The sequence below is a fragment of the Phyllobates terribilis genome, unplaced genomic scaffold (genome assembly GCF_046119375.1).
Source record: "Phyllobates terribilis strain yellow unplaced genomic scaffold, ASM4611937v1 Scaffold_1__5_contigs__length_1240528914, whole genome shotgun sequence".
NCBI classification, from domain to species: domain Eukaryota; kingdom Metazoa; phylum Chordata; class Amphibia; order Anura; family Dendrobatidae; genus Phyllobates; species Phyllobates terribilis.
This window is the reverse complement of record NW_027362761.1, coordinates 601,687,072-601,918,432: the sequence shown is the minus strand read 5'-3', so window position 1 is coordinate 601,918,432 and position 231,361 is coordinate 601,687,072. Positions and strand designations below refer to the sequence as shown.

The window sequence follows — 231,361 nt, the reverse complement described above, 5'->3', positions numbered from 1 at the left end:
TCCATTTTGGGCCATTTGTATCTAAAAAAAAAAAAACAGTTTGAGTGTGTCGCTCACTGTTCAGCCGCAAATCTATATATTTAAAAAAGTCTGGTTTACCCCAGTAAACAATAACTGTGGTTTTGCCATCCCACGGTAAAAAATCTCTATTATTCAGCTTTTGGTAGTTTTTTCCGCAAAGAAAAACAGTAGTGTCTCCTGACTGTTGTGACACAAAAATATATCTGTTGAAAATAGTCTTGTGTAGGCCCGACATCCCATTGTGGTTTCGCAGTTCCACTGGTCAAATCGCTGTACTATCCAGTTTTGGGCCTTTGGTATCTAAAAAAAAAGCAGTTTGAGTGTGTCGCTCACTGTTCAGCCGCAAATATCTCTATTTAAAAAAGTGTGGTATACCCCAGTAAACAATAACTGTGGTTTTCCTCTTCCATGGTTCTAATCTACTCTTTATTACCCTTTTTCCATTGATAGTGCAAGTGTAAGCTATTTTACTTCATTTACAATGGGCAAGGCGCGTGGCAAGGGACGTGGAAGTGGACGTTCTGGTGATGGTTCGTGCAGAGGACGGGGCCGTGGCCAAGGTGAAAATGTGCCACAACCAACAGCCACATCTTCTCGCTCCCACTTCTTGACCGAATTACTAGGGAAGCACAGAACAACACCAGTATTGAGAACTGATCAGTGTGAACAGGTTATTAATTGGATAGCAGATAATACTTCCAGTTACCTGGGCACCACCACCTCCGGTCTGTCTTCCACACGGTCAACTCTTAGTAGCCGTGAGTCTCGACCGCATACTCCTCCTCACCCTGATGCTCCTTCCTCCCACCATGCCGAGTGTCGTCAGACAGCAAGTGATCCCACACTAGGACACTCTGAAGAGCTGTTCACTGGTCCATTTCCATATTTGGGCCCCTCGCCTGATACGCTTGAAGTGGTGGAAGAGGAGATCCCATGTTGCGATGCCCAAATATTTGAACAGCCACGGCCACAGGAAGTCGACGTTGGCAATCTGTCACAAGAGGTGGACGATGACGAGACACATTTGCCAGGAAGTGAGGAGGAGGATCGTGGTGCGCAAGTGGAAGAGGAGGAGGTGGTGGATGATCTAGTAACTGACCCAACGTGGAAGGAGGACATGCAGAGTGAGGCCAGCAGCACACAGGGGGAGGGAGGCAGAGTACCCCAACAGGCAGGAAGAAGCAGTGTGGTGGCCGCAGACAGAAGGCAGGCAACCGTTCCCCGTAACACCAACACGAGGGACGTTGCCAGTACAAGCAGTAGGTCTTCTAGAGTCTGGAATTTTTTTAAAGACTCTGCTGATAACCCCAAAAAGACCATATGTTCCACCTGCCATGCCAACATCAGCAGGGGTGACAAAACTACCAGCCTGACCACCACCAGCATGATCAGGCACATGGCAGCAAAGCACTCGACTTTGTGGGGCGAAACCCAGGGTCCACGACCAGTGTCAGTGGGTGTCACCACTGCTTCTTCCACTGTTGTGCGTGCAATAGAACCCCCTGTTGTATGTGCAAGGCAATCCCCTGTCCATACTGCATGTAAAGATGCCCCCTCCTCTCAGCCTTCACTTGTTATGGCAGTTTCTCAAGAAACAGCATCAACGTCCACGTCCACGTCCCACCGCAAAGTTCAATTGTCCATATCCCAGACCTTTGAGTGAAAGCGGAAATTCGCAGCAAACGCCCACAGGCCACAGTCCTAAATTCGCACATTTCACGACTGCTTGCGTTGGAAATGCTGCCTTTTAGGCTGGTGGAGATGGAATCCTTCCGCAATCTTATGGCGGTGGCCGTCCCTCGGTACTCGGTCCCCAGCCGACACTATTTTGCCCGGTGTGCCATCCCCGCACTACACAAGCACGTGTCCCAAAGCAACTGCCGTGCCCTCAACAACGCCGTTACTGGGAGAGTCCACCTGACAACGGACACGTGGACAAGTGCTTGTGGCCAGGGACGGTACATCTCTCTGACGGCACACTGGGTAAACATAGTGGAAGCCGGGACCCAGTCGGACCTTGGGACGGAACACATCCTCCCCACACCGAGGATTGCGGGCCCTATGTCAGTCAGAGTTGCCCCCACAGTGTACAGCTCCTGCGCATCCTCCTCCTCCTCCTCCTCATGTTCAGCCTCCATCTCAGATATCACCACATCATTTACAAGCTGGAAGCATTGCAGTACTGCCTCCGCCAAGCGGCAACAGGCTGTGCTGAAACTCATAAGCTTAGGTGATAAACCTCACACTGCTTGTGAGTTGTGGACAGCTGTGAAAGAGCAGGCAGATCTGTGGCTGAGACCGCTGAACCTACATCCAGGCATGGTCATGTATGACAATGGCCGTAACCTAGTGGCGGCTCTGAGGCGACATCACACACGTACCATGCCTGGCTCATGTGCTTAACCTCGTGGTTCAGCGGTTTCTTAAATCGTACCCCGAGTTGCCAGATCTGCTCGTGAAAGTGCGCGCCTGTTAGCTCATTTTCGCAAGTCGGCTACAGCTTCCGCCACCCTTGCTGTGTTGCAGCAGCGTTTGCAGCTTCCGGCACACCGACTGGTGTGTGATGTCCCCACACGTTGGAACTCTACCCTCCACATGTTGCAAAGGATTTGTGAGCAGAAGAGAGCAGTTGTGGAGTACCAGCTGCAACAAGGCCGTCGATATTCAGGTCAGACTCCACACATAAGACCTCAGGAGTGGACCTGGATGTCTGACATATGTACCATCCTGACAAACTTTGAGGAGGCCACCAGACATAACCTCAAGAGAAATGTGCTGTCTTCCAGGAGCAAAAATTAAAGATGTGTCTGACAGGATATCAAGACTCTTCAGACCTACAGATCACTACCCATTCCTGCTAATACATGTGGGGACAAATGACACCGCAAGAAAGGACCTGGAAACCATCTGCAGTGACTTTGAAGACTTAGGCAAGAAAGTGAAAGAATTGGGAGCGCAGGTGGTCTTCTCATCCATCCTCCCAGTGGATGGCCATGGAACAATGAGGTGGAATAAGATTCTACAGGTGAACAACTGGCTACGTCGATGGTGCCGTCAACAAGGATTTGGATTTCTGGATCACGGAATGAATTACCTATACGATGGACTACTTGCTAGAGATGGGGTGCACCTTACGAAGACTGGAAAACATGTATTTGGAAGTCGCCTTGCTACACTCATCAGAAGAGCTTTAAACTAGAACAATGTGGGAAGGGAAGCAAAAGGCCAGAAAAAGCCATACAGCTGACAAATACTATTGAGATCTCTGCTACTGGAAGTGGAAAGGAAGACCAAAGACAAAACAATTTAAATAATAAAAATATGGGAGGAAGAGAAACCAATCACAAACTAAAATGTTTTTATACAAATGCACAAAGCATGGGCAACAAACAAGGAGAATTGGAACTACTAATGCAGGAAAAGGAATATGATGTCATTGGAATCACTGAAACTTGGTGGGACGATACACATGATTGGAATACAAGGCTAAAAGGATACAACTTATTTGCAAGAAACAGACTTGATAAACGAGGAGGAGGTGTTGCATTGTATGTTAGAAAAGCGTATATCTGCACAGAGATTGAAGCTTCAGAGACTGGGAGTTCTGTGGAAACTGTTTGGGTAAGAATACAAGGAGAGAACAACGGAAAGGACACCATTGTAGGCATTTACTACAGGCCACCTGGCCAAGCTGAAGATATGGATGAACTCTTTATGTATCAAATGACCAAGTTCTCCAAAAAATATGACGTAGTGGTCATGGGAGATTTCAACTATCCAGACATTTGTTGGGAATCTCTCTCAAGTAAAACTAACAGATCAAGCAAATTCTTATCCTCTCTTGCTGACAACTTTATCTTCCAAAAGGTAGGGGAGAAAACAAGGGGATTTGATACTTTGGATCTAATCCTTATAAACAGGGAGGAAATGGTTGAGGAGGTAAAGGTGGCTGGGACCCTAGGAGGCAGCGATCATGCTATTATAGAATTTTGGATAACTAGAGGAGGGGAAGACATGTGAAGACTCAAACTTCAAGGTTATATTTTAGAAAGGCAGATTTTAAGAGACTCAGAAAGAGAATAGGAGGGATCCAATGGCTGGATGTCCTTAAGGACAAAAATGTCCAGGAAGGATGGGAAATTTTTAAAAATGAGATTCTCAAAGCACAATCGTTAACAATCCCGAAAAGTAGGAAGAATGGGAAGCATTTAAGGAAACCAGGATGGATGAACACAGAACTTAAACACATGCTAAAAAGAAAGAAAGAAATGTTTATTAAATGGAAAGAGGGAGGCATATCTAAAGAAGATTATAATGCAGTCTGCAGATCCTGCAGGGCACGTATCAGGTTAGCTAAAGCTGACAATGAATTAAGGCTTGCAAGAGATGTCAAAAGCAATAAAAAAGGATTTTGGGGGTATGTCAAAAGTAAAAGAAAAGTCAAAGATGCTATAGGATTTTTACAGGATGAAAATGGAGAAATGGTAAGAGAGGATGTTGAGAAGGCCGAACTTTTTAATTCCTATTTTGCATCTGTTTTCTCTCAGAAAGAAAATGTAACATCAACTGATCTTCACTGTCCTTTTAAAGGAATAGAGGAATCCAAGTTATCTGTAAACAGAAAGATTGTGAGGGAATATTTAGCTAACATAAATGAGTTCAAGTCTCCAGGTCCAGATGAATTACACCCCAGAGTACTGAAGGAGATCGTAGAAGAAATTTTAGAACCACTCTCCATAATCTTTGAAAATTCTTGGAGAACAGGAGAAGTCCCAGAAGACTGGAGAAGAGCAAATGTTGTTCCTATCTTCAAAAAGGGGAAGAAGGTGGACCCAGGGAACTATAGGCCGGTGAGTCTGACTTCTATACCAGGAAAGATCTTTGAACAAATTATTAAACAACATATATGTAAGTACATGGATAAGAATGAAGTGATTAACCAGAGTCAGCATGGGTTTGTAACTAACAAGTCATGTCAGACTAACTTAATTTCCTTCTATGACAGAATCACTGACTGGGTGGATCAGGGAAATGCTGTACATATAGTATATCTTGACTTCAGCAAAGCATTTGACAAAGTATCTCACACCATCCTTATTGAAAAAATGACCAAGTATGCAATGGACCAGGCAACTGTTAGGTGGATTCATAACTGGCTTAGTGATCGGACTCAAAGGGTGGTTGTAAATGGCTTCACATCCAGCTGGATGAATGTCTCAAGTGGGGTACCACAGGGCTCCGTCCTGGGACCTGTATTGTTCAACATCTTTATCAATGATTTAGATGAAGGAATTGAGGGTAAACTGATTAAATTTGCTGATGACACAAAGCTAGGAGGGATAGCTAATACTAGAGAAGAGAGAGAGAGGATTCAAAAAGACCTAAATAAACTGGAGCAGTGGGCAGCAACCAACAGAATGGTTTTTAACAGGGAAAAATGCAAAGTACTACATCTGGGCAATAAAAATAAAAAAAGCATATACAGAATGGGAGGAATAGAGCTAAGCAACAGTACATGTGAAAAAGACTTAGGTATACTAATAGATCATAGACTGAACATGAGTCAACAGTGTGATGCAGCAGCAAAAAAGGCAAATACAATTCTGGGATGTATTAACAGAAGCATACAGTCTAGATCACGTGAAGTCATTATCGGTCTTTACTCCTCTTTGGTCAGACCTCATCTGGAATACTGTGTACAGTTTTGGGCACTACATTTTAAAAAAGACATAGACAAACTGGAGCAAGTTCAGAGAAGAGCGACCAGAATGGTGACTGGTCTGCAAACCATGTCCTATGAGGAACGGTTGCAGGATTTGGGAATGTTTAGCTTGCAAAAAAGAAGACTGAGAGGAGACTTAATAGCTGTCTACAAATATGTCAAGGGCTGTCACATTGTAGAAGGATCATCTTTATTCTCATTTGCACAAGGAAAGACTAGAAGCAATGGGATGAAACTAAATGGGAGGAGACACAGATTAGATATTAGAAAAAACTTTTTGACAGTTAGGGTGATTAATGAGTGGAACAGGCTGCCACGAGAGGTGGTGAGTTCCCCTTCAATGGACGTCTTCAAACAGAGGCTGGACAGACATCTGTCTGAGATGATCTAGTGAATCCTGCTTTGAGCAGGGGGTTGGACCAGATGACCCAGGAGGTCCCCTCCAACTCTACCATTCTATGATTCTATAAGATGGTGAGTGGCGATGACGCCATCATTAGTGTCAGCATCCCACTTGTCTGTCTTTTGCAACGCTCTCTGCAGAGAACTAAAGAGGAGGCATTGCAGCCAGAGTATGATGAGATGGATCAAGAAGCCGTAGCGGGCGATTACACACAGCCCAGCCTCATCTCATCCCAACGTGCATTGGGGGACAATGAGGGAGAGGAGGAGGAGGAGGAAGAACAGGAGCTGCTATCATGCGTTGTAGACGGTAGTACCTGTACAAGTGTCATACCGTCGGTTCAGCGTGGGTGGCCTGAGGACAGGGGGGAGGAGGAAGAGGAGGAGGAGGAGGAGAGCATGGTCAGTCATCATATTGGTGAGGACACGGAAATCTTGCCCGTTACCAGTCTGGCACGCATGGCTGACTTTATGTTACGCTGCCTTAACCGTGACCCTCGCGTTGTCAAAATGTTGGGTGACAGTCATTACTGGTTGTTGACACTTGTAGACCCCCGCTACAAGGAGAACTTTCACTCTCTTATTCCTGAGGTGGAGAGGTCTACAAAAATGGGGCAGTACCAGAAGGCCCTTGCTGCAGAACTCTTAAAAAAATTCCCATCTGAACACGCTAGCGGCAGAGGTCACAGTTCGTTGCCCAACCAAGGCGTACAGGCGAGAGAGATGCAACTCCAATCCAGCAGAGGCAGGGGAACACTGTCAACTGACAAGCTGACCCTTATCAAATGAACAAGGGCTGGATTGGGCCAGACTTCTCATCACCACCAAATGACAGCAGAGTAACATAAAGTCAAATCCACTGTGTTATTTCGGGAGGTGTATTCACATGCACCGCTTCACACCCACACATGGGTATACGCTTCCTCGTTTCAGCTGTTTTATCTTCTTCTCCTTATCCTCAGCCTCCACCACCACTATACCACCAGGGTTCCAGCATTGCAAGTTCCTCCGTCCTTATTTTTGGCAGCTTTTGCTTGCAAGGCATAAGCAAATACTATGGGACACCCACTCCCCAATAATGAGACTTATGTTTGGAATATGCTGTACTGCATGGCTCTTGTAAGGGGCATTGCAAGTTGCTCCGTCCTAATTTTTGGCAGCTTTTGCTTGCAAGGCATAAGCAAATACTATGGGAGACCCACTCCCCAATAATGGGACTTTTGTAATATGCTGTACTGCATGGCTCTTGTAAGGGGCATTGCAAGTTGCTCCGTCCTAATTTTTGGCAGCTTTTGCTTGCAAGGCATAAGCAAATACTATAGGACACCCACTCCCCAATAATGGGACTTATGTTTGTAATATGCTGCACTGCATGTGACGCGCCCCCTGGGCCGTGTGTACACGTGTGTGGGATACCCGGTGCCGGGTCTCTGGGGTCTGTAGTCTCCGTGGCGGTGACCCGGTCCCGTGGCTCAGGCTGGTCAAACCAGTGGCAGTCTTTCTTAGGTTTTGAGGTTAATTGTCCGACTGCGCCACCCGTGGATTGCGGTCAGGGAGTACCACCGCTGCGGCTGGTGTTGTGTGCGCAGCAGAGAATGGGATAACTCCCCACGGGAGGAGTATAGCCTCAGGGCAGTGAGTGTGGATGATGGGGGTGATGGTGCATGAGCGCAGCAGGAACGATTCAGAGTCTTTGCAGTGCAGTTCAGGGTCTTTACTGATGATTATAAGGTAGACCCTCCCGGGAGTACTGGCTAGCATAAGAGGCCTGGTCAGTCTGTGAGCAAGCAGGAGTTCCCCTGGCCAGGTGGAGTTGTAGACCTCCCCGTCTGTCTGCACTCTTCCTGGCTACCTTGCTGTAAGCTGGTAGAAGTAGCCCACGTCCCTGAGTGTACCGTGTAGTGCTCACCCGTATGGCTGGTGACTTGGGGCCTTCTTTTAGCCTCCGCTCCACGACGGCGGTGCTGGTCCCTTGCTTGTGACTGAGCCTCCGGGCTTCTATGGCCAGAGGACCTAAAATCCCCTGCCGGCTGGTTTCTGCTGCTGGATATATAAGTCCTCACAGCCTCGGACTCCTGTGTTCGGTTCCTATTGTCTTCTGCCAGGGCGAACTCTGCTCAGCTTCCAGCCCCTGGTCTTTAGCTCCTAGCGCCTACAGAGCTCCTTGCTGTTACTTTCCCTTGTTCTCACTCTGACTCTGACTGTTCTCTGACTCACTCAACCCCGCCCCAGATCCAGTTTATAAGGGCAGAATTCTCCCCTCCCAGGACTGGGGCAGGAGGATGTTGCATGTTTAAGGGATCCTGACCAGGAAACCTCCCACTTGCTCTCCGACGTAATATCTCTATTACTGTGGTGACCAGACCCCTGGGGTGCCACACATGGCTCTTGTAAGGGGCATTGCAGTTCCTCATAATTTTTTGAAAGCCTTCCATTCACTGCTTAGGCCAACAGTGCACAGGAGACCCAGTTGCTATAAATGGAAAAAAAGGTTTAGTTAACGCCCTCTGACCTCCATGTCATTTCCAAGGGGCATTGGAGTGCCTCGAAATTTTTGATAGGCATTGCACTCACTGTATGCCCTATAACTGTGTAGCCGAACCGCTCCTTTTGTTACAGAAACATATCCTACAAGACATATCTGGTTGACTGGCCTGATATTGATGTGAATGGTCCCTGTTCCTCCTGCTCTTTCTCCTTTGCCACTACCTCATCCATCATTTATCACCTGAAGCTTTGTTTTAAAGGGAGTCATAGAACTTGGATAGTAGCAGGAAAACATCCAGCAATCCTCGGAGGAGGTAGGATATGCGCCAAAACGCTGACCACCTCAGGCCTAGCCGCTACTACATACATGCACTTGCATTACAACAAAACAAAGCAGATGCTAACTTCTATCATCCTCATCATGCTCCTCACCTAGGCACTCTCAACTTCCCTGATGGAGAAGCCAGGGCCCACCGGAGGAGTCTGATAGTCCGGTGGGCTCGGCCAATGCTGCCCTAAAGCAGGCCAGGCTAAGAAAAGTGTGGGAAAGGTTACCGGGACAAATAGGGGTGGCTGGGGACCGAGTATGGACACCCGGCCACCCCCTGGAGGCTGGGGAGCAAGCGGGGACACCCGGCCACCAGGCGGCTGGGGACTGAGTATGGATACCAGGCCGCCGACACAGCCATGGCGTGGTGGCCAGATTCTGCCTCCACATGCCTAAAAGGCCCAATTTAAAGTGCAAGAAAGCAAGCAGTATGGTATTGCAGCCTGGGGGTGGGCGGGTGGCAGGCTGCATACTTGCGCTTGCATTGCAAGGAATGGGAGAGGTACAATTGAACACTGCCCTGGGACAAGGACTTGAATGGGGATAGTTGCAAGTCTGCAACGACAGGTGCAAGGTGGGAGGCATCTTCTCATGTACCATGAACAGGGGTTTGGCATGCACACACTACAGCGGAATAGGCTCTCCTTCCCACTAAATGCACTGGGGAGGGCACAGGTAATGTTTTGGTATACGCGCTTAATCTTATGTATAAGGCACACCAGGACAAATAGGGGCGGCTGGGGACTGAGTATGGATACCTCGCTGCCGAAGCAGCCATGAGGTAGTGGCCAGCTTCGGCCTCCTCCAAACTAAAAGGCCCCATTTCAAGTGCAAGCTAGCAGTATGGAATTGCAGTCTGGGGGTGGGTGGGAGGCAGGCTGCACACTTATACTTGCATTAAAAGAAAACATAGCAGATGCTAACTTCTGTCATCATCATCATGCTCCTCACTTTGGCACTCTCAACTCCACCGATGGAGAAGTCAGGGCCCACCTGAGGAGTCTGGTTCTCTAGTGGGCTCGTCCAATGCTGCCTAAAGCAGGCCGGGCTAAGAAAAGTGTGTGGGGGGATGTTCCAAGGAGAAATAGGGGCGGCTGGGGACCGTTTATGGACACCCGGCTGCCCCCAGGCGGCTGGGGACCGTGTGTGGACACCCGGCCGCGGGGCGGCTGGGGACCGAGTATGGACACCTGGCCGCCGGGTGGCTGGGGACTGAGTATGGATTCCAGGCCGCCAACACAGCCATGACGTGGTGGCCAGATTCCGCCTCCACATGCCTAAAAGGCCCAATTTCAAGTTCAAGTAAGCAAGCAGTATGGTATTGCAGCCTGGGGGTGGGTGGGTGGCAGGCTGCATATTTGCGCTTGTATTGCAAGGAATGGGGGAGGTACAATTGAACACTGCCCTGGGACTAGAACTTGCATGGGGATAGTTGCAAGTCTGCATCTTCTGATGCGGCAAGGATCACTTATGATGGGCACACTTTTAGGCAGTAACCTGGGAGTCAGAGATGCTTCCAGGGGTCTTCCCCATGCTGTCCCCATGTCTTTTCAGCACTGTATGCATGTGTCACACAGCACATGGCCAGATAAGGTTGTAAAATGTTAAAATGACATTTTCCGGTGAATGCATTTGTCATAGTTGAAAGCAATACAAAAGTGCAAAAACGCATAAAAAATGCTACTTGTGGGGGCGTGGCCAGCTATGGATCTGTGAGGACACACACACCAGAGCTCCTCCACATCAGTTGTGAAAAGATCTGATTAACCGGCTCTACAAGGCATGGGAAAAGCCAAAAAAGGCAGGAGTACTGTCTCTGCATCACCAACAGCCATTGTGCAGGGAAATATCCAAGCTTATCTCCTGCGCAGCAGCTTATCAGCACCTGTAATAGCTACCACAACAACAGAGACCTGGACACAGGAGGTAATATGCAATCAGTTCCTGCCTCCCCCTCCCAAATGCTTGCTTTGGAGACTCACTCCAGCCACAGTATGAACTCTGCTGAAGATCGTGGCTTCTGCAGGGTAATCACTACTGCAGTTACATCTCCTACAAGTACACATGTTATGTCCAAGATGGCGCTGGCCTCCTGTGTGGAGTCAGAGACAGACAGGCACAGAGGGGGCAGGGCACAGGAGGGAGTGAATGCAGACCAGCCCCTACACAGAGATACAGTGGAAAGTGAAAGTGGAGTCTGTGCATCTGAAACAGAACAGGATCTGGCAGCTCCTCATAGAAGATTAATTAACCCTATCCCTCCTGATAACATACCTCCACAGAGGGCCTTTTTGAGTCAACTATCCACACAGGGAAATACAGCTGGCTTAGAAAAAGCATTTAATCACAGCTCACTGTGTGCTCAGGATCATATATTAACCCCTTTGGAGCCTGCTCAGAATCTCATGGATCTCTCTTCAGAGCCTCTAACAGGGGTTCCACAACTTCTAAGAACACAAACCGAACAATCCATGGTTGATGCCACTAAATATCCTACTTCCATAGAACCCTCAATTGCACCACAACCAGCACCATCATGGGCCGCGAGCTCACGACCAGTGACTTTGGCTGACATTCAAACACTTTTGCAATCTTTCCCAACTAAAGAGGATATGACTTCATTTGCAAATACATTGTTGAGGAGTGCAAACAGGAATTTGCAAAACTGCAATCTGATGTGGTTACCCTGACAACGAGAGTGGACACCATAGAACAGAACATGACTATTACCTCTGCCACTATCACAGCGCTCCAGGATACAATACACGTCCAATCTGCCCATATCATCAACCTCCAATCTCACCTGGACGACTTGGAGAACCGCGGAAGACGAAACAATCTACGCATCAGGGGCTTGCCGGAATCGGTGGTTACTGCGGACTTACCCTCCAATCTTAATCACATATTCAATAAAATACTAGGGGCCCCTCCTTCCTCCGTGATAGCGCTAGACAGAGCTCACAGGGCATTACGCCCTATGGACTTAGACCCCAATAAACCAAGAGATGTCATCTGTCGAGTCCACTACTACAAAGCTAAGGAGGAGATCCTGCTCAAATCCAGGGACAGCTCTGCAACAATGTACAAAGGCAAGCAGTTGATGATCCTACCTGACTTGTCTAGGCGGACAGTATCAATGAGAGCAGCTTTGAAACCACTCACAGACGCACTCAGGGAACGGGATATCCCCTACCGTTGGAGTTTCCCGTTCTCCCTTCAAGTTAGACACAATGGATGCTCGGCGAGACTACTCACCCCGGGAGACCTGCAGAGTTTTTAAAACAACTCAATCTCCCACAAATATCGATCCCACAGTGGTTCCAGTTTTTCACACTGTCTTCGGCTTTAGAGGACGGCAGAACTCGCCGTGGGCGGGACAGAGAGGCTTCATCTTCTATTAATCTCCCCCAGAGAGTCACCAAGCGCTCCCAGCGACCGCCGCAGATGCCCAGAAAAGGACCCTGAACCTGGAGGCCCATGTTTAGTGGTGTACTTCATTTGAACTGCCTGTTAGTCTTAAGATAGCCTAACGTCTTCTCCTGAAAGGAGTCAGGAGGGAAAAACGGGTAGCTCCACTGGGGAGCACATACAAATATCTGATTAAATGTATAGGTCTTAATGCCTTAACTTTGCTAGCACCTATCAACAGAATATTCACCTAGATTTGTTGACCCCACTGTAACCTCGTGGGAGTTTAATGGTTTTGCCTTTCAGTAAGTTTCAGTAATGTTTTTCATAGTCGGTTGGTTAGTCTTTTTTCCTGCAACGCAATTCTCAAAAGGAGTGTTAGTGTTCACGATGCTTAGCTGTCACTTTCCCCCTGAAGGGACACCGGCAGGCGATCGGATACCCCCATACGCTTGGTTCTACTTAAAATGGTTACTTATACCCCGAACAGTAGTTCTTTACTTACTGTTTCTTTTGTTATGTTTGTTTCACCCTGTTGTCTTTTTCCCACAGTTGCTTCAAATGTCCATCGATGCTTGCAATCATTTCACTCTGAGGGGAGCGGACCGCCAAGAGATTCAACCCAATGGCGACACTTAAGTATGCCTCCTTCAATGTGAAGGGGTTTAACATCCCGGAAAAAAGGGCCCAAATTCTTAGACTACTTCACAAAAAAAAGGTACAGATTGCGTGCTTACAGGAAACACACTTTAAAGAACATCATACCCCTACCCCTAAAAACAAATATTATACCCACTGGCACCTGTGTAATAACACACAATCTAAGAGTAAGGGAGTTGCTATCCTCATTCACAAAAGCCTGACACACGAGTTTGTCGAATGCATTAAAGATCCAAATGCAAGGTATATGCTCCTAATTTAAAAAATTGAAGGCAGACTTTTCACAATCATCAATGCTTATACCCCTAACCAGGGTCAAACTCAGTTCATTCTCGACCTAATAGACAAAGCCATTCCCATTGTCCAGGGTACCGTCATTCTGTGTGGAGACCTCAATTTAACACTAGATCCTACATTAGATAATTCAACAGGAAAAGCATCTCTATCTTATTCAGCTATCAAAAAAGTAAAGAGGGCATTTCTCCAACTACAGCTCTGTGACGTTTGGCGCCTCACACACCCGACTGTCAAAGATTATACCTTTTATTCCTCCCCTCATGATTCTTACAGCAGAATTGACTTTATCCTGGTGCAACACCGAGCCCTATCTTGGCAGCCGGAGACGGAGATAGGGACTATGCTTTGGTCTGACCATGCTCCCATATTCTGTTCTCTCGTTATTCCCAATCTACCCAAGCTTTCAGGGTCGTGGAAATTAAACGAATCCTTGTTACTGGACCCGGTGTGCACCCAGGATGTAACCAACACAATATCAAACTTTGAGGAAGACCACAAATTTGACGTATCTCCCCCCACAATCAAATGGGAGGCACTGAACTGCGTTCTTAGGGGTCTATTTATTAAACATGGCTCCCGATTGAAGCGAGAGAAGGCACATAACCTCAATCTCGCTCTGCGTAAAGTAGAAACCCTTGAGGTAGCCCACAAACATGCCCTCTCCACAGCAACACTCCGAGACCTATTAGCAGCCAGACAGGAAGCCAAAAAACTATTAGACTTGGGATATAGACGCTATCTCCAGGTCTGTAGCAGTAAGTTCTATGAATATAGCAATAAATGTGGACGCATGCTAGCGAGAGCTCTAAAATCCCAACAAGCCCAAAATCACATCCCAAAAATAAAAGACAACTCGGGTCAAATGCTAAACAAAACGGAAGATATTACAACTGAATTCCATAAATATTATACTCAACTATACAATCTCGATGGTATACCAAACAACACATCCCCTGTTAATACTTCCTTGATTGGGACCGACACGCCTGAAACACAAGCACAGAACCCTTTAAAAATGTCTCCCGCCACATCTCTAGATGAACCCTTAACAGAGTCCGAATTGCAGTTAGCTACCCAGTCGTTAGCGAGTGGAAAAAGTCCAGGCCCAGATGGATATACAGTCAAATTCTATAAAACATTCCTTTCGCTCCTTTCACCTCTCCTGCTGGGAGGATTTAATCACGCATCCTGCACAAACCCCTTCCCTCCCCAAACTACAGAGGCACATATCACTGTTCTCCCAAAAAAGGGTGGGGACCCACACTTATGTTCTAGCTATAGACCAATCTCTCTGCTGAACGTGGATCTGAAGATCTACGCGAAAATATTGGCGAATAGGCTGCAACCTTTCTTAACCGCACACATACACTTGGATCAGGTGGGATTCCTCCCTGGGCGGGAAGCTCGGGACAACACTTTAAAGACAATTGACATTATTCATCATGCCCAATCAAGAGGTATCCCTCTATGATACTCTCTTTGGATGCTGAGAAAGCATTCGATAGAGTCTCCTGGCACGCCATATATTACTCTCTTAAAAAGCTTGGGGTAGGGGACCCTTTTATAGCCAAAATCATGGCCCTGTATCGCAATCCGTCAGCTAGGCTGAAGATAAATGGAACATTATCATCACCTTTCATAATAACCAATGGGACAAGACAGGGATGTCCTCTGTCCCCTCTGTTATACATCCTAGTGATGGAGCACCTGCTCTCATCAATCCGCGATAATCCCAATATTAGGGGGATTGGGGTGGGAGGCACCAAGTACAAGTGCTCTGCATTTGCTGATGATGTCCTGCTATATATCACTCAATCACATATATCCATCCCTGCTGTTATGGCTGAAATAGATCACTTTGGTACATGGTCAAATTTTAAAATCAATGCAGCGAAGTCTGAGGCCCTCGGTGTTTCCCTCCCCAAATCCATATAGGATTCCATCCAGTCCAACTTTCCCTTTGCCTGGCCCTCACAGGGTATCAAATACTTAGGAATTCGTATTCATAGAGACCTCTTCCGTCTATTTTATCTTAATTTTGGGCCCTTTATTGAACAACTCCATAGAGATCTTACTTCTTGGACGGTGAAGGATTTTTCCTGGTTCGGCAGAATAAATATACCAAAAATGAACGTCCTACCTAAACTCTTATACCTCTTCCAAACCATTCCCGTGGTAATTCCCTCAAATTTTTGGAAAAGACTGCGCAGTAGCTTTTGTAGATTTATCTGGGCAAGTGGGCGTCCACACATTCGGGGAGATGTTCTGATCAGACACAAACAAAAGGGGGGCCTTAGCCTTCCGGATTGTAGAAGGTATTACATGGCAGCAGTACACGCTAGAATCCTGGACTTCTTCCATCATTCGGAGGGGAAGTTATGGGTCAAAATAGCTCAATCCATTTGTCCTAAAGCTCTTACCACTCTCCCATGGTGCGCCCATTTAACTGTCCCCTCTCTTGGCCTTATGTCATATAGTACTTATGCCACTGCTCTGGCTTTGAGATCCCATAAAAAAAGCTTATCCTTAATCGACCCCCAGGGTCCCTTGCTCCCGATTTCAGATAATCCGGATTTCCCACCAGGACTATCTGCAAATAGATTTCTCGGTTCAAACAAATCCCATCCGATATTCTTTTCTCATGTCATCTCCAACACTTCGCTGCTCCCCCTCAATGACTTGTTACAGGGAAGAGACACTTCCCCGAAGGCTAATTTTGAATATAGCCAGTTACAACACTTCTATTCAACTGTGAAGAAGCGCACACATCTTCATAGAGATCTCACAAACTTTGAAAAATTGTGCCTATCATTGTCACCCCATACACACTCCATCTCCCTACTGTATAATCTCCTCATTGCCCAGGTAGCTGACAATAGGCCAGGATTCTGCGGTGCATGGGAAAGGGAACTGGGGAAGTCCTTCTCTGACTCACAATGGGATAAATGTTTCTTCCTAACACATAAAACCTCAATAGGTTCCAAAGCTCAGGAAACCTCCTTCAAAATTATCTCTAGATGGTACCGGGTACCAGCAGTCCTTCATAGATGGTACCCAGTGGTCTCAGACAGATGTTGGAGATGTGGGGAGGGGGAAGGGACAATGTCACACATATGGTGGGGGTGCCCTATAATAAATGCATTTTGGGCAAAGGTGGTTCCCATGATTGAGAAAATAACTGGTTTGACTATCCCTAATACGCCAGAAGCCCTCCTTTTATCAATGTTACCAATAAGTAAACGTAGTTATAAAAGGTCATCAATAGGCTACCTAATACAGGCGGCTAAGAATGTCATTCCACGACACTGGAAAAGCAGAGACCCACCCACTGTGGAGGAATGGTTTGCGGAGATCTCCCTCCTTAATAGGATGGAGCATCTGATTGCCATCTCACCGGCTGATGTTGATAGACACTGTGTGACTTGGAGGGATTGGATGGATTTCCAAAACTCTGACGCCTACCATCTAGCCCCCAACTAAAGTTATCCGGGATGTCGTCACAACAAAGATCATAATCACACTCTATTGATTGGTGGTCTGCCGTGGTCCGCTCCCTCTCTCTCTATCTTTCATATGGAAAAATACATGCTTGATCTGGATATTGATGGAAAACCCTCCCTGTACCCCCCCAATGTACTGTAGTTATGCATAGATTTATAGTTACATTACCCCTTTTACTATGTATATTGTATTTTCTTGTACTTTTTCAACACAAAAAATAAAAAAACTTGAATTTGAAAAAATGCTACTTGTGAACATAGCCGAATGTGTGGAGGAGTATTTTTGTTTTTGGTCATTTATTTTAACTTATACACAAGTCTTTACCCTGGAAAGGATGTTCCTTAACATATTTCACAGGAAAAAAGTTTCACTTTCGTTTTTGAACGTTTTATTGTGAGCCTGTAAAAGTGGCTTAATACCTCTGACCACGTTGTTGACAGCAGTGACCTGGGGGTCAGAAATGCTTCCTGGGGCGATCCCCATGCTGTCCCTATGTCATTTGAGCACTGTCACTATCGTTTTGGGCACTTGTTAGGCTTTTAAAAGACTGCCGGGGGTGCCACCGCAAAAATGCTCGAGTCTCCCATAGACTAACATTGGGCTCGTTGCTCGGGTCGAGCACCCGAGTATCACGGCGAGCTCGGCCCGAGCTTCGAGCACCCGAGCATTTTAGTGCTCGCTCAACAGTAATACCTGGAATTAACATGCGTGATTATATATAAAAGGCCCTCCAATACAATTCAAGATTGTCTTTTGTATTGGTAGTTTAATCGTGTGATTTCAATCAAGATAACGTCACATAATAAAGTCATCAATAGATAAACCCCAATATAAAACTACACAAATAAGAAAGTACAAAAATATATATATATTTTTTAAATAACTAATACTACCCGGATACCTGGGGTTAGAATTATAGAGAGTGTTGCATCGTCCTGAAGAATAGGTAAAAATGTTAAGATTATCTTTCTAATACTTTAGCACTTTCTTTACAATTCAGTCCACAATTTTATAGTATTAAAAAAGATAATCTTAACATTTTTTTACCTATTCTTCAGGATGATGCAACAGACTCTCTAAAATTCTAACCCCAGGTATCCGGGTAGCAGCCAAAAGAGCACAAACCTTGGGAAATACTTTATCCCCAAATGTATGTAATCCAATACAAAAACGCCACACCGGGCTTAATTGCCAGGGATTTTATAAGTGTGGACACAGTCGATGTAATTTATGCCAAAATGTAGAAATAACAAAAGACTTTCATAATTCAGACAAACCACAATCATATCAAACAATACATTAATTGTAACAGTGATCATGTGGTGTATGTTATTAAATGTAATTCATGTGACAAAATGTATGTGGGGTGCACCATACGAAGATTAAAAAAACGAATCTCTGAGCAGATCACAGATGTATATAATATGTCAGATACAGCCGCAACACATCCTATGCTTCCAGGCACTTCATACAATGCCACAACAAGAAGATTTCACTGCAGGTTTTCAGTATCGAAAAAATTATATCCAATCCCAGAGGAGGAGACATCAGAAAACGTCTCCAAAACCCAGAGGCATAATTGGATGATGAATCTGGATACATGTTATCCTACCGGCCTGAATATGCGACGTGAGCTTACGCTCCACTATTAACATCGCATCTTATATGCTCGCATGTATAATTATTTAAAATCTATATATTATTGTACTTACTTGTGTAGTTTTATATTGGGGTTTTTCTATTGATGACTTTATTATGTGACGTTATCTTGATTGTCTTTTGTATTGGTAGTGTAATCATGTGATGTCAATCTTGAATTGTATTGGTGGGTCTTTTATATATAATCATGCATGTTCACTCCATGTATAGCTTTGATCATGTTTTCAGGATTTAGTATTGCACAGGTGATGGGATTATTGCCTGTGCAGGTGATGTAAATATCACCTGTGCAATACTAAGGAAATCCTGAAAACATGGCCTGTTGGTGGGCCTTGAGGCCTGGAGTTGGGGAACACTGCCCTAATAGATAAGCTATTGGTCAGCGACCAAGTGTGAATAGGTTTGAACACACAACTGGCAGACTTTAAATGGAGTATAATATCTGTCACGTTCCCAAAAATGTCTGGATTATTACGGCAGTAATATCTGACCACCTGAGATGATGGACAAGTTTCTCTGCTTCAACAATACAGCAATGCTATTCAAATCAACCAAATCTGACTGTATGCTGCTAACAAGCAAATGGAGCAGTAAAAATGGTGTATTATATTGCTTTCACCAAAATTATCAGGATTAAGAGAAATAAGAATATTAGCCCTGATGTCTAGAACTATGGATATGAGTAACAGCAGCAGAAAGAACATGCAAAGGATCCTATTGTGTTGTATACGCGCTCCACAAACTCTGCCTGCCTAACTCCTGCTATCACCAGGATTAATATTCAGTAGCATTAGTCTTTAGAAGGACTGTTACTGTAGATTTGTAATGCTGTGGAATACCTCACTAAAACCACCGCCAATTCTCTCCCTCGCTCAGCAGCACCTCTCCCTACACTGTCTGATTCCGGAGTGACTGTGTCGAGCATGGCGGCGCCAGGTCTTATATAGACCCAATGACGCTATGCGGCCAGCCAATCACTGTAATGCCACAACCAACATGGCTGAGGCATTACCATGGCTGGCAGGCAATCTCTGCATGTTAACTGACTGTCTAAACAGCACCAAACATGCAGGGCTAGGACTCAGGCTCGAGCCCGAGCATTCAAAATATGCTCGCTGAGTACCAAGCATCTCGAGCACTGAGATGCTCGGGCTAGTACCGAATAATGGCGAGCATGCTCACTCATCACTAATTAACCTTACTTTCAGGTTTTGATTCTACAACATTTTCTATGAAATTCAGTGTTGGCAAAATTTTAGAAATTGTTCTTGTGTTCTGTGAGATATTAAATAAAATTTATCAAAAGGGGTGTACTCATTTATGCTGAGCAATGTTTATTAAAATTGATGAAACACAGAGAACATAATTACAGTTTCTTTCCTGTTTGACTACTCATGTTTTACAAGATATGATTTATGTATAAAAGATTTCCCACATTGTGAACATGAATACGGCTTCTCTCCTGTGTGACTTCTGTTGTGGCTCAAAAGACTTGATTTTTTTTTGTAAAGCATTTCTCAAAGTCAACATGAATACGGCTTCTCTCCTGTGTGAATTCTCTGATGTACAAGAAGTTTTGATTCATCTCTAAAGCTTTTTCCACATTGTAAACAAGAAAACGGTTTCTCCCCGGTGTGAATTCTTTGATGTCTAACAAGATCTGATTTACTTCTAGAACATTTCCCACATTCTGAACACGAATATGGCTTCTCTCCTGTGTGAATTCTTTGATGTTTAACAAGATCTGATTTACTTCTAGAACATTTCCCACATTCTGAACACGAATATGGCTTCTCTCCTGTGTGAATTTTATGATGTCTAATAAGGCTCCCTTTATCGATGAAGGACTTCCCACATTCTGAACATGAATATAACTTCTCTCTTGTGTGGATTTTCTGATGTGCAACAAGCTCTGATTTATTTGTAAAGCACCTTCCACATTGTAAACATGAAAAAGGCTTTTCTCCTGTGTGAATTCTTTGATGTTTAACAAGCACTGAATTATCTATAAAACATCTCCCACATTCTGAACATGAATACGGCTTCTCTCCTGTGTAATAAGATTCCCTTTATTTGCAAAGCATTTTACATATTCTGAACATGAATATGGCTTCTCTCTTGTGTGAGTTCTCTGATGTTTAATAAGATTCCCTTTGTCCGTAAAGCATTTCCTACATTCTGAACATGAATATGGCTTCTCTCTTGTGTGAGTTCTCTGATGTCTAATAAGACTCCCTTTATCTGTAAAGCATTTCCTACATTCTGAACATGAATACGGCTTCTCTCCTGTGTGGATTTTCTGATGTGTAACAAGATGTGATTTATTTGTAAAGCACCTTCCACATACTAAACATGAAAAAGGCTTTTCTCCTGTGTGAATTCTTTGATGTTTAACAAGCACTGAATTATCTATAAAACATTTCTCACATTCTGAACATGAATATGGCTTCTCTCCTGTGTGAATTCTCTGATGTATAATAAAACTCCCTTTATCTGTGAAGGACTTACCACATGCTGAACATGAATATGGCTTCTCTCCTGTGTGAATTTTCTGATGTTTAATAAGATTCCCTTTATGTGTGAAGCATTTCCCACATTCTGAACATGAATATGGCTTCTCTCCTGTGTGAATTCTCTGATGTGTAATAAGACTCCTTTTATCTGTAAAGAATTTCCCACATTCTGAACATGAATATGGCTTCTCTCCTGTGTGGATTTTCTGATGTCTAACAAGATGTGATTTATTTGTAAAGCACCTTCCACATTGTAAACATGAAAAAGGCTTTTCTCCTGTGTGAATTCTTTGATGTTTAACAAGCACTGAATTGTCTATAAAACATTTCCCACATTCTGAACATGAATACGGCTTCTCTCCTGTGTGAATTTTCTGATGTTTAATAAGATCCCCTTTATGTCTAAAGCATTTCCCACATTCTGAACATGAATATGGCTTCTCTCCTGTGTGAATTTTATGATGTCTAATAAGGCTCCCTTTATCGATGAAGGACTTACCACATTCTGAACATGAATATAACTTCTCTCCTGTGTGGATTCTCTGATGTTTAACAAGATGTGATTTATCTGGAAAGCACCTTCCACATTGTAAACATGAATACGGCTTTTCTCCTGTGTGAATTCTTTGATGTTTAACAAGCACTGAATTATCTATAAAACATCTCCCACATTCTGAACATGAATACGGCTTCTCTCCTGTGTGAATTCTCTGATGTGTAATAAGATTCCCTTTATCTGTAAAGCATTTTCCACATTCTGAACATGAATATGGCTTCTCTCCTGTGTGAATTCTCTGATGTTTTATAAGACTCCCTTTATCTGTGAAGGACTTCCCACATTCTGAACATGAATATGGCTTCTCACCTGTGTGAATTCTCTGATGTTTTATAAGACTCCCTTTATCTGTGAAGGCCTTCCCACATTCCGAACATGAAAATGTTTTTTCTCCTGTGTGAATTCTCTCATGTATAACAAATTTTGATTTACTTGTAAAGCATTTCCCACATTCTGAACAGCAGTATGGCTTTTCTCCTTTGTGTTTTCTTTGTGTCTGAGCTGAGCTTTTAGTAAGTTGCTTGTCCCACTGAAATCTTGAATCCACTTTGCCCCCTGGACTTTTGGTAATCATGTGAGATTGCTCAGGAGATGATTCCTCATGATTAGGAGGATTATAAGAAGGTGAAGTGCTGTGAAGTCCAGGAGGTGCAGGAAGGGTGATGAGGTTTTCTCCATTAGAGTGCTTCCTGATATCTTTTTTACAATTTAGTGATAAACCGTTATTCTCACAAGGATTTCCTATCAGGAGGAAAGATAAATTAGATGAGAGATTTTCTTCAACACAAAAGAGATTTCTAAATGTATTTTATGGATCTCACAATGAAGACCCTCGTCAGTGAAAGTACCGGTAATAAGGAGGACAACTACATGCTATAACATTAACACAATGACGGGTAAAGTGAAGGCGGCCCTACATCCAGGAGCAGTCGAGCTAAGGCCACCGTAATCATGTCCACAGCATAAATAAGAGCATAATAGGAAACCTTAGAAGACTGCAATAGTGCTGAAGGTACATTAATCCCTAAAGGACCAAGATACTTTGCTCGTTATGTGGGTTAATGACCCGGCCTCATTTTACAATTCTGACCAGCATCACTTTATGTGGTAATTCAACGTATCCCACTGATTCTGAGACTGTTTTTTTCGTGACAGATTGGACTTTATGTTAGTGGTAAATTTTGGTCGTTATTATTTGCCTTTAATTATGAAAATATAAAAAAAAAATTGGCAAAAATTTTTTGAGTATTTTGCAATTTTCAACCTGTGAATTTTTATGCCCTTAAACCAGAGAGTTATATCACACAAAATAGTTAATAAATAACATTTTCCACATGTCTACTTTACATCAGCATCATTGATGAAACTTGTTAGGAAGTTAGAAGGGTTAAAAGTTTATCAGCAATTTCTCATTTTTTCCAACAAAATTTACAAAACCATATTTTTTAGGGAAAACATCACATTTAAAGTGAATGAGGGTCCTGTGATAGAAAATACCCAAAAGTGACACCATTTTAAAAACTGCACCCGTCACAGTCCTCAAAACCACATTCAAGAAGTTTATTAACCCTTTAAGGGCTTCACAGGAATTAAAGCAATGTGGAAGGGAAAAGTTTTTCCACAATAATGTTATTTTAGCTCCAAATTTTTAATTTTCAGAAAGGTAGCAGGAGAAGATGGACCATAACATTTGTTGTACACTTTCTCCTGAGTATGTCAATGCCCCATATGTGGAGGAAAACTACAGTTTGGGTGCACAGCAGGACTCAGAAGGGAGGGAGCGCCATTTGAAGTTTGGAGTGCAAAAGTGGCTGATGTAGATAGCGGACGCCATATTACATTTGAAGAGTCCTTGATGTGCCTAAACAGAAAGAACCTCACACAACTGACCCCATTTTGGAAACTAGACCCCTCAAGGAATTTATCTAAAATGTATGGGGAGCATTTTGAAACCACAGGTGCTTCACGGAATTTTAAGAAATTGGACCGTGAAAGTTAAAAAAAAAAATAATTTTCCCCCAAAAAATGTTATTTTGGCCACAAATTAATAATTTTCACAAATAAATTATCTAGGGGTGTAGTCAGCGTTTTGACGCCATATGTGTTTCACAAAATGTTATACCATTGAACGAAGAAGACACAAAAAAATAGCTGGATAATTGGGGGTGATAGCTGGACAAGGCGGTTGGGTGGAGGGATGGCTTTTTGAGGATGGGCGTGATTGAGGCATTTTTGAAGGCAGCGGGGAAGGTACGAGAAGTTAGTGATAGGTTGAAGAGATGGGCTAGGGATGGGGTGAGTTTGGGGGTGAGGTTGGGGAGGAGGTGGGAAGGGATGGGGTTGAGTGCACATGTGGTGAGGTGTGATTTGGAGAGGAGACGAGTAAGGTCTCTTTCCGTGATATTGGGAAGGGAGGTTATAGAGGTAGGGAAATGGTGTGGAAAACAAAGGGATTGTGGTAGTTGGGCAGTAAAGACTTGCCGTGTTTGGTCAATCTTGTTTTTGAAGTGTGTGGCAAACTCCTCAGCAGAGAAGACGGAGGTCGGAGGGGGAAGTGGAGGGCAGAGGAGAGAGTTAAAAGTGTTGAATAACTGTTTGGGGTTGTAGGACAGGGAAAATATGAGGGTTGTGAAGTAGGCCTGTTTAGCAGAGGTGAGTGCTGATTTGAATGCGAGCGTTACTTGTTTGAATGCAGTGAAGTCATCTTGAGAATGTGTTTTCTTTCAACGCCGCTCTGCTACCCTGGATGCTTGATTGGAGCTGTTTAGTGAGGTTTTTATGCCAGGGTTGCCTATTGACTCGTCGCGCTCTGCCATGCATAAGAGGGGCGACCGAGTCAATAGCTGATGCGAGAGTGGCATTGTAGAAAGCAGTGGTGCTGTCTGTGTCATGGAGTGAGGATATGGATGTCAGTGGTAGAATAGAGTCAGAGAGTGTGTGAGTGTCTAGATCAGGGGTCCTCAAACTTTTTAAACAGGGGGCCAGTTCACGGTCCCTCAGACCAGGGCCGGCTCCAGATTTTTCTGGGCCCCGGGCGAAAGAGTCTCAGTGGGCCCCTTTAACATATACCACGATTCATGATGCAGAGATACAGCGGAGAAAAAAAAAAAAAAAAAAAAAAAATATATATATATATATATATATATATATATATAGTACAATGCAAAGATTTCACTTCTTACATTACATGAGTGATATCTATTGTAAATTCCACAATAGCTCAGAAACCGGTGAATCGCTCCACACAGAATACTGGCCCCCATATAAGGCTCCATACGGAATACTGGCCCCCATATAACGCTTCATACGGAATACTGGCCCCCATATAAGGCTCCATACGGAATACTGGCCCCCATATAAGGCTCCATACGGAATACTGGCCCCCATATAAGGCTCCATACGGAATACTGGCCCCCATATAAGGCTCCATACGGAATACTGGCCCCCATGTAAGGCTCCATACGGAATACTGGCCCCCATGTAAGGCTCCATACGGAATACTGGCCCCCATATAAGGCCCCATACGGAATACTGGCCCCCATATAAGGCCCCATACGGAATACTGGCCCCCATATAAGGCCCCATACGGAATACTGGCCTCCATATAAGGCTCCATACGGAATACTGGCCCCCATATAAGGCTCCATACGGAATACTGGCCCCCATATAAGGCTCCATACGGAATACTGGCCCCCATATAAGGCTCCATACGGAATACTGGCCCCCTTATAAAGCTCCATACAGGATACTGGCCCCCATATAACGCTCCATACAGGATACCGGTCCCCTTATAACGCTCCATACAGGATACCGGTCCCCTTATAACTCTCCATACAGGATACTGGCCCCCATATAATGCTGCATGCAGGCTGTTACCCCCCACATAATGCCCCATACAGGCTGTCCCCCCCTTATAATGCTCCATGCAGGCTGCCCCCCCCCCCACATAATGCCCCATACAGTCCCCCCCCCCTCTTAATGCTCCATGCAGGCTGTTACCCCCCACATAATGCCCCATACAGGCTGCCTCCCCTTATAATGCTCCATGCAGGCTGTTCCCCCCCCACATAATGCACTATGCAGACTGCCCCCCCTTTATAATGCCCCATGCAGGCTGTTCCCCACCTTATAATGCCCCATGCAGGATGTCACCCCCCCCCCCCTCTATATAATGCCCCATGCAGGATGCCCCCCCCTTATAATGCTCCATGCAGGCTGTTCCCCACCTTATAATGCTCCATGCAGGCTGTTACCCCCCAAATAATGCCCCATACAGGCTGCCCCCCCCTTATAATGCTCCATGCAGGCTGTTACCCCCCACATAATGCACTATGCCGGCTGCCCCCCCCTTTATAATGCCCCATGCAGGCTGTTCCCCACCTTATAATGCCCCATGCAGGATGTCACCCCCCCCTCTATATAATGCCCCATGCAGGATGTCCCCCCCCCTCTTTATAATGCCCCATGCAGGATGCCCCCCCCCCCTCTTTATACTGCCCCATGCCTCAATACATAAAAAAAAAAAAATCAAATACTCACCTCCCTTCTCCTCACATGGGCTACCTGCTGCCCGCGTCCGAACGCCAGAGTTGTCGGTGTCTTCCCGCTCAGCGCTCCCTGTGACGGCTCAGGGGAGGGCACGGTGAAAAGACGTCACCGTGCCCTCTGACCTGAGACGTCACAGGGAGCGCAGAGCAGGAAGACAGCGGATCTGCGGAGGCACGGGGAGAGGTAAGTATCCAGCTGCCGGGGCCCTGAGCAAGCGGGGGAGAAGGGCGGGCGCTGACACCGCTCTCCTCCGCCCATAGCCCAGCGCGGTGCGCGACCGCCAGTGGGCCCCTCTGCCTGCTCAGGGCCCCGGCATTTGCCCGGGTGCTGACGCCGGCCCTGCCTCAGACCATTGGAGGGCCGGAATATAGTTTTTTAAAAAGACTATGAACAAATTACTATGCACACTGCACATATCTTATTTTGTAGTAAAAAAAAAACAATACAGGAACAAATACAATATTTAGAATGAAGAACAAGTAAAGTTAAATCAACCGGTATTTCAATAGGTAGGTAAATGTCCTCAATAGGCAGCATAGGTCCTCAACAGGCAGGTAAATATCCCCAATAGGCAGGTAAATGTCCCCAATAGGCAGGTAAATATCCCCAATAGGCAGCATAGGTCCCCAATAGGCAAGTAAATGTACCCAATAGGCAGCATAGGTCCCCAATAGGCAGGTAAATGTCCCCAATAGGCAGGTAAATGTCCCAAATAGGCAGCATAGGTCCTCAATAGGCAGGTAAATATCCCCAATAGGCAGGTAAATGTCCCCAATAGGCAGGTAAATATCCCCAATAGGCAGCATAGGTCCTCAATAGGCAGGTAAATGTACCCAATAGGCAGCATAGGTCCCCAATAGGCAGGTAAATGTCCCAAATAGGCAGGTAAATGTCCCAAATAGGCAGCATAGGTCCTCAATAGGCAGGTAAATATCCCCAATAGGCAGGTAAATGTCCCCAATAGGCAGGTAAATGTCCCCAATAGGCAGCATAGGTCCCCAATAGGCAGGTAAATATCCCCAATAGGCAGGTAAATGTCCCAAATAGGCAGCATAGGTCCTCAATAGGCAGGTAAATATCCCCAATAGGCAGGTAAATGTCCCCAATAGGCAGGTAAATATCCCCAATAGGCAGCATAGGTCCTCAATAGGCAGGTAAATGTACCCAATAGGCAGCATAGGTCCCCAATAGGCAGGTAAATGTCCCAAATAGGCAGGTAAATGTCCCAAATAGGCAGCATAGGTCCTCAATAGGCAGGTAAATATCCCCAATAGGCAGGTAAATGTCCCCAATAGGCAGGTAAATGTCCCCAATAGGCAGCATAGGTCCTCAATAGGCAGGTAAATATCCCCAATAGGCAAGTAAATGTCCCCAATAGGCAGGTAAATGTCCCAAATAGGCAGCATAGGTGATAGGAAAAATTAGTATACCATATCAATTAATCCCTTTTAATATATCCCTTTAACACTCCTATAAACCAATATAGTAAAATATGCTGCTGAAACAACTAAATTATAAGATTAATCAATAATCTCTAAGCAAAGATGTAAAGTTTACCCAAGCCACTGTGGAATTTGCAGGGGTTGCTTATCTTAGTCAAAATGCCCTTTTGAGGTCAGGTTGATCTAGGGAAAGCACATTGACCAACAAAACAGGTACATTGCATCAAGTAATTATATAAGTACATAGGTAAGCATTTTATGTAATCGCCTGATTAGTAATGATTGGATGCTAGTTGTTTATATTATAAGATGATTGGTTATGTTATAATCTTCCTATGTCCCACCTACTATGTACAACCCACAATTTATCCTATAAGAATTGTGCCCCAATACAATGGAGGCAGTTCTGTTCTAATATTGATCAGAGCTCTTGTGGCTACAATAAAACTTTCTTTAATCTACAGAGAAAGTGTGTGCACTCATCCTTTGGGAGACTGAGACGTAATTCCATAACATAGGTCCCCAATAGGCAGGTAAATATCCCCAATAGGCAGGTAAATGTCCCCAATAGGCAGCATAGGTCCTCAATAGGCAGGCTGTTTCCCCCTTATTATGCCCCATGCAGGATTTCCCTTTCTCCCACCATATAATGCCCCGTGCAAGATATCACTCCGCTGTCTTTATAATGCCCCATTCAGGATGTCACCCCCCCCCCCCATATAATGACACATGCAGGATATCACTCCCCTGTTTTTATAATGCCCCATTCAGGATGTCACCCCCCCATATAATGCCCCATTCAGGATGTCACCCCCCCATATAATGCCCCATTCAGGATGTCACCCCCCTCCATATAATGACACATGCAGGATATCACTCCCCTGCCTTTATAATGCCCCATGCAGCACGTCATCCCCCCATATAATGCCCCATGCAGCATGTCACCCCCCCATATAATGCCCCATTCAGGATGTCACCCCCCCCCATATAATGACTCATGCAGGATATCACTCCCCCAAATAATGCCCCATGCTGGATATCACCCCCCATATAATGCCCCATGCAGCATGTCACCCCCCCATATAATGCCCCATTCAGGATGTCACCCCCCATATAATGCCCCATGCTGGATGTCACCCCCCATATAATGCCCCATGCAGCATGTCACCCCCCCATATAATGCCCCATTCAGGATGTCACCCCCCCCATATAATGCCCCATTCAGGATGTCACCCCCCCTCCCCCATATAATGCCACATGCAGGATGTCACCCCTAATATTATGTCCCATTCAGGATGTCACCCCCCCCCCCATATAATGCCCCATTCAGGATGTCACCCCCCCCATATAATGCCCCATTCAGGATGTCACTCCCCCTCCCCCATATAATGCCATATGCAGGATGTCACCCCTAATATTATGTCCCATGCCTCCATACATAAAAAAAAAAAAATCCAATACTCACCTCCCTCCTTGCCTGCTGCCGCTGCTCAGGCCCGGACTCCAGTGTCTCCGGCGTTGTCCCTCTCTGCGCTCCCTGCGACGGCTCAGGGGAGGGCGCGGTGTAAAGACGTCACCGCACCCTCTGACCTGACACGTCACAGGGAGGGCAGACCAGGAAGACAGCGGATCTGCGAAGGCTCGGGGAGAGGTAAGTATCGGGCTGCCGGGGCTCTGAGAAAGCGGGGGGAAGGGCGGGCGCTGACACCACTCTCCTCTGCCCACAGCCCGGCGGGCCGGATAAAAGTCCTCCGCAGGCCACATGTGGCCCGCGGGCCGTAGTTTGAGGACCCCTGGTCTAGATGTACAAGGTTTCTGACGGGGTGTGCTAGTTGCTGGACATGGGTGACAGATGACCAGGACAGGGATGAGAAAGTGAGTAGATGGTGGTCAGATAGGGGAAGGGGGGAGGTTGTGAGGTTAGATAGGGAGCAGAGTCGGGTGAAGATGAGGTCTAGTGTGTGTCCGTCTGTGTGGGTGGCTGAGGAGGACCACTGAGTAAGTCCAAAGGATGAAGTAAGTGACAGGAATTTGGATGCTGTTGACTGGCAAGTGTCAGTGGGGATGTTGAAATCGCCCATGATGATTGTAGGAATGTCAGCAGAGAGAAAGTAAAGAAGACAGGTGGCGAATTGGTCAATAAAGGCAGTGACCAAGCCTAGCGGTTGGTATATGACAGCCACTTGGAGGTTGGAGGGAGAGTAGATGAGGACAGAGTGGACTTCAAAAGAAGGGAGAATAAGGGAGGGTAGAGGGGGAGTAGGGCCAAAGGTGCAGATGTTAGAAAGGAGAAGACCCACTCCTCCACCATGTCTGTCACCAGGGCGAGGAGTGCGGGTGAAGTGCAAGCTATCGTAACACAGCGCAGCAGGGGAGGCAGTGCGGAAAGTGTCAGGTAGAGGGGGAATAGGGCCAAAGGTGCAGTTGTTAGAAAGGAGAAGACCCACTCCTCCACCATGTCTGTCACCAGGGCGAGGAGTGTGGGTGAAGTGGAGGCCACCATAACACAGCGCAGCAGGGGAGGCAGTGTCGGAAGGTGTCAGGTAGAGGGGGAATAGGGCCAAAGGTGCAGTTGTTAGAAAGGAGAAGACCCACTCCTCCACCATGTCTGTAACCAGGGCGAGGAGTGTGGGTGAAGTGGAGGCCACCGTAACACAGTGCAGCAGGGGAGGCAGTGTCGGAAGGTGTCAGCCATGTCTCTGTGATGCCCAGGAAGGAGAGACTGCGAAAGGTAAAGAGGTCGTGGACAAAATGGAGTTTGTTGCAGACAGAGCGGGCATTCCAGGGTGCTCCAGAGAGAGGGAGCATGGGGGTGGGCATCATGGGCATGGGTTTTACGTAGGAGAGGTTGTGGTAGTTTGCAGTTGGTTTGAAGCGAAAGGTGGGGGAATTGGTGGAAGGTGCAAGCTGTGGGGGTCCAGGATTGGGAGATATGTCGCCAGCAGTGAGGAAAAGTAGAGAGAGGGAGAGCAGGTGGGAGAAGGAGAGTGTCCGGCTTGTGTTATGTTTTGGAAGGATAGACCTGAGGTTGAGGAACAGGTCTGTAGATGAGGTCAGGTGAGGAGGTAAGAGGGAAGGAGAGATGATGATTTGGTTAGAGGGTGCTGGGGTTTGGGGATAGCGAAGCACAGTGAGGATTAGTGGGGCAAAAACAGTAAGGGTGTATGTTAGCATAATGAATGTTAAGTGTGAATGAGAAAGAGAATCTAAGTACAATTAGTAAATAGTTATTCGTACATTCTGGTCACTTCTGGCTCATTTCTGGCATATTTCATTTTTAGACCCTTAAAAAGCGACCCTTTAGAAACCAGACCCGTCTGTGCCAGACTTGGCTCACTTGATTTATGGAGCTCTGAACAGCACATGGGGTGGGTAAGGTGTGCAGGAGCCGCAGGAAGACTGCTCACAAAAGCATGGGTGGAGTGGGGGAGGGGGGGAGTAATTAGGACACAGAGGCTAAATGTATTCAGGAAACAGACAGTCAGGGACCAGTGTGTATTGGGATCAAAGGATTGAGGTGATGAACGTGCAGATGGGATCAAACATACCAAGGACAGATAGAATGAAATTAGCAGGGATCAGTGGATACACAGCAGATATTGGATGCAGGGAACACACCGGGAGACAGATAGATACAGTTTGGAAAAGACGGTCAGATATGCAGCGTGGGGCAGCATATAGCGAGCGCTACTTGACTCTAGGAGAAAATTTTTTTTTAGAATAGTTTGCGGACTCCATATATGGAGCCCCTAAGTGCAGAAGAGCAGAATCCCCCCTCAAGTGATCCCGTCTTGGAAATTACACCTATCTGGGAATTTATCTACAGTTGTAGTGATGAATTTGACTACATCGATGTTTTTCAGAAACGAGCAGCAATGGATGTTGCAAAGTGAAAATGCAAATATTCCATATGCCTGTGAAGACCCGGGGTCTTCCATGACGAAATGCTACTCAGACAACACAGGGTGAGGGTAAAACACTGTGGCAATACTTTACTGACCCACAAAGAGGACAATAAACACACAGAACAGTCCCAGCAAATACCTAAGATGGTACAACATTACACAGTCTCACCCTTCCTTCTCCGCCCAAATGGGATAAAACAGCTGCGACTTTGGAAACTTCCATGGCCAACTACCTCAACCAGTGGCTTCCCGCTTCTGGCGGCTCCCCACAGAGAGAAGGTAGCGGTAAGCTTAGGAAGCTAGTAGTCCATCAAGGTACAAGGCCAGGTGACCCGAGGGTCCCACCCTGGCTTTTCCGAGAGTTTCCATGGGGCCAGATGACCGGTGGGTCCCACTCTGGCTTCTTTGAATGTCTCCATGGGTTCCAGGCGACCGGTGGGTCCCTCCTGGCAACTCCAAACAACATATCTATGGGGCCAAGTGACTTCATCGTCATAACCTGGTCTCCCCAAATGTATCCTTGTTCTCTGATGGTCAATAGAGCAGAGATTCGTATCTTTCCAGTCAGGGCTGATACCCGTATGCCGGAGTCATGTAGAATCCAAATTTGTGTGTCTTTGCATGGAATTGCCATGCTACCCATCTACTGTCCTGAAGGATGTCTCTCATTCTCCTTTCTGATTCTCTGCTTCAAGACTAACTACTACAGAAGCACATGTCCCTTAACAATAGCTACAGTTGTCTGTGCAATTACACATTCACAGGTAAGGTGTTAGGGAGGGCATTGTTTGAGCTAATCAATTTACATAGTTGGTCTTGTAAATAAACATCTAGTTGCCTTTTAGTGCAACATGTCTTTAGCATAGTAAACATCTTTGTTTCCAAACGAATAGAAGTTAATATTCAGGGTAATACAAATACTGGTCTGTTCTTATTGACCAGGCACATAAATACACAAACATTTACAAGTCAACACCAAGATAATAGTGTATTAATTTATTTATTTTACTCACTTATATAGTTCCATTAATTCCACAGCGCTTTACAGACATTATGGGCACTGTCCCCATTGGGGCTCGTAATCTAAATTCCCTATCAGGATGTCTTTGGAATGTGGGAGGAAACCGGAGAACCTGGAGGAAACCCAAGCAAACACGGGAAGAACATACAAACTATTTGCAGATGTTGTCCTTGGTGGGATTTGAACCCAGGGCCCCAGCGCTGCAAGGCTACAGTGCTAACCACTGAGCCACTGTGACTTAACAAATCTAATCGTCTGGCTAATTAAAATTTTAAGCTGTATCGTCACAGCGCCCATACGATGTAGTGCCCAGTACACTGTAGCGCCCGGTATATTGCAGTGCCTAGTACATTATGCTCAGCTTGTGCTTCTGGAGACACGCACCCTGTAAATTAAGTGGGCTCTCCTAGCTACAATAATGCCAAACATGTGGACGCTAAGGCGGCGTGCACACGATGCGTTTTTCATGCGTTTCCGCTGCGGAATTTCTGCAGCGGAAACGCATCAAAAACGCATGGTAATCCGCACCCCATGGTCCCCAATGGCATTCTGCAATGTCAATGCACATGCTGCGGATTTTTCCGCAGCGTTTCTGCAGCGCAAATAAATCCGCAGCATGTTCATTAATTTTGCGGAAGCGCCGCCATTGACTTACATTGAGACGCATAGAATCCGTGTCTGTACATTTGTACAAGCGGATAATATGCGTTTCAATGTGCGGATGGTACCCAGTTCTGGAGGAGAGAAGACTCTCATCCAGACCTGGGTACCATTGTACCTGTAAAAAAAAGAATAAAATAATAAATAAAGTTATATTCACCTGTCCGGCGGCCCCTGCAGCGCTTCTCCTTCCAGGAACTGAGATGACGTTGCGGTCATGTGACCGCAGGCTGTCTCGCGAGATGCCGGCAACCAGGAAGGAGCGCGACAGCACACGAGGCGGCATCGGGGGTGAGTATAGCTTTATTTTTTTATTTTTACGGTCACACTGTATAAATCCATGCTGTTTGCATTTATATAGTGTGACCTAGTTGTCAAGCACTTTCCAAGTGATGCTATCGCCTGGAAAGTGCTTGTCAGTCCGCATGCGGAAACACATGCGTTAACGCACGTGGGTACGCATGTGAATCCGAAAGTATTCTGCAGGAAAAACGCATGCACAATCTGCATGCAATTTTTCTGCCAGGGAGATGCAGAAATGCTGCAGAATTTTTCTGCTTCATTTCTGCATCGTGGGCACATAGCCTTACTTGTGGTTTAAGTGTACTGTGGGGCACAGGAGGAGAGGATATTTAGATGAGCAGATCTTGCTGGATTTCATTAGGTGGGAGCCACGTCACATAATGTGGACACCCTATGTTTTTGTTAATATGATGAACCAGAGTGGGGACTTGTTTTTCGTGGGTTGAGTAGAAGCTTTTATTGGTGGCATTCTGGGGAACAGAACATTTTAGATTACATTTATCCTGCGCTCTACGCTGAGCACTTACATCAGGGTTTCCATCTAAATCTACAAAATATGTGATTCAGATGACACCCCCAAGGGATCCATTCACTATAATGTGGCAGCAGAGTTACTCTGGACACCGTCAGGCCTCTGTTCAGCTGTGTCCTTCTTTTTAGAGATGCACAAAACTGTGCTAACGGCTCTTTTACGCACGCTGAAAAAGACGGAGAATGCCAAATCCAGGTCAGACGGGGTCCACAATGCCTCCATCTGCCTCATTACAGGGAATCTTCTGCAAAAGGTTCTGTCTGGATCACAAGCTCAGTCATTTATATGGCAGCACGGGACTTGTGTAAGAACAATATGGAAGTAATATTAGAAGTCATATAATTAGGAAAATTAAGAATTTGATTCCTAAATCATCAAAAACAGGTGTGGAGGCGGCCCCGTTAGTCATCGGTGCACAGCCGGACTCTACAGGAGCAGCCGCGCCATCACCGGACTCTTCTGCTGTGATGTGGACAACGGATAAAGCTTCACTGCACCGGAGACTTCATACAATATCACACACCGGTCATCATCATCACCACACACCGGTCATCATCATCATCACACGCCGGTCATTATACATACCTGTGGAAACATCTACTGGAATCTCCTCCTTCACGTCACTCACACACGGCTGATCCCCCCTCGTTATCGCTTCTTCTTCTGTCTCGTCCTTCACTTTATTCTTAGTCGGATCTTCCTCCTGATATATCAGATGTAACAATCAGCACAATACAAGAAACCACCAAAATATACGACATCTATGACCTCGATCAGAAATGTCCCCCATATACAGATCCGGTACAGGGCTCAGCACCGTCTACCTGATGACTCTCCGGGATGTTGTGATTCTCCTCTGGACAGTCCTGGGGATACAGAGGACGGAGACATCTCTCTGGTGGATTTCTCCTCCTGGATCCATCTGTGGAGACACAGAGACTGAATACTTGACCTGCCGTGTATCTGTCTATATATGAGACTCGTCTCTCAGAACCGGTAATTCTATGTTTATGTATCAGGGAATAAATTACATTGTTGTGGTCCTCACCCCCGGTACCAAGGACCCAGCACATTGTGGGCCTCAAGTATGAAGTGATAATCAGCGAGGCCAAAGCCTAATGCTCTCTGCTCTGGACTCGGAGGATGAGGACCCTGAGGAGAGGGACAGAGAAGACCCTCGTCAGTCAGATGAAGGAGCCGTACTAAGAAATACAACTTCTCCAAGTTTCATCTCCACCAGGGATGGAGCCACAGAGGAGCTGGAGAAAGCTCCACATTTCCATCCATTGGTTTCTTCTCTCCTAATTCACTGTATGGAGATTGGGGGAAGGACGGTGACCATTTACCAGTGATTGTATTTTGAGAGCCAAAAAAAAACACGAGTTAATGCGTTTTTATTCCTTTTTAAATAGACATAAATCTCCGCATCCACCTCGATATAAACACTAAAATAGGCAGCAAGTGATGAAAAGTTCTGCATTTGTCTCTGAAGGAGGAAAAAAGGGCACATGTACGGCTGACGGATGAAGTCACAGAACCCGGAAGGACGGTGTTGTGGGGAGCACCCGGTACACAGCGGTTAGCACCTATCAATGTGTAGAAAGGACAACTAGAGAGCAGGCACCGGGGTCATGGGCGCTTACTGATGCACACGGGGAGCCAAGGAGAGATTGTCTGGTCCGATGCCACAGAATCTTTTTAACCCAAAAAATATATTCAAAAAACAAACCCAGAAGTTTGGCATCGCTGTACCTGTGTTCTGACCTGGAAAATCGCCACAAGGTCGTTCTTACCGCCCAATAAATGCAGAGAAACAAAAAACAAAATATAAATGTGGAATTGCGTTTTGTTTTTTTTTTTTAACTGTCTCACCGCAGCTGGATTTTTTTTCCTGATTTCAGCACATTATATGGTAAAATGCACAATGTGTCCTGCAAAAAAAACACAAAACCTCAAACATCTGTGGATAGAAAATAAAAATGTTCTGGCTGATGGAAGGAGAGGAAAAAAAAATTGGAAATTTTCCCCAACAGGATGAGGTTGAAACATTGATATTGACTCCTAGGATTGCTGACTCCTGTAGGTGACGCTAGAGACCCCGTTCTCTGCATATCTTATTTCCCATGGGGCATTGCATGGCCTATAACTCTCTGTACTCAGAATCTCCGCTCTCCTCCAGGAGACACATTTCCCCCTATAGAGAGGAGCGCGCGGTGATCCGACCTTCTCCTCCAGTGCGGAAAGTTCTGTGCTTCTCCGCCGGCAGAGCGAGTGGTGAATAGACGTGGGGGCCGAGAACTGCTGGAGCCTCCATGTCCGGCTCTGGGGGGTGATCGGCTCCACCACGCTCCATCTTTATGTCAGGACTCGTGTTTCGGGGTCTGAGGGACGGTCCGGTGCCGATATTTATCCAGGACTTTGTGCTCAGTACGGAGAAAGTGATTTGTCACAAAGAAGAAGAATGAACGGAGACCAAGGAAGGTCACACAAGTGTCAGCCAAGAGGGAGGAGCCAGACGCCCGACCACGACTGATGACGACATTGAGCCGGCACCGATTCTGAGGGACGGACGAGTGACAGCGGATTAGGGGGAAAATCATCAGTAAATTAACCCCGACTCTGCTGAGTAACAAACCACGACAGACTCAGATACCGAAAGATCTCACAGGAGAGAATGGACAGAAGCGCTGGGACATCTGCAGACAAAATGTGACCGATGCTCTAAGGAAGGTGAAAGATTCTGAAAGAAGCCGCCGAGGACGAAGACTCAAGACTGATGAAGACGACAGAGGAGAAACCGCGACTCACAGATCAGAAGAGAAGAATCAGGGAATGAAAGCTGTGAGAAAATGTAGAGAAAACCAGAGCAAGTCTGGAGAAAAATCATCTATTATAGGACGAGGCCGAGAGACGTCATCACATCCCCCGGAGCCAACAAGAGTCTCCTCTCACCTGGTGATGTCAGAGGCCGGAGCTCCTCCATCATCACCTCCTGGTACCGATCCTGGTGTCCTTCTAGATACTCCCACTCCTCCATGGAGAGATAGACAGCGACGTCCTGACACCTTATAGGAACCTGACAACAACGACACCGCCATCACCCAGAATCCTCCAGTGCTGCCCTGTATAATGTCCCTGCAGTCACCTCTCCGGTCATCACCCAGAATCCTCCAGTGCTGTCCTGTATAATGTCCCAGCAGTCACCTCTCCGGTCATCACCCAGAATCCTCCAGTGCTGTCCTGTATAATGTCCCAGCAATCACCTCTCCGCTCATCACCTAGAATCCTCCAGTGCTGTCCTGTATAATGTCCCAGCAGTCACCTCTCCAGTCATCACCCAGAATCCTCCAGTGCTGTCCTGTATAATGTCCCAGCAGTCACCTCTCCGCTCATCACCCAGAATCCTCCAGTGCTGTCCTGTATAATGTCCCAGCAGTCACCTCTCCGCTCATCACCCAGAATCCTCCAGTGCCGTGCTGTATAATGTCCCAGCAGTCACCTCTCCGCTCATCACCCAGAATCCTCCAGTGCTGTCCTGTATAATGTCCCAGCAGACATCTCTCCAGTCATCACCCAGAATCCTCCAGTGCTGTCCTGCATAATGTCCCAGCAGTCACCTCTCCGCTCATCACCCAGAATCCTCCAGTGCTGTCCTGTACAATGTCCCAGCAGTCACCTCTCTGCTCATCACCCAGAATTCTCCAGTGCCATCCTGTATAATGTCCCAGCAGTCACCTCTCCACTCATCACCCAGAATCCTCCAGTGCTGTCCTGTATAATGTCCCAGCAGTCACCTCTCCACTCATCACCCAGAATCCTCCAGTGCTGTCCTGTATAATGTCCCAGCAGTCACCTCTCCGCTCATCACCCAGAATCCTCCAGTGCTGTCCTGTATAATGTCCCAGCAGTCACCTCTCTGCTCATCACCCAGAATCCTCCAGTGCTGTCCAGTATAATGTCCCAGCAGTCACCTCTCCGCTCATCACCCAGAATCCTCCAGTGCTGTCCTGTATAATGTCCCAACAGTCACCTCTCTGGTCATTACCCAGAATCGTCCAGTGCTGTCCTGTATAATGTCCCAGCAGTCACCTCTCTGGTCATCACCCAGAATCCTCCAGTGCCGTCCTGTATAATGTCCCAGCAGTCACCTCTCCGCTCATCACCCAGAATCCTCCAGTGCTGTCCTGTATAATGTCCCAGCAGTCACCTCTCCGGTCATCACCCAGAATCCTCCAGTGCCGTCCTGTATAATGTCCCAGCAGTCACCTCTAAGCTCATCACCCAGAATCCTCAAGTGCTGTCCTGTATAATGTCCCAGCAGTCACCTCTCCGGTCATCCCCCAGTGCTGTCCTGTATAATGTCCCAGCAGTCACCTCTCCGGTCATCACCCAAAATCCTCCAGTGCTGTCCTGTATAATGTCCCAGCAGTCACCTCTCCGGTCATCAACAAGAATCCTCCAGTGCTCTCCTATATAATGTCCCAGCAGTCACCTCTCCGATCATCACCCAGAATCCTCCAGTGCTGTCCTGTATAATGTCCCAGCAGTCACCTCTCCGGTCATCACCCAGAATCCTCCAGTGCTGTCCTGTATAATGTCCCAGCAGTCACCTCTCCGCTCATCACCCAGAATCCTCCAGTGCTGTCCTGTATAATGTCCCAGCAGTCACCTCTCTGCTCATCACCCAGAATCCTCCAGTGCTGTCCAGTATAATGTCCCAGCAGTCACCTCTCCGCTCATCACCCAGAATCCTCCAGTGCTGTTCTGTATAATGTCTCAACAGTCACCTCTCTGGTCATTACCCAGAATCCTCCAGTGCTGTCCTGTATAATGTCCCAGCAGTCACCTCTCTGGTCATCACCCAGAATCCTCCAGTGCCGTCCTGTATAATGTCCCAGCAGTCACCTCTCCGCTCATCACCCAGAATCCTCCAGTGCTGTCCTGTATAATGTCCCAGCAGTCACCTCTCCGGTCATCACCCAGAATCCTCCAGTGCCGTCCTGTATAATGTCCCAGCAGTCACCTCTAAGCTCATCACCCAGAATCCTCCAGTGCTGTCCTGTATAATGTCCCAGCAGTCACCTCTCCGGTCATCCCCCAGAATCCTCCAGTGCTGTCCTGTATAATGTCCCAGCAGTCACCTCTCCGGTCATCCCCCAGAATCCTCCAGTGCTGTCCTGTATAATGTCCCAGCAGTCACCTCTCCGGTCATCACCCAAAATCCTCCAGTGCTGTCCTGTATAATGTCCCAGCAGTCACCTCTCCGGTCATCACCAAGAATCCTCCAGTGCTCTCCTATATAATGTCCCAGCAGTCACCTCTCCGATCATCACCCAGAATCCTCCAGTGCTGTCCTGTATAATGTCCCAGCAGTCACCTCTCCGGTCATCACCCAGAATCCTCCAGTGCTGTCCTGTATAATGTCCCAGCAGTCACCTCTCCGGTCATCACCCAGAATCTTCCAGTGCTCTCCTATATAATGTCCCAGCAGTCACCTCTCCGATCATCACCCAGAATCCTCCAGTGCTGTGCTGTATAATGTCCCAGCAGTCACCTTTCCGGTCATCACCCAGAATCCTCCAGTGCTGTCCTGTATAATGTCCCAGCAGTCACCTCTCCGGTCATCACCCAGAATCCTCCAGTGCTGTCCTGTATAATGTCCCAGCAGTCACCTCACCGGTCATCACCCAGAATCCTCCAGTGCTCTCCTATATAATGTCCCAGCAGTCACTTCTCCGGTCATCACCCAGAATCCTCCAGTGCTGTCCTGTATAATGTCCCAGCAGTCACCTCTCCGGTCATCACCCAGAATCCTCCAGTGCTGTCCTGTATAATGTCCCAGCAGTCACCTCTCCGGTCATCACCCAGAATCCTCCAGTGCTCTCCTATATAATGTCCCAGCAGTCACCTCTCCGGTCATCACCCAGAATCCTCCAGTGCTGTCCTGTATAATGTCCCAGCAGTCACCTCTCCGGTCATCACCCAGAATCCTCCAGTGCTGTCCTGTATAATGTCCCAGCAGTCACCTCTCCGCTCATCACCCAGAATCCTCCAGTGCTGTCCTGTATAATGTCCCAGCAGTCACCTCTCCGGTCATCACCCAGAATCCTCCAGTGCTCTCCTATATAATGTCCCAGCAGTCACCTCTCCGGTCATCACCCAGAATCCTCCAGTGCTGTCCGGTATAATGTCCCAGCAGTCACCTCTCCGATCATCACCCAGAATCCTCCAGTGCTGTCCTGTATAATGTCCCAGCAGTCACCTCTCCGGTCATCACCCAGAATCCTCCAGTGCTCTCCTATATAATGTCCCAGCAGTCACCTCTCCGGTCATCACCCAGAATCCTCCAGTGCTGTCCTGTATAATGTCGCAGCAGTCACCTCTCCGGTGATCACCCAGAATCCACCAGTGCTGTCCTGTATAATGTCCCAGCAGTCACCTCTCCGCTCATCACCCAGAATCCTCCAGTGCTGTCCTGTATAATGTCCCAGCAGTCACCTCTCCACTCATCACCCAGAATCCTCCAGTGCTGTCCTGTATAATGTCCCAGAAGTCACCTCTCCGGTCATCACCCAGAATCCTCCTGTGCTGTCCTGTATAATGTCCCAGCAGTCACCTCTCCGCTCATCACCCAGAATCCTCCTGTGCTGTCCTGTATAATGTCCCAGAAGTCACCTCTCCGGTCATCACCCAGAATCCTCCTGTGCTGTACTGTATAATGTCCCAGCAGTCACCTCTCCGGTCATCACCCAGAATCCTCCAGTGCTGTCCTGTATAATGTCCCAGCAGTCACCTCTCCGCTCAGCAGGTCAATCATCTTGTTGCTGAGCTCTAGGATCTTCTTCCTCTTCCTCTCATGTATCGGGGAGTGCGGGGGAGGCTCTGTGATGGGGTCCGGGCTCCGCCCTCCTGACTCCTGGAGATGGATGATGGGAGTCACACCCTCCCCCGGTGTCTTCCTCACTATTGTGCAATCCTGTGTATGGAGAGAGACACTTAGGGAGAAGAATTCCTTCCCGACTCCAGATCTGACAATCAGTAGAAATCCCGGGATCAATAACCGTCTCCAGTAATCTGGGGCCATAACCTGGAATATTATTACACTCAGGACAGACATCCAGGCCCCTCTACAGCTCTTATAGGGAATCCCCATGACAACTCCTCCTGGCAGAGAGCTGCACCCAATCACTGCTCTTACAGTAAAGAATCCTTCTCTTCCTCTTCTGGATTTCCTCTTCCCGATGTCGGACTTGTTACATAACACAATAAAGCTGATAGAAATGTAGAGGAGTTACCTCTCCGCTCAGCAGGGAGATGATCTCCAGGGTGAAGTATAATAATCTTCTGGTGGTCTCGTCCTCGTCCATCCTCGGGGGGTCATTCAGGAGAAGGAGGGATCTCGTCCTGCCGGCATCTTTACAATAAAAGTAGAAGATGGAGATCACAGGGGACGATATAACGTGAGATACAGAAGCGCAGTCACTGAGCAGCGGGAGAAGCAGGTCCTCCGAGCCGTCACCACATGGATTATAGGAGGACTCCCAACACGTGTGATGTAGGAGAGGCCGCCATTCTGTGTAATATTCTATTTGTCCTTATTTGCATTAACTTCCCGGTATTGTCTCCCAGTTACAGAGGGAATGTTGCGCCTTCTGCCTTCTCCGGACTGTTAGCCTCGTCTGTGCCACTGATGTTGTTTTTAACCCCCTCTTTGCCGGGGACCATCTCCTTTTTCTGGGATCTCCCTGGAGGTTTTCACAATTCTGAGATACGACATTCCCTCTGTAACGTGGAGGCAATTCCCGGACCCTCCTCCGATTCTCCTATGGAAAGTTCCTGTATCCTTTTCTCTCTTCGGTCACACTAGTTTGGATGCCAGTACCTTTATTATACTTTATATCGTATGTCCTACTGTTGCTGTATATACTTGATCTGTCACTGGAGGATTTGGTTATGTATTCAATAACTAATTATTCTTTCAGAGCATTGACGCGACTATTTACCAGATTGGATGTACATTGGTCACCTATGCAATGGTGGACTCCTCTTTTTTTATGTATACCCCTTACCCTCCTTTTGTAGTTCTGATGAAGGTCTGACTCAAGACCGAAAACGTTTAACCCTATAGTGAATGCAAAGAAAAAGGAACTTTATTCTATATTGATTGCCAAGTTGTTTGTTCCAATTCTTAGGCTGTGTGCCCACGATGCGATTTTTAAGCGTTTCCGCAGCAGCAATTACGCCGTGGAAACACTTCAAAAACGCTTGGTAGACGGTCTGCCATGTTCCCCAATGATAATCCGCATGTGCTGTGGAGGTTTACGCTGCAGAATATCATTGCGGAAAAATCCGCAGCACTACCATTTATTTTGTGTAATCACTGTGTTTTCGCCGCCATTGACTTGCATTGAATCGCTTAATATAAGCATGACTACGTGTGGACATGTGGATATCATGAGGCTCAATGTGCGGATGATACCCGGGTTTGGAGAAGAGGAGACTCTCCTCCGGACCCGGGTACCATTGTACCTGTAAAAAAAAGAATAAAATAAAAAATATACATTATACTCACCTTCTGATGGCCCCCGGTCTCCTTAGTGATGCGTCCTGGCTCACGATGGTGTAAAAGGACCTTCCATGATGTCATTTAGTCATCTGACAGGTCACGCGACCGCTGACGTCGGAGGTCGCGTGACCTGTCACATGACTAAATGACGTCATGGAAGGTCCTTTTAGACCACTGTGAGCCGCCCAACACACGGGACGCACCGGAAAAGGAGACCGGGGGCCATCAGAAGGTGAGTATATGTTTATTTTTTACCATTATTTTTAACTATTACTTGGTCACACTATATATGCCGGTTGCCAGTAGCATGGATTTATATAGTGTGACCAAGTTGTCAAGCACTTTCCAAGTGATACTAAAATCGCTTGTCAACCTGCATGCAGAAATCGCAAGTGAAAAACACGGGACATACGCTTCTACCTGGCCGGAAAAACGCATGGAAAATACGCATGCGTTTTTTCTGCCAGGGAGAAGCGGAAAAAATATGCAGCATTTCTGCATCGTGGGCACATAGCCTTATAGAGCCCGATGTCACTCAGCCATTTATTGTAGAGTTTGACACGGCCGAAGTGGGGGCTGTATTGTCACAGGGCACAGATCCAAGTAAATGGCATCTGTGTGCAGCACAGTGGCTCAGTGGTTAGCACTGTATGGTGGCTCAGTGGTTAGCACTGTATGGTGGCTCAGTGGTTAGCACTGTATGGTGGCTCAGTGGTTAGCACTGCATGGTGGCTCAGTGGTTAGCTTATTACTTTTGCGCTGATCTGACGTTTTTATTGATTTTATTGTAATGTTGTGGAAACCAAAAAAACGTAATTCTGGCATTTTTATTATTTTTCCTGCTTCGCCGTTTACTGATCAAATTAATTATTTTTATATTTTGAAAGATCAGAAGATTCTGAACTCAGCGATGATAAATAGGTGTATATTTGATTTTTATTGTTTTATTTTGAATGGAGTGAAGAGCGGGTGATTGGAACTTTAATATTTTTTTAACATTCTTAAAAACATTTTTTTTTTTTACTTGCTTCAATAATCACCATAGACTTGTAGCTGTGATCATCTGATCGCCTGTGTTGCACAGGGCTTCAGTACTGCTAGGTGTAGCAGAATTGCTCACTTACTATGAGCGCCAACCACGGGCCGGCGATCATAGCATCCCCGCTATGACAACCGTAGGGGTTTCCTGCAACCCCCCTGCCGTCATGTGACGGGGTCGCCTGTGGGCGCAGCCAGTGACTCACTTTCGGGGCAGCGATGTTAAATGTCGCTGTCAGAGATTGAACATTTAACAACTGCGGGTGGATCGCGGCTGCTAGAGGCACATGTCAGCTGTACAGATCAGCTGTCATGGGCTCAAAAAGGTGCGGGCTCATCGCTGGAGCCTGCACTAGAAAAGGGCAGGTGACCTATGACGTACCTATAAGACAAAGGTCGCAAAGGGGTTAATATCGTTATGAAGGTGCCTGATCGCTGTACTAGAAGAGCGGCACCCAGGACAAAATGAACTTCATTCCTCCCAGAAGCCACCGGCTTTCAGTCACACACACGGGCCGGCGCAGCCACAGTCACCATTAGCAGCACTGTGAGCGACAGCTGTAACTGCGCCCAGACACTGAGTGACGGTCGCTCTGTACTGATGCACTGCTGAGCCGGCTGTCAGTCTCAGTCCCGGGCGCAGTTACAGACGCCGCTCAGTGCTGCGTACGGTGACTGTAGCTGCGTTGGCGCCTCCATGACTGAAAGCCGGCAGCTTCCGGGTGCCGCACACTCAGTACAGCGGCCGGGCACCTCCCTAATGTTATTAACCAGCAGATTAACCCCATATGTGCAGATTACTGGCGATATCCAACCAGACAGGTTCCCTGTAAGGAACAATACACAATAACCCTTTCCCCGTTCCTGTAGAATGTAAGCCCGCAGGGGCAGGGTCCTCTTCCCCCTGTACCCGTCTATAATTCTTAGTTCTTTACTGTAAGTGATATCTGTATTCTGTATGTAACCCCTTCTCGTGTACAGCGCCAAGGAATCAATGGCGCTATATAAATAATAATAAAAATAATAAATGTAAATCACTGCAAATCTGAGACCTCAGAGACGTGTAACATCTTATTCTGGTCGTGTCCAATAAGAAACTCCTTCTATTCCCCCCTAACATGTAGACTGTGAGCAGGGCCCTCCCTTATATTCTACCATACTGATACCGGGGGGGACATCACCGGAGTAACTGCCCAGTGTGGGACGTCGGATAAGGGGACAGAGGACCCCATCAGTCACCAGAACAGGAGTCCTGAGACCCCAACAAGCTCAGGAGGAACGACCCTTCATAGCCCTCATTACTGATCGGCCATTATGTCATGAAGGAATGAATCTTCCTAATATTTCTTCTGCTGTCGCCTTATGAGGCTTCACTGTCCTCCAAACACAATCGGAAATCTGCTGATTTATCCACAGAATGTAAAATCAAACGCTGCTGACAATCACTCTCCTGTGTGAGCGATGGGGGAGCGGAGCGGAGAAGACGAGACAGGGAGGGAGCGAGAACAGCAGCACAAGAGTCACATGTACAAGGCAAAAAAAGAGGAGAAAAGCCGAAAATGGGAGATTCATCATTACACGTCATCTACAGCGAACCTGGTGTAAGAGGCCGGAGCTCCTCCATCATCACCTCCTGGTACCGATCCTGGTGTCCTTCTAGATACTCCCACTCCTCCATGGAGAGATAGACAGCGACGTCCTGACACCTTATAGGAACCTGACAACAACGACACCGTCATCACCCAGAATCCTCCAGTGCTGTCCTGTATAATGTCCCAGCAGTCACCTCTCCACTCATCACCCAGAATCCTCCAGTGCTGTCCTGTATAATGTCCCAGCAGTCACCTCTCTGCTCATCACCCAGAATCCTCCAGTGCTGTCCTGCATAATGTCCCAGCAGTCACCTCTCGGGTCATCACCCAGAATCCTCCAGTGCTGTCCTGTATAATGTCCCAGCAGTCACCTCTCCGCTCATCACCCAGAATCCTCCAGTGCTGTTCTGTATAATGTCCCAGCAGTCACCTCTCCGGACATCACCCAGAATCCTCCAGTGCTGTCCTGTATAATGTCCCAGCAGTCACCACCCAGAATCCTCCAGTGCTGTCCTGTATAATGTCCCAGCAGTCACCTCTCCGCTCATCACCCAGAATCCTCCAGTGCCATCCTGTATAATGTCCCAGCAGTCACCTCTCCGCTCATCACCCAGAATCCTCCAGTGCCGTCCTGTATAATATCCCAGCAGTCATCTCTCCGGTCATCCCCCAGAATACTCCAGTGCTGTCCTGTATAATGTCCCAGCAGTCACCTCTCCGCTCATCACCCAGAATCCTCCAGTGCTGTCCTGTATAATGTCCCAGCAGTCACCTCTCCGCTCAGCAGCTCAATCATCTTGTTGCTGAGCTCTAGGATCTTCTTCCTCTTCCTCTCATGTATCGGGGGGTGCGGGGGAGGCTCTGTGATGGGGTCCGGGCTCCGCCCTCCTGACTCCTGGAGATGGATGATGGGAGTCACACCCTCCCCCGGTGTCTTCCTCACTATTGTGTAATCCTGTGTATGGAGAGAGACACTTAGGGAGAAGAATTCCTTCCCGACTCCAGATCTGACAATCAGTAGAAATCCCGGGATCAATAACCGTCTCCAGTAATCTGGGGCCATAACCGGGAATATTATTACACTCAGGACAGACATCCAGGCCCCTCTACAGCTCTTATAGGGAATCCCCATGACAACTCCTCCTGGCAGAGAGCTGCACACAATCACTGCTCTTACAGTAAAGAATCCTTCTCTTCCTCTTCTGGATTTCCTCTTCCTGATGTCGGACTTGTTACATAACACAATAAAGCTGATAGAAATGTAGAGGAGTTACCTCTCCGCTCAGCAGAGAGATGATCTCCAGGGTGAAGTGTAATAATCTTCTGGTGGTCTCGTCCTCGTCCATCCTCGGGGGGTCATTCAGGAGAAGGAGGGATGAACACTGGATCAGCTGGAGGGATCTCGTCCTGCCGGCGTCTTCATGATAAAGGAGAAGATGGAGATCACAGGGGACGATATAACGACAATCACTGAATTCTGCCCCAAATATCCGACATTTATCAGGAAAAATCTGGAGGTAAAGCCACAAACTCCACCGCGGCCTCCTCCAGCAGGGGACGGTCACCGTGGTAACTACACCGCCAGCGGAGGACGGTCACCATGGTAACTACAGCGCAAGTGGAGGACGGTCACCGTGGTAACTACAGTGCCAGCGGGGGACGGTTACCGTGGTAACTACACCTCCAGCGGAGGACTGTCACCGTGGTAACTACACCTACAGCGGGGGAAGGTTACCGTGGTAACTACAGTGCCAGCGGAGGATGGTCACCGTGGTAACTACACCTCCAAAGGGGGACGGTCACCGTGGTAACTACAGCTCCAACGGGGGACGGTCACCGTGGTAACTACAGCTCCAACGGGGGGCGGTCACCGTGGTAACTACACCTCCAGTGGGGGACGGTCACCGTGGTAACTCCACCTCCAGTGGGGGCGGTCACCGTGGTAACTCCACCTCCAGCGGGGGCGGTCACCGTGGTAACTTCACCTCAAGCGGGGGTGGTCACCGTGGTAACTCCCCCTCCAGCGGGGGACGGTCACCGTGGTAACTCCCCCTCCAGCGGAGGACGGTCACCGTGGTAACTCCCCCTCCAGCGGAGGACGGTCACCGTGGTAACTCCACCTCCAGCGGGGACGGTCACCGTGGTAACTCCACCTCCAGCGGAGGACAGTCACCGTGGTAACTCCACCTCCAGCGGGGGACGGTCACCATGGTAACTCCACCTCCAGAGGGGGACGGTCACCGTGGTAACTCCACCTCCAGAGGGGGACGGTCACCGTGGTAACTCCCCCTCCAGCGGAGGACGGTCACCGTGGTAACTCCACCTCCAGCGGGGACGGTCACCGTGGTAACTCCACCTCCAGCGGGGGACGGTCACCGTGGTAACTCCACCTCCAGCGGAGGACAGTCACCGTGGTAACTCCACCTCCAGCGGGGGACGGTCACCGTGGTAACTCCACCTCCAGCGGGGGCGGTCACCGTGGTAACTCCACCTCCAGTGGGGGCGGTCACCGTGGTAACTCCACCTCCAGCGGGGGTCGGTCACCGTGGTAACTTCACCTCCAGCGGGGGTCGGTCACCGTGGTAACTCCACCTCCAGCGGGGGACGGTCACCGTGGTAACTCCACCTCCAGCGGGGACGGTCACCGTGGTAACTCCACCTCCAGCGGGGACGGTCACCGTGGTAACTCCACCTCCAGCGGGGGACGGTCACCGTGGTAACTCCACCTCCAGTGGGGGCGGTCACCGTGGTAACTCCACCTCCAGCGGGGGCGGTCACCGTGGTAACTTCACCTCCAGCGGGGGTCGGTCACCGTGGTAACTCCACCTCCAGCGGGGGACGGTCACCGTGGTAACTCCACCTCCAGCGGGGGACGGTCACCGTGGTAACTCCACCTCCAGCGGGGGGCGGTCACCGTGGTAACTCCACCTCCAGCGGGGGCGGTGAGGTGAGGAGGAGCCGCTGCACATCCCCCATACAACACTGAGGAGCCGCAGTCACATGGAGCAGGAGCCTCCACAGGAACAGCTCTGATCTCACCCCACACTCTCCTCTCACAGATTCACCACAAACCCTCCCTGTAATCTCACCGGAATGGCGGGAAGCGGAAACCTGCTGCTGGCTGATACCAGAGAGCAAGAGCTGCGCACAACCAGGACGGAGCTGCTGCACTGAGAGCGGGAGGACCTGTGGTGACGTCACCGCCATGTGATCAGGGGGCGGGGCTCAGGAGAGAGGTGGTGGAGGACCTGTGGTGACGTCACCGCCGTGTGATCAGGGGGCGGGGCTCAGGAGAGCAGTGGTGAAGGACCTGTGGTGACGTTACCGCCATGTGATCAGGGGGCGGGGCTTCGGGTGGTGATTGGCTCCGCAGTGTTTCCTCACAGACTGTAATGATTCTATAGTTATTATAATGGTGAAGGAGCTGTGATGAGGCTGCGGTCATGTGACAGTGATGACGTCACCGCAGCTCCTCCCCCTCAGGGTCAATGCCTGAGATCTGCAGATGATCCCGGCGCAGTCGCTCCTCCGGCTCCTCCTCCCTCTGACGTCACATAGTGGCCGCTTTCTCCAGTGATGAGGATTTCTCTGCTCCCGGAGGTTCTGTAAGTCCAGTAGTCTCATCAGGTCCACATCTATAGTAAGTTCACCTGTTTCCCCAGTCAGGGCTCGCTCTCACTTCAATCTGATAAAACCCCAGACTGCGTCCGTACCCAGTAATCCTCGGATTCTCTGCTCAGCGGCGTTTTGTTTTCCAGCTCCGATCGGATCGCACGCACCCATATAATCTACAGGTGCGTGTGAAACATCGCACTGCACTCAGATACCACCCGAGTGCAGTGCGATTCCCGCCAATGCCAGCAGCAGAGGAGATGGAGACAGTGATTTCCCCGTCCCCTCCGCAGCCATGCGAGAGGATCAGAGCATGGAGCACTGACATTCGGCTCCCGCTCGCAGCAGAGCAGCAGCGAGTGTCATTAGCATATCGCATCGGGGGGTCTCGCATCGCATACCGTACGCTAGTGGGACCCCGGCCTAAGAGATACGTCTGTGTCTTGTATAGCAGAGCGGAGTTGTACAGATACCTGTCTTTACGTAGGCTCAGGTTCTCCCGGGTGCGACTCAGCCTCAGCATCCTCCCGCGCCATCTCCTCCTCTCCATGTTGTTGTGCAGAGTTCTCGGCGCCATCTTGTGATGAGGGTCTGGAGAATTTTTCATATTTTATTTATTATTTTTTTTATTAAAATGTTCTAATGCTGATAATTTAGTCGTCCGTTCAGATATTAAAATATTCACCCAATGACAAATGAAAGCAATTCTAAACCCATAACCCTTCTATGACCTGATCACTGTCTACATACTGAAAAACAATGAGTATACCGACATTATCACAACATAAGAGCCGAAGCCACAAATAGTAATGTGAAAGCTTCTTCCCCGGAATCCAATGTTGCTATATCCATAAAAAACCTTCATCCAATCTCATCTTCATTCCTGACCCCGATCATTTCTATAACCATAGATGTGTTAGTGCACAATGCGGTATCTGCGCTCCAGCGAGACCACCGTGTCTGTACTGTCTGCAAGAAGAAAGAAGAGAAAGGGAACATTTGTCCCCCAGCTCTACTGACGGACTCACATTATACTCTAGATTCAGGCCTTTAGGAGACAGACGATTTACAGTCAATATCCAGAAGGCTTCCCTCCTTAATAACCTTCTCTTAATACCGCCTCCTCTCCTAGGAGCACTCACTTGTTCTATCACCTGGGATTTTGTCTCAGACAACGATATCTACGGACTTTCTCAAAATATCCACAAGTGAATTCAGGAGACGTGACTGGGAAAAGAATCCAAAAGGTGAAACTCCTATGAACTTCATGCTGCAACTGTAATGGAATACTGTGGAGAAAAACGCCTATCGCGAGGACTGCGAGTCCATCTGCGCCCCACTCTGTTTTCAGAGGATGGGACTTTCTGCGATCAATTCGAGCAGATTAATAAGTGTTCCCTGGATTTAATCTTGTTGACTGCTGATAGACTGCAGGCGGCAGATACAGATTTAAAAGTGGAGATTGCGAAAAATGTAAAATAAATAATATATAAATTAGGTCAATAATTTTTCCTTCTAATTTATGATATACAGAGGAGAATTAGAATGTGTTGTGGGTGAATGATGATATTTGTTTTTTAGACTTTGGTGCATATAGTTAAATGGTACGATGATTATTATCTTACTTGTTTTAACTTCTGCTTTCTCACATCTCGCCTTCCCTTTAACACATTCTGTGCACTCTCTCCATATCCACCCCTCCCTTCTCCCCTCTCTCATGTATAACTCTGAGGCTCCACTGATATTTCTCACCCACTCCAAACCATCCACTACCTCCATACAGCACGCAAAACGTTCATACAGATCATTGCACCACCTGCTCTTTCTCATTTTTCTCCTCATAGTCGCTGACAACATCTCCCCCAACACTGGGCCTCCCTGCACTAGCATACACCACTCTCCTCCAGCTGCATATAGAAACCCTGCTAATCTTAGTAACATTCAGTGCATGCCCTCTCCTATTGCTTTCATTGTGCCCTCTGGAACGCACGGTCTGTGTGTAACAAACTAACTTACATTCACGATTTTTTCCTCTCTAATTCCCTTAACCTTCTGGCTATTACAAAAATCTGGATCCAGCATTCAGACACCACCGCAGCTGCTGCTCTCTCATTTGGTGGGCTGAAATTTTCACTTACGGCCAGACCTGAGAATAGACAGGGTGGAGGTGTTGGTTTGCTCCTTTCACCACAATGTGCTTTCCAGGTCATCCCCCCCAGTTCCCTCACTTATGTTTCCTTCCTTTGAAGTCCACACCATCAGACTCTTCAAACCCTTCTCACTGTGAGTGGCAGTTGTGTATCGCCCTCCAGGCTCCTCCCACCAGTTCCTGGATAACTTTGCCAACTGGCTTCTTCACTTTCTATCCTGTGACATCCCCACGCTCATCACAGGAGACTTTAACATCCCCATCGATGATCCCCTCTCCCAATCTGCCTCTCATCTACTTTCTCTAACCTCCTCATTCGGCCTCTCACAGGTTACTAATTCTCCTACACATGAAGACGGGAATACTCTGGACCTGGTTTTCTCCCGTCTCTGCTCGCTGCATGACTTTACTAACTCTCCTTTCCCGCTGTCGGACCACAACCTTCTTTCCTTCTCTGTCAAGAACTGTCTCCTCACCTGGGACACCCCCACTTACCACACTTCTAGGAATACACGTACCATTAATACCCAGCAGCTTATGGACAATCTCCACACATCTTCAGCCCCCATCTCCTCCCTCTTCTGTCCAAACTTGGCATTGTCACACTACAATAATACAGTGAAGAGCGCCCTAAATGAAGCAGCACCTTCTACACGCAGAAAGACCCAACGCAGACAACGGCAGCCCTGGCACGCAATGCAAACACGCTTTCTTCAGCGTTGCTCAAGGTGCGCTGAGCGTCAGTGGAGAAAATCTCTTTTAGCAGAGGACTTCATCCACTATAAATTCATGCTCAAAACCTATAACTCTGCCCTTCATCTGGCCAAACAATCCTACTTCACCCCTGTCGTCACTGCTTTCTGGTTCTTCTATCCTTTAGTACAGGGTTCCCCAACTCCAGTCCTCAAGGCCCACCAACAGGTCATGTTTTCAGGATTTCCTTAGTATTGCACAGGTGATGTAACTATTGCCTGTGCTGATGATGGAATTATCACCTGTGCAATACTAAGGAAATCCTGAAAACATGACCTGTTGGTGGGCCTTGAGGACTGGAGTTGGGGAACCCTGCTTTAGTATACAGGCCCGGAGAGAATAAGACACAAGACAGGTAGTATGCGTCAACAGACTCTAACTTTATTACAAAGCATAGGGTTTATATACACCCTGGAGGAAGAAACAGATTTACCATATATGGTCCGATCATACAATTTAGCTGTGCAAAAAAAGACTGGTTTCTGTTCTCGTGATGCCTATGCTTGTGTTGAAACATTTAATCAGACACATTCTGATGACTAGCAAGGACATGTTAGTTTCTATTGATACAAGGAAGGAACATTTAGTTGTTGTTTTTGACCTAAGGTAACCGTCAGACTTATATAGCATAGATGGGGTCTTTGAACTTGGGGGACCTCATCTTCTGCTATAACACCCCTCTCATCACTTCACTGTCCAACAATCCAAAATGACTTTTTGAAACCTTAAACTCCCTCCTGAAACCTAATGCACAGGCCCCCACCACCAACCTCAGCGGTGAGCATCTGGCCACTTATTTCCTAGAAAAAATCAACCACATCCATCAGGCCATTTTGGTCCAATCTCCTCAGTGCCTGGATCCCCTTCCCTGCCGCACTTCAAGCTCACTAGCCATCTTTGAGCCTGTTACAGAAGAAGAAGTTACCCAGCTCCTCACTTCTTCCCGACCTGCAACAGTGACCCCATTCCTTCACATCTGCAGTCTCTCTCCCCGGTGGTCACCACTCACCTGACTAAAATATTTAACCTCTCTCTTTCTTCAGGTATCTTTCCCTCCTCATTTAAACATGCCATCATAACCCCTTTACTTAAAAAGCCATCCCTGGACCAGAACTGCACTGCTAACTACAGACCTGTCTCTAACCTTCCTTACATCTCTAAACTCCTGGAACGCTTGGTCCACTCCCATCTAATCCGCTATCTCTCAGATAACTCTCTCCTCGACCCTCTACAATCTGGTTTCCGCTCCTTACACTCCACTGAAACTACCCTCACTAAAGTCTCTAATGATCTACTAACAGCTAAATCCAAAGGTCACTGCTCCCTGCTGATTCTCCTGGATCTCTCTGCCGCATTTGACACTGTGGATCACCAGCTCCTCCTCACTATGCTCCGCTCTATAGGCCTCCAGGAAACTGTTCTCTCCTGGTTCTCCTCCTACATCTCTGACCGCTCCTTCACTGTATCTTTTGCCGGCTCCTCTTCCTCTCCTCGTCCCCTTACTATCGGTGTCCCGCAGGGATCAGTCCTATGCCCCCTCCTCTTCTCTCTATACACTGCCCCTATTGGACTAACAATCAGCAGATTTGGGTTCCAGTATCATCTCTATGCTGACACCTCTTCACCTGACATCACCCCTACCCTAATACAAAATACTAAGAATTGTCTGTCCGCTGTCTCTAACATCATGTCCTCCCTCTATCTTAAACTGAATCTCTACAAAACTGAACTTCTTGTGTTTCTCCCCTCTACTAACCCAACTCTACCTGACATTGAAATTACCTTGGAGGGTTCAACCATAACTCCCAGTAGCACGTTCGCTGCCTTGGGGTCATATTCGACACTAACCTTTCCTTTACTCCCTATATCCGATCACTCACTCGCTCTTGTCACCTGCATCTTAAAAACATCTCCAGAATCCGACCTTTTCTCACCTTTGAAACTGCTAAAACTCTTACTGTCGCTCTTATTCACTCCCGTCTGGACTACCGCAACTCTCTTCTGATCGGTCTCCCTCTTACCAAACTTTCTCCTCTCCAATCTGTCCTGAATGCAGCAGCCAGGGTCGTATTTCTGTCCAGCCGCTTCACCGATGCCTCCATCTTGTGCCAGTCATTACACTGGTTGCCCATTCGCTACAGGGTCCAATATAAACTCATAGCTGTCACCCACAAAGCTCTCCACAGTTCGGCACCACCTTATATCTCTTCTCTCATCTCTGCCTATCGCCCTACACGTGCCCTCCGTTCTACAAATGACCTAAGACCAACATCCCTCATAATCTGAACCTCGCACCTCCGTCTCCAAGACTTCTCTCGTGCTGTGCCAGTTCTCTGGAATGCTCTACCCTAGAAGAACCGACTGATGCCTAGCCCCCATGTCTTCAAGCGCTCTTTAAAAACCCATCTCTTTAAACAAGCCGACCACCTCAACTACTCAGTAAACCAACTTTCCCCTTTTTCCTCCTTCTAAATATTATTCAGAATCTGCTCCCTACTCTTCATCTGTCTCCACACCCTCCATGCACACGATAACTGCACTCGATACTTGATTATTGCACTTATACATACGGGCTGATGACCGGATCATGCAGCTTTATGTAAAAATCCCTATTTATTATAATTGCCAGACCTGAAATAACAAGCACTTTTCACCTACTGTGTCCCCCCATTCCCTTGTAGATTGTAAGCGTGCGAGCGGAAGGACCCTCGCTCCTAATGTAACTGTTTACACTGTCTCACCTTGTATTGAAGTTATTGTCTGTACATGTCCCCGCTTAATTGTAAAGTGGTGCGGAATATGTTGGCGCTATATAAGTAAAACTTATTAGTATGTTTTTTTTGCATTTCCTACAGTGCTTGCCAAAAGTATTGGCACCCCTGCAATTCTGTCAGATAATACTCAGTTTCTTCCTGAAAATGATTGCAATCACAAATTCTTTGGTCTTATTCTCTTCATTTAATTTGTCTTCAATGAAAAAACACAAAAAGAATTGTCCTAAAGCCAAATTGGATATAATTCCACACCAAACCTAAAAAAGGGGGTGGACAAAAGTATTGGCACCCTTTTAAAAATCATGTGATGCTTCTCTAATTCGTATAATTAACAGCACCTGTAACTTACCTGTGGCATCTAACAGGTGTTGGCAATAACTAAATAACACTTGCAGCCAGTTAACATGGATTAAAGTTGACTCAACCTCTGTCCTGTGTCCTTGTGTGTACCACATTGAGCATGGAGAAAAGAAAGAAGACCAAAGAACTGTCTGAGGACTTGAGAAACCAAATTGTGAGGAAGCATGAGCAATCTCAAGGCTACAAGTCCATCTCCAAAGACCTGAATGTTCCTGTGTCTTCCGTGCGCAGTGTCATCAAGAAGTGTAAAGCCCATGGCACTGTGGCTAACCTCCCTAGATGTGGACGGAAAAGAAAAATTGACGAGAGATTTCAACGCAAGATTGTGCGGATGGTGGATAAAGAACCTCGACTAACATCCAAACAAGTTCAAGCTGCCCTGCAGTCCGAGGGTACAACAGTGTCAACCCGTACTATCCGTCGGTGTCTGAATGAAAAGGGACTGTATGGTAGGATACCCAGGAAGACCCCACTTCTTACACCGAGACATAAAAAAGCCAGGCTGGAGTTTTCCAAAACTTACCTGAGAAAGCCTAAAACGTTTTGGAAGAATGTTCTCTGGTCAGATGAGACAAAAGTAGAGCTTTTTGGGAAAAAGCATCAACATAGAGTGTACAGGAAAAAAAAAGAGGTATTCAAAGAAAAGAACACGGTCCCTACAGTCAAACATGGCGGAGGTTCCCTGATGTTTTGGGGTTGCTTTGCTGCCTCTGGCACTGAACTGCTTGACCGTGTGCATGACATTATGAAGTCTGAAGACTACTAACAAATTTTGCAGCATAATGTAGGGCCCAGTGTGAGAAAGCTGGGTCTCCCTCAGAGGTCATGGGTCTTCCAGCAGGACAATGACCTAAAACACACTTCCAAAGGCACTATAAAATGGTTTTAGAGAAAGCACTGGAGACTTCTAAGGTGGCCAGCAATGAGTCCAGACCTGAATCCCATAGAACACCTGTGGAGAGATCTCAAAATGGCAGATTGAAGAAGGCACCCTTCAAATATCAGGGACCTGGAGCAGTTTGCCAAAGAAGAATGGTCTACAATTCCAGCAGAGCATTGTAAGAAACTCATTGATGGTTACCGGAAGCGGTTGTTCGCAGTTATTTTGGCTAAAGGTTGTGCAACCAAGTATTAGGCTGAGGGTGCCAATACTTTTGTCCGGCCCTTTTTTGGAGTTTTGTGTGAAATGATCAATGATTTGATTTTTGCTTCATTCTCTTTTGTGTTTTTTCCTTGCAAGCAAATTAAATGAAGATAATAAGACCAAAGAATTTGTGATTGCAATCATTTTCAGGAAGAAACTGAGTACTTTTGGCCAGCACTGTATATACGCCTATATATATATTTGTGGCAATGTGTATTGGTGTAAAATAAAATATTTAATTTGATAGTTATTATACTTTGTTATGGACGTTTTTTCATCTTTGTGTATATACATTGCTCAAAAAAATAAAGGGAACACTGAAATACCCATCCTAGATCTGAATGAATGAAATATTTTCATTGAATACTTTGTTCTGTACAAAGTGGAAAAACACACTACAGGCTGATCCAACTTTGATGTAATGTCCTTAAAACAAGTCAAAATGAGGCTCAGTATTGTGTGTGGCCTCCACGTGCCTGTATGACCTCCCTACAACGCCTGGGCATGCTCCTGATGAGGCTGAGTATTGTGTGTGGCCTCCACGTGCCTGTATGACCTCCCTACAACGCCTGGGCATGCTCCTGATGAGGTTGCGGATGGTCTCCTGTGGGATCTCCTCCCAGACCTGGACTAAAGCATCCGCCAACTCCTGGACAGTCTGGGGTGCAACGTGACAACGGTGGATGGAGCGAGACAACTCGCAACAGCAACAGGTTTACACGGACTGTTTGGATCACCCGGCTGCGATCCGGAGGGCATTTTGCAAATAAAGACATTTAAAGTAGAACTTTATTTGGGTCACTGCCTCATTACCGCACAGTGTGAACACCGCCGCACTACACAGTATATAAAGTAATCAGATGATAGACTCACATACCCTAAGGGACTAAAGAAAAAACATATCACCCATCCTCAATTATACAAAAGAAACCTCATCTGGTGTTGCCACATCCGTAAATATTAAATCTATAAAAATATTGAACCCATACGGTAAAAGCTGTGAAGAAAAAATAAACAAATAAATTGGAAAAAAAACTGAAAGGCCACAATTGGCACACCTCTGTAAGAAGAAAGCTCTAAAAACTGATCCAAATGCTGAACGAGCATCAAAATGCACCAATAAATGCATTTATACACTGCTCAAAAAATAAAGGGAACACTTAAACAACAGAATATAACTCCAAGTAAATCAAACTTCTGTGAAATCAAACTGTCCACTTAGGAAGCAACACTGATTGACAATCAATTTCACATGCTGCTGTGCAAATGGAACAGACAATAGATGGAAATTATTGGCAATTATCAAGACGCCCTCAATAAAGGAGTGGTTCTGCAGGTGGGGACCACAGACCACATCTCAGTACCAATGCTTTCTGGCTGATGTTTTGGTCACTTTTGAATGTTGGTTGTGCTTTCACACTCGTGGTAGCATGAGATTTATTTTTTTGAGCAGTGTATATACCAGGGATTAGCTGCAGAGCATTGCAAGTAAGATGGAGATACAATGCAGATTTCAGAAGAGATAACAAGTAGCAGAGGAGTGAGATATTAATATCACGGGGGAGGAAATGTGTAAGAGGGTGACCAGGACGGTCATGCGCCTCTTCCCTCTTTCTGCACATATTGCTGTACCCTGTGTTTATATATGAGTATGTATGTGACCTAATGTCTGATGTGTTAGTTATAGGGTGAGTATATATAGGTAGAGTATTAGATTAGGTGCTGCATGTTAGCAGACATTTCAATTCATATATATTCAGCTCTGGCTCAGGATAGCACGCGTGCTGGGTCACGCGTGCAACAGATTAAGTGCAATAACTTAAAGTGCTTTTAATAAGCAGTTATACAATGGCAGTTGGACAGGGCAGGAGACAGGTAAGGTGCATAAGATATTCATACAAACATGCAGCTTCTTGGTCAGTTGTATTACATTATACATTGGTCAAACCATCCACTACCTCCATACAGCACTCAAAACATTCATACAAATCATTGCACCACCTGCTCTCTCTCTTTTTTCTCCTTCTCCTATTCACTGGCGACATCTCCCCCAACCCTGGGCCTCCCTGTGTGTAACAAACTAACTTACATTCACAATTTTTTCCTCTCTAATTCCCTTCACCTTCTGGCTATTACAAAAGTCTGGATCCAGCATTCAGACACCACAGCAGCTGCTGCTCTCTCATTTGGTGGGCTGAAATTTTCACATACGGCCAGACCTGAGAATAGACAAGGTGGAGATGTTGGTTTGCTCCTTTCACCACAATGTGCTTTCCAGGTCATACCCCAGTTCGCTCACTAACATTTTCTTCCTTTGAAGTCCACATCGTCAGACTCTTCAAACCCTTCTCCCTGTGAGTGGCGGTTGTGTATCGCCCTCCAGGCTCCTCCCACCAGTTCCTGGATCAATTTGCCACCTGGCTTCCTCACTTTCTATCCTGTGACATCCCCACCATCATCATGGGAGACTTTAACATCCCCATCAATGATCCCCTCTCCCAATCTGCCTCTCATAGGTTACTAACTCTCCTACACATGAAGACGGGAATACTCCGGACCTGGTTTTCTCCGGTCTGTGCTCGAGCATGACTTTACTAACTCCCCTCTCCTGCTCTCGGACCACAACCTTCTTTCCTTCTCTGTCAAGAACCGTCTACTCACCCGGGACACCCCCACTTACCACACTTATAGGAATACACGTACCATTAATACCCAGCAGCTTATGGACAATCTCCACACATCTTCAGCCCCCATCTCCTCCCTCTTCTGTCCAGACTTAGCATTGTCACACTACAATAATACACTGAAGAGCGCCCTAGATGAAGCAGCACCTTCTACACGCAGAAAGACCCGACACAGACAACGGCAGCCCTGGCACACGATGCAAACACGCTTTCTTCAGAATTGCTCTAGGTGCGCTGAGCGTCAGTGGAGAAAATCTCTTTTAGCAGAGAACTTCATCCATTATAAATTCATGTTCAAAAGCTATAACTCTGCCCTTCATCTGGCCAAACAATCCTACTTCACCCCCCTCATCACTTCACTGCCCAACAATCCAAAATGACTTTTTGAAACCTTAAACTCCCTCCTGAAACCTAATGCACAGGCCCCCACCAACAACCTCAGCCATGAGGATCTGGCCACATATTTCCTAGAAAAAATCAACCACGTCCATCAGGACATCTCAGCCCAATCTCCTCAGTGCCTGGATCCCCTTCCCTGCTGCACTTCAAGCTCACTAGCCATCTTTGAGCCTATCACAGAAGAAGTTACCCAGCTCCTCACTTCTTCTTGTCCTACAACCTGCAACAGTGACCCCATTCCTTCACATCTCCTGCAGTCCCTCTCACCGGTGGTCACCACTCACCTGACTAAAATATTTAACCTCTTTCTTTCTTCAGGTATCTTTCCCTCCTCATTTAAACATGCCATCATAACCCCTTTACTTAAAAATCCATCCCTGGACAAGAACTGCACTGCTAACTACAGACCTGTCTCTAATCTTCCCTTTATCTCTAAACTCCAGGAACGCTTGGTCCACTCCCGTCTCATCCACTATCTCTCAGATAACTCTCTCCTCGACCCTCTACAATCTGGTTTCCGCTCCTTACACTCCACTGAAACTGCCCCTACTAAAGTCTCTAATGATCTACTAACAGCTAAATCCAAAGGTCACTGCTCCCTGCTGATTCTCCTGGATCTCTCTGCAGCATTTGACACTGTGGATCACCAGCTCCTCCTTACTATGCTCCACTCTATAGGCCTCAAGGACACTGTTCTCTCCTGGTTCTCCTCCTACCTCTCTGACCGCTCCTTCACTGTATCTTTTGCCGGCTCCTCTTCCTCTCCTCGTCCCCTTGCTATCGGGGTCCCGCAGGGCTCAGTCCTAGGCCCCCTCCTCTTCTCTCTATACACTGCCCCTATTGGATAAACAATCAGCAGATTTGGGTTTCAGTATCATCTCTATGCTGAAGACACCCAATTATACACCTCTTCCCCTTACATCACCCCTACCCTAATACAAAACACCAAGGATTGTCTGTCTGCTGTCTCTAACATCACGTCCTCCCTCTATCTTAAACTGAATCTCTCTAAAACTGAACTTCTTGTGTTTCTCCCCTCTACTAACCCAACTCTGCCTGACATTGAAATTACCTTGGAGGGTTCAACCATAACTCCCAGCAGCACGGCCGCTGCCTTGGGGTCATATTCGACACTAACCTTTCCTTTACTCCCTATATCTGATCACTCACTCGCTCTTGTCACCTGCATCTTAAAAACATCTCCAGAATCCGACCTCTTCTCGCCTTTGAAACTGCTAAAACTCTTACTGTTTCTCTTATTCACTCTCGTCTGGACTACTGCAACTCTCTTCTGATCGGTCTCACTCTTACCAAACTTTCTCCTCTCCAATCCATCCTGAATGCGGCAGCCAGGGTCATATTTCTGTCCAGTCGCTTCACCGATGTTTCCATCATGTGCCAGTCATTACACTGGTTACCCATTCGCTACAGGGTCCAATATAAACTCATCGCTCTCACCCACAAAGCTCTCCACAGTTCTGTACCGCCTTATATCTCCTCTCTCATCTCTGCCTATCGTCCTACACGTGCCCTCCGTTCTACAAATGACCTAAGACTAACATCCCTCATAATCTGAACCTCGCACCTCCGTCTCCAAGACTTCACTCGTGCTGCGCCAGTTCTCTGGAATGCTCTACCCCAGACGATCCGACTGATGCCTAGCCCCCATGTCTTCAAGCGCGCTTTAAAAACCCATCTCTTTAAACAAGCCGACCACCTCAACTACTCAGTAAACCAACTTTCCCCTGTTCCCTCCTTCTAAATATTATTCAGAATCTGCTCCCTACTATTCATCTGTCTCCACACCCTCCATGCACAAGATAACTGCACTCGATACTTGATTATTGCACTTATACATACGGGCTGATGACCGGATCATACAGCTTTATATGAAAATCCCTATTTATTATAATTGCCCGACCTGAAATAACAAGCACTTTGCACCTATTGTGTCCCCCCATTCCCTTGTAGATTGTAAGCGTGCGAGCGGCCGGACCCTCGCTCCTAATGTAACTGTTTAAACTGTCTTACCTTGTATTGAATTTATTGTCTGTACATGTCCCCGCTTAATTGTAAAGTGCTGCGGAATATGTTGGCGCTATATAAATAAAACTTATTATTATTACTAGGAATTGGGTACAGTGTAGTGGTGAACGCAATAGTTTAGGATAGAAACAGTTAATGTGTTCAGCAATAGCTGCAGAGCAGGAGGAGCTGGGTAGTTACCAGGAGGTTTAGTGACTACAGCAGGGGAGTAAAGGGGAAGTCTGCCCAGCAACCGAAGGAGGATTGGTGATTGGCCCAGTCAAAAGGGGAGGAGATTAGGCCAGGGCGGAGCAACGGTTTTTCCTGTCAGTTAGTTCTGAGGGAGGGATGTGACAGAGCAGTAGCTGGAGGTCCAGGGGGCACAGAAACCCGGTCCGACCAGCTGCAGAGGAACGTTAGTCAGAAACTCTAAAACGACTTTCCCTTAATGTTCGGGGCCTACGGTCCACAGGAGTCAGCAGAGTAACTTGTCTGAAAATCTTCCCAGAAGGGGAAGTCGGACGGGGAATAGTACAGAGGAAATGGAACGGGACTCTAAAAACTGCGAGGGTCTCAGAGGCCAAAGAGGTCGACTATGGAAGGGACATCTCAGGAGAAACAGACGGTGAATATTAACATATGCTGTGCAATGAACTGTGAACCTGGAAAAGGATGCGCCCAATACTGCGTGTTCCCTCATGGTGAAGTTGGACTGTTAAGTAAAGTTCTTTTTTATAAAACGGAGTGGAAGTCCCCTATCGTGTGTGCGGCGGTTACTGAAGAGGAAAAACCGAAGACGGCAGAGATCTGCGACCAAAACGTGAGTGTTCTGCACCACACGCACAGCACAGGAGAATGGGGACATTTGTCTTTGTCAGGGAGCCAGGGTGTAGGAACTCAACAGTCCCTCGCCACTACTACCACCCTCACAAAAAATGCATAGGCCTGATGTAATCCCAAGGAATCAAGAAGGTGTAGCTAGGTGTAGCTACAGTCACCACTGGCAGCACTGTGAGCGACAGCTGTAACTGCGCCCCGACACTGAGTGACGGTCGCTCTGTACTGATGCACTGCTGAGCCGGCTGTCAGTCTCAGTCCCGGGCGCAGTTACAGACGCCGCTCAGTGCTGCGTACGGTGACAGTAGCTACGTTGGCGCCTGCATGACTGAAAGCCGGCGGCTTCCGGGTGCCGCACACTCAGTACAGCGGCCGGGCACCTCCCTAATGCTATTAACCAGCAGATTAACCCCATATGTGCATGTTACTGGTGATATCCAACCAGACAGGTTCCCTGTAAGGAACAATACACAATAAATGTAAATCACTACAAATCTGAGACCTCAGAGACGAGTAACATCTTATTCTGGTCGCGTCTGATACGAAACTCCTTCTATTCCCCCCTAACATGTAGACTGTGAGCAGGACCCTCCCTTATATTGTACCATACTGATACCGGGGGAGGGACGTCACCAGAGTAACCGCCCAGTGTGGGACGTCGGATCAGGGGACAAAGGACCCCATCAGTCACCAGAACAAGTCCTGAGACCCCAAAAAGCTCAGGAGGAACAACCCTTCATAACCCTCATTACTGATCGTCCATTATGTCAAGAAGCGATGAATCTTCCTAATATTTCTTCTGCTGTCGCCTTATGAGGCTTTATTGTCCTCCAAACACAATCGGAAATCTGCTGATTTATCCACAGAATCTAAAATCAAACGCTGCGGACAATCACTCTCCTGTGTGAACGATGGGGGCGGGGAGCGGAGAAGACGAGACAGGGAGGGAGCGAGAACAGCAGCACAAGAGTCACATGTACAAGGCAAAAAAAGAGGAGAAAAGCCGAAAATGGAAGATTCATCATTACACGTCATCTACAGCGAACCTGGTGTAAGAGGCCGGAGCTCCTCCATCATCACCTCCTGGTACCGATCCTGGTGTCCTTCTAGATACTCCCACTCCTCCATGGAGAGATAGACAGCGACGTCCTGACACCTGATAGGAACCTGACAACAACGACACCGTCATCACCCAGAATCCTCCAGTGCTGTCCTGTATAATGTCCCAGCAGTCACCTCTCCGCTCATCACCCAGAATCCTCCAGTGCTGTCCTGTATAATGTCCCAGCAATCACCTATCCGCTCATCACCCAGAATCCTCCAGTGCCATCCTGTATAATGTCCCAGCAGTCACCTCTGCGGTCATCACCCAGAATCCTCCAGTGCCGTCCTGTATAATGTCCCAGCAGTCACCTCTCCGCTCATCACCCAGAATCCTCCAGTGCTGTCCTGTATAATGTCCCAGCAGTCACCTCTCCGCTCATCACCCAGAATCCTCCAGTGCCATCCTGTATAATGTCCCAGCAGTCACCTCTGCGGTCATCACCCAGAATCCTCCAGTGCCGTCCTGTATAATGTCCCAGCAGTCACCTCTCCGCTCATCACCCAGAATCCTCCAGTGCTGTCCTGTATAATGTCCCAGCAGTCACCTCTCCGCTCATCACCCAGAATCCTCCAGTGCTGTCCTGTATAATGTCCCAGCAGTCACCTCTCCGGTCATCACCCAGAATCCTCCAGTGCTGTCCTGTATAATGTCCCAGCAGTCACCTCTCCGCTCATCACCCAGAATCCTCCAGTGCCGTCCTGTATAAGGTCCCTGCAGTCACCTCTCCGCTCATCACCCAGAATCCTGCAGTGCCGTCCTGTATAATGTCCCAGCAGTCACTTCTGCGGTCATCACCCAGAATCCTCCAGTGCCGTCCTGTATAATGTCCCAGCAGTCACCTCTCCGGTCATCACCCAGAATCCTCCAGTGCTGTCCTGTATAATGTCCCAGCAGTCACCTCTTCAGTCATCACCCAGAATCCTCCAGTGCTGTCCTGTATAATGTCCCAGCAGTCGCCTCTCCGGTCATCACCCAGAATCCTCCAGTGCTGTCCTGTATAATGTCCCAGCAGTCACCTCTCCGGTCATCATCCAGAATCCTCCAGTGCTGTCCTGTATAATGTCCCAGCAGTCACCTCTTCAGTCATCACCCAGAATCCTCCAGTGCTGTCCTGTATAATGTCCCAGCAGTCACCTCTCCAGTCATCACCCAGAATCCTCCAGTGCTTTCCTGTATAATGTCCCAGCAGTCACCTCTCCGGTCATCACCCAGAATCCTCCAGTGCTGTCCTGTATAATGTCCCAGCAGTCACCTCTCCGGTCATCACCCAGAATCCTCCAGTGCTGTACTGTATAATGTCCCAGCAGTCACCTCTCCGCTCATCACCCAGAATCCTCCAGTGCCGTCCTGTATAATGTCCCTGCAGTCACCTCTCCGCTCATCACCCAGAATCCTCCAGTGCCGTCCTGTATAATGTCCCTGCAGTCACCTCTCCGCTCATCACCCAGAATCCTCATGTGCCGTCCTGTATAATGTCCCAGCAGTCACTTCTGCGGTCATCACCCAGAATCCTCCAGTGCCGTCCTGTATAATGTCCCAGCAGTCACCTCTCCGGTCATCACCCAGAATCCTCCAGTGCTGTCCTGTATAATGTCCCAGCAGTCACCTCTTCAGTCATCACCCAGAATCCTCCAGTGCTGTCCTGTATAATGTCCCAGCAGTCACCTCTCCGCTCATCACCCAGAATCCTCCAGTGCTGTCCTGTATAATGTCCCAGCAGTCACCTCTCCGCTCATCACCCAGAATCCTCCAGTGCTGTCCTGTATATGTCCCAGCAGTCACCTCTCCGGTCATCACCCAGAATCCTCCAGTGCGGTCCTGTATAGTGTCCCAGCAGTCACCTCTCTGGTCATCACCCAGAATCCTCCAGTGCTGTCCTGTATGATGTCCCAGCAGTCACCTCTTCAGTCATCACCCAGAATCCTCCAGTGCTGTCCTGTATAATGTCCCAGCAGTCACCTCTCCGGTCATCACCCAGAATCCTCCAGTGCTGTCCTGTATAATGTCCCAGCAGTCGCCTCTCCGCTCATCACCCAGAATCCTCCAGCGCTGTCCTGTATAATATCCCAGCAGTCACCTCTCTGGTCATCACCCAGAATCCTCCAGCGCTGTCCTGTATAATGTCCCAGCAGTCACCTCTCCAGTCATCATCCAGAATCCTCCAGTGCTGTCCTGTATAATGTCCCAGCAGTCACCTCTCCGGTCATCACCCAGAATCCTCCAGTGCTGTCCTGTATAATGTCCCAGCAGTCACCTCTCCGGTCATCACCCAGAATCCTCCAGTGCTGTACTGTATAATGTCCCAGCAGTCACCTCTCCGCTCATCACCCAGAATCCTCCAGTGCTGTCCTGTATAATGTCCCAGCAGTCACCTCTCCCCTCATCACCCAGAATCCTCCAGTGCTGTCCTGTATAATGTCCCAGCAGTCACCTCTCCCCTCATCACCCAGAATCCTCCAGTGCTGTCCTGTATAATGTCCCAGCAGTCACCTCTCCAGTCATCACCCAGAATCCTCCAGTGCGGTCCTGTATAATGTCCCAGCAGTCACCTCTCCGGTCATCACCCAGAATCCTCCAGTGCTGTCCTGTATAATGTCCCAGCAGTCACCTCTCCGGTCATCACCCAGAATCCTCCAGTGCTGTCCTGTATAATGTCCCAGCAGTCACCTCTCCGCTCAGCAGCTCAATCCTCTTGTTGCTGAGCTCTAGGATCTTCTTCTTCATCTCATGTATCGGGGGGTGCGGGGGAGGCTCTGTGATGGGGCCCGGGCTCCGCCCTCCTGACTCCTGGAGATGGATGATGGGAGTCACACCCTCCCCCGGTGTCTTCCTCACTATTGTGTAATCCTGTGTATGGAGAGAGACACTTAGGGAGAAGAATTCCTTCCCTACTCCAGATCTGACAATCAGTAGAAATCCCGGGATCAATAACCGTCTCCAGTAATCTGGGGCCATAACCTGGAATATTATTACACTCAGGACAGACATCCAGGCCCCTCTACAGCTCTTATAGGGAATCCCCATGAAAACTCCTCCTGGCAGAGAGCTGCACACAATCACTGCTCTTACAGTAAAGAATCCTTCTCTTCCTCTTCTGGATTTCCTCTTCCCGATGTCGGACTTGTTACATAACACAATAAAGCTGATAGAAATGTAGAGGAGTTACCTCTCCGCTCAGCAGGGAGATGATCTCCAGGGTGAAGTGTAATAATCTTCTGGTGGTCTCGTCCTCGTCCATCCTCGGGGTCTTTCAGGAGAAGGAGGGATGAACACTGGATCAGCTGGAGGGATCTCGTCCTGCCGGCGTCTTCATGATAAAGGAGAAGATGGAGGTCACAGGGGACGATATAACGACAATCACTGAATTCTGCCCCAAATATCCGACATTTATCAGGAAGAATCTGGAGGAAAAGCCACAAACTCCACCGCGGCCTCCTCAGCCGATCTGACCGCTCATTATCAGCCTCGTAGGAGGTCGGTCACCGTGGTAACTACACCGCCAGCGGGGGACGGTCACCGTGGTAACTATACCGCCAGCGGAGGTCGGTCACCGTGGTAACTACACCGCCAGCGGAGGTCGGTCACCGTGGTAACTACACCGCCAGCGGGGGACGGTCACTGTGGTAACTACAGCGCCAGCAGGGGACGGTCACCGTGGTAACTACAGCGCCAGTGGGGGACGGTCATCGTGGTAACTACAGCGCCAGCGGGGGACGGTCACCGTGGTAACTACAGCGCCAGCGGGGGACGGTCACCGTGGTAACTACAGCGCCAGTGGGGGACGGTCACCGTGGTAACTACACTGCCGGGGGGGGGGGAGATGGTCACCGTGGTAACTACACCGCCAGCGGGGGATGGTCACAGTGGTAACTACATCTCTAGTGGAGGACGGTCACCGTGGTAACTACATCTCTAGTGGACGACGGTCACCGTGGTAACTACATCTCTAGTGGACGACGGTCACCGTGGTAACTACACTGCCGGGGGGAAGGAGGGGATGGTCACCGTGGTAACTACACCGCCAGTGGGGGATGGTCACCGTGGTAACTACACCGTCGGGGGGGGGGGGGGGGGGGGGGGTTGATCACCGTGGTAACTACACCGCCAGCGGGGGACGGTCACCGTGGTAACTACACCTCCAGCGGAGGACGGTCACCGTGGTAACTACACTGCCGGGGGAGGTGGTCACCGTGGTAACTACACCACTAGCGGAGGAAGGTCACCGTGGTAACTACACCGCCAGCGGGGGATGGTCACCGTGGTAACTACATCTCTAGTGGAGGACGGTCACCGTGGTAACTACATCTCTAGTGGAGGACGGTCACCGTGGTAACTACACTGTCCGGGGGGGGGGGGTGGTCACCGTGGTAACTACACCGCCAACGTGGGATGGTCACCGTGGTAACTACATCTCTAGTGGAGGACGGTCACCGTGGTAACTACACCGCCAACGTGGGATGGTCACCGTGGTAACTACAGCTCTAGTGGAGGATGGTCAACGTTGTAACTACACTGCCGGAGGGGAGGATGGTCACCGTGGTAACTACACCGCCAGCGGGGGATGGTCACCGTGGTAACTACATCTCTAGTGGAGGACGGTCACCGTGGTAACTACGTCTCTAGCGGAGGACGGTCACCGTGGTAACTACGTCTCTAGTGGAGGACGGTCACCGTGGTAACTACATCTCTAGTGGAGGACGGTCACCGTGGTAACTACATCTCTAGTGGAGGACGGTCACCGTGGTAACTACATCTCTAGCAGGGGACGGTCACCGTGGTAACTCCACCTCCAGGGGGGTCGGCCACCGTGGTAACTCCACCTCCAGCGGGGGTCGGCCACCGTGGTAACTACACTGCCGGGGGGAAGGAGGGGATGGTCACCGTGGTATCTACACCGCCAGTAGGGGACGGTCACCGTGGTAACTACACCGTCGGGGGGGGGGATGGTCACCGTGGTAACTACACCGCCAGCGGGGGACGGTCACCGTGGTAACTATACCGCCAGCGGAGGACGGTCACAGTAGTAACTACACCGCCAGCGGAGGACGGTCACCGTGGTAACTACACCACCAGCGGAGGACGGTCACCGTGGTAACTACACCACCAGCGGAGGACGGTCACCATGGTAACTACACCTCCAGCGGAGGACAGTCACCGTGGTAACTACACCTCCAGAGGAGGACGGTCACCGTGGTAACTACACTGCCGGGGGGGGATGGTCACCGTGGTAACTACACCACTAGCGGAGGAAGGTCACCGTGCTAACTACACCGCCAGCGGGGGATGGTCACAGTGGTAACTACATCTCTAGTGGAGGACGGTCACCGTGGTAACTTCATCTCTAGTGGAGGACGGTCACCGTGGTAACTATAGCTCTAGTGGAGGACGGTCACCGTGGTAACTACAGCTCTAGTGGAGGACGGTCACCGTGGTAAATACAGCTCTAGTGGAGGACGGTCACCCTGGTAACTACAGCTCTAGTGGAGGACGGTCACCATGGTAACTACACTGTCGGGGGGGTGGTCACCGTGGTAACTACACCTCCAGAGGAGGAAGGTCACCGTGGTAACTACACTGCGGGGGGGGGGGGGGGATGGTCACCGTGGTAACTACACCACTAGCGGAGGAAGGTCACCGTGCTAACTACACCGCCAGCGGGGGATGGTCACCGTGGTAACTACATCTCTAGTGGAGGACGGTCACCGTGGTAACTACAGCTCTAGTGGAGGACGGTCACCGTGGTAACTACAGCTCTAGTGGAGGACGGTCACCATGGTAACTACACTGTCGGGGGGGGTGGTCACCGTGGTAACTACACCGCCAGCGCGGGATGGTCACCGTGGTAACTCCACCTCCAGCGGAGGACGGTCACTGTGGTAACTCCACCTCCAGCGGGGGCGGTCACCGTGGTAACCCCACCTCCAGCGGGGGGCGGTCACCGTGGTAACCCCACCTCCAGCGGGGGGCGGTCACCGTGGTAACTCCACCTCCAGCGGGGGGCGGTCACCGTGGTAACTCCACCTCCAGCGGGGGGCGGTTACCGTGGTAACTCCACCTCCAGCGGGGGGCGGTCACCGTGGTAACTCCACCTCCAGCGGGGGACGGTCACCGTGGTAACTCCACCTCCAGCGGGGGGCGGTCACCGTGGTAACTCCACCTCCAGCGGGGGACGGTCACCGTGGTAACTCCACCTCCAGCGGGGGACGGTCACCGTGGTAACTCCACCTCCAGCGGGGGACGGTCACCGTGGTAACTCCACCTCCAGCGGGGGACGGTCACCGTGGTAACTCCACCTCCAGCGGGGGACGGTCACCGTGGTAACTCCACCTCCAGCGGGGGACGGTCACCGTGGTAACTCCACCTCCAGCGGGGGACGGTCACCGTGGTAACTCCACCTCCAGCGGGGGACGGTCACCGTGGTAACTCCACCGCCAGCGGGGGACGGTCACCGTGGTAACTCCACCGCCAGCGGGGGACGGTCACCGTGGTAACTCCACCGCCAGCGGGGGACGGTCACCGTGGTAACTCCACCGCCAGCGGGGGGACGGTCACCGTGGTAACTCCACCGCCAGCGGGGGACGGTCACCGTGGTAACTCCACCTCCAGCGGGAGACGGTCACCGTGGTAACTCCACCCCCAGCGGGGACGGTCACCGTGGTAACTCCACCTCCAGCAGGCGGCGGTCACCGTGGTAACTCCACCTCCAGCGGGGGCCGGTCACCGTGGTAACTCCACCTCCAGCGGGGGACGGTCACCGTGGTAACTCCACCTCCAGCGGGGGACGGTCACCGTGGTAACTCCACCTCCAGCGGGGGACGGTCACCGTGGTAACTCCACCTCCAGCGGGGGACGGTCACCGTGGTAACTCCACCTCCAGCGGGGGACGGTCACCGTGGTAACTCCACCTCCAGCGGGGGACGGTCACCGTGGTAACTCCACCTCCAGCGGGGGACGGTCACCGTGGTAACTCCACCTCCAGCGGGGGCGGTCACCGTGGTAACTCCACCTCCAGCGGGGGGCGGTCACCGTGGTAACTCCACCTCCAGCGGGGGGCGGTCACCGTGGTAACTCCACCTCCAGCGGGGGGCGGTCACCGTGGTAACTACACCTCCAGCGGGGGACGGTCACCGTGGTAACTACACCGCCAGCGGGGGACGGTCACCGTGGTAACTCCACCGCCAGCGGGGGACGGTCACCGTGGTAACTCCACCGCCAGCGGGGGACGGTCACCGTGGTAACTCCACCGCCAGCGGGGGGACGGTCACCGTGGTAACTCCACCGCCAGCGGGGGACGGTCACCGTGGTAACTCCACCTCCAGCGGGGGCGGTCACCGTGGTAACTCCACCTCCAGCGGAGGACGGTCACCGTGGTAACTCCACCTCCAGCGGGGGCGGTCACCGTGGTAACTCCACCTCCAGCGGGGGGACGGTCACCGTGGTAACTCCACCTCCAGCGGGGGGACGGTCACCGTGGTAACTCCACCTCCAGCGGGGGCGGTCACCGTGGTAACTCCACCTCCAGCGGAGGACGGTCACCGTGGTAACTCCACCTCCAGCGGGGGGACGGTCACCGTGGTAACTCCACCTCCAGCGGGGGGCGGTCACCGTGGTAACTCCACCTCCAGTGGGGGCGGTGAGGTGAGGAGGAGCCGCTGCACATCCCCCATACAACAGTGAGGAGCCGCAGTCACATGGAGCAGGAGCCTCCACAGGAACAGCTCTGATCTCACCCCACACTCTCCTCTCACAGATTCACCACAAACCCTCCCTGTAATCTCACCGGAATGGCGGGAAGCGGAAACCTGCTGCTGGCTGATACCAGAGAGCAAGAGCTGCGCACAGCCAGGACGGAGCTGCTGCACTGAGAGCGGGAGGAGCTGTGGTGACGTCACCGCCATGTGATCAGGGGGCGGGGCTCAGGATAGGGGCGGTGAAGGACCTGTTGTGACGTCACCGCCATGTGATCAGGGGGCGGGGCTTCGGGTGGTGATTGGCTCCGCAGTGTTTCCTCACAGACTGTAATGATTCTATAAAGTTATTATAATGGTGAAGGAGCTGTGATGAGGCTGCGGTCATGTGACAGTGATGACGTCACCCCAGCTCCTCCCCCTCAGGGGTCATTGCCCCGCCCAGATCTGCAGATGATCCCGGCGCAGTCGCTCCTCCGGCTCCTCCTCCCTCTGACGTCACATAGTGGCCGCTTTCTCCAGTGATGAGGATTTCTCTGCTCCCGGAGGTTTTGTAAGTCCAGTAGTCTCATCAGGTCCACATCTATAGTAAGTTCATCCAGGGTCGGACTGGGGTGCCTAGGGCCCACCAGGGGAACTGACTCTAGGGGCCCACACTACAGCCCACCATAAACGGTTTTATTACTTGTTATGCTCTTCATAATGCACTATAGTTACATGATTGGCCGCGCTGTGGAGCACCAAGCAGCAGCACTTTATTGGAACAGTCATTCCGTACTGCCAGAGTCCCTTTAATGGTAACTTGTCACCTTGAAATACGCTATTTATCGGCAGATATAGGGGTAATCTGCAGGTAAATAGGGTGTAAAGCCTGGTTAGACGGCTTATTGGAAAAGCGTTGGCTACACGGAGAAAATTACATTTTATTCTCCCTGTCGCCACTCGCTTCCGGTTATTGGGTCGGTGCAAGGAGGGAGACATTACAGTCACCGCGAACTACAAAGTGAGGGTGCTGCAATAACGTCCGGCATCTTGATTGTGACATCTTCCATGGAGCCCGACCTCAGGCTGAGCTTCAGTGAATGACTAACATGGCAGCCGTACCTGGCAACTAGTGCTGAGCGAGTGTGGTCGGATAAGGTGTGATCCCAGCATGCTCGGGTGTTGTCTGAGTATCTTGTAGTGCTCTGCTGATATGCTCGAGTCCCCGGGGTAGCATTTTTTCCGGCGGTAGACAGACGCAACACATGCAGGAATTGCCTGTTTGTTAGGTAATCCCTGCCTGTGTTGCTTCTGTCTACCGCCGCAAAACATGCTACCCCGGGGACTCGAGCATATTAGCAGAGCACTACAAGATACTCAGACAACACCCGAGCATGCTGGGGTCACACCTTATCCGACCACGCTCGCTCAGCACTAGTTGCCAGGTACGGCTGCCATGTTAGTCATTCACTGAAGCTCAGCCTGAGGTCGGGCTCCATAGAAGATGTCACAATCAAGATGCCGGACGTTATTGCAGCACGCTCACTTTGTAGTTCGCGGTGACTGTAATGTCTCTTATCCGACCACGCTCACTCAGCACTACTGGCAACCCATCAGCAACCTGCAACTGCGTCACAGGGAGCTGAAGGGAACAGGAGACTGCATGCACCGGCCATTGTGCTATCTAAATGCCGCTGTCAGTGATTGACAAGGGCACTTAAATACTCAAAACAGCAGCAATCAAGGCGAGCTCTGATCACTGCTGTTACAGGCAGACGCCGGCCATCTAACACAGCCGACATCTGCCCGGTATGGAGCAGGCTCAGCTCCTGAACCCGCTTCCATACAAGCACATCCCAAAGGTGACAGTTATGACAAGGTTAGCAAATTTCACTTGTTTGTTCCTAAATGTGGAAAGACAAATGGAATTCCCTAACACATGTGAAAGGTACCTAATAGATTTAGTAAAGGTGCCTCAAGCATATGAATGTTATTACACACCACAATGCACAGTTACATACACGCATCTTACAAAAATACATATTATTCCAGATACTCAGACGCGCACAAACACATCAGTACATGAATACATCATCTGAACCACCATCATTTGTAATGTCAGGTCAGCCCCATATATCTTTGTATCACATAAACCTACAACTCCCAGTATGTAATTAACAATAGAGATACTGGGAGTTGTTATCAGTCATCATCAGACTGCGGACCATACAGGAACCACAGTACTGATGAGACACAGGGAGGATCACAAATGAACATTTACATCCAGGTATCTTACCTGAGACGTCTTCTCTGATTAGAGTTGTTCTCTTTCTGTTCTTCCTCTTGTCCAGTCTCCATGATGACTTTTCTCATCCACAGCTCGTCTCTGCAGACTTCCAACTTCTCCGGTCTTCTGCAGCTCATTCCCACACGATGCCCTTAAAGATACAGTGTCATTATAATGCTCCTGAATAAAAATATCTACACTGAGCCCCTGAATAAACCTAACTCTCACAGTGCTCCCTGCACAAAACATGACATACACCCTACCCCTCTTATGGTACCTGCTCTCCACACTGTCCTCTCCTTACCATACTGGGCCCCCTCTTCACACTGTCCTCTCACACTGTGTCCCCCCTATACTGCCCAGTCTCTATACTGTGCCCCTTCATCACACTCCCCCCTCCTCAGCATACTGTTCCCTCCTTTGTGTGCCCTCACACTGTTCCCCCCCATACTGCCGCATCTCTATACCTTCCCCCTCACTACCTAGTCTCTGTGCTGTGTCACCTCACACTTTTCTCCCTCCATACTGTCTCCTCACACTATTCCCCCACTCTCCATACTGTTTCCTTATACATCCCCCTTCCTCATTCTGTTCCTGCACTTATTCCCACCCCTCCCCTAGTTCACCATACTGTTTCTTCACACATTTCCCCATTCTGTCTCCTAAAATTTCTCTCCCCAAATAGAATAAATCTTCGGAAGACCACACAGACATGCAGAAGCGAGCTTACACCTAATAAAACAAGCGCACACAGACACATACTAAGGGCTCTTTCACACGTCAGTACGTGCGGTGACAGTTTCCACATGTACCAGAGACACTGGTACATGTAGACCCATTCAAATGAATGTGCACACGTCAGTGTGTTTCCACTTTCCACAGACCATGTGGTGTCCGTGGTCTGTTTTTTACCTGCTGCACAGGCCGCAAAACGTCCCGCACACTGATGACGGTTAGTGCTCTTCCCAAGCACCGGGTGCTGAGCGCTGCCCTCATCATAGATCCCTGCCGGCGCTGCGATCAGCAGCAGCAGGGTCCATGATGAGAGTAGTACTGTAGTCTACTCCCGCCGTGTCCAACTGTAAAAATAGGAATAAAATAAAAAAATCCTTATACTCGCCTCTCCTAAGTGTCACCCGCTGTAATCCGTGCGAGCACTCACGCCGAGAATGACTCCTGCAGCGAGTGGACCCTGGAGCTGCGCTCAACAAGCGGTGGCCTGTCAATCACTAAGCGCAGCTCCGAGGCCCGCTCGCTGCAGAAGTCATTCTCCTCGGCGTGAGCGCTTGCACAGATTACAGCGGGTGACACTTAGGAGAGGTGAGTATAAGGATTTTTTTGTTTTATTCCTATTTTTACAGTTGGACACGGCGGGAGTAGACTACTACTCTCATCATTGACCCTGCTGCTGCTGATCGCAGCGCCGGCAGGGATCTATGATGAGGGCAGCCCTCAGCACCCGGCTCTTGGGAACAGCGCTAACTGTACACTGATTCACAAGCGCCGGTACGTGTCACATGGATGACACACAGGTGGACACATATCTCCAGTCCCGTAAATATCAGGACATGTGAAAGAGCCCTAATATACACACGCAGATACAGATACTCACAGAAATGGGGACATGTGCACACGCAGGCAAGCACACACAGAAATGCACACGCAATCATGCACAGACACACTCAGACAATCACACACAAAAATGCAGACACGCAGGGAAGTACGCACACACGTGTGAAGACACATATACACGTAGACATGCAGGCACTCAAATACATACACATGCAGGCATATACACACACACACACGCAGGCATATACACACACACACACACAGGTATATACACACACACATATGCAGGTATATATATATATACACACACAGGCATATGTATACACACACAGGCATATACACACACACACATACAGGCATATACACACACACACACACACAGGCATATATATATACACACACAGGCATATACACACACACACATAGGCATATATATATATATATATATACACACAGGCATATACACACACACACACACATATGCAGGCAGCATATACACACATAGGCATATATATACACACACACACACATACATACACACAAATTCATCAAACTCATACAAACACCCACAAATATTTCACTACCTGTACAGTACAGATGCGCTCCTAAGGTGGGAGACTGCAGTGCACGGCGCGATGTGACGTCACTTTCAGCAGATGTGCGACCCTGTCTGCTGAGTGTGACGCTGCAGTGCGGCTCCTGCTCTGCTCTTCGGCTCTCCTGCTCCCAGGCCCCTCCCGCTACTGTCCTGGGCATCGCGGCGGTGAGAGTGCGTGCGCGCGCCCTTAAAGGGCCCGCGACCACTTTTTTTTTTTTTTTTTAATTCTGCTCTGCCTTCTCTGCAGGGGGCCCGGGGCCCACCGGGAAATTTCCCGGCACCCCGCCAGGCCAGTCCGAGCCTGCCTTATGCTACCTGTAACGGGTATCCAATTGGCCTGTATAAACGATTGGCAGTGGCAGCTAGTAGTGGTTCCTTTTTTATTATCGTGGAGTTGGCAGTGACTGTAAGGGGTAAGGGTGTATCTAAAACATATATCCAAACATTGGAAATGGAGGTGTATATACCATACGCTCATTGTTAGTTGCCCAATAACCGGCCTAGCAGTGGAAGCAGCTGCAGCATCGTCCATCACTCGTCAGTCAACTGTGTAATTGTCCTGACGATTGGAGGCGACGGAGTTGCGTGCCCTGACAAACTGGTGACAGCAGTGTGATCTGGGTGATCTCTCAATTGGTGTCAGGGGTGGGACATTACAGAACATCAATGATCTGGTTTGAGCAATCATTCCTGTCACTAAAACTTGCACGGTCCTTGCGAGGATTCTGTGCAGAGTTTTGAGGATCAGACTCTATGTTTTATTTTTTACCTGGGACAATAGTGTACGTGTAGCAGTTGCACCCTTTCCTGTTTTTCTCGCCAATCTTCTATTTGGCAATCATGGCTACAGTTGAGGAGGTCTGGTACAGACAGCTGAATAAGGAGGCTCTTGCTGCCGTCTGTACAGTCAGACTGACTTCACTTCATGGATGCTATGTGGTTATTTGGGTATACTTCAGCATAGGACACATATCAGATTGTATTAGGAGTCATTGGTGAGCGGGGGCGTCATGTTACCTTCAAGCTAGGGTGCCAACCTACGCAGCAAGGCAGGGACACCTATTAGCGACTTAATAGGGCAAGTTAGGTTGCTATATCATTCGCTTGTCTCTTTTATCGACCGATATTATTGTTATCCCACGGCCTATAGAGACTATGTTTACTTCACCGAGGCTGAAACAAATTGATGCCAATTTCTATGCCTTGTTTCGAGCATTTAATGCCTGGTAAATGTGACTTTTTAATTATTTGTGATACTCTCACTCGCGATATACCTTTTAAGCATACTAAGGTTTATCTAACTATTTGGTTTTTCCTCTGACTTACCTTCATATTAGTAGAGCATTGTATTTTGTCTGGTGGGTGACGGACTTCCGGTCAACTGGTGTTTCTGGTGGAAATAAGTGGTCTACCAGGGCTAGCCGTCAGTGGGCAGGGGCGCCACATTACGTCAAAGCTAGGGTGCCAACCTCCGCAGCCAGGGAGGGACACTTTTCAAGGTATCACTAGGGTGAGATAGAGATTTATCATTCCATACCTATTTTTTGGGCAGCTTGTTTTATATTATCTAAAAGTGTTATTGCGCGTATTTGTCCCATATGGGGTGTTTTTTTTCTGGTCTTTGACTATTTTAATTATATGATCTAATAAAGGTTATATTTTGGCTGGTATTTTCCTTGATAAGCTGTTTGTTAACCTGTGGCCTTCCTGCAACTCAACACAGACGATTGTGAGGGACGACTGAAGCAGATTCAGCAACATCAAGAGCGAGAGGCTGAGAGAGCCGAGCAACAGGCCCAACTCGAACAAGAGCACCAGCTGGCGTTAGCCCAACTCCAGACGGAGCCATCCACCCCACTGAACAGCGAGTCCAGTAATGTCCACACCTTTAACCCCTTTACCCCTGAAGTTGGTTTGCACGTTAATGACCAGGCCAATTTTTACAGTTCTGACCACTGTTACTTTATGAGGTAATTACTCTGGAAAGCTTCAACGGATCCCCCTGATTCTGTGATTGTTTTTTTCGTGGCATATTGTACTTCATGATAGTGGCAAAATTTATTTGATATCACTTGCGTTCATTTCTGAAAAAAATCGGAAATTTGGCAAAAACTTTGAAAATTTCGCAATTTTCAAAGTTTGAATTTTCATGCCCTTAAATCAGAGAGAAATCTCACACAAAATAGTTAAATAACATTTCCCACATGTCTACTTTATATCGGCACAATTTTTTTTTGTTAGGAAGTTATAAGGGTTAAAAGTTACCCAGCGATTTCTCATTTTTCCAACAAAATTTACAAAACCATTTAGGGACCGCATCACATTTGAAGTTACTTTGAGGGGCCTCTATGACAGAAAATACCCCAAAGTGACGCCATTCTAAAACTGCACCCCTCAAGGTGCTCAAAACTACAATCAAGGAGTTTATTAACCCTTCAGGTGCTTCACAGGAATTTTTGGAATGTGAAAGAAAACAATGAACATTTAACTTTTTTTCACATAAATGTTACCTCAGACCCAATTTTTCTTATTTTCGCAAGGGTAACAGGAAAAAATGGACCCCAAAATGTATTGCGCAATTTCTCCTGAGCACGCCGATCCCCCATATATGTTGGAAAACCACTGTTTGAGCACATGGCAGGTTTCGGAAGGGAAGGAGCGTCATTTGACTTTTTTAATGTAAAATTTAATTAAATAATTAGCGGACGCCATGTCGCATTCGGAGAGCCCCTGATGTGCCTAAACAGTGGAAACCCCCCACAAGTGACACCATTTTAAAACTAGACCTCTCGAGGAACTTATCTAGATGTTTGCTGAGCACCTTGAACCCCCAGGTGCTTCACAGAAGTTTATAAAAAGGAGTCCTAGAAATAAAATTTTCACATTTTTCCCATAAAAATGTTTTTCAGCCCCCAATTTTGCATTTTCATAAGTGTAACAGGAGAAATTGCACCATTTGACTTTTTGAATGTAAAATTTGAATAATTAGCGGACGCCATGTTGCATTTGAAGAGCCCCTGATGTGCTTAAACTGTGGAAACCACCCACAACTGATGCCATTTTGGAAACTAGACCCCGCAAGGAACTTCTCTAGATGTGTGGTGGGCACCCTGAACCCCCAGGTGCTTCACAGAAGTTTATAAGGTAACATAGTTTGTAAAGCCTAATAAAGACTTGCGTCCATCAAATTCGACCTGTTAGTTCTGTAATTGCTAAAGTTGATCCAGAGGAGGGCAAAAACCCCAAATGATTTGGCCAATCTTCGCCTGAGGAAAAATTCCCTCCCGACTCTGAAACCAGCAGTCAGAATAAATCCCTGTATCAACCTACTATTTTATTTTATTTTTAAGTATACGCTGAAATCTGCCTGGTATCTAGAAATGCATCCAGTCCCCGCTTGAACTGGTGTAGTGAATCCGACATTACCGTCTCCTCACTCAGTGAATTCCATATTCTCACTGCTCTTATAGTAAAGAACCCCTTCCTATGCTGGTGCTGAAACCTTTTCTCTTCCAGTCTTAGTGAATGCCCTCTTGTTACCGTAATATCCCTCCTTTTGAACAAATCCCGGGCAAGATCTCTATACTGTCCCCTAACATATTTGTACACATTTATTATGTCCCCCCTCAACCTTCTCTTTTCCAGGCTGAATAGTCCTAGTTTTGCCAACCTCTCTGGGTATTGCAGTCCCTCCATTCCCTTTATTAAGGTAGAATAAACTTTTTCCACAAAAACTACTTTTTAGCCCCAATTTTTTTATTTTCATAAAAAAAAAATGGACCCCAATAACTGTTGAGCAATTTCTCCTGAGTACGCCAATACCACATATGTGGGAAAAATACACTGGGCGCACAGCAGGGTTCAGAAGGGAAAGAACACTGTGTGACTGTTTGAATGGAAAATTGGCTGGAATCCGGGAATCGCTCGTGCATGGCAGGCTATCCTCGGAAGGCTTTTTTGGCTGTATAACAGCCGCAAAACATATGGGGTGGAGACTCGAGCATGACACTCGAGCACCGGCAATACGCGGTGCATACCCGAGCACGCGATGCAAACTTAAGAAGCGAGCACTTGCGCTCAACACTAGTCGCTATATCGTCATTTATTTTTTTTCTTTACTTTTTAAAAAATCCCAACCCCAACACAACCCGAACCCTAGCATAACCCTAACCCTAGAGTTTATTTTTTACGCTGTTCCTCGTGCGGTATAAGTGATTAGACGACTTTATTTTTCGGGTCGGTGTGATTACAACGATACTGGATTCATTTCGGGTTTTTATGCTGCACATAACACATCTGCATCTCTGGCTGCTATGGGCATAAAAGGGGACAAACTTATGGTGTGGCACCCATGCTCCCCTGACCTCAACCCCATTGAGAACCTCTGGAGCATCATCAAAAGGAGTGTCTATGATGGCGGGAGGCAGTTCACATCTAAGCAACAGCTCTGGGAGGGTATTCTGTCCTCATGCAAAACAATTGAAGCAGAAACCATCCAAAACCTGACAAATTCAATGGACGAGAGAGTTCAGAAGCTCCTTTCAAACAAGCGGTCCTATGTGCAAATGTAACATCACCTAGAATAAAGTTTTGAGTTGAAAACGGTTTGATTTCAGTTTGTAAAAACCTGCTAATGCTTATAATTTCAAAAATTACCATTTTTTTGTTCTTTATTAAAATGAAAAGGTTGAAAACTCTGCTGTGCATAATAATTTGGAACATGCAGTTTGAGTTTTTTATTTTTTTACAAATATCCTGTTATCATAGGCAGTTTGTACAAAAACCTTTCAGTTGTACTCTAATAGTTATTTGACTGGAAAATTACAATGACTGCAATTCATATAGGTAATTTGGGAAAATCTGAGAAAATATTATTTGCATAATAATTTGGAACACAGTGTATATACATTATTCTCCCCCACTTCCCTGGGTGGGGGAGGGGACAGAAAAGGGTTGATTCAGGAGTACAGCAAGGTCGGTGGCCCCAGCATCTTCACCATCAGAAATAACCTGGGGATCAGGGATGACTAGGGTGCCCCTAGAGTTAAGACAGGGAAGGAGCCCCTGGCCCAGAGTAATCTGACAGCAGCACTAGACTAGTTGTCATTGTACGGTTACAATAGACCATTTGAGGTTAACCCATTGTGGATCATATGTAAATACTGTGATCAGGTAATATTGTAATAAGAAAGCTGCTCCTGACAAAACATAAACGGCAATTATGCTTCCACAAAATATATGTACAGTATAGAAATATTATCTGTGGAGCCACAGCCTCACTGCGCAGGCGCGGGACCAGCGGCCAGACATGTAGAAAAGCGCATGCGCCCCACAATATCAGAGCTTTCCGGGAGCAACATTCCAATACGTGGGCGGCGCCAGCAGTGACTGTATGCAGCGCCGCCCCTGATTGAATAGCAGGATCACACCCCTATGACTGAAAACGAGCAGGTAGGACAATGTATATATATTGTTATAAAATCATTATACTACCACCGATTTTAATGAAAAAAGCTTGTTAGTGTGATGCACATTGCATCACTAACAAAGCAATGGGGGCCGTGTAGAGCGCAGCCAGGACGTGACAGGTTCCCTTTACAGCCAGGGATGTCACATTCAAATACAGAGGCCAAAGGTCAAAGCTTGGACAAAGTCGCAGATGAACCTTGATATTTATTAAAAAATATGTCTACAAATGAGGAAATTTTTCTTTATCAAATAAAAAGACTAATTTAAAAATTATAGTGGAATATTATAATATGTTATGTAAAAGCAATAAAAAGCATATGGCCCAATAGCCTCATTTAAATATGTAATTTAATAGAGGATAAAAATCCTTGAATGAAATAGATAATGTATGATGCAAACAAAAGTGCCCCCAAACACAGTATGATACCCCCACACTCTCACAGTATGATGACCCTACTGTACCTCTCTCCCTCAATCCCCCCCAACAAAGAATGGTGACCCCATCACAGTATGATTCTCCAACTGTAATCCCCACACAGCCCTCGATACAGTATAATGGGCCCCACATAGCCCTCCATACAGTACTGTATACACGGCCCCGCAAGGTGCTCCGTACTGTATACACGGCCCCACAAGGTGCTCCGCGTACCGTATACACGGCCCCGCATGGTGTTCAGTACCGTATACACGGCCCCGCATGATGCTCCGTATCGTATACACGGCCCCGCATGGTGCTCCGTACCGTATACACGACCCCGCATGGGGCTCCGCGTACCGTATACACGGCCCCGCATGGTGCTCCGCGTACCGTATACACGGCCCCGCATGGTGCTCCGCGTACCGTATACACGGCCCCGCATGGTGCTCCGCGTACCGTATACACGGCCCCGCATGGTGCTCCGCGTACCGTATACACGGCCCCGCATGCTGCTCCGCGTACCGTATACACGGCCCCGCATGCTGCTCCGCGTACCGTATACACGGCCCCGCATGGTGCTCCGTACTGTATACACGACCCCGCATGGTGCTCTGCACAGTATACGCGGCTCCGCATGGTGCTCCGTACCGTATACACGACCCTGCATGGTGCTCCTCCCAGTATAATGGCCCCAGATTAAAAAAAAAAAAAAAAATCACCTCTGCCATTCCAACGCTGATCCCTACCTACCTGTGGGCCCACAGGCCATCTCCCTTTCACTAGCGCCTTGGCCACTCTCGTCTGTGCGCGCCCTCCCGTCAGTCCGCACGATCCGATGGGAGGGCGCGTGCAGAGGACAGTGGCCGCGGCAGTATTAAGATGATGGCTGACGCCCAGGCAGCCCAAAACCTCTGCTGGAGGACCGGCCCGGGGGGCATCTGCCCTTCTGCCACCTGGCCCAGCCCGTCCCTGTCTGCCCTTATCGGGGGATCTAAGGCTGCACGAAGAGCCTACAACAACCAGCAGAGGGCAGCAACACAGAGACATCGTCTGATCTTGACTATGAGACAGAAACACAAAGAGACAGCAGGAGAGACAGACGACGGAGGGGGGAGAGAGAGAGAGACAGACGACGGAGGGGGGAGAGAGAGAGAGACAGACGACGGAGGGGGGAGAGAGAGAGAGACAGACGACGGAGGGGGGAGAGAGAGAGAGACAGACGACGGAGGGGGGAGAGAGAGAGAGAGAGACGACGGAGGGGGGAGAGAGAGAGAGACACAGACGACGGAGGGGGGAGAGAGAGAGAGACAGACGACGGAGGGGGGAGAGAGAGAGAGACACAGACGACGGAGGGGGGAGAGAGAGAGAGACACAGATGACGGAGGGGGGAGAGAGAGAGAGACACAGACGACGGAGGGGGGAGAGAGAGAGAGAGAGAGAGACACAGACGACGGAGGGGGGAGAGAGAGAGAGAGACACAGACGACGGAGGGGGGAGAGAGAGAGAGAGACACAGACGACGGAGGGGGGAGAGAGAGAGAGACAGACGACGGAGGGGGGAGAGAGAGAGAGACAGACGACGGAGGGGGGAGAGAGACAGACGACGGAGGGGGGAGAGAGAGACAGACGACGGAGGGGGGAGAGAGAGAGACAGACGACGGAGGGGGGAGAGAGAGAGACAGACGACGGAGGGGGGAGAGAGAGAGAGACAGACGACGGAGAGGGGAGAGAGAGAGAGACAGACGACGGAGAGGGGAGAGAGAGACAGACGACGGAGAGGGGAGAGAGAGACAGACGACGGAGAGGGGAGAGAGAGACAGACGACGGAGAGGGGAGAGAGAGAGACAGACGACGGAGAGGGGAGAGAGACAGACGACGGAGAGGGGAGAGAGAGAGAGACAGACGACGGAGAGGGGAGAGAGAGACAGACGACGGAGGGGGGAGAGAGAGAGAGAGACAGACGACGGAGGGGGGAGAGAGAGAGAGACAGACGACGGAGGGGGGAGAGAGAGAGAGACAGACGACGGAGGGGGGAGAGAGAGACAGACGACGGAGGGGGGAGAGAGAGACAGACGACGGAGGGGGGAGAGAGAGAGAGACAGACGACGGAGGGGGGAGAGAGAGAGAGACAGACGACGGAGGGGGGAGAGAGAGAGAGACAGACGGAGGGGGGGAGAGAGAGAGACAGACGACGGAGGGGGGGAGAGAGAGAGACAGACGACGGAGGGGGGGAGAGAGAGAGACAGACGACGGAGGGGGGGGAGAGAGAGAGACAGACGACGGAGGGGGGGGAGAGAGAGAGACAGACGACGGAGGGGGGAGAGAGAGAGAGAGACAGACGACGGAGGGGGGAGAGAGAGAGAGAGACAGACGACAGAGGGGGGAGAGAGAGAGACAGACGACAGAGGGGGGAGAGAGAGACGACGTATGGGGGAGAGAGAGACGACGTATGGGGGAGAGAGAGACGACGTATGGGGGAGAGAGAGACGACGTAGGGGGGAGAGAGAGACGACGTAGGGGGGAGAGAGAGACGACGTAGGGGGGAGAGAGAGACGACGTAGGGGGGAGAGAGAGACGACGTAGGGGGGAGAGAGAGACGACGTAGGGGGGAGAGAGAGACGACGTAGGGGGGAGAGAGAGACGACGTAGGGGGGAGAGAGAGACGACGTAGGGGGGAGAGAGACGACGTAGGGGGGAGAGAGAGACGACGGAGGGGGAGAGAGAGGGAGAGACGACGTAGGGGGGAGAGAGACGACGTAGGGGGGAGAGAGAGAGAGACGACGGAGGGGGGGAGAGAGAGAGACGACGTAGGGGGAGAGAGAGACGACGGAGGGGGAGAGAGAGGGAGAGACGACGTAGGGGGGAGAGAGAGAGACGACGGAGGGGGGGGAGAGAGAGAGACGACGTAGGGGGGAGAGAGACGACGTAGGGGGGAGAGAGACGACGTAGGGGGGAGAGAGAGAGACGACGGAGGGGGGGAGAGAGACAACGGAGGGGTAGAGAGAGACGACGGAGGGGTAGAGAGAGACGACGGAGGGGGGGAGAGAGAGACGACGGAGGGGGAGAGAGAGACGACGGAGGGTGGAGAGAGAGAGAGACGACGGAGGGGGAGAGAGAGACGACGGAGGGGGAGAGAGAGAGAGACGACGTAGGGGGGAGAGAGAGAGAGAGACGACGGAGGAGTGGAGAGAGAGAGACGACGGAGGGGTGGAGAGAGAGAGACGACGGAGGGAGGGGGAGAAAGAACAGAGCATCACAACAACACAGGAAGAGGCTGCAGCACTGAGAGCGGAGGACCTGTGGTGACGTCACTGTCATGTGATCAGGGGGCGGAGCTCGGGAAAGGTAGAGACTAAATCCATGTGGGCTAAAGGACCTGACGTCATACCCATGTGACTTGATGATGTCACCAGAAGGGGCGGGGCCTCGCTCTCCATTGCTTTCTGCTGTTGAGGCTGTGGTGATTACACCGAGGAGCTGAGGTGATTTGGGGGCGCAGATAAGTGGATGTTCCTGTATGGGGGCTGCACAGGGAGCGGGGGGATTCTGTAGGTGCGAGACTGCGTGGGTGAGGAGGGGGTCCTGTTACTTGCGTGGAGTCTCCCCCGTGACCGTCCCCTGCTGGCGCTGTAGTTACCACGGTGACCGTCCCCCGCTGGAGGTGGAGTTACCACGGTGACCGTCCCCCGCTGGAGGTGGAGTTACCACGGTGACCGTCCCCCGCTGGCGCTGTAGTTACCACGGTGACCGTCCCCCGCTGGCGCTGTAGTTACCACGGTGACCATCCCCCGCTGGCGCTGTAGTTACCACGGTGACCGTCCCCCGCTGGCGCTGTAGTTACCACGGTGACCGTCCCCCGCTGGCGCTGTAGTTACCACGGTGACCGTCCCCCGCTGGCGCTGTAGTTACCACGGTGACCGTCCCCTGCTGGAGGTGTAGTTACCACGGTGACCGTCCTCCGCCGGCGGTGTAGTTACCACGCTGACTGTCCCCTGCTGGAGGTGTAGTTACCACGGTGACCGTCCTCCGCCGGCGGTGTAGTTACCACGCTGACTGTCCCCCGCTGGAGGTGTAGTTACCACTGTGACCGTCCCCCGCTGGCGCTGTAGTTACCACGGTGACCGTCCCCCGCTGGCGCTGTAGTTACCACGGTGACCGTCCCCCGCTGGCGCTGTAGTTACCATGGTGACCGTCCCCCGCTGGCGCTGTAGTTACCACGGTGACCGTCCCCTGCTGGCGCTGTAGTTACCACGGTGACCGTCCCCCGCTGGCGCTGTAGTTACCACGGTGACTGTCCTCCGCTGGAGGTGTAGTTACCACGGTGACTGTCCTCCGCTTGCGCTGTAGTTACCACGGTGACCATCCCCCGCTGGCGCTGTACTTACCACGGTGATTGTCCTCTGCTGGCTCTGTAGTTACCACAGTGACCATCCTCCTACGAGGCTGATAATGAGCGATCAGATCGGCGGAGGAGGCCTCGGTGGAGTTTGTGGCTTTTCCTCCAGTTTCTTCCTGATAAATGTCGGATATTTGGGGCAGAATTCAGTGATTGTCGTTATATTGTCCCCTGTGATCTCCATCTTCTCCTTTATCATGAAGACGCCGGCAGGACGAGATCCCTCCAGCTGATCCAGTATTCATCCCTCCTTCTCCTGAATGACCCCGATGATGGACGAGGACGAGACCACCAGAAGATTATTACACTTCACCCTGGAGATCATCTCCCTGCTGAGCGGAGAGGTAACTCCTCTACATTTCTATCAGCTTTATTGTGTTATGTAACAAGTCCGACATCGGGAAGAGGAAATCCAGAAGAGGAAGAGAAGGATTCTTTACTGTAAGAGCAGTGATTGTGTGCAGCTCTCTGCCAGGAGGAGTTGTCATGGGGATTCCCTATAAGAGCTGTAGAGGGGCCTGGATGTCTGTCCTGAGTGTAATAATATTCCAGGTTATGGCCCCAGATTACTGGAGACGGTTATTGATCCCGGGATTTCTACTGATTGTCAGATCTGGAGTCGGGAAGGAATTCTTCTCCCTAAGTGTCTCTCTCCATACACAGGATTACACAGTAGTGAGGAAGACACCGGGGGAGGGTGTGACTCCCATCATCCATCTCCAGGAGTCAGGAGGGCGGAGCCCGGGCCCCATCACAGAGCCTCCCCCGCACCCCCCGATACATGAGAGGAAGAAGAAGAAGATCCTAGAGCTCAGCAACAAGATGATTGAGCTGCTGAGCGGAGAGGTGACTGCTGGGACATTATACAGGACAGCACTGGAGGATTCTGGGTGATGAGCGGAGAGGTGACTGCTGGGACATAATACAGGACAGCACTGGAGGATTCTGGGTGATGAGCAGAGAGGTGACTGCTGGGACATTATACAGGACAGCACTGGAGGATTCTGGGTGATGACCGGAGAGGTGACTGCTGGGACATTATATAGGAGAGCACTGGAGGATTCTGGGTGATGACCGCAGAGGTGACTGCTGGGACATTATACAGGACAGCACTGGAGGATTCTGGGTGATGACCGGAGAGGTGACTGCTGGGACATTATACAGGACAGCACTGGAGGATTCTGGGTGATGACCGGAGAGGTGACTGCTGGGACATTATATAGGAGAGCACTGGAGGATTCTGGGTGATGACCGGAGAGGTGACTGCTGGGACATTATACATGACAGCACTGGAGGATTCTGGGTGATGACCGGAGAGGTGACTGCTGGGACATTATACAGGACAGCACTGGAGGATTCTGGGTGATGACCGGAGAGGTGACTGCTGGGACATTATACAGGACAGCACTGGAGGATTCTGGGTGATGACCGGAGAGCTGACACTGGGACATTATACAGGACAGCACTGGAGGATTCTGGGTGATGACTGGAGGTGACTGCTGGTACATTATGCAGGACAGCTCTGGAGGATTCTGGGTGATGACCGGAGAGGTGACTGCTGGGACATTATACAGGACAGCACTGGAGGATTCTGGGTGATGACGGTGTCGTTGTCAGGTTCCTATAAGGTGTCAGGACGTCGCTGTCTATCTCTCCATGGAGGAGTGGGAGTATCTAGAAGGACACCAGGATCGGTACCAGGAGGTGATGATGGAGGAACTCCGGCCTCTGACATTACCAGGTGAGAGGAGACTCTTGTTGGCTCCGGTGGATGTGATGACGTCTCTCGGTCTCGTCCTATAATAGATGATTTTTCTCCAGACTTGCTCTGGTTTTCTCTACATTTTCTCACAGCTTTCATTCCCTGATTATTCTCTTCTGATCTGTGAGTCGCGGTTTCTCCGCTGTCGTCTTCATCAGTCTTGAGTCTTCGTCCTCGGCGGCTTCTTTCAGAAACTTTCACCTTCCTTAGAGCATCGGTCACATTTTGTCTGCAGATGTCCCAACTTTTCTGTCCGTTCTCTCCTATGATTTCTTTCGGTACCGGAGTCTGATCGTTACTCAGCAGAGTCGGGGTTAATTTACTGATGATTTTCCATCTAATCTGCTGTCGCTTGTCCATACCTCTGAACTCTGTGTGGCATTGACCTGGTCTCTAATCTGAGATGCTGTTAACCTGTGATTTCTGAGGCTGGTGACTCGGATAAACTTATCCTCAGAAGCAGAGGTGACTCTTGGTCTTCCTTTCCTGGGGCGGTCCTCATGTGAGCCAGTTTCTTTGTAGCGCTTGATGATTTTTGCAACTGAACTTGGGGACACTTTCAAAGTTTGCCCAATTTTTCGCACTGACTGACCTTCATTTCTTAAAGTAATGATGGCCACTCGTTTTTCTTTACTCAGCTGCTTTTTTTCTTGCTATAATACAAATTCTAACAGTCTGTTCAGTAGGACTATCAGCTGTGTATCCACCAGACTTCTGCACAACACAACTGATGGTCCCAACCCCATTTATAAGGTGAGAAATCCCACTTATTAAACCTGACAGGGCACACCTGTGAAGTGAAAACCATTTCCGGTGACTACCTCTTGAAGCTCATCAAGAGAATGCCAAGAGTGCGCAAAGCAGTCATCAAAGCAAAAGGTGGCTACTGTGAAGAACCTACAATATAAGACATATTTTCAGTTGTTTCACACTTTTTTGTTAAGTATATAATTCCACATGTGTTAATTCATAGTTTTGATGCCTTCAGTGTGAATGTACAATTTTCATAGTCATGAAAATACAGAAAAATCTTTAAATGAGAAGGTGTGTCCAAATTTTTGGTCTCTACTGTATGTATGTGTATATATACACACACACACACACACACACACACACACACACACACACACACACACACACACACACACACACACACACACACAGAGTTAGGTCCATATGTATTTGGACAGAGACAACGTTTTTCTAATTTTGGTTCTAGACATTACCACAATGAATTTTCAGATGCAGTTGAAGTTCAGACTTTCAGCTTTCATTTGAGCGTATCCGCATTAAAATTGGATGAAGGGTTTAGGAGTTTCAGCTCCTTAACATGTGCCACCCTGTTTTTAAAGGGACAAAAAGTAATTGGACAGATGAAATAATTGTAAATAAAATGTTCATTTCTAGTAATTGGTTGAAAACCCTTTGTTGGCAATGACTGCCTGAAGTCTTGAACTCATGGACATCAGCAGATGCTGTGTTTCCTCCTTTTTGATGCTCTGCCAGGCCTTCACTGCGGTGGTTTTCAGTTGCTGTTTGTTTGTGAGCCTTTCTGTCTGAAGTTTAGTCTTTAACAAGTGAAATGCATGCTCAATTGGGTTGAGATCAGGTGACTGACTTGGCCATTCAAGAATATTCCACTTCTTTGCTTTAATAAACTCCTGGTTGCTTTGGCTTTATGTTTTGGGTCATTGTCCATCTGTAGTATGAAACGACAACCAATCAGTTTGGCTGCATTTGGCTGGATCTGAGCACACAGTATGGCTCTGAATACATCAGAATTCATTCGGCTGCTTCTGTCCTGTGTCACATCATCAATAAACACTAGTGACCCAGTGCCACTTGCAGCCATGCATGCCCAAGCCATCACACTGCCTCCGCCGTGTTTTACAGATGATGTGGTATGCTTTGGATCATGAGCTGTAGCACGCCTTCGCCATACTTTTCTCTTTCCATCATTCTGGTAGAGGTTGATCTTGGTTTCATCTGTCCAAAGAATGTTCTTCCAGAACTGTGCTGGCTTTTTTAGATGTTTTTTAGCAAAGTCCAGTCTAGCCTTTTTATTCTTGATGCTTATGAGTGGCTTGCACCGTGCAGTGAACCCTCTGTAGTTACTCTCATGCAGTCTTCTCTTTATGGTAGATTTGGATATTGATACGCCTACCTCCTGGAGAGTGTTGTTCACTTGGTTGGCTGTTGTGAAGGGGTTTCTCTTCACCATGCGATCATCCACCACTGTTGTCTTCCGTGGGCGCCCAGGTCTTTTTGCATTGATGAGTTCACCATTGCTTTCTTTCCCAGGATGTACCAAACTGTAGATTTTGTCACTCCTAATATTGTAGCAATTTCTCGTATGGGTTTTTTCTGTTTTTGCAGCTTAAGGAAGGCTTGTTTCACCTGCATGGAGAGCTCCTTTGACCGCATGTTTACTTCACAGCAAAACCTTCCAAATGCAAGCACCACACCTCAAATCAACTCCAGGCCTTTTATCTGCTTAATTGAGAATGACATAACGAAGGGATTGCCCACACCTGTCCATGAAATAGCCTTGGAGTCAATTGTCCAATTACTTTTGGTCCCTTTAAAGACAGGGTGGCACATGTTAAGGAGCTGAAACTCCTAAACCCTTCATCCAATTTTAATGTGGATCCCCTCAAATGAAAGCTGAAAGTCTGAACTTCAAATGCATCTGAATTTTTGTTTAAAATTCATTGTGGTAATGTCTAGAAACAAAATTAGAAAAATGTTGTCTCTGTCCAAATATATATGGACCTAACCGTATCTATCTATCTATCTATCTATCTATCTATCTATCTATCTATATATATATATATATACACACACACACACAAACATTTGTTCTAATTTTGGGAGACAAAGCAAAAATGATGGGGACTTCAATCTAAGATCCTGGTCTGGTGGTAATAATTGTAAGTCTCCCTTAAAGGAATGTTTGTTCAGAAGAATATGTATTATGGAGCTTTTCTGTGGAGTTTGACCAGACAATCTCTCCTTGGCTCCCCGTGTGCATCAGTAAGCGCCCATGACCCCGGTGCCTGCTCTCTAGTTGTCCTTTCTACACATTGATAGGCGCTAACCGCTGTGTACCGGGTGCTCCCCACAACACCGTCCTTCCGGGTTCTGTGACTTCGTACATTAGTCGTACATGTGCCCCTTTTTCCTCCTTTAGAGTCAAATGCAGAACTTGCTGCTTATTTTAGTGTTTATACCGAGGCGGATGTTGAGAGTTATCTCTATTTAAAGAAGAAGAAAAACACGGTAACCCGTCTTTTAATAGATCAGGTTCTCTCCTCTGAGTGATCCCAGAGGATCCTTCCAGGAGGGAGGCCGTGTCCTCACGGTGACATCATGAACTCTCAAAATACAATCACTGGTAAATGGTCACCGTCCTTCCCCCAATCTCTATACAGTGAATTAGGAGAGAAGAAACCAATGGATAGAAATGTGGAGCTTTTTCCAGCTCCTCTGTGGTTCCATCCCTGGTGGAGACGAAACTTGGAGAAGTTGTGTTTCTTAGTACGGCTCCTTCATTGACTGATGAGGGTCTTCTCTGTCCCTCTCCTCGGGGTCCTCATCCTCTGAGTGCAGAGCAGAAAGCATTAGGCTTTGGTCTCGCTGATTATCACTTCATACTTGGGGCCACAATGTGCTGGGACCTCGGTACCGGTGGTGAGGACCACAACAATGTAATTTATTCACTGATACATAAACATAGAATTACCGGTTCTGAGAGACGAGTCTCATATATAGACAGATACACGGCAGGTCATGTATTCAGTCTGTGTGTCTCCACAGATGGATCCAGGGGGAGAAATCCACCAGAGAGATGTCCCCGTTCTCTGTATCCCCAGGACTGTCCAGAGGAGAATCACAACATCCCGGAGGATCATCAGGTAGATGACACTGAAGTCCCCACAGCATCTGACCATGATGTGATGGGATTTGAGCTCATCTTACATTTTTTCTTTTTAGGATGAAGATCTGATTAATATTAAGGTTGAAGTTATACATGGAGCCCAAGAGGCGACCGCAATATGTGCCGATCAGCAGGGTGAGGAGGGGAGACTGTCATGTCGGTTCTGTGGTCATCTACTACTACTTCCATCATTGCATGACACAATCTACAGTGGCATGTAAAAGTTTGGGCACCCCTGGTCAAAATTACTGTTATTGTGACCAGTTAAGCAAGTTGAAGATGAAATGATCTCTAAAAGACCTAAAGTTAAAGATGATACATTTCCTTTGTATTACCCTTGGACATTTGTGTGCTCAGATAACTTTGACCAATGATTCAGACCTTACTTAGCCTGTTAGGGTAAGGGTTCTTTCACTATCATCATTAGGAAAGGCCAGCTTTATAAAAACCCAGCCTACTCTAACAATGTGCCAAAAAAACAGCAGCCATGGCTTCTTCTAATCCGCTGTCTAGCACTCTGAAAATGGTGGAGGCCCACAAAGCAGGAGAAGGCTATGAGCGAAGCGTTTTCAAGTTGCCCTTTCCTCGGTTCAAAATGTAATAAAGAAATGTCAGTTAACAGAAACAGTGGAGGTCAAGATAAGGTCTGGAAGACCAAGCAAATTTTCAGTAGGATTGCTATAGAGGCAAATCAGAACCCCCTCCTGACTGCAAAAGACCTTCAGAAAGATTTAGCAGACTCTGGAGTTGTGGTACATTATTATACTCTTCAGAGACACCTGCACAAATATGGCCTTCATGGAAGAGTCATCAGAAGAAAACCTCTCCTGCGACCTCACCATGAAATTCAGCGTCAGAAGTATGCAAAAGTACATCTAAGAAGGTCTGATGCATTTTGGAAACAAGTCTTGTGGACCGATGAGGTTAAAATAGAGCAATGATCAAAGTTGTGTGGAGAAAAAGGGCACAGAATTTTAGGAAAAGAACATCTCGCCAACCATTAAGCATGGTGGTGGATCAATCATGCTTTGGGGTTGTGTTGCAGCCAATGGCACAGGGAATGGGTAGAGGGAAGAATGGATTCCATGAAATTTCAGCAAATTCTTGATGCAAACATAACACCATGTTAAATGTAAAAGATGAAAATATATATAATTTATTATTTATTGTTTTGCCTAAAATACAAAGGAAATGTCATCTTTAACTTTAGGCCGTTTAGAGATTATTTAATCTTCAACTTAACTGTTCACAATAACAGTAATTTTAACCATTGGTGCCCAAACTTTTACATGTCACTGTATTCTGTCACTATGTGTTTCCTACAGATGGACTCATGGAAAGAAATCCACCAGAGAGATGTCCCCGTCCTCTGTATCCCCAGGACTGTCCAGAGGAGAATCACAACATCCCGGAGAGTCATCAGGTAGACGGTGCTGAGCCCTGTACTGGATCTGTATATGGGGGGACATTTCTGATCGAGGTCATAGAGGTCACAGATTTTGGTGGTTTCTTGTATTGCGCTGATTGTTACATCTGATATATCAGGAGGAAGATCCAACTAAGAATAAAGTGAAGGACGAGACAGAAGAAGAAGCGACGAGTGGGGATCAGCCGTGTGTGAGTGACGGGAAGGAGATTCCTGTAGATGTTTCCACAGGTGTGTAATAATGACCGGCGTGTGATGATGATGACTGGCGTATGACGATGATGATTGGCATGTGACTATGATTAGCGGCGTGTGATGATGATGATTGGCATGTGACTATGATTAGCGGCGTGTGATGATGATGACCGGCATGTGATGATGATGATGACTGGCGTATGAGGATGATGATTGGCATGTGACTATGATTAGCGGCGTATGATGATTGGCATGTGACTATGATTAGCGGCGTGTGATGATGATGATGACCGGCATGTGATGATGATGATGATGATTGGCATGTGACTATGATGACCGGCATGTGACTATGATTAGCGGCGTGTGATGATGATGACTGGCGTATGATGATTGGCATGTGATGATGATGATGACTGGCGTATGATGATGATGATTGGCATGTGACTATGATTAGCGGCGTGTGATGATGATGACTGGCGTATGATGATGATGATTGGCATGTGACTATGATTAGCGGCGTGTGATGATGATGACTGGCGTATGACGATGATGATTGGCATGTGACTATGATTAGCGGCGTGTGACGATGACCGTTGTGTGATATTGTATGAAGTCTCCGGTGCAGTGAAGCTTTATCCGCCGTCCACATCACAGCAGAAGCGTCCGGTGATGGCGCGGCTGCTCCTGTACAGAGTCCGGTTGCGCACCGATGAATAACTGGGCCGCATTCACACCTCTTCTTAATGATTTAATAAGCACATTTTTAATTTTCCTAATTGTGTTTTTTAATATTACTTCCATCTTTTACTTTCATATTATTCTTACACAAGTCTCATGCTGCCATATAAATGACTGAGCTTGCGATTCGGACAGAACCCCGGGGGAAGATTCCGTATAATGAGGCGCTGTGGACGCCGTCTGGCCTATGATCCAGTGATGTCCATCTTTTTAAGCGTGCATAAAAGCGCAGTCGACCAGAGGCTAGACGGAGTCCGGTGTAACTCTGCTGCCTCATTATTCTGAATGGATCCCTCGGGGGTGTCATCTGAATCATGTATTTTGTAGATTTAGATGGAAACCCCGATGTACAGTGGGTGCGGAAAGTATTCCTACACCTTTAAATTTTTCACTCTTTGTTTTATTGCAGCTATTCGGTAAGTTCTAAAAAGTTCATTTTTTTCTCATTATAGTACACTCTGCACCCCATCTTGACTGAAAAAAAACAGAAATGTAGACATTTTTGCAAATTTATTAAAAAAGAAAAACTGAAATATCACATGGTTATAAGTATTCAGACCCTTTGCTCAGTATTGAGTAGAAGCCCCTTTTGAGCTAGTACAGCCATGAGTCTTCTTGGGAATGATGTAACAAGTTTTTCACACCTGGATTTAGGGATCCTCTGCCATTCTTCCTTACAGATCCTCTCCAGTTCCATCAGGTTGGATGGTGAAAGTTGGTGGACAGACATTTTCAGGTCTCTCCAGAGATGCTCAATTGGGTTTACGTCAGGGCTCTGGTTGGGCCAGTCAAGAATGGTCACAGAATTGTTCTGAAGCCACTCCTTTGTCATTTTAGCTGTGTGCTTAGGGTTATTGTCTTGTTGGAAGGTGAACCTTCGGCCAAGTCTGAGGTCCAGAGCACTCTGGAAGAGGTTTTCATCCAGGATATCTCTGTACTTGGCTGCATTCATGTTTCCTTCAATTGCAACCAGTCATCCTGTCCCTGCAGCTGAAAAATACCCCCATAGCATGATGCTGCCTCCACCATGTTTCACTGTAGGGATTGTATTGGGCAGGTCATGAGCAGTGCCAGGTTTTCTCCACACATACCGCTTAGAATTATCACCAAAAAGTTCTATCTTCATCTCATCAGACCAGAGAATCTTATTTTTCATAGTCTGAGTCCTTCATGTGTTTTGAGCAAACTCTATGCGGGCTTTCATATGTCTTGCACTGAGGAGAGGCTTCCATCTGGCCACTCTGCCATAAAGGCCCGACTGGTGGAGGGCTGCAGTGATCGTTGACTTTGTGGAACTTTCTCCCATCTCCCTACTGCATCTCTGGAGCTCAGCCACAGTGATCTTGGGGGTTTTCTTTACCTCTCCTACCACGGCTCTTCTCCCACGATTGCTCAGTTTGGCTAGGTCTAGGAAGACTTCTGGTGGTCCCAAACTTCTTCCATTTAAGGATTATGGAGGCCACTGTGCTCTTAGGAACCTTGAGTAATTCAGAAATACTTTTGTAACCTTGGCCACATCTGTGCCTTGCCACAATTCTGTCTCTGAGCTCCTTGGGCAGTTCCTTTGAGCTGATGATTCTCATTTGGTCTGACATGCACTGTGAGCGGTGACGTCTTATATAGACAGGTGTGTGTCTTTCCAAATCAAGTCCTATCAGTTTAATTAAACACAGCTGGACTCCAATGAAGGAGTAGAACCATCTCAAGGAGGATCACAAGGAAATGGACAGCATGTGACTTAAATATGAGTGTCTGAGCAAAGGGTCTGAATACTTATGAGCATGTGATATTTCAGTTTTTCTTTTTTAATACATTTGCAAATTTGTCTGCATTTCTGCTTTTTTTCAGTCAAGATGGGGTGCAGAGTGGACTTTAATGAGAAAAATAAATGAACTTTTTAGAATTTACCAAATGGCTGCAATGAAACAAAGAGTGGAAAATTTTAAGGGGTCTGAATACTTCCCGTACCCACTGTAAGTGTTCAGCGTACAGCACAGGATAAATATGATCCAAAATGTTCTGTACCCCAAAATGCCACCACGAGCTTCTACTCAACCCACAAAAAAAAAGTCCCCACTCAGGTTCATCATCTGTAAACAGTAATATAGGGGGTGTCCATATTACTGGTAGCACAAAGGCTCTGGAAAAGTGACGTGGCTCCCACTTAAAGAAATCCAGTGACATCTGCGCTCCCAAATCCAAATGCCCCCTCCTCCTGAGCCCCACCGTGTGCAGTTAGCATCCACATGTTTGGCATTACTGTAGCGAGGAGAGACAATTTATTTCTCCAGAAAGCACTAGCTGGGAATCATGTACTGGGCGCTACAACGTAAGGGCACTACAATGTACCGGACACTACAATGTACTGGCCACTATAATGAAATATTTGCATTTTCACTTTGCAACATCCATTACTGCTCGTTTCTGGAAAGCACCCATGGAGTCAAATTCATCACTACACCTGTAGATACATTTCCATAGGGGTGTAATTTCCAAACTGGTGTCACTTGAGGGGGGATTCTGCTCTTTTGCCACTTCGGGGCTCTGTATATGGAGTCTGCAAACTGTTCTACTAAAGTTTGTTCTCCAAGAGTCAAATAGCGCTCCGTCCCTCCCCAGTCTCGCCATGTGGCTAAGCAGTACAGTACAGCCACATATGGGGTATTGCCCCGTTCAGCAGAAATTGTATAAAATTATGACGTCATTTTTACCCATTTTCCCTTGTGAAAATGTAAAATCTGGGGCTAAAATAACATTATAGTGGTAAAAACGTAATTTTTTTTTCTTCACCGTTCAATTGTATAACATTTTGTGAATCACAATTACCTTGCATTCATTGGGAAAGTGCGCGGTGGATGCTGGGTGTGACGCGCGGGGAAACCCCTCCCACAGCCCGGCGTCCACCGCGGGGATCGCATCACCGAGTCACGCCTCACTTGACGTGACATCAGCGGAAGCAAGAGCCGGCTGCAGCCGGGGGTCGTGTGATGCCTGTGAGTGGCCAGCGATAGCGCCGATCACTGCCAATAAAGACAAAGCTAGGTAATTAAAATATATCTTCTCTCAACGGGTTAATTACATTGGGGGCATTTTTAATAGTAGTGGACAACTTCTTTAATTGCGTGGACACTTTTCTATACTAAGGGCAAGATACGAAGCTTGAGAGTGAAATGGCACTGGAGGTACATTAAGGGAACCTGCCATCAGTAATTACCACTTAAAGAACTATTTGCTGTCTAATCTCTGCCACCCCTGACTTGTGCCAATGTCACCAGTTTATAAGTGTCATTCACTTTACCCGTCATTCTGTTAATGTTATGGCATGTAGTTGTCCTCCTTATTACCGGTACTTTCACTGACGAGGGTCTTCATTGTGAGCTCCAGAAAATACATTCAGAAATCTCTTTTGTGTTGAAGAAAAAACTCACATCTAATTTATCTTTCATCCTGATAGGAAATCCTTGTGAGAATAACGGTTCATCACTAAATTGTAAAAAAGAAGATATCAGGAAGCACTCTAATGGAGAAAACCTCATCACCCTTCCTGCACCTCCTGGACTTCACAGCACTTCACTTTCTTATAATCCTCCTAATCATGAGGAATCATCTCCTGAGCAATCTCACATTGTTACCAAAAGTCCAGGGGGCAAAGTGGATAAAAGATTTCAGTGTGACAAGAAATTTACAAAAAGCTCAGATTTTTTAACACACAGAAAACACAAAGGTAAAAAGCCATACTCCTGTTCAGAATGTGGGAAATGCTTTACATATAAATCACAATTTGTTATACATGAGAGAATTCATACAGGAGAGAAGCCATTTTCATGTTCGGAATGTGGGAAATGTTGTAGAAGTAAATCAGAGCTTGTTACACATCAGAGAATTCATACAGGAGAGAAGCCATATTCATGTTCAGGATGTGGGAAGTCCTTCACAGATAAAGGGAATCTTATTACACATCAGAGAATTCATACAGGAGAGAAACCATATTCATGTTCAGAATGTGGGAAGTCCTTCACAGAAAAATGGATTCTTAGTAGACATCAGAGAATTCATACAGGAGAGAAGCCATTTTCATGTTCGGAATGTGGGAAATGTTGTAGAAGTAAATCAGAGCTTGTTATACATCAAAGAATTCACACAAGAGAAAAACCTTTTTCATGTTTAGTATGTGGAAGGTGCTTTCCAGATAAATCACATCTTGTTACACATCAGAGAATTCACACAGGAGAAAAGCCGTATTCCTGTTCAGAATGTGGGAAATGCTTTACAAATAAAGGGAATCTTATTGAACATCAGAAAATTCACACAGGAGAGAAGCCGTATTCATGTTCAGAATGCGGGAAATCTTTTATGAATAAATCAAGTCTTTCTGTTCATAAGAGAATTCACACAGGAGAAAAGCCATTTTCTTGTTCAGAATGTGGGAAATGCTTTACAACTAAAGGGAATCTTATTACACATCAGAAAATTCACACAGGAGAGAAGCCGTATTCATGTTCAGAATGTGGGAAATCTTTTATACATAAATCACACCTTGTAAAACATGAGAGAAGTCATATGGGAAAGAAAGTATAATTATGCTCACAGTGTTTTATAAAGTTTAATAAACATTGTTCAGCATAAATGAGTACACCCCCTTTAATGAGTAAGATTTTATTTAATAGCTCACTGAACACAAGATCAATTTCTACAATTTTGCCAACACTAAGTTTCATAGAACATTTTTTTTGTAATCAAAACATGAAAGTAAGGGTAATAATATAACTCTCATTACAAAATCTTCAGTTTTACTCAAAATTAGTTGATGCAAAAATGAGTACACCCCACATCAAAAGCTACTACATCTATTATTTTGTATGGCCTCGATAATTTTAAAGGACGGCACCAAGTTTTCTAGGCCTGGAATGAACAAGTTAGTGACAATACTATATCTATCTTTTATCTCTCTTTCGATAACGAGCTCTTAGAGCCTGGATGCTGGATGGAGCGATGACAACTTGTCTCTTCAGAATTCCCCATAGGTGTTTGGTTGGGTTCAGATCAGGAGACACTTGGCCACAGAATCACTGTCACCCTGTTCTTCAGAAATGCAACAGTGGCCTACCAAGGGAACAGAGTGATGGCAGCATCTTTTCTTTCACTACAGAGCAGAACATCTGTGAATTCAAGATACCATCAATGAAATGTAGCTCCTCATGCAGCCGCACATAAGGACACGGCCACCACCAGGTTTCTCTGTAGACACCATTTCTCATTGTATTCCTCATTTGTCCACCATTTATCTTGGTCTCATCACTCCAGAGTATAAAGTCCCAGGAGTCTTCATATGTTTCCGCATGTGTCCTGGCAGATTGTAGGGCGGCTTTTTTGTGCATGGGATTTAGGAGAGGCTTTCTATGTGGACAACACCCATGTCTGCCATTCCTCTATAGAAAACATTGTCTGCTTTCAGCTCATCTCTCAATGCTTGGATGAAAAATCACAGTTGGGAAGGAATGGACGGGACAAAGAAAGTTACTGATAATCAAGCACTTGTTTTCCAGTGTGAATAAAACCAAAAACTTTTATTGAACAAATTAAAATCATAGAAACATTAAAAAACAGGAGCAAAACATCTCTGCGTTTCTACCTGGTATTTGTGTTCAGTTCTTCTTCATGACATAATAAATCACCAGTAACCGGCTTCTTCTACACATCATAGGGTCTAATGCACAGCGGAGACCCCCAGCCCCAAATGGACATGTGCAAGTATGTCTACATTACCCCTATGGATGATCATATGTCCACAACAAAAAGCATCCGTGCAATAGAAGAATGAAGTGTCTGCATCTATAATGTGTATATTATGTATAATTACTATAAAAGAGGAAAAACACAATTCAGTAAATGGATACAAGGTCTGAAGGAAGCTTCATATCACTGGGGAATCTGGGGTCCAATTCCAGAATCCACAAGGCTTCTCTGGGGTGTACTTTTTATACCAATCTCCCCCTTAGCTGGTCTGGTGACATATTCAATACCCACAACTGTAAAGTGATTAATCCCTATTGTGTTGTATGAGATGTTGTGATGCTGCAGATGTATTACGTGTTGTGGGGCCAAGAACGTCCCTAACGTGTCCCCCAATGCGGTGACGTAAGGGTCTGACCGTGCCCCCACATATTGCAGCAGACAAGCTTCACATTGTATGGTGTCAATGACGTGTGGAGCTACAACTAATGAGATCTCTGATATTATAGGGTTTATTATGGTTAGTAGATGCAGACATTTTTGCTTTGTGCACAGACTTGCACAAACCACATTTATTTCTCCCACATTCAATATGCAAATTGCCTCTTCAGAGAAAAAGAGGACTTGTACTCTACAGCGCCACCTATTGGAAGCAGCAATCCTACAGGTCACAACCAACCATTTAACGAGTCGTTCAATATGACTTAGGATAAAAGTCAAATCAGAATCTCAATTTGCAGACACGGTGTTTCGGGCTGTTGGTCCTCGTAAGTGCAAAGTACGAGTTCTGATTTGGCTAGGTGAGAGCCACATTCAATAAAACCTTTGGTATTTGTCATCCACGTGTCAGTTGTCTTTCTTGTTGCTGGATCCTTGTCAGTGTATAACATAGGTAAATGTTTTCTGGTAATATTCACTATATTATAGGAATCTTCTCTGCAGCCAGTATTGAATGTATCTCTAGACTCATGGATGTTTCCTTCTTTGTGGGTTTTCGGTAATGTATGAAATATTGGACATTGTGGGCGATTTTCTTTAATCGTTCTGTTTGGCATTAAGTACAGCCGATACCAAACCCTCCTCCAAAAGACAATGTAAGGGGGTATTGTATGAATTAGTAGGATCTCCATCTAGAGTGCGGCATATATTAGTATCGTCATCCATGTTCATAACCTCCGGCTCATACAACCCACTATCCAGAGCTGTAATCGAGCCCCCTTTATCTGCAGCTCTAATGACTTTATTAGGGCTGTGCTCAGGGCCGTATCTGGCATTCATGCTGCCCTAGGCACTTTAAGTGGTCACGCCCCCTACTGGTAATTCATACTAAAAGTGCTCACACCCTTTAGGCCCCCTTCACACGTACCGGAGACACACACGTACACCCATTATAATCTATAGGCTGCACACATGGTCACACGGACCGGACATGTCCGTTTTTTGCCTGCAGCTCTGACGTCAGTACGTCCTGCACACAGATGACAAACTGTGACATCCGCACACACGTCTGTGTGACACGTGCCGGAAGAGAGTGCAGAATAGAAATGACAGATATTTAGGTGTTAGATGTGCAAAGATCGAGATAGATGATAGATATCCGTGAGATATATAATTAGTGCCCTGAGTGTGTAGTTTACTGTACTTGTGTTTAGCTAATAAATTAAAAAAGCGATATGGAGTCCTACCTATTTTTGATAACCAGCAAAGGTAAAGCAGACAGCTGTGAGTGGATATTATCAGGGTGGTAAGGTCCTCGGTTACTGGGCCCTTCCCAGCCTAAAAATACCAGCCCTCAGCCGCCTCAGAAATGGGGCACCAATTCAGGTGCTTCGCACGGCTCTTCCCGATTGCCCTGGTGCGGTGGCAATCGGGGTAATGGCGGTTAGGGTTGATGACAGCTGTGATTTGTCATAAAACACAGCTGTCTTCAAGCCCTCAGGTTAGTAATGGAGGGGGAAAGGAAAGAGATCCCGGCACTCACCTGTAGTCAATCATTTATTCCACATCCACAAATCTGCAAAACGTTTCAGCTCCTCCAGAGCTTTTCTCAATTGTGGGCAATCACATAGAAATACAACATTTATATAGAAAAAAAACAAGGAAATGACATCACAATGAAATAAAAAATGAAAAAAACTACAAACATTCATATAATCATATTAGTCTCATTATATAAAATATACACTGCTCAAAAAAATAAAGGGAACACTTATATTCTGTTGTGTAACTCCAAGTAAATGAAACTTCTGTGAAATCAAACTGTCCACTTAGGAAGCAACACTGATTGACAATCAATTTCACATGCTGTTATACAAATGGAATAGACAATGGATGGAAATTATTGTCAATTATCAAGACACCCTCAATAAAGGAGTGGTTCTGCAGGTGGGGACCACAGACCATATCTCAGTACCAATGCTTTCTGGCTGATGTTTTGGTCAGTTTTGAATATTGGTTGTACTTTCACACTCGTGGTAGCATGAGACGGACTCTATAACCCACAGAAGTTGCTCAGGTAGTGCAGCTCATCCAGGATGGCACATCAATGCGAGCTGTGGCAAGAAGATTTGCTGTGTCTGTCAGCGTAGTGTCCAGAGGCTGGAGGCGGTACCAGGAGACAGGCCAGTACACCAGGAGACGTGGGGCGCCATAGGAGGGCAACAACCCAGCAGCAGGACCGCTACCTCCACCTTTGTGCAAGGAGGAGCACTGCCAGAGCCCTGCAAAATGACCTCCAGCAGGCCACAAATGTGCATGTGGCTTCACAAACGGTTATAAACCGACTCCATGAGGGTGGTATGAGGGCCCGACGTCCACAGATGGGGGTTGTGCTCACAGCCCAACACCGTGCAGGGCGCTTGGCATTTGCCACAGAACACCAGGATTGGCAAAGTCGCCACTGGCGCCCTGTGCTCTTCACAGATGAAAGCAGGTTCACACTGAGCACATGTGACAGACGTGACAGAGTCTGGAAACGCCGTGGAGAGCGATCTGCTGCCTGCAACATCCTTCAGCATGACCGGTTTGGCAGTGGGTCAGTAATGGTGTGGGGTGGCATTTCTTTGGAGGGCCGCACAGCCCTCCATGTGCTCGCCAGAGGTAGCCTGACTCCCATTAGGTACCAAGATGAGATCCTCAGACCCCTTGTAAGACCATATGCTGGTGTGATTGGCCCTGGGTTCCTCCTAATGCAGGACAATGCCAGACCTCATGTGGCTGGAGTGTGTCAACAGTTCCTGCAAGATGAAGGCATTGAAGCTATGGACTGGCCGCCCGTTCCCCCACACCTGAATCCGATGGAGCACATCGTGTCTCGCTCCATCCACCGTTGTCACGTTGCACCCCAGACTGTCCAGGAGTTGGCGGATGCTTTAGTCCAGGTCTGGGAGGAGATCCCACAGGAGACCATCCGCAACCTCATCAGGAGCATGCCCAGGCGTTGTAGGGAGGTCATACAGGCACGTGGAGGCCACACACAATACTCAGCCTCATCAGGAGCATGCCCAGGCATTGTAGGGAGGTCATACAGGCACGTGGAGGCCACACACAATACTCAGCCTCATCAGGAGCATGCCCAGGCGTTGTAGGGAGGTCATACAGGCACGTGGAGGCCACACACAATACTCCGCCTCATCAGGAGCATGCCCAGGCGTTGTAGGGAGGTCATACAGGCACGTGGAGGCCACACACAATACTGAGCCTCATTTTGACTTGTTTTAAGGACATTACATCAAAGTTGGATCAGCCTGTAATGTGTTTTTCCACTTTGTACTGTGTTTTTCCACTTTGTACAGAACAAAGTATTCAATGAGAATATTTCATTCATTCAGATCTAGGATGGGTATTTCAGTGTTCCCTTTATTTTTTTGAGCAATGTATATACACAAAGATGAAAAAACGTCCATAACAAAGTATAATAACTATCAAATTAAATATTTTATTTTACACCAATACACATTGCCACAAATATATATATAGGCGTATATACAGTGCTGGCCAAAAGTACTCAGTTTCTTCCTGAAAATGATTGCAATCACAAATTCTTTGGTCTTATTATCTTCATTTAATTTGCTTGCAAGGAAAAAACACAAAAGAGAATGAAGCAAAAATCAAATCATTGATCATTTCACACAAAACTCCAAAAAAGGGCCAGACAAAAGTATTGGCACCCTCAGCCTAATACTTGGTTGCACAACCTTTAGCCAAAATAACTGCGAACAACCGCTTCCGGTAACCATCAATGAGTTTCTTACAATACTCTGCTGGAATTGTAGACCATTCTTCTTTGGCAAACTGCTCCAGGTCCCTGATATTTGAAGGGTGCCTTCTCCAAACTGCCATTTTGAGATCTCTCCACAGGTGTTCTATGGGATTTAGGTCTGGACTCATTGCTGGCCACCTTAGAAGTCTCCAGTGCTTTCTCTAAAACCATTTTATAGTGCCTTTGGAAGTGTGTTTTAGGTCATTGTCCTGCTGGAAGACCCATGACCTCGGAGGGAGACCCAGCTTTCTCACACTGGGCCCTACATTATGCTGCAAAATTTGTTAGTAGTCTTCAGACTTCATAATGCCATGCACACGGTCAAGCAGTTCAGTGCCAGAGGCAGCAAAGCAACCCCAAAACATCAGGGGACCTCCGCCATGTTTGACTGTAGGGACCGTGTTCTTTTCTTTGAATACCTCTTTTTTTTTCCTGTACACTCTATGTTGATGCTTTTTCCCAAAAAGCTCTACTTTTGTCTCATCTGACCAGAGAACATTCTTCCAAAACGTTTTAGGCTTTCTCAGGTAAGTTTTGGAAAACTACAGCCTGGCTTTTTTATGTCTCGGGGTAAGAAGTGGGGTCTTCCTGGGTATCCTACCATACAGTCCCTTTTCATTCAGACACCGACGGATAGTACAGGTTGATACTGTTGTACCCTCGGACTGCAGGGCAGCTTGAACTTGTTTGGATGTTAGTCGAGGTTCTTTATCCACCATCCGCACAATCTTGCGTTGAAATCTCTCGTCAATTTTTCTTTTCCGTCCACATCTAGGGAGGTTAGCCACAGTGCCATGGGCTTTACACTTCTTGATGACACTGCGCACGGAAGACACAGGAACATTCAGGTCTTTGGAGATGGACTTGTAGCCTTGAGATTGCTCATGCTTCCTCACAATATGGTTTCTCAAGTCCTCAGACAGTTCTTTGGTCTTCTTTCTTTTCTCCATGCTCAATGTGGTACACACAAGGACACAGGACAGAGGTTGAGTCAACTTTAATCCTTGTTAACTGGCTGCAAGTGTGATTTAGTTATTGCCAACACCTGTTAGGTGCCACAGGTAAGTTACAGGTGCTGTTAATTACACGAATTAGAGAAGCATCACATGATTTTTAAAAGGGTGCCAATACTTTTGTCCACCCCTTTTTTTAGGTTTGGTGTGGAATTATATCCAATTTGGCTTTAGGACAATTCTTTTTGTGTTTTTTCATTGAAGACAAATTAAATGAAGAGAATAATACCAAAGAATTTGTGATTGCAATCATTTTCAGGAAGAAACTGAGTATTATCTGACAGAATTGCAGGGGTGCCAATACTTTTGGCAAGCACTGTAGGAAATGCAAAAAAAACATACTAATAAGTTTTACTTATATAGCGCCAACATATTCCGCAGCACTTTACAATTAAGCGGGGACATGTACAGACAATAACTTCAATACAAGGTGAGACAGTGTAAACAGTTACATTAGGAGTGAGGGTCCTTCCGCTCGCACGCTTACAATCTACAAGGGAATGGGGGGACACAGTAGGTGAAAAGTGCTTGTTATTTCAGGTCTGGCAATTATAATAAGTAGGGATTTTCATATAAAGCTGCATGATCCGGTCATCAGCCCGTATGTATAAGTGCAATAATCAAGTATCGAGTGCAGTTATCGTGTGCATGGAGGGTGAGGAGACAGATGGAGAGTAGGGAGCAGATTCTGAATAATATTTAGAAGGAGGAAAAAGGGGAAAGTTGGTTTACTGAGTAGTTGAGGTGGTCGGCTTGTTTAAAGAGATGGGTTTTTAAAGCGCGCTTGAAGACATGGGGGCTAGGCATCAGTCGGTTCTTCTAGGGTAGAGCATTCCAGAGAATTGGCACAGCACGAGAGAAGTCTTGGAGACGGAGGTGCGAGGTTCAGATTATGAGGGATGTTAGTCTTAGGTCATTTGTAGAACGGAGGGCACGTGTAGGGCGATAGGCAGAGATGAGAGAAGAGATATAAGGTGGTGCCGAACTGTGGAGAGCTTTGTGGGTGACAGCTATGAGTTTATATTGGACCCTGTAGCGAATGGGCAACCTGTGTAATGACTGGCACAAGATGGAGGCATCGGTGAAGCGGCTGGACAGAAATACGACCCTGGCTGCTGCATTCAGGACAGATTGGAGAGGAGAAAGTTTGGTAAGAGGGAGACCGATCAGAAGAGAGTTGCGGTAGTCCAGACGGGAGTGAATAAGAGCGACAGTAAGAGTTTTAGCAGTTTCCAAGGTGAGAAAAGGTCGGATTCTGGAGATGTTTTTAAGATGCAGGTGACAAGAGCGAGTGAGTGATCGGATATAGGGAGTAAAGGAAAGGTTAGTGTCGAATATGACCCCAAGGCAGCAAACGTGCTACTGGGAGTTATGGTTGAACCATCCAAGGTAAATTCAATGTCAGGTAGAGTTGGGTTAGTAGAGGGGAGAAACACAAGAAGTTCAGTTTTGTAGAGATTCAGTTTAAGATAGAGGGAGGACATTATGTTAGAGACAGCGGACAGACAATTCTTAGTATTTTGTATTAGGGTAGGGGTGATATCAGGTGAAGAGGTGTCAGCATAGAGATGATACTGGAACCCAAATCTGCTGATTGTTAGTCCAATAGGGGCAGTGTATAGAGAGAAGAGGAGGGGGCATAGGACTGATCCCTGCGGGACACCGATAGTAAGGGGACGAGGAGAGGAAGAGGAGCCGGCAAAAGATACAGTGAAGGAGCGGTCAGAGATGTAGGAGGAGAACCAGGAGAGAACAGTTTCCTGGAGGCCTATAGAGCGGAGCATAGTGAGGAGGAGCTGGTGATCCACAGTGTCAAATGCGGCAGAGAGATCCAGGAGAATCAGCAGGGAGCAGTGACCTTTGGATTTAGCTGTTAGTAGATCATTAGAGACTTTAGTGAGGGTAGTTTCAATGGAGTGTAAGGAGCGGAAACCAGATTGTAGAGGGTCGAGGAGAGAGTTATCTGAGAGATAATGGATTAGACGGGAGTGGACCAAGTGTTCCAGGAGTTTAGAGATTTAAGTTAGATTAGAGACAGGTCTGTAGTTAGCAGCACAGTTCTGGTCCAGGGATGGCTTTTTAAGTAAAGGGGTTATGATGGCATGTTTAAATGAGGAGGGAAAGATACCTGAAGAAAGAGAGAGGTTAAATATTTTAGTCAGGTGAGTGGTGACCACCGGGGAGAGAGACTGCAGATGTGAAGGAATGGGGTCACTGTTGCAGGTTGGGAAGAAGTGAGGAGCTGGGTAACTTCTTCTTCTGTAACAGGCTCAAAGATGGCTAGTGAGCTTGAAGTGCGGCAGGGAAGGGGATCCAGGCACTGAGGAGATTGGACCAAAATGACCTGATGGATGTGGTTGATTTTTTCTAGGAAATAAGTGGCCAGATCCTCACCGCTGAGGTTGGTGGTGGGGGCCTGTGCATTAGGTTTCAGGAGGGAGTTTAAGGTTTCAAAAAGTCATTTTGGATTGTTGGACAGTGAAGTGATGAGGGGGGTGTTATAGCAGAAGATGAGGTCCCCCAAGTTCAAAGACCCCATCTATGCTATATAAGTCTGACGGTTACCTTAGGTCAAAAACAACAACTAAATGTTCCTTCCTTGTATTAATAGAAACTAACGTGTCCTTGCTAGTCATCAGAATGTGTCTGATTAAATGTTTCAACACAAGCATAGGCATCACGAGAACAGAAACCAGTCTTTTTTTGCACAGCTAAATTGTATGATCGGACCATATATGGTAAATCTGTTTCTTCCTCCAGGGTGTATATAAACCCTATGCTTTGTAATAAAGTTAGAGTCTGTTGACGCATACTACCTGTCTTGTGTCTTATTCTCTCCGGGCCTGTATACTAAAGGATAGAAGAACCAGAAAGCAGTGACGACAGGGGTGAAGTAGGATTGTTTGGCCAGATGAAGGGCAGAGTTATAGGTTTTGAGCATGAATTTATAGTGGATGAAGTCCTCTGCTAAAAGAGATTTTCTCCACTGACGCTCAGCGCACCTTGAGCAACGCTGAAGAAAGCGTGTTTGCATTGTGTGCCAGGGCTGCCGTTGTCTGCGTTGGGTCTTTCTGCGTGTAGAAGGTGCTACTTCATTTAGGGCGCTCTTCACTGTATTATTGTAGTGTGACAATGCCAAGTTTGGACAGAAGAGGGAGGAGATGGGGGCTGAAGATGTGTGGAGATTGTCCATAAGCTGCTGGGTATTAATGGTACGTGTATTCCTAGAAGTGTGGTAAGTGGGGGTGTCCCAGGTGAGGAGACAGTTCTTGACAGAGAAGGAAAGAAGGTTGTGGTCCGACAGCGGGAAAGGAGAGTTAGTAAAGTCATGCAGCGAGCAGAGACGGGAGAAAACCAGGTCCAGAGTATTCCCGTCTTCATGTGTAGGAGAATTAGTAACCTGTGAGAGGCCGAATGAGGAGGTTAGAGGAAGTAGATGAGAGGCAGATTGGGAGAGGGGATCATCGATGGGGATGTTAAAGTCTCCTGTGATGAGCGTGGGGATGTCACAGGATAGAAAGTGAAGAAGCCAGTTGGCAAAGTTATCCAGGAACTGGTGGGAGGAGCCTGGAGGGCGATACACAACTGCCACTCACAGTGAGAAGGGTTTGAAGAGTCTGATGGTGTGGACTTCAAAGGAAGGAAACATAAGTGAGGGAACTGGGGGGATGACCTGGAAAGCACATTGTGGTGAAAGGAGCAAACCAACACCTCCACCCTGTCTATTCTCAGGTCTGGCCGTAAGTGAAAATTTCAGCCCACCAAATGAGAGAGCAGCAGCTGCGGTGGTGTCTGAATGCTGGATCCAGATTTTTGTAATAGCCAGAAGGTTAAGGGAATTAGAGAGGAAAAAATCGTGAATGTAAGTTAGTTTGTTACACACAGACAGTGCGTTCCAGAGGGCACAATGAAAGCAATAGGAGAGGGCATGCACTGAATGTTACTAAGATTAGCAGGGTTTCTATATGCAGCTGGAGGAGAGTGGTGTATGCTAGTGCAGGGAGGCCCAGTGTTGGGGGAGATGTTGCCAGCGACTAGGAGGAGAAAAATGAGAAAGAGCAGGTGGTGCAATGATTTGTATGAACGTTTTGCGTGCTGTATGGAGGTAGTGGATGGTTTGGAGTGGGTGAGAAATATCAGTGGAGCCTCAGAGTTATACATGAGAGAGGGGAGAAGGGAGGGGTGGATATGGAGAGAGTGCACAGAATGTGCTAAAGGGCAGGCGAGATGTGAGAAAGCAGAAGTTAAAACAAGTAAGATAATAATCATCGTACCATTTAACTATACGCACCAAAGTCTAAAAAACAAATATCATCATTCACCCACAACACATTCTAATTCTCCTCTGTATATCATAAATGGGAAGGAAAAATTATTGACCTAATTTATATATTATTTATTTTACATTTTTCGCAATCTCCACTTTTAAATCTGTATCTGCCGCCTGCAGTCTATCAGCAGTCAACAAGATTAAATCCAGGGAACACTTATTAATCTGCTGGAATTGATCGCAGAAAGTCCCATCCTCTGAAAACAGAGTGGGGCGCAGATGGACTCGCAGTCCTCGCGATAGGCGTTTTTCTCCACAGTATTCCATTAAAGTTGCAGCATGAAGTTCATAGGAGACTCACCTTTTGGATTCTTTTCCCAGTCACGTCTCCTGAATTCACTTGTGGATATTTTGAGAAAGTCCGTAGATATCGTTGTCTGAGACAGAATACCAGGTGATAGAACAAGTGAGTGCTCCTAGGAGAGGAGGCGGTATTAAGAGAAGGTTATTAAGGAGGGAAGCCTTCTGGATATTGACTGTAAATCGTCTGTCTCCTAAAGGCCTGAATCTAGAGTATAATGTGAGTCCGTCAGTAGAGCTGGGGGACAAATGTGCCCTTTCTCTTCTTTCTTCTTGCAGACAGTACAGACACGGTGGTCTCGCTGGAGCAGATACCGCATTGTGCACTAACACATCTATGGTTATAGAAATGATCGGGGTCAGGAATGAAGTTGAGATTTGATGAAGGTTTTTTATGGATATAGCAACATTGGATTCCGGGGAAGAAGCTTTCACATTACTATTTGTGGCTTCGGCTCTTATGTTGTGATAATGTCGGTATACTCATTGTTTTTTCAGTATGTAGACAGTGATCAGGTCATAGAAGGGTTATGGGTTTAGAATTGCTTTCATTTCTCATTGGGTGAATATTTTATTATCTGAACGGATGACTAAATTATCAGCATTAGAACATTTTAATAAAAAAAATAATAAATAAAATATGAAAAATTCGCCAGACCCTCATCACAAGATGGCGCTGAGAACTCTGCACAACAACATGGAGAGGAGGAGATGGCGCGGGAGGATGCTGAGGCTGAGTCGCACCCGGGAGAACCTGAGCCTACGTAAAGACAGGTATCTGTACAACTCCGCTCTGCTACACAAGACACAGACGTATCTCTTAGGCCGGGGTCCCACTAGCGTACGGTATGCGATGCGAGACCCCCCGATGCGATATGCTAATGACACTCGCTGCTGCTCTGCTGCGAGCGGGAGCTGAATGTCAGTGCTCCATGCTCTGATCCTCTCGCACGGCTGCGGAGGGGACGGGGAAATCACTATCTCCATCTCCCCTGCTGCTGGCATTGGCGGGAATCGCACTGCACTCGGGTGGTATCTGAGTGCAGCGCGATGTTTCACACGCACCTGTAGATTATATGGGTGCGTGCGATCCGATCGGAGCTGGAAAACAAAACGCCGCTGAGCAGAGAATCCGAGGATTACTGGGTACGGACGCAGTCTGGGGTTTTATCAGATTGAAGGGAGAGCGAGCCCTGACTGGGGAAACAGATGAACTTACTATAGATGTGGACCTGATGAGACTACTGGACTTACAGAACCTCCGGGAGCAGAGAAATCCTCATCACTGGAGAAAGCGGCCACTATGTGACGTCAGAGAGAGGAGGAGCCGGAGGAGCGACTGCGCCGGGATCATCTGCAGATCTGGGCGGGGCAATGACCCCTGAGGGGGAGGAGCTGCGGTGACGTCATCACTGTCACATGACCGCAGCCTCATCACAGCTCCTTCACCATTATAATAACTTTATAGTTTATAGACTCATTACAGTCTATGAGGAAACACTGCGGAGCCAATCACCAACCGAAGCCCCGCCCCCTGATCACATGGCGGTGACGTCACCACAGGTCCTTCACCACCTCTCTCCTGAGCTCTTCCCCCTGATCACATGGCGGTGACGTCACCACAGGTCCTTCACCACCTCTCTCCTTAGCTCCGCCCCCTGATCACATGGCGGCGGTCACCACAGGTCCTTCACCACCTCTCCCGAGCTCCGCCCCCTGATCACATGGCGGTGACGTCACCGCAGCTCCTCCCGCTCTCAGTGCAGCAGCTCCGTCCTGGTTGTGCGCAGCTCTTGCTCTCTGGTATCAGCCAGCAGCAGGTTTCCGCTTCCCGCCATTCCGGTGAGATTACAGGGAGGGTTTGTGGTGAATCTGTGAGAGGAGAGTGTGGGGTGAGATCAGAGCTGTTCCTGTGGAGGCTCCTGCTCCATGTGACTGCGGCTCCTCAGTGTTGTATGGGGGATGTGCAGCGGCTCCTCCTCACCTCACCGCCCCCGCTGGAGGTGGAGTTACCACGGTGACCGCCCCCCGCTGGAGGTGGAGTTACCACGGTGACCGACCCCCACTGGAGGTGGAGTTACCATGGTGACCGACCCCCACTGGAGGTGGAGTTACCACGGTGACCGCCCCCCGCTGGAGGTGGAGTTACCACGGTGACCGTCCCCGCTGGAGGTGGAGTTACCACGGTGACCGTCCCCCGCTGGAGGTGGAGTTACCACGGTGACCGACCCCGCTGGAGGTGGAGTTACCACGGTGACCGTCCTCCGCTGGAGGTGGAGTTACCACGATGACCGTCCCCCGCTGGAGGTGGAGTTACCACGGTGACCGCCCCCGCTGGAGGTGGAGTTACCACGGTGACCGGCCCCCGCTGGAGGTGGAGTTATCACGGTGACCGGCCCCCGCTGGAGGTGGAGTTATCACGGTGACCGCCCCCCGCTGGAGGTGGAGTTATCACGGTGACCGTCCCCCGCTGGAGGTGGAGTTATCACGGTGACCGTCCCCCGCTGGAGGTGGAGTTACCACGGTGACCGTCCTCTGCTGGAGGTGGAGTTACCACGGTGACCGTCTCCCGCTGGAGGTGGAGTTACCACGGTGACCGTCCCCCGCTGGAGGTGGAGTTACCACGATGACCGTCCCCCGCTGGAGGTGGAGTTACCACGGTGACCGCCCCCGCTGGAGGTGGAGTTACCACGGTGACCGCCCCCGCTGGAGGTGGAGTTACCACGGTGACCGCCCCCGCTGGAGGTGGAGTTACCACGGTGACCGCCCCCGCTGGAGGTGGAGTTATCACGGTGACCGCCCCCGCTGGAGGTGGAGTTACCACGGTGACCGCCCCCCGCTGGAGGTGGAGTTACCACGGTGACCGTCCCCCGCTGCAGGTGGAGTTATCACGGTGACCGTCCCCCGCTGGAGGTGGAGTTACCACGGTGACCGCCCCCGCTGGAGGTGGAGTTACCACGGTGACCGCCCCCGCTGGAGGTGGAGTTACCACGGTGACCGCCCCCGCTGGAGGTGGAGTTACCACGGTGACCGCCCCCGCTGGAGGTGGAGTTACCACGGTGACCGCCCCCGCTGGAGGTGTAGTTTCCACGGTGACCGCCCCCGCTGGAGGTGTAGTTTCCACGGTGACCGCCCCCGCTGGAGGTGTAGTTACCACGGTGACCGCCCCCGCTGGAGGTGTAGTTACCACGGTGACCGTCCTCCTCCGGCGGTGTAGTTACCACGGTGACTGTCCTCTGCTGGAGCTGTAGTTACCACGGTGACCGTCCCCCGCTGGAGGTGTAGTTACCACGATTACCGTCCCCCGCTGGAGGTGTTGTTACCACGGTGACCGCCCCCGCTGGAGGTGTAGTTACCACGGTGACCGCCCCCGCTGGAGGTGTAGTTACCACGGTGACCATCCTCTCCTGGAGCTGTAGTTACCACGGTGACTGCCCCCGCTGGAGGTGGAGTTACCACGGTGACCGCCCCCGCTGGAGGTGTAGTTACCACAGTGACCGTCCCCTGCTGGAGGTGTAGTTACCACAGTGACCGTCCTTCGCTGGAGGTGGAGTTACCACGGTGACCGCCCCCCGCTGGAGGTGTAGTTACAACAATGGTGACAGTCCTCTTCTGGCGGTGTAGTTACCACGGTGACCGAACTCCGCTGGAGCTGTAGTTACCACGGTGACCGCCCCCGCTGGCGCTGTAGTTACCACAGTGACCGTCCCCCGCTGGCGCTGTAGTTACCACGGTGACCGTCCTCTGCTGGAGGTGTAGTTACCACGCTGACCGTCCCCCGCTGGCGTTGTAGTTACCACGGTGACTGTCCCCCGCTGGCGCTGTAGTTACCACAGTGACCGCCCCCCGCTGGCACTTTAGTTACCATGGTGACCGTCCTCCTACGAGGCTGATAATGAACGGTCAGGTCGGTGGAGGAGGCCGCGGTGGAGTTTGTGGCTTTTCCTCCAGATTCTTCCTGATAAATGTCGGATATTTGGGGCAGAATTCAGTGATTGTCGTTATATCGTCCCCTGTGATCTCCATCTTCTCCTTTATCATGAAGACGCCAGCAGGCCGAGATCCCTCCAGCTGATCCACTGCTCATCCCTCCTTCTCCTGAGTGACCCCGAGGATGGACGAGGACGAGACCACCAGAAGGTTATTACACTTCACCCTGGAGATCATCTCCCTGCTGAGCGGAGAGGTAACTCCTCTACATTTCTATCAGCTTTATTGTGTTATGTAACAACTCCGACATCGGGAAGAGGAAATCCTGAAGAGGAAGAGAAGGATTCTTTACTGTAAGAGCAGTGATTGTGTGCAGCTCTCTGCCAGGAGGAGTTGTCATGGGGATTCCCTATAAGAGCTGTAGAGGGGCCTGGATGTCTGTCCTGAGTGTAATAATATTCCAGGTTATGGCCCCAGATTACTGGAGACGGTTATTGATCCCGGGATTTCTACTGATTGTCAGATCTTGAGTCGGGAAGGAATTCTTCTCCCTAAGTGTCTCTCTCCATACACAGGATTACACAATAGTGAGGAAGACACCGGGGGAGGGTGTGACTCCCATCATCCATCTCCAGGAGTCAGGAGGGCGGAGCCCGGGCCCCATCACAGAGCCTCCCCCACACCCCCCGATACTTGAGAGGAAGAAGAAGATCCTAGAGCTCAGCAACAAGATGATTGAGCTGCTGAGCGGAGAGGTGACTGCTGGGACATTATACAGGACAGCACTGGAGGATTCTGGGTGATGAGCGGAGAGGTGACTGCTGGGACATTATACAGGACGGCACTGGAGGATTCTGGGTGATGACCGGAGAGGTGACTGCTGGGACATTATACAGGATGGCACTGGAGGATTCTGGGTGATGAGCGGAGAGGTGACTGCTGAGACATTATACAGGACAGCACTGAAGGATTCTGGGTGATGACCGGAGAGGTGACTGCTGGGACATTATACAGCACAGCACTGGAGGATTCTGGGTGATGACCGGAGAGGTGACTGCTGGGACATTATACAGGACAGCACTGGAGGATTCTGGGTGATGACTGGAGAGGTGACTGCTGGGACATTATACAGTACAGCACTGGAGGATTCTGGGTGATGAGCGGAGAGGTGACTGCTGGGACATTATACAGGACAGCACTGGAGGATTCTGAGTGATGAGCGGAGAGGTGACTGCTGGGACATTATACAGGACGGCACTGGAGGATTCTGGGTGATGACCGGAGAGGTGACTGCTGGGACATTATACAGGATGGCACTGGAGGATTCTGGGTGATGAGCGGAGAGGTGACTGCTGAGACATTATACAGGACAGCACTGGAGGATTCTGGGTGATGACCGGAGAGGTGACTGCTGGGACATTATACAGCACAGCACTGGAGGATTCTGGGTGATGACCGGAGAGGTGACTGCTGGGACATTATACAGGACAGCACTGGAGGATTCTGGGTGATGACTGGGGAGGTGACTGCTGGGACATTATACAGGACAGCACTGGAGGATTCTGGGTGATGAACGGAGAGGTGACTACTGGGACATTATACAGGACAGCACTGGAGGATCCTGAGTGATGAGCGGAGAGGTGACTGCTGGGACATTATACAGGACAGCACTGGAGGATTCTGGGTGATGACCGGAGTGGTGACTGCCGGGACATTATACAGGACAGCACTGGAGGATTCTGGGTGATGACGGTGTCGTTGTTGTCAGGCTCCTATAAGGTGTCAGGACGTCGCTGTCTATCTCTCCATGGAGGAGTGGGAGTATCTAGAAGGACACCAGGATCGGTACCAGGAGGTGATGATGGAGGAGCTCCGGCCTCTTACACCAGGTTCGCTGTAGATGACGTGTAATGATGAATCTCCCATTTTCGGCTTTTCTCCTCTTTTTTTGCCTTGTACATGTGACTCTTGTGCTGCTGTTCTCGCTCCCTCCCTGTCTCGTCTTCTCCACTCCCCTCCCCCATCGCTCACACAGGAGAGTGATTGTCAGCAGCGTTTGATTTTAGATTCTATGGATAAATCAGCAGATTTCCAATTGTGTTTGGAGGACAATGAAGCCACATAAGACGACAGCAGAAGAAATATTAGGAAGATTCATCGCTTCATGACATCAGTAATCAGTAATGAGGGCTATGAAGGGTCGTTCCTCCTGAGCTTTTTGAGGTCTCAGGACTTGTTCTGGTGACTGATGGGGTCCTCTGTCCCCTGATCCGACGTCCCACACCGGGCGGTTACTCTGGTGACGTCCCTCCCCCGGTATCAGTATGGTACAATATAAGAGAGGGCCCTGCTCACAGTCTACATGTTAGGGGGGAATAGAAGGAGTTTCTTATCGGACACGACCAGAATAAGATGTTACACGTCTCTGAGGTCTCAGATTTGTAATGATTTACATTTATTGTGTATTGTTACTTACAGGGAACCTGTCTGGTTGGATATCACCAGTAACATGCACATATGGGGTTAATCTGCTGGCTAATAGCATTAGGGAGGTGCCCGGCCGCTGTACTGAGTGTGCGGCACCCGGAAGCCGCTGGCTTTCAGTCATGCAGGCGCTAACGCAGCTACTGTCACCGTATGCAGCACTGAGCGGCGTCTGTAACTGCGCCCGGGACTGAGACTGACAGCCGGCTCAGCAGTGCATCAGTACAGAGCGACCGTCACTCAGTGTCGGGGCGCAGTTACAGCTGTCGCTCACAGTGCTGCCAGTGGTGACTGTAGCTACACCTTCTTGATTCCTTGGGATTACATCAGGCCTATGCATTTTTTGTGAGGGTGGTAGTAGTGGCGAGGGACTGTTGTGTTCCTACACCCTGGCTCCCTGACAAAGACAAATGTCCCCATTCTCCTGTGCTGTGCGTGTGGTGCAGAACACTCACGTTTTGGTCGCAGATCTCTGCCGTCTTCGGTTTTTCCTCTTCAGTAACCGGCGCACACACGATAGGGGACTTCCACTCCGCTTTATAAAAAAGAACTTTACTTAACCGTCCAACTTCACCATGAGGGAACACGCAGTATTGGGCGCATCCTTTTCCAGGTGCACAGTTCATTGCACAGCATATGTTAATATTCACCGTCTGTTTGTCCTGAGATGTCCCTTCCATAGTGCACCTCTTTGGCCTCTGAGACCCTCGCAGTTTTTAGAGTCCCGTTCCATTTCCTCTGTACTATTCCCCGTCCGACTTCCCCTTCTGGGAAGATTTTGAGACAAGTTACTCTGCTGACTCCTGTGGACCGTAGGCCCCGAACATTAAGGGAAAGTGGTTTTAGAGTTTCTGACTAACGTTCCTCTGCAGCTGGTCGGACCGGGTTTCTGTGCCCCCTGGACCTCCAGCTACTGCTCTGTCACATCCCTCCCTCAGAACTAACTGACAGGAAAAAACGTTACTCCGCCCTGGCCTAATCTCCTCCCCTTTTGACTTGGCCAATCACCAATCCTCCTTCGGTTGCTGGGCAGACTTCCCCGTTACTCCCCTGCTGCAGTCACTAAACCTCCTGGTAACTACCCCGGCTCCTCCTGCTCTGCAGCTATTGCTGAACACATTAACTGTTTCTATCCTAAACTATTGCATTCACCACTACACTGTACCCAATTCCTAGTAATAATAATACGTTTTATTTATATAGCGCCAACATATTCCGCAGCACTTTACAATTAAGCGGGGACATGTACAGACAATAAATTCAATACAAGGTGAGACAGTTTAAACAGTTACATTAGGAGTGAGGGTCCGGCCGCTCGCACGCTTACAATCTACAAGGGAATGGGGGGACACAGTAGGTGCAAAGTGCTTGTTATTTCAGGTCTGACAATTATAATAAATAGGGATTTTCATATAAAGCTGCATGATCCGGTCATCAGCCCGTATGTATAAGTGCAATAATCAAGTATCGAGTGCAGTTATCTTGTGCATGGAGGGTGAGGAGACAGATGAAGAGTAGGGAGCAGATTCTGAATAATATTTAGAAGGAGGGGACAGGGGAAAGTTGGTTTACTGAGTAGTTAAGGTGGTCGGCTTGTTTAACCCCTTAAGCCCCGCGGGTGGTTTGCACGTTAATGACCAGGCCAATTTTTACAATTCTGACCACTGTCACTTTATGAGGTAATTACTCTGGAACGCTTCAACGGATCCCCCTGATTCTGAGACTGTTTTTTCGTGACATATTGTACTTCATGATTGTGGAAAAATTTCTTTGATATCACTTGCATTTATTTGTGAAAAAAACGGAAATTTGGCGAAAATTTTGAAAATTTTGCAATTTTCAAAATTTTAATTTTTAAGCCCTGAAATCAGAGCGATATGTCACACAAAAGAGTTAATAAATAACATTTCCCACATGTCTACTTTACATCAGCACAATTTTGGAACCAAAATTTTTTTTTGTTAGGGAGCTATAAGGGTTAAAAGTTTACCAGCGATTTCTCATTTTTCCAACAAAATTTACAAAACCATTTTTTTAGGGACCGCATCACATTTGAAGTCACTTGGAGAGGTCTTTATGACAGAAAATACCCAAAAGTGACACCATTCTAAAAACTGCACCCCTCAAGGTGCTCAAAACCACATTCAAGAACTTTATTAACACTTCAGGTGCTTCACAGGAATTTTTTGAATGTGGAAGAAAAAAATTAACATTTAACTTTTTTCACAAAAATGTTACTTTAGAACCAATTTTTTTTATTTTCACAGGGGTAACAAGAAAAAATGGACCCCAAAATTTGTTGTGCAATTTCCCCTGGGCACGCAGATACCCAATATTTGGGGAAAAAACACTGTTTGGGCGCACGGCAGGGCTCGGAAGGGAAGGAGCGCCATTTGACTTTTTGATTGTAAAATTTGCTTGAATAATTAGCGGACTCCATGTTGTGTTTGGAGAGCCCCTGTGTGCCCAAACTTTGGAGCTCCCCCACAAGTGACCCCATTTTGGAAACTAGACCCCCCAAGGCACCTTTATAGATGCATAGTGAGCACTTGGAACCCCCAGATGCTTCACAAATTGATTCGTAAAAATGAAAAAGTGAAAAAAAAAACACTTTTTCATTTTTACGAATCAATTTGTGAAGCACCTAGGGGTTCCAAGTGCTCACTATGCATCTAGATAGGTGCCTTGGGGGGTCTAGTTTCCAAAATGGGGTCACTTGTGGGGGAGCTCCAATGTTTGGGCACACAGGGACTCTCCAAATGCAACATGATATCCGCTAACAAATTGAATGGAAAATCGGCTCAAATTGTTAGCGGACACCACGTTGCGTTTGGAGAGCCCCTCTGTGCCCAAACTTTGGAGCTCCCCCACAAGTGACCCCATTTTGGAAACTAGACCCCCCAAGGCACCTTTCTAGATGCATAGTGAACACTTGGAACCCCCAGGTGCTTCACAAATTGATTCGTAAAAATGAAAAAGTGAAAAAAAAAAACACTTTTTCATTTTTATGAATCAATTTGAGAAGCACCTGGGGTTCCAAGTGCTCACTATGAATCTAGATAGGTGCCTTGGGGGGTGTAGTTTCCAAAATGGGGTCACTTGTGGGGGAGCTCCAATGTTTGGGCACACAGGGGCTCTCCAAACGCAACATGGCGTCCGCTAACAATTTGAGCCGATTTTCCATTCAATTTGTTAGCGGACACCATGTCGCGTTTGGAGAGCCCGTGATGTGCCTAAACAGTGGAGCTCCCCCACAAGTGTCCCCATTTTGGAAACTATACCCCTCAAGGATTTTATTAAGGTGTATAGTGAACATTTTGAACCCAGAGGTACGGCACAGAATTTGTTTACATTAGGTCATCATATTGAATAAGTTGTCATTATTTTTGAGCGAAAGTGCTCGCTACTTGAGTTTGCATCGGGTACTCAGGTATGCACCATGTACAGCGTGTGCTCGAGTGACATGCTCGAGTCCCTGCTCCGCATGTTTCACGGTTATTAGACACCCAAAAAAAACATGCGGGGATCGCTCGTGCATGGCAGGCAATCCCCGTAAAGTTTTTTGGCCGCGAAGCATATGGGGCAGAGACTCGAGCATGTCACTCAAATACCCACGATACTCAATGCATACCAGAGCACCCGATGCAAACTCAAGTAGCGAGCACTTGCTCTCAACACTAGTCGCCATATCGTCATCTTTTTTTCTTACTTTTGAAAAAAATTCCAACCCCAGCCCTAACCCTAGCACAACCCTAGCCCTAGCATAACCCTAGCCCTAGCACAACCCTAGCCCCAGCACAACCCTAGCCCCAGCACAACCCTAGCCCCAGCACAACCCTAGCCCCAGCACAACCCTAGCCCCAGCACAACCCTAGCCCCAGCACAACCCTAGCCCCAGCACAACCCTAGCCCCAGCACAACCCTAGCCCCAGCACAGCCCTAGCCTCAAACCCAGCCCTAACCCAATCCTAACCCAAGAGTTTATCTTTGACGCCGTTCCTTGTGCGGTATAAGTGATTAGACGACTTTATTCTTCGGGTCGGTGTGATTACAGCAATGCCAGAATCATGTGGGGTTTTTATGACTGACAGCTGTCACACACTAAAAGACGCATTTTTTGTAAAATCTAGTTTTTGCATCGCCATATTTTGAGAGCTATCATTTTTCCAGATTTTGGCAGACAGTCATGTGACGGCTCGTTTTTTGCGGGATGACTTGACGTTGTTATTGGTGCCATTTTCAGGTACGTGACATTTTTTGATCGCTTTCTATTCCGATTTTTTTGGGAGGCAGAATAAACAAAAACCAACAATTCAGGAATTGTTTTTTTGTTTTTTTTTTAATTCTGTTCCGCTTGTGGTAAAATTGATGAGGTAGCTTTATTCTTCGGGTCAGTACGTTTACAGCGGTACCACATTTGTATCATTTTTCTATGTTTTGGCGCTTATACACAATAAAAGCTATTTTATAGAAAAAAATATTTTTTAGCATCGCTTTATTCTGAGAGCTATAACTTTTTTATTTTTCGGCTGATGGAGCTGTATGGCGGCTTGTTTTTTGCGGGACGAGATGACGTTTTCAGCGGTATCATTTTTATTTATATGCGTCTTTTTGATCGCGTGTTATTCCACTTTTTGTTTGGCGGTATGGTGATAAAGCATTGTTTTTTGCTTCGTTTTTTTTTTTTTTTTTTTTTACCTTGTTCACTGAAGGGGTTAACTAGTGGGACAGTTTTATAGGTCAGGTTGTTCCGGACGCGGCGATACCAAATATGTGTACTTTTATTGTTTTTTTTTTATAATAATATTTATTGATGGGTACATTATATTTTTATTTTTGGTGGATTATTTTTTTTATTTTTTTTTTATATTTTTGCAAATTTTTTTTTTATTTTTTTTTTCCACTTTCACACAGTTTATACACTTTATTACTTTGTCCCACTCTGGGACTTTCACTTTTTTTTCTCTGATCGCCTGCATGGCACAGGAATGCAGCACCATCCCTATGCCATGCAAGCTGTCAGAAATGCACAGTGTGAAGATTGCTTGGAGATGCACTGCGCATGTCCAAGCAATCTTCCTGCTGTCTGGTGACCCGGATGTTGTCATGACGAAGATACAGTGAAGGAGCGGTCAGAGAGGTAGGAGATCCAGGAGAGAACGGTTTCCTTGAGGCCTATAGAGCAGAGCATAGTGAGGAGGAGCTGGTGACCCACAGTGTCAAATGCAGCAGAGAGATCCAGGAGAATCAGCAGGGAGCAGTGACCTTTGGACTTAGCTGTTCATAGATCATTAGAGACTTTAGTGAGGGCAGTTTCAGTGGAGTGTAAGGAGCTGAAACCAGATTGTAGAGGGTCAAGAAGAGAGTTATCTGAGAGGTATCGGATTAGACGGGAGTGGACCAGGCGTTCCAGGAGTTTAGAGATGAAAGGAAGATTAAAGACAGGTCTGTAGTTAGCAGTGCAGTTCTGGTCCAGTGATGGCTTTTTAAGTAAAGGGGTTATGATGGCATGTTTAAATGAGGAGGGAAAGATACCTGAAGAAATAGAGAGGTTAAATATTTGTCAGGTGAGTGGTGACCACCGGTGAGAGAGAGTGCAGGAGGTGTGAAGGAATGGGGTCACAGTTGCAGGTTGTAGGTCGAGAAGAAGTGAGGAGCTGGGTAACTTCTTTTGTAACAGGCTCAAAGATGGCTAGTGAGCTTGAAGTGCGGCAGGGAAGGGGATCCAGGCACTGAGGAGATTAAGCTGAGATGTCCTGATTGATGTGGTTGATTTTTTTCTAGGAAATAAGTGGCCAGATCCTCACTGCTGAGGTTGGTGGTGGGGGCCTGTGCATTAGGTTTCAGGAGGGAGTTTAAGGTTTCAAAAAGTCGTTTTGGATTGTTGGACAGTGAAGTGATGAGGGTGGTGAAATAGGATTGTTTGGCCAGATGAAGGGCAGAGTTATAGGTTTTGAGAATGAATTTATAGTGGATGAAGTCCTCTGCTAAAATAGATTTTCTCCACTGACGCTCAACACACCTAGAGCAACGCTGAAGAAAACGTGTTTGCATTGTGTGCCATGGCTGCCGTTGTCTGTGTCGGGTCTTTCTGCGTGTAGAAGGTGCTGCTTCATCTAGGGCGCTCTTCACTGTATTATTGTAGTGTGACAATGCCAAGTCTGGACAGAAGAGGGAGGAGATGGGGGCTGAAGATGTGTGGAGATTGTCCATAAGCTGCTGGGTATTAATGGTACCTGTATTCCTATAAGTGAGGTAAGTAGGGGTGTCCCGGGTGAGGAGACAGTTCTTGACAGAGAAGGAAAGAAGGTTGTGGTCCGAGAGCGGGAGAGGGGAGTTAGTAAAGTCATGCAGCGAGGATAGACGGGAGAAAACCAGGTCCAGAGTATTCCCGTCTTCATGTGTAGGAGAGTTAGTAACCTATGAGAGGCAGATTGGGAGAGGAGATCATTGATGGGGATGTTAAAGTCTCCCATGATGAGGGTGGGGATGTCACAGGATAGAAAGTGAGGAAGCCAGGTGGCAAAGTGATCCAAGAACTGGCGGGAGGAGCCTGGAGGGCGATACACAACCGCCACTCACAGGGAGAACGTTTGAAGAGTCTGACAGTGTGGACTTCAAAGGAAGGAAACATAAGTGAGGGAACCGGCGTGGGGGGTGACCTGGAAAGCACATTGTGGTGAAAGGAGCAAACCAACACCTCCACCCTGTCTATTCTCAGGTCTGGCCGTATGTGAAAATTTCAGCCCACCAAATGAGAGTGCAGCAGCTGCGGTGGTGTCTGAATGCTGGGTCCAGATTTATGTAATAGCCAGAAGGTGAAGGGAATTGCTGAGGAAAAAATCATGAATGTAAGTTAGTTTGTTACACACAGACCGTGCGTTCCAGAGAGCACAATGAAAGCAATTGGAGAGGGCAGGCACTGAATGTTACTAAGATTAGCTGGGTTTCTATATGCAGCTGGAGGAGAGTATATGCTAGTGCCGGGAGGCCTAGGGTTGGGGGAGATGTCACCAGCGACTAGGAGAAGGAGAAAAAAGAGAAAGAGCAGGTGGTGCAATGATTTGTATGAACGTTTTGAGTGCTGTATGGAGGTAGTGGATGTTATACATGAGAGAGGGGAGATGGGAGGGGTGGATATGGAGAGAGTGCATAGAATGTGTTAAAGGGCGGGCGAGATGTGAGAAAGCAGAAGTTAAAACAAGTAAGAGGCTGATTGCAATGACTAATGCAATACAACTGACCAAGAAGCAGCATGTTTGTATGAATATCTTATGCACCTTACCTGTCTCCTGCCCTGTCCAACTGCCATTGTATAACTGCTTATTAAAAGCACTTTAAGTTATTGCACTTAATCTGTTGCACGCGTGACCCAGCACGCGTGCTATCCTGAGCCAGAGCTGAATATATATGAATTGAAATGTCTGCTAACATGCAGCACCTAATCTAATACTCTACCTATATATACTCACCCTATAACTAACACATCAGACATTAGGTCACATACATACTCATATATAAACACAGGGTACAGCAATATGTGCAGAAAGAGGGAAGAGGCGCATGACCGTCCTGGTCTCCCTCTTACACATTTCCTCCCCCCGTGATATTAATATCTCACTCCTCTGCTACGTGTTATCTCTTCTGAAATCTGCATTGTATCTCCATGTTACTTGCAATGCTCTGCAGCTAATCACTGGTATATACACTGCTCAAAAAAATAAAGGGAACACTTAAACAACAGAATATAACTCCAAGTAAATCAAACTTCTGTGAAATCAAACTGTCCACTTAGGAAGCAACACTGATTGACAATCAATTCCACATGCTGTTATGCAAATGGAATAGACAATAGATGGAAATTATTGGCAATTATCAAGACACCCTCAATAAAGGAGTGGTTCTGCAGGTGGGGACCACAGACCACATCTCAGTACCAATGCTTTCTGACTGATGTTTTGGTCACTTTTGAACGTGTAAGCCTGCTGCCGTTTCACTCGGGTGCGCCAGTTACGTTCCCTTCACCAGCCTTTGTTGCGCCTTCACCCAGGCTGCATTGTACAGAGCGTCCTGCTCTGCAGCTTAGCAAACAAACCACTGACTCACCCAAACCTTTGCTGAAGGTTTTTTAATGGATTCTGTGGCCATGAGCCACTTGTAAGACTCGGCAGGAGGGAGTGGACCGCCCCACTACCACCTGCAGATCACTCCCAAAATAAAAGCCCATGCTGGGTTTTCTTAAATCCAACTTGGTCAAATAGTTTGACCAAGTCCAAACTTTCCTTTTATTTTGCTCTGCAGCCACAGGTGTTTCTGTGACTCCAGTGCACTCCAGCGGGTTCAATGTGCCTCTATGAGCATCCTGGGGGATACATACCGTCCCCCGCATATAATTCCCCTCACTGCCTCACGACTGTAATACAGAGATAAAAGCCTGTGATCCCAATGTATTACCTGTGACAATACGGCTTTTTTTCTCAGTTATTCCAGACGATTAGATTTGTTAAATCAAGAGAAATGGCATTTATAGAAGGGCCGGATGATTTTCTCACAGTGAATGTCATTGTAGGTTAAAATAATTGAAAAAGAATGTAGAACTTGTGGAGACCGGTTGGACTTGATGGACCTGAGTCTTATTTAAACCTATATAACTATGTATTCATGGGGTTAATCGCAAAGGTCAGAGTTTAAGCCCCGATCACTGCAGTTACAGGTAGATGCTGGATATTGGGAAGGGATTAAATACTTTATAGGAAAAAGTATATTTTATTAGAACAGATGTTTTTCGGTCATCCCATCTGAAAATAACTATAAAGTGAAGACCCCGATGGGCTCATACTGGGACCCCCTCACATAGACTCCTCGGGTGCTATTATTTTCAACAATAAAGAGGTTAAATAGCCGGAGGTTTACTTATTTCTAGTTCTCAGAAGGAAAAAAACTCCTCAGACGACCCCCCATGGGGAATCGGCATGTGTCCCTTATTCATTATCCTGTGACTATGACATAAATCTGTGTTGGGAGTCCTCCTATAATCCATGTGGTGACGGCTCGGAGGACCTGCTTCTCCCGCTGCTCAGTGACTGGGCTTCTGTGCACTGCTGATCACCATTATTGGCATCCCTTCATTTATTTCATGGCCTGTACAATATCTTCAGAAATAATGAAAGTTACAGTATATCCTTAGGACTTTTTTAATTGGTGGTCCAAAGTAATACAACAATAGAACATTGTTTAACCTCCTTGTGGCAATTTCAAAGAAGAAACCGAATAAACAGCATGTGCAGCAATAAAGGCCCCCCTAAACCCCTAATTAATACTTGGCAGAAAAACAAGAACATCCTCCAGCGGTAGCCAGAAATATAAAAAGCAAAGTTTATTGATCACATTAGAAACTGTAGTAGCAAGTCACCAAAAGAGATCCATAGATATTCTATTCTATTTTCTGCTGTTTGTCTCCACGTCCGAGACTGGATGAAGACTGCTAATCAACGTTGGGTGAGCTGACTATTCCTTTACCCCATTCCTCTCTGTTCTTCAAGTAATTAATACTTGGTTGCCCACCCTTTGGCATTGCTGACAGCCTCCACACGTTTCTTGTAGCCATCTATAAGCTTGTTGCCCTTCTCAGCTGGGATTTTCTCCCACTTTTCCTTTGCAGTTTGTTCGAGCTCTTGAATGTTTGCAGGTTCTTTTTCCCAACGGCAGATTTCAGCTCACCCCAAAGATTTTCAGTGGGATTGAGGTCTGGACTCGTTGCTGGCCATTATAAAACAGTCCATGTTTTTTCTTTCTCAACCATTCCTGTGTACTTTTGGATGTGTGCTTTGGGTCATTGTCTTGGTGGAGGACCCATGATCTTTGACTCCAACTACATTTTCTTTCACTGGGTAGGACATGTCGCTCTAAAACCTCTTGATAATTCTCTGATTTCATGATTCCTGTGATATGGTCAAGGCCTCCAGTACCAGATGCTGCAATGCAACCCCACAGCGTTGTGGATACTCCACCATGCTTAAGTGTTGGTAAGGTTTTCTTTCCTTATATAACCTTCATTGCGCCGTCTGTAAACAAACTGTTGCTTTACATTGCCAAAAAGCTCTATTTTTGTTTCATCTGTCCACAGAACATTTTCCCAGAAGGATTGAGGCTTGTCAAGGTACTCTTTGGCAAAGATCAGTCGTTCCTTTTTATGTCTTTTATTCAGCAATGGTTTCTTCCTTGGCCTTCGGACATAAAGCTCTGCTTGGTTTAGTGTGCGGTGTATGGTACTTGTTGAAACCATGACCCCAGACTATTCCAGGTTGGCCTTCAGGTCTTTGGATGTTTGACGTGATGTTTTTTTTCCACTATTTCCACCAATCTTCGAAGACCTCTTTTGCCAATTTTCCTCTTTCCAGGGAGGTTCTTGACGGTTCCATGCTTGGCAAACTTATTAATGACATTGCGCACTGTTGAAACTGGGATACCAAGGTTTTTGGAGATGGCCTTCTACTCTTTGGAAGTCTTGTGTTTGCTAATAGCAGTTCTGATGTCCTCAAGCAGCTCCTTTGTCTAATCCATTGTGACAAAGGAACGGGGCCTACCATGTGGCTTTTTAAAACACTGAAGTCATCATTCATTGGCTAATTCTTGTCACATGGGCACTGACAATCACAGGAGAATCTCTTTTGTGATTTACCACAGGCGAGTCAAAATGTGTTTCCATACTAAATTAAGGTAAAGGTGGAAATACCAGTGACACAGAAAGCTTTCGATTTTTCTATTTTTCCCTCCCATTGTTTTTTGTTTTAAATTATCATTTGCTCTTTTGTATTTAACATGAGTCTCTATACAAAAAAACTGTTTCACTTTATTCATTTTTTTCAGGAGATATTCCACATTATGTACTTAAAGCGCACCTGTCAGCAGGATTGTGCTTAGTAAGCTACATAGACTGTCAGGTAGGCGCCATTACACTGATTAAAATGATACCTTTTTTGATGAAATCCGTCCTGTGGTTCTTGTGTAATCTTTACTTTCAGTTTGGAGATAATGATATGCCCGTGCTCCAGGGCGACCTGTGGGGGGCGCTCTATCTGGTGCTCTGATTGCATATTCACCTGTATGCACTTATGGCAGCTCACTGTGCCTTCACTGACCTGCCTCCTATTTTACCTAGCCACGCACTACTAGATGCATTATGTAAAATAGGAGGCAGGTCAGTGAACGATCAGTGAGCTGTCATAAGAGCATACAGATGAATATGTCAGCAGAAACCCAGATAGAGCGCCCCCCATAGGCTGCCCCGGAAAACGAGCATATCATTATCTCCAAACTGAAAGTAAAGATTACATAAGAACCACAAGACGGATATTATCAACCAAGGTATCCGCTGTCTAGCACTCTGAAAATGGTGGAGGCCCACAAAGCAGGAGAAGGCTATGAGCTAAGTGTTTTCAAGTTGCCCTTTCCTCGGTTCAAAATGTAATAAAGAAATGGCAGTTAACAGAAACAGTGGAGGTCAAGATAAGGTCTGGAAGACCAAGCTAATTCTCAGTAGGATTGCTAGAGAGGCAAATCAGAACCCCCTCCTGACTGCAAAAAACCTTCAGAAAGATTTAGCAGACTCTGGAGTTGTGGTACATTATTGTACTCTTCAGAGACACCTGCACAAATATGGCCTTCATGGAAGAGTCATCAGAAGAAAACCTCTCCTGCGACCTCACCATGAAATTCAGCGTCAGAAGTATGCAAAAGTACATCTAAGAAGGTCTGATGCATTTTGGAAAATATATATAATTTATTATTTATTGTTTTCCCTAAAATACAAAGGAAATGTCATCTTTAACTTTAGGCCGTTTAGAGATTATTTCATCTTCAACTTAACTGTTCACAATAACAGTAATTTTGACCATTGGTGCCCAAACTTTTACATGTCACTGTATTCTGTCACTATGTGTTTCCTACAGATGGACTCATGGAAAGAAATCCACCAGAGAGATGTCCCCGTCCTCTGTATCCCCAGGACTGTCCAGAGGAGAATCACAACATCCCAGAGAGTCATCAGGTAGACGGTGCTGAGCCCTGTACCGGATCTGTATATGGGGGGACTTTTCTGATCGAGGTCATAGATGTCGTATATTTTGGTGGTTTCTTGTATTGTGCTGATTGTTACATCTGATATATCAGGAGGAAGATCCGACTAAGAATAAAGTGAAGGACGAGACAGAAGAAGAAGCGATGACGAGGAGGGATCAGCCGTGTGTGAGTGACGGGAAGGAGGAGATTCCTGTAGATGTTTCCACAGGTATGTAATAATGACCGGCGTGTGATGATGATGATGACTGGCATGTTACTATGATGATTGGCATGTGACTATGATTAGCGGCGTGTGATGATGATGACTGGCGTATGACGATGATGATTGGCATGTGACTATGATTAGCGGCGTGTGATGATGATGACTGGCGTATGACGATGATGATTGGCATGTGACTATGATTAGCGGCATGTGATGATGATGATTGGCATGTGACTATGATTAGCGGCGCCTGACGATGACCGGTGTGTGATATTGTATGAAGTCTCCGGTGCAGTGAAGCTTTATCCGCTGTCCACATCACAGCAGAAGCGTCCGGTGATGGCGCGGCTGCTCCTGTACAGAGTCCGGTTGCGCACCGATGAATAACTGGGCCGCCTTCACACCTCTTCTTAATGATTTAATAAGCACATTTTTAATTTTCCTAATTGTGTTTTTTAATAAAAAATATGCAAATTTATTAAGAAAAATTGAAATATCACATGGTCATAAGTATTCAGACCCTTTGCTCAGTGTTGAGTAGAAGCCCCTTTTGAGCTAATACAGCCATGAGTCTTCTTGGGAATGATGCAACAAGTTTTTCACACCTGGATTTGGGGATCCTCTTCCATTCTTCCTTGCAGATCCTCTCCAGTTCCATCAGGTTGGATGGTGAACGTTGGTGGACAGCCATTTTCAGGTCTCTCCAGAAATGCTCAATTGGGTTTAGGTCAGGGCTCTGGTTGGGCCAGTCAAGAATGGTCACAGAGTTGTTCTGAAGCCACTCCTTTGTCATTTTAGCTGTGTGCTTAGGGTCGTTGTCTTGTTGGAAGATGAACCTTCGGCCAAGTCTGAGGTCCAGAGCACTCTGGAAGAGGTTTTCATCCAGGATATCTCTGTACTTGGCTGCATTCATGTTTCCTTCAATTGCAACTAGTCATCCTGTCCCTGCAGCTGAAAAATACCCACATAGCATGATGCTGCCACCACCATGTTTCACTGTAGGGATTGTATTTGGCAGGTCATGAGCAGTGCCAGGTTTTCTCCACACATACCGCTTAGAATTATCACCAAAAAGTTCTATCTTCGTCTCATCAGACCAGAGAATCTTATTTCTCATAGTCTGTGAGTCCTTCATGTGTTTTTGAGCAAACTCTATGCGGGCTTTCATATGTCTTGCATTGAGGAGAGGCTTCCATCTGGCCACTCTGCCATAAAGGCCCGACTGGTGGAGAGCTCCAGTGATCGTTGACTTTGTGGAGCTTTCTCCAATCTCCCTACTTCATCTCTGGAGCTGAGCCACAGTGATCTTGGGGTTCTTCTTTACCTCTCTCACCAAGGCTCTTCTCCCACGATTGCTCAGTTTGGCTGGACGGCCAGGTCTAGGAAGACTTCTGGTGGTCACAAACTTCTTCCATTTAAGGATTATGAAGGCCACTGTGCTCTTAGGAACCTTCAGTGATGCAGAAATTCTTTTGTAATCTTGGCCAGATCTGTGCCTTGCCACAATTCTGTCTCTGAGCTCCTTGGGCAGTTCCTTTGAGCTCATGATTCTCATTTGGTCTGACATGCACTGTGAGCGGTGAGGTCTTATATAGACAGGTGTGTGCCTTTCCAAATCAAGTCCTATAAGTTTAATTAAACACAGCTGGACTCCAATGAAGGAGTAGAACCATCTCAAGGAGGATCACAAGGAAATGGACAGCATGTGACTTAAATATGAGTGTCTGAGCAAAGGGTCTGAATACTTATGACCATGTGATATTTCAGTTTTTCTTTTTTAATAAATTTGCAAAATTGTCTGCATTTCTGCTTTTTTTCAGTCAAGATTGGGTGCAGACTGTACTTTAATGAGAAAAATAAATGAACTTTTTAGAATTTACCGAATAGCTGCAATGAAACAGAGTGAAAAATTTAAAGGGGTCTGAATACTTCCCGTACCCACTGTAAGTGTTCAGCGTACAGCACAGGATAAATATGCTCCAAAATGTTCTGTACCCCAAAATGCCACCAAGAGCTTCTACTCAACCCACAAAAAAAACAAGTCCCCACTCAGGTTCATCATCTGTAAACAGTAATATAGGGGGTGTCCATATTACTGGTAGCACAAAAGCTCTGGAAAAGTGACGTGGCTCCCACTTAAAGAAATCCAGTGACATCCGCGCTCCCAAATCCAAATGCCCCCTCCTGAGCCCCACCGTGTGCAGTTAGCATCCACATGTTTGGCATTACTGTAGCGGGGAGAGACAATTTATTTCTCCAGAAAGCACTAGCTGGGAATCATGTACTGGGCGCTACAACGTAAGGGCACTACAATGTACCGGACACTACAATGTACTGGCCACTATAAGGGAATATTTGCATTTTCACTTCGCAACATCCATTACTGCTCGTTTCTGGAAAGCACCCATGGAGTCAAATTCATCACTACACCTGTAGATACATTTCCATAGGGGTGTAGTTTGCAAACTGGTGTCACTTGAGGGGGGATTCTGCTCTTCTGCCATTTAGGGGCTTTGTATATGGAGTCTGCAAACTGTTCTACTAAAGTTTGTTCTCCAAGAGTAAAATATTGCTCCTTCCCTCCCGAGTCTCGCCATGTGGCTAAGCAGTACAGTACAGCCACATATGGGGTATTGCCCCGTTCAGCAGAAATTGTATAACAAATTATGTGGTCATTTTTACCCATTTTCCCTTGTGAAAATGTAAAATCTGGGGCTAAAATAATATTATAGTGGTAAAAATGTAATTTTTTTTTTCTTCACTGTTCAATTGTATAACATTTTGTGAATCACAATTACCTTGTATTCATTGGGAAAATGCGCGGTGGATGCTGGGTGTGAAGCGCGGGGAAACCCCACCCACAGCCCGGCGTCCACCGCGGGGATCGCATCACCGAGTCACGCCTCACTTGACGTGACATCAGAGGAAGCAAGAGCCGGCTGCAGCCGGGGGTCGCGTGATGCCGGTGAGTGGCCAGCGATAGCGCCGCTCACAGGCAATAAAGACAAAGCTAGGTAATTAGAAAAAATCTTCTCTCAACGGGTTAATTACATTGGGGGAATTTTTAATAGTAGTGGACATCTTCTTTAATTACGTGGACACTTTTCTATACTAAGGGCAAGATATGAAGCTTGAGAGAGTGAAATGGCACTGGAGGTACATTAAGGGAACCTGTCATCAGTAATTACCACTTAAAGAACTATTTGCTGTCTAATCTCTGCCACCCCTGACTTGTGCCAATGTCACCAGTTTATAAGTGTCATTCACTTTACCCGTCATTGTGTTAATGTTATGGCATGTAGTTGTCCTCCAAATTACCGGTACTTTCACTGACGAGGGTCTTCATTGTGAGATCCAGAAAATACCTTTAGAAATCTCTTTTGTGTTGAAGAAAAAACTCACATCTAATTTATCTTTCCTCCTTATAGGAAATCCTTGTGAGAATAACGGTTCATCACTAAATTGTAAAAAAGAAGATATCTGGGAGCACTCTAATGGAGAAAACCTCATCACCCTTCCTGCACCTCCTGGACTTCACAACACTTCACTTTCTTATAATCCTCCTAATCATGAGGAATCATCTCCTGAACAATCTCACATTGATACCACAATTCCAGGTGACACAGTGGATACAAGACTTCAGTGTGACAAGAAATTTACAAAAAGTTCAGATTTTTTAACACACAGAAAACACACAGGTAAAAAGCCATACTCCTGTTCAGAATGTGGGAAATGCTTTACATATAAATCACAATTTGTTATACATGAGAGAATTCACACAGGAGAAAAGCCATTTTCATGTTCTGAATGTGGGAAGTCATTTAAACTTAAAGGGGATCTTATTACACATCAGAGAATTCATACAGGAGAGAAGCCATTTTCATGTTCGGAATGTGGGAAATGTTGTAGAAGTAAATCAGACCTTGTTAGACATCAAAGAATTCACACAGGGGAAAAACCTTTTTCATGTTTGCAATGTGGAAGGTGCTTTACACATAAATCACAGCTTGTTACACATCAGAGAATTCACACAGGAGAAAAGCCGTATTCATGTTCAGAATGTGGGAAGTTGTTCACGAATAACTGGAGTCTTATTAACCATCAGAGAATTCATACAGGAGAGAAGCCATATTCATGTTCAGAATGTGGGAAGTCCTTTACAGAGAAAAGGAGTCTTATTCCACATCAGCGAATTCACACAGGAGAGAAGCCATATTCGTGTTCAGAATGTGGGAAATGCTTTACAAATAAAGGTGATCTTATTACACATCAGAGAATTCACACAGGAGAAAAAACATTTTTGTGTTCACTATGTGGGAAGACCTTCACAGCTAAAGGGCATCTTAGTAGACATCAGAGCATTCATACTGGAAAGTCGCCATATTCATGTTCAGAATGTGTGAAGTGTTTTAGTTATAAATCAGATCTTGTTAAACATCACAGAATTCACACCGGAGAAAAGCCGTATTCATGTCGAGAATGTGGGAAATGCTTTACAGAGAAATCAACACTTGTGACACACGAGAAAATCCACACAGGAGAGCAGCCGTATTCATGTTCAGAATGTGGGAAATCTTTTATATGTAAATCAAATCTTTCTACTCATAAGAGAATTCATACAGGAGAAAAGCCATTTTCTTGTTCGGAATGTGGGAAATGTTTTAAAAGTAAATCAGAGCTGGTTTTACATCAAAGAAATCACACCGGGGAGAAACCGTTTTCATGTTTACAATGTGGAAAATGCTTTACAGGTAAATCACAACTTCATAAACATCAGAGAACTCACACAGGAGAGAAGCCGTATTCATGTTCAGAATGCGGGAAATCTTTTATACATAAATATCAACTTGTAAAACATGAGAGAAGTCATACAGGAAAGAAACTGTAATTATGTTCACTGTGTTTTATAAAGTTTAATAAGCATTGTTCAGCATAAATGAGTACACCCCCTTTGATGAGTAAGATTTTTATTTAATAGCTCACTGAGCACAAGATCAGTTTCTAAAATTTTGCCAACACTAAGTTTCATAGCACATTTTTTTTGTAATCAAAACATGAAAGTAAGGGTAATAATATAACTCTCATTAGAAAATCTTCAGTTTTACTCAAATTAGTTGATGCAAAAATGAGTACACCCCACATCAAAAGCTACTACATCTATTATTTTGTATGGCCTCCATAATTTTAAAGGACGGCACCAAGTTTTCTAGGCCTGGAATGAACAAGTTAGTGACAATACTACATCTATCTTTTTTCTCTCTTTCGATAACGAGCTCTTAGAGCCTGGATGCTGGATGGAGCGATGACAACTTGTCTCTTCAGAATTCCCCATAGGTGTTTGGTTGGGTTCAGATCGGGAGACACTTGGCCACAGAATCACTGTCACCCTGTTCTTCAGAAATGTAACAGTGACCTACCAAGGGAACAGAGTGATGGCAGCATCTTTTCTTTCACTACAGAGCAGAACATCTGTGAATTCAAGATACCATCAATGAAATGTAGCTCCTCATGCAGCCGCACATAAGGACACGGCCACCACCAGGTCTCACTGTAGACACCATGCATTCTCATTGTATTCCTCACCTCTTCAATGTTATACAGTTTTGAAGCCATCAGTTCCAAAAAAAACCTTTATCTTGGTCTGATCACTCCAGAGTATAAAGTCCCAGGAGTCTTCATATGTTTCCGCATGTGTCCTGGCAGATTGTAGGGCAGCTTTTTTGTGTATGGGATTTAGGAGAGGCTTTCTATGTAGACAACACCCATGTCTGCCATTCCTCTATAGAAAACATTGTCTGCTTTCAGCTCATCTCTCAGTGCTTGGATGAAAAATCACAGTTGGGAAGGAATGGACGGGACAAAGAAAGTTACTGATAATCCGGCACTTGTTTTCCGGTGTGAATAAAACCAAAAACTTTTATTGAACAAATCAAATTAAAATCATAGAAACATTAAAAAACAGATAGGAGCAAAACATCTCTGCGTTTCTACCTGGTATTTGTGTTCAGTTCTTCTTCATGACATAATAAATAACCAGTAACCGGCTTCTTATACACATCATAGGGTCTAATGCTCAGCGGAGACCACCAGCCCCAAATGGACGTGTGCAAGTATGTCTACATTACCCCTATGGATAATCATATGTCCACAACAAAAAGCATCCGTGCAATACAAGAATGAAGTGTCTGCATCTATAATGTGTATATTATGTATAATTACTATAAAAGAGGAAAAAACACAATTCAGTAAATGGATAGAAGATCTGAAGGAAGATTCATATCACTGGGGAATCTGGAGTCCAATTCCAGAATCCACAAGGCTTCTCTGGGGTGTACTTTTTATACCAATCTCCCCCCTTAGCTGGTCTGGTGACATATTCAATACCCACAACTGTAAAGTGATTAATCCCTATTGTGTTGTATGAGATGTTGTGATGCTGCAGATGTATTACGTGTTGTGGGGCCAAGAACGTCCCTAACGTGTCCCCCAATGCGGTGACGTAAGGGTCTGACCGTGCACCCCACATATTGCAGTAGACAAGCTTCACATTGTATGGTGTCAATGACGTGTGGAGCTACAACTAATGAGATGTCGGATATTATAGGGTTTATTATGGTTAGTAGATGCAGACATTTTTGCTTTGTGCACAGACTTGCACAAACCACATTTATTTCTCCCACATTCAATGAAACCTTTGGTGTTTGTCCTCCACGTGTCAGTTGTCTTTCTTGTTGCTGGATCCTTGTCAGTGTATAACATAGGTAAATGTTTTCTGGTAATATTCACTATATTATAGGAATCTTCTCTGCAGCCAGTATTGAATGTATCTCTAGACTGATGGATGTTTCCTTCTTTGTGCGTTTTCGGTAATGTATGAAATATTGGACATTTTGGGTGATTTTCCTTTAATCATTCTATTTGTTTGGCATTAAGTACAGCCGATACCAAACCCTCCTCCAAAAGACAATGTAAGGGGGTATTGTATGAATTAGTAGGATCTCCATCTAGAGTGCGGCATATATTAGTATCGTCATCCATGTTCATAACCTCCGGCTCATACAACCCACTATCCAGAGCTGTAATCGAGCCCCCTTTATCTGCAGCTCTAATGACTTTATTAGGGCTGTGCTCAGGGCCGTATCTGGCATTCATGCTGCCCTAGGCACTTTAAGTGATCACGCCCCCTACTGGTAATTCATACTAAAAGTGCTCATACCCTTTAGGCCCCCTTCACACGTAAGGGAGACACACACGTACACCCATTATAATCTATGGGCTGCGCACATGGTCACACGGACCAGACATGTACGTTTTTTGCCGGCAGCCCGGATGTCAGTACGTCCTGCACACAGATGACATAAAGTGTGACATCCGCACACACGTCTGTGTGACACGTGCCGGAAGAGAGTGCAGAATAGAAATGACAGATATTTAGGTGTTAGATGTGCAAAGATCGAGATAGATGATAGATATCCGTGAGATATATAATTAGTGCCCTGTATGTGGAGTTTACTGTACTTGTGTTTAGCTAATAAATTAAAAAGAGATGTGGAGTCCTCCCTATTTTTGATAACCAGTAAAGGTAAAGCAGACAGCTGTGAGCGGATATTATCAGGGTGGGAAGGTCCTCGGTTATTGGGCCCTTCCCAGCCTAAAAATACCAGCCCTCAGCCGCCTCAGAAATGGCGCACCAATTCAGGTGCTTTGCACGGCTCTTCACGATTGCCCTGGTGCGGTGGCAATCGGGGTAATGGTGGTTAGGGTTGATGACCGCTGTGATTTGTCATAAAACACAGCTGTCTTCAAGCCCTCAGGATAGTAATGGAGAGGGAAAGGAAAGAGATCCCGGCACTCACCTGTAGTCAATCAATCATTTATTTCACATCAGCAAATCTGCAAAACGCTTCAGCTCCTCCAGAGCTTTTGTCAATTGTGGCCAATCTGTTGGAATAATGCATATTAATCTGTATGTGTATTGCAACAACTACTATGCTGTTTCATATGTTGTGCATATTGTGAGGTTGTTAACAAAGTTGTGTTTAAAAAAAAAAAAAAAAAACTCACACAGACAGGATGCCCCCTCCTTCTCTTCCTGTATTGTTGTTATATGTTTTGATCTCCTCATGCTGCTGTAACACCAGACTCCATGCTGTGCCTATGCTGGATATGAATAAACCTACATTCTGTGTTCTAAACTCTGGATGTCACGCGGATTAATCCTCTGCTAACAGGTTATGGGCCCAGATGTCCCAGAGTCAAAGATCCCCAGAACACAGAGGAAAGAAAAGAAAGAAAGACAGCAAACTGAGAATAAGCAAAGATGGCCACCAGCAGCAGCAGCTCCATGAAATTTACAGTGCCAAGTCTCACTAACCAGAATTATCAATCCTGGAAATTCAAAGTGAAAATGCTGCTGATAAGAGAAGGTACGTGAAAATACACACAGGAGCCTAAACCTGACCCAGTGCCACAGCAGTGGACAGACATGGATCAGAAAGCACAAAGTACCATATCACTCAGTATAGATGATGACCAGATTGTGCATGTGTGTAAATGTAATACTGCAAAGGAAATGGAGCAGTTGCAAAAGGTACATGAGAGGATAAATTTAAGCAATAAGCTCTATCTCACGAGAAAGCTGTACCAGTCTAAGCTACAGAAAGGCCAGGATATGCAGGATTACATAAGAAGTGTTCTGGAAGTTGTAGAACGCCTGAGAGGCATTGGGGAAGATCTAAAGGACTTTCATGTGGCCGCATTACTGCTTAGTGGCCTTCCAGAGAGCTATGATACGCTTGTAACCGCACTAGATGCGCGTCCAGATGATGCTCTTACACTGGAGTATGTCAGGGGGAAGCTCATAGAGGAATATAAGCGAAAGGCAGAAGGTGTAGACAGTAGGACATGCAACACAGAATCTGCTTTACAGACACAAAACCTAACTGATAACAGGAAGCACATAAAAGAAACACGTGAATGTTTTGTTTGCAAGAAATCAGGACATTTGAAAGCTGACTGCAGAGTCTGGAAAGCTAGAATGAATCAGCTGAAAAAGCAAAGCAGTCATCAAAGGGTTAAAAGTGCTGTATCTGGAGAAAATGATTCTGTGAATACTGAAACTGCATTTACTGTCAGTGCAAATACATCAAAGCATGCATGGTGTATAGACTCTGGAGCAACTAGTCACATGACTAATAACAGAGACTTCTTTTCTAAGCTTGACCAAAGTAAATCAGAGAAAGTGATTATGGCTAATGGTCAGTACATGACTTCAGAAGGCATAGGAGATGGTTATATTGATTGTCAAATCTCACCAAAACAAAGCAGGAAGATCCCAGTAAAGGATGTGCTGTATGTGCCTAGTCTTGAAAGTAATCTACTATCTGTGAAGAAACTCACAAAACAAGGAAATGAAGTTACATTTAAGCATGATAGCTGCATCATCTCAAAGGAAGGTCACACACTAGCAGAGGGAAACATCACAGATGAACTTTATCAGCTGAAATGCAAAGAGTGTGTGTATACAGCGCAACAAGAAGAGCATAAAAACTGTATTCATGTGTGGCATAGGCGTCTGGCACACAGAGACCCAGAAGCAATAAGAAAGTTAGTCCAAAAGCAACTAGCTGAGGATATTACAATTGATCTATGTAACCAGACAATGAAGTGTACTAGCTGCATCAAAGGGAAAATGTCTTGGAAAGCTTTTCCTAAGAGAATTAGTACAACAACAGCACAGCCACTAGATTTAATACACATAGATGTCTGTGGTCCAATGAGCACTCTGACCCCAGGGAAGAAGAGATATTTTCTCACATTTATTGATGATAATTCAAGATATACAGTTGTCCACCTGCTTCACAGAAAGAAGGAAGTTCCAGAGAAACTTGAAATATACCTAGCTGAAGTATATAATAAATTTGGAAGAATGCCAAAGATTCTACGTGCAGATAATGGGACTGAATATACAAGTAATGAGACACAGAGCATTTTAAAAAAAAATGGAATCCTATTTCAGACCACTGTACCGTACAACCCAGAGCAAAATGGTGTCGCGGAAAGAAGGAACCGAACACTATGTGAAAGTGGAAGAAGCATGTTATTTGATGCAAATCTGCCCACAGCATATTGGGGTGAAGCAATCATGACAGCTTGCTATCTTCAGAACAGACTACCAGGTAAAGCTACAGAGAAAACTCCATTTGAGCAATGGAATAGCAGAAAGCCAAAACTACATCACATAAGAATATTCGGAAGTAAAGCATTTGTACATGTTCCCAAAGAAAAGCGAACTAAGTGGGAATCTCACGCTAAGGAAGGTATCCTGGTAGGCTACAGCGAAACCCAGAAAGGTTATAGGGTTCTACACCCAGAAACAAACAAGGTTACAATAAGTAGAGATGTAGTGATTGATGAGAACTTTGTATCACCCAAGTTTTGTGACATCACGCCAGTAGTCCAGCTGAAGTCACAATTACAAGACAGCAACAAGGAGGATGTAGAGGTCTGGCTGGATTCTTCAACTAATGAAGGAACAACAGAACAATCAGGTGAATCTGAAATCAGGAGATCGTCAAGATCAAACAAAGGTATACCAGCTAAACGTCTATCCTACATTGTCAAGACACTACCTGAATCAGAGCCGCAGTCATGGGATGAAATGCAAGCACTACCTGTCCATGAAAGAACAAAGTGGATCGATGCCACTAATGAGGAAATCAAATGCTTCATCAACTCCAAACTTGGAAACGCACCAAGCTACCGCAGGGCAAAAAGGCAATCAAGTGCAAGTGGATCTTCAAAACCAAATATGACTCTGAAGGTAAAGTCCACAGATTCAAAGCAAGGTTGGTCGCAAAAGGATATTCTCAAAAGTATGGCGAAGATTACGATGCTACATTTGCTCCAGTCGCTAAACAGACCACGTTCAGAGCTTTGTTAGCTGTAGCTGCTGTACAAAAGAAGTATGTCAGACATTTGGATATAAAAACTGCCTTTCTAAATGGTGACATTGAGGAGGACTTATACATGACTCAACCTGAAGGTTATGTAAAAGGAGGTGAAGAGAATCTTGTTTGCAAACTACAAAAATCTCTCTATGGTCTTAAGCAATCAGCAAGAGCATGGAACACCAAGATGAATAAAGTCTTGTTGGAAGAAGGATTTAAAAGAGGTCAAGCAGATCCGTGCTTATACACAAAATATACAGATGGAAAGTGGATGTATATTCTCTTATATGTGGACGACGTGATTGTTGTTCATCAAGACGACGCAGAAATTGGAAAAATGACTGAAATTCTGAATCAGCACTTTGAAACAAAAGACCTTGGAAGTGTGACATATTATCTAGGAATCCAAATCCAGAGAGAGGAAGATGGAAGTTTTCTTCTAAACCAAAGTGCAAAAATTAATTTGATTCTGAATCAGTTTAAAATGTCAGAGGCCAAAGGTATATCAACCCCAATGGAACCATCCTACCTGAAGCTGGAAGGAGAAGATGACCTGTTCCCTAACAATGAGAAATATCGTCAGGCAGTGGGGGCACTTCTATACATATCAACTATGACTCGACCGGATATCACAACAACAGTTGGAATCCTTTGCAGATATGTGGAAAAACCGCGCCAAAGAGACTGGAATGCTGTTAAGAGACTTCTCCGATATTTGAAAGAAACGCAAGATGTAAATTTAAAACTATCTGCAGCAGGAGATCTAGAACTTACCGGCTATGTAGATGCGGATTGGGCAGGTGATTCGCGTGATCGTAAATCCACAAGTGGATACTTGTTTAAAGTTGGAGAAAGTTCAATCTCCTGGTCTAGTAGGAAACAAGTGTCTGTTGCCTTGTCATCTACAGAAGCGGAGTATGTGTCCGCAGCCTATGCAAGCCAGGAGGTTGTTTGGCTAAGACAATTGATGGACGATCTTGGCAAACCGACAACTCAGCCGACGGTGATTTATGAGGACAACCAAGGATGCATTAAACTTGCATGCAGTGAAAAGATCAGTGCTAGAACCAAGCACATGGACGTCAGACATCATCATCTACGTGATTTGATAGATCGTGGCATAATTCAGTTTGTCTATTGTGAAACTGATAAGATGGTAGCTGACATTATGACAAAGCCATTGCCACGAGCTAGGTTCCAAGAATTGAGAACCACAATGGGACTAAGAGGATAAGTAGTTGTTGAGTGGGGGTGTTGGAATAATACATATTAATCTGTATGTGTATTGCAACAACTACTGTGCTGTTTCATATGTTGTGCATATTGTGAGGTTGTTAACAAAGTTGTGTTTAAAAAAAAAAAAAACTCACACAGACAGGATGCCCCCTCCTTCTCTTCCTGTATTGTTGTTATATGTTTTGATCTCCTCATGCTGCTGTAACACCAGACTCCATGCTGTGCCTATGCTGGATATGAATAAACCTACATTCTGTGTTCTAAACTCTGGATGTCACGCGGATTAATCCTCTGCTAACACAATCACATAGAAATACAACATTTATATAGAAAAAAAACAAGGAAATGACATCACAATGAAATAAAAAATGAAGAAAACTACAAACATTCATATAATCATATTAGTCTCATTATATAAAATATACACTACTCAAAAAAATAAAGGGAACACTTACACAACAGAATATAACTCCAAGTAAATCAAACTTCTGTGAAATCAAACTGTCCACTTAGGAAGCAGCACTGATTGACAATCAATTTCACATGCTGTTGTGCAAATGGAATAGACAATAGATGGAAATTATTGGCAATTATCAAGATACACTCAATAAAGGAGTGGTTCTGCAGGTGGGGACCACAGACCACATCTCAGTACCAATGCTTTCTGGCTGATGTTTTGGTCACTTTTGAATGTTGGTTGGGCTTTTACACTCATGGTAGCATGAGACTGACTCTACAACCCACAGAAGTTGCTCAGGTAGTGCAGCTCATCCAGGATGGCACATCAATGCAAGCTGTGGCAAGAAGGTTTGCTGTGTCTGTCAGCGTAGTGTCCAGAGGCTGGAGGCGCTACCAGGAGACAGGTCAGTACACCAGGAGATGTGGGGGGCCATAGGAGGGCAACAACCCAGCAGCAGGACCGCTACCTCCGCCTTTGTGCAAGGAGGAACAGTAGGAGTACTGCCAGAGCCCTGCAAAATGACCTCCAGCAGGCCACAAATATGCATGTGTCTGCACAAACGGTTATAAACCGACTCCATGAGGGTGATATGAGGGCCTAATGTCCACAGATGGGGGTTGTGCTCACAGCCCAACACCGTGCAGGGCGCTTGGCATTTGCCACAGAACACCAGGATTGGCAAAGTCGCCACTGGCGCCCTGTGCTCTTCACAGATGAAAGCAGGTTCACACTGAGCACATGTGACAGACGTGACAGAGTCTGGAGACGCCGTGGAGAGCGATCTGCTACCTGCAACATCCTTCAGCATGACCGGTTTGGCAGTGGGTCAGTAATGGTGTGGGGTGGCATTTCTTTGGAGGGCCGCACAGCCCTCCATGTGCTCGTCAGAGGTATCCTGACTGCCATTAGGTACCAAGATGAGATCCTCAGACCCCTTGTGAGACCATATGCAGGTGCGGTTTGCCCTGGGTTCCTCCTAATGCAGGACAATGCCAGACCTCATGTGGCTGGAGTGTGTCAGCAGTTCCTGCAAGATGAAGGCATTGAAGCTATGGACTGGCCCGCCCAGACCTGAATCCGATTGAGCACATCTGGGACATCATGTCTCGCTCCATCCACCAACGTCACGTTGCACCACAGACTGTCCAGGAGTTGGCGGATGCTTTAGTCCAGGTCTGGGAGGAGATCCCACAGGAGACCATCCGCAACCGAATCAGGAGCATGCCCAGGCATTGTAGGGAGGTCATACAGGCACGTGGAGGCCACACACAATACTCAGCCTCATCAGGAGCATGCCCAGGCATTGTAGGGAGGTCATACAGGCACGTGGAGGCCAAACACTATACTCAGCCTCATCAGGAGCATGCCCAGGCATTGTAGGGAGGTCATACAGGCACGTGGAGGCCACACACAATACTCAGCCTCATCAGGAGCATGCCCAGGTGTTGTAGGGAGGTCATACAGGCACGTGGAGGCCACGCACAATACTGAGACTCATTTTGACTTGTTTTCAGGACATTACATCACAGTTGAATCAGCCTGTAGTGTGTTTTCCACTTTGTACAGAACAAAGTATTCAATGAGAATATTTCATTCATTCAGATCTAGGATGGGTTATTTCAGTGTTCCCTTTATTTTTTTGAGCAGTGTATATACACAAAAATGAAAAACGTCCATAACAAAGTATATTAACTATCAAATTAAATATTTTATTTTACACCAATACACATTGCCACAAATATATATATAGGCGTATATAGGAAATGCAAAAAAAACATAATAATAAGTTTTATTTATATAGCGCCAACATATTCCGCAGCACTTTACAATTAAGCGAGGACATGTACAGACAATAAATTCAATACAAGGTAAGACAGTGTAAACAGTTACATTAGGAGCGAGGGTCCGGCCGCTCGCACGCTTACAATCTACAAGGGAATGGGGGGACACAGTAGGTGCAAAGTGCTTGTTATTTCAGGTCTGACAATTATAATAAATAGGGACTTTCATATAAAGCTGCATGATCCGGTCATCAGCCCGTATGTATAAGTGCAATAATCAAGTATCGAGTGCAGTTATCGTGTGCATGGAGGGTGTGGAGACAGATGAAGAGTAGGGAACAGATTCTGAATAATATTTAGAAAGAGGGAACAGGGGAAAGTTAGTTTACTGAGTAGTTGAGGTGGTCGGCTTGTTTAAAGAGATGGGTTTTTAAAGCGCGCTTGAAGACATGGGGGCTAGGCATCAGTCAGATCGTCTGGGGTAGAGCATTCCAGAGAACTGGCGCAGCACGAGAGAAGTCTTGGAGACGGAGGTGCAAGGTTCGGATTATGGGGGATGTTAGTCTTAGGTCATTTGTAGAACGGAGGGCAAATGTAGGGCGATTTACAGAGATGAGAGAGGAGATATAAGGCGGTGCAGAACTGTGGAGAGCTTTGTGGGTGAGAGTGATGAGTTTATATTGGACCCTGTAGCGAATGGGCAACCAGTGTAATGACTGGCACAAGATGGAGGCATCGGTGAAGCGGCTGGACAGAAATATGACATTGGCTGCCGCATTCAGGACGCATTGGAGAGGAGAAAGTTTGGTAAGAGGGAGACCGATCAGAAGAGAGTTGCAGTAGTCCAGACGAGAGTGAAGAAGAGCGACAGTCAGAGTTTTAGCAGTTTCAAAGGTGAGAAAAGGTCGGATTCTGGAGATGTTTTTAAGATGCAGGTGACAAGAGCGGGTGAGTGATTGGATATAGGCAGTAAAGGAAAAGTTAGTGTCGAATATGACCCCAAGGCAGCGGCCGTGCTGCTGGGAGTTATGGTTGAACCATCCAAGGTAATTTCAATGTCAGGCAGAGTTGGGTTAGTAGATGGAAGAAACATAAGAAGTTCAGTTTTGGAGAGATTCAGTTTAAGATAGAGGGAGGGCATGATGTTAGAGACAGCGGACAGACAGTCCTTGGTGTTTTGTATTAGGGTAGGGGTGATGTCATGGGAAGAGGTGTATAATTGGGTGTCGTCAGCATAGAGATGATACTGGAAACCAAATCTGCTGATTGTTTGTCCAATAGGGGCAGTGTATAGAGAGAAGAGGAGGGGGCCTAGGACTGAGCCCTGCGAGACCCCGATAGTAAGGGAACGAGGAGAGGAAGAGGAGCCGGCAAAAGATACAGTGAAGGAGCGGTCAGAGAGGTAGGAGGAGAACCAGGAGAGAACAGTGTCCTTGAACCCGATAGATCGGAGCATAGTGAGGAGGAGCTGGTGATCCACAGTGTCATATGCAGCAGAGAGATCCAGGAGAATCAGCAGGGAGCAGTGACCTTTGGATTTAGCTGTTAGTAGATCATTAGAGACTTTAGTGAGGGCAGTTTCAGTGGAGTGTAAGGAGCAGAAACCAGATTGTAGAGGGTCGAAGAGAGATTTATCTGAGATATAGCGGATTAGACGGGAGTGGACCAAGCGTTCAAGGAGTTTAGAGATGAAAGGAAGGTTAGAGACAGGTCTGTAGTTAGCAGTGGAGTTCTGGTCCAGGGATGGCTTTTTAAGTAAAGGGGTTATGATGGCATGTTTAAATGAGGAGGGAAAGATACCTGAAGAAAGAGAGAGGTTAAATATTTTAGTCAGGTGAGTGGTGACCACCGGTGAGAGAGACTGCAGGAGATGTGAAGGTTGTAGGTCAAGAAGAAATGAGAAGCTGGGTGACGTCTTCTTCTGTAACAGGCTCAAAGATGGCTAGTGAGCTTGAAGTGCGGCAGGGAAGGGGATCCAGGCACTGAGGAGATTGGGCTGAGATGTCCTGATGGATGTGGTTAATTTTTTCTAGGAAATAAGTGGCCAGATCCTCCCCGCTGAGGTTGGTGGTGGGGGCCTGTGCATTAGGTTTCAGGAGGGAGTTTAAGGTTTCAAAAAGTAATTTTGGATTGTTGGACAGTGAAGTGATGAGGGTGGTGAAGTAGGATTGTTTGGCCAGATGAAGGGCAGAGTTATAGGTTTTGAGCATGAATTCATAGTGGATGAAGTCCTCTGCTAAAAGAGATTTTCTCCACTGACGCTCAGCACACCTTGAGCAATGCTGAAGAAAACGTGTTTGCATTGTGTGCCAGGGCTGCCGTTGTCTGTGTCGGGTCTTTCTGCATGTAGAAGGTGCTGCTTCATCTAGGGAGCTCTTCACTGTATTATTGTAGTGTGACAATGCCAAGTCTGGACAGGAGAGGGAGGAGATGAGGGCTAAAGATGTGTGGAGATTGTCCATAAGCTGCTGGGTATTAATGGTACGTGTATTCCTATAAGTGAGGTAAGTGGGGGTGTCCCGGGTGAGGAGACGGTTCTTGACAGAGAAGGAAACAAGGTTGTGGTCCGACAGTGGGAGAGGGGAGTTAGTAAACTCATGCAGCGAGCAGAGACGGGAGAAAACCAGGTCCAGAGTATTCCCGTCTTCATGCGTGGGAGAGTTAGTAACCTGTGAGAGGCCGAATGAGGAGGTTAGAGAAAGTAGATGAGAGGCAGATTGGGAGAGGAGATCATTGATGGGGATGTTAAAGTCTCCCATGATGAGGGTGGGGATGTCACAGGATAGAAAGTGAGGAAGCCAGGTGGCAAAGTGATCCAAGAACTGGTGGGAGGAGCCTGGAGGGCGATACACAACCGCCACTCACAGGGAGAAGGGTTTGTAGAGTCTGATGGTGTGGACTTCAAAGGAAGGAAACATAAGTGAGGGAAGCGGGGTGGGGGGGGGTGACCTGGAAAGCACATTGTGGTGAAAGGAGCAAACCAACACCTCCACCCTGTCTATTCTCAGGTCTGGTGGTATGTGAAAATTTCAGGCCACCAAATGAGAGAGCAGCAGCTGCGGTGGTGTCTGAATGCTGGATCCAGGTTTCTGTAATAGCCAGAAGGTGAAGGGAATTAGTGAGGAAAAAATCGTGAATGTAAGTTAGTTTGTTACACACAGACTGTGCGTTCCAGAGAGCACAATGAAAGCAATAGGAGAGGGCACGCAGTGAATGTTAATAAGATTAGCAGGGTTTCTATATGCAGCTGGAGGAGAGTGGTGTATGCTAGTGGTGGGAGGCCCAGGGTTGGGAGAGATGTTGCCAGCGACTAGGAGAAGGAGAAAAAAGAGAAAGAGCAGGTGGTGCAATGATTTGTATGAGCGTTTTGAGTGCTGTATGGAGGTAGTGGATGGTTTGGAGTGGGTGAGAAATGTCAGTAGAGCTTCAGAGTTATACATGAGAGAGGGGAGAAGGGAGGGGTGGATATGGAGAGAGTGCACAGAATGTGTTAAAGGGTGGGCGAGATGTGAGAAAGCAGAAGTTAAAACAAGTAAGATAATAATCATTGTACCATTTAACTATACGCACCAAAGTCTAAAAAACATATATCATAATTCACCCACAGCAGATTCTAATTCTCCTCTGTATATCATAAATGGGAAGGAAACATTATTGACCTAATTTATATATTATTTGTTTATTTTACATTTTTCGCAATCTCCACTTCTAAATCTGTATCTGCTGCCTGCAGTCTATCAGCAGTCAACAAGATTAAATCCAGGGAACAGTTATTAATCTGCTCGAATTGATCGCAGAAAGTCCCATCCTCTGAAAACAGAGTGGGGCGCAGATGGACTCGCAGTCCTCGCGATAGGCGTTTTTCTCCACAGTATTCCATTAAAGTTGCAGCATGAAGTTCATAGGAGACTCACCTTTTGGATTCTTTTCCCAGTCACGTCTCCTGAATTCACTTGTGGATATTTTGAGAAAGTCCGTAGATATCGTTGTCTGAGAGAAAATACCAGGTGATAGAACAAGTGAGTGCTCCTAGGAGAGGAGGCGGTATTAAGAGAAGGTTATTAAGGAGGGAAGCCTTCTGGATATTGACTGTAAATCGTCTGTCTCCTAAAGGCCTGAATCTAGAGTATAATGTGAGTCCGTCAGTAGAGCTGGGGGACAAATGTCCCCTTTCTCTTCTTTCTTCTTGCAGACAGTACAGACACGGTGGTCTCGCTGGAGCGCAGATACCGCATTGTGCACTAACACATCTATGGTTATAGAAATGATCGGGGTCAGGAATGAAGTTGAGATTTGATGAAGGTTTTTTATGGATATAGCAACATTGGATTCCGGGGAAGAAGCTTTCACATTACTATTTGTTGCTTCGGCTCTTATGTTGTGATAATGTCGGTATACTCATTGTTTTTTCAGTATGTAGACAGTGATCAGGTCATAGAAGGGTTATGGATTTAGAATTGCTTTCATTTCTCATTGGGTGAATATTTTAATATCTGAACGGATGACTAAATTATCAGCATTAGAACATTTTAATAACATTTTTTAAAATTAAAAAAATAGGAGAAAAAAATAATAAATTACAATATTAAAAATTCGCCAGACCCTCATCACAAGATGGCGCCGAGAACTCTGCACAACAACATGGAGAGGAGGAGATGGCGCGGGAGGATGCTGAGGCTGAGTCGCACCTGGGAGAACCTGAGCCTACGTAAAGACAGGTATCTGTACAACTCCGCTCTGCTATACAAGACACAGACGTATCTCTTAAGCCGGGGTCCCACTAGCGTACGGTATGCGATGCAAGACCCCCCGATGCGATATGCTAATGACACTCGCTGCTGCTCTGCTGCGAGCGGGAGCCGAATGTCAGTGCTCCATGCTCTGATCTTCTCGCACGGCTGCGGAGGGGACGGGGAAATCACTATCTCCATCTCCTCTGTTGCTGGCATTGGCGGGAATCGCACTGCACTCGGGTGGTATCTGAGTGCAGCGCGATGTTTCACACGCACCCGTAGATTATATGTGTGCAAGCGATCCGATCGGAGCTGGAAAACAAAACGCCGCTGAGCAGAGAATCCGAGGATTACTGGGTACGGACGCAGTCTGGTGTTTTATCAGATTGAAGTGAGAGCGAGCCCTGACTGGGGAAACATATGAACTTACTATAGATGTGGACCTGATGAGACTACTGGACTTACAGAACCTCCGGGAGCAGAGAAATCCTCATCACTGGAGAAAGCGGCCACTATGTGACGTCAGAGAGAGGAGGAGCCGAAGGAGCGACTGCGCCGGGATCATCTGCAGATCTGGGCGGGGCAATGACCCCTGAGGGGGAGGAGCTGCGGTGACGTCATCACTGTCACATGACCGCAGCCTCATCACAGCTCCTTCACCATTATAATAACTTTATAGTTTATAGAATCATTACAGTCTGTGAGGAAACATCAGACAGAAAAGGAGAAAAGAGAAGAAACAATATTTATTTTATTTTCAATGTTTTATTTCTTGAGAATCTAATATAAAGTAGGGACAAACAGATGATTTCATGAAGAATCTTTGCAGGTGTATAACAAGGAAACATAAAATATAGATATTTATACATTCAAGTGAATTATTCTTGTTACATCACAAGAAGAGGGGAAGTGTCAGATATAAACTTTAAGAATAAAATATCTGATTCCAAAAAGAAGAATTTTTTTCTTAGATTCATAAACTAGTGTCATAATGTATAAGGAATAAAGTAGATTGTCTCAGGTATATATAGGACCAGAGAATAAGAAATGGAGGGAGGGAGGGGTGAGACAGACTTTGGTATAGGAGAAGGAAAAAGGAAGGAGGGAGTGGGGGAGGGGGTCCAGTATATTCTACGTCAGATCTTCAAGATATTAATAAAACATTAAATGGTTGAGGACAGAAAATGAGTAGAATTCCTGTAAATCTGCCGAGGACTCCAGACATAATGAGAGGAGGTAAGGTTTTGTATGGAGAGAGCAGCCAGTTCTTCAGTATGGTTTAGTTGATCAATTCTGAGGATTAATTGTTTCTTGTTTGGGATATTTGAAGGGCGCCAAAGTGGGGGTAGGAGACGTTTGCCGGCAGTAAACACGAAGGAGGCCAATTTAGACAAGAACTTTTTATCTGGATCAATTGGAAAGTTTAGAAAAATATGTTTAGGGGTTAGGGCTATGTTGGTGTGGAGCAATTCGTATAAGGTTTGGGAAACGATTTTCCAAAATTCTTGTAAGATTTGACATGACCACCAAAGGTGGAGGTAGGAGCCCGTATGATTTTCACATCCCCAGCATATATTTGGAGTGGTAGGAAACCATTTGTGGGTCTGGAGTGGTGTACCAATGGGTGATTATTTTGTATGAATTTTCTTGGGCTTTAGCGCATTGTGAGGGGCCGTGTGAGGACTTGTAAATGTGTTTGATTTGAGGTTCTGTAAAGGAGCAGTCAAGATCTTTTTCCCATTTTAATATGACGGCTCTTTTCAGTGGGACGTCTCTTGAGAGTAAGATGTTGTAAAGGGTTGAAAGCGTTTTCCTCGGAGGTCCTTTCTGAGAACAGATAGTTTCATAAGAAGTAAGTGATCTGGAGAGATCCCCTTTAATCATGATCTGGTGTAGTGTCTTCTTTAAAGACTTGTAATGGATGTAGGTATAATTGGACATTGTAGGTAATGTCTTCATATCTTTAAAGGAAATAAAGGTGCCTTCATTGAATAATTGGTCTATAAGGGGAGAGGTGTCTAAGTTCCTTTTTGTGGGATCTAATGTGAATTTTTTAAAGATTAGAGAGATAAAATCTGATACTCGAGCTAATGGAGCAAGGGCAGGGGCGAAAAAGTCTACTACTGATTTCCAACATTTAACCACCGTACGAGTGAGGAGGTTGTGAAAAGTGTTTTCATGTATTAAAGTAGAGGGTGAAAAAATAACTGAGCGTGGAGGTATGGGGGACATGTGTTCCTCTACAGAGAGCCAGGGTTTCTCTTTTGGGTTCCTGATCCACTCAATAGTTCTAGAAAGTACGGCCGCTAAGTAGTAGTTATGGATGTTGGGGGCTCCCATGCCACCTAAAGTTTTAGGCATTGAAAGAGTATGCGAGTTAAGTCTCGAGCGGTGATTGTTCCAAATGTAGTTAAAGAAGGAAGAGTTAATTTTAGTTAGAAATGCTTTTGAAAGCGTAATGGGTAACATTTGGAAAAGGTAGATGAATTTGGGTAAGAGGATGTTTTTTATTACATTTTTTCAGCCCATCCAGGAGAGCTAGGGGGCTTTCCATTTTTTGGTATGTTCTGTTATTAATGAGAGAAGTGGTTTATAATTTAGATTGTAGAGTTTTTTTTGGGATGCACTTATCTTAATGCACAAATAGGAAATGTATTTGTCTGGCCAGCGGAAGGGGTATCGTGATTTCAGGTGAGTTAGAGTGTATACGGGTATGTTTATTCCTAAGGCCTCAGATTTGGTTACATTTATTTTAAAATTAGACAGGGAGCCATATCTCTCTAGGATCTGCATAAGGGCTGGTATGCCTTTGTGTGGCTGCGTCATGGTGATTAGGAGATCGTCTGCAAAGGCCATGGTTTTGTGATGTAATCCCTGAAGTTTAACACCAATTATGTCATCACAGAGATTAATGGATTTGATCAAGGATTCCATTACCATAATGACTAACAATGGTGAAAGAGGGCAGCCTTGCCTTGTTCCATTATGTATAGTAAATGGTTTAGTCAGGGAGTTATTTAGTTTAATTTTGGCCGAGGGGTGAGAATACATTTGGAGAATGGCTGATGTTACTAATGGAGGGAAATTAAAGCAATTAAGAGTTTCTTGTAGGAAGTTCCAATCCACTCTGTCAAAAGCTTTCTCTGCATCAGTACCTAAAAGTACCAAGGGAAGCTTGTGGTAAATAGAGTATTGTGTCAGGTGAAGGATCCACCAAGCATTGTCCTTACCCTCCCTACCTTTAATGAAGCCTGCCTGATCCGAGATGAGATTAAGTTAGGTAGGAATTCTGCAATGCGTTTTGCAAGCATGGTTGCATAAGTTTTAAGATCTACGTTTGGTAGAGAAATCAGTCTGTAATTGCTACAGAGTTCTGGATCCTTGCCTTCCTTATGAAGAAGGGATATATGGGCTTCCAAAGATTGGGGAGGGAAAGGTTCGCCCTGGAGTACCTTGCTACATATTTTCGTGAAATGAGGTTCTAAGATCTTGGAGAAGGTTTTGTAGTATAAGATAGGAAGACCATCTGGGCCAGGAGCTTTTCCCTTGGAGCTATTTGACAGAATGGAGCGGACTTCTTTAATGTCGAATGGTTTGGATAGAAATGCCTGTTGTTCCGGGGATAGTTTAGGCAAATTAATTGTAGCTAAAAAGGATTGAATGTCTGAGCGTTTTTTTCTCTATGTTTGGAAGAGGTTCGTCTGGGTGGAGATTGTACAGGTTAGAGTAATATTTTAAGAATTCTGAGGAAATATTATTGTAGTCTGTTGTACTTTGGCCATTAGGGGTTTTTAAAGAGTGGATATAGGTTTTAGCTTGTCTTGATTTGATTAACGACATCATAAGTTTACAAGTCTTATCGCCATGCACAAACATGCGATTTTTCCAGTTAACTGCTTCCCGACCGCCCACTGTAGATAAACGTCCGCGCTGCCTGGGCTCTGTGCAGCGCGGACGTTTAAAAACGGAGGGTGGTCCCGCAGCGCTCAGGACCCCCAGGGTCCTGCAAGCGCTGCGGGAGCGGTGCAGAGCGATAGCTCTGACAGGGAACATCATCGGGACCCGATTGGATCAGGTCCCAGTGATGTTAACCCTTTGCTGTCTTCTATATACCGCGATCTATAGTGATCGCGGCATATAGAAGACAGCAGGAGGAGAGGGGGTCATCCACTTACCTCTCCGACGACCCCTGATTCCTTTCAGGACCTTGGGTTGCTATGGCAGCTGGAGGTCACATGACCGCCTCAAGCTCTGCCATATATGGTGTCATGCCTGGCTCAGCCTGCAGCTGAACCCAGGCAGGAGACTGACTGTGAAACAGTCAGTGAAGATCTCATATAATGTAATATATGTCTATTACATTACATGAGATCAGGGATCAGAAAAATAAAAATTAATGTCCCATACAGGGACTAAGTAAAAATGTAAAAAAAAGTAAAAAAAAATGTTTTGAAACTGTTAAAAAAAAATACAAAATAAATTTAAATAAATAAAATATTAAACCGATAAATCCATATATTTATGCAAAAATAAAAAAAGTACACATATTTGGTATTGCCGCGTCCGAAACAACCCGAGCTATAAAACTGTCACACTAATTAACTCCTTCTGTTCACACCGTAATAAAAATAAATAAAAAACGGAGCAAAAAACTATGCTTTTTCCTCATATCGCCAAACAAAAAGTGGAAAAAAATGCGATCAAATAGCAAAATGGAAATAAAAATGGTACTGCTGAAAACGTCATCCGCAAAAAACAAGCCGCCATACAGCTCCATCAGCCGAAAAATAAAAAAGTTATAGCGCTCAGAATAAAGCAATGCAAAAAAATATTTTTTTCTATAAAATTGTTTTATTGTGTAAAAGCGCCAAAACATAAAAAAATATACAGTAAGTGTAGTATCGCTGTAAAGGTACTGACCCGAAGAATAACGCTGCCTGATCACTTTTACCACACGCAGAACGGCATAAAAAAAACCCTCAAAAAACAATTCCTGAATTGTTGGTTTTTGTTAATTTTACCTCCCAAAAAATGGAATAGAAAGCGATCAAAAAATGTCACGTACCCAAAAATGGTACCAATAAAAATGTCAACTCGTCCCGCAAAAAACAAGCCGTCACATGACTCTGTCGGCCGAAATATGGAAAAATTATAGCTCTCAAAAATGGCCATGCAAAAACTAGATTTTGCAAAAAAAAAAGCGTCTTTTAGTGTGTGACAGCTGTCAATCATAAAAAACCCGATATAAATCTGGTATCTCTGTAATCGCACCGACCCGAAGAATAAAGTAATCTAATCAGTTATATCACACTAGGAACGGCGTAAAAAAATAAATAAAACTAATTCTTCACCTGCTACTGATTTGTTTATTATGTCTCCCAAAGATCGCAGTAAGGCTCTGCTCACATTTATCCTGCGTTCTGCGCTGAGCACTTACACCAGAGTTTCCGTGTAAATCTCTGAAAGATCCTAGTTACTTACCGGTAACGGGATTTTACAGAGCCCATGACAGCACCACCTGAGAGAGGGTATCCGCCCACCAAGGACAGGAACCTACTGAATAAAAAGGCGGTACCTCTCCTCCGCATCAGTTTTGTTTCAGAGCATGAGAGGGCTTCCGAAGACAGGTTAATACATAACCACCACCTCAACATATGTACTAAACACCTTAAAAAAAAAGTGCACACCACAGTGATAAAGGGGAGGGAATTAATAGGGTGCTGTCATGGGCTCTGTAAAATCCCGTTACCGGTAAGTAACTAGGATCTTTTCCCCTTCTCCCATGACAGCACCACCTGAGAGATTTATAGAGATCAAATACCAGAGGGAGGGATCACCGCTTGCAACACCCTTCTACCAAAGGACAGATCAGTAGAAGAGGAAAGGTCAAGACGGTAATGTTTGTAAAATGTAGCAGGGGATGACCAAGTTGCCGCCTTACATATAATGTCGATGGGCACATCCGCCTTCTCAGCCCAGGAAGCAGCTACCGCTCTGGTGGAATGGGCCTTCAGGTTCTCAGGAACCGGCAGATTGCTAGAAGAGTAGGCTAAGGTAATAGTATCCCTGACCCATCTAGCTATGGTCCCCCTTGTAACCTTAAGTCCTTTCCTAGCCCCCTGAAAGGATATAAATAAAGCGTCACTCTTTCTCCAGGCTTTTGTCACTTCCAAATACTGGACTAACACCCTCTTAACATCTAAGGTGTGAAGCTTATGTTCCTCAGAATCCCTAGGATTAGGATAGAAGGAAGGGAGAGTGATTACTTGCGTCCTATGGAACTTGGAGGCTACCTTTGGAAGATAGGCCGGGTCTGGTCTTAAGATTACTCTATCCATACATACTTGAGTGAATGGATGGTTAACGGATAGTGCGTGTAAGTCACTGACTCTACGAGCTGATGTCAGGGCTACCAGTAGAGCAGTCTTTAAAGTTAAGATTTTTTCTGAAACCTTCTCTAAGGGCTCGAAGGGAGGTTTGGTTAATGCTTCCAGAACTAAATTAAGGTCCCAAGGAGGCATTCTTGGAACAGGAATAGGTCTGGATCTATGACAGGCTTTAATAAATCTAATGATCCATCTATTTGCTGCCAAGTCATAATTATACAGTGCCCCCAGAGCCGATACCTGTACCTTAAGAGTACTGGTGGCTAGTCCCATGTTTAACCCCTTCTGGAGGAATTCTAGTATGGCCTCAATAGGAATCCTCCCTTTGGCAGACTGACCCGAGGTAGACAAGAACTTAGCCCAGGTTCTACCATAGATTCTAGTTGTTATCGGCTTTCTACTTGCTAGAAGGGTAGTAACAAGATCCGGAGAAAACCCCCTTTGCGTCAATAGCGACCTCTCAAAATCCAAGCCGTCAAATGCAGGCCCGCTCTTTGGGGATGACAGACTGGGCCCTGTCTGAGGAGATCCGGGATGTCCGGAAGAACCCATGGATCTGCTTGGGACATTCTCTTCATCCAAGTGAACCATGGTCTCTTGGGCCAGAACGGGGCGATCAATATAACCCTCGCCCGTTCCTCTCGGATCTTCCTCAGGATAGTAGGGATCAGTACTAAAGGGGGAAAGGCATAAGCTAGAGTGAAATCCCACTGAATCTGCAGCGCGTCCACCGCAAATGCCCCCTCTTTTGGATTCAGGGAGCAAAAGGTTTCGGTCTTCCGATTGTGTCTGTTTGCAAACAGATCTATCTGGGGCTGTCCCCACCGATCCACAATCTGCTGAAAAACGGCTGGATTCAACTCCCACTCTCCTTGTTTCAAGATGTGACGACTCAAGAAATCGGCCTTTATGTTCTCTTCCCCTTTTATATGCAGTGCCGAGAGCGTAACCAGCCGACTCTCGGCAAACCTGAAGATCTGATCCGCTATTAACATCAGAGGGAGAGACCTGGTACCCCCCTGATGATTGATGTAGGCGACTGTTGATCTGTTGTCTGACATTATCCTGACGTGAGGACCCTGAAGAACAGAACTGAATTCTTTTAGCGCGTTTCTGGCTGCCAACAGCTCTTTCATGTTGGAAGAGAGACTTGTCTCGCTGTCCGACCAGAGGCCTTGTACAGAACGATCCCTTAGGTGAGCTCCCCAACCTTCCGCACTTGCGTCTGTTGTAATTGTATCCGACACCTGGAAGGTCCAAGGAACCCCCAAAGATAGGTTGACCGGAGATGTCCACCAGTCCAGGGAGTTGATCACAACATCTGGAAGAGATATTTTCCCATTCAGGCGACCTTTGAGCCGCCTGTCCGCTGCCAGAATCTCCTGTTGAAGACATCTGGAATGGTGCTGGGCCCACTGAACCGCCGGGATGCAAGACGTCATTGTACCCAACAGAGACATTGCACTCCTCAGGGTCATGGTCGGATTGCTGACAACCTGAGATGTTAGGGATCTGATCTTCAGTTTCTTTTCCTCTGGCAGAAGACAGGTTTGGTTTTCTGAGTCCAGAATGAGACCCAGGAAAGACTGAACCCTCTTTGGTTCCAGCCTTGACTTCTCCAGATTTAACAGCCAACCTAGGCGTCTTAGACTGGCCATGACGTCCGCCAGGGCTAGAGCACAGAGTTGACTTGATCTGCCCACTACTAAGAAGTCGTCCAGATAAGGGATGACCAAAATATCTCTTTCCCTCAAGTGCGCTGTGACCTCCAGAATGATTTTTGTGAAGACTCTCGGCGCCATGGAAATGCCAAAGGGAAGAGCTGCGAACTGAAAATGCCTTACGTGCCTGCCGAATTGTACAGCTACTCTTAGAAACTGTTGATGATCTCGCAAAATCGGGACGTGGTAGTAGGCGTCCTTCAGATCGAGGACGCACATAAAACAGTCCGGAAATAACATCTTTATGGCCGATTTTATTGTTTCCATCTTGAAAGGCCTGTAGATTAAATGGTCGTTCAGTCTCTTTAAGTTCGCAATGGTCCTGAAGGAGCCGTCCGGCTTCTTTATTAGGAAGAGAGTCGAATAGAATCCTCTTCCTTGCTCAGGTGCAGGTGTTTCCACCAGAACTCCTTTCATGAGCAGAGAGAGAACTTCCTGCTGTAAGGCTATCTGTTCCGCTAAACCTCTGGGGGCTGATATTTTGACAGTGTTCTTGGGCCTGCTTTTGAACTCTAATGTGAGCCCCCTCCTGATTATCCCTAAGATCCAAGAATTGGATGAAATTTCCTTCCAGGCAGGCAGGAAGTGGGACAATCTTCCTCCCACCTGGGGGGAACTGTCACTTAGGGGCTTTCTTATTCTCGGAGGAGGGACCCCCAAACATGAAGCCTCTGCTATACGGCTTTCAGTCTTTCCAGCTACCTTGGTCTCTGGGAGCTTTACTGCGGCTGTATTTTCTCTTCCGAAAGGAACTGTTAAATCGGGAACCAGACACCGTGGGAAATCCATGTTTTTTGTCTGCGGCTTTATCTAGGATGTCATCTAGACCTTTGCCGAACAAGAAGTCCCCCTCACAAGGGATTGAGCACAGTTTAGACTTTGACTGCACATCTCCTGGCCAGCTCTTGAGCCATAGCGCCCTACGGGCTGCATTAGAGAGGTTTGCAGACCGGGCAGCCAGCCTAACTGAATCTGCCGATGCATCTGCCAGGAATGCAGCCGCTCCCTGCACAAGAGGAAGGTCTGATAGAATTTTCTCCCTGGACACATTCCCCCTGATCTGGTCTTCCAATTGTTGAAGCCAGATCATCATAGATCTAGCAGTGCAGGTCGCTGCTACTCCCGGTTTAAGGGCCCCTGCTGACGACTCCCAGGTTTGCTTAAGGAAGGACTCCGCTTTTTTATCCAGCGGGTCTTTTAAGGCTCCTAAATCCTCAAAGGGCAGAGTGGATTTTTTTGAAGATTTTGAAATGGCCACGTCAATCTTAGGGGTTTTGTCCCATTTAGCCGCATCCTCATCCTCAAAGGGGTACCTCCGCTTGGAGGATGACGGCAGCTGACCCTTCCCCTCCGGTTTCTTCCATTCCCTTTCTATCAGAGATTTAATCCTGTCATTGACCGGGAATGAGCGTCTCCTCCTTTGGTCTAAGCCCCCGAACATAACATCCTGGACTGTTCTGGGCACTTTGGTATCGGTAATACCCATAGTCCCTCTGACGGCTTTAACTAGTCTCTCAGTATTATCAACCGAAAAACAAGGTCTGCCCCCCCCATCATCATCCGAAGACGACGATGACGATGAGGAGTGATTAGAGGAGGAAGGCAGTTCTCTCGTAAAACGGGACTCCACTGATTCCTCTGATTCTTTAGAAACTAGTTTTCGCTTCTTCTTTTTGAGTGAGGTTAAGCCTCTTAAAGACTCTCTGACCTCTGTCTGGATTAGATCCTTTAATTCTAAAGAAAACCTGGGGGACTCCTCTGCAATGGTTTTCTGAATACAGTCCGAGCATAGGTTTTTGGCATAGGAGGTGGGAAGACCGATTTTGCATAAAGCACACTCCCTGTTTTTACTTTTAGCACTACACTTCTTCGCCTCCTGCCCCAAGAAATAAAAGGAGAAGAAGGAGGAAAAGAGAGAGAGAGAAGAGCACATTATTCAAGGTGAGACTTTCACGAAGATCACTCACCACACTGCCGTTCAGACTAGGGTTGCCGTTCACATGAGGGCTCCCATCTGGCGGAGGTGGACTGACGAAGTCTTTTCTGACCAGTCTTGCCGGAACTCGTACGCCCCTCACTGCTGTGACTTTGTCGATGGGAAGATTCCCGTTCCATTTGTTTGAGCTGCTTGCGCTGCTTTGATGGCTGTGGCTGCTGCTGTACTTCCTGTGGCGGAGACAGCTGCTGCCCAGGTGACTGCGGTTCCTCATCCATCATGGCGGGGATGCAGACACCGCCATCCTGATTGCTCCCCATCCTTAAAAGCAGTAGGGCTCCACCTCCTTTAGGCTCCTCCCCTTCCGGCAGCGTGCTCATCTCAAATCTCTTTTTTTTTTAAAAAAAATTTTAGCCAGCTGGTGCGCTACCCGCAGATCCACCTGCCTCTGCGCGTGCGCAGCCCAGCGGCACCCGGCGCGCTTGCAGCGGGATGACAGCTTCCCACCCGCGCATGCGCAGACCCGGTTTCCGGCGCACTCCGTGATAGGGCGCGTCAGCACCCCGCGCGTGCGCAGCCCGGACTTCCGGCGCGCTCCGTCACAGGGTGCGACGCGACCCCCACGTGCGCAGCCCGGAAGACCTGCCGGCCGGCGCGCTCAGTTCATCTTTGCGAGGCGCAGACCCGGCCGCAGGCCCCGGCGCACGCGGGGAGGAATCCAAAAAAAAAACAAACAGCACCTCCTCCCCACATGCAGACCCGGGCAGCAGCCAGACGGGCTGGGAACAGGGACCATCTGCTGCTTCCACGGCCTCCAGGCCGCACCGTCCATAATCCAGGTACGTGAGGTACCACCTGGTGAGGCTCCCATCAGGGACAGGAACCAAAACTGATGCGGAGGAGAGGTACCGCCTTTTTATTCAGTAGGTTCCTGTCCTTGGTGGGCGGATACCCTCTCTCAGGTGGTGCTGTCATGGGAGAAGGGGAAAATATGTGATTTAGCCGGAACCCATGACGGAAGATTCCCTGTAATGAGGCAGATATAGGCCACTGTGGATGCCGTCTAGCCTGGGATCCCACGGTGTCATTTGTTTTAGGCGTGCATAAAAGTGCGGTTGGCCACAGTTTTTTGCACTTCTGAAAAAAAGGACACCGCTAAACAGAGGCCAGACGGAGTCCAGGGTAACTCTGCTGCCTCATTACAGTGAATGGATCCCGCAGGGGTTTCATCTGAATTACATCACTTGGAAATTTAGATGGAAACCCCGATGTAAGTGCTCAGCCTCGAGCGCCAGATAAATGTTAAGTAAAATGTTCCCAATAAAAGCTTCAACTCAGTCCTCAAAAAAAACTAGTCCCCACTCAGGTCCATCATCTGTTAAAAATATTCCAAGTTACTGGTAGCAGAAAGGCTGTGGAAAAGCAAAATGGCCCTTGCCCCCCAAAAGAAATTCAGAAAATTTTGTGCTCCCAAATCCAAATGCCTATTCTACAATAATTTGTTCTCCAATTGTCAAATAGCTCTCTGTCCCCCCCAGATCTCGCCATATGGCTGAGCGGTACGATACAGCCACATATGGGGTATTGCCACTTTTAGAAGAAATTGTGTGACACATTTCGGCACCATTTTTACCCATTGCCCTGTGTGAAAATGTAAAATCTGAGGGTAAAACATTTTTTTGTGGTAAAAATATAATTATGTTTTTTCACTGCACAATGGTATAAATTTAAAAATTCCCTAGATGAATTCCTTGAGAGGTGTAGTTTACAAAATGGGGTCACTTGTGGGGGTTTCTGCATGTCAGAGACTCTTCAAATGTGACATGGTGTCTGCTGCCTATCCCAGCCAACATAGCGCTCCTTTCTCTTCCGAACCCTGCCGTACACCAAAGCAGTGGTTTTCTCCCACATATGGGGTATCGGCGTGTTCAGGAGAAATTGCACAACAAATTTCATGGTGCAATTTATCCTATTACCCTTATGATAATGCAAAATTAAGGGATGAAAAACGTTTTTGTGGGAAAAATGTGAAAATTTTATTTTTACAGCTCAATATTATAAACTTCTGTGAAGCAGCTGGGGGTGCAAGGTGCTCACCACACATCTAGATAAGTTCCCTAAGGGGTCTAGTTTCCAAAATGGTGTCACTTGTGGGGGGTTTCCACTGTTTAGGAACTTCAGGGGCTTTCCAAAAGCAACATGGTGTCTGCTAATTATTCAGACAAATTTTACATTCAAAAAGTCAAATGGCGCTCCTTCCCTTCCGAACCCTGCCGTGCGCCCAAACAGTGGTTTTCCCTCACATATGGGGTATCAGCGCGCTCAAGAGAAATTGCACAAAAAATTTTGGGGTCCATTTTTTCCTGTTACCCCTGTGAAAATAAAAAAAAATGGGTCTAAAGTAATATTTTTGTGAAAAAAGTTAAATGTTAATTTTTTTCTTCCACATTCCAAAAATTCCTCTGAAGCACCTGAAGGGTTAATAAAGTTCTTGAATGTGGTTTTGAGCACCTTAAGGGGTGCAGTTTTTAGAATGGTGTCACTTTTGGGTATTTTCTGTCATAAAGACCCCTCAAAGTGACTTCAAATATGATGTGGTCCCTAAAAAAATGTTTTTGTAAATTTTGTTGGAAAAATGAGAAATCGCTGGTCAACTTTTAACCCTTATAGCTCCCTAACAAAAAAAAATTTTGGTTCCAAAATTGTGCTGATGTAAAGTAGACATGTGGGAAATGTTATTTATTAACTATTTTGTGTGACATATCTCTCTGATTTAAGGGCATGAAAATTCAAAGTTTGAAAATTGCTAAATTTTCGCCAAATTTCCGATTTTTTCACAAATAAACGCAAGTGATATCAAAGAAATTTTACCACTATCATGAAGTACAATATGTCACGAAAAAACAATCTCAGAATCAAGGGAATCCGTTGAAGCGTTCCAGAGTAATTGCTTCATAAAGTGACAGTGGTCAGAATTGAAAAAATTGGCCCGGTCACGAAGGCAAAAACAGGCTCTGGTGCGAAGTGGTTAAAGTACATTTTTGCAGACTGCTTGTTTAGCAGGTCTTTTAATTGTAGGCGTTTGGCTGTTAAAGCCTCCAAACTTTGATGTAGAAGAGTTCTTTTATGCTCTAGTTCTAGTTTGGCTATTTCTTCATAAAGGTCTTGTGAATTTTTTTTTCTCTGTTTATTTAGAAAGGAAGATATGGAAATCAGTTCACCTCTGATCACCGATTTATGGGTTTCCCAAAGGATTGGATAACTTATTTCTAGTGTGGCGTTAGTTGCAAAGAAGTTGGTTAGTGTAGTTTGAATACGTTGTTTATTGGAATCTGAAGACAGGATTGATTCATTTAATCTCCATGTGCGATAAATAGAATGGGGTTTGGAGATTGAAAAACAAACTGAGACTATTGAGTGGTCCAAGTGAACCGATGGAAGTATTTCTGCCTTTAAAGCTCTTGGTAGTAAGGGCCTTGGAAGGAAGACAATCAATCCTATGGTAGGAATTGTGAGAATGAGAAAAGTATGTATAGTCTAAATCAGAAGGGTGGAGGTATCACCAAATATCTATAAGTGATGAGGTATGGAGTGATTTTTTTATTCTGGCTAGATCTCGGTAGGAAACTTGGCATTGTTTTGAGGAAGAATCTAAAGAGGGATCCATGGGTATATTAAGGTCTCCTCCGATGATTGGAATACCCTCCATAAAAGAGCAGAATTTATTCAGTTTGGAAATAATCCATTTGATTTGTTTTTAATTTGGAGCGTATAAGTTACCGATTGTTACCAGGGTGCCTGCCAAAAGGCCTTTCACAAAAATAAATCGCCCCTCTGAATCGATTAGAGAATCGTTCAGAAGAAAGGTGTGTCCTTGGCAAAAGCTATTGACACTCCTCGAGATCTCTTTTGAGGTGTAGTGGCGTGATACCATTGGTTATAATAAGCTTTTTCAAAGGTGGGGAGTTTCTCTGATTGAAAATGTGTTTCTTGTATGAAAAGAATATTGGAAGTTTTACTTTCTAAATCTGTCTAATGTTTGGGATCTTGGTATAGGTGAATTGAGGCCATGGGAATTAAAGTTTGTTAGTTTGATATTACCTTGTCTGGAATCCATGGGGGGGGGGGGACGGTGTTGGAACGTGGAAGTTTATCCTTAGAAGTATTAGAGGGAAGAGAAGGGATAGGAGAGATGGAAAATTGTAGAGATATAGTGTCATTAGAACAGTATCAACAAGAGAGGTACAAAAAGTATTTGTAAATACAAATAACAGTACTATAAAATATAGTATTGTATTACAAACAGTAGGAAGGGGGGTGTGATGGTGTCAGTGCAATAAGCTCTGTGTATGATCATTTACACGTGATCTCGTAAAGGCGAACCCGTCGCTGCAACTAAAGTTAAGGGTAACATTAAAGATGCAGGGACAGACCTGTTGCAGAGGACTCCAGTTGGAGCTAACACACAGAGCTTAAGGAACAAGTAAGGCCATTCTTTTAGCCTAAGATGTCAGTTGGCAAAGAAAACCTCACCAATTGTGCCTCACTCAACAGGGAAGCAGAAAAATAGAGAAAATAAAAAAGAATAGTCCTTGGACTTAAACAAACAGTTCATTACTGAGAATTAGTATAACAGTCTTTTGACTCGTAATGCCAGGGTGCAGGGAAACATCACCAAATTGCACCCTATTCAGCATTAGATTAATGGCTAAATAAGTAAAAGGTTCATAAGTTTGAACAGTCAACCAATTATAGGAATCCAAAACAGAAGTTATAATGACTTAGGACTAATTAAGTCTGGCAAGAAGAACTTTGGTTCAGCCGGCTTCGCTGTCCTTAGAGATAGAATAGTGCTTTGTTAGTTTACGTTTGGATCGTTGCGACTTGGTAGGCGAGAAGACACTCCAAGGTGTGGGTAGAAATAGGGGATTCAAGGAAGATGCAGAATTGGATGCTTCCAGATCCGGGTATTTTTCAAGAGTGATTCCGAGTTCTTTACAAGCATCTTGGCTCTCAGTCGAGGTCCTAGATTGGATTCGCTTGTCCTTAATAATAGATCTTTGATGCGAAAGTCCAAGAATCGACAAATGACGTCACGTGGTGGATCTCCTGGCTTGGGTCTGGGCCTCAGGGCACTATGCGCTCTCACTATTTCAATGTTGGGAGGATTGTCAGAATTCAAAATCTTGAGAAATATTTCTATGAGTGTTGGATTTATTGCTTCAGTTGCTACCGATTCAGGGAGGACCTTTATGCGAAGATTGTTTCGTCTTTCTCTATTTTCGTGATCTTCTAGGATGGAATATATTTGATTAATTTGGCCTTCTTGATTTTGAATGCAGGTTAATGAAGCATTAGATTGTTGTATTACAGTAGAATGGGTAGTTTCTAGAGAATCTACTCTCTGACCTATTTGTGTGATTTCTTGTTTTATGTCGGTGAGGTCCTTCACAATAGGTTCTAATGATTTACCAAGTATCCTTTTAATGAAGGAGCGAGATACTGGATGATCATTTGTAGATCCGCAGTCATCTGCGTCACTTTCTGGTTCAGAATCAGAGTCATATTGAGAATGCAAATATGAAGGTTGCTGGGACTTAGGTTTAGATGTAGTAGATTTAGCTTGTTGTTTTTTGAGGTATTTGTTCATGTCAATTTGAGTGAGAGAAGTAATTGACCCAGAGGTTGCTCCCAAGGCCTTATTGCCAATTTTGACCATTATGAAATATTCAATTTAGTTTTGAAACAAGAAAAATAATAACATGACACCATGTGGCAGTGAGGGTCTGAGGCGGAGCAGGGCTGGTGGCAGTGAGGGTCTGAGCCGGAGCGGGGCTGGAGGCAGTGAGGGTCTGAGACAGAGCGGGGCTGGCGGCAGTGAGGGTCTGAGGCGGAGCGGGGCTGGCGGCAGTGAGGGTCTGAGGCGGAGCGGGGCTGGAGGCAGTGAGGGTCTGAGGCGGAGCGGGGCTGGAGGCAGTGAGGGTCTGAGGCGGAGCGGGGCTGGAGGCAGTGAGGGTCTGAGGCGGAGCGGGGCTGGTGGCAGTGAGGGTCTGAGGCGGAGCGGGGCTGGTGGCAGTGAGGGTCTGAGCCGGAGCGGGGCCGGCGGCAGTGAGGGTCTGAGGCGGAGCGGGGCCGGCGGCAGTGAGGGTCTGAGGCGGAGCGGGGCTGGCGGCAGTGAGGGTCTGAGGCGGAGCGGGGCTGGTGGCAGTGAGGGTCTGAGGCGGAGCGGAGCTGGTGGCAGTGAGGGTCTGAGCCGGAGCGGGGCTGGTGGCAGTGAGGGTCTGAGGCGGAGCGGGGCTGGAGGCAGTAGTGATGGGTAGCTCCTGAACGAGCCGGCTCTAAGAGCCGGCTCTTTATAGTGAATCATATGAGTCGGCTCCTGGCAGGGAGCCAATTGAAATTTAAACGGCTCTTTGCCAGTTCACATTCCACAGTCAGTCCCCTCTGGCTCCGCCCCTCCCGGCCCCTCCCCTCCCGGCAGTAGTCACTCTGATCTTATCCAGGAGACTGAGGATGCCTGCTCCTCCTGCTGCCGCACATAGCACTGACTCACAGCCCCGCCCCCCTCCAATCTGTGACAAGCAAGCAGCAGGCAGGCAGTCAGGCACTTTATTAAAGGAACACTGACATCTGGATTTAGCCTGATTATAGTTAATTACCGCCAGCTTGTAAATCCTCGCTGAGCGAGGGAGAAACAGCGGATGTAAATGTGCGTCCCTTGTTCTCTCTCATTCACTTGAATGGAAGAGAACAAATGATCCAGCGATGCATATGGGCAGGGCAGATAAGGATCTCCTCTGCAAACATACCATGGCTGGATGGAGCATCACTGGATCGCAGGCTCGGGTGCTGCATGGTCCATGCGGTCAGTCAGCGAGCGCTGGCCGACAACATGGTCGCATCCTGTGTGTCTTTTGCTGAATAGGGCTCCGGCACAGGACAACTTCCATGGAAACCCATGTAAACAGTTCCATAGGTTTTTATGGAATACCAGCAGGATTGAAGCAGAATTTTTAAAATAAGTATATGGAGAATAAACCTATTGTAAAAAGTTCTCTTCAATTAATGGCACTAATGCCCATGTGATCCAACCCCTTTAATGACATTATATTAGTGATGGCAAAAGACATTGGTCCTTGATGGGACACCAAAAAAACAGTCTTTTCCAAAACAGATAATAACAGAGGAAATAAACTGAATCAGTCCATCCAAGCTATGGCACTTAGTTTATCTATCCAATGGGCCCTAAAGACAATTTTAGGCTGCCTTCACACTTTGTGGATTTGCAGCGGAGTTTCCATGCAGATCATCAGCGTGGACATGCCATGGCATTTACAGAAGCCAACAGTGGCAATGGTTTTTATCCAAAACACATTCTCACTTCGTGGAAAAATTCAGAATCTGACATGAGGTGTGAAATTGGCTTCAGCAGCAGCGTGTGAATATGTGCCGAGTATCCGAGATGCGAAATTCATTGCAGTCAATGGACGGGTGAATTCCGCAGCAAATTCCTTATCTAAATCCGCCTGGATGCAGAAGCGACATTTGACACTGCAGACGGCCCACAGCGAACTCGCCAAGTGTGAACGCAGCTTTACAATGTGGCACTGATAATTAGTATCTTGTTGGTATTTTGCATGTTCATTTTGTGTTTGTTAAAGTTTTTACAGCAAATAATATAAAATCCGGTTATTCTGGAAACTATTCTGTTTTATGTCATAAATTGGCAGATGTGTAGATTTTTACTAAAAGGTAAACAATCATGGGTTAAAACATACCAGAATTTGGCTTCAAATTTAAAGCCAAAGGTAATAGGAAATGAAGAGCCGTTTTCGGAGCCAAAAGAGCCGGCTCACCAAAAAATCACATTTTACCCATCACTAGGAGGCAGTGAGGGTCTGAGGCGTAAACTGTGTGCTGCACAATCTGAAGAGAAAAAGCAATAGAAGAAAAGGGATCAAACACGTCACACTGCGAGAGCCAATCACCAACCGGAGCTCTCACTGCTAAGCCTCGCCCCCTGATCACATGGCGGTGACGTCACCACAGGTCCTTCACCACATCTCGCCTGAGCCCGCCCCCTGATCACATGGCGGTGACGTCACCACAGGTCCTTCACCACTTCTCTCCTGAGCCCCGCCCCCTTATCACATGGCGCTGACGTCACCACAGGTCCTTTACCACCTCTCTCCTGAGCCCCGCCCCCTGATCACATGGCGGTGACGTCACTACAGCTCCTCCCGCTCTCAGTGCAGCAGCTCCGTCCTGGTTGTGCGCAGCTCTTGCTCTCTGGTATCAGCCAGCAGCAGGTTTCCGCTTCCCGCCATTCCGGTGAGATTACAGGGAGGGTTTGTGGTGAATCTGTGAGAGGAGAGTGTGGGGTGAGATCAGAGCTGTTCCTGTGGAGGCTCCTGCTCCATGTGACTGCGGCTCCTCAGTGTTGTATGGGGGATGTGCAGCGGCTCCTCCTCACCTCACCGCCCCCGCTGGAGGTGGAGTTACCACGGTGACCGCCCCCGCTGGAGGTGGAGTTACCACGGTGACCGTCCTCCGCTGGAGGTGGAGTTACCACGGTGACCGCCCCCCGCTGGAGGTGGAGTTACCACGGTGACCGTCCCCCCGCTGGAGGTGGAGTTACCACGGTGACCGTCCCCCGCTGGAGGTGGAGTTACCACGGTGACCGTCCCCCCGCTGGAGGTGGAGTTACCACGGTGACCGTCCCCCGCTGGAGGTGGAGTTACCACGGTGACCGTCCCCCCGCTGGAGGTGTAGTTACCACGGGGACCGCCCCCGCTGGAGGTGGAGTTACCACGGTGACCGTCCCCCGCTGGAGGTGGAGTTACCACGGTGACCGTCCCCCGCTGGAGGTGGAGTTACCACGGTGACCGTCCCCCGCTGGAGGTGTAGTTACCACGGTGACCGTCCCCCCGCTGGAGGTGGAGTTACCACGGTGACCGCCCCCGCTGGAGGTGGAGTTACCACGGTGACCGTCCCCCGCTGGAGGTGGAGTTACCACGGTGACCGTCCCCCGCTGGAGGTGTAGTTACCACGGTGACTGTCCCCCGCTGGAGGTGGAGTTACCACGGTGACCGACCCCCGCTGGAGGTGTAGTTACCACGGTGATTGTCACCCGCTGAAGGTGTAGTTACCACGGTGACCGCCCCCGCTGGAGGTGGAGTTACCACGGTGACCGCCCCCGCTGGAGGTGGAGTTACCACGGTGACCGTCCCCCGCTGGAGGTGGAGTTACCACGGTGACCGTCCCCCGCTGGAGGTGGAGTTACCACGGTGACCGTCCCCCGCTGGAGGTGGAGTTAACCACGGTGACCGTCCTCCGCTGGAGGTGTAGTCACCACGGTGACCGACCCCCGCTGGAGGTGCAGTTACCACGGTGACCGTCCCCCGCTGGAGGTGGAGTTACCACGGTGACCGTCCCCCGCTGGAGGTGGAGTTACCACGGTGACCGTCCCCCGCTGGAGGTGGAGTTACCATGGTGACCGACCCCCGCTGGAGGTGCAATTACCACAGTGACCATCCCCCCCACTGGCAGTGTAGTTACCACAGTGACCGTCCTTTGCTGGAGGTGTAGTTACCACGGTGACCGTCCTCTGCTGGCAGTGTAGTTACCACGCTGACCGTCCTCTGCTGGCAGTGGAGTTACCAAAGTGACCGTCCTTCGCTGGAGGTGTAGTTACCACGATGACCGTCCCCCGCTGGCTGTGTAGTTACCACGGTGACCCTCCCCCGCTGTAGGTGTAGTTACCATGATGACCGTCCTCCGCTGGAGGTGTAGTTACCACGGTGACCGTCCTCTGCTGGAGGTGTAGTTACCACGGTGACCGTCCCCCGCTGGAGGTGTAGTTACCACGGTGACCGTCCTCCGCTAGCTGTGTAGTTACCACGATGACCGTCCTCCGCTGGCGGTGTAGTTACCACGATGACCGTCCTCCGCTGGCTGTGTAATTACCACGGTGACCTTCCTCCACTGGCGGTGTAGTTACAACGGTGACCGACCTCCTACAAGGCTGATAATGAGCCGTCAGATCGGCGGAGGAGGTCGCGGTGGAGTTTGTGGCTTTTTCTCCAGATTCTTCCTGATAAATGTCGGATATTTGGGGCAGAATTCAGTGATTGTCGTTATATCGTCCCCTATATCTCCATCTTCTCCTTTATCATGAAGACGCCGGCAGGACGAGATCCCTCCAGCTGATCCAGTGTTCATCCCTCCTTCTCCTGAATGACCCCGAGGATGGACGAGGACGAGACCACCAGAAGATTATTACACTTCACCCTGGAGATCATCTCCCTGCTGAGCGGAGAGGTAACTCCTCTACATTTCTATCAGCTTTATTGTGTTATGTAACAGGTCCGACATCGGGAAGATGAAATCCAGAAGAGGAAGAGAAGGATTCTTTACTGTAAGAGCAGTGATTGTGTGCAGCTCTCTGCCAGGAGGAGTTGTCATGGGGATTCCCTATAAGAGTTGTAGAGGGGCCTGGATGTCCGTCCTGAGTGTAATAATATTCCAGGTTATGGCCCCAGATTACTGGAGATGGTTATTGATCCCGGGATTTCTACTGATTGTCAGATCTGGAGTCGGGAAGGAATTCTTCTCCCTAAGTGTCTCTCTCCATACACAGGATTACACAATAGTGAGGAAGACACCGGGGGAGGGTGTGACTCCCATCATCCATCTTCAGGAGTCAGGAGGGCGGAGCCCGGACCTCATCACAGACCCTCCCCCGCACCCCCCGATACATGAGAGGAGGAAGAAGATCCTAGAGCTCAGCAACAAGATGCAGGACGGCACTGGAGGATTCTGGGTGATGACCGGAGAGGTGACTGCTGGGACATTATACAGGACAGTACTAGAGGATTCTGGGTGATGAGCGGAGAGGTGACTGCTGGGACATTATACAAGACAGCACTGGAGGATTCTGGGTGATGAGCGAAGTGGTGACTGCTGGGACATTATACAGGACAGCACTAGAGGATTCTGGGTGATGAGCGGAGAAGTGACTGGTGGGACATTATACAAGACAGCACTGGAGGATTCTGGGTGATGACCAGAGAGGTGACTGCTGGGACATTATATTGGACAGCACTGGAGGATTCTGGGTGATGACCAGAGAGGTGACTGCTGGGACATTATACAGGACAGCACTGGAGGATTCTGGGTGATGAGCGGAGAGGTGACTGCTGGGACATTATACAGGACAGCACTGGAGGATTCTGGGTGATGAGCGGAGAGGTGACTGCTGAGACATTATACAGGACAGCACTGGAGGATTCTGGGTGATGACGGTGTCGTTGTTGTCAGGTTCCTATAAGGTGTCAGGACGTCGCTGCCTACCTCTCCATGGAGGAGTGGGAGTATCTAGAAGGACACCAGGATCGGTACCAGGAGGTGATGATGGAGGAGCTCCGGCCTCTTACACCAGGTTCGCTGTAGATGACGTGTAATGATGAATCTCCCATTTTCGGCTTTTCTCCTCTTTTTTGCCTTGTACATGTGACTCTTGTGCTGCTGTTCTCGCTCCCTCCCTGTCTCGTCTTCTCTGCTCCCCTCCCCCATCGCTCACACAGGAGAGTGATTGTCCGCAGCGTTTGATTTTACATTCTGTGGATAAATCAGCAGATTTCCGATTGTGTTTGGAGGACAATGAAGCCTCATAAGGCGACAGCAGAAGAAATATAAGGATGATTCATCTCTTCATTACATAATGGCCGATCAGTAATGAGGGTTATGAAGGGTCGTTCCTCCTGAGCTTTTTGGGGTCTCAGGACTTGTTCTGGTGACTGATGGGGTCCTCTGTGCCCTGATCCGATGTCCCACACTGGGCGGTTACTTTGGTTACGTCCCTCCTCCTGTATCAGTATGGTACAATATAAGGGAGGGCCCTGCTCACAGTCTACATGTTACAGGGGAATAGAAGGAGTTTCTTACCGGACACGACCAGAATAAGATGTTACACGTCTCTGAGGTCTCAGATTTGTAGTGATTTACATTTATTGTGCATTGTTCCTTACAGGGAACCTGTCTGGTTGGATATCGCCAGTAACATGCACATATGGGGTTAATCTGCTGGTTAATAGCATTAGGGAGGTGCCCGGCCGCTGTACTGAGTGTGCGGCACCCGGAAGCCGCCGGCTTTCAGTCATGCAGGCGCCAACGCAGCTACTGTCACCGTATGCAGCACTGAGCGGCATCTGTAACTGCTCCCGGGACTGAGACTGACAGCCGGCTCAGCAGTGCATCAGTACAGAGCGACCGTCACTCAGTGTCGGGGCTCAGTTACAGCTGTCGCTCACAGTGCTGCCAGTGGTGACTGTAGCTGCACCTTCTTGATTCCTTGGGATTACATCAGGCCTATGCATTTTTTGTGAGGGTGGTAGTAGTGGCGAGGGACTGTTGTGTTCCTACACCCTGGCTCCCTGACAAAGACAAATGTCCCCATTCTCCTGTGCTGTGCGTGTGGTGCAGAACACTCACGTTTTGGTCGCAGATCTCTGCCGTCTTCGGTTTTTCCTCTTCAGTAACCGGCGCACACACGATAGGGGACTTCCACTCCGTTTTATATAAAAGAACTTTACTTAACCGTCCAACTTCACCATGAGGGAACACGCAGTATTGGACGCATCCTTTTCCAGGTGCACAGTTCATTGCACAGCATATGTTAATATTCACCGTCTGTTTCTCCTGAGATGTCCCTTCCATAGTCGACCTCTTTGGCCTCTGAGACCCTCACAGTTTTTACAGTCCCGTTCCATTTCCTCTGTACTATTCCCCGTCCGACTTCCCCTTCTGGGAAGATTTTGAGACAAGTTACTCTGCTGACTCCTGTGGACCGTAGGCCCCGAACATTAAGGGAAAGTCGTTTTAGAGTTCCTGACTAACGTTCCTCTGCTGCTGGTCGGACCAGGTTTCTGTGCCCCCTGGACCTCCAGCTACTGCTCTGTCACATCCCTCCCTCAGAACTAACTGACAGGAAAAAACGTTACTCCGCCCTGGCCTAATCTCCTCCCCTTTTGACTGGGCCAATCACCAATCCTCCTTCGGTTGCTGGGCAGACTTCCCCGTTACTCCCCTGCTGCAGTCACTAAACCTCCTGGTAACTACCCCGGCTCCTCCTGCTCTGCAGCTATTGCTAAACACAGTAACTGTTTCTATCCTAAACTATTGCGTTCACCACTACACTGTACCCAATTCCTAGTAATAATAATAATTTTTATTTACATAGCGCCAACATATTCCGCAGCGCTTTACAATTAAGCGGGGACATGTACAGACAATAAATTCAATACAAGGTAAGACAGTTTAAACAGTTACATTAGGAGGGAGGGTCCGGCCGCTCGCACGCTTACATTCTACAAGGGAATGGGGGGACACAATAGGTGCAAAGTGCTTGTTATTTCAGGTCTGACAATTATAATAAATAGGGATTTTCATATAAAGCTGCATGATCCGGTCATCAGCCCGTATGTATAAGTGCAATAATCAAGTATCGAGTGCAGTTATCTTGTGCATGGAGGGTGTGGAGACAGATGAATAGTAGGATGCAGATTCTGAACAATATTTAGAAGGAGGGAACAGGGGAAAGTTGGTTTACTGAGTAGTTAAGGTGGTCGGCTTGTTTAAAGAGATGGGTTTTTACAGCGCGCTTGAAGACATGGGGCTAGGCATCAGTCGGATCATCTGGGGTAGAGCATTCCAGAGAACTGGCACAGCACGAGAGAAGTTTTGGAGGCGGAGGTGGGAGGTTCAGATTATGGGGGATGTTAGGTCATTTGTAGAACGGAGGGCACGTGTAGGGCGATTGACAGAGATGAGAGAGGAGATATAAGGCGGTACAGAACTGTGGAGAGCTTTGTGGGTGAGAGCGATGAGTTTATATTGGACCCTGTAGCAAATGGGCAACCAGTGCAATGACTGGCACAAGATGGAGGCATCGGTGAAGCGGCTGGACAGAAATACGACCCTGGCTGCTGCATTCAGGACGGATTGGAGAGGAGAAAGTTTGGTAAGAGGGAGACCGATCAGAAGAGAGTTGCAGTAGTCCAGACGAGAGTGAAGAAGAGCGACAGTCAGAGTTTTAGCAGTTTCAAAGGTGAGAAAAGGTCGGATTCTGGAGATGTTTTTAAGATGCAGGTGACAAGAGCGAGTGAGTGATCGGATATAGGCAGTAAAGGAAAGGTTAGTGTCGAATATGACCCCAAGGCAGCGGGCGTGCTGCTGGGAGTTATGGTTGAACCCTCCAAGGTAATTTTGATGTTAGGTAGAGTTGGGTTAGTAGAGGGGAGAAACACAAGAAGTTCAGTTTTGGAGAGATTCAGTTTAAGATAGAGGTAGGACATGATGTTAGAGACAGCGGACAGACAATCCTTGGTATTTTGTATTAGGGTAGGGGTGATGTCAGGTGAAGAGGTGTATAATTGGGTGTCGTCAACATAGAGATGATACTGAAACCAAATCTGCTGATTGTTTGTCCAATAGGGGCAGTGTATAGAGAGAAGAGGAGGGGGCCGATGACTGAGCCCTGCGGGACCCCGATAGTAAGGGGATGAGGACAGGAAGAGGAGCCAGAAAAAGATACAGTGAAGGAGCGGTCAGACAGGTAGGAGGAAAGCCAGAAGAGAACAGTGTCCTTGAAGCCGATAGAGCGGAGCATGAGGAGGAGCTGGTGATCCACAGTGTCAAATGCTGCAGAGAGATCCAGGAGAATCAGCAGGGAGCAGTGACCTTTGGATTTAGCTGTTAGTAGATCATTATAGACTTTAGTGAGGGCAGTTTCAGTGGAGTGTAAGGAGCGGAAACCAGATTGTAGAGGGTCGAGGAGAGAGTTATCTGGGAGATAACGGATTAGACGGGATTGGACCAAGCGTTCCAGGAGTTTAGAGATGTAAGGAAGATTAGAGACAGGTCTGTAGTTAGCAGTGCCGTTCGTGTCCAGGGATGGCTTTTTAAGTAAAGGGGTTATGATGGCATGTTTAACTGAGGAGGGAAAGATACCTGAAGAAAGAGAGAGGTTATATATTTTAGTCAGGTGAGTGGTGACCACCGGTGAGAGAGACTTCAGCAGATGTGAAGGAATGGGGTCACTGTTGCAGGTTGTAGGTCGAGAATAAATGAGAAGCTGGGTAACTTCTTCTTCTGTAACAGGATCAAAGATGGCTCGTGTGCTTGAAGGGCGGCAGGGAAGGGGATCCAGGCACTGAGGAGATTGGGCTGAGATGTCCTGATGGATGTGGTTGATTTTTTCTAGGAAATAAGTGGCCAGATCCTCACCGCTGAGGTTGGTGATGGGGGCCTATGCATTAGGTTTCAGGAGGGAGTTTAAGGTTTCAAAAAGTCATTTTGGATTGTTGGACAGTGAAGTGATGAGGGGGGTGAAGTAGGATTGCTTGGCCAGATGAAGGGCAGAGTTATAGGTTTTGAGCATGAATTCATAGTGGATGAAGCTAAAAAAGATTTTCTGCACTGAAGCTCAGCACACCTAGAGCAACGCTGAAGAAAACGTATTTGCATTGTGTGCCAGGGCTGCCATTGTCTGTGTCTGGTCTTTCTGCTTGTAGAAGGTGCTGCTTCATCTAGGGCGCTCTTCAGTGTATTATTGTATTGTGATCATGCCAAGTCTGGACAGGAGAGGGAGGAGATGGGGGCTAAAGATGTGTGGAGATTGTTCATAAGCTGCTGTAAGTGGGGTGTCCCGGGGTGAGGAAACAGTTCTTGACACAGAAGAAAACAAGGTTGTTGTCTGAGAGCGGGAGAGGGGATTTAGTAAAGTCATGCAGCGAGCAGAGACAGGAGAAAACCAGGTCCAGAGTATTCCCGTCTTCATGTGTAGGAGAGTTAGAGGCCGAATGAGGAGGTTAGAGAAAGTAGATGAGAGGCAGATTGGGAGAGGGGATCATTGATGGGGATATTAAAGTCTCCCATGATGAGGGTGGGGATGTCACAGGATAGAAAGTGAGGAAGCCAGGTGGCAAAGTGATCCAGGAACTGGCGGGAGGAGCCTGGAGGGTGGTACACAGTACGGTTTCACTCTTACCCTTACCCGAGGCTCGGTGACAGTGTCATGTCGGATCACAGATGTATGACCAGGCAGTACTGAGAATACGTCTGTATTCTGCTGCATCAAATTCGGAGCCTCCCATTGCTGCTGTTTAGTGAGAGCATCACTTATTTTAACGTCACACCTGACCTCGTCCCTGGCTGGTGTCAGAGGGTTCCCAGACGGTACGACTGGCGTCTCATCCGTAATCGAACATTCCCGGACTTTCCAGGCTTTTAGCAGGTTCACATGATACAATTGTTTCGGTTTTCTCTTTCCGGGCTGGTACACTCGGTAATTCACCTCTCCCACCTTTTTCCGGACTTCATTTGGCCCTTGCCGCTTGATCTTCTTGGGTAGCCCAAGGTGGCAGAACATGGCAAACAGCTCGCAGGGGATACTTATTGCCTCCGGGTAACGGGTGGCATAATCTACTACCACCAAAATATGTTGGTGGCCACGGGCAGATTTTACTATAGGCCCCACCAGATTCAACGCAATCCGCTGAAAAGGTACCTCTATACTGGTTAGAGGTACCAATGGAGTCCGGAAATTTGCAGTGGGTGTGGTAAGTTGACACTTGGGACACGACTCACAATACCTCTGTACCTCGGCATAAATCCCGGGCCAAAAGAACCTCTGCAAAATACGTTCTTGCGTTTTTTTTTTTCACCCCTAGGTATCCACCCAGCGTGTGTGTGTGTGTGTGAGCCATCTCTAGTAGCGCCCGGCGGTACGACTGGAATACTGCTAGCTATTCCACCACTTCATCCCGGATTTTATCAACTCTATATAATAGATCCTGGTTGACACCCATGCGCGGGAAAATCGCCTCTGCACCCGGTTGCTGAGGCATCCCATTTATTTCTACCACCCTTTCTCGTGCGCGGGCTAGAGTGGGATCCTGCAGCTGAGCTGTCCCAAAAGTACCAGGGGACACTTCCAGCTCTGGGATCGACGGGGTCTCCTCAACCTCTCCTGCCAATACCTCTAGGGGAACCTATCGGGGTTACACTCTGTCGCTAGGTCAGCGACCCCCTACGGCAGGTATCCCTGACTCGGAATCTTTGGGTTCAGTGCCCGGACATTTACCCTGGGAGGGTTAATTTTGTTCTCCCACAGGGACCAGTACAGGGGCAAGTATCTTCCCAAAACAGTCCCATCAGGAAGGATCTTCACCACTGCCACCACATGTTTCATCTCCCCACACGGGGTGGAAAAAGTAACCTCTGCTGTCGGGTACTCTCGGAGGTCCCTATGTATGCAAACAACCCCGACTTTCTGTCCACTGGGGTTCTCCTTGGCAACCAGTGACCCATGGAGCAGAGTCACTAGGCTCCCTGAGTCCAAGAGAGCCTCCTTCTGGTACCCTTTGACGAGTACCTGGCACAAGTGGGTTTCGTTGCCTGCAGCGTCTGCAGTGACGTTGTAGACTGTCTGGGCATGCATCGAGACTCTGCGCGTGAACCCACAGTCCCATGGGTTCAACAGTCAGGGGGCAGTTGTCAGCCACATGTCCTGGCCCTTGGCGCTGCCAGCACCTGATAGTGGAGGCACCATAAGTCTTTGAGACCGTTTAGGGGACACTGGTCTGCCTCCCTCACTCCAGGGTACCCCCTCATTATGGGCTCGGTACTAACTGTCCCCAGCAGAGGGACGTGACCCTTTCACCAGCTCCTGGGCTTGCAGGATCCTGTATGATAGTCGCAGTGGGGCAGAGTCCCGTATGAAGTCCTGAGTGGCCATGTACTGCCCGATCAGGCTAACCACCTGGTTTAAAGTACCCGGGTCCCCTTGCCGCACCCAACGCTGTATAGCTGCTGGCAGAGTTCTCTCTAGCCGATCGACCACCACCCTCTCCACCATCTGGGCCAGAGTCAAAGTCTGAGGCTGGAGCCACCTTTTAACCGGCTACAGCAAGTCATATGCCTGAGACCTGGTGGGCTGGGCCTCCACAAAGGTCCATGAAAACACCCGTTGGGTTCTCAAATATGTATTAACTCCCAGTAGGGCAAGGATCTCACCTTTCAGCTTCCCATAGTCCTGGTCATCATCGCAACTCAGGCCAAAGTAGGCCTTCTGCTTGTCGCCTATCAGAAACTGAGCCACCATGTCAGCCCACTGGAAAGTTGGCAGGTTCTCCCACTCCGTGGTGTGCATGTAGATGGTGAGGAAGGCTTCTACGTCATCCTCCGGACTCGGCTTCCTCAAGGTTGAACGGACCTTGTCCCGGGCCTCACGAGTTTCCGGGGTCGGTGCTGATGGCGTCTCTCGCAGAGCCGCAATCTGCTGCACGATCAAGTCATTAGTGCGCTGCTGGTGCTGCTCCTGCTGGTGCTGCTCCTGCTGTTGCCTCTGGAGATGCTGGTGCTGCTGCTGGGTGAGTACTAACTGCTTTAGTAGCCCCTCCATATCAGCAGGCTTGAGCTGTAGCTTTGCAGACTTGATCAGACATGCTGGTTTTGGGGTATGCCTCAGTTCACACTACCTGCATTCTCAACCATATTGTAATGAGGCAGTGACCCAAGGAAAGTTCAACTTTAAATGTCTTTATTTGCACAATGTCCTCCGGATCGCAGCCGGGTGATCCAAACAGTCCGTGTAAACCTGCCGCCGTTTCACTCGGGTGCACCAGTTACGTTGCCTTCACAAGCCTTTGTTGTACCTTCACCCAGGCTTGCATTGTACAGAGCCTCCTGCTCTGAAGCTTAGCAAACAAACCACTGACACACCCAAACCTTTGCTGAAGGTTTTTTAATGGATTCTGTGGCCATGAGCCACTTGTAAGACTCGGCAGGAGGGAGTGGACCGCCCCACTGCCACCTGCAGATCACTCCCAAAATAAAAGCCCATGCTGGGTTTTCTTAAATCCAACTTGGTCAAATAGTTTGACCAAGTCCAAACTTTCCTTTTATTTTGCTCTGCAGCCACAGGTGTTTCTGTGACTCCAGTGCACTCCAGCGGGTTCAATGTGCCTCTATGAGCATCCTGGGGGATACATACCGTCCCACGCATATAATTCCCCTCACTGCCTCACGACTGTAATACAGGGATAAAAACCTGTGATCCCAATGTATTACCTGTGACAATACAGCTTTTCTTCTCAGTTATTCCAGACAATTAGATTTGTTAAATCAAGAGAAATGGCATTTATAGAAGGGCCGGATGATTTTCTCACAGTGAATGTCATTGTAGGTTAAAATAATTGAAAAAGAATGTAGAACTCGTGGAGACCGGTTGGACTTGATGGACCTGAGTCTTATTTAAACCTATATAACTATGTATTCATGGGGTTAATCGCAAAGGTCAGAGTTTAAGCACCGATCGCTGCCGTTACAGGTAGATGCTGGATATTGGGAAGGGATTAAATACTTTATAGGAAAATGTATATTTTATTAGAACAGATGTTTTTCGGTCATCCCATCTGAAAATAACTATAAAGTGAAGACCCCGATGGGCTCATACTGGGACCCCCTCACATAGACTCCTCGGGTGCTATTATTTTCAACAATAAAGAGGTTAAATAGCCGGAGGTTTACTTATTTCTAGTTCTCAGAAGGAAAAAAACTCCTCAGACGACCCCCCATGGGGAATCGGCATGTGTCCCTTATTCATTATCCTGTGACTATGACATAAATCTGTGTTGGGAGTCCTCCTATAATCCATGTGGTGACGGCTCGGAGGACCTGCTTCTCCCGCTGCTCAGTGACTGGGCTTCTGTGCACTGCTGATCACCATTATTGGCATCCCTTCATTTTGTTCATGGCCTGTACAATATCTTCAGAAATAATGAAAGTTACAGTATATCCTTAGGATTTTTTTAATTGTTGGTCCAAAGTAATACAACAATAGAACATTGTTTAACCTCCTTGTGGCAATTTCAAAGAAGAAACCGAATAAACAGCATGTGCAGCAATAAAGGCCCCCCTAAACCCCTAATTAATACTTGGCAGAAAAACAAGAACATCCTCCAGCGGTAGCCAGAAATATAAAAAGCAAAGTTTATTGATCACATTAGAAACTGTAGTAGCAAGTCACCAAAAGAGATCCATAGATATTCTATTCTATTTTCTGCTGTTTGTCTCCACGTCCGAGACTGGGACGGCTCCGCGCGCTGCCTTACAGATGAAGACTGCTAATCAACGTTGGGTGAGCTGACTATTCCTTTACCCCATTCCCCTCTGTTCTTCAAGTAATTAATACTTGGTTGCACACCCTTTGGCATTGCTGACGGCCTCCACACGTTTCTTGTAGCCATCTATAAGCTTCTTGCACTTCTCAGCTGGGATTTTCTCCTGCTCTTCCTTTGGAGTTTGTTCGAGCTCTTGAATGTTTGCAGGTTCTTTTTCCCAACAGCAGATTTCAGCTCACCCCAAAGATTTTCAGTGGGATTGAGGTCTGAACTCATTGCTGGCCATTATAAAACAGTCCATGTTTTTTCTTTTTCAACCATTCCTGTGTACTTTTGGATATGTGCTTTGGGTCATTGTCTTGCTGGAGGACCCATGATCTTTGACTCAAACCAAATTTTCTTTCACTGGGTAGGACATTTCTGTTAGAACCCTCCTGTTTGTTTTTTCCATCTTGTGTTTTGCGGTCATGTGACCATCTGCCTTTATATTCCAGCTCCGCCCTTGTGGCTGTGCTGGACTTCAGTGTTTGACTGTTTCTCTAGCCTGGTGCTTCGGTGCGTTTCTCTATCAAGTTCGCTTGGTCCTCTGGGACCTCTAGTACATTTTTGTCAGTTTGTCTTTTTGTGTTCTGCAACAACTTCTCTGTTTAGGAGGTGTCCCATTTTTGTCCCAGTCCTTAGTTCTTTTAGGGACCCCTCCCTTTATTCTATAGGTCTTCGTTCAGACTAGCCGAGGACTAAGTCGGGTCTGTTCACTAGGAACAGGCTGCCTGCTACATCTTAGGGATTCAGCTTAGTCTTACTGTAGGGATAGCTTTCCCCTATCTTTGCTTAGTACTTGTTGCAGATCATAACAATTTCGCTCTAAAACCTCTTGATAATTCTTTGATTTCATGATTCCTGTGATATGGTCAAGGCCTCCAGAACCAGATGCTGCAATGCAACCCCACAGCATTGTGGATCCTCCACCATGCTTAAGTGTTGGTAAGGTTTTCTTTCCTTATATCAAAAGAATCTATTCAGCACTCCGTACAGCTGGGGTGGTGCACGTGGAAAACAGTGTTTCTGGGAAAAGCAAAGCCCGGCACTCACATGATGATGATTAATTTGTTTATTCCACAACTCACATTGTGAGTTGTGGAATATACAAATTAATCATTAACACATGAGTGCCGGGATTTTCTTTCCTTATATAACCTTCATTGCGTCGTCTGTAAACAAACTGTTGCTTTGTATTGCCAAAAAGCTCTATTTTTGTTTCATCTGTCCACGGAACATTTTCCTAGAAGGATTGAGGCTTGTCAAGGTACTCTTTATCAAAGATCAGTCGTTCCTTTTTATGTCTTTTATTCAGCAATGGTTTCTTCCTTGGCCTTCGCCAATAAAGCTCTGCTTGGTTTAGTGTGCGGCGTATGGTACTTGTTGAAACCATGACCCCAGACTATTCCAGGTTGGCCTTCATGTCTTTGGATGTTTGACGTGATGTTTTTTTTCCACTATTTCCACCAATCTTCGAAGACCTTTTTTGCCAATTTTCCTCTTTCCAGGGAGGTTCTTGACGGTTCCATGCTTGGCAAACTTATTAATGACAGTGCGCACTGTTGAAACTGGGATACCAAGGTTTTTGGAGATGGCCTTCTACCCTTTGGAAGTCTTGTGTTTCCTAATAGCAGTTCTGATGTCCTCAGGCAGCTCCTTTGTCTTCCCCATTGTGACAAAGGAACGGGGCCTACCATGTGGCTTTTTAAAACACTGAAGTCATCATTCATTGGCTAATTCTTGTCACATGGGCACTGACCATCACAGGAGAATCTCTTTTGTGATTTACCACAGGCGAGTCAAAATGTGTTTCCATACTAAATTAAGGTAAAGGTGGAAATACCAGTGACACAGAAAGCTTTAGATTTTTCTATTTTTCCCTCCCATTGTTTTTTGTTTTAAATTATCATTTGCTCTTTTATATTTAACATGAGTCTCTATACAAAAAAAACTGTTTCACTTTATTCATTTTTTTCAGGAGATATTCCACATTATGTACTTAAAGCGCACCTGTCAGCAGGATTGTGCTTAGTAAACTACATAGACTGTCAGGTGGGCGACATTACACTGATTAAAATTATACCTTTTTTGATGAAATCCGTCCTGTGGTTCTTGTGTAATCTTTACTTTCAGTTTGGAGATAATGATATGCCTGTGCTCCAGGGCGACCTGTGGGGGGCGCTCTATCTGGTGCTCTGATTACATATTCACCTGTATGCTCTTATGGCAGCTCACTGTGCCTTCACTGACCTGCCTCCTATTTTACCTAGCCACGCACTACTAGATGCATTATGTAAAATAGGAGGCAGGTCAGTGAACGATAAGTGAGCTGTCATAAGAGCATACAGATGAATATGGAAGCAGAAACCCAGATAGAGCGCCCCCCATAGGCTGCCCCGGAAAACGAGCATATCATTATCTCCAAACTGAAAGTAAAGATTACACAAGAACCACAAGACGGATTTCATCAACCAAGGTGTCATATTCATCAGTGTAATGTCGCCCTCCTGACAGTGTATGTAGTTTACTGAGCACAATCCTGCTGACAGGTGCCAATAACGATTAGCAGGAATGTATCGCAAATGATGTTGTCCTCTATTTTCATCTTCTCCTTTTATTGTAAAGATGCCGGCAGGACGAGATCCCTCCAGCTGATCCAGTGCTCATCCCTCCTTCTCCTTAATGACCTCCTGAGGATGGACGAGGACGAGACCACCAGAAGATTATTACACTTCACCCTGGAGATCATCTCCCTGCTGAGCGGAGAGGTAACTCCTCTACATTTCTATCAGCTTTATTGTGTTATGTAACAAGTCCGACATCGGGAAGAGGAAATCCAGAAGAGGAAGAGAAGGATTCTTTACTGTAAGAGCAGTGATTGTGTGCAGCTCTCTGCCAGGAGGAGTTGTCATGGGGATTCCCTATAAGAGCTGTAGAGGGGCCTGGATGTCTGTCCTGAGTGTAATAATATTCCAGGTTATGGCCCCAGATTACTGGAGACGGTTATTGATCCCGGGATTTCTACTGATTGTCAGATCTGGAGTCGGGAAGGAATTCTTCTCCCTAAGTGTCTCTCTCCATACACAGGATTACACAATAGTGAGGAAGACACCGGGGGAGGGTGTGACTCCCATCATCCATCTCCAGGAGTCAGGAGGGCGGAGCCCGGACCCCATCACAGAGCCTCCCCCGCAGCCCCAGATACATGAGAGGAAGAAGAAGATCCTAAAGCTCAGCAACAAGATGATTGAGCTGCTGAGCGGAGAGGTGACTGCTGGGACATTATACAGGACAGCACTGGAGGATTCTGGGTGATGAGCGGAGAGGTGACTGCTGGGACATTATACAGGACGGCACCGGAGGATTCTGGGTGATGAGCGGAGAGGTGACTGCTGGGACATTATACAGGACGGCACTGGAGGATTCTGGGTGATGAACGGAGAGGTGACTGCTGGGACATTATACAGAACAGCACTGGAGGATTCTGGGTGATGAGCGGAGAGGTGACTGCTGGGACATTATACAGGACAGCACTGGAGGATTCTGGGTGATGACTGCTGGGACATTATACAGGACAGCACTGGAGGATTCTGGGTGATGACTGGAGAGGTGACTGCTGGGACATTATACAGGACAGCACTGGAGGATTCTGGGTGATGAGCGGAGAGGTGACTGCTGGGACATTATACAGGACAGCACTGGAGGATTCTGGGTGATGAACAGAGAGGTGACTGCTGGGATATTATACAGGACGGCACTGGAGGATTCTGGGTGATGAGCGGAGAGGTGACTGCTGGGACATTATACAGGACAGCACTGGAGGATTCTGGGTGATGACCGGAGAGGTGACTGCTGGGACATTATACAGGACAGCACTGGAGGATTCTGGGTGATGAGCGGAGAGGTGACTGCTGGGACATTATACAGGACGGCACTGGAAGATTCTGTGTGATGACTGGAGAGGTGACTGCTGGGACATTATACAGGACAGCACTGGGGGATTCTGGGTGATGACCGGAGAGGTGACTGCTGGGACATTATACAGGACAGCACTAGAGGATTCTGGGTGATGACCGGAGAGGTGATTGCTGGGACATTATACAGGACGGCACTGGAGGATTCTGGGTGATGACCGGAGAGGTGACTGCTGGGACATTATAAAGGACAGCACTGGAGGATTCTGGGTGATGACCGGAGAGGTGACTGCTGGGACATTATACAGGACCGCACTGGAGGATTCTGGGTGATGACCGGAGACGTGACTGCTGGGACGTTATACAGGACAGCACTGGAGGATTCTGGGTGATGACTCGAGAGGTGACTGCTGGGACATTATACAGAACAGCACTGGAGGATTCTGGGTGATGAGCGGAGAGGTGACTGCTGGGACATTATACAGGACGGCACTAGAGGATTCTGGGCGATGACCGGAGAGGTGACTGCTGAGACGTTATACAGGACAGCACTGGAGGATTCTGGGTGATGACCGGAGAGGTGACTGCTGGGACCTTATACAGGACAGCACTGGAGGATTCTGGGTGATGACCGGAGAGGTGACTGCTGGGACGTTATACAGGACTGCACTGGAGGATTCTGGGTGATGAGCTGAGAGGTGACTGCTGGGACATTATACAGGACAGCACTGGAGGATTCTGGGTGATGACTGGAGAGGTGACTGCTGGGACATTATACAGGACAGCACTGGAAGATTCTGGGTGATGACCGGAGAGGTGACTGCTGGGACATTATACAGGACTGCACTGGAGGATTCTGGGTGATGACCGGAGAGGTGTCTGCTGGGACATTATACAGGACAGCACTGGAGGATTCTGGGTGATTACCGGAGGGGTGACTGCTGGGACATTATACAGCACTGGAGGATTCTGGGTGATGAGCGGAGAGGTGACTGCTGGGACATTATACAAGACAGCACTGGAGGATTCTGGGTGATGACCGAAGAGGTGACTGCGGTGACATTATACAGGACAGCACTGGAGGATCCTGGGTGATGACCGAAGAGGTGACTGCTGGGACATTATACAGGACAGCACTGGAGGATTCTGGGTGATGAGCGGAGAGGTGACTGCTGGGACATTATACAGGACGGCACTGGAGGATTCTGGGTGTTGACTGGAGAGGTGAGTGCTGGGACATTATACAGGACAGCACTGGAGGATTCTGGGTGATGACTGGAGAGGTGACTGCTGGGACATTATACAGGACAGCGCTAGAGGATTCTGGGTGATGAGTAGAGAGGTGACTGCTGGGAAATTATACAGGACAGCACTGGAGGATTCTGGGTGATGAGCGGAGAGGTGACTGCTGGGACATTATACAGGACAGCACTGGAGGATTCTGGGTGATGACTGGAGAGGTGACTGCTGGGATATTATACAGGACAGCACTGGAGGATTCTGGGTGATGACCGGAGAGGTGACTGCTGGGACATTATACAGGACGGCACTGGAGGATTCTGGGTGATGACCGGAGAGGTGACTGCTGGGACATTATACAGGGCAGCACTGGAGGATTCTGGGTGATGAGCGGAGAGGTGACTGCTGGGACATTATACAGGACAGCACTGGAGGATTCTGGGTGATGACTGGAGAGGTGACTGCTGGGACATTATACAGGACAGCACTGGAGGATTCTGGGTGATGACTGGAGAGGTGACTGCTGGGACATTATACAGGACGGCACTGGAGGATTCTGGGTGATGACCGGAGAGGTGACTGCTGGGACATTATACAGGGCAGCACTGGAGGATTCTGGGTGATGAGCGGAGAGGTGACTGCTGGGACATTATACAGGACAGCACTGGAGGATTCTGGGTGATGACTGGAGAGGTGACTGCTGGGACATTATACAGGACAGCACTGGAGGATTCTGGGTGATGAGCGGAGAGGTGACTGCTGGGACATTATTCAGGACGGCACTGGAGGATTCTGGGTGATGACCGGAGAGGTGACTGCTGGGACATTATACAGGACAGCACTGGAGGATTCTGGGTGATGAGCGGAGAGGTGACTGCTGGGACATTATACAGGACAGCACTGGAGGATTGTGGGTGATGAGCGGAGAGGTGACTGCTGGGACATTATACAGGACAGCACTGGAGGATTCTGGGTGATGACTGGAGAGGTGACTGCTGGGACATTTTTCAGGACAGCACTGGAGGATTCTGGGTGATGACCGGAGAGGTGACTGCTGGGACATTATACAGGACAGCACTGGAGGATTCTGGGTGATGAGCGGAGAGGTGACTGCTGGGACATTATACAGGACAGCACTGGAGGATTCTGGGTGATGAGCGGAGAGGTGACTGCTGGGACATTATACAGGATAGCACTGGAGGATTCTGCGTGATGAGCGGAGAGGTGACTGCTGGGACATTATACAGGGCAGCACTGGAGAATTCTGGGTGATGACGGTGTCGTTGTTGTCAGGTTCCTATAAGGTGTCAGGGCGTCGCTGTCTATCTCTCCATGGAGGAGTGGGAGTATCTAGAAGGACACCAGGATCGGTACCAGGAGGTGATGATGGAGGAGCTCCGGCCTCTGACATCACCAGGTGAGAGGAGACTCTTGTTGGCTCCGGTGGATGTGATGACGTCTCTCGGCCTCGTCCTATAATAGATGATTTTTCTCCAGACTTGCTCTGGTTTTCTCTACATTTTCTCACAGCTTTCATTCCCTGATTATTCTCTTCTGATCTGTGAGTCGCGGTTTCTCCGCTGTCGTCTTCATCAGTCTTGAGTCTTCGTCCTCGGCGACTTCTTTCAGAATCTTTCACCTTTCTTAGAGCATCGGTCACATTTTGTCTGCAGATGTCCCAGCGCTTCTGTCCTTTTTCTCCTGTGAGATCTTTCGGTACCTGAGTCTGTTGTGGATTGTTACTCAGCAGAGTCGGGGTTAATTTACTGATGATTTTCCCCCTAATCCGCTGTCGCTCGTCCGTCCCTCTGAATCGGTCAGGCTCAATGTCGTCATCAGTCGTGGTCGGGCTTCTGGCTTTTTGGGTTTTGTTTCTCAGCATTTATTGGGCGGTAAGAACGACGTCGCTGCCATTTTCCAGGTCAGTACAGTTACAGCAATTCCAAACTTGTCGGGTTTATTTTTTAGAATATATTTTATGGGTTAAATATTCAGAACTGTTCCTGACACCCATCACTTTATCTTCCGTTATCGGAGCTGTGTGAGGGCTTCTCTTCTTGAATGGCCGCTGACCTATTTATTGGTGACTTTTTTGATCGTTGTTTTTTCATTGCAGTTTTGGGGAGGTGTTTCTGATGTGTTTTTTTCTTTTGGGCTTTACCGTGTAAGATAAATCCTGACGTGAAACTGCCAAATAATAAATATATATATATATACAGTACAGACCAAAAGTTTGGACACACCTTCTCATTTAAAGATTTTTCTGTATTTTCATGACTATGAAAATTGTACATTCACACTGAAGGCATCAAAACTATGAATTACCACATGTGGAATTATATACTTAACAAAAAAGTGTGAAACAACTGAAAATATGTCTTATATTCTAGGTTCTTCAAAGTAGCCACCTTTTGCTTTGATGACTGCTTTGCACACTCTTGGTATTCTCTTGATGAGCTTCATGTGGTAGTCACCGGAAATGGTTTTCACTTCACAGGTGTGCTCTGTCAGGGATAATAAGTGGGATTTCTTGCCTTATAAATGAGGTTGGGACCATCAGTTGTATTGTGCAGAAGTCTGGTGGATACAAAGCTGATAGTCGTACTGAATAAACTGTTAGCTGCTTTTTTCTTGCCATAATACAATTTCTAAGTAAAGAAAAACGAGTGGCCATCATTACTTTAAGAAATGAAGGTCAGTCAGTCCGAAAAATTGGGAAAACTTTGAAAGTGTCCCCAAGTGCAGTTGCAAAAACCATCAAGGGCTACAAAGAAACTGGCTCACATGAGGACCGCCCCAGGAAAGGAAGACCAAGAGTCACCTCTGCTTCTGAGGATAAGTTTATCTGAGTCACCTGCCTCAGAAATCACAGGTTAACAGCAGCTCAGATTAGAGACCAGGTCAATGCCACACACAGTTCTAGCAGCAGACACATCTCTTCAACAACTGTTAAGAGGAGATTTTGTGCAGCAGGCCTTCATGGTAAAATAGCTGCTAGGAAACCACTGCTAAGGACAGGCAACAAGCAGAAGAGAACTTGTTTGGGCTAAAGAACACAAGGAATGGACATTAGACCAGTGGAAATCTGTGCTTTGGTCTGATGAGTCCAAATTTGAGATATTTGGTTCCAACCACCGTGTCTTTGTGCGACGCAGAAAAGGTGAACGGATGGACTCTACATGCCTGGTTCCCACCGTGAAGCATGGAGGAGGAGGTGTGATGGTGTGGGGGTGCTTTGCTGGTGACACTGTTGGAAATTTATTCAAAATTGAAGGCATACTGAACCAGCATGGCTACCACAGCATCTTGCAGCGGCATGCTATTCCATCCGGCTTGCGTTTAGTTGGACCATCATTTATTTTTCAACAGGACAATGACCCCAAACACACCTCCAGGCTGTGTAAGGGCTATTTGACCAAGACGGAGAGTGATGGGGTGCTACGCCAGATGACCTGGCCTCCACAGTCACCAGACCTGAACCCAATGGAGATGGTTTGGGGTGAGCTGGACCGCAGAGTGAAGGCAAAAGGGCAAGAAGTGCTAAGCATCTCTAGGAACTCCTTCAAGATTGTTGGAAGACCATTTCCGGTGACTACCTCTTGAAGCTCATCAAGAGAATGGCAAGAGTATGCAAAGCAGTCATCAAAGCAAAAGGTGGCTACTTTGAAGAACCTAGAATATAAGACATATTTTCAGTTGTTTCACACTTTTTTGTTAAGTAAATAATACCACATGTGGTAATTCATAGTTTTGATGCCTAGAGTGTGAATGTACAATTTTCATAGTCATGAAAAAACAGAAAAAAATTAAAATGAGAAGGTGTGTCCAAACTTTTGGTCTGTACTGTGTGTGTGTGTATATGTATGTGTATATATATATATATATATATATATATATATATATATATATATATATAATATAAATATATATATATATATATATATAATATAAATATATATATATATATATTCTATAATATAATTTTTTTATTTATTTTTTTATACAAAAACATTTGTTCTAATTTTGGGAGACAAAGCAAAAATAATGGGGACTTCAATCTGAGATCCTGGTCTGGTGGTAATAAGTGTAAGTCTCCCTTACAGGGATGTTTGTTCAGTAGAATATGTATTATGGAGCTTTTCTGTGGAGTCTGACCAGACAATCTCTCCTTGGCTCCCCGTGTGCATCAGTAAGCGCCCATAACCCCGGTGCCTGCTCTCTAGTTGTCCTTTCTACACATTGATAGGCACTAACCGCTGCGTACCGGGTGCTCCCCACAACACCGTCCTTCCAGGTTCTGTGACTTCGTACGTTAGTCGTACATGTGCCCTTTTTTCCTCCTTTAGAGACAAACGCAGAACTTGCTGCCTATTTAAGTGTTTATACCGAGGCGGATGTTGAGAGTTATCTCTATTTAAAGAAGAAGAAAAACATGGTAACCCGTCTTTTAATAGATCAGGTTCTCTCCTCTTAGTGATCCCAGAGGATCCTGTCCAGGAGGGAGGCCGTGTCCACATGGTGACATCATGAGCTCTCAAAAAACAATCACTGGTAAATGGTCACCGTCCTTCCCCCAATATACATACAGTGAATTATGAGAGGAAACCAATGGATAGAAATGTGGAGCTTTCTCCAGCTCCTCTGTGGTTCCATCCCTGGAGACGAAACTTGGAGAAGTTGTGTTTTTAGTACGGTTCCTTCATCTGACTGACGAGGGTTTTCTCTGTCCCTCTCCTCAGGATCCTCATCCTCCGAGTGCAGAGCAGAGAGCATTAGGCTTTGGCCTCGCTGATTATCACTTCATACTTGAGGCCCACAATGTGCTGGGTCCTTGGTACCGGGGGTGAGGACCACAACAATGTAATTTATTCCCAGATACATAAACATAGAATTACCGGTTCTGAGAGACGAGTCTCATATATAGACAGATACACGGCAGGTCATGTATTCAGTCTCTGTGTCTCCACAGATGGATCCAGGAGGAGAAATCCACCAGAGAGATGTCCCCGTCCTCTGTATCCCCAGGACTGTCCAGAGGAGAATCACAACATCCCGGAGGATCATCAGGTAGACGACACTGAAGTCCCCACAACATCTGACCATGAAGTGATGGACCTGAGCTCATCTTACATTGTTCTTTTTAGGGTGAAGATCCTAGCAGGGTGAGGAGGGGAGACTGTCATGTCGGTTCTGTGGTCATCTACTACTACTCCCATCATTGCATGACACAATCTACAGTGGCATGTAAAAGTTTGGGCACCCCTGGTCAAAATTACTGTTATTGTGACCAGTTAAGCAAGTTGAAGATGAAATGATCTCTAAAAGACCTAAAGTTAAAGACGACACATTTCCTTTGTATTACCCTTGGACATTTGTGTGCTCAGATAACTTTGACCAATGATTCAGACCTTACTTAGCCTGTTAGGGTAAGGGCTCATTCACTATCATCGTTAGGAAAGGCCAGCGTTATAAAAACCCAGCCTACTCTAACAATGTGCCAAATAAACAGCAGCCATGGCTTCTTCTAATCCGCTGTCTAGCACTCTGAAAATGGTGGAGGCCCACAAAGCAGGAGAAGGCTATGAGCAAAGCGTTTTCAAGTTGCCCTTTCCTCGGTTTAAAATGTAATAAAGAAATGTCAGTTAATAGAAACAGTGGAGGTCAAGATAAGGTCTGGAAGACCAAGCTAATTTTCGGTAGAATTGCTAGAGAGGCAAATCAGAACCCCCGCCTGACTGCAAAAGACCTTCAGAAAGATTTAGCAGACTCTGGAGTTGTGGTACATTGTTGTACTCTTCAGAGACACCTGCACAAATATGGCCTTCATGGAAGAGTCATCAGAAGAAAACCTCTCCTGCGACCTCACCATAAAATTCAGCGTCAGAAGTATGCAAAAGTACATCTAAGAAGGTCTGATGCATTTTGGAAACAAGTCTTGTGGACCGATGAGGTTAAAATAGAGCAATGATCAAAGTTGTGTGGAGAAAAAAGGGCACAGAATTTTAGTAAAAGAACATGGTGGTGGATCAATCATGCTTTGGGGTTGTGTTGCAGCCAATGGCACAGGGAACTGGGTAGAGGGAAGAATGGATTCTATGAAATTTCAGCAAATTCTTGATACAAACATAACACCATCTGCAAAAAAGCTGGAGGTGAAAAGAGGATGGCTTCTACAAATGGATAATGATACTAAACACACGTCAAAATCCACAATAGACGACCTCAAAAGGCGCAAGCTGAAGGTTTTACAATGGCCCTCACAGTGCCCTGATCTGAACATCATTGAAAATCTGTGGCTAGACCTCAAAATAGCAGAGGATGCAAGACGACCCAAGAATCTCACAGAACTGGAAGAATTCTCCAAAGAAGAATGAATGAAAATCCCTCGAACAAGAATTGAAAGACTATTGTCTGGCTACAAAAAGCATTTACAAGCTGTGATACTTTCAAAAGGGGGCGCTACTAGGTACTAACCTTGCCGGGTGGCAAAACTTTTGCATTTGCCCATTTTCCCTTATTGAATTTTTTTTTAAATGTAAAAGATGAAAATATATATAATTTATTATTTATTGTTTTGCCTGAAATACAAAGGAAATGTCATCTGTAACTTTAGGCCGTTTAGAGATTATTTCATCTTCAACTTAACTGTTCACAATAACAGTAATTTTGACCATTGGTGCCCAAACTTTTACATGTCACTGTATTCTGTCACTATGTGTCTCCTACAGATGGACTCATGGAAAGAAATCCACCAGAGAGATGTCCCCGTCCTCTGTATCCCCAGGACTGTCCAGAGGAGAATCGCAACATCCCGGAGAGTCATCAGGTAGACGGTGCCGAGCCCTGTACCGGATCTGTATATGGGGGGACATTTCTGATCGAGGTCATAGATGTCACAGATTTTGGTGGTTTCTTGTATTGTGCTGATTGTTACATCTGATATATCAGGAGGAAGATCCAACTAAGAATAAAGTGAAGGACGAGACAGAAGAAGAAGCGATGACGAGGAGTGATCAGCCGTGTGTGAGTGACGGGAAGGAGGAGATTCCTGTAGATGTTTCCACAGGTGTGTAATAATGACCGGCGTGTGATGATGATGACTGGCGTATGACGATGATGATTGGCATGTGACTATGATTAGTGGCGTGTGATGATGATGACTGGCGTATGACGATGATGATTGGCATGTGACTATGATTAGCGGCGTGTGATGATGATGATGACTGGCGTATGATGATGATTGGCATGTGATTATGATTAGTGGCGTGTGATGATGATGACTGGCGTATGATGATGATGATTGGCATGTGACTATGATTAGCGGCGTGTGATGATGATGACTGGCGTATGATGATGATGATGATTGGCATGTGACTATGATTAGCGGCGTGTGATGATGATGACTGGCGTATGATGATGATGATTGGCATGTGATTATGATTAGTGGCGTGTGATGATGATGACTGGCGTGTGATGATGATGATTGGCATGTGACTATGATTAGCGGCGTGTGATGATGATGACTGGCGTATGACGATGATGGTTGGCATGTGACTATGATTAGCGGCGTGTGATGATGATGACTGGCGTATGACGATGATGATTGGCATGTGACTATGATTAGCGGCGTGTGATGATGACCGGTGTGTGATATTGTATGAAGTCTCCGGTGCAGTGAAGCTTTATCCGCCGTCAACATCACAGCAGAAGCGTCCGGTGATGGCGCGGCTGCTCCTGTACAGAGTCCGGTTGCGCACCGATGAATAACTGGGCCGCATTCACACCTCTTCTTAATGATTTAATAAGCACATTTTTAATTTTCCTAATTGTGTTTTTTAATATTACTTCCATCTTTTACTTTCATATTATTCTTACACAAGTCTCTTGCTGCCATATAAATGACTGAGCTTGCGATTCGGACAAAACCCGGGGGAAGATTCCGTATAATGAGGCGCTGTGGACGCCGTCTGGCCTATGATCCAGTGATGTCCATCTTTTTCAGCGTGCATAAAAGCGCAGTCGACCAGAGGCTAGACGGAGTCCGGTGTAACTCTGCTGCCTCATTATTCTGAATGGATCCCTCGGGGGTGTCATCTGAATCATGAATTTTGTAGATTTAGATGGAAACCCCGATGTACAGTGGGTACGGAAAGTGTTCTTACACCTTTACATTTTTCACTCTTTGTTTCATTGCAGCTATTCGGTAAGTTCTAAAAAGTTCATTTTTTTTCTCATTATAGTACACTCTGCACCCCATCTTGACTGAAAAAAAAAACAGAAATGTAGACATTTTTGCAAATTTATTAAAAAAGAAAAACTGAAATATCACATGGTCATAAGTATTCAGACATTTTTGCAAATTTATTAAAAAAGAAAAACTGAAATATCACATGGTCATAAGTATTCAGACCCTTTGCTCAGTATTGAGTAGAAGCCCCTTTTGAGCTAGTACAGCCATGAGTCTTCTAGGGAATGATGCAACAAGTTTTTCACACCTGGATTTGGGGATCCTCTTCCATTCTTCCTTGCAGATCCTCTCCAGTTCCATCAGGTTGGATGGTGAACGTTGGTGGACAGACATTTTCAGGTCTCTCCAGAGATGCTCAATTGGGTTTAGGTCAGGGCTTTGGCTGGGCCAGTCAAGAATGGTCACAGAGTTGTTCTGAAGCCACTCCTTTGTCATTTTAGCTGTGTGCTTAGGGTCACTGTCTTGTTGGAAGGTGAACCTTCGGCCAAGTCTGAGATCCACAGCACTCTAGAAGAGGTTTTCATCCAGGATATCTCTGTACTTGGCTGCTTTCATGTTTCCTTCAATTGCAACCAGTCATCCTGTCCCTGCAGCTGAAAAATACCCCCATAGCATGATGCTGCCTCCACCATGTTTCACTGTAGGGATTGTATTGGGCAGGTCATGAGCAGTGCCAGGTTTTCTCCACACATACCGCTTAGAATTATCACCAAAAAGTTCTATCTTCGTCTCATCAGACCAGAGAATCTTATTTCTCATAATCTGTGAGTCCTTCATGTGTTTTTGAGCAAACTCTATGCGGGCTTTCATATGTCTTGCACTGAGTAGATCCTTCCATCTGGCCACTCTGCCATAAAGGCCCGACTGGTGGAGGGCGGCAGTGATCATTGACTTTTGTGAGCTTTCTCCCTACTGCATCGCTGGAGCTCAGCCACAGTGATCTTGGGGTTTTTCTTTACCTCTCCTACCAAGGCTCTTCTCCCACGATTGCTCAGTTTGGCTGGACGGCCAGGTCTAGGAAGACTTCTGGTGGTCACAAACTTCTTCCATTTAAGGATTATGAAGGCCACTGTGCTCTTAGGAGCCTTGAGTAATGCCGAAATTCTTTTGAAACTTTGGCCAGATCTGTGCCTTGCCACAATTCTGTCTCTGAGCTCCTTGGGCAGTTCCTTTGAGCTCATGATTCTCATTTGGTCTCACATGCACTGTGAGCGGTGAGGTCTTATATAGACAGGTGTGTATCTTTCAAAATCAAGTCCTATAAGTTTAATTAAACTCAGCTGGACTCCAATGAAGGAGTAGAACCATCTCAAGGAGGATCACAAGGAAATGGACAGCATGTGACTTAAATATGAGTGTCTGAGCAAAGGATTTGAATACTTATAACCATGTGATATTTCAGTTTTTCTTTTTTAATAAATTTGCAAAATTGTCTGCATTTCTGCTTTTTTTTCAGTCAAGATGGGGTGTAGAGTGTACTTCAATGAGAAAAATAAATGAACTTTTTAGAATTTACTAAATGGCTGCAATGAAACAAAGAGTGAAAAATGTAAAGGGGTCTGACTACTTCCCGCACCCACTGTAAGTGTTCAGCGTACAGCACAGGATAAATATGCTCCAAAATGTTCTGTACCCCAAAATGCCACCAAGAGCTTCTACTCAACCCACAAAAAACAAGTCCCCACTCAGGTTCATCATCTGTAAACAGTAATATAGGGGGTGTCCATATTACTGGTAGCACAAAGGCTCTGGAAAAGTGACTTGGCTCCCACTTAAAGAAATCCAGTGACATCTGCGCTCCCAAATCCAAATGCCCCCTCCTCCTGGGCCCCACCGTGTGCAGTTAGCATCCACATGTTTGGCATTACTGTAGCGGGGAGAGACAATTTATTTCTCCAGAAAGCACTAGCTGGGAATCATGTACTGGGCGCTACAACGTAAGGGCACTACAATGTACCGGACACTACAATGTACTGGCCACTATAAGGGAATATTTGCATTTTCACTTCACAACATCCATTACTGCTCGTTTCTGGAAAGCACCCATGGAGTCAGATTCATCACTACACCTGTAGATACATTTGCATAGGGGTGTAATTTCAAAACTGGTGTCACTTGAGGGGGGATTCTGCTCTTCTGCCACTTAGGGGCTTTGTATATGGAGTCTGCAAACTGATCTACTAAAGTTTGTTCTCCAAGAGTCAAATAGCGCTCCGTCCCCCCCAAGTCTCGCCATGTGGCTAAGCAGTACTGTACAGACACATATGGGGTATTGCCCCGTTCAGCAGAAATTGTATAACAAATTATGTGGTCATTTTTACCCATTTTCCCTTGTGAAAATGTAAAATCTGGGGCTAAAATAATATTATAGTTGTAAAAATGTAATTTTTTTTTCTTCACCTTTCTATTGTATAACATTTTGTGAGTCACAATTACCTTGCATTCATTGGGAAAGTGCTCGGTGGATGCTGGATGTGACGCGCGGGGTAACCCCACCCACAGCCCAGCGTCCACCGCGGGGATTGCATCACCGAGTCACGCCTCACTTGACGTGACATCAGGGGAAGCAAGAGCCGGCTGAGGCCGGGGGTCGAGTGATGCCGGTGAGTGGCCAGCGATAGCGCCGCTCACAGCCAATAAAGACAAAGCAAGGTAATTAAAGGAAATCTTCTCTCAACGGGTTAATTGCATTGGGGGACTTTTTAATAGTAGTGGACAACTTCTTTAATTGCGTGGACACTTTTCTATACTGAGGGCAAGATACGAAGCTTGAGAGAGTGAAATGGCACTGGAGGTACATTAAGGGAACCTGTCATCAGTAATTACCACTTAAAGAACTATTTGCTGTCTAATCTCTGCCACCCTTGACTTGTGCCAATGTCACCAGATTATAAGTGTCATTCACTTTACCCGTCATTGTGTTAATATTATGGCATGTAGTTGTCCTCCTTATTACCGGTACTTTCACTGACGAGGGTCTTCATTGTGAGCTCCAGGAAATACATTCAGAAATCTCTTTTGTGTTGAAAAAAAACTCACATCTAATTTATCTTTCATCCTGATAGGAAATCCTTGTGAGAATAACGGTTCATCATTAAATTGTAAAAAAGAAGATATCTGGGAGCACTCTAATGGAGAAAACCTCATCACCCTTCCTGCACCTCCTGGACTTCACAGCACTTCACTTTCTTATAATCCTCCTAATCATGAGGAATCATCTCCTGAGCAATCTCGCATTATTACCAAAAGTCCAGGTGACACAGATACAAGATTTCAGTGTGACAAGCAATTTACAAAAAGCTCAGATTTTTTAACACACAGAAAACACAAAGGAAAAAAGCCATACTCCTGTTCAGAATGTGGGAAATGCTTTACATATAAATCAAAATATGTTATACATGAGAGAATTCACACAGGAGAGAAGCCATTTTCATGTTTGGAATGTGAGAAGTCCTTCAAACATAAAGGCTATCTTCTTACACATCAGAGAATTCATGCAGGAGAGAAGCCATATTCTTGTTCGGAGTGTGGGAAATGTTGTAGAAGTAAATCAGAACTTGTTAAACATCAAAGAATTCACACAGGGGAAAAACCTTTTTCATGTTTACAATGTAGAAGGTGCTTTACAGATAAATCACAGCTTGTTATACATCAGAGAATTCACACAGGAGAAAAGCCGTATTCATGTTCCGAATGTGGGAAATCTTTTACTTGTAAATCAAGTCTTACTACACATGAGAGAATTCACACTGGAGAGAAGCCGTATTCATGTTCAGAATGTGGAAAGTCGTTCACGAATAACTGGAGTCTTATTAACCATCAGAGAATTCATACAGGAGAGAAGCCATTTTCATGTTCGGAATGTGGGAAATGTTGTAGAAGTAAATCAGACCTTGTTAAACATCAAAGAATTCACAAAGGAGAAAAGCCGTATTCATGTTCAGAATGTGGAAAGTCCTTCACAGGTAAAGGAAGTCTTATTATACATCAGAGAATTCACACAGGAGAGAAGCCATATTCATGTTCGGAATGTGGGAAATGCTTTACATTTAAAGGGAGTCTTATTACACATCATAGAATTCACACAGGAGAGAAGCCATATTCATGTTCAGAATGTGGGAAGTCCTTTACAGATAAAAGGAGTCTTATTCCACATCAGCGAATTCACACAGGAGAGAAGCCATATTCATGTTCAGATTGTGGGAAATGCTTTAGAAATAAAGGGAATCTTATTACACATCAGAGAAATCACACAGGAGATAAAACATTTTCATGTTCACTATGTGAGAAGTCCTTCACAAATAAAGGGAGTCTTCTAACACATCAGAGAATTCACACAGGAGAAAAACCATTTTTGTGTTCACTATGTGGGAAGACCTTCACAGCTAAAGGGCATCTTAGTAGACATCAGAGCATTCATACTGGAAAGTCGCCATATTCATGCTCAGAATGTGGGAAGTGTTTTAGTTATAAATCAGATCTTGTTAAACATCACCGAATTCACACAGGAGAAAAGCCGTATTCATGTCCAGAATGTGGGAAATGCTTTACAGAGAAATCAACACTTGTGACACACGAGAAAATTCACACAGGAGAGAAGCCGTATTCATGTTCAGAATGCGGGAAATCTTTTATACATAAATATCAACTTGCTGCACATATGAGAATTCATACAGGAGAAAACACATTTTCATGTTCAGAATGTGGGAAATCTTTTTTATATAAATCGGAACTTGTTATACATCAAAGAATTCACACAGGAGAAAAGCCGTATTCATGTTCATTCTGTGAGAAATGCTTTACAAAAAAAACGTATCTTGTGCAGCATGAGAGAAGTCACACAGGAGAGAAGCCGTATTCATGTTCAGAATGTGGGAAATCTTTTATACATAAATCATACCTTGTAAAACATGAGAGAAGTCATACGGGAAAGAAAGTGTAATTGTGTTCACTGTGTTTTATAAAGTTTAATAAACATTGTTCAGCATAAATGAGTACACCCCCTTTGATGAGTAAGATTTTATTTAATAGCTCACTGAACACAAGATCAATTTCTAAAATTTTGCCAACACTAAGTTTCATAGAACATTTTTTTGTAATCAAAACATGAAAGTAAGGTTAATAATATAACTCTCATTAGAAAACCTTCAGTTTTACTCAAATTAGTTGATGCAAAAATGAGTACACCCCACATCAAAAGCTACTACATCTATTATTTTGTATGGCCTCCATAATTTTAAAGGACGGCCCCAAGTTTTCTAGGCCTGGAATGAACAAGTTAGTGACAATACTATATCTATCTTTGTCCTCTCTTTCGATAACGAGCTCTTAGAGCCTGGATGCCGGATGGAGCGATGACAACTTGTCTCTTCAGAATTCCCCATAGGTGTTTGGTTGGGTTCAGATCAGGAGACACTTGGCCACTGAATCACTGTCACCCTGTTCTTCAGAAATGTAACAGTGGCCTACCAAGGGAACAGAGTGATGGCAGCATCTTTTCTGTCACTACAGAGCAAAACATCTGTGAATTCAAGATACCATCAATGAAATGTAGCTCCTCATGCAGCCGCACATAAGGACACGGCCACCACCAGGTCTCACTGTAGACCCCATGCATTCTCATTGTATTCCTCACCTCTTCAATGTCATACAGTTTTGAAGTCATCAGTTCCAAAAAAAACCCTTTATCTTGGTCTCATCACTCCAGAGTATAAAGTCCCAGGAGTCTTCATATGTTTCCGCATGTGTCCTGGCAGATTGTAGGGCGGCTTTTTTGTGCATAGGATTTAGGAGAGGCTTTCTATGTGGACAACACCCATGTCTGCCATTCCTCTATAGAAAAATATGTCTGCTTTCAGCTCATCTCTCAATGCTTGGATGAAAAATCACAGTTGGGAAGGAATGGACGGGACAAAGAAAGTTACTGATGTTATGGAGACCCTCTTTGGTTTAAGGAGAACTTTGGAATAGACAGCAAAAGGGTCTTCACATTGCCAGCGAGATTCAAATTAAGATACTTCATTGTTACAACTGAACAGAAAACCGAAAACAGCCTTATCAGTAACAAACACATTTCCCTTGGCCCAAGGTAAAAACCTTCTCAGGGACTTAACAGGAAGCCAGTATCTTAATCAGATATTTCACAATGTATGTCTTAAACACTCAAGCAGAGGCCTCATGGAATAGATTGTTTATATAAATTTTAATTTTCTCATTAACCCCTTTACCCCCGAGGGTGGTTTGCACGTTAATGACCAGGCCAATTTTTACAATTCTGACCACTGTCACTTTATGAGGTAATTACTCTGGAGCTTCAACGGATTCCCCTGATTCTGAGATTGTTTTTTCGTGACATATTGTACTTCATGATAGTGGTAAAATTTCTTTGATATCACTTGCGTTTATTTGTGAAAAAATCGGAAATTTTGCGAAAATTTAGCAATTTTCAAAATTTGAATTTTTATGCCCTTAAATCAGAGAGATATGTCACACAAAGGAGTTAATAAATAACATTTCCCACATGTCTACTTTACATCAGCACAATTTTGGAACCAATTTTTTTTTTTTGTTAGGGAGCTATAAGGGTTAAAAGTTGACCAGCGATTTCTCATTTTTCCAACAAAATTTACAAAACCATTTTTTTTAAGGGACCACATCATATTTGAAGTGACTTTGAGAGGTCTTTATGACAGAAAATACCCAAAAGTGACACCATTCTAAAAACTGCACCCCTCAAGGTGCTCAAAACCACATTCAAGAACTTTATTAACCCTTCAGGTGCTTCACAGGAATTTTTGGAATGTGGAAGAAAAAAATGAACATTTAACTTTTTTCACAAAAATGGTACTTTAGACCCAATTTTTCTTATTTTCGCAGGGGTAACAAGAAAAAATGGACCCCAAAATTTGTTGTGCAATTTCCCCTGGGCACGCAGATATCCCATATGTGAGGAAAAACCACTGTTTGGGCGCACGGCAGGGCTCGGAAGGGAAGGAGCACCATTTGACTTTTTGATTGTAAAATTTGCTTGAATAATTAGCGGACGCCATGTTGCGTTTAGAGAGCCCCTGTGTGCCTAAACATTGGAGCTCCCCCACAAGTGACCCCATTTTAGAAACTAGACCCCCCAAGGCACCTATCTAGATGCAAAAAAACAAGCAATGTGAACTGAGGTCTAAGATGGTACATATGCAATAAATAAGAGTATGTTCACACTAGCAAAAAGATACAAAACCTACAAAAGACAAAAAATATATCACATACCCTACCTTCATTATATATAAATGTAAAGCAAAGTTGCATATGAAATATAGGGTACTTAGTGAACTATTTTTGATCAAAAAATGTATACAAGCCGTCCCACCAGCGACAAGGTGACCCTAATTGGGACGGTCCTACACTGTCTATATTAAAAACCTTACTGTATATCAAAGTTGCTTGTTTTTTTGTCTTGTTTGCATTCTGTGCAAATTAGGGGTGTGGTATCCCCCTTGTTGAGCTGGTCAGTATAAATGTAGCTTACCACGGGCTTAGGTGGTCTGATTTTGGGATCCGGTTCTATTTGTCTACCCTTTTATATGCATTACTTCAGCTTTGATATACAGTAAGGTTTTTAATATAAACAATGTAGGACCGTCCCAATTAGGGTCACCTTGTCGCTGGTGGGACGGCTTGTATACATTTTTTGATCAAAAATAGTTCACCAAGTACCCTATGTTTCATATGCAACTTTGCTTTACATTTATATATAATGATGGTAGGGTATGTGATATATTTTTTGTCTTTTGTAGGTTTTGTACCTATCTAGATGCATAGTGAGCACTTGGAATCCCTAGGTGCTTCACAAATTGATTCGTAAAAATGAAAAGTGGAAAAAAAAACACTTTTTTATTTTTACGGATTAATTTGTGAAGCACCTGGGGGTTCCAAGTGCTCACTATGCATCTAGATAGGTGCCTTGGGGAGTCTAGTTTCCAAAATGGGGTCCCTTGTGGGGGAGCTCTAATGTTTAGGCACACAGGGGCTTTCCAAGCGCAACATGGTGTCCGCTAACAATTTGAGCCGATTTTCCATTCAATTTGTTAGCGGACACCATGTGCGTTTGGAGAGCCCCTGTGTGCCTAAACATTGGAGCTCCCCCACAAGTGACCCCATTTTGGAAACTAGACCCCCCAAGGCACCTATCTAGATGTGTGGCGAGCACTTTGAACCCCCAAGTGTTTTGCAAAGGTTTATGACGTAGAGCCGTGAAAAAAAAAATCTTTTTTTTCCCACAAAAACGCTCTTTAAGCCGCAATATTTTTATTTTCACGAGGGTACTAGGAGAAATTGGACCCCAAAAGTTGTTGTGCAATTTCTCCTGAGTACGCTGATACCCCATGTGTTGGAGAAAACTACTGTTTGGGCGCATGTCAGGGCTCGGAAGGGAAGGAGTGACACTTTGGAATGCAGACTTTGATGGAATGGTCTGCGGGTGTCATGTCACGTTCTCAGAGCCCCTGATGTGCCTAAACAGTGGAAATGCCCAACATGTGCCCCCTCTTTGGAACGGATACCTGATTTGTCAATTTTATAATGTAGTCTTATACGCCAGTTGTGTAGGACAACCTGACAAACACTACACAACTGAAGTATGACAACCTGACGAACACTACGTCAGCTGTGTAATGTTCGTCAGGTTGTCATATGTCAGAAATTAATTCAATAGTCCATGGAAGTATGGTACCTTTTGAAGCAGTCTTTCATGCAGAGGCCAGGTTTGTCGGGGCAGGTGTCACATTGGTAAATGGTGTCCTTGCGTATTCCCCTTCGTTAGCACACTCGGCACTTCTTTTGTGACTTACCTTTTTTTCCGCTGTGAGGAAATCTGCCCCGGGAAATGCTGGCCCGGTACAATTCGAGGTCCTTCAGTTCCAGTAGTGGGGCCGACTCTGTCACCACTGCCAAATATCAGGGCCTTGATAACTGTCTCCTGAAAGTGAAGATACGACGCAGAAGTCTGGCCTGCACATTTTGACAGAAGGAAAGCGTTGTGCATTGCCATCTGAACAATGTGCACGGCCAGCTTCTTATACCATACCTTGGCCTTTCTCAAAGCACTGTACGGCTGGAGGACTTGATCGGAGAGATCAACTCCCCCCATGTACTTGTTGTACCCCACTACACAGTCTGGTTTGGCGACCTGTGTAGTGGAACCTCTTACAGTGCTGAGGGTGCTGCCATCACCATGTATGGTGGTCAAGAGAAGGACATCCCTCTTGTCCTTGTACTTGACCACCAACAGGTGGTCGCTACATTGGGCTCTGCTCTAACCCCTTCTGAGCAGCTGCCCAATTAGCGTCTTTGGAAGGCCTTTCTGATTTTTGTGGACAGTACCGCAAGCTGCGGTATGTCGCGCAGAGAGGGACTTGAAGAGCGGGATACTTGTATAAAAGTTATCCACGTACAGGTGATAACCTTTATCCAGCAGTGGGTGCACCAAATCCAACACAATTTTCCCACTCACTCCCAGAACCGGGGGGCATTCAGGGGGTTCAATCCGGGAGTCCTTCCCTTCATAAACTCTAAACTTGTGAGTGTACCCTGAGGTACTCTCACAAAGTTTATACAGCTTGATCCCGTACCTGGACCTTTTACTGGGCAGGTACTGCTGGAATCCAAGCCGCCCCTTAAAAGAAATTAAGGACTCATCCACGCAGATGTCCCTTTGGGGCACGTACACTTCACCAAACTTGTTGTTGAAGTACTCGATGACCGGCCGAACTTTGAAAAGACGATCAAAGTTCGGGTCATCGCGTGCAGGACACATTGCATTATCTTGGTAATGCAAGAACTTGTGGATGGCCTCAAAACGTGTCCGGGTCATGACCATTCGGAACACTGAAGTGTTATACAAAAAGTCGAAACTCCAGTATTGCCGAACCTCTGTTTTTTTCAGGATCCCCATATGAAGGACCAGGCCCCAAAACTTCATCATTTCTTCTGCGTCTACAGGAGACCAGTTAGAAAATGATGAAGAGGGGTTTTGTTCTAAAAATTGATGAGCATACAAATTAGTTTGGCCCACCATGAGGTTTATAAAATCCTCAGAGAAAAAGACTTTGAAAAAGTCTATTTATGTGAGGCCGGTGGTGTCAAACTTGATTCCTGATTCTGCCACGAAATCAGGAATCAGTGGCTCAAAATTTTTGGGGGGCAAGGTCCATACGGGATCAGTAGTGGGGGGCGCTGGATCATCTTCTCTCCTGCGATGACTACGGGGCGGTCCAGCAGCAGCTGAGGAGGAAGAGGAGGACGAGGAGGCGTCGGAAAAGTAAAGAAATGTGGGATCCTCGCCCTCGCTGTCAGTCTCAGTGTCGGAGGCAACAATAGCGTATGCCTCCTCCGCTGAATAGCGAGTTTGGGATGAGCCGGACATTTTTTTTTTCTCGTGTATGTCAGTACTTTATTTAGAGTGTGTGTGTGTCAGTGTGCTTGGTGTGAACTTTTTTTTTCTGAGAAAAAAAGGAACTACCGTAGGTGGTGCAAACAGCGAGTACGAGTGCGGATCGGTGAACTATGTCACCAATCAACTCTCGGCAGCTGCTGGGTGTGTGCGCGGATGTGGTGCAAAGGTGGGGGGGGGATTGACAGGGACAAGAAAAAGTCCTGAAAAGCGGCGAACACGGACGTTGATCAGTGACGTAGACACTGCTCAGCGCTAGGCCGCTGCAGGACGCACAACAAAAAAAAAACTGTGGGGGAGGAGGATTGGGGGTAAAAGGAGGGGGGAAGAGGAGGAGGGGGGGTGGATGAGGGGAGAACAGAGATGGACTTACCAAAGTCTTCTCTGTTCTTCTTTCAGAAGGATCAGCAGCAGGTTCTGGAAGAGGCTCTGGAGCAGGATCCACAGCAGCAGGATAAGTAGCTGCAGACCCAGGACCCTGGAGACAGCAGCAGGACGCCGAAGCTGAAGACCCAGCAACCTGGAGACAGCAGCAGGACGCCGGAGCAGGAGATCCAGGACCCTGGAGACCGCAGCAGGATGCCTTAGAAGCAGCAGCGACTGGAGCAGGTAGGAGAAAGGTCTTGTAGTGTAACAGAAGGTTTTGTGGCACTACAAGGCCCAGCACAGCGCAGATCAGACGTGACTGCTCTGTAGAAATCCTCACGAAGTGTGAGGATCTGCAGGGCGGTCACAGAGGGGTGACAGGGTGGTGACAGGCAGGTCACAGGCCGGTCAGGTACTCTGATTGGTGCGATCAATGATGACATCGATCGCACCAATCAGAGATGGCTGGGGCCTGGGCACGCACCATAGGGGGTCACAAGCCTGTCACCACCCTGTGACCGCCCTGTCACCTGTGTTCAGGTACTCTGATTGGAGCGATCGATGATGACATCGATCGCTCCAATCAGAGCTGGCTAGGGGCTGGCTGGGGGATCTATGACATCACAGGGGGTCATGGGGAGGTGACAGGCAGGTCACAAGCCGGTCACCGCCCCGTGACCGCCCTGTTACTGCGCGGTCCTGCTGTGATCGGTGCGATGGATTTGATCGGCGATCGCACTGATCCTAGCAGTTTGGGGAGAGGGCTGGGGTTACTAGGCAACAGCCTAGGATCGGTGCTCTTAGGAGCACGGATCCTAGGCTGCACAACACTGTTTCCGGCAATCTGATTGCCGGAAACAGTGAGAAATGCTGTGATTGGCTGTTCAGAATTGAACAGCCAATCACAGCGATCGTGGGTGTGAAGAGGCGGCGACACCCCCCGAGATGCCGGCGCCATCTACCCTAAGGAAAGATAGCACCGGAATTTTAATGCTATCACCGCGACTTCGGTCGCGGTGCCGCATTAAAGATAGGGCATATAAATACATATCTGGTCCATAAGGCCCAGGGCACAGATACGTATTAATATGCCCTATGTCGTAAAGGGGAAAATAATGATATCTAGATATTAAAAATTAAAAATAACAACTCCTCCCTTTTTATTATTTTACAAAACAATTTATTCATCAGCTACTTCCCCATGCTATAAAAGCCTGGAGGGGACGAATCCCGTTCACCGACAAATATCTTACTGTAGCATCGACGTCTCTGCCCCCTGCCAGGCAGAGATGCCGTCCCACTCACCTCCTCGCTCCCCACTCTGCGTTCACCAGCGCTCCTCTTCCTGCTGTCGGCGCGCGCAGCTCCCCAGGCACTGTGCTTAGGGCGCGCGCGTTCCCTCCCTCTTAAAGGGGCCGCGCGCGCCGTTCTAAGGAGTCCCCGGCCAATAGCCGAGGGTCCTCTCATATATAAGGCACCTCCTCCAAAATGGAGGTGCCCGAGCAAAAGTTGTTGCACAGTGTTTCTGACCTCTCCTTCAGCCGTCAGGTCCCGCTGCTAGCCTGACTTCCAGTCTTGCCCGCCAGCCTGTTACCTGCCATGCCTGCCTGTCCGCTCACCTGGGAGCACTTGCCTGTTGCCTGCCTGTTACCTGCCGTGCCTGCCAGCCCACTCATCTGGGAGCACTAGCCTGTTGTCTGCCTGTTACCTGCCGTGCCTGCCCGCCTGCTCACCTGGGAGCACTTGCCTGTTACCTGCTTGTTACCTGCCGTGCCTACCCGGAGGCTCCTGCCGTCACTTGCCGTGACCACCTGCCAGCCTACCCGGAGGCTCCTGCCGTCACTTGCCGTGACCACCTGCCAGCCCACCTAGAGGCTCCTGCCGTCACTTGCCGTGACCACCTGCCAGCCTACCCAGAGGCTCCTGCCGTCACTTGCCGTGACCACCTGCCAGCCCACCTAGAGACTCCTGCCGTCACTTGCCGTGTCTACCTAATAGCCTACCTGGAGGCTTCTGCTCGTCAGCCTGCCTGCTGTGCCTACATGCTATTCCGGTCAGTCCCTGCCATCTGTACCGTGGGAGTCACCTGCTCCCTTACAAGGTCGTCCCCAGAGTAGCACCTGGTCCCTCGGCTCGGTCCCTCCCTGGTCACGGAGTCGTTAGCCGCCGTACAACCAGAGTCGGTCTGAGTTCATACTTAGTTACGCCCCTCTGGGTCCCTCCTTGCACCGTAGCACAGAGGTTCCACCTCCCTGACCTGTAACAGTTTGCTGGGGCCATGGAACCCGGTGGCCCCCAGACCCCTGCAATCTCCGACCTGCACCAGGAGGTCTTACGTCAGGGGGCTCAACAGGAGTCGGTCCTGTCCTTCCTGCGGTCTGTTAACTCTCGCCTAGGCGCATTGTCCGATCCGTCTGTGTCCATCTCTGGTCAGGCAGCGCCTGCTTCCGAGGCACCACAACCTAGTCCTATTATGGCGTCCGGCTATGGATCCCGGCTCTCGGCACCCCCACGTTTTGCTGGCAACCCCGCCTTAGCTCTAGGTTTCATAAACCAGTGCACCCTGCACTTTGAACTCTTGGCACATCAGTTCATCTCCGACCGGACCAAGGTGGCATTCATGATGTCCCATCTCAGGGGGGAAGCACTGGCATGGCTAAATCCATTGTGGGAGAGAGGGGATCCCCTGGTGTCCGACCTATCGTCTTTCCTCGCTGCTTTCCGGAAAGTCTTCGATGAATCAGGACGAAAATCCTCTTCAGCCTCCTCTCTGCTACGTCTCCGCCAAGAGAGTCTCACCGTGGGCCAATATGCCATACGGTTCTGTACCCTCGCTTCTAAGCTTGCCTGGGACAACGAGGCTCTGGTGTCCGTCTTCTAGGAGGGTCTTTCCGGTCGGATTAAGGACGAGTTAGCCGGTCGGGACATTCCTACCACCTTGGATGACCTAGTGTCACTAGCTACTCGGATTGACATCTGTTTCCAAGAACATACCAAAGAGACTACCCAGGAGAGAAAGTTTCCTCGCCTTGCTCCTACTTTCCAGGGACCTGCCTCTCAACCAGTCACTCCCCGGGCGCACTCGCCCGAACCTATGCAGATCGACCAGACCAAGATGGTCAAATCTCGCCAAGAGTCACGCCGAGCCGAGGGGAGCTGTTTCTATTGTGGCAGTAAGGAGCACTTCATCCGTTCCTGCCCGGAGAAGCCAGGAAACTCCAGTGTCTAGGACCGCTCGGAGAGGTCGTCCTAGGCAAAAGTAAGCCCTCTCCGTCCCTGACTTTGTCTGTCTCTATCTCCTGGGGAGAGAACCGTCACTTTGAAATTGCTCACCTGGATTCTGGAGCTGCTGGAAACCTCATTTCCCAGTCCCTGGTAGAGAGATACCGGATTCCCACCAAACCTCTGGCTGAACCATTGTCAGTTGCCTCCGTGGATGGAAGACTCCTTCCGGTGACCATCCTGCTCGTCACTGAACCCATAACCCTGCAGGTGGGAATGCTGCACTCTGAGAAGATCTCCTTCCATGTGCTGTCCGGACTCTCTTACTCCCTATTGCTAGGTCTACCCTGGCTCCAGACACATGAACCCCTGCTGAACTGGCAATCCGGTGAAGTACTCCGGTGGGGGCAGGATCTGCCTGGTTCTGATTCGCCCGGGTCGTCCTCCACCTACCCCGGCTAATTTACCCGGTCTACCGGCACCTTACTGGCCCTATGCAGATGTCTTCAGTAAAAAGGAAGCAGAGACACTGCCACCTCATAGGCCATATGATTGCCCGATCGACCTGGTACCCGGCGCCACTCCACCCCGTGGGCGTATTTACCCGTTGTCGTCGGCCGAAACCTGGGCCATGTCGGAGTACATCGAGGAGAATCTGGCCAGGGGATTCATCCGGAAATCTACCTCCCCGGCTGGAGCCGGATTCTTCTTCGTTAAGAAGAAAGATGGTTCATTACGCCCCTGTATTGACTATAGAGGACTCAACCAAATCCCGGTAAAGAACAAATACCCACTGCCGCTCATCTCCTAGTTGTTTGACCGTCTTAAGGGAGCTAGGATCTTTACCAAGCTAGATCTACGTGGGGCATATAACCTGGTCCGAATCCGTCAAGGAGACGAGTGGAAGACGGCATTCAATACCCGGGACGGTCACTATGAATACCGTGTGATGCCCTTCGGTCTCTGCAATGCTCCTGCCATCTTCCAAGAATTGGTCAACGACATCTTCCGTGATCTTCTTTACTCTTGCGTGGTGGTGTACCTGGACGATATCTTCGTCTTCTCTCCGGATCTTCCCACACACCGGAGTGATGTTCGTCAGGTCATGCTTAGGCTCAGGCAGAATCACCTCTATGCAAAGTTCGAGAAATGCCTCTTCGAACAGACCTCTCTTCCTTTCCTGGGCTATGTTATCTCCCAGACAGGCCTACGAATGGATCCCGAGAAGCTCTCTGCTGTCCTAAAGTGGCCCCGTCCGGAGGGGTTGAAGGCGATTCAGCGATTCCTGGGCTTCGCCAACTACTATCGTCTCTTCATCCCGCACTTCTCTTCCCGGACTGCTCCCATATCTGCGCTCACCCGTAAGGGAGCAAATCCCAAGGAATGGTCACCTGAAGCTGAGGAGGTCTTCCTTTCCTTAAAGCAAGCTTTCTCCTCTGCCCCAGTGCTGCACCGTCCGGATAGCAACAAACAGTTCTACCTGGAGGTTGATGCTTCCTCCTCCGGAGCCTGAGCGGTGCTCGACCAAAAGTCTTCATCCGGGAGAATGGTAACCTGCGGCTTCTTCTCCAAACTCTTCTCCTCGTCTGAGCGCAACTACTCCATAGGAGACCGAGAACTCTTAGCCGTTAAATTGGCGCTGGAGGAGTGGCGTTACCTGCTTGAAGGGGCTCTATACCCGGTGATCATCTATAAGACCTGGCATATCTTCAGAATGCCCAAAGACTCAATCCGCGTCAGGCCCAGTGGTCTTTGTTCTTCGCCCGCTTCGACTTCGTCCTACATTTCCACCCGGCGGACAAGAATGTCAAAGCCGACGCCTTGTCCCGATCCTTCCTGTCCTCCGATCAAGAGGAGGAGCCTATGCACATCATCGACCCCTCCAAAGTGATGAATGTGGCCCCCTTGGATCTGACTCGTCTTTCACCCGGTAAGACGTTTGTAGTGGTACCAGATCGTGAGAAGGTTCTTCACTGGGGTCATTCATCTAAACTAGCTGGCCATGCTGGCCAAAAGAAGACCTTCCTACTCATTACCCGGCATTACTGGTGGCCTACCCTGCGCAAAGATGTGGTAGACTTCGTGTCGGCCTGTTCGTCCTGTGCCCGCAATAAAGTTCCCAGACATCTTCAAGCCGGTCGCCTACTGCCTCTTCCCGTACCTACTGCCCCGTGGCAGCATATTGCCATGGACTTTATTACTGATCTCCCTGTTTCTGCCGGTTGTACAGTCGTTTGGGTGGTCGCCGACCGCTTCTCTAAGATGGCCCACTTCATTCCTCTGCCTGGTCTCCCGTCTGCATCAGAGCGGGCCAAGGATTTTTTCCGTCATATTTTCCATCTCCATGGCCTACCCCTCCACATTGTATCGGATCGAGGGGTTCAGTTCACCTCACGTTTCTGGAGAGCTACCTGTAAGCTACTGGATGTCACCCTGGATTTCTCCTCCGCCTACCATCCACAGTCCAATGGCCAAGTGGAGCATATCAACCAAATCCTTACCAGCTACCTCCGGCACTTTGTTAACGCTCACCATACCGATTGGGTGGAGCTCCTACCATGGGCCGAATTCTCCTACAACAACCATGAGAGCGAATCTACTTCTAAATCCCCGTTCTTCGTGGTCCACAGTCAACATCCCCGGATTCCGTTTCCCATCTCCGCCTCCGTGGACAACCCTGCTGCGGAGGCTCTTGTCAGCGAATTCTCCACCATTTGGGAAACTACTAGGTCCGCACTTCTTCAGTCCTCCGAGCGGATGAAGAAACATGCTGACAAGAGACGTCTGGATCCGCCTCAATTCCGCTCGGGAGATAAAGTCTGGCTCTCTTCCAAACATGTCCGACTCAAAATACCCTCCTATAAGTTGGGTCCTCGGTTTATCGGTCCATTTGAATTTCTCAAACAAATCAACCCAGTGGCCTACAAGTTAAAACTCCCAGCCACCTTACGGATTCCCAACTCCTTCCATGTATCTCTCCTCAAACCAGTTGTGTTTAACTCTTTTTCCAATCTAGATACTCCCCCTGCTCGTTTCCGCTGAGGACGTTTTTGAGGTAGAGAACATTCTGGCCACTAAGAGGGTAAGAGGAAAAACCCTTTTTCTAGTGGATTGGAAGGGGTTTGGCCCAGAGGAGAGTACTTGGGAACCCAGGGAGAACATTCATGCCCCGCTTGTCCTTGAAAAATTCCTTTCTGGCCTAAAAAAGAGGGGGCGTAAAGGGGGGGGTACTGTAACATCAGCGTCTCTGCCCCTGCCAGGCAGAGACGCCATCCCACTCACCTCCTCGCTCCCCGCTCTGCGTTCACCAGCGCTCCTCTTCCTGCTGCCGGCACGCGCAGCTCCCCGGGCACTGTGCTTAGGGCGTGTGCACGCTCCCTCCCTCTTAAAGGGGCCGCGCGCGCCGTCCTAAGGAGTCCCCGGCCAATAGCCGAGGGTCCTCCCATATATAAGGCACCTCCTCCAAAATGGAGGTGCCCGAGCAAAAGTTGTTGCACAGTGTTTCTGACCTCTGCTTCAGCCCTCAGGTCCCGCTGCTAGCCTGACTTCCAGTCTTGCCCGTCAGCCTGTTACCTGCCGTGCCTGCCTTTCCGCTCACCTGGGAGCACTTGCCTGTTGCCTGCCTGTTACCTGCCGTGCCTGCCAGCCCGATCACCTGGGAGCACTTGACTGTTGCCTGCCTGTTACCTGCCGTGCCTTCCAGCCCGCCCACCTGGGAGCACTTGCCTGTTACCTGCCGTGCCTACCCGGAGGCTCCTGCCATCACTTGCCATGACCACCTGCCAGCCTACCCGGAGGCTCCTGCCGTCACTTGCCGTGACCACCTGCCAGCCCACCTATAGGCTCCTGCCGTCACTTGCCGTGACCACCCGCCAGCACACCTAGAGACTCCTGCTGTCACTTGCCGTGTCTACCTGATAGCCTACCTGGAGACTTCTGCTCGTCAGCCTGCCTGCTATTCCAGTCAGTCCCTGCCATCTGTACTGTGGGAGTCACCTGCTCCCTTACAAGGTCGTCCCCAGAGTAGCACCTGGTCCCTCGGCTCGGTCCCTCCCTGGTCACGGAGTCGTTAGCCGCCGTACGACCAGAGTCGGTCCGAGTTGATACTTAGTTATGCCCCTCTGGGTCCCTCCTTGCACCGTAGCACAGAGGTTCCACCTCCCTGAACCATAACACTTGCTTGTAAATCTCATCATATATGTTTATAGGAGAAGTGGCATTATATTTCGCAGGCCTGTGATGCTTAATCTTGTGTGTTTTCTTGCATAGTCTCTTAATAGAAAATATACTAATCCTGGCAACTATATACACTAGTAATATCAAAATTCCCATCTGTAGAATACCTTGTAGGATACCCATTAGCCATCCACCTATACCCTGGAACCAATTGACAGGATTAAGAAATGAGAAAGTGTCGCTCCACCAGGAATCTTTGTTGACATGATGTTCTTGGAGCCACACATCCCTCATTTCTCTAACTATCTCTATCTTTGTCTTTACCTGGAAATTTCCGGCAGGGTCTATGTAGTGGCAACAGGTAGGGCCTATTATCTGACACATCCCGCCCTCTCTAGCAGTCAAGTAATCTAGCACTATGGAGTGTTGGTTAGTAACTGCAATTGGTTGTTTCTGTACAATATTAGATGTAATGAGAACGTCAAGAATCTGGAAGATCTGGTCATCTAGATAATCAGTCGCTTCTACCAAGTTATCCCACATTTGCATTATGAATGGGTAAATGAATAAAAACTAAAAAATGTGTTAGCCACCTCCATTTCTACAAGATGCTTTTTACCATCTCGTCTGTACAGTGTGTGTAGTGGGATTGCTTTAATGTCTACTCTTGTGTGAGGTACTATAAAAGTAGAAGGTGTCAGAAAGGCCAGGGTGCAAACTCCTGTGAAATTGTTGGGTAACCACTTGTAAGCCTGATGACCACATACAATATATAAACTCTCTGGTGCTCCAACAACAGTGTTGTTGAACAGACTAGCAATCCATTTAGATAACAAGGTGGTGCTTAATTTTTCCATAATTCTTTCCTGATACTGAGTGTCATTTGAGGTAAAACCTGATATTAGATTTTGCAAGGTGATATTTACACAATGAAGCTTAGGATTGAGAGTGGCATCAACCGCTATACACTGCGCAGTAGTGGTAGCAGATCCATTACACTCTGAATAGTCAGCTGTAGAGAAAGGAAACCCTCTGGATTTTATCTGAATACAGCTGCAAGAGGTAAAGTTCGGATAACAGGAGAGGTCGACACGACTGGTCCCCCAAGGCATCCCAGTCTGACTTAGAGGTGGACCACTCCTGTTAAACAACAACCATGGCTCAGTCACCCAAGCAGCTACAGTTACACCTACAGCCTTTGTTTTCTTTGTTGTTCTTAATCTAATAGGAAGAGTGTGGTTACTTAAGTAAAACAATTCATTCAAAGTCACTGGAATAGCTAAATAAGGCATAGTATTGGAGGATATTGGACTATGGGTGCATATCCAACAGTTCTTAGGACATTCATTGGAGTTCATGTCTTGGAGTAAGACTTGGTGATGCTTTATCAGTTTGTTATCCCAGTTCTCTTTAAGTACTTCATGGAGAGTTAGGGCAAGGGGTACGGTTGCTATCACCATAGTCCAAACAAACAGGGTCATCATCTTTGCTGCTGCTGGGGTTCAAAATCTTTTTACAATGGCTGGCATGGATCCAAGTGTCCTTGCCTTGAAGCTTGACCGAAGTGGCAGTGGTTAACAGCACTTGGAATGGTTCACTGTATCTGGGCTCCAGTGGTCTCCTCATATGTCTCTTTACCACGACCCAGTCTCCTGGTACCAAAATGTGAGTGCCGCTAAGGCAATTGGGGTCTGGGATAGAGGAAAGAACACGATTATGAGTAACAGTCAAATGTTTATGCAATTCCAGAACATATTCAGTGAGAGAACCATAGGAGGCCTGCAGCTGCTGTGGGAAATACAACCCTGTCTTAAGGACACTACCAAACAGTATTTCATATGGGGACAGCTTCTCCCTCCCCCTTGGGGCGGTCCTCACTGAATACAATGCTATGGGCAAACAATCTACCCAGGACAAGTGTGTTTCTTCCATGCACTTTTGGATTTTTAGCTTCAAGGTACCATTGAGACGTTCCACTACTTTGTGGATGATAGGGAACATGGAAAGCCTGTTCTATCCCAAGAGTGACCATGATTTGTTTCATTAGTTCCCCAGTAAAGTGGGTTCCTCTGTCACTTTCTATAGTTTCGGGCACCCCATATCTACAAACCACCTCACTGATCAATTTTTAGCAGTAGTTTTTGTGTTTGCTTTAGTCACTGCCCAAGCTTCTGGCCACCCAGAGAAAAGGTCAATGCGTACCAGGGCGTATTCATAATTACCCACCTTAGGTAGCTGTATGTAGTCCACCTGCAGTCTCTGAAATGGGTAATCTGGTTTTGGTGTGCATTTTCGTGGGACTCGAATAGGCCTACCAGGGTTATGTTTTGCACAAACTAGACATTCTTGAACATACTTTGCAGCCGTATTCGGGAACCCTGGGGCACACCAGCTTTGTAGCACCACTGCACACATAACACCCTTTGAGTTATGCACCGGAGAATGTGCAAGGGCAGCCATCATGGGGAACATGCAGCGTGGAAGGCAAATACGTTTGTTTACCTGCCATACCCCTGACACTGACTGTACGGTGCCTGCTTTGACCCATGCATTCTGCTCGTTGGGGGAAGCCTAGGTCTGGAAGACCTGCAGTAGTTCGAGGTCCACGGCCACTGGGACCGGTGCAGGGGATGTCTCCTTATTTGAAAGGGGGCTTCCTGCACTCCCTGACTCTGAGTCTCCTGGGGTTCCCGCACTGGCGATAGCCAGTATCTCTGTCAGAGGTAATCGTGCTGCTTCCTTAGCCGCCTGGTCGGCCAAAGCATTCCCTACTGCAAGGGGAGTTTGTTCCCGAGTGTGTGCTGACACTTTGACTATGGCTGCCCTTTGGGGAAGGATGAGTGCTGTGAGTAGCTGCTCTACCACTTGTGCATTCCTTATAGGTTTGCCAGCAGAGGTCAAGAAATTACGGCTTCGCCAAATGGCGCCAAAGTCATGTGCAACACTATAAGCATATTGCGAATCAGAAAATACATTAATTTCTTTACCTTTTCCCAGGTTACACGCTGCAGCGAGTGCTTTAAGCTCTGCCTCTTGCGCAGAGCAGCTGGAGGGGAGTGGTTCTTGTATCACTGCCTTACCATTGTTGACTACTGCATACCCGGTGATGAATCGTCCTTGTTCACTGTACCAAGCTCTGGAACCATCTACAAAATACTCAGCAGAGGGGTTAGTGAGTGGTACATCAGTAATATTTGCCAAGCCCTTTATTTCAGCTTCCATCAATGCCTGACAATCATGTTCATGTGCCATATCAAACTGAGCTTCCTCATCTGCTAATTTGAAAAACAGGGGCAAATCTTGGCTCATGGTCTCTCCCTCTTCCACATCCTGATACTTTCCTCCCTTTTCTAAATCCACTGGTAGTAATGTAGCTGGATTTAGAACATTACAGCGTTTGATAGTTATATGGGGAGGTGTAAGGAGTGAGACTTCATATTTTGTCAACCTTGATGCTGAGAGGTGACGGGTTTGAGCCTGTTGAAGTATTTCAGATACAGCATGAGCAACTTGAAGTGTGAGGGGGCTTCCTAACACTATGTCCTCTGTCTTTTTAACAAGTTCTGAAGCAGCTGCCACAGCTCTAACACAAGTAGGAGAACCCATAATGACTGGATCAAGGGTTATAGAGTAATACCCTAGAGGGCGCTGCCTAATACCATGTTCTTGGGTAAGGACACCAGATGCATGTCCAGCCTATTCGTGGCAGTACAAAGTAAAAAAATTGTCATAATTCAGTATACCTAGAGCTGGTGAGGCAGAGAGAGTGAGCTTGAGGGTGTGAAATGCATCAATAGCCTCAGAATTAATGGTGAAAGGCTCAGTTTTGAGGCATTGGAACAATGGGGCCATAATGCTAGAGGCATTTCGTATCCAGAGACGGCAGTACTGGACTAGGCCCAAGAATGCCCGAAGGGACTTGGTAGATCTTGGTAGGGGTATTTTTAGTATAGCCTCAATCCTCCCTAGGCTGAGATGCTTAATGCCTGGAGACAGGCAATGCCCAAGGAAAGTGACTGTGGACTTGCACAATTGGAGTTTATCTTTTGAAGCTTTGTACCCATTTTGTGCTAAGAATATCAGCAGAGATTGAGATTCATTGTGACATATCTGGTCAGTGGTGCAGCAAAGTAGAAGGTCATCCACATATTGTAAGAGTATGGTGGATGAATCAAAGGGGCACCAGTTATCGAGTACAGTCTTAAGGGATGTGGAAAATAAGGAAGGGGAGTTAGCAGCTCCCTGAGGAAGGACTGCCCATGCATAATAAGAGGTACACTCCATGGACAAGAAGACAGAGAAAAAAAGCATTGGTCAGATCAATCACTGTGAAACAGGTGGCTGTGGAGGGGACCTGATTCAGGAGAGTATGGGGGTTGGGTACAAGTGGAGTATCCACTATAGTTTCTGCATTAACAGCCCTAAGATCATGTACCATACGATAGGCTACTGGTTGTCCACGTGGGGTTTTCTTTTTGACTGTGTACAGGGGATTGTTAAATGGGGAAGTTATCGGAATAACTAGACCTCTTAACAAAAGCTCCTGGACATTCTCATGTATTGCTGCATCCTGAGCAGTACTTAAAGGATACTGCTTTATACAGGGGGGTTGGGCACCTGGTTTAAGTTTTACAGTCACCGGAGGGATGGGTAGTTTTCCCACATCAAGTTTGCTACATGCCCACAATTGACTGGGTATATCCTCAAGCCAAACAGGATGGGAATGAGGTTTAGAGTCTGTATGGTCTAGAACTGTGGAAATTGTTAGGGACAGAAGACTATACAATGTGTCATCATCCAGGGGGGTGGTCATCTTGGCTCCATTTGGAGTGAATTCTATGCAACACATCTGTTCCCAACAAATTAAAAGGCACATCAGGGGAAACTAGAACCTGGGTTACAATTGAAATTGAGTCATGCAAATTTAATCGGAGAGGAGGAATCATTTGTAATTTAGTAAGTCGTCCTTCTACCCCTTCACAAGCCACATAGTCGGGGGACAAAATGTCCTCTGGAACATGTTCTTGCATCAATACTGTACAGGCTGCTCCAGTGTCTACCATGAATGAAATAGTTTGTCCCTCCCCTAGGGATACGGGGACAGTGAGTGTGGGTCCCTGGGGGGTGACAACGGGGCAGTTTCCTATGGAGGGGGCTGGGCAGTGGCTGTTGATTTTGCGGGACATTTGATGGATAGATGTCCTTTTTGCCGGCAAGACCAACATTCTACATTGCTGTAATCTCTATTTCCTCCTTGGTGGAAACCATGTTTGTTCTAATACAGAGGCATATTCTGAGACTGACTGAGCCTTATCCTGTACTACAGTTTGTAACAGGTCTTGTTTTTTACCCTGCTCTGCCCGTGCCCAGTTTTGCATCCTTTGTATAAACACCCGACCCAACTCTGGTGTATTTTTAATGGTTGGTTCCTGGCCTGGCAGCATCTGAGTAATTTCCATAAGTAAGGGGTCACTGCCTTTCTGCAGAATGACAGAAACTAGATCATCCCATGTGGCCCGATATGCCTCCTGAACACCCTGGAGGCGCATTCTGAATGTTAAGGGGGGTTTTCAGGGATCTGGGAGCTGTGTAGCGAGGGCAATAAGTTCATTGGGGGACCAAGGCCGATATGTTTCTATTGGCCATACTTGGGGGGGATTGTGTTCCGGAACATTATCAACCATCTTAGGAGGTTGAAACTGTACATGACTAGTGGTCCTCATAGAGAACAGAGGCACCCTGGGTGTTGTCCCTGGGTGTGAAGACTCCCAGGACCTGTAACAATTAACTGCAGGGGAATTCTGATGACCACAATGTCTGCAAGTCCATCCCATTGACCCAGCATAAGGCGGTGGTGCTGAAGGGGGTGCAGAATTTACATCAGGTACAGAGACTACAGGGGTTTGAGAGTTTTTCAAACTATCATAGATTACATAGACAGTTCCATGCCTGGTTTCCTCTGATTTATGTTCACTCATTGAGAGACATTTTGCTACTTCTAACCACATCCTAGCCTGCTCTAGTTTGTTTTCATCTTTCAACCATCCTTCCCAATTGCAGATATAGTTGTCCCATTCCTTCTCTTCCAAATTTACCACTTTCCCATACCAAATTTCCTCAATATTACTTCACATCCATCTACTGCTTCTTTCCCTTTCAGTCTCTCCACTATCTCACATGCTGGAACTGGGGCCACGCCCTTTAGGTTAGTCAATTCCTTACTGTTGCCAGTCCCGATGACTGCAACCACTGTGCCAGAGTTACCGCAGAACTCTCTTCAGCACACCTAGAGCCTCTCAGACTTTAAATTTGATCCCGTCCCAGTCTCCTCTGATCCTCGAAAGACGGATCTGATCCTGTCCCAGTCTCCTCTGAGCCTCGGAAGACAGATCTTTAAGGAAGTACTAACACCGATTTTCCAGCCCTGTGAGCTAGGGAGATTCTTACACACAACCAAACAAATAACAATACCAAGCCTACTGCTCCACCTACTACTGCAATTATTTCTGCAGATCATAAGGATGTGTGCCCACGATGCGTTTTTGCAGCTGCGGAAAAGCTGGAGAAACGCATTAAAAATGCATGGTAGAAGGGCAGCAATGTTCCCCAATAATAATCCGCATGTGCTGTGCACATGCTGCGGAAATTTCCGCTGAGGATTATCATTGCGGAAAAAAACGCAGCACTACCAATTATTTTGCGGAAATGCTGCGTTTTCACCGCCATTAACTTGCATTGGAACGCACCAATTCCGCAAGACTGCACCTGTACTTGCGTAATTGGTGCGTTCTAATGTGCGGATGGTACCCGGGTGTAGCTGAGAGGAGAGTCTCATCCACACCCAGGTACCATTAAAAAATCTGTAAAAAAAAAGAATAAAATAAAAAATAAATTTATACTTACCTTCTGTCGGCCTGCGCAGTGCTCCTACTTGCTTCCCGGCACTTTGCAGTGGATTGAAGGACCTGCGCTGACGTCAGGGTCATGTGACGGGTCACACGACGCTGACGTCGGCAGGTCTTTCAATCCACCGCTGCGGGCACCGAGCGAAGCAAGACAGCGCGGGCCATCGGAGGGTAAGTATATATTTATTTTTTTATTTTTAACCACTCTCTCGGGTCACACTATATAAATCCATGCTGTTTGCCTGGATTTATATAGTGTGACCTAGTTGTCACAAGCACTTTCAAAGTGATGTTAATCGCTTGGAAAGCGCTTGTCAATCCGCATGCGGAAATGTCAGTGAATAACGCTCCATTTCCACATGTCCCTGGCACGAAAACGCATGTACAATCCGCATGCGTTTTTTTCTGCCAGGGAGATGCAGAAACGCTCAGGAAAAAATCCTGAGCATTTCTGCATCGTGGGCACATAGCCTATAACATTTCCCAGTTCAGAGGTTTTCCTTCTACACCTTGTAAAGGTACTGCGTGACAATTATATCTGCAATAAGTGTTACTTTTTATACTATATGTTTCCCAGTCTGGGTATACAGGCTAAGCAAGAACTTCAGCTACTATGATTTTCCCTCTCTTGAGCTTACACAAAACATAACACAGACACTGAGGACAACGATTCTGATTCATCAAAAACGACTTAACAATACGTCAATCATTCAATGCACACTGCGCAATCGCTGATATTAATCCCCCTACTGCTAAAAACTGCATTCAGTTACCCCTTTCTTGAGGGTGCCCTTATCAATTTACAGGGGAATTCAATACCCTCAGAGGACTACCTTACCGTGAAGGATTCCTCTGTTATAGGCAATCACACTTCCCTGATCCTCTTACGGACCGATTTTCCTCTCCACCACATGTGAAGGAACACACCTAACGGGATCCCTTATCAAGCAGAGACCGTAGTCCCTTATTGGTCATTCAAAAATCATTCAGTCCCACATTCAAGGATCCTCATAGTTTACAATATCATACCAGACATTTATGACATAGACAAAACAAACAACATAAAACAATCCTCTGACTACTGAAATATACAGAAGAACTGCAGAGGTGCCTAATCACGACACGCTGGGCAAGGTTGGTTACTCGTCACTTCATTCAATTATCATTCAACCATCAATTATACATCTAAAAACCACATTGAAACATATAAGACAACAAAATCAATCACTGGCAAGGGTTCAAAAAAAAGATTGTCTTGTTAGGACCACCAATTACCCGTCCTGGAGCCCTCTAGGTAGTACTGAATTATTAGTAATACAAGGGATTACTTACCACGGATTTCATTCAGTAATTCCCAGATAGATCCTTGTTGACGGGTCCAGAGGAGGTCCGGTTATGACAATTCCAGGTTTCAGGCACCATGTACTGTTATGGAGACCCTCTTTGGTTTAAGGAGAACTTTGGAATAGACAGCAAAAGGGTCTTCACATTGCCAGTGAGATTCAAATTAAGATACTTCATTGTTACATACAACTGAACAGAAAACCGAAAATAGCCTTATCAGTAACAAACACATTTCCCTTGGCCCAAGGTAAAAACCTTCTCAGGGACTTAACAGGAAGCCAGTATCTTAATCAGATATTTCACAATGTATGTCTTAAACACTCAAGCAGAGGCCTCATGGAATAGATTGTTTATATAAATTGATTTTCTAATTAATAATGATATCTAGATATTAAAAATTAACCATAACAATTTCTATAGCGCAAACATATTCCACAGCACTTTTCAATTAAACGGGGAGATGTACAGACAATAAATTCAATACAAGGTAAGACAGTGTAAACAGTTACATTAGGAGTGAGGGTCCGGCTGCTCGCTGCTTACATTCTACAAGTGGGGGACACAATAGGTGAATAGTGCTTGTTATTTCAGGTCTGGCAATTATAATAAGTAGGGATTTTCATATAAAGCTGCATGATCCGGTCATCAGCCCGTATGTATAAGTGCAATAATCAAGTATCGAGTGCAGTTATCTTGTGCATGGAGGGTGTGGAGACAGATGAAGAGTAGGGAGCAGATTCTGAATAATATTTAGAAGGAGGGAACAGGGGAAAGTTGGTTTACTGAGTAGTTGAGGTGGTAGGCTTGTTTAAAGAGATGGGATTTTAAAGCGCGCTTGAAGACATGGGGCTAGGCATCAGTCGGATCGTCTGGGGTAGAGCATTCCAGAGAACTGGCGCAGCACGAGAGAAGTCTTGGAGACGGAGGTGTGAGGTTCGGATTATGAGGGACGTTAGTCTTAGGTCATTTGTAGAACGGAGGGAACGTGTAGGGCGATAGACAGAGATGAAAGAGGAGAATAAAGGCGGTGCAGAACTGTGGAGAGCTTTGTGGGTGAGAGCGATGAGTTTATATTGGACCCTGTAGCGAATGGGCAACCAGTGTAATGACTGGAACAAGATAGAGGCATCGGTGAAGCGGCTGGACAGAAATACGACCCTGGCTGCCGCATTCAGGATGGATTGAAGAGGAAAAAGTTGCAGTAGTCCAGACGGGAGTGAAAAAGAGTGACAGTTTCAAAGGTGAGAAAAGGTCGGATTCTGGAGATGTTTTTAAGATGCAGGTGACAAGAGCGAGTGAGTGATCGGACATAGGGAGTAAAAGAAAGGTTAGTGTCGAATATGATCCCAAGGCAGCGGGCGTGCTACTTGGGAGTTATGGTTGAACCCTCCAAGGTAATTTCGATGTTAGGTAGAGTTGGGTTAGTAGAAGGGAGAAACACAAGAAGTTCAGTTTTGGAGAGATTCAGTTTTAGATAGAGGGAGGACATGATGTTAGAGACAGCAGACAAACAATCCTTGGTATTTTCTATTAGGGTAGGGGTGATGTCATGGGAAGAAGTGTAAAATTGGGTGTCGTCAGCATAGAGATGATACTGGAACCCAAATTTGCTGATTGTTTGTCCAATAGAGGCAGTGTATAGAGAGAAGAGGAGGGGTCCTAGGACTGAGCCCTGCGAGACCCCGATAGTAAGGGGACGAGGAGAGGAAGAAGAGACAGCAAAAGATACTGTGAAGGAGTGGTCAGAGAGGTAGGAGGAGAACAAGGTGAGAGCGGTGTTCTTGAGGCCTATAGAGCAGAGCATAGTGAGGAGGAGCTGGTGATCCAGTGTCAAATGCTGCAGAGAGATCCAGGAGAATCAGCAGGGAGCAGTGACCTTTGGATTTAGCTGTTCGTAGATCATTATAGACTTTAGTGAGGGCAGTTTCAGTGGAGTGTAAAGGCCCTGTCACACATAACGAGATCGCTAGCGAGATCGCTGATGAGTCACGGTTTGGTGACGCAATAGCGATCTCGCTAGCGATCTCGTTATGTCTGACAGGTAGCAACAATCAGGCCCCTGCTGTGAGATCGCTGATCGTTACAAAGCTTCCTGGACCATTCCTGGGTCGTTACGCTCCCGCTGGGCAGTGTGCATCGCTGTATTTGACACCTTGTCAACGACCTCGCTAGCGATTCAGAACTGAGACACATTGAGGTGCATAAATTGGACTTTTCTGCGTTCATCGTCCCTGATTGGTGGTCGCTACTGCGTCCTTATTTTTTCAGATCCCACCAGCGTTCTCCGGCTGTGACTCCACTTTGAACAAATCAGGCATCTTTAGCGACGTAGGTATTGTTTGGGGTCTCAAATGAGTTTCCATTTTTAATTCATTTATAGGACATCTATTAATTATCTGCTATCATTGCTCTTCAGGGAGGGAGGGCTTGGCTTCAATAGCGATCTCGTTAGCGATCTCGTTATGTGTGACGGGGCACCAGGACCGTTAAAATACTGGCAGCAGTTGTCGCGGCAGATCTTCGCATCATGGGTGTTTCTGCCATGTCCCACTGGTTGAAGGCCTGCAATTGCAGGATCGTTTACACGCCATTCACTGAGCTCCACTTCCCCATTGGCTCGGTCCACAGAGTCCACAAAGCCAGGCGGACAGTACGTAATTGCATCACGTCGACGAAGAAAGTTTTGAAGCGTGCAACAGGCCAAAAGAACAGAGTCTATTGATTTAAGCTTCATGTTAATTGGCATATGAAAAACTCAGAAGCGGTTGGCCACGACAGCGTGTCAGAAAACGTGCTGTGTGGGTGTGTGTGCACGAGACCCCTAAAATATCTGCCCATGCAAAAGCATATATATACAGATAGAAGCCAAGCCCTCCCTCCCTGAAGAGCAATGATAGCAGATAATTGGTAGATGTCCTATAAATGAATTAAAAATGGAAACTCATTTGAGACCCCAAACAATACCTACTTCGCCAAAGATGTCTGATTTGTTCAAAGTGGAGTCACAGCCGGAGAACGCTGGTGGGATCTGAAAAAAACCAAGGACGCAGTAGCGACCACCAATGGGGGACGATGAACGCAAAAAAGTCCAATTTATGCATATCAATGTGTCTCAGTTCTGAATCGCTAGCGAGGTCGTTGACAAGGTGTCAAATACAGCGATGCACACTGCCCAGCGGGAGCGCAACGACCCAGGAATGGTCCAGGAAGCTTTGTAACGATCAGCGATCTCACAGCAGGGGCCTGATCGTTGCTACCTGTCAGACATAACGAGATCGCTAGCGAGATCGCTATTGCGTCACCAAACCGTGACTCATCAGCGATCTCGCTAGCGATCTCGTTATGTGTGACGGGGCCTTTAGGAGCGGAAACCAGATTGTAGAGGGTCGAGGAGAGAGTTATCTGAGAGATAGCGGATTAGACGGGAGTGAACCAAGCGTTCCAGGAGTTTAGAGATGTAAGGAAGGTTAGAGACAGGTCTGTAGTTAGCAGTGCAGTTCTGGTCCAGGGATGGCTTTTTAAGTAAAGGGGTTATGATGGCATGTTTAAATGAAGAGGGAAAGATACCTGAAGAAAGAGAGAGGTTAAATATTTTAGTCAGGTGTGTGGTGACCACCGGTGAGAGAGACTGCAGGAGATGTGAAGGAATTGGGTTGCTGTTGCAGGTTGTAGGCCAAGAAGAAGTGAGAAGCTGGGTAACTGGCTAGTGAGCTTGACGTGCGGCAGGGAAGGGGATCCAGGCACTGAGGAGATTGGGCTGAGATGTCCTGATGGATATGGTTGATTTTTTCTAGTAAATAAGTGGCCAGATCCTCACCGCTGAGGTTGGTGATGGGGGCCTGTGGTTTAGGTTTCAGGAGGGAGTTTAAGGTTTCAAAAAGTCGTTTTGGATTGTTGGGCAGTGAAGTGATGAGGGTGGGGAAGTAGGATTGTTTGGCTAGATGAAGGGCAGAGTTATAGGTTTTGAGCATGAATTTATAGTGGATGAAGTCCTCTGCTAAAAGAGATTTTCTCCACAGACACTCAGCACACCTTGAGCAATGCTGAAGAAAACGTGTTTGCATTGTGTGCCAGGGCTGCCGTTGTCTGTGTCTGGTCTTTCTGCATGTAGAAGGTGCTGCTTCATCTAGGGCGCTCTTCAGTGTATTATTGTAGTGTGACAATGCAAAGTCTGGACAGGAGAAGGAGGGAGGAGATGGGGGCTGAAGATGTGTGGAGATTGTCCATAAGCTGCTGGGTATTAATGGTACGTGTATTCCTATAAGTGTGGTAAGTGCGGGTGTCCCAGGCGAGGAGACAGTTCTTGACAGAGAAGGAAAGAAGGTTGTGGTTAGAGAGCAGGAGAGCGAGTTAGTGAAGTCATGCAGCGAGCAGAGACGGGAGAAAAGCAGGTCAAGAGTATTCCCGTCTTCATGCGTAGGAGAGTTAGTAACCTGTGGGAGGCCGAATGAGGGGGTTAGAGAAAGTAGATGAGAGGCAGATTGGGAGAGGGGATCATCGATGGGGATGTTAAAGTCTCCCGTGATGAGCGTGGGGATGTCACAGGATAGAAAGTGAGGGAGCCAGCTGGTGGGAGGAGCCTGGAGGGCAATACACAACCGCCACTCACAGGGAGAAGGGTTTGAAGAGTCTGATGGTGTGGACTTCAAAGGAAGGAAACTGTTAGAACCTTGCTCTTAGGTTTTTTCCTTTGCTGGTCACATGACCTTGTTGGCCTATTTAATCCTGCTCCGCCCTTCTGGCTTTGCTGGACTTCATTGTATATCTACTTTCTAGCTAGCCTGTGCTCTGTGTCTTGCTCTGTTAGTTTGCTTGGTCTACGGACCTCTATGTTCTATATATTTTGTTTGTTCGTCTGTCTGCTACTATTTCTGTTAGGAGGTGTCCCATATTCCTCCCAGTCCTTAGTACTTGTAGGGATTCCTTCCCCACATCTATAGGTCTCCGTACAGACTAGCTTAGGACTTTAGCAGGTCTGATCGCAGGATCAGGTCCCCTGTTACATCGTAGGGATTAAGCTGAGTTCTATTGCAGGGACAGATCTCCTCTCTTTCCTTAGCTCTGGTAGCAGAACATAACAGTAAGTCCAGCCTGCAAATTCTCTAAGGAAAGATTTTTCTGTTCCATCATGGTGTCGGTTCAGGATTTGGCTCATCGCCTGCAGGGACTCTCTCTGGAGGTGGCCGAGCTCCGTCAGCACGTGAGTAACTGTCCTGGAGCACATTTCTTGGAGCCTAAGGTATGTTTGCCGGATTTATTTTTTGGTGAACACCGAGAATTTTTTTCATTTAAAAATGCTTGCTTATTGTATTTTCGTTTGAGACCCAAGTCCTCTGGGGATGAATCCCAGCGCGTAGGGTTCATAATGTCACTTTTGCGCAAAGAGCCTCAGGAGTGGGCCTTTTCTTTGCAACCTAGTGATACATGCTTCAGATCAGTGGATAGTTTTTTTTCTGCTTTGGGCCTATTATATGATGATCCTGACCGTGTCGCATCAGCTGAGACTGAGTTGAGACGTTTAAAACAAGGATCAGGTAATGTGGAAAAATATTGTACTCATTTCCGTCGGTGGTCTACTCAAACAGGGTGGAACGATTCTGCTCTGAAAAGTCTATTTCTTGCTGGGCTCAGTGAAAGGGTTAAAGACCTGCTAATTGCTTATCCTACACCTGAAGATTTGCAACAGGCTATGCAATTAGCTATACGGGTGGATAGAAGACTGCGTGCAAGGGTTAATGAGAGCAAATCCTCTGCTATGTCAGTTTCTGGTTATGAGAATGTATGTACTAACAGTGGTGAACCGATGGAGATTGGATCGGTGGCACCTCGCTCTCAAGAAAAAGATCGTCGATTTTTTGAAGGCTTGTGTTTCTATTGCGGAAAATCTGGTCATTTGATAAAAGCCTGTGAGCTTCGTATGAAGAAAGAAAAAAAAATGGTCAGTCACGCCCGTATTGCCTGTTTAAATTCCAAGGGTATATTTTTAGCTGCTTCCACGATTGCTCAGGAAAAATTAATGGAATTTCGGGTGTTTGTAGATTGCGGGTCTACTCTGAATGTAATTGATGGGGGATTCTTGGAAAGACTCAATTTAAAACCCGAACCTTTATCATCCCCCATTGCTGTGGTTTCTGTGGATGGTTCCCCTTTGAAGAATATTACTCTCAAGGTCAGTGAATTTCCTCTCACTATTAATGGTGTTCACCATGAGAAATTGGATTTGGTAGTGTTGAATAACTTGCCTTCTCCAGTAATATTGGGATTGCCCTGGTTAAAATTTCACAATCCTGTACTGGATTGGTCTACCAGTGAAATTAAATCCTGGAGCCATAAATGTTATGACAAGTGTTGTAACGGGCGTATTGCAGCTTTGGATAGGGGAGAATTGCCTGTTCCTATTCAGGATTTTTGGAGAGTTTTTTCTGAGAAGGAATCGCAGGTTTTGCCTCCCCATAGAGACTATGATTGCTCTATTGAATTTGTCCCTGGAGCGACTCTTCCTAAAAGTCGTTTATTTAACCTTACTATTCCTGAGAGGAAGGCTTTGGAGGAATACATACAGACAAGTTTGGCCGCCGGTCACATTAGGCCCTCTAAGTCTCCTGTGGCGGTTGGATTTTTTTTTGTAAAAAAAAGGACGGCGGTTTACGTCCTTGTCTGGATTTTCGTGAGATTAACAAAATTACTGTACGCAATCCTTACCCACTGCCATTGATTCCTGATCTGTTTAACCAGTTTTTGGTGGCCTGGATGGCAGAAGGAAGTCATTAAGTGGGTGCGCCAATGTACTATATGTGCTAGATCTAAGTCCTCACATACTCCTGCTGCGGGGTTGCTCTGTCCTTTGGAGGTCCCCAGTGCTCCTTGGACACATTTGGCTATGGACTTTATAACTGACCTTCCCCATTCTGAGGGTTTTACTGTCATCTGGGTGGTCGTGGACCGTTTTAGCAAGATGTGTCACTTGGTTCCCTTCGTCAAACTGCCCTGCGCTAAAACTCTCGCTAAGGCCTTTGTCAAGGAAATTGTCAGACTTCATGGCGTTCCTACTGACATTGTTTCTGATAGGGGTCCTCAGTTCGTGGCTCGTTTTTGGCGTGCCTTTTGTGACAGGTTGGGAATTCATTTGTCGTTTTCGTCCGGATATCATCCTGAATCTAATGGCCAGACAGAAAGGAAAAACCAGGATGTTGAGCAGTTCTTGCGTTGTTTTGTGGCAGACAATCAAGAGGGGTGGTCTGAGTTTCTGCCACTTGCTGAATTTGCTCTGAACAATCATACATCTTCTTCTGCTGGTTGTTCGCCTTTTTTTTGTTGTTCTGGGAGACATCCGTCGTTTGGGTCGTTCTCCAAGTTGGGATCTGCCGTGCCTGAGGAGGAGAATTTTTCCAGTGATTTGGAGAGAGTTTGGACGGATGTGCGTGGTAATCTTCAGGAGGCCAACAGAAAATCTAAAGACTACTTTGATAGGAAACGACAGGAGGTTTTGTTCGCTGTTGGTGACATGGTTTGGTTGTCCTCTAGGAATCTGCGGTTGAGGATTCCTTCTAAGAAATTGGGTCCCAAGTTTGTAGGGCCCTTTAAGGTGCTTCAAGTTGTCAACCAATCTGCTGTTAGGTTGGAGGTTCCTACCTCCTGGAGAATTAATCCGGTATTTCATGTCTCTCTGTTAAAAAAAGCTGTTGTGTCGGATGGTGACGCCTCTGCCTCTGTTCCTCCGGTGGTGGAGGACGGGGAATATGAAATTTCTCGCATCCTTGACTCTAGACGGTATAGAGGTAGTTTGCAGTATCTTGTGGCCTGGAAAGGTTTCGGACCCGAGGATAACTCTTGGGTGAGGTCAGATGATGTTTCCGCGTCCAGACTTATCAGAGCGTTTCACAGGAGATTTCCTGATAAGCCTGGTCCTAGGGGATCCGGAGGATCCTCTTAGAAGGGGGGGTACTGTTAGAACCTTGCTCTTAGGTTTTTTCCTTTGCTGGTCACATGACCTTGTTGGCCTATTTAATCCTGCTCCGCCCTTCTGGCTTTGCTGGACTTCATTGTATATCTACTTTCTAGCTAGCCTGTGCTCTGTGTCTTGCTCTGTTAGTTTGCTTGGTCTACGGACCTCTATGTTCTATATATTTTGTTTGTTCGTCTGTCTGCTACTATTTCTGTTAGGAGGTGTCCCATATTCCTCCCAGTCCTTAGTACTTGTAGGGATTCCTTCCCCACATCTATAGGTCTCCGTACAGACTAGCTTAGGACTTTAGCAGGTCTGATCGCAGGATCAGGTCCCCTGTTACATCGTAGGGATTAAGCTGAGTTCTATTGCAGGGACAGATAGCCTCTCTTTCCTTAGCTCTGGTAGCAGAACATAACAGAAACATAAGTGAGGGAACTGGGGGGATGACTTGGAAAGCACATTGTGGTGAAAGGCGCAAACCAACATCTCCACTTTGTCTATTCTCAGGTCTGGCGGTATGTGAAAATTTCAACCCACCAAATGAGAGAGCAGCAGCTGCGGTGGTTTCTGAATGCTGGATCCAGAGTTTTGTAATAGCCAGAAGGTGAACGGAATTAGAGAGGAAACAATTGTGAATGTAAGTTAGTTTGTTACACACAGACCGTGCGTTCCACAGGGCACAATGAAAGCAATAGGAGAGGGCATGCACTGAATGTTAATAAGATTAGCAGGGTTTCTACATGCAGCTGGAGGAGAGTGGTGTATGCTAGTGGAGGGAAGCCCAGTGTTGAGGGAGATGTTGCCAGAGACTAGGAGGAGAAAAAAGAGAAAGAGCAGGTGGTGCAATGATTTGTATGAACGTTTTGCGTGCTGTATGGAGGTAGTGGATGGTTTGGAGTGGGTGAGAAATATCAGTGGAGCCTCAGAGTTATACATGAGAGAGGGGAGAAGGGAGGGGTGGATATGGAGAGAGTGCACAGAATGTGCTAAAGGGCAGGCGAGATGTGAGAAAGCAGAAGTTAAAACAAGTAAGATAATATTCATCGTACCATTTAACTATACGCACCAAAGTCTAAAAAACATATATCATAATTCACCCACAACACATTCTAATTCTCCTCTGTATATCATAAATGGGAAGGAAAAATTATTGACCTAATTTATATATTATTTATTTTACATTTTTCGGAATCTCCACTTCTAAATCTGTATCTGCCGCCTGCAGTCTATCAGCAGTCAACAAGATTAAATCCAGGGAACACTTATTAATCTGCTCGAATTGATCGCAGAAAGTCCCATCCTCAGAAAACAGAGTGGGCGCAGATGGACTCGCAGTCCTCGCGATAGGCGTTTTTCTCCACAGTATTCCATTACAGTTGCAGCATGAAGTTCATAGGAGACTCACCTTTTGGATTCTTTTCCCAGTCACGTCTCCTGAATTCACTTGTGGATATTTTGAGAAAGTCCGTAGATATCGTTGTCTGAGACAAAATACCAGGTGATAGAACAAGTGAGTGCTCCTAGGAGAGGAGGCGGTATTAAGAGAAGGTTATTAAGGAGGGAAGCCTTCTGGATATTGACTGTAAATCGTCTGTCTCCTAAAGGCCTGAATCTAGAGTATAATGTGAGTCCGTCAGTAGAGCTGGGGGACAAATGTTCCCTTTCTCTTCTTTCTTCTTGCAGACAGTACAGACACGGTGGTCTCGCTGGAGCGCAGATACCGCATTGTGCACTAACACATCTATGGTTATAGAAATGATCGGGTTCAGGAATGAAGTTGAGATTTGATGAAGGTTTTTTATGGATAGAGCAACATTGGATTCCGGGGAAGAAGCTTTCACATTACTATTTGTTGCTTCGGTTCTTATGTTGTGATAATGTCGGTATACTCATTGGTTTTTCAGTATGTAGACAGTGATCAGGTCATAGAAGGGTTATGGGTTTAGAATTGCTTTCATTTGTCATTGGGTGAATATTTTAATATCTGAACGGATGACTAAATTATCAGCATTAGAACATTTTAATAAAATTTAAAATGAAAAAAATAGGAGAAAAAAAATAATAAATAAAATATTAAAAATTTGCCAGACCCTCATCACAAGATGGCGCCGAGAACTCTGCACAACAACATGGAGAGGAGGAGATGGCGCGGGAGGATGCTGAGTCGCACCCGGAAGAACCTGAGCCTACGTAAAGACAGGTATCTGTACAACTCCGCTCTGCTATACAAGACACAGACGTATCTCTTAGGCCGGGGTCCCACTAGCGTACGGTGTGCGATGCGAGACCCCCTGATGCGATATGCTAATGACACTCGCTGCTGCTCTGCTGCGAGCGGGAGCCGAATGTCAGTGCTCCATGCTCTGATCCTCTCGCATGGCTGCGGAGGGGACGGGGAGATCACTATCTCCATCTCCTCTGTTGCTGGCATTGGCGGGAATCGCACTGCACTCGGGTGGTATCTGAGTGCAATGCAGTTTCACACGCACCCATAGATTATATAGATGCGTGTGATCCGAATCCACCATGCTGCGATTTTTTTCCAGCTCGATGCACTGAGCACAGAAACATAGGGTACAATGGAGTCTGATGTTTTATCTGATTGCATTCATCCGATTTCATCACAAGTGAGAGCGAGCCCTGACTGGGGAAACAGATGAACTTACTATAGATGTGGACCTGATGAGACTACTGGACTTACAGAACCTCCGGGAGCAGAGAAATCCTCATCACTGGAGAAAGCGGCCACTATGTGATCTCAGAGAGCGGAGGAGCGACTGCGTCGGGATCATCTGCAGATCTGGGCGGGGCAATGACCCCTGAGGGGGAGGAGCTGTGTTGACGTTATCACTGTCACATGACCGCATCCTCATCACATCTCCTTCACCATTATAATAACTTTATAGTTTATGGTTGCGTCTAGTTTGGAGTTTATTTGTGCTCCTCCATTCTAGCTGATTCACCATTGAGCCGTCTGGTTGGGAGGTGATTTTTTGAGGACTCATTTTATCAGCTCCTCTCTAGGCGGCTCACCACTGAAGTGGCTGGATCGGGGGGATATTTTGTGGTCCTCATTCCAGCATCTCCCCTCTAGATGGTTCACTGGTGAGGAGACTAGATTGGAGTTGAATTTTTGAGGCCTCACTGTAGTCACATGTTTTTGAGGACCTCATTTTAGCGTCTCCCTCTCGCTGATCGCTGGGGAGGTGACTGGATCGGAGTTGATCTTTTGATGATCTCTCTGCAGCTTCTCCATTCTAGACAGTTCAGTTTCTACAGTTTTGTTCCTCAAAAAAACAACCCCAATGTCCAGAATGGAGCAGAGTCCCAGATCCTCACAGCCTGCAATGTAGTGGAATTGGAATGTACACACATTGTAGATATATATCAGCCTTATAATTGTAATGATTTCATGTTTTTATTTTTTAGGTACTTGCTCAAATTGTTGTATTTATTACGTATTTCCAAAGGACAAAATTTTATTTTTTCATGATTAATCAAACTTGCATTTTATTATCGCCTTTTGTAATATAAATAATCACACACAGCGCTGATCGTTCAGTTTTACATGGGGAAAAACGTAACAGAGCGCAGCAACAGAGTCCTCATCATTTACCACATTGGATCGGAGTGGATTTTTCGAGGACCTCATTTTAGCAACTCCATTCTAGCTGATTCACCAATGAGCCGTCTAGATCGGAGTGGGTTTTTAGATGATCTTCCTGTAGCCTCTATTCTGTACAGTTCATTGCTGACCTGACTAGAATGGAGTTGCTGGAGTGATGTCCTCATAGGATCAAATCCAATCTAGACGGCTCATGACTGAAACCTCCAGAATGGAGTTAATTCCAGGAGCTCCTCATAGATTCCAATCTAGTGGCGTAGGAATTATAAATGTATGGATGTATTGTCACTTTTTATGACATAATTACACACAGCACTGATTGTTCAGTTTTGCCCGAATTTGACTTTTACTGTATTTCCACCAGTCCCAGCACCGACATTTCTGAAGAGTGGGCCGAGCTAGACAACATTTATGTGATCATTTTTGCCACTTTTGTGATGTAAATTATGATAATGTCCACCCGCTCTTCACAATGCTGGTGCTGACCAGGACTGGTGGACAGACAAGAGAAGTAACATTTTGTCAAACATGAACAATCAGAGCTTTGTGTAAGTTTTTAAACTATGAAAAGTGATAATATAAAGCAAAACTAATTTTTTAATTTAACACAAAAAAGTGGCCCAGCTTTCTACCTCTCACCTTATATTAATACTGGCATGCAAAATTTGTTTCTTCATGAATTGTGGCTGTAATCTTGTATAATGTCTGCCAAGAAATAATAAAACACCCTGCAGCAACTCCAATCTATATGTCTCAGTACAGAGATGGTAAGATTGAGCTGCTGCGCTGAGGTCCATGATTTGGGGGCACAATGTACTGTGTATAAGGACGTCCTCTGTACAGAAACTCCATTCTACAACCCCTGGCAAAAAATATGGAATCACCGGGCTCGGAGGATGTTCATTCAGTTGTTTAATGTTGTTGAAAAAAAGCAAATCACCGACATGGCACAAAACTAAAGTAATTTCAAATAGCAACTTTGGGGCTTTAAGAAACAATAAAAGAAATCAAGATAAAAAATGTGGTACTCAGTAAGGGTAATTTTTTTCAGACCAAGCAGAGGGAAAAAAATTATGGAATCACCCTGTAAATTTTCATTTCCAAAACTAACACCTGCATCAAATTAGATCTGCTCGTTAGTCTGCATCTAAAAAGGAGTGATCACACCTTGGAGAGCTGTTGGACCAAGTGGACTGACATGAATCATGGCTCCAACAAGAGAGATGTCAATTGAAACAAAGGAGAGTATTATAAAACTCTTAAGGTAAATCATCACGCAATGTTGCAAAAGATGTTGGCTGTTCACAGTCAGCTGTGTCTAAAATCTGGACCAAATACAAACAACATGGGAAGGTTGTTAAAGGCAAACATACTGGTAGACCAAGGAAGACATCAAAGCGTCAAGACCGGAAACTTAAAGCAATATGTCTCCAAAACAGGAAATGCACAACAAAACAAATGAGGAATGAATGGGAGGAAACTGGAGTCAATGTCTGTGACCGAACTGTAAGAAACCGCCTAAAGGAAATGAGATTTACATACAGAAAAGCTAAACATAAGCCATCATTAACACCTAAACAGAAAAAACCAAGGTTACAATGGGCCAAGGAAAAGCAATCGTGGACTGTGGATGACTGGATGAAAGGCATATATTCAGTGATGAATCACGAATCTGCATAGGGCAAGGTGATGAAGCTGGAACTTTTGTTTGGTGCCGTTCCAGTGAGATTTCTAAAGATAACTGCATGAAGAGAACATGCAAATTTCCACAGTCATTGATGATATGGGGCTGCATGTCAGGTAAAGGCACTGGGGAGATGGCTGTCATTACATCTTCAATAAATGCCCAAGTTTACATTGATATTTTTGGACAGTTTTCTTATCCCATCAATTGAAAGGATGTTTGGGGACGATGACATCATTTTTCAAGATGATAATGCATCCTGCCATAGAGCAAAAACTGTGAAAACATTCCTTGAAAGACGACACATAAGGTCAATGTCATGGCCTGCAAACAGTCCGGATCTCAATCCAATTGAAAATCTTTGGAGGAAGTTGAAGAAAATGGTCCATGACAAGGCTCCAACCTGCAAAGCTGATCTGGCAACAGTGCTGTGATGGCCTATTTTTATTCTTCCCATACAGAATCCATGAATGGACGGACAGACTTGTGCTAAGCATACCTGAAAATTACTTTATTAAACATGGACATAGTCTTTCCTAAGTAACATTGGGGTCCCTGATGGTCCTAACCTCAGCAACTTATGTTTTATCCAATATGACTGTAACAGTGTCCCTCTCCCGCCTGTGTTCATGTACTCTATGTAATGTAACCTGCTTTAGTTTAAGGGGTGTAACTGTGTCCCTCCCCCGACCTGTGTTCATGGACTGTAATGTAATCAGGCCTAAGTCAACAGCTCTTGTTGCATCCAGGGGCTGATCCCAGTAGACAGAACAATAGACTCATGTTTGGCCCAATCAGTTGCGTGGCGACTCCCGACGCTGGAGGGTCTCCGGCTGCGGCCAGATCCTCGTGGCGTATGTGGATTGATAGAAGCTGCCACGTGGGATTGTGTCGTGTCCCTCATCTGCTGGATCCATTGAACTCATGCAAGGACTATTTCTATATTTTCCCTGGCGGGAGGCGCCCCCGGACTTGTTTCTCCTGTTATATAGCAAAAATGAACCAAATACGGAGTATA

The 231,361-nt window shown here is 46.9% G+C and overlaps 2 protein-coding genes across 6 annotated transcripts; one reads left to right on the top strand and one right to left on the bottom strand.

Annotated features, from left to right (window-relative positions):
- Window positions 1–20,360: 20,360 nt before the first annotated feature.
- Window positions 20,361–116,400, bottom strand: LOC141272214 (uncharacterized). Of its 5 annotated transcripts, none has more exons than XM_073682692.1 (10): window positions 70,784–70,912; window positions 66,170–66,310; window positions 65,671–65,850; window positions 62,945–63,065; window positions 41,261–41,379; window positions 40,759–40,941; window positions 36,918–37,041; window positions 34,790–34,887; window positions 34,551–34,668; window positions 20,361–22,295 (listed from the first exon to the last, which is right to left on the bottom strand). In XM_073682692.1, exons 2-10 carry the CDS (start codon window positions 66,239–66,241, stop codon window positions 20,491–20,493), a joined length of 2,820 nt encoding a protein of 939 aa, XP_073538793.1. In that variant the 5' UTR covers window positions 66,242–66,310; window positions 70,784–70,912; the 3' UTR covers window positions 20,361–20,490. The 5 variants fall into 5 exon arrangements, with proteins under 5 accessions (XP_073538793.1, XP_073538784.1, XP_073538773.1 ...); XM_073682683.1 differs by lacking the exons at window positions 62,945–63,065; window positions 65,671–65,850; window positions 66,170–66,310; window positions 70,784–70,912 and adding exons at window positions 45,166–45,286; window positions 45,934–46,116; window positions 46,436–46,578; window positions 49,247–49,261; XM_073682672.1 differs by lacking the exons at window positions 62,945–63,065; window positions 65,671–65,850; window positions 66,170–66,310; window positions 70,784–70,912 and adding exons at window positions 45,166–45,286; window positions 45,934–46,116; window positions 46,436–46,578; window positions 48,251–48,396.
- Window positions 84,269–195,586, top strand: LOC141149736 (uncharacterized). Its single transcript, XM_073636919.1, has 15 exons — window positions 84,269–84,498; window positions 85,616–85,756; window positions 86,076–86,258; window positions 87,030–87,153; window positions 90,991–91,088; window positions 91,168–91,246; window positions 92,437–92,534; window positions 92,657–92,768; window positions 96,925–98,042; window positions 113,619–113,792; window positions 114,806–114,926; window positions 127,473–127,570; window positions 127,693–127,810; window positions 131,233–132,680; window positions 193,715–195,586. The coding sequence occupies exons 2-15, from the start codon at window positions 85,673–85,675 to the stop codon at window positions 195,569–195,571; spliced, it is 5,712 nt and encodes a 1,903-aa protein (XP_073493020.1). The 5' UTR covers window positions 84,269–84,498; window positions 85,616–85,672; the 3' UTR covers window positions 195,572–195,586.
- The last annotated feature ends 35,775 nt before the right edge of the window (window positions 195,587–231,361 follow it).

What these genes read in the sequence shown, in the direction of transcription:
- LOC141272214 (XM_073682672.1), bottom strand. Translation starts at nt 48,368, where the DNA reads ATGGCGGTGACGTCACCACAGGTCCTCCCGCTCTCAGTGCAGCAGCTC. An exon ending in TCTCCCTGCTGAGCGGAGAG is followed by an intron (nt 40,942 to 41,260) that starts GTAACTCCTCTA and finishes CTCCATACACAG; the next exon opens with GATTGCACAATAGTGAGGAA. An exon ending in TTGACCTGCTGAGCGGAGAG is followed by an intron (nt 37,042 to 40,758) that starts GTGACTGCTGGG and finishes CGTTGTTGTCAG; the next exon opens with GTTCCTATAAGGTGTCAGGA.
- LOC141149736 (XM_073636919.1), top strand. Translation starts at nt 85,673, where the DNA reads ATGACCCCGATGATGGACGAGGACGAGACCACCAGAAGATTATTACAC. An exon ending in TCCTGTAGATGTTTCCACAG is followed by an intron (nt 92,769 to 96,924) that starts GTGTGTAATAAT and finishes TCATCCTGATAG; the next exon opens with GAAATCCTTGTGAGAATAAC. An exon ending in GCTCCGGCCTCTTACACCAG is followed by an intron (nt 114,927 to 127,472) that starts GTTCGCTGTAGA and finishes TGTTTCCTACAG; the next exon opens with ATGGACTCATGGAAAGAAAT.